At 40.2% G+C, this 288,358-nt stretch overlaps 3 protein-coding genes across 5 annotated transcripts; 2 read left to right on the top strand and 1 right to left on the bottom strand.

Annotated features, from left to right (window-relative positions):
* The first annotated feature begins 53,043 nt into the window (after nt 1–53,043).
* Nucleotides 53,044–138,192, top strand: NCK2 (NCK adaptor protein 2). The gene is made up of 5 exons (XM_005516562.3): nt 53,044–53,355; nt 84,855–84,926; nt 105,950–106,191; nt 125,792–126,513; nt 135,812–138,192. Exons 3-5 carry the CDS (start codon nt 105,966–105,968, stop codon nt 136,004–136,006), a joined length of 1,143 nt encoding a protein of 380 aa, XP_005516619.1. The 5' UTR covers nt 53,044–53,355; nt 84,855–84,926; nt 105,950–105,965; the 3' UTR covers nt 136,007–138,192.
* Nucleotides 138,193–149,445: 11,253 nt separating this feature from the next.
* Nucleotides 149,446–209,190, top strand: ECRG4 (ECRG4 augurin precursor). 2 transcript variants are annotated; one of them, XM_088051964.1, is made up of 5 exons: nt 149,446–149,466; nt 203,078–203,200; nt 203,885–203,932; nt 206,380–206,537; nt 208,596–209,190. In XM_088051964.1, exons 2-5 carry the CDS (start codon nt 203,110–203,112, stop codon nt 208,755–208,757), a joined length of 459 nt encoding a protein of 152 aa, XP_087908090.1. In that variant the 5' UTR covers nt 149,446–149,466; nt 203,078–203,109; the 3' UTR covers nt 208,758–209,190. The 2 variants fall into 2 exon arrangements, with proteins under 2 accessions (XP_087908090.1, XP_005516620.1); XM_005516563.3 differs by lacking the exon at nt 149,446–149,466 and adding an exon at nt 188,415–188,576.
* Nucleotides 209,191–215,714: 6,524 nt separating this feature from the next.
* On the bottom strand, nt 215,715–272,010 carry UXS1 (UDP-glucuronate decarboxylase 1). 2 transcript variants are annotated; one of them, XM_005516564.2, is made up of 15 exons: nt 271,841–272,010; nt 260,392–260,419; nt 257,690–257,738; nt 255,616–255,659; nt 252,037–252,097; nt 247,227–247,407; nt 236,520–236,624; nt 235,142–235,201; nt 232,990–233,111; nt 226,236–226,355; nt 222,730–222,773; nt 221,598–221,658; nt 220,127–220,184; nt 217,794–217,897; nt 215,715–216,562 (listed from the first exon to the last, which is right to left on the bottom strand). In XM_005516564.2, the coding sequence occupies exons 1-15, from the start codon at nt 271,935–271,937 to the stop codon at nt 216,431–216,433; spliced, it is 1,266 nt and encodes a 421-aa protein (XP_005516621.1). In that variant the 5' UTR covers nt 271,938–272,010; the 3' UTR covers nt 215,715–216,430. The 2 variants fall into 2 exon arrangements, with proteins under 2 accessions (XP_005516621.1, XP_087907258.1); XM_088051132.1 differs by lacking the exon at nt 260,392–260,419.
* Between the last annotated feature and the right edge of the window lie 16,348 nt (nt 272,011–288,358).

Genomic DNA, 288,358 nt, shown 5'->3' with positions numbered 1-288,358 from the left:
CTAGAAGAAGAGGCACTGACAATTTAGTGAACTGGTACTCCAGTCCAACTTTTCCACAGTAGGCTTGATGCAGTCTGCTGTCCCCAGTTGCACATCCTCAGACTACAGACCAGACACAGAAAGCCAGCTCCTCTCCTAATGTCCTTCGAGAAAATTGTAAATGGGGTCTGTTCTTCCTGGAATATCCTTTTGAGTCCCAAGTGAAATCTGCATGCAAATGGGTGGAGACAGGAGTGCCTCTGACCACAATTTGGTTCTGTGTCAGGATGACATCCTAGTACTTAACAGCTAAATGAATCTGGCAGCACCTTCCAACATGGGGCCCAGTCTGGACAGCTGGTTTGTCAGAATCTTAGAGGCATATCCATTCACCTGGCATGAAATTGTGCATCTGCTTCATGCAGAATATACAGCCATTTCTACAAAAGCGCAGTGAAAAAATAATTAATATTTCCCATTAGGTACGTGGAAACTGGATAATTTCTGTGCACTTTTCCTAAGTTACGTATTGCCTTCTTCTTGCTTTTATACATAGCAGGGTTTCCTGCATGTCACTGGAGCTCTCTGTGTTCTGTCCCATAACTGCGCATGCAACGTTCAGTCGTCCCAAGCACAATTTGCAGTCCTCTGCAGTAGCTTGTGATCCTCTATGCCCCTTAGAAATCACCAACTGATTTCTCACCCATTGAAATCAAAGGCCAAAATCTTGCAGACTTCAATTATGTCAATGCTTTCCCCCTCTATGTCTGAGATCATTAAGCAGAAGCCATTTGACTTTAGATACTGGGAATGTCATCATTCTGAATAAGCTACTAAAAGAAAGGGAAAATGAACAGTTTTTCAATCATTTTGGTTCTTCAGCAAATCTGGAATTGTACACAGACCTTTCTGTTTTCTCAGTATGTGTCCTGTCAGTTTGTCTCCTCTTGAGAGAGTCCAATATCGTAGGTGTCACAGTCATATAATAAAACAGCCATTTCACAAAATAACTGATTTTGCAACGTGACTGAAACATAATAAAAATACCATTTGCCGTATTTACAAATCCTGGCAGTTAACAGTGGCACTCACAAAGCAGATGGGAATCTCTTCAACTAGTGTTTACCAATTTGGGGTACTTCACTGAATAAGAGCTTTTTGCAATGGAAATTTTATGTAGGGGTAGCTGTGTACCAATGTTAAGCAGGAGGGTAGCTTTTCTTGAGCAACACAGTCAGATGTAGTCCTGATGATGACAACTAAATAGCACATCTCCTGGCACTTAGCAGCCGTGCAAAAATGACAGATAGTACTTATTACATCAAAGGAACTGGAATTGGTTTGGGGCACAGATCCTGCAGATGTTATATAGACAAAATGGCAGTGAAGCAAATAGGAATTTTGGCTGAGCTGTGCCTCTTCTCATCACATGGCTTTGAAATCTGAAACTGTAAGGCTCGAGTCCAATCATTCACACTCATGCTCAGAACGGGAAAATAAATGAAGACGTAAATAATGGTACCATCTAATGGTATCTTCTCATATAATGCTGACTTCTCTGTACACTTCAGGTTTTGTCCATTTAAACAAAAGAAAGTGTAAAAAAAATCAGAGTATTACTGTATCTAAGCTAAAATTTTTAAGAATTATTGAAGATATAGTTATTGTTGTAATAGCATCATACAGCAATAGTTTTGACTACGTTGTTATAGAAAGTTACTACAGAACAGCATAACCTATATGATGTAACAATACGTTACTGACTTCTTCTATAGCACTATTCACCCAGAAATATCAACACGCCTCACACAGAAGAGCAGTATTAGCATTGCTATTGTAATTACTATTATCACTAGCCAACAAGAAATGTGCATGTCTGCACATTGCAGATGAACCCAATCAATGTATGTGTACAGAAAAGAAATGCCTGTAAATATTAATCTGAAATATTATTTCAATAGCACATTTCATTGCGTATCAACACAACTGAAGCTCTTCTTAGAAGGGCTGTGGAAAATTATTTTCTGCCAGTTTATTCACTCAATACAGATGACTGGAGAAAAGGACAATGACCATGAAACTAGCATTAATCTTCACATATAATTGATGATTTAATTGTAGTAGTCTTTCATGAAGCTAAATAATCACTAGTTGATACAGAATTGTTCTCAAGATTTACAGAGTAAACACCCATCACATTTTAGACATCACACAATAGCCCAAGCTGTAATTATCAGTTCATCATTAGTATTGTTAAACATACCACGTAGGCACTGGAAATCAATCCCAAAATACCAAAACCTCAAGCAGCATCCTAATTGATATAAAACAACCTTCATATTCAGGTTATTGGCTGATTTAAAATTAGTGTATTTAGCCAGAACTTTGGTTCTGCATTTAAAAGGGAAGCATGATCCAACATTTTGAGGTAAACTATCATGTTGTTATGAAGAAAAACTGTCAAGATAATAAAACATGGGAAGTAACAGAGAGATGAACTCCAGCAGTGGTAGTGCTAGAATATGTTATTAATTTTGGATTAGATGTGAATGATGGGTTTAACATTTACACTAGAGATCAGAATGGAAGGATTCCTTCCTGTCCTTCTTTATCAAAAAATGGCACCCTTTATGACCTCTCTGAAGAGTGATACGCAAACAATTTATAACAAAACTATACAATGCTGCTAAAGCTCAGGTAAATAACAAAGGTTGTTGGCAATGATAAGTTGCAGCATGCCATAGAGAAATCTTTTTCAGGAATTTGCCACCATTTTTCAAAAGATGATGGAAAAATCTTTATTGAAATGGGGAATATATTTGAGAGCAGAGCAAGTGATTACTGTGTTTAGCCAACATCTTGCCCATAGTGCAGTTGGTAACCATCTGCCTTTGTACTATTTGTCTGTGGCTCTGGCTGTGCCTGACCTACATGTGACACTTCTGAGCAGATGTGCATCAGGATACAACAGATGAGAGAATGCCAGCCCCTGCCAAAAGGACTCCACACATATTGGGAAGGATGAATACCAATAAATCAGTATCAGATGGGATGTATTGTATGGCCTTTTCAGAGCAGAAAAACAGTTGAATTGTTTTATCTAATAAATGAATGGATAAAGGATTTAATAGTAATATGTGTTCCTGATGTATTTGTCTTAAACAATAAGATAACATTTGTGTCCATCCATGACCTTTTCTTTTCAGGGTATTAGAGACTGAAACACAGGTTTGATGTCTGGAAATCAAGATCCTCCAAAACGACATTAATTCCATCTTATTACCTTCCACTTACCTTCTATTCATACTTCATTTAACTTGTATGACCGAACGAGGCATATTATCAGAGTTTACAGGCTCAGAGTATATATTTAAGATATTACAGGAAGTGGATGGTGGGAGAGGGGGAACACGATACTTAAGAGGGTTCAACAGAAATGGGTTGAATGCAAGTATGTTGGAGGAGAGGCTCATGAAATCTATTCAATAGCCAAGGCATGAAAACTGCTGTGCTGTCAACATCATGGAGAAATGGAGATAACCACGTGCTCAGCTAGTATGCCATATCGGTCTGATACAAAGCAGCCTGGAATCCTTTATTTAAATTTCAGGCTATGGTATTTTGTGCTGGGCACTTGTCATTTGGAAGTTCAATTGGTTAGCCAAGGAGGGCTCATCATGAGGAATTTTTGAGGGACAGGCACGCTGGTGTTGAGAATAACAGTTAGGCCTATGTATGGGACTGAAACTTCAATTTTACCATCCTTTCAATACTAGCTTTACAATTCTGCTAAGTTCTTGACATAGTAGGGTCTTTAATTACTACAGTATTTTTAATGAAGCCTCATCTAAAGTTCTGTTTAAAACCAGACAATGCCTGTTAAAGATACTTTGCATAGTGACTTCTTTATACAAAGAATGAGAATAGTTTTCTTATCTAATGTCTTCATGTCATCCATCATCAGTGGATGTATCACAGGCAATTTATAAGCATTTGAAACAATGCAGTGAACTACATGATTTGAAATGCCAGAATTTTTCTTAAAAAGAACAAATGGGCAAAAATGAGAAGCAAAATTGATGAGAAAACAGAATACATTTGATTTAATAAGGGCACATGCATCTTTTCAAAGGCAGATGAATAAATTTAGAGCAGAGGTATTTGTGTCTTTTTTATTATGAAGATTATTCATACCAATAGTATTAATTTAACTCTCTGTTATTTTAATCTCTATGTTTTCAGAATCAGAGGTAAGTTTTAGATACCCTTGGATATACACTAAAGCTGCATATTTAGCAATATCGTTTTCCCTAGGACTGCCTTCCTCACAGAATCCTCTTAGCATCTGTGATCTTAGATCTCTTTGTTTCCTGCTCCCAGTTCAGTTTTGCACCTGTTGAAGCCACAAATCTAAATGTTGTGATCTGAATGGTGACTACCTCAATAAACTGTGTTACATTATAGTAAACTGAATTAGGACTCTTTCCCCAAGGCATGCACTTTCCAGGGCCACCAGGTTTGGTGCATGCTCTGAGAGTCCTTCCCCCGTGATGCATGGGAACTGAAGAGCAATATTTCTCTCCATGCATGTGTTCAAAGAGCAGACGAGCTTTGCAAGTTGTGTTGTTTGGCTCACACCCTCTTTATCTCTCTGAGTGCTGGCTGGTCGTGCAGTTCTGGTTTAACCTTTCTGTTAGCGAGTGACTAATATGCAGTTAATACTTGAGTAAAACCACAGGTACCTGATCCCAGCTGAGCAAGTGACTATCTCCCAGAGGCTTAGCTCTTGGATAAACCCAGGACCTCTAGAGATAAGCCTAGGGTGGCACACTGATGTTTGAGGGACTGCGCTAGAGATGTCCTTTGGTCTGCCATCTCAGTGGAGGTAGGGGGTGGAGATCCATGTGGCAGTTAAGACACAAGGGTTATAGATGTGTTAGAAACCACAGAAATGCTTGAGAATGGTCATGTAAGAATTAGGGCTTCTTCCCCACAAAAGTAACAGGATCAATAGCCCAAATGAAGTGCATTTGCACCAATTCACACAGGGCAACAAACAGGAGGAGCTTGAAGCCATTGAACATCAGGAAAATCATGACATGGTTGCCTTCATGGAGACATGGTGAATGACTCACACATCTGAAGTGCTATAAACTGTTCAGAACGGATTGGCAAGGAAGATGTGGTGGAGTAGCCCTGTGTGTTAGGGAGTGGTTTGATTGTCTGGAGCTTAATGATGGTGATGACAGAGTTGAGTTTTTGTGGTTAAGAATCAGGAGAAAGGCCAACAGGGCAGATATCCTGGTGGAAGTCTGTTATAAACCACCCAACCAGGATGAAGAGGCAGATGAAATATTGTATGAGCAGCTGGGAGCCGTCCCATGATTGCTGGCTCTTGCTCTGGCAGGGGACCTCAACTTACCAGACATCTGCTGGAAATACAACACAGCAGAGAGGAAACTGTCCAGGAGGTTCCTGGAGTGTGTGGAAGTTCATAACCTCCTGACATAGCATGTCAAGGTCTCAGCTGGGGAAGGTGCCCTGTTGGACCTGCTGTTCATGAACAGAGAAGGACTCGGGGGTGATGTGACTGTGGATGTAATGTGATGGCTGGAGACCATCTTGGGCAAAGCAAAGGAAGGCACCCTCAGTCAGTTTACAGGTGACAACAAGTAAATTAATTTTATCTTATTGAAGAAGGGGGGTGCATCAGAACTGCTGCCTTGGAGTTCTGGAGTAGCAGACTTTGGCCTCTTTAGGAGATGGTTGAAAGAGTCTCTTGGGAGGCAGTTTTGAGGGGCTAAGGAGTCCAGGAAGGGTGGACATTCTTCAAGAAAGAAATCTTAAGGCACCAGAGAGCACACCCCCATATGCCAAAAGACCAGCTGGCAGGGAAGAAAACTGGCTTGATTGAACAGAAAGGTTTGGCTGGAACTCTGGAAAAAAAGGAGAGGAGTGTTCACAGCCTTTGGGAGAACCAGCAGGCAACTCAGGAGGATTGCAAAGATGTCATGAAGTTATGCAGGGAGAAAAGTCAGAAGGGCTAAAGCCCAACTATAATTTAATCTGGCTACTGCCATAAAGGACAATAAAAAATATGTCTATAAATACATCAGCAGCACAAGGAGGGCTAAGGAGAATCTCTGTACTCTGCTGGAGAGAGAAACATAGTGACAAAGGATAAGGAAAAGGCTGAGATTCCCAATGCCTTCTTTGCTTCACTCTTTAATAGCAAAACCAATTGTTCTTCAGGCACCCAGCCCCCTGAGCTGGAAGACAGGGACAGAGAGCAGAACTCTCATTATCCAAGGTAAAAAGTCAGAGACCTGATACTCCACTTACACATGCGCAAGCCTATGGGGCCAGATGGGATCCACACTCAGGGAGCTGGTGGAAATGCTCACTGAGACACTTTCCCTCATCTATCAGCAGTCCTGGCTAACCAGGGAGATCCCAGGTGTTTAGAAGCCAGCAAATCTGTTGTCCATCCACAAGAAGGGCTGGAAGGAGGATCTAGGGTGACTAGAGGCCTGTCAGTCTGCCCTCAGTGCTGGGAAAGGTCATGGAGCAAATCATCCTGAGGGCTGTCATGCAGCACGTACAGGACAGCCAGGGGATCAGGCCCAGCCAGCACAACATGGGTTTGTCAAAGGCATGTCCTGCTGGACCAACCTGATCTCCTCCTATGACAAGGTGACCCATTTAGTGGATGAGGGGAAGGCTGTGGGTGTTGTCTGCCTGAAGTTTGGTAAAGTATTTGACACTGTCTCCCACAGAATTCTCCTGGAGAAACTGGCCATTCATGTCTTGGACACGTGCTCTGTTCTTTGGGTAAAAAACTGGCTGGATGGCTGAGCCCAGAGAGTGGGTGGTAGATGGAGTAAAGTTCAGCTGGCTGTCAGGTGCCAGTGGTATTTCAGGGCCAGTTCTGCTCAGTAACTATTGATGATCTGGATGAGGGGAACGAGTGCTCCCTCAGTAGGTTCACAAATAACACCAAGCTGTGTGGGATTGTTGATCTACCGGAGGGCAGGAAGGCTCTGCAGAGGGATCTGGACAAGCTGGATCAATGGGCCAGGGCCAGTTTTATGAGGGTTAACAAGGCCAAGTGCCAAGTCCTGCGCTTAGGTCACAATCATCCCAGGCAGTGCTACAGGCTCAGGGAAGAGTGGCTGGAAAGCTGCCTGGCAGAGAAAGACCTGGGGGTGCTGGTCCACAGCTGCTGAACAAGAAGGTCAATGGTATCCTGGCCTGTATCAGATATAGTGTGGCAGCAGGACCAGGGCAGGGATTGTGCCCCTGTACTGAGCACTGGTGAGGCCTCCCTCAAATCCTGCACTCAGTTTTGGGCCCCTCACTAGAAGACATTGAGGTGCTGGAGTCCAGCGAGTGAGTCGAGAGGACAATGGAGTTGATGAAGGTTCTGGAGCACAAATCCTATGAGGAGCAGCTGAAGGAGATGAGGGTATTTCACCTGGAGAAAAAGAGGTTCAAGGGCCACCTTATCATTTTCTGCAACCACCTGAAAGAAGGCTGTAGACAGGTGGGAACTGTAGTCTGTTCCAGCCCCAGGTAACTAGTGACAGAACACCAGAAAATTATCTGGAGTTACACCCGAGGAGATTTAGATATTAGGAAAAATTTCTTCACCAAAAGGGCAGTCAGACATTGGAACAGGCTGCCCAGGAAAGTAGCTGCATCATTATCTCTGGAGATTTTTAAAAGATATGTAGATGTGGCACTTAGGGACATGGTTTAGGGCTGAACTTGGCAGTGCCACATTAACAGTTAGACTCGATGATAATAAAGGTATTTTCCAACCTAAATGATTCTAAGATTCAGTGATTCTAAAACGTGAGGCAAGAGGAATTAGTGTCACATACAAAATTCCCAGGCACTTTGTACCTGAGACAGGACCTCCCATCAATATTTTAATCCCGCATTTTTCACAAAAGCTACAAGGTCTTCTACTTAACTTGATTTTTAAAGCAAGTAGCAGCAATTTTCAGAATCCAGGAATAAAATTACATCGGGATGACAATCTTTAAGGCTGAGCAAGGAAAAAATTATACTGCTTTCTTCTGCACTAATGATTTGAAATGTATACCTAGACTTTTGGGAATAAGGCTACAGAAATTACTTTTTTTGTGATTTTTATTGGTGCAATCTTCTTGTAGGTTTTCATTATAACATTTAAGCTCCAAGATTTCCTTTAAAATCACAAAACAATAGATTGACCTCAGCACTAAGGAAATAATCCCTTTTGTCCTCAAAGTTTTTCTAATTGGCTAACTTTTGTCCTGTTAGGAATAAAGACAGAGAAAATAAAGCCTTGCCCTAACAGAAAATCTTTGACAGAACTCCAGCAACAATGGTCAGACTGTCTAAATGGTCTCAGAAAAGTGGGTAGTCCTTGAGATTTTATGGAATTAACACCAGACACTAATTCTTGATCTTTCGGGGGCTGCAATTCCTCTCATCTAAACATAGGCATCTACAAAAGTGATGTCTCCATCTGAGCAATTTTTTCTTATCAGCAAAGAGAAATGAGCCCTTCTCCCTTGTGATTCATCTTGTCCTGAGGTAATCATCCAAACCAGATCAGATGACTCATGAGCTAGAAATGTATGTTTCTATCCATTAGTCTAGGAAGGGAACCCTGGTCTAGCTCAAGTGGAGACATCTACCTGGCAGACGCCTCAGGTTAGGTGAGATGAATGCTATCAAGTGTCTCTTCAAGCCTTTCTGTCCTTGGTAGAGTAGACAGGAATAATTTGTCATAAAATTATTCAAAAGAAGCATTCAAAACAGGATCTTTCCATGTAATAGTTTGCTACAGGGCATGGTCCCTTTCTAAAAGGAAGAAAGAGCTGAAATAAGGCAGTTTCCCTAGAAGTGATAAAACATAAAAGGCAGAAGTGGTCTCCATAAAAATTTAGGGATGCAATGAAACTTTACTTTGCTGGTCTAACAAAGGAGCCATCTTTTGGAATTCCAGAAATAAGTGAAAGGCAGCATGACAGAGAACAAAAATCCCCCATATTCTTCTCATCACTGCTCATTTAGATGGTGGGGTGTGGCAGGTTCACCATTAAGGATTGTGTTATTAGACGGATCAGGAGGAAAAGACAGAACAATAAGACGTTTAAAATGGATTAATAAATTCCAGGTGTATCTTTGAAGAATACTAAAATACTCTATTTCCTTTTGTTTGCAGTATATATCTTATTTTAAAATAGGTCTGATGGGAAAACTTCGTATTTATTGCATTTCTGGAAATGTGCCTGTATTTATTACTGGCATCTGCTGTTAGTGACAGATCTTGAGTAGAATCCAGAAGTCCTGAATAACACTTGGCTTTCTTTATTATGGTAAAAAAATCCCTGCTCTTGCAGGCTCACTGCAATTAACAAAGATTGTATTTTGTTCTGCATGCCCTTTACTAGCAGTAATCCAATATTGAATTGCCTCAGAGGGTCTCAGCAATAACTGGGTCAAACTCTCTCATAACTCTTTCTGCTTGACCCGGAAAATTGACACTTCTATAGGAGTGCACAGTATATATTTATACGGTCAAATCACCATGTGTATTTCAATCTCGCACTCAGTTCTTCATGTATTCACCTTCCTTTTATGATTTATTTGAAGCTTGTCCATATCTCAATTTTCTTCCCAACCTATTTAGCCTCTAGATAAAGACCACTTAGCTGCTAGCAGGAGCAGAATTCATCTTCATACAGCATTTATACTGAGCATGTTCTAATTAAGTCAGTTAAAGCAGCTATCTGCAATTCAGCATGTCTGAGCAGCTCTCCATTCATCAGTGATCTCCTGTAAACACTTAGGACATCTTGACCTTGACTGGTTGTGAGTGTAGAAAAGGAAATATGACTGAGATTCAGGTGCTGCTTCTTGGCAGCAAGGTAGCAGCGTTTTAAGCTGCTTCTCCAAGTTGTTCCTAATCATGAGTGAAAAGAATGAGGAGGAACAGGAGCAACTCACAGACACCACTAAGACCCCATGACAGGAATGCTGGGTGCCAGGAGGGGAAAATCTCTTGTTGGGCTCAGAGACATGATGTTTTATGGTGTAGATTCTCTATTTAACACTCATGCAAGAAACTGGGTAAACTATATTTTTCTCCAATGTGAATGAATATATTCTTACTTGATTTTGTAGAAATACAGTATGTTAAAACTAGGCCCAGATTCAACTGACATAATCTTTCCCCACCCACAGCTGCTTTTTTTCCTTTTAGCTGACTCTCAGAAGCTGGTACAGATATCATCAAGGTTTTCTCATTACCATGGTCTGAATGTTTCATTAATTCTATGTACAACACCCATAAATATTTTTTGTTTTCGAAACTCCATACGTAAAGTTAAAGTTATGTTAATATCTAGGCTTTTGAACCAGCAGGACAGATTACACAGAAAAAAATGTGTGGTTTGCATGCGTGAAACCAGGACAGAAAAGTATTGCCACTCATGTTCCTGCATTTTGCCCAAAGTCCAGAGATTAAAGCAATCCCCAAAATACGTGAAATCTAGTTCTTATTCCTGTCATAACCAAAGTGGATCTGAGTCCACGCTTACCTCCCCAGAGTGCCTAAGCAGGCTGTGTAATATAAGGATCTTCTGTCAATGCCACTCCTCTTCATATCTAAAAGGTTATTGGGGTAGGAATGGGTTCCCTGGTATTACAAGTCCTGAATGAATGCCCTGACCTCTACGCCATCCGTCTTTCTCTCCTGCCTCTGGCTCAATTTATATTTAACCACTAAGCCTTTGTATAAAACAAGCACTACATTCTTTACTTGCTTCCCTGCATTTTGAATACCGTCTGTACTTTGCACTTCATTTCATGAGGGATTAAAATGCTTGAAATAGATTTGATATGTTTTCCTTCAGCCTGAAGTGATAATTGATATAATTTTCTTCTACAAGAGAAATTTTTTTAAGTTTTAATTTTGGCTCAGGTTTCATAGTTCCTGCCTTGAACATTTTTCAGTTTTACGGATGAGCTAAAGAATATTTTTTCTTTTTTTTTTTTTAAATCCCAATTTCTCTTTGTTCTGTTCATTATACTATCTGCTGTCAACTGCCTTGAGGTTTTGGTAACGTTTCAGACACTGAATGTCCTTGCCAGTGGAGACTAAGCTTAATAATTTAACAACATTTTCAATGTTCAAAGCCAGGAGAGTTTGAGTTGTTAAGCCTGCTAGTTGAAGTTGCTCAAAGTCCTATTACACAGTATAAAATGCTCATAATTTTCAATCTATTAAACCAGTCTCATTGCATTTTGCTCTTATTTCCCAATGTTAAAAAAAAAAAAAAGTGCTAATTAAGCAAAGTGAGTGTAATTCCAGTTTTATTTAAGGGAATTTTGCCTAAATTCTTAGGAAAAAAAAAAAATCTTGAAGTACCCCAGATAAAAACTTTGGAGGTGAGGTAAAGAAAGATAAATTTTAACTCTCAAGGAATGGATAAAGGTATAATCAGGAGCTAATTATGACCTAGATATTTTTGGCATTCATGTGTAGATAGCAGATAGGTTTCCTGTATGTCATCCCTCTAGCAAAAGAGAGTTGAAAACAGGTGGATTTTATAATCCTATCCTTACTCCACTCCTGGAAAGCTAAGGATCACAGTGAACAAAACATATTTTTCCCGCAGAGAAATCACAGTAAGAAACTTCCTCTAGCAGCATACTTTGACTCTGCTCAATTGGCTAAGCATACATCTCCCCCTTGAGGGGTGAGGTTAGGAAACAATGGGGATCCAAAGAGAGGTAGCAGCTTCAGGCTCTTCTACAAAGAAGCCCTGATGAACATCCTGTGCTTTGCCTATTTTTATCTCCATTGTGCTCAAAAATTTCATAAAAGCCCCTATTAAGTTTCAGCATAAGAGCAGCTATAGGCAGGAACTGAAGATTTGATAACATTAGGTTAAAGTTATGACTAGACTGGTGAGGTGAGGTAACCTGGATAAAAAGTGAGCCTTATATACAAAAATAAGAAACACACATAGATATGAGGCCAAAACCCCCTCACTGAGAACTGTTTGCATAAGTGGGGTTTTTTCAAAAGAAAGAAGTGATGTGATTATGCTTTTGATCTCACTGAGAAGTAAAGGCTTTGAATAGCATCCCCTAAATGCGGTAAGAAATTAGGTAAAAAAACACCCCCAAACAAACGGAAGAATGGATGAAAAAGACATGTTTCTGCCTAGAAGGGTGTTGCTGCCAAAGGTGGTATTTTCTGCTGCCCACGTGGCTGAAACCACATCCAGGGCATGACCACTGGCTACTAAGGAACCAATGCCCTGGAATTAACACCAGTGAAAAAACACAGGGCTTTTTGCCATCTGAGAAGCCCTGTTTTTTGCCTGAGAGACCCCTGGCACCTCCAGCTGCTGTTCCAAAGGAGCACAGCCGTGTGATACATCTCCCAGCCCCACATTTCCTATCCATAGAAATGATTCCAACAGTATTAGACACTTGCATTTAGTAGTAGAATTCTAGAGGGGCCTAGACTGTCACTGGCTGCAATGGTACCTGTGTGTAACCAGTCACCTACAGGGACACCCCACAACACAGTGATCCTCAGGAATAGTCCAAACCTGCTACAACCCTTAATCAATTCTGATGAAGCTAACAAAGAGCAGCAAGATGTTAAGGGAGCTAATGCTGATTATAAATTATAGGGAATCCTATTTGACAACTAAATCCTATTAAAGTAAGGAGGTGGATTACAAACAGCATGGTTGATAATGAAATGGGTGCGTGGAAAATGTTCTGTAGGCTAAAAACAAGAGAACACAGAACAAATTCTTAACACAGGATGAGTGTCATGGCTTATTAATAGTTTCTTTCAGTCATTGTGATAGCTGGTGCTGCACACGATCATATGGGAGAAACAACATGGCATACAAAGCAACCAGTCCTTGCATATGTTTTTATTTGTTTTGTGATGGCAGGAGCCTGGCCATTGATCACCAAATGTAAGACTCATCAAATGTCCATGCCACAAACAACTGTATGTGATCTGGTCACCTTGCCATGAACTGACAATCCAAGGACACGTTCCCTCATTTTTTTTAGCTCTTCCTCTCAGGGTGGAAAGAAAGAGGCCTGTTCCCCTCTGGCAGCTATACTGAGTGGTCTGCTAAGGTGGCTAGAGGGGCCCCACATAGAGCTACCTGTGTGCTTCACAACTTACTGCATCCCACACAAGTCTTACATCCCACAAAATTATGAGCTTAAGACCTGTGTATTTGGAGCTCCCTAGCTCTCAAAAATTGGATATGCTAGGTGAGCAGATCTGTAGAAGTGTTCACTGAACCAACTTTGATCCAACTAGCTCAGGCTGTGAACATATAGCTGAAGTTTGGTGTGGCACTCCAAGGCATCCCCATGACCATCATATTTCACATTGCTGGAGGCATTTTCACTGAGAAGCAGTGCTGGCTGTCCTGTGCTGAAGATCTGAACCTGTGCCACCTTCCAGGGCTCTGTGGTATGGTAAGTGAGTGCACACTGGTGTTCTGAGTGATACCTCACTCTCACAAGCTTTACAGACACCATCTGTCACAAACTATGTCCTACCACTGTGTAAAAACTGAATGCCACCTCCAAATCATCAGAAAACAAGAACCAAACCCAAACCCCAGCATCCTGACCTTTTTACAACACCCCCACTTAAAAACGTGCAGCAGTAGACAAAAGGCAGGCTCAGCAACTGGTATTAAAGCAAAGGGACATTTGCAATGCAGTGGGAAAGGAAGACAGATGGGATGTCTCACTGTGAAAGGGCCCTGCTATGACAGCACACAGCCATTTCACTGAGACAGACATCAGATGCTGAGGAGGAGGAGTTGCAGTCAGTGAAAGGGAAGTTACTTGCTGTGCTAGAAGATATTTGTTACAGTATTTCCCGACTCTGTAGGCACAGAAAGTAATGTTATGGGAAAAATTCATCCTTTCAGATTATCTACTTTTCAAACCAACAGAGATTCAACAAAGATGGAAATAAATCCATAATATGTGTATTATGTATCTATGTTCCAAATCAATATTAGAGATGGGCTACCAGTGTGAAAAGCCAGAGATCCAGGCCAGAGATGCATGCAGTATTACAAGGACAGAGAGAAATCCATATGCTCGGTGTATTTCTCTACATTCTATGCCAATATTCAAGCTAGTTTACTCATGTGAAAAATTAGTGCTACATAGTTTGGAGGGGGAGAACACATCAATAGTTGTACTGTGGAAACATGTGCTAAATAATGAAGATTGCCTTCATGCCATGCCAATTGAGTGCATCTATATTCTGCAGAGAAATCCTAGTCCCCCAAAATATTTAAGTTAAGCAGCCTTTTTTGAAAGAATGGTATTTATGCTTCCCTGATAATTTTCTTCTATACTTCATCAGGTGCTGTGAAAAGTTACTCACTCCACCTTGGTGTTTTCTAGGGCATGCATCATGGTAGTCAGTGGCCTGGCTCAGCCTGAACAGTGCAGCACTGAAATGTCTCTCTCCACAGGGGCCAGACCTTCTCTCTCCCTCCCTCCCTCCCTCCCTCCCTCCGCACTTCTGCACTTCCTTCCACACTTCCTTCCTTCCACACTTCCTTCCTTCCACACTTCCTTCCTTCCGCACTTCCTTCCTTCCGCACTTCCTTCCTTCCGCACTTCCTTCCTTCCGCACTTCCTTCCTTCCGCACTTCCTTCCTTCCGCACTTCCTTCCGCACTTCCTTCCTTCCACGCTTCCTTCCTTCCACACTTCCTTCCTTCCACACTTCCTTCCTTCCACACTTCCTTCCTTCCGCACTTCCTTCCCTTACAATCAGCAGTGGCTTCCTCTTTCCACACTCCACCGCTTGCCCTGCCTTTGCTCCGTTTTTCGCAGAACCATTGGGCGTTGCAGTTTTGTGGCACATGAAAAGAAGAGGCAGGTGAAGCCAAATCCACCATATCTAATTCTATGGGATTTGGTTGTTTACTACCAAAACATCCTTCTTTCGCCAGCAGTCGCAGCAGCATAGCTGGCACAGAGTAGGCACAGGGGAAAAGAAGGTCTCCTTACATAAGGCTTGCCTGGTCCCAGTTTTCCTTATCTCTGACCCTTGCACTCCTCACACACATGCCGATTTATTGCCACTCTCACAAAGGCTGCCTTCTGTGAGCGTCAGGCTTGCACAAGCTGCCCTGCCCTGCTGTTCTCTTTTATCCCTCCTCTGTCTTTGCAGACATTTTCTTCCTTTTAGCTTATCAACACCAGGAGGGGCTGTCTGATCTGAGCCCTTATTCTTTCTATGGCTGCAGTCTCACCCCCATCAACACCTGTCTCTTTCATAAATTAATCCAAAATCAGTCAATAACACCATCAAATAAGCCATGTCCCTTCTTTTGCGCACACTTTTATCTTGCTCTGATTAATATCGCAACAATAAGTCACCAGCTGTTTAGCCTAATTTGGGAACTCTACAATAGACCAGCCTGTTCAGGAGCTCACCATTTATTTTCCACGTCAACAAAGGAGTAATTTCTTTAGAAAAGAAAAATACCCCAATGCCCCACTCAACACATTCAGGTCCTGATGAATAACTGTGCCCAAATAAGGCCCTTCCTTACTAAAATAACAAATAATATGAGTGTTTGATGGCTGCTTATGAATGTACCTTGCAATCTTGTGCAATACCAGTAAATCACAGCAAATCTGTAAGGGAGACATATTCAAGCAGCCCTGGGAAACATTTCAGATATATTTTGTTGGGTGTCTGATCTGGGCCTACCCCTGAACTTGTACCTGATAAAACTGGCTAAAGGTTCAGGTAAGGCTCTTCCCAGTTTGCCCCCCAAAAAATTCTTATGCCTCTAAGAACTAATATGCAAATGAAGGTAATCAAAGCCCACTGTCAGTATGGCTCCTCTAAATCCTTTATACAATTAATTTCTTCTTGAGAGGACTGTCAGATCTGCTGTCTGGCAATGTTGCAGCTGTGAAGCCAGGAAAACTGACTTCAAAACTCTGGAAGAACAGACTGTTTCCATGAGTGTGCAGAGATGTGATAATTTTTGTCAAGAGCTCTATGTAACAAGCAGGTAGTAGTTCATGTTTTCTGCCATAGGCACTGCAAGTAATGATGGAGAGAAGTGGGATTTTGGAACGTGCCAGACTCATATATTGGAAATGTGGTGACAAAGAAAATATACACCACTTATATTCAGAAAACATCTTTTTTGTTTGAAGTATGTCTTCTGATTTCTGCCTTATCTGACCATATATATCAGAATACAGATAATTTTCAGTTTTGTTTGGAAAGCATGTGATGGGTTCAGGCACTGGCCTGAGATCTGAACCCCTGAAGAGCAATTTCATGCCAGATTCTCATAGCTGGTACCTCTGTGGCTTTGGGTGTGCCTGATCCTACAGGGTACTCAGCATTGTGCAAGACCCAGGTCCCAGTCCACCAAAGATCTTTAACATATGATTAATTTTTAGTCCCTTTGACTTCACCAACTAAACTGCTTAGATGGCTTCACTCCTAGGCACTTAATCTTCCCACCTGAATTTCAATATTAGCAAAATGAGGATAATTCTTTAATATAGATGGGTACAGTGACCATTAATTAGTTAATACATGTGAAGTGCTTTGGAGATACAAAGGCTATCTACATGTTAATTTATGCAGATATTGGAAGAAGTACAGGGAAATAATTGCTGTCTCTCACCTGTGCAGAGTTTCAGAACAGCATTCATTCACTCACCTGCTGCAGAATAGAAACTAAATGCTGAGACAAGCCCACGCTTAGGAGACAGAGCGCACTTATCAGATTTAACACACTTTCCCATTTAAGGGAACGCAATCAGCTCTGTATTTGCATTTCCCTTGCAAATGAACCTCACTGACTCCTTAGGCTGGCTTTGCACTAGCTGCTTCTCGTGTCTCAGTGCCGTGGTAGCCAATTGCCTCAGCATTGTAACATGCTTTCATCTATCCTGTGTCTGTACTTAATAACGAACCTGGCAAGGAGGCTCCAGCACCGGCAATTGGCAGATTCTCACCCGTTCTTGTTTTGAGACGCTGAACTTGGGCCATGTGAGATCTCGGTTTGGCCAAATGCTTACCTTGGATCTACAGATAAATAAATAAAGCACATAAAAGGGACTGGTTTCTCTCATGTGATTCATTAAATCGTTCATGCAAGGTTTTTCCCTAACAATCTCTGTAAAGTGGCTTTGGTGAAGATGCCTTTGCTCCTGGCTCTGGAGGTCTGTGGATAGTATTGTTATCTCTCCAGAATTGGAAAGCCTTGGCAGACCCTAGTTCCCTTTCCTACCTGACAGAAGTAATAAACCACTGTTAACCATAGATCCAAGCCTAGTCTCTTATCAGTTGGAGAAAAGCTGAATGTCAGAGACTCTGGAGTCTCCATCAAGTCCTGGTGCTGGGATTTCTGCCTGGTGTTTCAAGCCCTCCCATCAGGCTGTGCTGAAGATTTGGTTGTTTTTCTACTAAGAAATTATTTCCCCAGCTAAAAATGGAATGTGAACATAAATGCAAGGCTTTATACTCAGCTCTTTATCTGCTTGTGGACCTAAGGCAAATAGGAAGAGACCTAAACAGGGCTAAATAAACTACAAGAGAAAAAAGACTCCAGGCAAATCCCTCAGAGATAAAAATCTCAGGAGACTCTTTCTAATCCTTATGGAGTTAAGCCTGAAAGTACCTGCTGCCTGTCAGCTGGAAACAGCTTGAAATGTGAGGTTGGGGGGTCAGGTCTGCTCCATCCATCCTGTGGGATCCAATCACTCAGCAGGGGTTCTGGCACCTAGGGGAAGCCCAGAGCCAGGACAGACATCAGAGGGGTCTGGCTTGAGAAGTACAGGCTACAGTGAGAGCCCTTCATACATTTCTGGGCAATGTGACAGCTCTCCTGAGTGCAGAAATAATTATAAAATTCACCTTAAGGAAAGCTGCTATTGGCTGGAAAATACTCCTGATACGTCAGAACAATATCATTTAAAACATCAACAGCAACTGTATGTACCCATACTCTCTGATTTATATCTTCTTTAATCAAGTTTCGTTGCTAAGAAGCTTATTGATAATAGAAAACAAACACTCTGGATAAAAATGAAGAGACTATTTTTTCTCATTTTTTTCTCCCTTGTTTACCAATTCATGTTATGTTCTGAGTAAACTTTATTCTTTTCTAAGGTGAATGCCAGCTATTCCCATACATCAATCTATTCTCATCTACATCAATCATGTAGAAAATGACATTGATAATGCAGAAAATACGTGAAACTTCTGACTTATAACTTGTGGCTTCCTAGAAACTTGGACCTTGCCTGGAAGAGGGCTGTCACCTGTGAGGCAATTGGTATCCAGCTCATGGAGATAACAGCCACATGTCTGGGATTATTGCTAACACAAGAATTTTACCTGCAGACAGCTCTGCTGACTAGTAGCAAAGTCAAGTTTTCAGTCCCTGTGCATAGGACTTTATTCAAATATTTAAATACAGCAGACAGAGCCTACAACTTTAAAAACATTATGTAAAAATCCATATAGAAACACCATAGGAAACTGCCAGTTAATGTTTGCTCTACAGCCAACCCATTACACTGTTACAGTGAGACAGGTTTTCTTAAAATTTATGATTGGCTTATCAGAAGCAAAGCACTTCAGTATTGTTTATTTATTAATTTAACATAGAAGCTTTCAAAAACTCAGCTGTGTGTTTTGTTTTTGTTATGGTATCATCCATAGGCTCTGAGGTTGCTGGACACAGTACAAATAGAAACAAATCAAATCAGAGACAATCAAATGCAGACAGAGAAATCAAAAATCAGGAATCAGAGGCTGTCTGTACCTTATAGAATTTACACTCTCAGCAGGTGAGGCAGATAGAGGAGAGAGAAAGACAGAGAAACAGAGAAAGAATAGTGCTGGAGAGGGGGAAATCCATGTAATGATGAAGGAGTAGTGGCACAGAGAGATGAATTGACTTTGGTCAAGGTTATGTGAGAATCCTGAGCAGAGCCAGGAAATGAGGCCAGCGCTCCCGAGACCCTCAGCCACAAGGTAGTCCTTCCCACTCTATACATCTTTCTCTTCCTCTCTTTTTAAGGCAGAAAATGTTTCAGCTGAACATCTGCAGTTCCTCAAATTCCTTCTACTGTTTGCCAGTCTGGGATTTTGAAGCCAAGCAACCCCCTCTTTATCCGGGCACACCCTCACGTAGTCTGCCTGTGTTCTACAGGTTTATTTTCAGGCGCTGTCCTGATGATAATAATCATGACAGTGAGTTTTCAAAGCAGGGATGAGAGAATGACAATTTATTTGGCTAAGTTTCTCTGCCTAAACTAGTAAACAAATATTATCATTGCAGATGTGAGTAAGAATGGGATAGTCTCCTGTTTCGCAGCATGCAGTTCCCCACCACAGAGACTGCTGCCTTTGGCAGCCTGCATGGTTTTTAAATTCCAATGTAAATGTCCATCACTGGGCCAGGTGACAGCAAAAAGCAGTCAGTACACTGGGTGATGGGGGAAATGCACCATCCAGCACAGGAGGGGTATTTCCAGCTCTGTTCATCCCTGCAGTCTCTGCGCTCTGTGAGCTGCAGCCCAGACACAGATGAGCAGCTGGTAGCAGAGCAGAGGCATCCAGTTCTGGTTGACAAGCCAAGCAGTGCCCGTGCTGTGGTGCAAATGAAAGGCAAGCAGCCACAGCTGGGAAGCTTGGAAGTGGGACCAGCTGAGTGAGGTTAACAGGTCTAGGGCTGTCTGGGAGCAAACCTGCACTACCACCCAATGCACGGCAGTGATGTGGGAGCAAGATGTCACCCAACCCAAACCATCTTGTAGATGGCTTCTCAGCTTAGCTAAGCAGTTCAGAGGGAGCAATAGTGTAATGTAATTACAGTGATTCTGGGATCAAAGCTGCGTTGCACCACTGAGACATATCAGCTCATAGGCGGGAGAGCTCCAGCATGGCATGGCATGCTTTGGATACAGCAGTCCCTGTCTTGCAGAAATGCATATGTATGTATGCAGAGTAGATGATGCTGTGGAGCAAACCTTGTGAGCACCATGCACACAGCCAACACAGCTCTGGATCCTAAACCGTGCAGGTGGTGCAGTCATGTTGCAACATTCACTTTTGGGATAATTAAAGGCACCAAGCATTTCAGCAACTTGCAAGTGACTGCAGACAAAGCCTTTGGGATTCATGTTACTCATCTGTTCTAAATGCAAAGGGATGTGGAGGATCAGCTCAACTAGAAAAGCAAGGCATTCTTAGGGGACATGGGGAGAAGATATTCTAAATAGGGCTAGATAATATACAAGACCAGAAAAAGTCTGTTTACTTTAAATAACAACTTACAATGATGTTAAGGAAGAAGCTTACTTCTAAATGCCATATTAACAAACCTCTCTGAGCAGTGTCGTGTACAGGTTTGTCATTGATATTTGCAGTACAGATGATGAAGGATGTCAAAGCAAGGACATCTATTGATCCAATATTGAAAATAAGTGGGAATGAGGATAAGTAAAGAGACCACAGTTCTTGGCTCCAAATACTTTTGGATGTCACCCTTTGCCAGCTAGTCATTGGTGTGCATGTCTGTATCCACCTCTGCCAACCTATTTAAGCGCTTGTAAATGGAAAAGGTACTTCACAGGGAATGCATTCTGTATTGTCAGTGAAAGATCTGGGACAAGTGTGGCTGAAAAAACTCAGCCTAAGAATGTAATTTCTTAGGAATGTAGATGTTTGTTTGCCTCATCATAGTGTAGGTGTGTCATTATGAAGACCTTTTGGGTTAGTAAATGTGGCTACTTGGTCCGACTTTATACATAGCACTCTTGATAGAAACCTGAAATCACTGAAGCCTCAAGCCACCAGAAGAAGTCCTTGCACAAAATGACAGTCAACAGGGGCAGGAAGGGCACATGACCATGAGTTGAACGAGGTTGTTTGCACTTCCTCAGTGACTCACCTGAGCATCCACAGCTTTGCACACAAGGAGTCATTCTAATGAAATCTCACACTTCAGAAGTTCACAGGCAGCCCCAATATCCTGCAGTTAATTAATGCATTGCTTTCAGCATTACTATCATTTTGACTTCTCCTGAAATATGAGAAGATGACTTGCTCAATGATGGCTGTAGGATGGGTAACAAGGCTGGTGAGCCACACACAGGAAGTTTCTGTATGCACTCAGAGTCAACCAGTGATCACAGCTCTGCAGCCTGTTCTGCGGGGCTGGTGCACTGACAAACTTTCAGAATGACTCTTTCACAAGTGAACTGTATGCAACTTTGCAAACACCTGCTTTGCACAGAAGGGATTATTTTGATACCAAATTTGAAGCTTCAAAAGTCAGGATGTGTCTACATAAACAGGTGTGGATGAATGCATGTGCTTTGCATATTCTCAAAGACAGGTGCAAGAGGCACATCTGCCTGCACACAGCTGGGCTACTTATTCTTAGATATGTTCAAAACATCTCCTTTCTCTTTTCCCCTCCAAAGAAGGTTGACCAAATCACTCAGTCAAGGCTAGGTAAGTGGTTCGTTCAGTTTATCTACTATCTCACCCTTGTTTACCTCAAAAACAGCAATGGCTTTACGTTTTTTCCTTAAAGTCTCCCCAAAACCAAAACAAATTTTCAGATGAATTTCCAAGCCTTTACGGGAATATAACTGCAGGTGTTTTTTATACGTACAAAAATGGGAAGTTGTCTGGCAATTCTTTTGACAGTCTTCAATTTTTACTGAGACACAGTAAATAATGAGACAGCTGGTGAACTGTGGGGAATGTGTGGCTGAAAAAACTTTGGTGCAGGAAAGCTGATTAAGTGATATTCACAGTGCTTCTAATCTTGACAACGGCTGAAGCACAGCAGCAAGCTCAGCTTGGAGCATGAGCCTTCCATCAGTGGTGACAGAGCAGCCCTTTCTGGACAGGTTATTGCCCTGGACTGCAGGATCAACACAGATGGGGGATCTGAAAGTGACTATTTGGTTTCCTTGGTCAGACAAACTTGCAGGGAAATTATGCTCATTTTCAATTAGATAGGTATGAAGAGTGCAGTACCATATGATGACTAGACTTATCTTTCAGGAAGAGAGACCTCCTGTTAAAAGGTGAGACAGGTTCTATTAACAAACCCCAGTGAGAGAGAGGATAGAGGGAAAGAGGGATAAACAGAGAAGAGTGCCACACTTCAGACCTGTGCTAGAGATTCTGCTTTCAAACAGCTTACAGTTTTGGAGTGAGCTATATTTTGAGGTTTTTAGTTCAGACTATCCAATAACATGGAGGACTAAAAAACACATCCTGATTTATACAGAAGATGCAAGGAGAAGCTATGAAAATCCCATGGGCAAGGTATGATTTTGCTACTGGGCTGCTTTTACTCCTGGGTTGTTTTTACTCTGTCATTTCTGTGGAACAAGGGCAGGGTACTGCAGTTCAATTCTGCTGCTGCTGAACTAACTCAGTTCACATAACACGACTCTGGGATCCATAACGTGGTGCACAAGAGAGGGTTCTCGCAGTCTGAATTGTATGAGGGTGGCAGTTTTCAATCCTTAGATTTAAAACGTCAGTTTTGAAATGAGAACATAGCTCAAATGAGAGAAGCAGGACCAAGCAGAATCCAGACAAAAGAAATTCTCACCTTCTCACCATTGTTTCTGAACACCCAAAGGTAGACTGGTGCAACCTCTTCTCTCATTGAGCTATTATTGCAAGGGGCCAGATGGGCTCTCTTTGAACCAAAGTACTACACAGTTTAAGTAAAAACTGAAAAGTTTACACTGTCTCTTCAAATGCTGGCAAGTTAGGTACATTCCCAAAAGGTATAGAAAGTATAGAATCAGTCAAGTTTCATTATGAATGGGTTTACTAATTTAGCAACTATGGTTGAAGACTTTCCAGACTAATGTAATATCTTCTCCCTGTCAAATTCTCAAATGTATAAAAACAGTGATTTAGAAATGAAAAATCTATTCAGCTAAGACTACAAGCTACTGTGCTTCCAGCTAGCAAAGGTAGGGAAAACATGAAAACCTTGTAAGAAAGGATTGCCTAACAGAACCAGTGAAATTCTTGTCTAGATGTGAAATAATGCTGAGTGCCTGGAGGCAAAAAATGAGTGGAGGACAAATACAGGGCTATTGCAAGGCACAGACTGCCCATCTGCACCTTCATGCCACTTTTTGAATCACAACAGCGCCTTGGGGGTTAAACCAACAAATATGTCTATGTGCTTGTGAGCTCAGCTGGCATTTTAGAGCAGCTCTGCAAGCTTGCTCCCAACCCACACTCATAGATATTGGATACTAAAGCCTGTCACATTAAATGTGTCTCTAGATGTTCTGTCCACAATGTGACCCGCAGCATTTTCTTCAGAGTGGCTGATACATTTCAACTCAATGCTGCAGCCCTCGGTGCCATGCTTGATTGAACAACTTGTCTCCACTATTAAAATGCAGAGAGAACTTAGACAAGCATTTAGAAGCTTTGTCATTAAATAGTTTTCTTGTCAATTGATCTATCTCGTAGGGGAAAGACAACTACTAGATCCATCAATTGCCAGCAAAAAAAACTAGGAGCAGGTCTTAGTCAATTAAATGGGCAAGTATTGCTTGACAGCTCCCTTCGGGAGATGGTTCATTTGGGGCCTGACTATTCAGCAGGATTAGCAACTTCAAGCACTGGAAAGCTGACCTTAACTGAAGGTGATCTCGCATCTGCAATGTGTCTGTGGAGCAGCACTGTGTGAAGGAGCAGCACAAACCTCTCTCTGCTCCCCTGCTGAGGACTGTAAAATCTCTTTCTTATTCCTTTTTTTCTACCCCAGGAGTTTCATGCAGCTTTTAAATGATCTAATTTTTTCTGAAGCCTCAGTCTTTTCCCCTTCTGTTGATTTTAACTATCACACATTTTGTGACTTGTGGTGCTCATCTCAAGCCCTGGTAGCTCTTGCTCCTCCCTGGGTGCCATACCTTGAACAAGCAGCAGCACATGTGGTTGAGGGGTGCACTGAGATGGAATTGGGAGACAATTCACTGAGTGGAAATCAGTCTTCTCATGGATGAATGGTCAAAAATGACCACACACAGAGTGCAAGGGGAACACTTGTTTACCTACAGCTGTGTCACACAGGGGCATCTCACTGAGCCATTCCCTGCCATTCCCCCTCCTGATACGGGTTTTAAGCTTTCACTGTACACTGCCATTTTTTTCCCCAGAGTTCCAGGTCTTCCAGATGTCCCAGGACACCTCTAGGTCAGAAAAGCCTGGCATGGTTGTCACAGACACATCCCTGTCACTGTGCTACTCCTTGGGAAGCTGTTTCCATCTCCTTCAGCATTAGAAATTGCTTGTCCTGACATTTCTAATGGTTGCTGCTAGCAATGCTGCTCACAACCCCTGCCCAGCGAAGTCTCCTGGCTTGAAACCGGAGCAAATATTTTTCACCCATTTTCAAGTAAAACTCCCTAAAAGTTTTTCTGTCTCTTCACTGAGTACCAAAAGCTTGGTTTCTTCATGTGATTAGCTAGTGCAGGTGTGTGCAGAATGTGCTCAGAAAAAGCCAAGTGCTGAGTAGGACTTCTTGATGAACAAATACTTGTAATATTTTCAACCCTGTCATCACTTTGTAGAGCTTGCCAAATCTGTTTCGCTTCTACTGCATGAAAGTAGAGTAACTCTCTATTCCTGCCTGAGCTATGCTTCAAATGTTCTCAATGCACAACTACATTAATTATTACACTTAAAAGTAAGGCAGCAGACAGTCAAATACTGTACTTCAGGCAAAAATCCCGGTTGAGATTCAGCGACTGCATGAGAACTTAGCAAAATTTAAAATGTTCCAAATTTTTCTAAGCTACAAATTGATGCAAAAATTCAGATGAAGATCATGCCTATTTAGAGATGTTAAAGATTGATAAATCGTATTTGCCACCCTTGCAATCATTTTGAGTTGCAATTTAAGTAGAACTGAATCACCCAAGCATTTATTTCCTTTACAGATGGGTGGATTCAGGCTGTAAGGTTTACATGTCCAGATTTATTTTTCTCATGTTCTGCACCAATTCATTCTCTAGACTAATAAAAGTTGCAGAAAATAGTATTCACAGTGGATGTGCTCCAAAAAATTTGAAGCTCAGATGTCCATGAATACAACCAAATAATTTGGAAAAGTGATTTTCTATGTCCTAAATTAAAACTAGATTGATGATGAAAGTTCAGTTGTCTTTCACTTAACGATGTCATCACAGATACCAAGGGACATGCACAGCCACTCATTACAAGCATTGAGTTTATAAGGAGTCTGCATGGAGATGAGAAATGCAATTTCCACTCTGTGGAAGGAACCACTGCTCATTTTCCCATTGCATTTATAGAAAGCGATGCCAATAAATAGAGCAAAATGCAGAATGCCTCGCTGCAATCAACCCTTCAACTTGTAACAATTGCAATAAATCATCTTTCAGCCAGGGCAGCATCTTTTGATGTGTTTTTACCTCCTGTCCAGCACAGTGCGGCCATGATCCAGCAGTGGGAGACCTTCAGCAATACCTGGAAGGGAGCAGCAGCTGCCAGATGGATGCAGCACAAGGGAGAATTTATCTCCTGCCCACTCCGCACCTGGGGTGCTGCTGGAGGGATTCTTCCCACCCCTAGGGGCACAGCAGACTGTCCAGCATGAGAAGTTTTGCTGCACCTCTGCTGAGGACTGCTTTTCAGAAAACCTCTGGAGGGTTTTGGGGGGTTATTTTTTTGTTTGTTTGTGGGTTTTTTTTGGGGGGGAAGGATGTTTGGTTTTGTTTTGTTTTGGTGTTTTGTTTTGGTTTTTTTTGTTTTGTTTCTTTGTTTTGTTTGGTTTGGGGTTATTTTTTGTTTTTGTTTTTTTTTCTTTTGGTTGGATTTTGTCATTTGGGGTTTTTTTAATAAAAAAGAAAGCTCAGTAGCACTGTAGCAGTCCACAGTCAGGAGTTCTGTGGAATGTGATTACATTCACTGCTCTGGGATGCCCAGAAGCCAAATCACTGAATCCCATTGGATGGAGAAGATAGCCAGGCTGGGCTCAAGGTCTGAACTAAAGCCACTGGTGCCCCATTTTCTGCTGTCCTGCAGTTGGGATGTGGATGAGGGGTGGATTGCCACCTTTCAACCCATGGGGAGAAGTCCCCGGAGTTAACCTGGGAGAGGCAGCACCTCAGTGAGACACTGTCTGTCACTTCAGCCCTCAAGACCCATCTCCCAGGAGCTACACATCCTGGTTGTTGGCAGCAGAGGACCCCCAGGGAGGCTCAGTCACAGAAGCAGAAATGTTCCTGCTTCTCATTCAATGTAAAATAATTGCCTGAATCCATGTGAGGAAATCCTCTCCCCAGAGCAGCTTTGGGGATATGACAGAAGGCATGCTCCACTTCTGGCAGAGATAAAGCAATTTATCCTTCTTTTTGCTGTAGAAAGCCCTGAATTTCTTTCAAGACATGACAGTGGTGTATATTAGTACATGATGAGGAAAGAAATTGCAAGAAATTGTCTGGGGTGGTTTGGTGGATTATTTTTTTGGGCCACCACAGGGCATTTTCTATCTACAGAGTTGTGTCAGCGATTTCTGTGAGTTTATCCCCACTCTGTCATTGTTGATGTTGGTGGTGCTGTAAATCTGCCTGTAAGGCACTGCTTGCAAAAGCAGCATGTAAAGCAGAAATTTGTCCTTTGTATTTTGAGCAAACTAAAGGCAGAAATTACATAAGCTGTCCCCAGTTCTGTTAGACAGTCAGGAGTCTGTTTCACTGGTCTCCTCTCCTTGCAAAAACTTTTGGGGTTGAGTTAGCATTTATATACCCCATATATATACATGTATATATGTGCACTGATACAAGCATGTATGAAAATACAGATATATGCCTATATGCATGTGTATAATTCTGTGTGTACATGTGTATATGCATATGAGACAGCAATTTCAGATGAGGGGCTGTGTATCTATAATTATATAGATTGTTTTGGTGAAACTTATTGAACACTTCTTTATTGCAGAGAAAATGATTGAATGTGTATTTTACATCTTCTTTTCTCCCCTTTAATACCTATAATACTTTATTTTTGTATTTTGTTCCTTCTTTTCCTCTCTTCCCCCCCCCTTTTTGTCTAAACATATTGGATGATAAATAGAGTCTAAAACTGACTTTGCAGCGATAGTTTTGTGAGGTCTACTTGGGGAGAAAAGTCTTCTGAATAATTGTATGTAATGAAGATGCACTTGAATATACACTCTGTGTCTCTCAGACATCCATGAAATGCTCATCCAGCAATCATCCAGCAATGCTCATCCCATGTCTGCAGCTTATGTAAAGATACCACTCTGCTTACATGATGTGTTATGGCAGTGTGGTATGTAAGCACACATAGAAACATACACTTGAAATGAATGATGAAAATAATATAAATATTTGTTAGCATATTTAAAATTAATGTCTACATCTCAACAGTAGCATGTTTCTGTATGGGTACATGTGCTTTGTTACTGTATGTATCAGCCAGCCTTCCTATAAGCGCATGTGTGTAGGAGAAAAGGATATGATTATGGATTTGCATAACATCCTGCGTGAATGTAGACTGAAACTGAAAACATGGAGGAAATTATAGAATCTATTTTTAAAGTCTACATTACTGCAAATGTTGCTTCATCAAGCTCTTATCATTGCTGATTAATTATGTAGAATGAATGAAGATGAGTTCTAGCCTTATCTTCCACTGCATTGGAGAAGAAATTTAAGCAGGGTGTTTTGGGACACTCTCAAAGAGGTGTTTCAGCAGACAGTGGAGTACCATAACCTTATTATTTTGTCCCCTGGGCATTCCAGTTACTGGTGTCTCTTCTAGTGCATGAGATTATTGATCTCCATGGTAGTAATGCAAGACAAAAAGGTCAGTTTTTAAATGTGAACAGTAGAGACTGCTGGTTACTGCAATGGCTGATGCAGGTTATCTGTGCCCTTGTCTTTTGCAAATACCTCCATTATATCAACAATATTGATTTACTGTGGGAAGATCTTGGTTTCCTATCTTTTTGTCTCCATAACACTTCTGTCTAGCACTTCCAGAATGAAACGCTTTATAGTTTTGATAGATGTTTTCCTAATGTTCTTCTTCTCCGGCATGGGAGGCACTTGTATGAAGCCACCTGAGGCACAGCTCTTGGCTATGCTGGTGCTTTCCTGATGGCTGCTAGAGGAGGTGACCCATCTGGAGGGCACCTTCCCAACTTCAGCACCCCAGCCTCTCCTTGCAGCCCCCAATGGTGCCAAATGGTGCCAGCAGAGGAGAGAGCCCCTATGGCTGTTCTTGTAAGCGGGCTGTGAGGATCCAGGCTGTGCCGCAGGAGACAGAGGTGGGATAGAGTGCACTGATGTAGTTTGGTGCAATCAGATGAGGGAAAAGGGGAGCAGTATATGGGGAGTTAGGTTATTATATTTTGTTATTTATGGAAAATGAAGAATGGATACAAGGGATGAGAGCCCAACAAGACAATCTGAGAATTCCCAGGAGTGACAGCCCCACATCTTGGGAATACAGGGACCACACCCTCATGTCTGGGATATGACAGTTAGAGCTACTGCAAATATCAAGGCATTTCTATGCTGCAGACACAGCTGCAGCATGTTTCAGATAAGAAACAGATAGAGTGCCTCAATATTTCCTTCCTTCCTTCCTTCCTTCCTTCCTTCCTTCCTTCCTTCCTTCCTTCCTTCCTTCCTTCCTTCCTTCCTTCCTTCCTTCCTTCCTTCCTTCCTTCCTTCCTTCCTTCCTTCCTTCCTTCCTTCCTTCCTTCCTTCCTTCCTTCCTTCCTTCCTTCCTTCCTTCCTTCCTTCCTTCCTTCCTTCCTTCCTTCACTCCTTCCTTCCTTCCTTCCTTCCTTCCTTCCTTCCTTCCTTCCTTCCTTCCTTCCTTCCTTCCTCCCTTCCCTTCCCTTCCTTCCTCCCTTCCTCCCTCCTCTCCTCCCTTCCTCCCTCCCTCCTCCCTCCCTCCCTCCCTCCCTCCCTCCCTCCCTCCCTCCCTCCCTCCCTCCTCCCTCCCTCCCTCCCTCCCTCCCTCCCTCCCTCACTCTCCCTCACTCCCTCACTCCCTCACTCCCTCACTCCCTCACTCCCTCCCTCCCTTCCTCACTCACTCACTCACTCCCTCACTCCCTCACTCCCTCACTCACTCCCTCCCTCCCTCCCTTCCTCACTCACTCACTCACTCCCTCACTCCCTCACTCACTCCCTCCCTCCCTCCCTCCCTCCCTCCCTCCCTTCCTCACTCCCTCACTCCCTCACTCACTCCCTCTCTCACTCACTCCCTTTTTCTCTCTCCTCCTCTGCCTTTCCTCTCTTCTCTCTCACAGATGCAGTGAAAATATAAAAGGTTGCTTGCCCCCACACACTGAAAGAACTGAATCAAAAACATCCTAATTTCTTTCCATTTTTCCATTTCTTTCCAGTTTTGTTGAACTCCCATGTTTATTTTTTCAATTTTTTTTATCATTATCACACAGTTGTAGACAGGAAAATTGATCTGCAATTTTCTGTTTTTTTGAGGATTTAGTGCAGCTGGAATTCTTTCAAGGAAGATACTAGCCTGGACTTATTTCTGTTCAGCAAGGGGATGTATTAGGTATGCGAGAAGAATAGGAACGTTAGATGCTGGTATTCACAATGATTCAAGTTCAAGCAAACCCAAAAAGGCATTGTAGAGGAGACTCAGTAATAGCCAAAAGTTTTGGATTAGGTGTTTAGTACAGGAGGTAAGAGGCATAGAAGAACATTTGGAAGGTGTGAAGACTAGTCACTATGATGTAATGGAATACATCAACAAACAAGCCAACCATTGTGAGTTTCTGAGAAAGTTGGGGAACTCAAAAAGAAACCACAATTGCAGCATGTCTGTCTACATTCCCCACTATCCCCCATCCCTGAAACAGAAAACAGAATAGAGGAAGAAGTAGGCAGTGTGCCTTTGGAAATCCTGCTTGTCAGGCTCTACTCAAGTCCCTGGGAAGAGATAAAATTAGCAGAAAACAGAAGAAGTGAAGGGCAGCCAAAGGGGCATCAGATAAGATGACTTCTGTGCTTAACAGGAGACCCCATTTTAAAGAGAGAACTAAAATAAATTGTTGTGAAATGGGTATGATGCAGAACTATATTTAAACATTGTTTTATGTAAACTAAAATGAAGATGGACTGCTGGCAATTAAGAATCATCGAAAAAATTTTAGCTGTTGATAAAAAAGCATGTGAGACAACATTTGGTAAATTAGCTGCCCTGACTAAATGAATCTATAATATTGAAGGGATTAATATTGAATTGCATATAATTTCTCATGTCTCAGAAAAATGGAAGAATACATTAATATGGGGTAACAATATAAGGAAAGACTCAGCTTGCTGATTTAAGACATCTATAAGCAGGGAGGTACCTACAAAAGATGGAGGCACCAAATGTCCCATTATAATTGGTAGCAATTTAGGGCTTTGTTCAGTTGCTTACACATAGGCATGGTCTGATGGCCCCAGGGGACAGCAGACATGCACTGGGGACTAACAGTTGTATGACAGGAACTACAGGAAACCCATGTCTCTCTGGAGCATAGGACTGGAGACCAGACAGGAGAGGGCAGGCCTTGGGCATCTCAAAATGAACCAGGCACCTCCGGTTCACAACCAAATCAGGAGCTGGGAGCAGGAGATAGGTCCATCTTAGGGCTCCAAATGCCCATTGTCATAACTTACCAGATGTTAGATCTCCTACTACATTCCCCTAGTGAAAAATTGTTCCATTTAGCTATTGGCATCTAAACATCATACCTAAAGATTATGTCAGCTGATCTAAGGTATGGGGACCTCAGGCCCTTGAGAAAAAAGCAGCAGAAAACATCAGCCCAGGAGCTGGGCTGTGTGATATGTGGTTACCTTCATTATCCTGGTATCACTTCAGACCTGTCCTTTAGAGGGCTTTATGATGGAGCAAGCTCCCCCTCCCCAGCTAATGAAGAGAGAGATGCACAGAAGTGCAATCCCTCTTGGCTCAAAGCAGGCCTCTAAAATAAAAGGGATTCCCTCTCTCAAGTTCTTGCTGTTCCTGAGAGAGTGATTTTTCTTAGCATTTAGAAAAACAAAGCCAGGCTCCTGGTGGTGCATGCAAAAGGAAAGCAGCTCTTTTTTTTTCTCTCTGGGATTTGGAAGTGATTTCTCATGAAAATGCTAGGATGGCAAAATCAAAAAAGAACTGCAACACGCCTAATTTTTATCCATGATGTTTGGCAACCATGATGCAAAGTGAGCATAGGCCTTGGCTCCCCTCCCTGCAGAGCTGGATCTTCTACAGAGCTGGATCTCTGCCCCAGGTCTAGTTTGTCCTGACACTTGGGGTGCCATGGGGAGAGGCACCCACACCCATGGAGTTCTACATAGGTCCCTGGTGAAGATGGGACACCTGGAGTGAAATGTGACACCCTGAGTCACAGAGATGGCCCAGACCCAGGAAATGAGTCAATCACTCACCTTCACCCTCTGTGGCCTGTCAGGGCCTCATCAGGTAGGTAGCCTTATTTAAAAACAAACCCCCTTCAGCATGTAAATGCATCATAACACCATGGCACAGCAGCCCTTCCCCATGGCTTCCTCCATTTGCTGCTTTCTTGGGGTGAAATGAATCCCAGATTCTTCTGGGTGAGAGTTGCAAGAAAGGCGCCCACAACAACACAGTTAGATTGGGTGATGAGCTGGAAAAAGTGGGGGTGATTTTTCAGAGGGAGTATTGAGAATACTTCCTGCTGACAGTCTTGTGCCCTGATGAAATACAGCATCACATCTGTACAACTCCAACTGCTGAAGAGAGCAAGTAAAATGCCAAGGGAAGGGAGGGGATTCCTACAACATATATGTATATATATCTCATGCAACTGGAAGAGATTCAATTTGCAGAGATTAAGGTGAACATTAGAGCAGAAATTCTATAAGGATGATGTCTATGAAATTACAGAGAGCAATTTGGGAAACTGTGCTTCTTAAGCACTAAGGGGAACAAGAGTGCACTGTAAGGCACAGTATCTCTCCTAGTTAATAGCTGTATTACAGTGATGTAGTGTTCATGCTATAGTTTAACATGAATCACAATGCTGACTGATGCATAAATACCATATTATTTTATATAGGCTATATATGCACCATGTCTATGACATTATTTTTATCTGCCCCTATAATGCAAGTTTAGAAGTTCCCTGAGCTAGTCCATAAGAGTTATGTACAATACTGAGAAAAACCCTTATGAAGTTTAATTTGACTAGTGCTTAAGGAATGTGCTAATAATTTTTTTTTTTTTTTTTTGCATTAGGAAGTAAATAAACTTCACAAATTTCCCTTGACAGTATGCACAAGCTTATCTTCAAATGGTTTTGGACTATAATGCAGTACTTGTAAATGAAACTTGGGAGTTCCAGTAGTTATCTGGCAAGTGACACAGGCTAGGGTTAAGAATGTGACCATCCACTATGAATAGTTCCCACTTACATCTTTAGTATGTGTATTTATAGAACTACTTATTTTATGCTTAATGCATTTAGTGGTGGGATCACTGGAATTTGTTCCTGGGCCCACTTTCCTCTTAAAAAGCAGCACAGACTGCTGTCTGCTTTGTGTTTGACACATCTTGTTTACAGCTAAAAATGAGGAAAGAGGAAGACTGGTATGTATAGATCTAAGCATTTGCCTGTCCATTTGCCAGCTGAACATTCAATCACAGAAGTTGCACAAACAAATTAGGCATACAGCTATACAAACCTAGTTTGAAAAATTGGGCCATGCGTGGGTGTGTGCATCTAAATATTTTACAAGCTGAACAATTACCCTGGAGTATTTTAGGTTAGAGATAGATAAATGATATGTCCATCAAAATTTACATCTAAGCAAACATTCAAAGATGAATATGCATAAAATCTTTCAATTATCAGGTTTTCAGGCATTATGGGTGTCCTTATTTCAGAAGAGTGCTGGGCAAAGCTCCATGCTTTTGCGATTGAGTTACGTAACACAGAAGTAGCAATAAGGCTACTGCCAGAATCCAGGTTAAGAAAAAATATTTCCAGTCATCTATTCCATTGCTGTAGTATAGCAGGTGTTAACAGTGACAAAAACACTCAAAAAGGTGAACAAATGGAGTGACTGAGAGAGGGAATGCCCAGTGCTGCCACTCAGCCACAGTGGGGAAGGCTCACTGACAGGTTCAGGAGTTTGAGGGGAGTTTGTTGTCTCTCCACAGCATTACTTCAGTTCAGCCCATGCAATGCCTGGAGCCTAGTGATGTGGGGCTTCCTGTGGATGGGCAGTCTGGAGCCTTGCCTTTATATCTCAAACCACCTGGAAGAAGGCAGCAAGATCTGCTCCATGGTATCCATATCCCTACATGGCTGGACTTTGTCCTCTCTCAGTAGCTTCATTTTCTCCTTGATGAGGGCACAGCTCCAGCAAGAAGAGTGACAAGCCTTACCCTCCTGAAGTTACCCTACCAAACCATTTTCTTTTCTGAATCCAGGACCTTCTTTTTATGTTTCATGTTGTAATTACAGAATCTGAGCTACTGTCCCATGAAGTGGTCTGATAAGGCAAGCCTATGGCTAAATCATGAGCAAGTAGAATTTGGGACTGGATTTGGAAACAGGCACTGGCTTAGACCAAAGGACATTGCTTGTATTCCAGCAGCTCAGTCTTGCTGTTCAAGGGTGCTCCCAAAATTTCCCAGGTGACTAACGTTACCTCCTGGCACCAAAGGCTTCCCTGCTGTACTCAGTCCTACTACAAGGCTTGTATCCCATATTCACTTAAGTTAATTATTACTCGTATTGAAACACTCCCTTTTAATTAATGGGAGAGTTGATGATCTCATATATTTATCTGTTAGCAGCTTTGTTACTTTTTAATAACTAGAACCCTAGAATGACACAAACCCACCACATCATATGATGGTGGCTGATTGTCACTTCAAATGGTAGTGAGGGCTGTGGTTTGGGGAAAACCCTGCTATTCAGGGCCACCTTCTTCCATGTGGTGTTTGGTGTACACCACCAGCTAACAACCACTCTGAGAGGTCCAGCAAGTCACTTTGAAGGACAAACAATGGAAGGGGAAAAAGAAAGTCAACAACAATAAAGCAGCAGCCTTTTACGTGGCACACCTACAAATGAGCAGTCTTCATTCCCAAGAGGCTGGCAGATTACCACAGTTATTCTTGCAGCTGACTGATCTGTCAAAAATTATGATTTTCTCTTCTTTTCTGCAATGGAGATCTTTTTATTTTGTCTGTTGACTTGAAAAAGCACTCCAGAAATATATTTTCATTTCAGTTTCTGCTCATCAGGATGTGGATGCAAGTGAGGGGAAAGGAAAGAAAATGTAAACAACTCCCCATGTGCATTTCCTGGTAGTGTTGCCTGAACGGGTACATATCAAGACCAGAAATACAGAAGACAAAGCATACCAGAACTGCCTACAAACTATCATCTTTCTCACTTTTCCAGCAGCATTACCAACATTACATTTCTCTGCCCGGAATGTTCCTGAACCACCACTACTGGGAAAACCGGTGGGAAAAGTAAAGAAAGCCCAAGCTACCTTATTTGCCCACAGCAGTCCCTACAGACAGCTCCAGTGTGTGTGCCTCTCCTCCCTCTTCCCCTGAAATACTGAGGGTTGGTGCCCATGGGTCTAGAGGGACCTATTGAATGGGCACTGCAGAGAAGGCTCAGCCCACTTCTGGGTGTGGGAAAAATGCACACTGTCCAGAGAAAATCCCTCCTGGTACAGATTTCAGAAAGTATGTTTTCTTCATCAGTAAACAAACAATGAGTCATTAGGTGTCACATGGGAGAAAATGAGATTACAAAGGATGTATAAGTAAATAAATTAGTTCCTGTTAGTCATGGCAACAGCTCAGTGTTTCCACCCAAGTGTTTTTTTCCAATTCATCTTTCTGTCTTTATTTTTGTAATATTGTTATTCTTTAACTTTGGGAAATGAAATTCTAATAAGATTCTCTTGTAAATACAGTTTTTAAAAATCCAGTTCTTCTGTTAGACTACTTTTGAGGACACAGTCTTTTTTTTTTTGACATTTATGTTCAAGGATGGAGCTGTGGGGGAAGAAATGATGCTGTACCCTCCTCTGCCCTGATAGTGCTGCAGGTCTTGCATGTGGCCATTTGTCACTCAACCTGCAAAAGGAGCTTTTACCATGCAGGCGTCTGTTGCTCAGCTCCCTGCCCCAAATGTGGGTACATTACACCCTATCTGTTTTACAGATGCCATACAATAGAGTTCTGGAGGTTTGCTGACCCCTGTCCCCAGGCATTGATGCCAGAATATTGTGATCCAAAGAACTGTATCTCTCTGAAGGAATGTCTATTTTAAAACATTGTTCTGCTCCTTTCCTTTATATCTGCATCTCCGAGTAGCTGATAAAAACTTTTTGTGTTTACCCTAGATCCTGCAGAGATGGAAATCTTGCAGAAGAGCTGTATTTCCATCTGTGGTTTTAATTTTTTTTTTTCAAAGACCTTGTTTTGCTATAGATGCTAAATAGTCTACAAATTATATAAGATGTTTTAAATATGTATATTTATTACAATTCCTATAATTTCAGTCCATGCCAAGAGCATGCACTCCAAAGCAGGGGAAGTTGGAAATCATCAGTCACATCTTGATCTAAACGTCACAGTTCTCATCGACAGACAAAAGTGATTGTTACTGTTTTCACTAAGATATGAAAAAGACTTGAGAAATTATTCCAGAGAACTGAATTATTTAAGTATTACCAGTATTCACAGATTTTTCTAAAACTATTTTCTGCCTGGTTTTGTCCCTTATTCTAAGATGTAGGAGGGATTTAGGGAGATGCTGCCTTTTCTGGTACATTCTTTAAAATGTGCAACAAAGAAAATCACTTCCATTAAAATGATATCCAAAAGCACCTCTCTCGCTCTCTCTTCTGAGTGTTTTTATACCTGCAGATGCTGTTAAATATATCTGTTCTAATTGTAAAATTCACTTCAAGCTATAAAGGTGATGGCATTTTCTTGGGGCAGCTGCTCAGGGGTGACTCAGAAGCCATTCAGCAGGACTACAGAAGTATGCTCACAGCCAGTATTAGCAATATAAATCTCTTCATACTATAAATGAATCCATTTGACTTAGCTGGAATTTTTAGGTCAGTGGACCAAAAATGTACTTGGACCAATAGTGCCACTGTATTTCCTGCATTTTCAGTGACAACACTTAATCAAGACTATTGTCTTTAGTCACCCAGCAGAGGTGATGAGTGAGGGAAGGAGAAGAGGGAAAGCAGTGTGGAAGGGAATTTGGCCCCTGTACACACCAAGAGGCACTGCAAGATTTGTGAATGCATCAGGTAGACAGCCTGGGGCCATCCCTGCTGTTTATACAAGGACTCTTCTTATTCCTGTCTTGCAAACATGTTTAGGCTGTAATAAATTGAAACTTCCCTGTCAAATTCTCAAGGCTCTCAAAATTTGGAGGCAATGTTAGTAAAAATTTAAAATAGGGGACTTCACAGATTATTCATGCTGTCAACTCAAAAGGCTGTGGGATTTGTTTCAGTACAGCAGAGATTTTTTTTCATTACTGGTGGTAGCAATAATCATAAGCTGAGGCCTGTGATTCAGTTTATGGTGGACTTAATTTATGATGGAAGACTTTATTTTTTAACAAAAAAAGTTAGCAGGAGAGGATAGCAAAATTCTGTTAAGGGTAATTAACTCCACAGATGCAGGGCTGAAGGCTGTTCTAAAGAATGAAAAAAAACCCCAAACAAATCTATACAGGTGATGGATTTTATCCTCTTTCTTTCCAGCAGGCTAACTCTAAAGTTTTTTTTTTTAATTGACAGTCTTAATGAAATAATTTAAATACTACAAAACTGTGCTTAGTTCTGCTTATTGCTGTTGTCAAGGACATTTCTACACGAAACCTGAACAAGAACAGGTCAGGTGGAGCAACGTGTGGGTGAAAGCACTTCCTCTACACAAAGTATAGCAAGATAGATTGTATGTAAACAAGTACTGATTCATGGTTTTGTCTTTGAATGAAAGGGACAAATTTGTTTCTAAATTCTCCATCTTCACTTCTGACAGGAGAACTGATTCTCTGATGCTGGACTGAATAAATCACAGCTTGTGTTCTGTTATTTTGATTTTTGCTTTTATTTAGAGCGTTTTTTTTCTTTCAAGAATGGAAAGTAAATATATGAATCTCACAGAAAAAAAATAAATTAATTTCTTTCAAGGCAATCCATCTGATTTGAGTTGTTCATTTAACAGAGGAAAGTGAAGTTGAAAAGCAAGTCTCCAAAGGCCAGCTCTGACAGAGCAAGAAGGTAAGAATTTACTCATCTCAACCTGTCAAGAGCTGACACTATTAATCTCTATGCTGCTGCATAACAAATATGTAAGCTTAACAATTAAAGGATGGATATTTTCATTCATTTAAATATGGGTGAAATAAGAAATTGAGGGCTGGGTTTATTTTTTTTCAATACTTTTGAGACATCAAAAGCACTTGAAGCAATATAATTTTGATTCTTATTTTATGAATATAAAAGTATTTGTATTTTCTTGTTGAGATGGTGGGTGGGAGCAGTGGAATCAGGAGCTTTGTGTTGAATTTCGTCTCTGATAATGAATTCCTTTTTGATCAAAGGCAAGTCTCCTAACAGCTGCACGCTGTAATTTCTTTGTCCTAAATGTAGCTGTATATAAAGTATACCTGCCTCATGGGATATTCCAGCAATGAATAGAACTGTATATGTTGAAAGTACTACATAATGCCACTATAGCTGATATTTAGGTTGAAGCTTTAAAGCCTAGGTGCCGTAAACACTTTTCTCATTACCTCATTATTTTCTTTACTGTTTATATGTGGCCTGTTCAGGCAGAACCCATTAGACAGTAAGGAAAGAGGGAGAGATGTTTATAGTTAAATCACCAAAAAGTCCAGAGATTTTTTTTTTATATATATTTGAAATATTTGCAGCCAGAATTGGAGGAGGAATGGGGAAGATGGAGTTTTCAGTTTGGGGATTTTGTTTGGGTTTTTTTAAGGCTCTGGTATCTGCAAACATTTGGAAGCATTTCATGGTTCCCCAGTGTTGTCTAGCTCAAGATGGTACATAATATGTATATCTACCATCTATTTTCTGAGATTCTTGGGAAGTTACAATATAGACAAAGGTTACCACCAGAGTCACACTGGAAATTGTGCACCACAGAGTATTTATTTAGGTAAGGAAAGGTTATGCAGCTTATGGAAGAATTACTCTGCAAGGAAATTCAATTTCAGTAGCTTTTTTATCTCATTTCCTCAGTTCCTCTGTCATCCCCTGAGCTCAACCCTTTCTTTAGGATCCCTGAGTGAGAGGGGAAAAATGTGTTGAATTTAATGGTTGGCTTGGGAAGTCTTCCCCAAAGGACTATTTGTCCATTATAACTGGCTGTCTGCTGCACTTATTTTGTTTTACTGGCTATAAGGACAGGAGTACTTACATTTGTTCCCTTTCTCAAAATGTTGTGGTTTGGCTGAGTGGTTTAGACTAAACTGTAGAAATATATCAGTGCTAGAGAGGATGGTTTATTTTGGTCGTTTTACCTGTGTGTTTTCAAACTCCATCTGTACTGTGAGCATCATGCTGTGTGTGGGAGCGGTGCTGCGGCTGCGGCGGGTGGATGTGCAGGAGCCCTGATTGCCCATTCCTACGCACACACAGAAGGGTTTTCCCCAAATGCTCCTCTCTGTTATAGAGGGGAATTTGCAGATGGGAGCAAGGCCAGGGACCCCTGCACAGAAAGCTCGGTGTGCTGGGGAAAGGCAGATTTCAGAGACTTAGTGCCACATCCCTCATAAGCACAGTGCAATTTAGCTGCAGGCAAGGCAGGGTTGACCACAGTGTGGCTTGAATTAATCGCACCAGTCGGACCGAGCCAGAGGACAGACTGCGGTCAAGGTCAACCAGGGCTGTCCTGGCAGTCACCCTGGCCTCACCCATGGTACAGAGGAGATGCTGAAGCCACTCACTACCCCTTCAGCTTGGCTGGGGTGCAGTGCTGTTCCTTGAGGACACCTTCTCAGCTACACTGCCTGGCTGTGCTGCTGTTCTGCTGAACAAAGGGACACCTACCTTCCACCGCAATCAGCTTTGATAAAATGTTCCTTCAGAGGAGCAGCTCCCCGGTGGCTTGGCCTCCACGGCCAGGCTGTGTGCTCCGGCAGCCAGTCTCCTGCAGCCCTGGTGCCAGGACACCTGCTCGCCCGCGGACAGCTGGGCTCAGCGCCTGAGGAAACCTGCTCGCACTCTTGGCCGTGATGAGTCCGGCAGCCTATTACTTGCTGCTTCTCTGGGAAATACTACACTTAAGAGATCGGCAAAGCAGCCCTGAGCACGCTCCAGCCACATGCAGAAAGGATTTGGATTACAACTCTCCAGCTGCACGTGCAGCCCAAGCATTCTGGCCTTGTGCGAATGCAGTGGACTTTGCCTATTGATCTATTTTTCCCCTCTCCAAGAGGACTTTCTTATGAGACAGTTGTTCAGAAATTAATTTGTGCTGCACTAGTGATTGTATAGTTATTGCTCCCATGCGGCAATGGATATAGATTATATTTTACAGGAAATCATGAAGAAAAGACTATTGCTTTGAGCAAGGCTGTAATTTAAAGTTATCCAGGGAACATGACCCATTGCTTCTATTCTCACCTCTATAGCATTGCAGTGGTACAACACTAGCTCTAGTCCAGGGGATGTTCTGACCTTGGCTTTCAACATGACCATGTTTATTCTAATTGACAGGTTTAACATTTTAGATCTGGTTCATAAGCCTAAGGTATGAATTAGTGAGCACTTAAACCTGAGGCAAAATTTTCTTGTGTATGAATAAGAGATGCTGGAGTCCAGTATATGTATTCAGTGTAGAAATGCCTTTTCTCTTTTCCTACCTGGGATGCATGAGATGTGTCTGCAGTTCATGGTTTTATTTCATAGAAGATATATTTTATTGCCTCAGACTTCATGAAAATGAAAAAATCAGTGATCATACTGAATTAGTCTAAATAGCATCACTTCATCATTTGTAACAGGAGACAAAATAACCTAAAAATATGCCCATGTAAATTGCTTCTTGTATACATACGATTTCTTTTATGTCGTTCTAGTGTGAACATCCCCCTTGAACACTTCCCTCTATTGGACAAACTGATTACACTGTTCATTTAGCAAGTAGAAAATGAATGGAAGTGCTACTAAATACGCCAAATCATTTGGATCAGAATATACCCACTTCCCTGAAAAATGAAGGTTGGGAAGAGCATGTAGGAATAACAACAAACACGTAAATTTAGAAGATGCAGTTCAGTCTGGGAGCTGAAAGTGGAGGTGATGCTCCTGTGTCTGGCTCTGCCTGGGCTGGCAGCAGCGAGAGGGCAGGGTGAGCCAGGGCTTCTGCTCTCTGGGGCCAGGGGTGTAACTGGGAGCAAAAGAAACTGGGTGGAGGGGATAAGATTACTGCTGGCTGTCTCTCCCAAACAGACTGAGGCTCAACCAAGTTCCACCAATTTATTTGTGGGAGAGGAGTTAGAGGAATCAATTTACTAATCCTGCACCCAGCCTCTCTCTTCCCTGACTGCAGTCTTTCACCAATTTCCCAATATAGATTGTCTTCCTCTCTGCAGCTGCTTGTTATTTGTAATTTTTAATAACAGAATGGTATTTCCTAAGACTTGGAGACTTTTATTTCTTCATCAAATCCACTTCTACCTAATGTACATAAAGGATTTTTTCCTAATACATAAAAATCTGTAAATTAAAGCACTTATAGTAGATTTTTTCTTCTGTCAATTTGATCGGAAGAAATTAGACATATGCTCTAACAGTACATGAATGTTTAAGGAAATTAGGGATTAGAAGTGATTCTTCAATCACTTACAAATCATTAACTTTTTGAGTAGCCCTGAAATAGCTTGCAGGAGTAGTTTTTAGGTGGCTAAAGATGGCTCACTGCACTCCTGTAGTTGCTCAGGAGAGACAATGTGGGGGCAGAGGCTCTACATGATATTGCTTCAGTTCCTGACTGTACGACTGCAACTTAATGAGCTGCTTAGGGCTCGACCCAATTAAAGGTTTAAGTGACTAAAAAAGGGCTTATGTATTATTAAGATTTCTGTACTGAACATTTCTAATCCATACCTTCCTGTTTAATTTCATAAGTCCTAAATGCAGCCAACTCTGCACCTGCACATGTTTGGGACCATCCCTGATACTCTTGTCATGTCTGGGTGTGATTGCAACCCAAAAATATACCACTTGTTTGCCTTAAGGGCCTGTCACAGTAGGCTTGGCACACAACCATTGGACAGATCCACCACAGGAGGCAGCAGTGGTTATGGAGCAGCTTTGGCTATGAATATGCTCCACCTTTGTTTTTGAAGGTAAAGGCAAATTCATGGGCAGAAGAAAGGGTGTGTAGTGCCACTAATATGCCAGGTACTTCCTTACACAGAAAAGAGGATGTCAGTAAAATTCAGAGATCTCTATCTTCTAGTCAGCAAAGCAAGTCCAGGATCCCTTCATCCTGGCCAGAGGAACAGGGGTGGGATTTCTAAGAGATGCTCATGTACCATGTTTCTTGGTATCAGGTTGCTTCCTGCAGAAGGTGCTGGAGAATGTTCATATTCTAATCCCTTTGCCCCAAAGATTTTGTATCACAAAATCCCAGGGAGTAAAATAACCACTTTGTGACTCCAAAAATTGAGGTCCCACCCATCTCTCACACTCCTGTTACCACAGAGTTTCTCTCTGTATCTCATGGTGGTGCCAGCACTCACGTGTTGGCTTTGCCCTTGAGTCACCTCAGTTGAACAACCTGGAAGAAAACAAACAACAGCAAATCCTACATAGCTTTATGCCACACTAGTGAGTCAAAGGGAGGGTCCACTCAGGGTCAGAGCTGGTGTAAGCAGGATGCAGGACTGGGAAAGGAGGAGAGGCACATGTTGCCTCTCTTCTTTGTCCTTAGCTGAACACTTTGGTGCCTGCAGCTACAGGCTCCATATGTCTTTACAAGGAACACACTGCTGAGCTCTGGGTTTGGGCCCTGATTGCTCATATGAGTAGTGACCATTTCTGCTGGTGAAAATATTAGCAAATATCTGAGAAAGAAGACCAGTAAAAATTAATTAGAAAAAGATTAAGTAATATAAGAATAGGCTCCTGTACAAACAGCCACATACAGCTCAAATGGTGGCTCCTGGGGATATGTTTGTATTAGATACATGCTCTCCTAGCTTTAATAAATGTTTTCTCTCAGAGCATAAAAATTTATGATTTAATCTAGGAATTAGCCTTAGAGACACCACAAATGTCTAGGGTAATATTAACCTTTCTCTCAGATAATCAATTGTTGTTGGTCAGCAAATAATTAATCTGATTTAAGGAGTTCTTAGGTGACACTGGGCAAACCCACACACTTCTGCACTGCTGCAGGCAAAGAACTGCGACCAAAACACAGTTCCAAATGTGACAGGTTGCTTCATCCTTGGCACTAGCTCAGCTGATGTATGTAGGCAGCAGAGCAAGATTACCAAGACCCTTCTGCCCACCCTGCCCTTTAGAAGGCAAGGAACTGCCAGATGAGGGCCCATAAGTAGACCACAATTTGACCTAGAGATACATAAAACAAGTACAGCATTAATCTAACTGAGAGAAAATAATTGGTAGGTATGTTCCTCAAGCTGCTTTATTCTGCTTATGTAGAATGCTACATTGATTGAAGATACAAGCAGGAAGTACCTGAGAAAAGACAACTGAAAAGCAGATTTGCTATATGTCTTAATTTTTCATTATAACAAAAAAGACATAGAGGCCTATTTGAGATTGAAACCCTTTTTTTATATGCTTATTATTAAAGGGAAAGAAAAAGAGAGAAAGAATACATTAAAAAGAAAAAAGGAAAATAGGAAAAGGAGGAAAGAAAAATGTCTTTTGAGAGTTAATTCTTCAGCCATTTTCCTCTGCTTTTGAGCTGGTGCTCCACAACATTTCCATTATATGCTGTCTCTGGTGTATTGCTATCAAAGCATACAGGACTTTTCCATTGAGTGGAAAATTGGCGAGTCTTTCTTGTTTACAACTGCAAAGGTAACAACTCTGATAAAGTAATGGACGTAATTATGACACTTTTAGCCAAATTGTGGGAAAAATAATGTTACATTCCCTTAGCCTGGCCATTGCACCTGAATGTGTTATTCTTAAAAATATTGATGCTTCTTGTTAACAGCTTCCCTGCTCAGAGAGGGCTGTGTGCACTCAGTAACCTCCTGACTTCAACAAATCATAGTAAAAACACTCTCCTTGCAAGTGTAGCTTAAGGATTTTCACAGCAATTGGTGCTCTCAATAGGCTCAGCTTTGGAAGAAGAGTGTGAGATTGACTTGTAGAGGCAGCAAGTGAAGCTCTGTGCTAGAAGGGTACTGGGCAGTTCATCTCAGCAGAGTCCCTCTACAGTCCTTCCAGGCTTCACTGTGGACTGCTGCTGCCCTTAAAAGACCAGGTGCCATCTAAGGCTGACATATAAATGGATAGATGCTGCACTGCTGTAGTGATCATGCCATCCCCGTTGACAGATTGACAGGAAAAGCAGTGTAGCGCAAGCCTTGTTAAAAAATACACTCTGAAGGCAGTATAAAGTAGATCTAGGCTGTTCAGGAGCACTTAAACCCCCAGAGGATTACTATTATTAGAATCATAAAATCATAGAATAAGCTGAGTTGGAAGGGACCCATCAGGATCATTGAGTCCAACTTCTGGACCTCTGCAGGACACCATAAGAATCCCACCATGTATGTGCCTGAGACACTGAGTCCATTCCTCTTTTATTGTATTGTATTGTAGGCTCTCTCACCAGACTACTCCCTCCCTATCCTAGCAGCTCAAGGAGTCAAGCACTGCAAACTTTCTTGAGCATCAAGCTCCAGACTCTAGCAAGCCCCTTGAATCCTCATCTTCTTAAGGAAATTCCCTAGCAAGCAGCCTATTCTTTCAATGCTTTACCTTTGTGGTTCTCAAAGTACTTTATGGATGTTTATCAACACACCTGTGAGGGGTTAAAACATTGCTACTTCCCCAAGGGTGGGTAATGCAATTTTGGGCATCCACATGGAGATGTGTGAAAGTTTCAGAGATACAAAATACCCAGAACTACCAGCTTCTGGTACACATAACTTGTGACCCAAAATAAGCACTATTAAAAATACAATGGTGGGCTTGCTTTTATTTACCTCCTAGCAAAAAAGAGTTTAGAAGTAAAAACATTTTCAAGTGTGCCTCCACAGCTCTGAGAGTAAGAAACTATTTTCTTGTGCTTTTTTGCTGGAAGGGAGATGAGACAACTTAACTAAAGATGCAATTCAGGCAGTTTGGTCTGTAAGTAAAACAAAGTACACACCATATTGGATGACTCATAGTGAAATTGCAAGAGCAGATGAAATCAGTGGGAGCCACGAGCTTTTCCGTAAACAATTTCAAAGTTACTGACACCAAAGCACAAGGCAATGCAGTGTCAGGCACCTGTTAGGGGAAGATACAATTAAAATACATGACATTGTGAGGCAATGTGTTGAAGAGGCAAACAGCAGTGTGGGGACCAGCACAAAACAGCATTTGTAACATCTTCAGATCAACATGAATAACAGCATGTCAACATAAAGGCACATTTCATTCTCTCTGGATCGGCTACTTCCCAGGAATTCCCCTCTCAAGGGTATTTCGGTGGAGAGGGCCCAATGACTACGAGGTTTGGGACAGGAATGATGAGAATGCAACCACTCCCCGTTATCATTTTTCCCACCCACCCTCCCACGGTGAGGAGCTTTTCTCCCTCCCAATGCTTTCACAGGAGCTCTGAAGCAGCTGGCAAGGCGAGGCATGCCAGCTACAGCTCTGCTGCCGGGGGCCCTTCAGGGGAGCTGCAAAGGCAACCAACCTCAAGCTCTGACCCTCTGCAGGGTTCCCTGTGGTCTGCTGGGAAGCTCCTAAAGTAAATTAAACTGTTCTTTGGGGTGAGGGCAGAGGAAATGGTCTTTTCTTGAGTGATCTGTAAAAAGACTATCATGACCTACCAGTATCAACACAAAGTAAATGAGTGGTGATTAATTTTGCCTACACAATTTGCCCTGTCAGCTAGGGACCTCACCCATCAAATTTTAAATCCCATGAGAGCAGGTTACTGCAGTGTTGAGCTCTACAGAAAGTCAAAGTGTAGGTGCTTTCAAACCTAGAACAGACATGATTGTTAGTATTGAGTCAAATAAGTAATTGATTGGACTGCTACTTTTTTGTATGGCAGCTAAACAGCTCTGTGCCTCCTGCCTGGCATGCACTCACAGCTACGGCAAGCCATCTCCACTCAGGAGAGGTTTGGCATTGAAAGAGCTGTAATATTTTAAATTGGTATTTGAGGAACCATGCAGACCTTTGGTATAGACTATTTCTTGCTGAATAGAAATTGGTCCTGTTTTTGGCAGATGGCACAGACTCAAGTGTTTAGTCAGAGTGCTCTGATGTACATGTCCATGCATGCTCACAGTCTACAGATAAACATGTAGTGACTTAGGTTAGTGTGACAAAGGTGTTTGGCTAATGAGTGTCAAAACTACAAACACAACCAAGCCTCCCAAATTTGTTGAAGAAAAAATACCACCTGATATATTTCAGTTGGGTACTGGATTTGTCAGCTAAATCAGGACTGACTTTGCTGCTGTAAGCCATAATGCTAAAATATACCATTTGTATAGGATGCCCTCTGTGCTTTACATCTACAAATTATTCCTCCCACTGAACTATTACTATGATTGCATAAAACCCAGGAATACTAAACTATCAAAGCTTTCCTGACTAAGCCAAAGCTATACAGCACTTGGGTGACAGTGACACTTGGAAAACAAAGACTAGGAACACTGAGTTCTGGATTATTTTTCCTGTCTCTAGACAATTCTTGTATGTAATAGAGATCAGGTAAAAGAATGGTAGTGATGCAGATCTAAGTTTACATATGCTCAGCCAGTTGTTACTGCCATGCTGCTTCCTTGCAATAGCAGCTTAAAAAGGGATTGCTTAAAAAAGCCCCACCCAAAACCAAGACACTCCTAACTGTATTTTGAAATCTGATTAATTTCTCATAGCTCCTTTGTCATTACTAAAAAGCTTGTTCCTTAAAATAATTAACTGTGATACAATCAATACTTAAAATTTTACTTTATTTCAGTTAACAACCCACAGTTATGATTTTGTAGAGTTAAAAATTTTCTCCATCTCTGATTCAAGAATTCAGTGTTTCCAGATTGTTTTATGTAGTATTTGTAATTGACCACTGATTTTTATAATGCTGTCTGGTATTCAGTTTTTCTGCTATGTATAATCATTCAGCAATTTCAATTATGACTGATGAAGTCAGGAAAATTTCACTTTCAACCATATTAGTTCTTCACACTATTTTTCTCCCAGCTAATTCTAATTTTAATTAGATTGAGCAGCAATTGATTGTACTGATGTACTATTCAATTAATTCCACATTAATGACTGAGGTTATTTGCTGAGTGACAGCAAAATACACCAAATTTTACAATTATGTACCAGTTCTACTGGTGCATATACAAAATATATGCATACCCAAATATATACCCAAATTCTGATTTTAAAGTCACACCTATTCAGGTATTTTTAACCTATTTCCCATTAGAAAATGAGGATGACTTAATTTGTTAAGTGTAGAGATCATAAGCTCAGTAACATTAAGAAGAACTTAAAAAACTGTAAAAATATCTCAAATTTAAATTTTTCATTAGAGACAGTTGGAGTCTTGGTTTGTTGTTGTATGCCCATTGTTTTTTGCCTCCTGTTATTGTAGATACAGGGAAAATTATCTAGTGATCACACTACTTATGGTCTTGTCTTTTAATTCTGGATTGAAAAGTAAAATACAGACTACACTTCTGTATTTTCTGAACCAGAAAAACACAGATAAGACTACGACCATTGCAGATGATGTTTGATCTGCATGGACTGTACATATGTCTAGACTGTAGACTAAAATCTTGTGCACTGATCGGTAAATCTGCATTACCCATTCAAACAGGAAATGTTGCATGAAGGTAAAATTCATGCCAGCATATAATAGCAGAAAATGACTTACACTGTCTGACCTAATTCTGAATCGTCAACCTCAAACATTCAAAAATTCAATCACCACACCAATCATGAAACTAATGCGAAATCTTGATTTAAAAGCACATTGATTTTTCTTTTATCTACGGGTTTCTAAGCTCACAGAGAGCAGGCTTCCAGACTTTCCCTGGCAGTCATGAAGGATGAAAACATTGTTTGGAAGGCTGCACTTTTCGCATAATCATATGCTTCTTGGGATCAGTGCTCTGAGAGATACAATACATTTTGTATAACAATTAAAATCATTGGCAAAACAGTTTTCAAAGGCAGGGCCTATGATTAGTCATCAGTTATTAGAAAATAATTGGGAAGGCTAATGAGGAGCATTTGTTTCCTTCTCTGCAGTTAACTACAGCACTATCAGACCTCTAAAGGATGAAGTCAGCTCTTTGATATGAAGTTGAAAATTAAGGCTGTAGACACATAGTAGAGAGCCTTAAACTTGAGTCAGTGTAATGTCATAGGCTTATGGCACTGCCTTCACTCACAACCTGCAGCTGCTTTTTCAGCCTCTTGGCCCAACTCAGTGCCACCATACCTCTGCTCCATTTTCCCATGCTCTTGGGGTGACATGGTCCAGTAATGTATGTATGGATCTACAGCACATCACTTTGCCACTTTTTCAGACCATGGCTCTTGTACCAAGCTGGGATGGGCCAGAGAAAAAGTCCTGTCCAGGCACACAAATGTTGCAAGGTTGTGGCTGTGGGTCCTCAAGGAAGCTGCCATGGAACCTGGCCCAAGGAATTTGAGGGCCCATGGGATGAGCTTCCCTGCATCAGTAAACAACTACATACACTTGGCAAATGTTCCTCCCAAGCAAAGAAAGCACTGATCCCTGGGCTTATGCAACTCATAAATTGGTTATGCAGCCTACTGCATCTCCAAGTAAGATAACATCCACTCTTTCTTTTCTGTTGTCTCTCCCTACAAATTTTTTCACCATGAGAGGGGAGTATCAGCTTGCAGTCCTGAGCAAAGTCCAGTGTGGGCAATCCCATTTTACTGATATAACCTACCACAGCAGTGGAATGCTATATCTGCCCCATTGGCTCTGAACTGTTGCACAGCTTTGGCACATGTTGGGGGTTGTGCTCCTCCCTTGAAATGGCTGCACCTCATGGCTGGAAGATGCAATGCCTGTGTCTGCACTGTGCAGAACAGCCAACTCTGGACAGAATTTGGTATTTAAGTGCAAAACGGAGATTACACAGCAGAGTCAAAACATTTAACAGCAGTATTTTGAATTTCAAAACTGTATGAAAGATCAGTTTTAACCTTTGAATAGAGTTCAAAAGATGTCCCTCAGCACACTTCCACTTTTAAATAAACAGGAGAATCAAGAGCCCTGACATTTCCAAAGCCCAAAACACCGGTTTGTTTTCCTTACATAAATACTTTGAATCTCAGCAACTGTCTACAAAAGATAACGACAGAATTTGTCATAGTAAAATGTGATCTGCTGTTAGATTTAGCTTGCAGTTTTACAGCACCTTTGGGGAGCTTTGGTCCATTGAATAGAAGAATTTGGATGTATTCTGAGCTCTAAGGACACGTTCTTCCCCTCAACGTTTTTCATAAATGTCACTGAAGATGCAGCAGCCATGCAGCAAGTGAGAAAAGCAGCTGCCTTACCATCAGGCTGAATTAGAATCATAGTGCAAATATACTTAAGTGACTCAGCAGTAATGAAGTGAGTATTTGGGATCTATTCTCCTCTGGTAGTGGTCATGTAATTCCCCTTCATCTATATGAGAATTGAACATATGTTTTAAACAGAAACTAAATATGTAGTGATGTAAAACCTTCAAGATTTTCTTGAGAGAAAAGACACTGACAGAAGTTTTCTGTTATTCTTTTGTTTACGTTATTAAAATGGGCATTTTTTTCTAGGTTACAGAGAATTAAAAATCACCCTTTTTCCCCAGAGCACCCAGGATTTTTTTACCTTTCCATTTGATAGTGACACAGTATTAACAACCCCACATGTATAAATGGAGTCTATTAGACTATTGATACCTTTAAAAGGCAGTTTTGAAAATCAGGAGTAGTAGCTTTTGAAAGAGGTTAATCACAGAATCATAGAATAAATCAGGTTTTGGAAAGACTTCTCAGATCATGGAGTCTGACCTATGTTAACTTAGATTAGGTGTATTTTCTTCCCAGTGGACTAATAGAGAGACCAAACATCATTGCTGTCCACCTCTGAACTGGACAATGTTGTTTTCCAGATTTTCAACTTACCAGTCTCTCTGTCTCACATCCCTGCTAAAATGTCTCCCTATGGGAGTGGGTATTAGCTCATACACTAGACAGAGAAGCTGGTGAGAAAAACTGATGCATCTGGAGAAAAGATCAAGTATTTGTGCAGAAGGAGCTACATCTAGGACATGGTTGTTGTCTCCCGCCACAATGTGTGTAAATACATTAATGTGGTTTGGATCTGCACGGCTGGGATACATACATTCATATGCTCATCCTGTGGAAGCCATCACTCTGCCAAGCTGGTGGTAAAGCACAAGCAGCAGCATACAGGGGACAGAAAATGGGTAGTCATGAAAAACTAAAGGCAAAAAAAAAATAATAAAGAACTATAAGCCAAAAGACACGTTATTGTTTTTTAAGCCTCTTGTTCAAGACATGAACATCAAGATGAATTGACTGCCATTATGTAATTGCAAAATAGACCTATCAGACAACCTCCAGGTCTGGGGTTTGCATGTAGCCCTGTTTGAAGCAGCAGTATGAGGCATGCTGTTTCTTTGCCAAAGACATAGATACACATTTCTATTTCTTACCCATTTTTTCTATTTTTTTAGTATATAGTTATGGGCTTAGGCTGGGAAAAATATTTATGCTCTTCTCTTCGGTGTATATATTTTCTAGAGGACAGCCCCACTCTTATGCATATGCAAAAGTGCATGCTTTACATATTTACTTTCTTTATACAAAACAGTGTGCCTGCCACATCATGTACTGCTTTCACTTCTGTGCATATTCCCCCAAATTTATCATCTTCTCATATTTAGAATGTAATTCTCACTCAAATCACAAGCAGCCAGCTTTTCTTAATAACAGTTATTTCAGAGATAACAGCTAATTATGACATTTTAAAAGGCATACATTAATATTTCAGTAGGCTCAATGTTTTGAAATACTACTCAGGGCAACATCTTGGTTGTTTTTGCAGAGAAACCTAAGGATCCATTCAGCAAATAGGCAGTTAAAACATCCTTCAACATACAAACCCTTGCAAACACTTTCTACAGCATCCTTCTGTTTGTCATAAGCCACACTTTGAAAAAAAAAAACAACCCAGCTTTAATGGATCACTTCTTAATGTAATTAAGTATATTTAACAACAGTATGCTTCAGAGTCCTTAAATTAGCCCTTTGCCTGAAGACAATGTATTCATCCAAATCCCGCCCTAAAACATTCTTATTCTGTAAATCCTATTAGCATTAATCTACTAAAGTTAGGTGTGCTTTATCATATTTTTTCAGATACCTGGAAAGCTTTGAGAGCTACTGCTGATTCAGCAGCTTATGGTTCCTTCTGGAGATCTAACTTAGCCTGGAAACTTTGAAGGGTTGATGCCACTTTGCCTTGGACATCCTCAACTCAACAGCGCTACAGGGAAAAGAACAAAGTGGAGGATTTATTGTAGGACGGCATTAGCAAGGGTGTGGTAAGGGACAAGACTGAGACCAAAACCTAACTGTGTACTATAAATGCAAAGGAGAGAAGGGATAACTCACCTCTCTTTTATCACTTCCACAGTGCATTTCATTCCAAAAACAACAGAGACTTTTATCTGAAAGTCCTTGGATGACCGATCCCATTTAAATTCAGCCTAAGCCTCTGCAGGCTGGAGTGAGGCCTGACCATGCTGTGAGGCGGGGCCAGCAGGGACCCCAAATATTTTCAAACTCTAAAAAAGCACGGTCAGATTATTGTTTCAAAAGAATGATTAACACCTCTCTGAACTGAAGTCAAATTCGCGCATGAAAAGCCAGGAAAGGGGATTTCTGTTCCTCCCTGAGGTGCATGCAAAGTCTTTCTTGGAAGAAAGAAGTGGCCGTATTTTCCTTTCAGGTTTATCTCACAGGCATGTGAAAGGCACTTGGGGCTTCCCAAACCATCAATTAAATGCTGTGAAAATTTGTAAAAGTTAACAAGGGGAAGAGGGAGTTATTTGAGGATTTCTAAACCATTTTAAGCAGGAACATGGAAAAATTACCGAGCATACATTTTAAAATCATCATATTGCAAGATTCTAAAATCTTTGTCTCAAAATCTCACTGCTAGATTAAGCTTGGCCACAGAAAACAAGACAGCAGCGCTACTGACTTTAATTTAGATTCAGAAAGAGTGGTACTACCTAGCCTTGCCTCCCAAGCCAGGAAATGTCTCCTGAGAACCAGTACAGCTAACACTCCAGCCTCCTCTCCCTCAAAGCTGCCATGTCATAAAGGGTTTACAGTATTATAGAGTGGCATCCCCCTTTCCTCCTGCCCACTCCAAGGGATGATCTTTCCCTATAGCCCAGGGACACTTCTGGGGGGAGTGTGGAAAGCACTGGGGCTGGCAGGTTGCCTATTCCCACTTCGAGACCAGGGCCACCATGGGGCGGGCTTCTGTCCTCTGCCTTTAACCACTCGCGGAGGCCTTTCCCGTGAGTGGAGGGGCACAGTGGCTGGCACTGACTGGACATACGCCCAACCACGGGGTTCTGCTTCGGAATTGTCTTACCCCAGGGACCAGCCTGAACCGTGTCAGGGGAGGTTTAGGTTGGGCGTTAGAAAAAGGTTCTTCACCAAGAGGATGGTTTGGCACCGGCGCCCCAGGTCACAGCACCAAGTCTGACAGAGCTTAAGAAGCATTTGGAAAACGCTCTCAAACATGGTGGAATTCTTGGAGTGTCCTGAGCTTGGCAAAGAGTTGGAGTCGATGAACCTTGTGGATCCCTTCCAACACGGGAAACTCTCTGATTCTGCGGTTTGGGGTGGCTGCCGCGCCCACCACCCTCTGCTGAGGGCACACCACCTACCAATCCCCGCCCGATCCGGCTGATACACGGGGCGCTGAGGCTGAAACTTCGCCCCGGGCCGGCAGGGAAGAGAAGGGCCGGGAAGAGCTGGAGCTGCGGCCGCCCCGCGGCTTATGGGCGGCGGCGGAAGCGCCCCGATACCGTGGCTGGAAATTCCCCGGCGGCAGCGGCCCCGCGCTCCCGGCTCGTGAAGCCCCCGGCCCGTGGCATCCCCGGGGCGAACCACGGCGCTTCCCCCGGCCCAGCCCCGAAGAGCGCGCGTTCCTCCCATCCCCGGCTCTTTCAGCGTCCGCCAGTACTTCTCCCGAGCGCTTCCGCTCCCAGCGGGGCAGCTTCTCCGGGAGCGCCGGGTCTCACGGGGCTGAAAGGGGGGGAGGTGTCAAGGCGCTCCTGCAGGGAAGGGCCCCCCTTTGCCCCGCCCCGCGGTCCCGGAGAGGTCCTGCAGCAGAGGGGAGAGAGCCACCCAAGCTGTCCCTGCCCGTCCTTCCTGCGCTGGGGCGGGAGAGCAGCAGCCCTCCAGGCGGGCAAGGGGGAGCCCGCGGAGCTCCTCCCGCGCGATCCCGGCAGCGGCAGCGGCAGGAAGGGCAGGGCGGGGGCGGGGGCTGTGCCTGTGCCGGGGGGGGGGCGGTTCGCGGAGGAGGGGCCGCCGCCGCCGCCGGGCGCAGCAGGCAGAGGGAAGGCAGGGAGCGGAGCTGCCGCCGCCGTTGCCGCCGCCGAGGGCCGGGGCCTTGGACGCGTCCGGCGAACAGCGCAGGAGGAGAAGGAAGGGGAAGGGGGGGGAGCCAGCCGGTCCCTCTCGGAGGACGCGGCCCGCATCCGCCCGGAGAAGGGCAGAGGGAAGCGGAGGGGGAGCGAGCGGGCGCAGCCGCCGCCGCCGAGGAGACAAAGAAGCGGAGCCCGCCTGAGCTGGGAGCCTCCCCGCCGCCGCCCGCTCCGCTCCGCTCCCCGCCGGCCGGCCGGAGGTAAGCGCGGCTGCGGGCGGGACGGGGATGGGGCGGGGGCTGGGGCCCGCCGCAAACTTGTGGCAGCCGCGGGGGACGACGCGGGGAAGGGGCGTCGGGAGCGGGGGAAAGGCGGGTGTCACCTGGGCGGCCGAGGCTTCGCGGCCGCCCCGCGCAGGAGAGGGCCGGTACCTGCCGGGGCCGGCACGGGGGGCCCGGAGCGGGAGGAGGTGTTTGTATGCCACGTCCAGTTGCGGGGGGAGCTCGGGGGCGGCTCCTCCTCATCCTCCCGAGTTGCTGCTTGTGTGTGTGTGTGTGTGTGTGCGCGCGTGTGACAGCCGCTGCTTTGTGTCGCCCGGCCGGGGGGCAGCGCCGGGCCGGGACGCCACCCCCCACACCCCTCGCGGGGCTCCGGTGGATGGAGGCGGTGTATCCGGCGGCCGCGGGGCAGCGCCGGGGGAAGGCGGGCAGCGCCTCCCGGCCGGAGCGCGGCGCAACCCGAAAGTTTCCCGGGCGGGAGCGGGAGCGCCGCCGCCCCGCACGGGGACCGGCGGGCGGGAGGGCACACCGGGCTGCGGCGGGGACATGGCCCTTGGCCCGGCCGGCTCGTTTTTCTTTCCGTCACCGACTTTCGACTTCGGTCGGGCTGAGGCCGGGGGTTTTCTCGAGGAGCGCGGTGTGCTGTGGCCTCGGTCGATGCCAGTGTAGGTAAAGGACATAAAGGTAAAATTACATCTCGTGTTCTGAATGTTCAGTGAAGCGCATCCTTGCGTGTTTTCGGAAGAAAATTACTGAAGTTTTTAAGTCTTCTCGCCCTATTTTTAATTAAAAATGTGCCCAGGCTAACAGCTACCCCTTGCTGGCGGGGTAGGCACTTTGGCCTATCTCAGATCAGGTTGTCAGATCGCAATTCGGGTTTGTACTTCAGGTTTGTAATTCAGGTCTGACCTGCAGCTGGCTGATCATGAGGGCCCTCGGCTCTAGTTCCTATGTCAATACCTTCCACTGTTTTTTAACTGTGAATGTGGCCCTCTGCGTGGATCAGGGTTATTCCGTGAATTCTGTGTAGTATTTCACTTGGAACTGTCATGTTTTTGTATAACAAAGAGAAACCTTTTGTTATTTTAAAAGTTGAATGGTGACTGAAAGTCGGCACGAATTTGAAGCATTCTTCAGCTTGAACAGTGTTTCTTTCCATGAAGCCTTTTTGTTTCTGAGGAACATATTGCTGCTGTTCTAGCAGCTCAACATGGGAGAATTAGACTTCTTTTTCATGAAATGCAGTAGTGGCCTTTGTAAAAACAAATTTTCATGGCTTAACCACGCGTGGTTTGTATCATTGGGAGTTTGGACTGGTAACTTAATATGGAGGAGTTTGAAAGGACTCACTGGATAGGAGATTATGAAGAATTTCTGTTTGAAAATACTTGTTTTTCTGTTGCTTTTTAGGAATCTGAAGCAGTACCACATAGATGATGTTAATGGTACTGTGTTTTCATTTTTAGGATTATAATTTCTGATGTAATGTTGTTGCTTCTCTGACATATTGATCCTACAACTCTGGAAATCAAAAGCCTCTGTCTCGCCCAAGTGTGTTTAAGAAGTTAAGCAGATCGCTTTGTCTTTGTAACTGACTTTCTTCTTGTGACTTTGACAGAAGATGTCACTTTTGGGAACAGTGAACAAATGTAACAATAGAAGGCACCTGTACCATGAAGAGCAAGGCTGTAATTAGCAAATATTTTTATATAGGCCATGAAACAGGTACAGATTCATTATAATGTTAGCTCTTATTGCTGTTATTCTGTCATTGCAATATTTGCCTCCTACTTCTACCAGATTACATTTCCAATTGCTTTTGTGAAAAAAAAAATAAAATAATAATATACAAAATCTCTTTTACTGTATTTTCCGAAAACTAACAGCAGAGTTAGCCCTTGATAGTCTGGATGATCCTTTTTATTATATCCTGGGTACTGAACATATGGTAAATATTCAGAACTTCAGCCTTTGCCTTGTTGCCGTACAGAAAGGGAGCTTATCTCCCCTTCCTCTTTTTTTTCCCTGTTTTCCTGGGTAGCTGTCTGAAAGCTTAAGGTTTTCTCTTCCGTGTCACCTCACATCTTCTGTTAGCTAAAGAAGATGCACGAGGTCAGGGGTGTCTGCTGTTTTTCCAGCCTTTGTTTTTTTTCTGCCTTGTGTTGCTGTTGGTATGTTAATCCTTTGCAGCGCTCATGGCTTTCCCCCGTAGAAACTATAACAGTAGCAGCTCGAAAAGTGATACCCAAATGGCTCTGTTTGTTGGTTGTGGTCTTGAGCAGCAGCAAAACTACTCAGAGTATCTGCATTTTTCATACTCCTCAAGCATAAAAGCTGCTTCCAAACTCATGGAGACAGGTGCTGTATCAATTTCTTGCTGCAGGTTTGAAATCAAAACCAAGGCATCTTTGAATGTAAAGCGTATGTTCTAGAAAAATATTTTCTGTTTGTATTTGATGGACTGATGGTTTCTAAGCTGTGGGTATTCCCAAATCCCACTCCCACTGTGTTTAAGGAAGGAGGATTGCTGATGTGGATTTATTAGAGGAGTTGGAAGGAGTTTTTAGATAGCTGAAAACTGAAACCAGATGCTGCTGTGTTTCTGTCAGCCTGGGGTGAGGTGCTGGGTGCTTGTCGCTGGACACCCTGCTCCCCCAAAGTAGGTCATCTGGAGAGGCGGAGAGTTGAGGCACTCCGCAGGAGAGCTGCTTTCTGCTTCTCATGAAATAATAAATTTAAAGGTAGTGTGCTTTGTCCTTGTATTTACTAAGTATACAGAAATGTTGTACAACAATAGTTTCCAGGGAGTGAAAGTGAGGAATTCTTACTAGTTCCTGAAGAGAATGATGTTTAGAGAGCTGGGATGGTGCTTTGTAATGTGGGAAATAGCATTGTTGTGTTGTCCTGACGTGAAGAAGTGTGGCCTGCACTAATCATTTCACCTGTGTACCATTGTCCAGTCTTTACTACGTGAGATACTGGTACCCTTTTTGAGAAATGACTTTTCTGTTTGTTTTGCTTTTCAGATTTATGCATGTTGGCCCAGGAATCCAAAAGTTGTTTCTGTTTTAAGTAGTTCCAATTTAAATTTTTCCTGCAAATTAATTAGGCCCGTTAGTTTTCTCATAATAATGTAGTCAATGGTGTTCTGCCCAATTAAACTGTTGCTCTGTTCAGTAGTGGGTAATTCTTCCAAATGCTAAGTTTTTGTTGTTTTGGTTGTTTTTTTTTCTTTTTTTGTTTTTTTTTTTTGTTGACGTAATCTTTTTTCCCCATCATAAAAATTCTTAATTGCTTCATAAATGCTAATGACATGAATATGTTGAAAGTGCATTGAAATATGAAATATGTATTTTTATATTCAATTAAATATATGTGACACAACAAATCAATTTGTTTCTTACTGTTAATGGAGTGCGTTCGTATTTTAAACTCATAAATAATAACTTTGCAGTGAGCTGGCCTGACAATGTACATTTTTAAGCTTTCTTAGAGATTGCAAATTTTAGGAATTCAGATGCAGAGGAATAAATCTTGATAAGAGAATAGCAACCCATTGCATTTTAAATTACTGCAACTATAGACAAAACCCTGGTGTCAGTAAAGTTTTAGAAGTACTCATGCTATGAAAAACATTTGTTAGAGTGGAAGCTCAGGCTGGTATAGCTTGTATTTTTTCACAGCTGCAGAAACAAACTTTGTGGCATAGAGACTGGAGGTTTGCTATACTGGTTTTGGTACTGATCTCGTTAGCCAGTACTAATATGGTGACATGTAACTGCTGTTGATTATTTGGTGGAGCAGACAGTGTAGTAAACATGGGACACTTGGCAGATCCCTGAGTTCTTAAAAGTGCTGCTTCTCTCTTCCAGTCATGACAGAATACAGGGGCAAAATAAAATGCTATATGGGTGTGTTTTTACCTTACCCAGTTTTCCTAAACTCATATAAATTACTGTATGCAGAGTACACACAACCATAGAAACAGACGTGAAAACGGGTAGTGAGATGTACCACAGATAGAACATAGCATAAATTTTACTAGACAAAAAAAGGTAGTTATAGTATGTTTAAAGAATCAGATATACCTGTCTTAGGCAACCTCCTTTTTATAATCTTCATTTAAATTAATTAAATGAAATAAAAACTTTGTTTCAAATAAGGTAAAATCAGAAAAAGAAATATTGTTAGGTAGCCTGTTGTGTTTCAGCAGTTGTGCTGTTTTAATAGGTGAGGCATCAATAACCAAAAATAAATGAGTACACCTTCAGTTTATTGCCTATTTGAGAGAAACACAGGTTTTAGCCTTCTAAACTGTTTGAAGTTTCTACATTCCAGAAATGATCAGAGTATTTATGAGGGCCTTAATAAAGAGAAGTGTCACGAGTGTGAAAGCAGGTACTGAAGTTTATGGAGAAGCTAGAGGCTGTGGATGCTCTTCCTGATGCAGTCCTCTGAGTCTGGGTCACATCCCCTTACGCTGTGAGAAGCTGCTTTTATCTGAGTGCTGTCTCTTGCCTGTCTTTCCCTGTGGGTTACGCTGGATCAGCTCTGTGCAAATACAGAGGAGCCATCAGAGCCTGCAGGAGAACAGGAAGAGGAATAACAAAAGGCAGGTACTTTTTGCTTGTGCTGGGGTGGGATTATTGGTTCTTCTAGCAGTTCATAATTTAAAAAGTATTTTTAAGAAAATAAAATACTAATAAGAAAGTAAAAGCAAGCTCTTGAAAAAATATTTGACAATTTCACTTTGGATTTAACTATATTGCTCTTATTTATATTACTTTCAAAAAGTCATTGAACACTGTCTGATAACCTTTCCTTCAAAGTAAGATTAGATCCTTGCAAGGATGGGAAGGTTTAGAAAGGACTGATGGTATCCATTAAACATATAAACTATAAATGAAACATAGTAGGATTTTCTAACTCATCCTTGTCAAATTTAAGTTGGCTAAAATAGTGCTTTTTATATATCAATTAAGTATTAGTTAACTATACAGTAAAATAAAACATGTCACTCCTTCAGTCCCTTCATAGGTTTGTGAGAGAAGAGGAATACTTTGTCCTTTTAAAACTTACTCTGCATATGCAGAGTTAAACTGGTGTATTCCTGTAAATTTTTTAGAGCATTCTTGACTAATAAACGTTTCAAGGAAAAGCAATAAATGAAGCCTCCTGTTTAGCAAAACCTGGCACTGATACCAAAGAAGAGTCCCAAGCATTGATCATACTGACCTCTTGGTTTTAATGCATTAAGAACACCTTCAGCATACCATGGCTCATGGCTGCAAGGTTTTTCCTTCCTGTTTTACAATAGCATCACACTTACTTTCTCCCACATCCATTGTGCTTTGGACTTGGCTCCCAGTGCCGTCCTGGGCCACTGCTGTTTCAGGGGAGCTGACTTCTTAGTTGACATCCTAAAGATGTTTTGGATGATGACAAGGAAAGTATTTTTCAACCTTTTAATGCAGAAGGAGAGATACGTGGCTCTATGATATGCTCTTGGGCTGAGTTTTGATAGCTGTCATGACAACAAATGACACGTTCATTTCCCTGAATGGATGGTGTCCTTCCAGACACACACAGAGTGTTATCAAATTTGACAGGTCTTGAATGATGGCATGTCAAGCATTCTGGATTCCACCACAGGAGACTTGGGCTGCTGCAAATGCACACTGCCACCTGGCTTAGCAAAACTTACTTTTTCTTGGGTTTGAGTTCAGAGTTTTTTAGTTTGTTTTTACAAGTATCCTTTGAGTTTTCATTTTAAGTAGATTTAATATTGGTTAAAAATTTAGTTGGTAATTTTAGATTGAAAATTTGTTTGCTAAATAGTGGAAGAGAAAAAAGGTAGTTGGACTTCATCCAGTCGCTTTAAAGATGCATGTGTTTTAAATGTCTTCAGTGTTTTTAGTACAAATTTCAGCAAAACCAGAAGGATAGGTTTTGAGTATTTGTTAGGTTGGAAATGAGCACTCTGTTCACTGATTTTTTTTCATTTTGTGTTAGTGCTGTCAGTTGGTAATGGCAGAAACACTCCACGATAGTTCAGCTGTAGAGTGCAGGGCCAGGAGCTGACACCTGTGTAGATGGGCTGCAAACAGGCAGTCAGTGCCACAGATGGCTTATTTGGTTTATTTATAAGCTTGGCTGTTGTTTATTTGTTAGGTTGCAATCTGAGTTGCCCAGGTGTTTCTGGTTTAACTGAACTGAAGAAGTCCTGTAAGTTAGGTAAAACCCTATAAATGCTGGTTTTTGTGTGTTTTGTATTGGAATGTTAAGCTGGATTATGGTCTGTCAGTGTCTAGTGCTCTGGTAATGGACTCAAATGACCTGCAAACAGCAGTTTTTCATGCATGGTGGTATATTTATTTATAGTTATGAATTACTTTTGTTAGCAGTACTGTCTTGTTATACCTGTAATATAAGTGAAATGATAACTGGTACCATATAGGCCCTAGGAAGAAGGTACTATGTTTATATCTTTAACTGATCCTTCCTACCAGAACTTGGAATTCTGTGTGTGTAGCAACTTCGGAAACTTAAGAACATAGCATTTTTCCTAGTGACTACTGAAATTTTGTAAAAGTCATTGCTATTTTTTCAGCTTTGTGGTTTTAATTAAGAATGTTTTTGTTCCAGTCATAAAAGAAGTTGGTTATGGTATATCTTTAATCATTGCATGCAAAAAATGTAGGTGACATTTATAGGTATAAAGATGGGTATTTTTACATCAAAAAAAAGAGTGAAGCCATTTAGAGTATAAACATCCTGAGCTTTACTTTTTCGTCTTTCAGAAAAAAAGATGAAAAGAAAAATTGATGATCAGTCTTCTTCCTTTACATTTTCAGGTCTGTAAGCCGTCTTTCTGCTAGTGCTGCAGGGATAATATAGAAATAATTATATTGTGGACTATTCATAAATTCACACTGTTTTGAATTGCATTTAATTCAAATAGAGAAAGAAATTAATGCTAATATCCCAAATAATTAATGCTGTAATAAAGGGATCTGCCTTCCGCTTGACACTAAATGACTTATGTTCTGTTACATCAAAAGACCTAAATCATTTTGAGCATTCAATATTAAAATTCTAGTTCATGAATATTAGAAATTTAATCAGATATCTCAGTAAGGACTGTGTAGATTGTATTGAGTTTAAACACTGGTAATCACAAAGGTTGTGTTTAGCACAAGTATCAAAATATGACACATCATTTTTATGAGCTTTGAGGCTCTTAAGGGATGCATGGGGAATCATAATGAACTGAAATGTTATAGACTTTCTGTGGCAGAGAACTGTTAAAGTGTGGGTAATGTGGTTACTGTGACAATGTGTGTCTTCCTCCGTTAGTCTTGTCTTATAATACTCTTGATGATTGTATTCTTTTAGGATCTTTTCTGGTTTTGCTGACAGGAGATTCTGAATATTTATTCAGGTATTTCTTTCACCTCTCTGGAAGACGCAATGTCAAAGCTTTGCCAAAGTTTCATTCTTTGTTTTGTATCCCAACTTCTCCCTGCATTGCTGTGGCCCTGTGAATATGCAAGCATGTGCTTAGTGGTCCTATTGCAGTGAACGTCTCTAATTTACAAAAGATGAAGCTGAGCCGTATTTACATCTTTTCCAAGACAAGAACCACTGTTACATTGCAGGTCAATTCTTTTTTAGTTATGCATTCTTTAGTTGTCACAGCATGTATATTGAATTTTGGAACTTCTGCTGTAGTGTCACACAGCCAGCTTATTTTTAGAGACAGACTTTATACCTATACGTTGTATATGACATTACTTTTCCAGCAGTCCCATAAAGTCAGTGTGGCTCCCAGTAGTTTAGGACTGTTTAATGAACAGTAACACTGAGCTTTTATAGAACAGGTGTGGATCAGACAGTGCTTGATATAATGCCTGCTTAAGTTGATGGAAAAGGAAGTTAGTCCCTCGGGGGGGGATACAAGGAATTAGTTTGGTGTTTTATTTAAAAAATGGAAACCTAGAATTTAAACCAGACAACCAAAGTGAATAAAAACATGAAAAGAAAAAAGGGAAAACATGAAAACTACAATGTGATACAAGAAAGGCTCTTAAATCCATTGAAGGTTGTAATTCCTGTTTTGGAGGAACCAAGGTTTGAAAATAAATGTATTAATGCTGATCATGGAAATTCATCACTTTTAAAATGCTTTGTCCGCCTTGTTTTAACTGTCTTAGATTGTTTAATGGTGCAGCTAGACCTGATTTCAGTGCTCTGTTATAAAAATGTTTTTAGCTTACCCTTGTGATTTGTCTGTTATTTTCTTTGATTTTTTTTTTTCCTTCTTTCCAGATAGATAATTTTATTGGTTAAGTAGCTGGACATTTGGATTCCTTTGAGTTAATGTAAGTGATATACTTGTGGTTAAAAATTGGTACTATACATAACTGCAATCTGAATTAATGGCCATTGACTTACTCTCCTGCAGCAATGGCATACATACCATTACTGAGTGTACATAGCATTTGAAGCAGCTTGGTATTTAGTAGATTATACTGTACTTGCCAGGCAGGTAGTAAAATTTCAAATGCTTCATTCTTCAAAAGTAGCAATCCTGAATCTGATGTCAGTGAGTCATGGATGCAGGTGAGTCAAGGTGGAGTTGTGCTAGAGAGGAGATCATTTTTCCAGTGCCACTCCCTGGTCAGCTCTGCCTGCCTGTTGCCCACCTGACTGGTAGCAGCCCTTGGCTCTTTTTCCTGCGCCATTTTCCTGCCACAGGCTTTTTAAATGTGAGGGATGTCTAGTTTGCAGGATGTCATGCCTGATGTTAAGCAGCTGGATTTCAGTGGATTTTAAAATCGTTGATACTTTTGTTCTAAAATTGTGGCACTTAGTAGATATGAAGAGGACCCCGACAAAACCCAACTACAGTCAAAACTCCAAACCTCAATATTAATACTTGCACCTGGTATCAATATAATTTGTAGTTTTGGCAGTTGTGTATCTTTAGATTTTCTTAGGGAAGTATTTCATTTTATGAATCTGTAAATACTTCAAGAAAAACTTGGATTTAGTTGGTGTATACCTTGATTATTTTGCTACTTAAACTGATGGTGATCACCTGTGTCTTTGCTTTGTTAATCTTTTCCCTCCTCCTTTTCCATTGCACAGTATTTTGTAGATAATTAGGACTGGAAATAGCCTTGATTGTGAGTAGACATGTTTTTGGGTTGTCTGTAATCCATTCATATGGCAGAAATATTTAAGCAAAGGAAATAAAATATTATCTGCAACTAGAAAAAAATGTAATCTGTCTAGTGTGGTTACACACATTTGGGAATGAGAAAGATTTGGCTGGAACATTGCAGTTGTGTGATGTGCGGAAGTAGAGTTGTTGAGGTTTCTGAAATGAGAATACACTTGAACCCTTGCTTACAAGATTTCTGTATAATTGTTTTTAACTTCCTTCTATGAATATATTCTAGAATTATGTTAAGGTATTGCGGTGGGCTCCCACATAGGTCAACTAATACATATCTTTCCTTAAATAAGAAGAAATATTTTTACATTGAGAAGTGTAATAAATAAATAAATGTTTTGCATTGTTTTTCTAGAATTTTCAGTGGTATTGATTTGAAGTACTGTAAATTTATGGAAGGCTAAAATGACCGTGCGGAGAAATCTGTTTTCCTGCAACTGCTGTGTGTGACCGATCATCATATGTTGTCTTGCATCACACAGCCGTTTGCTCTAATACCTCTTTCAAAGCATCCAAATCTGCCTCCTTACCCCATCTCCCTTCTGTTCCCTTTGCAGTATGGGGTAGCACCAGTCAATGCCTCAGAAATCCACATCCTCTGGTTAATGCACTCTTTCCAAGCAGCGCAGGGGCTGTCAGGTAGCTGAATGGCATCCAGCCGCTGTGGTATGAAGCCCTTTGTCTAACGATCTGCTATTAAAGTTCCCGTGGAGGCTATTACTCATGTATTCTTCATGCCGGAAGAGTCTTTCCATTAATTTAACAGCTGTGAATAGGATTTGGATGAAGATGTTTTTGTTAGCGTTTTTTGGCTCTCTATTCTAACTAAATACATTGTTGCACACAGTCACAGAAATGAGGTTGTCTGTTTGCTTGTATCTGCTCAGGGGAGGAGAAAGTGTAAGGTGCTTTACAGGTTATTCTGTTGAATATCATGTTCTCATTTTCTGCCTTCGTATGTATATGCTTGCAACTTGGTATTTGGGAATGATTAATTAAATCTGAACTTAATGTGGTCCAACTGGGGTAGGATTACCAGTATGAACTGGCTTTGGGCTAAGATGAATTGTATAAAATTAACACTGTACTTTCCTTCACATATATCCTCCTCCTCCTGCTTGTCCACTCTTTATAGTGTGAGAGAGCTGCATAGAGAGAACTATGCAGTGAGATTCAGCACTGGATCCCAGTGTCATAGGGTATTGGGGGAATGGTGGAAGCAATATTATTTCAGTTTTTTCTGTTTTCCAGTAGCTGGATTTTCTCTTTTTTGTAATATTTCTTCAGAACATTGCTGTTCTGAAAAGTCTCTGTTGTTCTGTACTGAAATGAAATATAGCCTGGGGTTTTCAGCTTGTAGATGTGCTGTAGTATGCTTACTGACAGTTGCTGATTCTGAGGATTTTATATGCAATACTGATCTGAAACTTATAAATTTTAAGGGCAGATAAAGAGTTGGAAAATATAAATCTTGAGTTCAGGAAGAGTTGAACAAAGGATATATGATTCACAGTTAGTAGCCTTAAATGTATATGTACATTTAAAAAAGTTTCATGTGGGCATACTTCCAAGATTGTTTTTTAAAGCAGTTGTTTTGTGCTTATCAGCTTTTGCTGCAAAGTGGACATAATGCAGGTTGCTGAGTCATTGACCCTTGTAACTAACAATTTGTATATCTTCACCTTGTTTAGCTTCATACTAAGAAGCAGTAGAAATGTGATTTTTATATAATATCACTAGGTGGATATACTTATTCACAAAGGAAAGACTTAAATTTTTCTCCTGTATGTCTAATTTTTTATCATTATGTATGGACTTACAGAATGCGCTCAGCTGAGATTGATCACTGATGTGTGAAATGACCAAATTATAACAATGGAGGGTTTTCTGAGGTGGGTGATATATTTTCATATGTAGCTTCCAGCAATGACTTTAATACACTGAAGGCCACACTTTCAATGCTTCTGTTATTGAAATGTAGTGCTCTGATCGTTTTTCTGCTGAACTTCAATTTAGAACTTCATCTGGAAAACATCCAAGGAAAAAACATCAAAGTAAAATAATAATTGTCTTGGAATGCAGGAAGATCTTTAAGTATAGAATTAAAATAGGTAACAAGAGCTTGAAAAAGAGCACTGGACACCTTAAAGGCTAAATCTGTAAGTTAGAAAGGAAAAGACTGGCATGTACCTTGATGTTGTAATAGTTTGCTAACCTTGCATATGGGAAGTAAACTTCTGCATTCTTACTGTTTATAGCTTCGTTTCCCATCTTGAATCTTTTGGCTTTGGCTTTACTTAAAGGATTGTTACCAGTTTACTGATGGAGCCTCAAGAAGTATATTACCACTTGTAGAACTCTGAGTTGGTCCTCTTCTGCATTTCAAAGCCACCAGGTGAACTCTTCGAAATATTTAATCAACTGAGTTATGATACTCAAGCAGCTTATGAATGTGTTTAGTTAACTTTTCTGAGGTTTAGATTTTTGACTTTGTAAAGGGAAGCACATATGGGAAGAAGAAAATGATGACTCAAGTAAATGGATGCACAGTTGAGAACTGGTTCTGGCTCTTTGGCTTCTTAGGTGTTCCAGTATGAGAACGATTGCTCTAGTTTTTCTGTCAGTGTAGTAATAGCTGTGGGAGGATGGTGGTGTGCATGTGGTTTCAAACAGCTTTTTTATTTTCTACAACTACAATTAAAAGTACTGTAAAAGTTGAATTTCACACTGCTTTTATTGGAAGAATGATTAAAGAAGAAATGTAATCTGTATTATCCTGGATCACTTTTATGAATCATGCTGAAGTCATTCAGATTTTCCTTTCTTTACACTAGGTCTGGACCTGTCAAATACAGGTTTTGGTGGTTCTTGAATTTTCTGGCAGCATCAGCAGATGGGTGCCATCTGCAAAATACATGGAAAATTCTGTGAAGTGCAGATTTTCTAGGGTTTTGTTTGGTTTTACTATGCGTTGCAGTGAATATTAAAATGTTCAGGAAGTTTAGCATACTTTGCTGGGCACAGTAAAATTTTGCTGTAGCATGTGGAGGCCACTTTTCATCCCAACCACAAGCTCAATGTACCTGAAAAACCCAATTATTGGCTGTGGAGCGTGTTGGGGAGAGACATCCAGTCTTCAGCTTAAATCTTAGCAGACATGGGGATTTTCTTCACCTCTTGTATTACAGAGGACTCTTTGGCTTTCTTTAGTTTCTGCATTGTCTTTTCAGCTCAGCCCACGCATTTTTCTTGCTTTTCTAGGAACAGCTTCCCTAGATGGCAACACCAGTGGCTGGTAGCTCTGTGCTAGTTATGCCTGGGGAAAGAGCCCTGGCTTTCTCAAAGCCCTCTGCCTCTAGCAGCAATGAGCAGATACAGAGTTAGATGTGAGTGGCAGCTTTGTGCTTGTCTTGTCTCTTCATGGCTGAAATCCTCATCAGCTGGAGCATCTGGATGGATCCTGGTCTGGGATGAACCTGATGGATTAGTTTAGTGAGAGAGTGTCTGTGCTATGTTACGTGTCCCAGCTGATGCTGACATTCCATTGGTTGTTTTAAGTACTTGCAAATACTCTCTCCCAGGTATGGTCGAAATGCTCTTGATTTTCTTCTTTATTTGTAGATAAGTTGCAGTAGATCTGGATTGGACTCTGATGATAAAATCGTCTGTGTTTCCTTGCCATTTTTTTCCAAGTCACCTCTGCATACTTAAATATAATAAATAAATAGCACACATACACTTTCTCCAAAACAGGTATTTCTTTGAAATATGCAAATAGGAAATTTGTTACAGATTATATGATCCATGGCTCTGGAGAAAGATGATTTACTTGATTTCTGTGTGTGGTTAAAAACATAGTATCACCCCTAAAGCACGTCTTGTCAACAGAGTTACTACTCCCTGTTAAATTTCATCTTTGGGGTAAAAAGATGTGTGTTAGGATAATGTATTTTCAAGATGCAATATGAGGTTTAAAGAGGGGAACTATGTATGGCTGGGAAAAGGTGAACGCTTCTCTGTTTCTCTGTATCTGCAATTCCATCCTTGAAAGAAAAAAGCAAGGAGGAAAACCATTGTGGTCATGTAATGTTATTTGATTTCAGCTTGCTAGTCTGAGTTTTCTTTGTCAGAAAATAAAGATAATTTAATCACATGTAGCAAATAGTAGAAATTAGACACATTAGAAATTAGAAATGATAGTAGAAGGATGAATTAGTTGATTTCTACCTACAGCACAGGATTCGCTCATTTTGGCAACAGCAAGGTGTTTATTTCAGCTCTGCCAATTTTTTTGGAAATCTCACTCTAATTTGCTGAGCTTGGAGACTGTGTGATTATTTCAGCCAGCAGGAGAGCCTTTTTTCTTTTGTCAGATTTTAATTTTTTTTTTAAATCTGTTTGCTAATTCTTTTTGGTTTTGTTTGACAGGTTTTTGGTTTTTTTGAATGGTACTTCATCATGTGCACCGTTAAACATTTTATGCAGGAATGAGAAGTAATTATTTCTTCTTTAGTTGGTTCACACTGGAATAGCCATAAAACCCTTGATCCTGATTCTCCACTGTTCTGCAGCTTGTAAATCATTTACTTTGTGCTCCAAGTGCAATGTGTTTATATAAATCTACTATTGATGTTGATGTATAATTTCTACTTCAGTCTCACTTAAGGCAAGTGTAAATAACTTTACGGAGTTGCAAAACAGTAGGGAAATAAGCCTCCACAATCTATGGCATCAGATTTATTTTCTGGGGCAAATGAAGAGATTCTTTGAAGCCTGATCAAAGTCCAGGCTCTCCAGTTGTGTGTAGTATAAAGCTGGTGGCGTTTGAGCAAAATTTGTTGGCTTCAGGAGTTTTGTTTTGTTTTGTTTTTTTAATTTTTTTATTGGGGATTTATATCTCTGGAATCCATATTCAACATATTTCTGGAAATGACAAGTGTACTGCCATATGGCATACCAGATTTCAAGCCACTCTGAGGTGCATGTGTGAATTTTAGAGTGCCTGGAAGAAATGAATGAAAACCACATTCTCAATTTTATCTATTGCCGAGCTCTGTAGGCAGAAAAATGGGAAGGCTTTGAAGTAAATTCTGCTGGAGGGATTGTGCATATTTCTGAGCCACCATCCTAATGCAGCAAGGTGTAGATGTAATTTATGTTTCAAAATATGCACTAATTTCAGCAGGGCTGTTGGTTTATGTGCTGCTCTGCTATTCTGGGAGATGGTAAGAAATACTGAACATCTTTTTGCTACTGGCAACTGTTACCATTTTCAATTCTTCATTTCCAACCCTTTTTGTGCCTAAACCTCTCTTTCAGACTTTAATGCCTGAACTTAATTCTTAAGTATGGTTGAACTGTTATTTCTGTATATGCTCTGCTTCCTTAAAACGTTCTGTATTGATTATACTTTGAGTAGATTTCTTATGCTTTTGTTGGTTAGTAAAAGCTGAGGAAGCATTACTGAAGATATTTGTACCGGGGTTATTTTTCATTCTGGAGACTTTGTGTAAACTTTTTAAATGCAGAGAAGATGTTTGGGGAAGTTGTGTCAGGTTTTGGTTATAAAAAGCATCTCCTCCTTGCAGAGGGCAAGCTATTAAGGTAGTTCCTTAAGTTCAGTTGTGTGATCAGCTTACAGAATTCTGTGGATTTTCTTTAGAATCACAGACAATCACTTTTGACTTTTTTTTTTTTTATGTAGAAGGGGGAAAAAATGTACTTTTGAGATAACTAATTTGAGTGATTAATATTTTGCCACAATAGTTTCTTAGCTGGTAGAATTTGGTAAAATTAATTCTTTCTTCCTCTAACAGCAGGAGAGTGGTCACAGGGGAAATCATGTTATGCTACTAAATCCTCTCCCCCAAATTTTTCTTTTAAAAATGTACCTTGATACAGTAATTGTTCATGACCACTTACAATGCACAGCCTCATGCTCTTTGATTTGTGTGAAACCCTAAGGCTTTTCATAAGATTCTGAGTTTCCTCCATGTTAGGTCATCTCCATGATTCAGTTTAACTTGCTGTGTGCCAGTTAATTGCTGTTTCTGACCTTGAATGAAAGAGTACGTTGTTTCAAAAAGATGACAGCAAAGGAATGGTCTTGCAGTGATGTAAAGCAGCAGTTTTACAGGTGCTTATAATTATCAACATTTCTGATGTTTCCACACACATGATGGAAAAATGTTTTCCTTCTTCCTAGAAAACACTGATTTGTTAGGTCTGTGGTATTTAATAAATCAGTTTGCTGAGGTTGGATGTCCTGATGAACTGAGAAGCAGGAAGCTGTGGTTCTTACCGGTGGCAGCAGGAGGGCCAGGAGCTGCCCTTACCTGTGTGTGTGTGCAATCCTCTTCTGGCCCTGGGGACAGCTCTCCCTGGTAGGAGTCACTGTCAGGAGCCTGAACAGACACAGAGTTGGGGGTTCCTAATGCTGAGAGCATGTCCCCTTGGGGGGCAGTGGGCAACTAGGGGAAAATCATGGAGTTTTCAAGGAAGAGAAAATTATATCCCTTCTTTCTTTTTGAATGTTTTTTGTTTTTGTTTTTTATTCTGCTTGGTGTGATATGCTTTCAAATTATCTTCCTCTTTCTGTCATGATGGATTTTTTTTTTAATAAATTAAGCAAACTTTTTTTTAATACAAAATCTTCATATTTGTATTCCACTTAAAGACTTCTGGAGTACAGAGATCCCCACAATAGTAATAAGTCATGATTCTTTGCTTTTGAAATTCTGTGAAACCATATGCAGCACCAAGTATGTATTCAGTGAGAAACTTTTGTTTGAAATCAAGAATTTGGAATTTCTGAAATGCAATTTCTGTGTGTTTTGGTAGGAATAAAATAAAATACATTTTAGAGTTTTTAACTTTACCCGTTATACGCACAAACCATTTTGAAACCTAAGGTTTTGTGTCAGAATGGCAATTCACTTCTCAAATTGCCATCCATATAGAAACTGGTTTTGGAATAGTTTAAGAGGAGTATTAGTACTCTGCAAATTTGTTATTTAGTCCTCTTCATACATGTGTTTCAAAACTCTTCCTCCAACTTTCTAGAAATTCTGTGTATATTCATATCTTTAGAGAAACCTAGGTAAAAAACCTAGGTAAGAAACTCTTGGAAAAAATGTGTCTCTGACTTGGATCAGTATTAGCAAGAAATATCTCCCTTCCCGTTCTAAAAGACTGACTTGAATTTGTTAGCATTTTGTTTTATCTTTCAGAATTAGAGTTTAAGCTGTCAAATATGAAACCCTAGGTAAAACCTGAGCTCTTTTGGTGTAATAGTCATTACAGGTGATATGTGTTTCCTTTATTGTGTATAAATGTTCTTAAATGTATTATCTCTGAAATTTCAGTGTATCAAAAACAGTGTTCTGAGGCCATTACCAGCCAACCCTTATTTTCTGTCTAATATTTCTGAATACTGTAATATTCTTGGTGGTTGTTTGTCATCAGTTGAAGTTAACCAAGCTCTGCATAGGTCTTCTGTGTATTTTTCCTTCCCTGTCTGTGAAGGGAATTGCTAATTGCCTAAAACCTTTCTGCATCTTTTTCAATGCTCTTCTAACATTTTGGCTGTTTTTGTTTCTTTGTCTGCTTTTTCACTGCTTGACTTTCTCATGTGAGTTATCTTTACCAGCCACTTACAAAGACACTACATCTGCTATCCATGTTCTTGTTTTGAAAACACCAGCAAAGAGCAGTTCTGAAATAAAATTGTGATTGCATGTCCATCCAAGCTTTATTGCTTGGTAGATATTGCAGGTAATGGCACTAAGGAAGATACAACAGCATGCGTTGGCAATCAAAATGTAGCCCTTGTAGATTTGTAATCTCGTTTATGTGTTGGTACTGTTTGGAGAAGCTCTGTAGACCTGAAGCAGAACTCTTGCTGCCCTTAGGCCATCAATTTACACATGCTTCTGGTTCTGCAAGTTTTCTTTGAAATCATAGTTGTGTGTGGTTGGCTTGTTTTGTTTTGGGTTGGGTTTTTTTAGTGAAGGATTGTTCATAACATTTGGTGGTAATTAGCCTGAGTCTTATCATTGAGCTGGCAGGGTGGAAATCCTGCCCTGCTGAGAATCGCAGAAATTGTGTGATTCTGATTCTTGAGGACACCATGATCTCATACCATTTTCTGATAAAGCTTTTGTATAGGTACAAAAGATGTCATTCAAAGTTTATGGATGTGTGTGTATTAGTCTAATGGCTTAGTCTTTAATTTGACATTATAAATTTGACTGATTAACATGTGCCAATAACTTTCCAAAGCTGGTGCTTAAGTTGGGATTATCTACTCTTCTGCTCAGCAGTGTAAGTTGTCTTCAAGTCTCTCTGCTCCAAGGAGAGCACTGATAGGAAAGAGAAGGTTTTTTGCCTGTGGGGACACTGAAAGGCTGGACAAAGAAACAGTACCACCCTCCTTTGAGGTGATTCTTTCAAGCTTTATTCAAACAGGAGGTGTTTTTGCCCTGTGACAGCTTGGAGTTTGGTTCTCAGACTCAAAGTGCTCATTTTGAAACTCCCATCAGGTTGTATTTTGCAGAAAAGGGGAGTCATGTTTCTGTGGTGAAGCCAGCTGGCTTTTTTTAGGAGCAAAGCTAAAACTGGCTTCTGAAACACAAGCTAAGCAAAGTGTGTAACATTTAGCCTTGCAGCTTTTAAGTGTGGCTCTCTCTACTTCAAAATTTTGTTACATAGGTGTAGAAGCCCATGCTAGAACTTGTGGTTGGTATGTTGTCTGTAGGGCTGCACTTTTTTCTGTCTTCTGCTTCCTTTTTATCTAACAAAGAAAGATAGTAATATATCTTTAATAAATATAAATTGCCCTGAGCTGCTTTGTTTTAGGTATTTTTTGGTGAATATTGATTGACTCATCTTGAGTGCATTAATGCCTGTCATCAGCAGGAAACGTAAGAATTCTGATTGAAGGAAGTTTGCACATGTAAAGTTACTACAAGCTGGTAAAATTCAAGGTAAAAATATTTTTTTTTGCAAATGAATGGTGTACCCCATTTATGGTGTCAGAATCAGTACTAGATAATGCATCATGCTTTTTATCTTTGATATTGTTTTGTCGTGGTAGGTTTATTTCTGATTCCTGCCTGAAGCATCACCAAAATTTTGAATCCTGTTCACACAGCATGCCTGTTCCTGGGCTGGTTTGTTTTATTTTTTTAATTTTTTTTTTGTTTGCCACCATATGTCAAATGCACTAAGTGAAGCTTGTTGTTTCTTAAAGTACCTAGTGCTTCTAAAAATTCAGTAGCTGTAATTTGAGTACTTGATATGTTCACAGTCTGTAGGTAGGTTTAAGTTCTGAAAATACTTAATACTCACTGCGAACTGCTACTTTATATTTGTCAGGAAGAAAGCACCTGTGGCATTTGTGATATTGCTGATTTAAATGAAAGGTTGCCATAATTTTTTTTGAGAAAAATTGTGTGTATGCTTTAGCAATTAACAGTGAGTTTTTGAGACTGTTTCTCTTAGAATTCATGTCATAGACTTTGTGCTCTGAAGCATGTGGGATGCTTGTGCTCTTTTGCAGTTTGAGATGTTTAACTTCCCTAAAGAATCTGTTCTTACAGGATCCATATTTGCCATCATAATCTACTGAAAAGAATGGTAAATTACAAAGAAAACCAATACAAATAAAATTGTGCAAAAAGGAGAGGAAATTGTTTTGCCTCCTTTGAATTTAACCAGCATTTTCAAAATTATTTAAGTATACAAGTACTTACTTAGTGTTACCAGATCTTCATTAGCTTTAAAAAACTCAGAGATGATACTCTTAGCTTCATTTTTAGGCAAAGATGTATGGATCATGAAGCTAGTGTCTTCATAATTCTCTTAGCAAAGCTTCTGTTCCTGCATGTCAGTAAAGCCATTTTAAATTGTGTTCAGAAAACGCTATGAAAATACTCCAGAAAAGCCCATGTGATTAAGTAATATGCATAGAAAAATGCCTTTGTCTTTTGTTACCTTTCGTCACAGAAAGGAATAAAAGCCCCACAAACCCCAACCTCATGTTATTGTCTTTTAATCTCTCCTTCACTGAGAAAGCTGAGGCCCAGATCTTCCCATTCTAGTTGTGGAATTGGAGTACAAACCTTGAAATTACTTGATTACCTTCCCTTACCCAGTCAGCATCCTCTCTCTCACAGTCTGGAATTTATCTGTTTCTTGGGTTGTCAATAGGCATGTAAAGGACAAAATTTAATAAAACTATAACTAGAATTGTTTAAGGAAGTGACTGAAATATTTAAAAGTCTGTTCTTGAAACTTTGAGCCTTTCTGTACTAGAAACAAAGTTTGGCATGTGTACTTGAAAGTTGACAGCATGTGTTTTCTTGGCTTTTGTTTTTTAGCAACAGATCATGTTAATGTCATGGCATAATGACATTTTGATTCCTAGCCTGCATGAAGAAGATGATTTAGTCAGGTTAGCTGTTGAGAAAGAGCTATTCAGCAAGGCTCTTGTGTATCCTTCAGAGAGAGCTTTTACTGTTGTGACTGCCTGCTTCAAGTGAGGGGTTTTTTTATTTGTTTTCTTTTGGTTTTTTGTTCCCAAAAGAAAGGACAGACCTGGACATCTATAAATGTTTTGGTTTGAGTAGTTGGATGAGCTTGGGAAATACTGTAAGAGAGGGACACATGATTATTATTCTATATCCATAGATAAAGTGCTCTGAAGTAGTGAAGTGTTCAGAACTTCTGAAAGTTGTCTAAATTTACTTTGAAATATTTAGTAATGATAGTTTCTAAAATCCAGATAGGGTAAGAGCTTATTTTTAAAAAGTTCATCTTTTCAGTACCCTTCAGATTGGTGAGGTTTTGTTTTGATCTCCCCTCCCTGTTTTCCAACATGAAGTAACCCTGTGTCAAAAGGTTCCTTACCCAGGAAATCTTTAAAAAACAACAGACAGGCAAAATAAAATAACCCCTAACAAACAAGAAAATGGGAGCTGGAACACCACTGAAGTATATACTGAATTCACCTAGTGGTTGTTGTTATGGCATACATACTTTTTGAGCACTGGGACCAGGACAAACTTCTGTGCCACAAGCAGAAGGAACAGTTGTTTGAGAACTATGAAATAGCAACTGGCTTCTTCAAGGGATGGTGGGAAGGAAGCATTTCCCAAGTCTTTCTGAAACGCCTGTCAGAGAAAGGGAACTCTGAATTTTCTTTCTTGTAAATGAAATTTTATTGAGCTGTGATTGCCATCTATGTCATACTATAAAGATGGTTGAAAGATGTGCTGATTCTCATTTCATTCAGTTTATTGTCATACCGTATGGGATTTAAATGAGACCTAATGGAGTAGTAATTGGATTTGATTGGATTTGCAGTGCCTGTGTGACATGAAGGAGGATTCATGGTACTATGCTCAGTCTGTTGTAGAGAGCAAATGCAAAAATTAAATCTCATACAAAACTGGAAACAAATAGATTGATTGAATATATCCTTAAACCTAAAAAAAGAAAAAAGGAAAGTTGAGGAAAATTGTAGCTGGAGAATTTCACTCTAGGCTTTGTCAAAATGCTTCTGACAGGCTCATTGACTGTATGATTCAGTTGGGAGATATTTTCAATTAACAGTATATTTTCATATATATTAACTGTATATTTTCAGTATATTAATGATATATGCTATGTAAATACAATAAAGTTATCGTTAGTTTAGAAGTTTAGTTAAAATTACTGTGCCTGATATTCTCTGTTATGCTTTAACAGCAGAAAACATTGGTTACTGGTTTGAATTTGGTTCAAACCAGTAATATCCAAAATTGCTGCCTTGCAAAGAGATGTCTGTGACATACCTCTGAGAAAGGATTTTGAGACTAAGTGCCCTAAGAAAACAATAACTGGTTGTCATTGGCACTGCTTTTGAGTTAAGGCTATCTTGAGTTCTGGAGTGCAACCCTGCGTTTGTGTATTAGGTGTCTCTTTGAATTTGTTTTTGAATTAGCTCTATATTCTAGAATGTACCAGATTTTGACCAAGGAAAAATCCTGTTTTCTGAGTTTTCTGAGCATCGCCAATGACTGTATTCAGGAAAAAAACAATCAGAAACAAAAAAATACCCATGTCTAATTGTGTGAATTTTGGTGTAAGAAGCACAGGCTCAGAATATGCAGTCCTAAATATAGTCACATTAATAATGAATGCTTTACTATCTCCTGAATTTTATGCTGTCTTGATACCAGAACACTTGCAATATATATAAAGTGAGTTATATCCTTACCACTGAAAAAGTTCTGGACAGATCAGTATTAGAAACTTTGTCTAAACTAGTCTGCTATTTTTGATCATCATTTGCTTATATTTAAAGGTTTATTCATCTACTCTTAATAGAGATAAGGCTTTCTAGGTAGAATGTATTTACTAACCATCATATATTGCTCCAGTTATTTGGCATATGCAGTTTTTTTCTTTAGTTTCATAGCAGTCTCTTGAATAGCTACATTTAAAAACAGATGAACTTTTATTTTAATATGCCTCCATGGAAAGAAAATAAATCCTTATATTATTTTTTTGTTGAATTAAAATACTGTTTCCCTTTCTTCTTGATCCTTATCTATTTTAAAACAACAATTAAACAGAATCCTGTTGCAGGCTTAGTAAACTGAATTTGCCACATAATTAAGCAATAACACACATGCTTCCAAAGGAAAAGGGAAATCAGCAGTTAAAATGGTTTAAGGAAAGCAGCAAGAAATCATACTCTTAAATTAAAAAACCATTTGTCAATGAATACCATTTGTCAAAATGAGAGAGATTATTTTCTTTTATGTAGACTTCAGGTAAATTTTTTTGTGCCTCTGGGAATTTGGCATGTTATACTACTGTTGTTAATGTTTTGTTGGGAAAAATAAGTTTTGGAAAAACCAAAATGGTAATTGAGGATGAAGAGGTAAGGAGAAATCTTTGTAATTACTTGAGTCAATATGTCTTTGTTCAAAGAACTGGACCTGGAAGCTATTATCTTGGGGGGCAAATTTGGACAAGGTAATTGGCTTTGACCTTTTGCCAGATGTCTTAACAGTTCCTATTCCCCTCTCCCTTGCATCCAGATAAATGTCATGCCTTTAGGTTTTTGTTCCCTTGTTCTGGTTTCAAGAGTGGAGTTGCTTATGTAGCTAATCTGTGCTTAACATTATTTCCACTTCTAACCCCAGTAGGACTCTCTTTTGGGGTATTCAGACAGAATTGACATTATTGGATTTCTGCCCAGATACTGTATTTAGATAGCTTTGGAGATGTCATTAATTTGACAGCTGCCATAGGAAATCCTTGTTTTGACTAGTGTTACAGGGCCTGCAATGTTTCTATTGCATTTTCATTTGTAGTCTGCCACTGAATTGCTGTGATTAAAATGAGTAGAATAAGACGCCATCAAATGTGTACAAGACATGAAAGGGCAAAAATTGGTGCTAAAAACCTCACAAGGTAGGCTGTTGCCAAATTTTATTTGGGTATGATGAGATCCTGTAATACCTAGTTTTCTTCCAAACACCAGTAACAGTAACAGCACAGCCTAGAGCTAGAGCTGCTGTGTGCTGAGGTGGAACCAAAGCTGCGTTAACATTTATTTTCTTGCCAATCTAAAGCAAAGTTTCTGTGTGGCTCAGGCAGAAACTGCTTTAGCTGCTTTTCTGATGGTTAACTTGGAAGAAAAAACAGTTTTTCTGGGGAGCTGTGTTCTTGGGAAGTGGAGATCCTAGCAACTCAGCCATTATTTCCAAAAGGAAACATGAATCTAAGGATCTTTGTCCCACATAGTGAAGGCGTAGGTTTTGGGGACTGCTGTTCTAACATGTTCAAAGAGGATGGTCACTGTATCACCTACCAAGTCCTGTAAGTGGCAAAATAGCTTCAGAGTTCCATGTGTTTGTCTTCCAGTTCCCTTTGGCTCTTAGATGTGAACCTTTTGTTCGGTGGTTTTGTACTTGAGCTTTATGCAGGTTATTGCAACTTGTTGTTTTTCATCAGTTACATCATCGGGGAGACTCAGAAAAACTTTAAATCTGAAATATCAGTTTTTTGCCTTTGATATACAAATAGACTTTGACAAAAATATCTTACTTCTCCCAAAGGAGATAATTTTCATCAGAGTGTTACTGAGTACTAACACCAAATATTATTTATGCCTATTCTGGTGTCAGTAAGGGATTCTGTGTTGAGTGGTCTCCCACCTCAATTTTACTATTGCATTCTAGTTTAATGTGTGTTTATATGAGTTCTTCAGCCCTGTGCTTTTTGGCATTGTAAATGAAATACTGAGTTTCAGTAAACAGTAGATCTCTGCTCTTCTTGATGGTGTTGTTTTAAAGAGGTTTCTTCAACTTGCTCCCTCAGCTGAAGTGATTATAGATTTCTTCACCTAAGGGCCAGGATGCCTGGACTTCTTTCTGCTGTCCTGTCCAAGTCAAGTGGCTCATTCATGCTGACAGTACTTCAGATGCACTTTGCCTTAACAGAATAGGGAAGAGCTTGTAAAATCTTCAGTATCAGATACTTCATTTGGACAGTAATGCCTAGAGCATCCTTATTGCTGGTGTCTGAGCATCTGGAGGAAGGGTAAAACCCAGACACCCTCAGCAAATGGGCTCAGGTGTGGGGAACGACAGCTGCAGCTGTTGGTGACAGCTTTTGCTGGGGAGTGCCCAAACCAGGCCTTGTTCAGTGTAAATTATCCACTTGCCACCTTGCAGTTTGAGTTATCAAGAAGTTTCTGACGGTGTTTTCCTTGAAGACATCAGTCACAATATGCTCCGTGCATTTCCTCTAATTTTCTGTATCTTCATGGTGGCTTCAAACACAAACACTGACCTTGAACTATGCCTCTAAAAATCACCATTGCCATATATTTTAGCACCAAGACAGTAGTGGCAATATTATTTTAAATTCAGACAGTGCTGTGTTGAATGTACACATAGGAAAAATTTTCTTCAGACTAAGAAAGAGTGAATAATTTACCAGAATACAAACTCTAATAAGGATTTCAGTCAGCCTTTAGCTTTGAATTGCCAGAAGGCTAAGTCTGTCTTACTTGACTCTCTGTAGCCCCTGGTACAGTCCGTTTTCTGTTACATCTCACCCCAAAGCAAATCAAAACTGTAACTGTGAGATTTATTTGCTTATTTTAAATGTTAGTCATTTTAGCCATGAGTGGTAACCAGTTGTCTCTACCTAGTGTTTCTCTGATACCAAGTTAATGTTACACTCTTCTGTGGTAGCTAATTTTTTTGAATATGTAGTTTTCAGTTCTCCAGAAGACATCTGTGAACCTTTTTCCAGTGGAGGTGTTAATTTTCAGTAATCTACATGTGCAGATTACTAGATTACGGTAAAGAGTATATTAACATGCTGTTTGTAGTCATCTTTCACAGTCCTGAAATCCACAAGCTCTGACTCTAGTAGAGAGGTTTGGAAGAACTGGTATAATTCAGTGGGTTGTATACATCTTTGCCTTTAAAATGTTTTACATAAAGATGCAATAGGAAAAACAGATTTGTGAAGGAACTGCTTGATTAGTAAATTACTAACCACTGAGGTCATCCTCAAAGATTCTGAGTTGATTCTATATTTAATGGAAAAGTCTGTTGTCGTACAGTTTTTACAAAGCATTGAATTATTGATTAGAAAAAGGCTGAAGCTCAAGTAGAACCAATTTTTAAAACGTATATACAAAGTACAAAGCACTAGGTTATGAAATTTACTAATTATAGACTCTAAGATGTTTCTAATAATGGCATTCGTAATTTGAATAATAAAGCATCCTATTAAGGAAACCAAAATAATTCTTGTGCTCAAACCATGCCCTGAGAAGCTCACTTGGTGAAGTGTTATCTGGGCTGAAGTCTAATTCTTTCCTTTCCTTAGGGACGCTGTGAGACAAAGTTTAAGAACAGCCTTGGTACATATAGTTCAGTTTCTGCTTATCTGTTTGCCATTATAATTGGCAATGCAGGTCTTTCCACATCCATTTGTAAGGGTTCTTGAAGTGATTAGAGCAGTCCTAAGCATGAATTAAGAACTTTGTTGCTTCTCCTATGTGATCTTTAGGATATGTATCCATACCCTTACAAATCCAGCTTGTAAACCCTTAAAGAAAGAAAATAAGAAAGGTTGTGAGCTCTGTTTTCTTATTGCAGATAAAAAAGGAAAAATAGGGGATTGATATAAAATGGAATTTACATAATTCACTTTTCACTGATAGCTCTTGAATAGGAATGTTAAAAAAACCTGGAGCTATGATGATGGCACAGCATCTTTGTTGTGAGCTTCCTTCAGCTTGCAGAGTGACTGGTCACAACCTGCACTTGTTTTGGTGCTTTATTTTTGGTCTGAACAACAAATGTATGGGGTTTTGGTCATGGGGATTATTTGGTTCTGAGACTGCAGTCTTTGTCTTCTCAAAGAGTTCATAGCCTTCCTGTTGGGGAAGCTTTCTGGCCACCCATTCATGATTTTTCCATTGTGCTTTACGGTTATTTTTTTTTTTTTCCATTTTCTCGTGCAGGGGCTGCGAAAGAAGTTTGCAGCTCAGCATAATCAAATATAAATTAGATCAATATCAGCAAGCATCAAGGTAGAAAATCCTGCTTAATCCAGGAATTGTAAAAATTGCATATTACAATGAGCTTAGATAGTAATTTGTTATCAGTATTTGGTTTTTTTAATATCTCAGACTTCTGGGGGAGAGCTAGAGAATATAAACAGCATGTGATTTCTCTTAAAATAATGTAAATTTGTACAATACATGTTGTAGAAATCTCAGCAGATACATTCACTAACAGATGTAACCCTCGTTATTTCTTTCCAGTTTAAAAAGATGCTAGTCATGCAGGTGATTGGAGGATATACATGCAATAAATAGGAAGCTTGCAATGGCAGTTAGATTTTGAAAGGCAATATTTATTTTAAATAGTGATATTTTTTGAACAGTCAACTACTAGTGTGTCATGAGTAGATCATCAGGTGGTTGTGCAAATACATGTAAAAAATATTCTTTTTCTTGAAAACATACGGTATGTATTCCAGTACAGAGAATATGCATTTGACTGCAGGGGTTAAATGAGAATACAAGTCAGCATAGGTTCTTTATTTGTGTGTGATTAAAGTGTGAGTTGTGCATGTTTTCTCTAGCTGCCTTTCTCTTCCTATTCCCCCCCAAGTATATGCCTATTTTAAAAAAAAAGTTTTTGAAGGACCAATGATACATGTCTAACTGCTTCCTCTTTGATACAGACAGCATGGCCAGAGGTGCACGACAGCTCTTGCATCCAGACAGGAGCACAGAGAAGCACAACCTCCTCCTGCCTGTGTGCTGTTCCGTAGAGACATGAATTCTTAGGGCAACCTGTACAGCCTCTGGCTATGGCTCCAAACCTGGACTACTTAAAAAAGCCCGTTTAAATGCAGAAATTTCTCTTTGCTTCAAGGGCTAGTCCCGTTTTTATAGCTGGCATACGAGCTTAAATCTTTCCCAGTGATTTAAGTATATCACAGTCTTTTCTGCATCCAAGGCAGTGAGCCTATTCTTGTGCCTCATTTCACTTGCTTCCTTGCTGTTAGGGAGCCGTAGTCTTAAGAGAAGAAGAGCTTAGTTGTATTGACTATATAGTATGAAAGGATTTTAACTCTTTTGTTTGTTTTTAAAATGTTATACACGTTGTAATGCAGTGTTGTAATTTGCTGCCTTTTTGAAATCTTAAATATGATGTAAATCCACTTTTTCTTTTCTCCCCGTGTTTCATACTGAATATGGAAGTGTATTACTATTTTAACATAACTGTTTTCTTAGTAGAAGAAGGTAATATTAAGTGAGTTTTAGACAATATATGTGACTAGGAGATGTAAAATACGCAGCATATGCTAGAGTATTAAAAAATTTGTCGGGTTTCTTTTCCCTTTAAGCAAATTCAGGCATTGGGCTTTTGAGTGCTTAGGCTGATCTGTCTGCTGCTCCATGGAACTGGATTGTGCTTGCCCAATTGTCTGCATAGTTAAAATATTTTGAACATAGCCTATTTTAATGTAACTTCTTTTGAAATATCTGCCTAATGGAGAAGTCTTAATGGAATACTTTAATAGCTCAAAGTGGTTACCTGCAATTGCTCCAGTGTATTTCAGTCAATTACAAAGGAAGGCAATATTTAATGCTGGAGTGAAACTAGATGGTGTAATGAACTGGCAGATTGCCAGCTTGATCTTCTCCACAGGAGAATTTGTATTAATGTGATGCTTTTCATTTGTTCTCCAGAAGGTCACCAGTAATACGTCAATTGGAGTTAAAATTTCCACTCTGTGCAGCACTGGTTTATGGTCAGATCATTTTTGTATATTAGCATATTAAGTATCAAAGAGATTATTTTAGCTATTTCATGTCAGAATTTAAATAGGAGGTGGTTGGGTGTTGGGAAGAGAGCCTGAGAGAATTGTCATCGAAATCATTGCTGTGAGGCTGAATCTGGATTTTTGCCATGGAGATAGAGAAAACGGGGCACATTAGAGCTATTAGTGAAAGAAGAGGTGGTTAATCACTGTGGATGTTACTTGTAATGTAATCATTACAAGACCACTAATTTATTCTGTGAGGTAGTAACCTTTGTAATAAGGTTTTATTATATTAGATGTTACTGATATTTACCTTCTGGTGCTTGTTTGCAAGCATCAAGTTCAAACTTTTATTTCTGACTATTGACAGGGGCTTTTTACTGTGGAACTTTTATAGTCCTTGTGTTTGGAAGACCTTGATTTAGCAGGCAAGTGAGTGTCTAAACTTACTATTGAAGATTGGATAATTTTTTTTTTTTTTTGCTTTGTTTGTAATTCCATGTTCATCCAATTCCTATACTCTGCCATTCCTTCTCCTTGTCATAGTCTTCTCTTCCTCTGCTCTGGACCTCAAGGGAAGTGTAGGGTATGAAGAGACTCATGAGTGGTAAGGAGCTGTGGCATTTTACGTGCGGCAGGGCTGACATTACTCCAGTAGTGGATGCATTGAGTGAGGTGTGACAGATGGACATCATGCTAAAAAAGTGATGGGCACTGGGATATCATGGGAGAAGACTGCCCACCTCTGTGCCTCCATTTTTGGCTTTGCTGACTTCCGAAAAAAGTTGTTGACTTGATTTCCCAAGTTTTCCAGTGTTGCGCTAGTTTGACTTTTGCGTGAACACTAAGTCCTGTGTGTTGCAAGGCTTTTGAAGGTGGTTGGAAATAATTCTGTACTCTCAAAATTTAACAATTCATTCCCCAGAATGTTGGTGCTATCAGATGTTTCTTTCTAGTCCTAGCTGGTAGGAGATAGCAGGAGAACTAGAAAACTCTATGTGTAGTGCTAACTTTGCCTGGGGGCAGGTAGGCCCAGACCCTAACCACTGTTGTAATTGTTTGACCCTTGAGAAGAAAGGTCCTAAACTTCTGTACCTGAAGATTGTTTCAAGAACACATTTTAAAGGAACATTTTAAGGAACGTTTTAAATATAAGTGAAATATTTGAGGTCTGGGTTTCCATCCTAAGTTTGTGTCACTTGGCAAATCACAGTGTTTTGGGCAAAGCTTTGGACTGTGTGGGTGTGTGATGGAAATTGGCTACTCCTCTGGGGAAGTGACTGTTAGTGTGACTCGTAGAAAACTTCCTCTGGCTCTTCCAAAGCCAAGTGAAGATTTTTATCATGAGAAAAATAGAAAATGGGGTCACAATGTAACAGGATTGAACCCAAGGAGGATAGAGACCAGTCTGCAGCTTGTGTTTGTGTGTCTGTTAGATTAACAGAGTTTTATTTCAGTCTAAGTGTTGTTAGGAATGATGGTTTTTTGTGCATCTTCTTCCTCTGACTATTTGCACTATCACCATTAACATTCCAAACTATTTTCAATGTGTTTTAATTGAGCTGCCAAAATAAAACCATTCTTGCTCTACAGAAGGAAGTTAGCATTGTTATGTTGAGATAAACACATGACTCATTTTTTTCTTATGTGTTAAGATGAAATTTGGACTCTTTTCTTTTCCCAACTGTACTTCTTCTCTGTTTGACTTATAAATACAGGGCTAATTTTTCAGGTATTGATGATGAACGGTGCTGCTTTCATTTCACTTTCAAACACATGTTCTATTTGCAAGTGTGCTTTTATGAAGGTGGAAGCAATAATTGAGAGAGGGTATTGTGTTTTTCTTTAAGGAACAGAACAAAAATACCATAACAAAATCAGAGACTTGGTACAGCACTTCAGTGATAGATGGTAATGAGCAGTAGATGATTTGTGAGGTAGGACAAGGGGAGATAGTACTGTTCAGAAGATCTTGTACCAAAAATATGAGGAGATTTTTATTTTCCCATTTTTGCCTCTTAATATTAAAAATGTCCTTGTATTACTGATAGGAGAAAAACACATACTACAAAACAGTCAGTCAGCAGGAAAACAGATCTGCTCTGCCTCAGGGTTTTAATGTTGCTTCATTTATTAAAGTATCTCTCCCATTTACTTGATGTCTGTCCTACAATTTCAATAGAGCAGTTTTCAGTGGGAACACAGTTAAGGTCTGTAATTGGTTAGAAAAATTGATATAGCAAAGTGGTGTTGCCTGTGGTCTGAGTGCAGGACACTGGAAACCCAGGTGGGGCAGCAGCTATTCCAGCCACCACCTGGCAGAGTAGAAGGGATTGGTCATCCTCCAGTCCTGTCTGCTTTCTGCTGTCACAGGCAAATCTTCATTCAGGTGGTGAACTGGATCAGGAGATTCTTCTGGTGAAATAACATTTCATCATAATTTTCTACCCTCCATTATTCATTTATTTTTTTAATCTTGTGTGTTTTTCAGGAGGGTTGGCAACAGTTTATCTCCCCTTGCAGCTGCTGGGGAGCAAAGGGTGAGCTTCCAGCAGCTGAGGGTCGGGGAGTCTCGTGTTCTTTACCCCCTAACAATATGTTTAGGTTTAAATGTTTGTCAAACTGTGACTTCAGTTACTCCACCTATTAATGAATGGGAGAGTAAATCTCACTTTGAAACATTTGTGTAAGGTATTTACCTTTGTCAATACTTCTTATTCTCCCCTCACTTCATTATCGTGGGGTCACTGGGTGACTTGCTCCTTTGAAGTTAATTTCTTCCTAGGATGCTTTTGTAGAGTCACAACTGTTTGGAATCTGCTCAGAAAAGATTTTGAACAGAAACATTTGTGCATGAGTGGCCTGGGGTTGTGTAGGAGTTTTAACACATTGTCCTTGCTGCAGCACAAGAAGTTGCTGAGAATTTTTTTTTTCTTTTTGAGTTGGATCTTGTATGGGTTTACATTGCCTGAATTTGTCAGACATCCTGTGCAGTTAGAAGATCATTAAAAAACAGAAACAAGTGTTTAAATACTCTGACCTGTGTTCTGAATGGTTACTTCTGTGGCTAGAAATACTTAACAGAACAATGGAGGCCAGGAGGGACCTCTGGACAAGCCATCCACATTGTTATCAGGGCTGAGGCTGCACCTAGGGCCATGTGTAAGTAGAATTTGAGACTCTCCCAGGAAGAAGGCCCATCACTTCACAGAGGGTATGTGGCTGTGCTTAGCCACCCTTGTACCTTCTTTATATCCAGACAGAATTTCCCTGAGTGTTGTTCTCTGATCCCTTAACAAGCTTCACCACTGCTGTCAGAGCTCTCTCACTGGGTCACCAACTCTTGTGCCAGAAGGCTCTAAGTCACATGTGGTAGTAATCCATCTGAATTACACATATGTATGTGTGTGAGTGTCTTCTGAATGGAAATACTTTGCTGCCCCTCAAGACTCCTGGCTATGCTTTTGTTGCTGTACCTCTTTTCCATGCATAGAGGCATTTTCTTTTCCTTAGAAAGTACAGTCAAGTTAAACTGACTAATACAAGAGTGAAGGAAACAGTAAATAATGGTGCTTTATAAAATACAATATTTCTAAAACTAGGCTGAATTTTTAATTCCATTTCTTGATTGATTTTTCTGTATATTATGAAGGCTTAACCTGTATGTGTTTCAGATTGTTTGGGGTTAAAATCACTTCGTATTCATTGAGAGAAGTTAAATATGAAGATGGGAGTCTGTTTATGCTAAGCAGGTGGATCAAGTTCAAGCCATTTTGTCTCCTCTTCATCATTTCTTAGGAGGTTTTGACAGCCTGAAAGCTAAATTACCTATTTGGAAGTGTTCTAAGTTTAGTGTTTGAACTAAAATATATGTTTGTTGTTTCAGGTGGTGGTGTATATAACTTTGTTGGAGAGTCCTGCCTTTCACTGCCTGGACCCTTTTAACAGTGTGTCAAAGGTGAGTGGTTCAAGTTCAGTGATTATTTTTGTAACTTAAGATAACAAGTGAACTGGATATATTGCTTGGTTTTGGCTTTTATGTATTAGCAGTATTGTTGTGATTTTTTGAATTTCTTTTTTTTTAACTGCTGGTTGAATGATAAAATAGCATGTCTTTTTCTGTCAGTGTTCTGGGGAAAATCAGTTCTAGCTCTGACTTTCAGAAAAAAAAACCAAGAAAAAATGATAGGCTCAGACTATTAATTAAGAACTAGATATTGTTTCCACTGTTTTATGGCTCCTGTCTCATGCTACCCACTGCATCAAATTGGGATGTTTTCCCCTGATGATGCTGCCTGAAAGCACAACATGATGGTGTGGGAAGTATGGAGAAGCAGTCATCCATAAACAATGGTGGGGCAGGCTTCATATTATTCTTTGGTTGAATTCTAAAAACTAAGTAACAAGTTTGAAAGTGTTGAGTATTGAAAGTATTGGGTGGAAAGAACGTTTTTGTGTTTTCTCTGCAAGCAGAAGAGAATTGCATTCAGTGTATAAAGAATATATTCTTAGGCTGACTCTGAAGACCTGAAATAATCTAATGAAGTTGATGTTGCTGTAGAAGTCTTTGTGGTAGTTTGGCTAACTTCTTTCTTTTAATATGTACCCTGTTGTCAGTTTCTAGTAGCTGTAGCTGATCTCTGTGGCTTAGTAGGAATTTATTAACAGAAACCTTTAATAAATGACACCTCATTACAACTGTACCAAAAAATAAAAGCAAAATGGCAGAACACTGAATAAACATTCAGCGTTGTAGTAGCTGCAGCATGGAATCTTGGCTTTATTCAGTACTTTACCAGGTGGATTTGTTACTTTTTACTCAAATTCTGTTTATAAAATAAAAGTAATGTTATCTTCTTCAGTGGGAAGTTATGAAGTCCAGTTACTGATTTTTTGGTACCTTCAAATCGTTGTGTGCCTTGATATTTGCTGTGAGTTCTGTTAAATACTTGTCCAATTAAGTGTTATGAGATGTTGAAATTAGATTTATTTATTCAATAAAGTGAAGTTGAACCAGTTACAATTAAAAATGCAATCCAGTCTTAACTATCATGTGTCCATGTGTTTTTTCAAATTATTGATTTTCCTTTAAACTGAAAAGGAAATTCTGAACTAATACTGAGATAGTGGGCTCCTGCACTATATTTTCAAGTTATCTGACATGTCTTTAAATGTACTGAAAAAAATTAATAACCCTGGCTCTTCTAGTAGATCAGTGTAACCTTGAACACTTAGGTGTTTAAAGACTAATAATGGGAAAGCTTTTGTACTAGTTTTATGGAGTAGAAATTGCAGTAGGTTTTCTTTAATACTTTTTCTATGATGTATAGGTAGCAAAATCAAAATATTCTTGAAAGAGCTGTTAATGTGAAAACAAAATAAATGCACAGTCCTAAGCAAATGATTAATCAAGCTGTTGACTTAATCATTCTGAAATTAATTTTCTGAAATAATTTCTTTTCAAAATTACGTTGGTATTATATTGATTATGGGCTGAATTATGTATTTATTTCAAATTTGTAATATAAGGCACATTAGAGTTTTATCTTTGGAATCTTTCTTGTCCTTTATTATAACAGTTTTAAGTTAAATGTTCAGTGAAAGTAATTTTAAAAATAGTCCACTACTCACTTAAAAGAAATAGGTGTCTGTGATATATGGCATATTGAGTAATGTTTTTCACTCTTTAAACCATTAAATGTGGAGGGTAACCAAACATGTCCAAAGTGGTGTTCTTTACATCAGGTGAAGGTTTTATGTATTTCACTAAGAGGCAGAAAATAGATAACAGCTAACTGAAAGGAGGTGAGAAAGAGCTACCTGGACATGTCAGTTGGTGGGGAGTGTAAGGAGTGTCTCTCCTTTTGTATCTAGTTTGTTTTTTTTTCCTTTTTTTATTGAAGACTGAGTACCCAGGATATTTGCTGTGTACAAGTAGACCACGTTCAATTTCAGTAACAAAATTGAATCTAACCGTATTAATATTTTATGCCTTTTTCCATACTTTCTGTGCTTGTTTCTGATGGAGTGTATTTAGCTTGGTAAATACGTGAATCTGCAAAACCTGGAGCATTCTAATGCTGTTCCCAAAAGGAAATGAACGCGTAGGTGTAGGTTCAGTAAAGCCTACATTTGTAATGCTTTGTTGAACCAGAACATAGTAAACCTTTTGCCCTTTGAAAAGGAAATGAAATTGGCAACAAAGTAAATTTTCAGAAATTACACTCAAAGTCCTTAAACTTCAGGAACTGCAGGCAATCATGTATCCTTACAGGATTTTTTTGTGGTTATCAAGGTCTGCCAGGTGTTCTTTTATGTAGCTGGGCATGCTGGCTTTTTTCAGTTGTTTGCTTTCTTCTCCATCTCCTCTAACCTTATATTTTATGTAGTGGTATTCTGTACTTTTGAACTTGTCCCTCATTCACTTGCAATAATTGAATCAAAAACAAGATTTCATATTTTCACAATAAAGTATTTTGAAAAGTTGTTGCAATATTGATATGTACATTGAGCATTTTGTATTTTAGATTAAAATCTTCTGGGAAATGTTCTGTGATTTTTTGAGACTTGATACGCTTGTATGGAATGATTGGTTCTTTAGGGTTACCTCTGTACATGGGAGGGAGATTTTGATGGGATCAGAAGCAAACCCATATAAGCAAATTTATCAATGTCTTCATACAAAGCAGATTTGTCAAAGGCTACAGTACCACAGCATAGAACAGAAATCCTTGTCTGTAAAGATTCTCAGAGCAACCATGGTAGTGATGTGCTCATCACAATTTGAGACTGGGGACTTGCCTAGAGCATCTGACAGACTGATCCTCCTTCTCTATTCAAGAGCAAAAAGAACCATAGACATTTCAGCTTGGTGCAACTGTTAGTGATGCTGAATCAGAATATTTCTTGGTATTTTTCTGTGATTCAGCATGTTTGTAGTTGTTGATTTTGGATATTTTTTAACCCAAGGAAAATGATGCGTATTCTCAGTGTTTCATACGAGTTAGTTGTGGGAAACTTTGATTCTGACATTTATGAAGAGAATGAAAGGTATGTGCTGAGTGGATGTCTGGATTCCTTTCCCTTAAAAAAATATTTCTGTAATTACGCCAATTATCTCAGGTGCCTGAAGTGATTGTAAGACTTTGAATGCAACTTCAGTATTACTTAAGTATATTTACAGACATTTGGTATAAGAAATGAATTTATAGAACACTGCCTGTTACGTTATGCTAGTGGCATAATACTTTCTAACCTATAATTGAGGACAGTGGGGAAGAGCACTTTCAGCCCACTCTTACACTTCCATCACCACAGGTAACACCCTGAATAAAATAGTCTTCCCTGAATTACATTTTTTTAGTATTTCTTTTTTTAGACTTTTCTTTACTGCATTTTTTCTATTTCTCTTTGTAGTAATTGTAGTTCTTTGCTTGAACTATAGGCATGTTTTAATTTACTAATAATATGAAAGTTAAGAATAAGTTGTCCAATTTTTTCCAGTTTTGATAGTTTCAGGTGCAACTCATATTTGTAGGTATCAGCGGTACCTGTTACAGCCCACAAATTTCCTGTGCAGTGTGCTTTAACTGCAGTCTGTATGGTTTCCTTATCAGAGAACATTTTATAGCTTTCATCAATGCAGGAAAATTAATTTCAGTAAAAATATAACAATGGCCACATTTTTTCATGATGGAAGTAGTTTTGGCGTATGATAGGCAGTGTAGACTTTGTCTTGTCATCCAGCATGTCAGTTTTTCTGAGACAAATGACTTGGTGTGTTATCTAGATGTTGAAATAGGTGAATTTCACAGAAGCAAAGAATGTTTAAAAGTTAGTGTGGTATATTTCTTGTGGAATTCTGTTTCTAATAACTTGGTTAATTAATCTTGGGTTACAATTACTGTTTGCATTGTAGTAACAAAGCTGCAATTGTACTAAGCAGAGAGGGCTGAGAAAATGAGCTTGTCCTGTTTTTTAATTTTTAAGCCAGTAGCAACACAAAGCATAGAATACCATGCATATAGATGCAAACCTTTTACAGTTTATTTTTCTTTCCCTGATTTTAAGTTTGAGAGCATGTCTCTTCATGTCCTTTTGTTTCAAGGTGTGAAGGGTGTTGCAGGGATGGCCTGCAGCTCTCATCCCTCCTTATTTTGTAGGCTGTTGTTTGTGTCAGCTGTTCTTAGTTGTTCCCTGCAATATAGCCTTGGTGTAGCCTATTTTCTACCTGCTCCATTCTCTCTTTTATCCCCCCCCCTTTCCTTTAAATCATCCTTCTCCTGATTTTTGATTCAGCAATTCTATGTGTAATCCTTCCAGGTACTGTTGTTGCCACTCAGACTGTTTTTTTTTTGACACTGGTTTAGGTCCTTGAAATTTTATAGCACACCTTTTCTTTGTGACTGCTTGTTCCACCTCTTCCTACTAATACTTAAAATCTACCAGTGGCCTGATTTTTTTTTTTTAACATTCAACACTATCATCTTAACAGACATGTTCTTATATGTGAGCTAGAAATCTGCTTCATGGAAGCAGCTGCAGCAGATGATGTCAGAGAGATTATTTCCCTGAAGCAGCAGGTAGTTGGGAGATCCAGATTTTCCCAAGAGACTGATTTTGAATTCTCTATCTTCCACCAAAATCCACAGCTCTTAGCACATTCCTTGATAAGCTCAGTTGTCTCATACCATTAGTTCTCAGGTTATCACATACCAGCCCCAAAAATGCTGTTGAGTGAGGGTTAGACTTCTCTTTATATTTGATCTCTGAATTTGTTTTTCAAGATTAAACAGTCGGAGTATTAGTTTTCCTTGCTTAGTTCTCCCTCAAGATCACTGAATGGTATTTTCTGCCAGCCCTGGATTTGCATGGGATCTGGAAAGGTCTGTTCCTTTATTGCTGGAGAGAGGGTTGATTTATGATGGTAAAGATCTGGATGCATGGTAATGTGAAACATTTATCTCAAAATGAAATGGTGTTGACATCCCTGAGTTCACTTGAATGCTTGGACTAGAACTACAAAACTTGTGTGTGTATGTATATTTATAAAATTGATTTTGAAACTAGCTCATAAGCAAGGCTTTGACAATTGTGCTCTTTAGAATTTGAATTTATTGTCAAAGGGATGACGGAAGTTAGCATTCTCAGTTGCTGACTTGCACTTCAGGCACTCTTTAGATGCATGGTTGCTGTAACATACTTTCTGACTGCTGTAAATTACTGAAACTTCAGGAAGTCTTGGGCTGTAAGTCTTCTTCCACGTGACTGCTCACACATTGTTATGTGGCCAACATTGGGGTGTCCCATTTCTGTGCTGGGTTGATGTCCATTGTGTAAAGAGCAGCTGCTGCTTTGCAATCTTCAGGAAAAAAAAAGTGTGGCAGAGAGATCAGAAGCCTGCTGATTGTTGTGACCTGCTTCCTGCCTGTGTGTTAGGAGAAGGGGAGAAAAATGACAATACAAAGTAGGTCACTGGTCACCTAAAGATTCTGGCCTGTAGGTGGTAGCTGGGTATTCTGGCATTTCCACATCCTGAGTCAGTACCCTAACTAATCCTGCAAAATTCTTGAAAATAAGAGAAACAAAACCGAGGGCAGTTTGATGAAATGACACAGTGCTACTTAGCTTTACAGACTATAGCTTGGTTTCAGGGTGCAGTTTTTTGAACCTAAATGTATTTATTGCACACTAGAGGAGCAGGAGCAAGGCATCAAATAACAATTCAGACCTGTTCCTCAGAATTTAATTTGCAAGAAGCTAAAGAATAAATAAAATTAAAATGCTTGGTATTAGTCACTTGAAACAGTCAGGGATTCTGTGGTAGAGGAAAGGAAAAGGGATGTCTCTCTTTAAGTTCTTGCTGGGGTCCAGGGAAGGAGGGGATGAATATATCATCCTTATTGTCCCGATTCTCTTTTTTCTCTATTTTCTTTATATTCTATTTTATTATCTGTTACCTTGAGATGATTTGTTAATTTTTATATACTGGCTCTTATTTCTGTTTAGTCATGGGTTTGTAACTTGCTGTTCCTTTAATACACTGCTCTACAACTCCCAGTATTTGTGTATCAGTTTCTTCAGAAAGCCTTTCATTGAGGCTCGGTCCAGATTTGGTAACACTATTGTCTTGTTTGAGTAACGTCTGAGTTAGATAATGAAGAAATTGTCTACTTCTGTTGTAACATTACTTTTAACAGGGTTGCAGTGCGTTGCTCTTGGATATTGACTACAAGTAATGTTTAGTACTTGACAGCGTCTTGTAGTACCTTAGTATTTTGTATGGCTTCCAGTTGAACTGGTGTGTGACAGCAATGGCACAGTCATTTTTATTGCAAATCAGTAGCAGTATAATTTTTTAAATTCATATTAATCTAGAAGGAACAAGAACTCTGTGGTTAAAGTTCCACATTTCAGACCTGTGGTTTTGAACCTGTTCTTCCCTTTATTAAATCTTTGTACAGATGTTAATCCTCACAATCTCTCTCCATGCTTGGAAATTATTTGGCTGCTATTATTTCCCTTTCATTTTTGTTGATGCATTTTATTGTTATCTGGCAGGAATAAGAAAGAAAATGTGTCTGAATGTGAGGGTAGAATGTCTCATCAGTGCAAGAGTATATAACACTTCTGGATGAAAGGGAATGTGATGTAGCAGCCAAAACCAAATGTTTAATTTTGAACCAAGTTATTGCAGGGAGGTTTTGTTCAGGGAAAGCAAGCTTTGAAGAAATTTGACAGAAGATAAAAATAATAGGAGAGTTCAAGTTGTTTGGAAGTATTCCAGTTTGTTCAAGCACTGAAGGTAAGAGTAGGAATAAAGGAGGATGAGAAACTGGCATCATGAGGCAATGTTGGTCTCTCTTGAATGTATGTTTTGCTCTTGGAAATGTAGACTTTTCTAATGGCTTATTTTTTGGTTTTGGGTAACTGTTTCTATGGAAAAAGTCAGATATTCCTACAGTGAAAATTTACTTTGAGAAGCTTATCCTTTTGAGCAGCAGATCTGGTGCAGTGGAAAATTGTGTTGGGATAATAGCAGTGGAACAACTTTTGAGATTGTCTGTGTAAGCTGTCTTAGAGCAGCTGGCACCTGAACTGCAACATAAGAGCTCAGAATAAGGAGCATCTTCCTAACGTACTTACAGAAGCATGTGTTCTCTGGAGCACTCCTGGGGTTTTAGAATCAGGGTTTTAGAAAATCCTCTTTCATCCTCTTCCCTCTTCTGTGAAAGGTGTTTCTCTCTTGGCTTTGTGTCCCTTTCCGTCAACTGAGGAATTAGCAATAGCTAGCTGCTGTAATTGTGTAGCAGAGCATTCACAAGTGCAATTTTTTGTAAGAGGTCCTCATTTAAACTGGATGACGATATGTAGGAAATAATTTCATTGAAATAAATGAACACTACCAACAATCCAGATCAAAAATGTGGTTTCGGTTTTAAATTTAAAGCATTCTTTACTTGTCATTGGGAAAGTTTGAGGGGTGGAGTTTCCTCTGCATTTGTGTTTTGGGAGCAGTAAGAGAGGATTCCTATATTGACTTTGAAGTGCTGTTAGATGGAAGAATAAATGATTTTAAGGGGAGGCTAGGATTGCCATTTCTTGCCCAGGCTTATACTTTGTTGGTTAGCACAGCAGTCAGTGTGACTGACAAGAGACTTGTGAAGCTGCAGCATTCACTCGCATCTCATAAAAGATCCATGACTCTTTCTTTATTTAAATTGTGTTTTCGCTGGGTACATATCCTATCAGGAAATTAAAAGCATAGCTTTCTGAGTAACTATCTCATGTTCCAGTCTTTTTCAGGAAGATGTACAGATTTATACAGGAATATAAATTTAATACTATTAGCTGCCTCTTAATGAAATCTAACACTGCATCTTTCAGGCTGCCACTTTGGTTACATGCTTAAGCGCAGAATCAAGAATGGTATCTTATGTCTAGTGATTATTTTTATCTGTACTATTCAAAGACCCTGCTTCTAGAAAGTAGCTTTTGGCCTGAGAAAGTCTCCTAGATATGAGAAATAGGTGTTCATTAACCCCATTCAGCTTTGGAACTTTGCCTTGAGATTTAAATTGAGAAGTATCTTCTCTGGCCCTTCCCCCCCACTGCTACATGCACCCTTTCGTATTAGATAAAAATTTTGGTCCAGGTGACTTGGTAAGAAAATCTGGAAATTTAAGAATTTATTCAGCATTCAAATTGACAGTAAACTGCAAAGTTTATTGGAGCAGAGTCTGAACAGGACCTTTAAATTACTGACCTTTAAGTTACTAAGTACTCTGTGAACTAGAAAGCTTAAAATTATTGTAACAATAAAAATTTTTTTCTCATTTCCCTAGCATTATGAGGTAGACTTTTGGGGTGGTTTTTGGAAAAGCAAATGATAAATTGTTTGAGACTATAGAGTGAATGTTGTCTAGGAATGGACAATATATTCTTGGGGTTTTTTTTTCCCCTTAAAAACTTTGGCTATAAATGGGTTTTTGAACTGAACAAACATCTCTTCCTCTTTCTAGTTAAAAAGTGAATATATGATTTTTCCATTGGGGAACAGAAGGTCAGCGGTTCAGTTTTATTTTCAGCATTTTATAGACAGTTTAAAGTGAAATCCCTTGAAAAGTAGGTAGCGCTGTTTCAAGGGATTAGCAGTAAAACGTAGCAATCCACAGTGATTCTGAGCTTTGTCCTTCTGTGTGAGATCAAGGTTAAACTTCTTATGTCTGTGGACTGTTCTTTGTTTATACAATACATAAATGTAGTAATACTTTCAGTGAAGTATAACTCCTGCAGACCATTGAATGTTTGAGCTATGTGAAAAGAAGCAGCAGTGGAAGCAAATCTTTCAAATGCTTTATTATTTGTAATCTTGAAAGAAATTCAAGGATGTCGCATTTATAAAATCTCATGAAAGGATGAAAGTCCATGGACAGGGGTACACTTAATTTGTTCTTTCACAGAGTCTGTCACCAGTATCACCAGTTTGTCATACAGCTAAGTTTACCTAAATGACCTCTCAGGAGAGCGTCTTGTTTATTTTTTGGACCTTGTGTTCTTGGCTCCCTCCTACTCTGATTTGTAAAGAACTATGGAGAGGTTGTAAGGTGTGAAATGATTTGTAATTTTGTCTTAATGTAGACACCTAAAGTATGCTTTATTCTTCCTGGGCTTTCCCTTCTCTTTTATCTTGTTTGTTTTTGGTTTCATGTGTTTCTGAATGGTGAGGTAAACTTAAATGCTGTCTGCTGGGAGGAGTGGAGAGAGCCATCCAGAGCAACAGCAACAAACATTAAGCTTATCTGTGTTTCTGACTGTAGAAACACCGTAACACCCATAAACCAATGGAGAGATGTGGTCATTAATCACTGCTGCTGTTTTAGAGGTGAGATGAAGTCTCTTTTCCAAAAGTTTTCTTTAGGGCTGCAGAGTTTATTAGCTGCATCATTTTTCTGGCACTGCTTTTAAAAGAATTGAGGAAAAGGTAAGTCTATGCTCTTTTCTGTCCCTCTTGCTGTATCTTAAGTGTGAGGCAGTTTGAGATTCTGATGTATTTGCTCTGCAGCCAAGAAAAAATGGGCCAAAAAAGCTGCCACCTTCCTGTTTGTCTCATGTTGTTTGCAGTCAAAATGTCTGAATATGTACTCTCTGCAAGTCTGGGTTTTCTCACTGCTGTCTACAATGTACCATTGCTCTTGATTGTCTTCAAAATAAAGCAAGACTTTTTGCACTAATGGTGGAAAAAGTCACCACAGGTTGGGTCATTCATAGTTGCTTCATCTGCATTAGGCTGCTGATGGAGGCTGAAAAAAAACTTGCAGCTGCTGCCTGTACTTGCCTGAGCCCTGCCTGCTGCTGGGGATTGCACAGCAGGTGCAGGAAAGAGAGGTTGAGGGCAGATGGCACAGGCACAGGGAGGGTAAAGTCTGGAGGAAGGGCTTGCTAGGAAGAGGGATATTAGCCAACTGTCTGTTGCTGGAGTTGCTTTGTACTCAGGCATTATTATTTTTTTTCTCATCTTTCAACAAATAAAAATCAGCAAAGATGACAATTCACATTCCTTGTGTTTTCTGGTAAGTATATGATAAAAGGGCATGAAAAGATATATAGTCTTCAAGATATGGGGAAATACCTTCTTCCAAACATACTCTCTGAGATGAAGCAGTAAAAATCATCTCTTTACAAAAATCCTCTCTCTTAGTGTTGTTTTTTGTGTTTTTTTGCTCGGTCTCTAGAAGGATGCCAGTATTGTCTATTAATCTTTGTCCTGTTTTCTGAATGACATACAGATACACATTTATTAAAAATGACACATGCCCCAAACAAACTGAAACATTTGTTTGGTTTTCTTAATCCCTTAAGGTTGTCATCCCATATCTATGGAAAGATTTGAGCTAGGTTTTTCTGACAAGCTCTTCACTTTGTGTGTTGGTGACTATACTAAGCTTAGTTAAAGATGTGATGAAGTGTTTTCTCTGTAATTTCTGTTACTATCTCTATCTATCTTCTAAGCATAGGTAAGTTGTAAGGCTTGTAGCTAGTACTGTGTAACTGTAACATGAGCTGCTATAATACCAGCTTGTTCCTGTAGAATACCAGCTTTTTGTCCTTTGAAATAGAACTTTAAATTTAAATCATCTGTCAGAAGCTGAAAATGAACACTGCCTACTTTATAACAGGGATACTGTTCCAAAAAAGGTTATAGAAATATCCTTTTCAAGTAAAATATCAAAAGAATTTTAAAAAGCTCAGCTTCCTGAAACAGCAGAGTGCTTATCACGTAAATAGAAAAGATCGTACTTATATTATGTGTTTTAAAGTCTGCCACATTGATTAAGCATTTGTATCTTGAACTGCACCAGATGAGGAAATTTTGTGGTATAGCAGTATTACTAACGAAAATCTTAAAAAATATTGAATTGGAAGGATTAGCTTGTGTGAAAGTCACAACATGAAATAAGAATGAATAGCACATAAAATTAGAGTGGAATTGCATGATTAATAGGCCAGAACTCAGATTTGTGTTCTTGTGATGTTGCAGCAGCCTGCCTTGTAACAGCCTGGATGGCTTTCTCTTTGTACCACCAGAGAGTTAGCAGTCTAAAGTATCCACTGCTTTGTGTAGGATCATAGAATATTTTGGGTTGGAAGGGACTTCTAAAGGATCATCTATTTCAACCCCCTTCTGTAGTGGGGAAGGACATTGTCAAGTAGATCAGGTTGCTCAGTTTCCTATCTAATCTGACCTTGAATATTTCCAGGGATGGAGCATCTTCCACATCTCTGGGCAACATGTTCCACCACTCTCATTTTTAAAAAATATTTCTTCCCTATAGCTAGTCTAAATCTTCTGTCTTTTAGCTTAAAACCATTATCCCTTGTCCTATCCCAACAGGCCCTGCTACAAAGTCTGTCTCCATCTTTCTTATAGGCCCCCTTTATGTCCTGGAAGATTCTATAAAGTCATCTCTTCTCCAGGCTGAACAGCCCCACCTCTCTGAGCCTATCTTCATAGAAGAGGTGTTCCAGCCCACTGATCATCTTGGTGGCCCTCTTTTGGACCTGCTCCAACATGTCTTTCTTTGCTGAGGGCCCCAGATCTGGATGCAGCACTCTGGGTGTGCACTCACTAGAGCAAAGGGGCAGAATCACCTTTGACCTGCTGGCATGATGCATCCCAAGATGCAGTTTGCTTTCTGAGCTGCAATTGGATGTTGCTGGGCCATGTCCAGGCTTTCATCTACCAGTGCTCCATAGTACTTCTCTATAGATTTGCTCTCAATCCCTGCATCCCCCAGCCTGTACTGATACGGAGTTCCCCGACCCAGGCAGACCACCTTGTACTTGCACCTTTTGAACCCCCTCCAGTGCCCATCAGCCCAGTTCTTGAGCTTGTCCATGTCCCTCTGGATGGCATTCTATCCTTCAGTTTTGTCAACCATAGTTTGGTGTATGTAGTATATTGGTGTATATGTATAGTATATTTGGTGTATGTGTAGACTTGCTGAGGATGGGCTCAATTCTCCCATCTGTGTCACTGATGAAGACATTGAACAGTGCTGGTGCCAGTATGGACTCCACTTGATACTGATCTCCATTCAGACACTGAGCCATTGATCAATGTCCAATGTCCAGATACCCTCTGGATGTGACCATCCAGCCAGTTCCTCATCCACTGAGTAATCCAATCCACATCTCATCAAATCCATATCTCTCCAATGTAGAGAGAAGGATGTTGTGGGGAACTGTGTCAAAGGCCTTGCTGAAGTCCAGACAGACATCTGTAGCCTTTCTCTTATCCACAGTTGTAATCACTCCATCAGAGAAGGCCACTCAGTTGTTCAGGTACGGATTGCATTTGATGAAGCCACTTTTTCATTAACCATTAGCAATTTTAGTCCTATTTGATATTTTCCAAAGTCTTTCGTTGTGTTTCTTCTTGCAACTTTTGACATTGTATGCCTCAAATTATGAAGCTGTATTAGTCTGAATAATGGGCAGTTGTGAGCGTGAGGTGACTTTGGCTTTCAAGAAAGGAAAAAAAAAGTGAGGTGGAAAATTGCCCTCACTGCATTCATTGTGCTTGGCAGCCTCTTTTGAGGACGTCCCTGTCAGTCTTGTACAACAGACACTTCTGCTGCACCTTCCTGCTGGAGTGGAACTTGGAGAGCTGGAAAAACCTACAGACATCAGATACTGACATCACTAAGAACCTGGAGTGGAAGCAAAACATAAATGGGTCTTGCTGAGGAGATACAGCCTTTTTGTTTAAAACTATTCCTTTTCCTCAAATGTTGAGTTTACATTTTAAGAGGTCATTTGAAGCAGTCCCTGCTTCCTTATTTCACCTGAGCAGGCTCATTAATGTGATAGACATAATGAAAACTTTGGATGAGAATTTTTTTTACAAACATACTTTTTGACATTCTTAGATAAACACACAAAGATTTCATTTTTGTTGAATGGGAAAATGCTGTACTGACTCCTTAGCAGGAAGGATGTCTTTCTGGGTGTTTCTGACATGTATTTTCCTATTTCTTTGTCTGTCTTTTTAAAAGACTTCTAAGCCACTTACAAGACAAAAAAAACAGGCTTAAATTCTGTGCACTATTGGAGCTGTACAGAAATTCGTTACCACTAAACTAGTCTTGAGGTTTCCTGTTTGCAGTTCTGCAATGTGAGATACAAGGCACTAGCACATAGCTGCAGCTGTATTAGAGATTGGGATATCAGATATGTTGTGGGGCTGGGAGAGGCCAACCTTGCCTAGCAGCTGTCAAAGGCATTTGTCTGCAGCAGCAAACCCCAGCCCTCACCACTGCGCCCGTAAACAGTGGCAGGCCACACCAAGGGGACAGGGTCTGAGGTGTCTAGGTAGCGAGGTGAAGTTAGTTAGTACACCTCTAAATTACTGGGTAATTATGAATGATCCTTCACTTTTTTTGGAGATATACCACCTGGTTATGTTAACGAGAAGTATCATCTATAAACCTCATCCTGTAGAAGGGGACTGTGGCAGGGCTGTCCTGCCTGGGTACACAGGCTGTAGCGCCTCTGGTGCCATGATGTGTTGCACTGGCCTGGATCATCCTCACTCTTTCATCTATATGCCCTTCTGGTTGGTTGGTTGTTTTTGGTTTTTTTTAAATTTTTACCCCCCGACTTGAAAGGAAACCAAGCACTTTTTGCACTGTAGAGCAAATGTTCTGGTGCTGCCAGAAAAGCTCACAACACCTACTGAGCCTACCATTGAGTCATTGCTACATTGTAGCTGGGGCTGTCCCTCAGCTGATGGTTAAATCTGTCCAGTTTGAGCAGATGGGTAGACCTAACCCAGCCTCTGAAAAGAAGTGGGGGGGAAAAAAAACAGTGAATAGCTAAAACTGTAATAGCTTTGTGGATATTTCTGATATCTTAAGATGCATTTGAGCATTAAAAGTGTTTTAATTTTTCTAATTATTTTTTATTTGCTAGTTAATGACAAAGAAGAAAACGGTTGCCTCTGTAAAATAATCCCATATGTAGAAATACGTACTAAACTTTTTTCCTGCGTCATGTGCAATCAACTTAATATTCTGTCTAATTCTGTACTTACTCTTTTACTAATGTTTAAGTTATTCCAATGCAGTTTTAGTACCTTTTCTTTGTTCTTGATGAGCTGAAATTTACTTCTTTCAGTACTTGCAGTTTGCATTTCTGGACTTGAGCATATTGCTAAACTTTCCCTTTCCATTAAACGAACCAGAGAGAGGGGACAGAAAACCCCTAGAGCTTTTTGCCTCACTTTTTTAACAGGTCATTGTTTTAATCAGTTCTTCTTTTGTAAATGCTGAATTGTGAGAGTAGGTTGCAGATTGTAATAAAACATTCATCCTTTGCAGTGGATTCATTTATTTACATAGTGTTTACATTTATTTTTTACAGCCTTCCACTCATCTTTGCTTTCGGCTTTGGAAAACCAACCCCCTAAAATACAGACAGCAGCATCTATTGATTGTGACTGTGCCTTCAGTTTGCACATCAAAGTAAATTAGATAATAATGACATGCACTTACTTAGCTATCACTTTTAGTTCTGTAATCAGTGCATCCTAATGAGACCTAATAGTGAAATACCCCAAATTAATTGTCAAGGTTGTGCTAAAATAGTCAGTTATTTTAGGTTGCCTGGGTGTGGGGGTCTTTTTTGCTCAGATATCAGTTTGACACCCCAGAACCACATAGATGGGTGATGAATCCTTGTTCACTATGTCTATTTAGTTAACTTCCTTTAAAAGAGAGAGAGAGAGTAGTCTTACAGTAATTTTTGATGCAGTGGCCTCTTCCTGATAAAATGTGTCTCTTGGGGTGGGTTGACACACATTATATGAAGTATGGAAGTGTTAAACTGCAAAAGCAGTTAGACAAAGTGGCCTTTATGTGATCCATCTCTATTTGTCCAAGCACCAGCAAATAGCCAAGTAACAAAGCATGGAAAGGGTTTTACTGGTTATAACAAAGATTGTAATTAAAACAACTGGTTATAAATTGGGTCAGTTTCTTTACTCTTTTTAAACCTCTGTATTTTGAGATTTCCTTATCACAGTCATTAGAAATATGTCTGTCTTGGTTTCGGTTAACTTTGGCCTTTGAATGAAGGACATTATATTTTCCTGTTTCTTCAAACATGTTCCACTGGAAATAGCTGAAAGTATATCCAAAAGATGTATTCTTTTTTCACAAATGTTTATTTGAATTCACATTACTGGTTCTTTTTAATGCCTTCTGAGTTCTGTCTTTGTGTTAGTGTTTTACTTGTCCTCAAGAACTGAATGAAACAATTTAAAATGTAAAGATGTGTTTTTTTGAAATCTTTCTATATGTCAAAACTATTCATCTAGGCTGGTGTAAGAAAACTAACCACACACCCACACATGCGATAAAGGAAAAAAACTGTAGGTAAAAACAAAACTTCAAATTTCCTGAAACTGTAGGCAAACTAACCAGAGATGTCATCATCATAAACAAGAAAGCTTCAGATTTAGAGTGTACTTCAGATGAAGTGATCTAATATAAGTTATTAATTGCAGAATACAGTAAGCACATCCAGGTACTATGAAACAGGTCTGTATGAACACATATTTTTTTTTTAAAATTTATCTTCTGCAACTATATTACCTTAGAGGACCAAATATTACCTATTTGCCATAGTTTATGAAAGATTAACTGGGTGGGCATCAGATAGCCAGCCTGTCAGCAACAAATGCTGCATGGTTCAAAACACATTCTGATTTTTCAGAGTTTGGGGGCAGGAGGAGAGGTTATTCAGCCTTCAAATCTTAGACAAAACCATGATACATCATTAGTTAGTTTTCTGTTCTTCCCATGTAATTAACTAAATATCATATAGTAATTACATTTTACTTAATATTGTATAGCAGATAGGTGTTTTATGTACATCAGTGTCATGTAAAAGCCTCTGTATCAATTCTGTCCCTTTCTTTGTGTGTCTTAGGAAGACATCCAATTCCAGAACAGCCTATTATATCAATTGGCACTGCCTATTATTAGAATTTTTGCTTGTTCCCTTGGTGAGGGATTAAATTTCAAGCATTACTGTCAGTCATCTTTCAGTCATGTTCATTTTTACAAAACAAATTGTGAACAAGGAAAGCAACTGCTTCCTTTCTCACTGCGTCTTTGCACTGTCCTAACTAACCCTGCCATAACCGTGAGCCTTCCTCTTGAGGGCAAGAAAAGATGCTGCTTTTCTACCCACTGGACCAGGGCATTAAACTAGTCATAGTCTTAACTTTTGTCAGTCTACAGGAGAAGATACAGTTCAGGTGGCATGCTGATAAGAGTCCTTTCCTATTTGTCATTTGTGGGAGAAATATATTAGTCCTGTATGGGGAGGGAGAGAGGGTGAGTATTGAAATCCCAGCCTGATAAAGAGAGAATGGGATCTGCGTAACAATTCTTTGTACTTGGCTATTTAAAATGACAACAACTGAATAAATCTTTCACATGGAGAATCACTAGTAGATTTACAAGCTTGTTGGAGCAAATTCTCTTAAGTTCCTCTATGTTTAAGTTTCCATCATCTCAAATATTGCTTGCATAGTTCAGTTTTAAGCATGTCTTAAAAATGGCATAAGTGTTTCTTTGTTTAGTGTTTTTTCCTGTCATTGCTAAGTTGTTGGATTGTTGATAGTTTTGAACATAACCTTTCTCTTTCTGGACTTTGATCTCATAAAGAAGCTACAGTACTAGATATTCCACCAATGTCTGCATTTTTTCTGCCATATGGTTAGCTGACGTTCCTCACTTGTCTGAGCAGACTTTCAGTACAGCTGTAACTATCTTGACTTTGGCTGAGTTTTTGTTCATTGCCTTCTTGGCTGGGCAATTTTTCAGTTTTTGCCCTCTGTCTCAAGGACAATTTTGTGTAGAAAAATTTTCATGTGTGTTTCTGCAGTAGGGCAGCTTCCACTGAAGACAAGACTTCCTTTCCTATCAGAACCTAAGCTGAAGGGAAGTAATAAACTGGTTGAAAATACATGAGCTCAGTCTAAACTATATTAGTTTTAACATTTCAGCAAAAATACAATGTTGGTAAAATAAATTAGTTTTTTTAAGACTGATAGCAGTGAAGGAATTGCTGGATTAAAAGGAGTTGTGTATTGGTATTATAAGAATTACTGTTTGAAGGTCTGCGTTGTGGAGTTCTTTTTACTCTCATTTAATGTGATGTCTTCATTTCTGGTTGTTTTTGGTTTTTAAGTTTGGGGATTGGATTGCCATGGAAGTAAAACAAATGACAATTTGATATGGTAAGGTGAAAGCTAGGGTCATGTGAAACAATATTGTATGGAGGATAGACTGTTTCATTGAATGGACTGTATGGAGGAAAGATGGTTACAGCTCCTTGCAGAAGTATTTCAAAGCTTTTCACTGGTGCTTTTTAATGTGTGGAATGTTGTTCTGTCAGGTAGGAGAAGAGAACTCAGTATTTCACTGCTAGAACTTTTGAGCTTTTTGAGAAGGAACTTTCCAGAAAGTTGTACACTTTTAGCAGTAATGGATTTTCATTTTCCTGATGTGAAGGAAACAACGTTGCCATTAAAATCTTTGGGAACTGTGGTATCTTTTATTTTGCAGTATGTAAGCAGTATACTAAAGAAATCTCATGCTTTCAGTCCATGTCAAGTTTTTCAAGTACTCTCAGATGCTTTGGGAGGCTGTGTTATTGTGTTTTCTTTTTGTTTTCCCCCAAATCTCGTTATGTTGTCTGCTTATAATCTTTTATTTGACACATGGCTGTGTTGGAGAAGCATTTCAAAACTATTACTTCTACAACCCTCCTTCTGGGAAACAAATGTGGCTTTATTTACATACTAGGAAATCTTAACTCTGCAGATGCCACAGGCAGAGCCATATTGTCCTTGATGGAGATAGTCTAATGATGTAATCATAAGAAAATAATTTTAAGAACTTTAATGTATTTCCCCACATTAAAAAAAAACCAAAACAGTCAAACAACCCCGAATCACAAAACAAAATTTGCTCCCCCCAAAAGAATAAACCTAAAACTGAAAAAAATATCCCAACACAACTGAATAGTACACACATGTATACAGCTTTAAATGGACAAATGTTTAGCTGCAATTGCATTATGCATTTTGACTCTAAATCCTGTCTCCATTTGGGAAGGAAAGCTTGTGTCACTAAACATTTAATAAAACCTGGACTACTTTACTGAAAGGGGTTATGTGTGAATATGGTGCTCGGGAAGCTTGGCTTCTGTATATCTGAATATTTCTGCCAAAATTGCATCATACAAGGGGTCTGCTTATGAAATGACATAATTTCTCATGCATAGTGACAGTTTTGCATGTCTGCACTAATGGGAATTTACGAAATCAAGTAGGTTTGAGCACCCTGTCCTGGTGAGTTTGAGAGGACTACAGCTGATGTTGTCAGCGCTGGTAAATAGTTTCTTCCTGTGCTTCTGTCCTTGCCCAACACTGTGGGGAAAGACTTGATGACTCTTACAATAGAGGTCAGTTCAAATCCTTTTTTTGTTCTGAGGTATAGAAAGAGTTTTATAGTTTTCCACCAGTCATTACTCAAATACTATTCCTAATGTGGGTTTTTTGAAATTATTAATATGCTGTAATACTGGTCATTTTAGCATGCCTATATTGTGAAAACAACCTTTTTCAGATGGGGAGCCTATGTAGTAGCAAAATCAACCAGCTGCATTGATGATGTCCTATTTCTTCACATTCTCCATGTCCCCAGGAGTAGTAAGAATTGACCATTTTACAATTGCTGAGATAAAATAAACCAACCTAAATTGGAGAGATAGATTATATTGACAGCACCAGCTTCCAGAACTTGTTTGATTGCAGTCCCCTGTGGCTACATCAACTTATCGACCTGTAGGCTCTCTGTCCATTTTATGTCGGTCAGAAAGCAGGGCAGTTTATTGGAGACTCCAATTTGGAGGTCCAAAGTTCAGACTCTTCTCTGTCATTGTCAGATGGGATTATTATTTTAGGGGGGGAAAAATGGTTGAATGGTTACTGATTTATTTCTTGTAAAACTGTCATTTCCACTGCATAAGTCACAGCCTGTTAAAGCTGTGCTTCTCAGTTATTCGAGGCATCATAGCTCCTTTTTTAATTCATCTTGGGGACCTCAGCCATGCAAATGCATATTTGAATAATGTTTTAATTGTTGTTATGTTCTTTCTGGTTTTTGATTGGAAAATGAGTACTTAAACCTGTTCAACTCAGCTTCAGATTTTCAAAAATCATGTCCTGCCTTGGTCATGAGGGGTGATTTTGCTGGTGCTTGCCAGAGCTTTGGTGTCAAATAGTTTAGCAACAATAGCTCAGGCCTATATTATGTTCTCCTAGAAACAAAATTCATGATAAGAGGAGACTATTAATTTATAGTGGGGTCCACTATTATGTTTTATGATTATAGATTAAATAATGAAAGCACTTCTTTTTCCTAGAATAGATAAGCTGAGTTGTCTGGCATGCAGTTTTCACAGTTTGTACGGTAGCTAAAGGGGGAAGTGTGTTGTGTTTTTGTGTGTATTTAGACTGCAGAAGGAACCCTTTTGGAATATAGGTGATAAAACTGACATGCTGAACAGAATTTCTGAATGAAGTTTGGGTTTTGATTACCTTTCTGTCACATAAACTACTAGGTGTTGGAGAAGATAGGGTTGTGGACTTCCAAGACCTAGGCAACAAAGTCAAGTATTACAGAATTTTTTGGGCATTAATAGTTTGAAATATTTTTACACTTTTTCTACTAATATGTAGTTTAAATGAAATCTACACCTTTTATATAAAAAAAAACCCAAATCTGCTACATTGATTTTCAGATATGTTCTCACTTCCTACTCCTTCTGTCCTCCTCCACTTCCCTCTCCCCCAGCCCCCACGGCAATAACTAGAATATTTTAGGTGACTGCTCAGAATTTAGAAGGTAAAATCAACGTGTCTCAGTTGGCGTTATAACATATTTGAATGTCATTGGTACTAGCATTGGACTTTTCCTTGCACACTATTGTGCTGCTTCACATTGTTCCTGGTAATTGCTGGGATGCGTAGGAAAACGTGGAGGCATGCGGCTGTCTTTATGCAGCTGACAAATAGCTTTGAAAAAGATCATTGTTCTTACACGTAAGTGAGAGAAACACATCTCATTCAGTCTTAATGGAACTCTGGATGTATTTCAGGTAGGGAAAAAATGAAAGCTAGTGGGTGCTCTTTTCTACCCTGCTGACTAATGCCTGGTGCAGGACTGTGCTGAGCTGGGATCTTCCTGGGAACAAAGCAGGAGTGAAGACTCTTAAAGGCAGTTTTGTGCTGCCTGCACAAAACGGTGAACAAAGGCTTGCTAAAGACAGTACCCTGTTACTGATGGCAAATTTCCCTGCTGGGTTGCATTACTACTTGAATTATTTCTTAACTTTCTACTAAATAAAGATGGACAACTTTGTTTAAATGCAGAAAACTTATATATGTGATATTAGTATGATGATGCGGAACTAGTGCAGAAGGAAGATACATGTTTGGAATGCTGCTGTTTTATATTTTTTCTCAGATCAGAACTTGGAATGCCACATGTGGGATACTTTTATAATGCTATATCCAAAAATTAAACAGATTTTATAAATAAGCTTCTGTTAATATATATCCATATAATATTTTATATACATTCTGAGATAGTGAATGTAACACATTATGACTAGAATTTACTGTCAAGATGTTGCCTTATTTTTGTGGCTGAAAACCCAAGCAAAGTTATTATGACTTCCCTTATTTTTTAAAGAGGGCTTTCCCTATATGGCATCCTCAATTTGCCCTAACCTTTTTCTTGCTTATTTTAGAAGAATTCAAAGGATAAAATGAGTTAGAATTTTATGAATTATAAGAATTATATAATTTACTGAGGATAATGTTTTAATATTTTGTTGCAGAAGGACTCCATGAAAGATGACAGAAGAAGTTATTGTTATTGCAAAGTGGGATTACACTGCACAGCAGGACCAAGAACTTGACATCAAGAAAAATGAGCGTCTTTGGCTATTAGATGATTCTAAAACATGGTGGAGGGTAAGAAACGCGGCCAACAAAACGGGATATGTGCCATCAAATTATGTGGAGCGAAAAAACAGCTTGAAGAAAGGTTCTCTGGTTAAAAATCTAAAAGACACATTGGGTAAGTCCTTTTGTATTTTGGAATAAATTTAGTAGACTTGATAAGTTGGGAATGTAATATGGTTATAAATATTTTTAACATGCTTGTTTTTTAACGTGTTTGGATTGTCTTTATGCTTAGTGTGAGGTGACATGATGGATAGATGATTGAGGGAGGGAGAGACAGAGAGTGGGTGTGGGTGGAGAATCATGTGTAAAAATCTGTAATGTGTTTTCTTGCATCAGATCCAGAAGAAAAAGATGATACTTTTGTTCCAGTTTGTCAAAGGTTGTGTATTTTCAGTGGCTGAAGAGCTGTGGATTTTATACACATATCAACTGCTGAATCCTCTCCTTTCATGCCAAGTCCTCTCACTTTAAAGATGAAGGATGTAAACTGGATTATTCAGCATAGGTATCACAGCCAAAGCTAAATCACTTCATGAATGGGATTTTACACTGTGGCTATGTACAGAGCCAGGGGTTAAGTTTCTGTGGTCTGAGATACTCTGTCAAATTTCAAGTCCTTAAATATGTATTCTATTTTATATTTGCACATAAAGTCTTCACAACAGTATCTCATACATATAAAATAATCTAGCTTTGAAAATTTTTTTGTGTATTTTAAAGTCTATTTGAAATTCAAGTGAAATATTGGGGTTTTTTTCTCTTTGATTTTTAAAGACTGATTAAGAATGGCTTTGCGTACAGGTAGAAAAGCTTAAAACATAGTGATAAATTGTTGTTTTATGCCAGGAAAACCTACTAGTGATATTTTAGGATGTTATGAATAAAACAGAAACAGGCACATTAAAAGTGTTTTGAGGGGTTTTCTTTAGCTTTCTGTTTTGGTTTTTTGCCTGTTTTATGAAGTCTTTCATAGAGAAAATTTGTTCTATTGCAGGCTGCTGTACAAAATGACTCTTCAATAGAAAAATTAGGATTAAGGATTGGATTTATTAGAAAGTTAAAAGGTTCACTTAAAAATAACATGGCTATATCTTATGTGGAATTAGCCTGTGCCAGTGGCCAATGTTGTTTCTAACAGGTTTGTTTCTTAGTCACTCCTTCATTACCATGTCTTCCACTGCTGAGCTGACATAAAGTATGTGGAAATTGGGGACTAGAGGATGGGTGGCAGGCAAACAAGGTTATAAAATTTAACATGGTAATGTTTAGTACCTGAGTCCTTTCTACAGATAGTCTCGGAATATACTGATTACAGTGCCAGGAAATGCGATTATGCCTTTTCAAATATTTGTGTGGTTAAAATCAAGGTCCCAGTTGTGCCATTAAGCTCCTTTCATATAGATTTATGTTGTTTAAAACATAAATATAATGTATGTATTTTGGTTGAAAGTTACCTTGGGAAAGGATTGCAGTCCTTTTGTAATAATATTCCAAGTGTTCATGTAAAATGTAGGCAGTACTTGCTTGATTTAAACACATTTTTATTTATGTCCAACTGAAATCTATTTAAGTGAAGGAATGTGTCCTAGTCTAGGTATGTGTGCTTATTTTTTTGGGTGTTGTGTTTTTGGTGGTGGTTTTTTTGTTTGTTTGTTTGTTTTGGTTTTGGGTTTTTTTTCTTAACAAAGCTGCATGGTTCAGGGTGCTTCCCTTCACTCTGGTGGTGAATGATGAAAAGGTGTGAGAAAAAACACCTGGCTTTTTTCATGGCTGAGCCATCCTTAGGTGTCACATCTTCCAAGCCTCAGCCCTTTGCTCGCACCTGCATGGGTTTCTAAGTTCTGAAGCACTGTTATGACAAGCTATCCATTCCCTGTTCCTTTTCTAATGGTTTTCTCTGGGTGTTTGTTCAGCTGAGGCAGAAAGTGCCTAATGATGGAGTCTGGCTTTTTGTGTGCTGTGACCACACCTGGTGAGCATCCAGAGTAAAGTACCTCTCATGCTCTTCTAAGCTCATACATCCTGTGGCAGTGAGAAACAGCCTAAGGCATACCTACCTCAAATAGATTCAGAAGATTCTTAACATCCACCCAAATGAGCTGGTGCTTAAGAGTATTCTTTTTTAATAGTTCAGTTGCTGTGAACTCCTTACCATAATGAAACATGTATGTGCTGTGCACCACATATCTATACAACTTTTTTTAACCTTTCCTGAATCAGAGTCCTGAACTAAACTATAGTCTTTAAGCCTTTCCTGTCTTACTGTACAGTAATTTCCCATTCAGAGCAAGCAGACCATGTGTCCTTCCTTAGAGGATCCACTGTTTTGAGAGGCCATCAAAAATCCACTCCTTCTTTTTAAACAAAGGCTTGCAAATTGCAAGACTGATGCTTCATCTAGTGAAACAGCTTTTGAAAGTTTTGCTTCACCAGTGAAGGAAGTTCTTAAGTTCTTTTTATACAAATATGTCTAATGTATCATCACGCCTCCCTCTCCAAGGATCACAAGAAAATTCTCATTAAAATGCATCCTAACCCAGCACAGTTGGGAATGGTGGTCATGAGTATTTAGTCCTTAAGCCAAATCTGTTTCCACCTTTGATCTTGAAGCTACTGCCAAAATATCAGGTACTGAACTTAAAAAAAGCCCAACAAAGTGTCACTTAATAGTCTGTCAGTAATAAATCATGCATCTTGTGAAATCTCAGGAGGGAAACAGCAGACTTATAGCTGTTTCCAGTGACGTACCCACACCCCCCTTTCATACTTGTGTCGCTCAAGTAAATGGTTGTTCCCATGGAAATGCACTTTTCCCTGCCTCTTTCTTAATAGATGGAATTTCTTGTGTTAAAAAATAATTCATCTGAAAGAATTATTATAATGCAAATGATGTCATGGTTTGTCTATGTGATTACCTGTAGCTATCTGCCAGTCTTGTGCTTATTGGCAGTAATTACTGGTGCTTGATTTACGTTTTTATATTCAATAAATATGAAAAGTGTCAGCCATAGTTCAAATTGTGGCAGACCCCATAGGAGCTGTAACTATTTAATTAATAGTTCCCCTCGTTTGCTGTTGAAGGTGCATCAACTAATAGTTGTTCATCTTTGGCAATCTGTGTTCTAATGAAACTTTATGCCACCAGTTATGTTGGTGCCTTGTACACGAAAACCAAAGTACACCATGAAAGTTTGCTATCTTTTGGAAGTGGGCTTTTATCAGGAAAACTTATAATCTCATCAGAAAATTAAGTCATGCCTGTTTGATGCTAAAAACTAATTTTCCCAGAACTGTTGACTGTCATTAATTATATCTCAGCCCTTGAATATTTTATTAATAGAGTCCTGTCAGCTTTACTGTTTCTTGCTCGGAGTTGGTGGAAGGTTAATGGACATATGGGTACCTAGAATAGGCAGCTTGATGTTTTAAATATCAGCTCATTTTTAGCAATGTCTTAAAGGCTTCTTGAATTTCCATTTTATTTCAGCATTTTTTTGGAAAAAAAAAAATCAAATAAAGTGCGTTCAGAGGCAGCTCTCCTAAATGTGTTGGGTGCTTATTAAAATGCTGATTAACGCTTGTTTAGCATATGTTCATTAAATCAGCTCCTTGTAGACTGAAAAACAGCTCACCCAAAATCTCAAATGACCCCCAATAATTTCTGAAGAGATACTTTAGAATCATCCTACGTCTTTTTACAAAACAATAGCCTTTTCTACACCATTCACTTTGTCTTTGCCTTTTTAAGGGCTTGCTCTATCCTATTGTATCTTCTTTTCGTCCTAACATCAGGGAATTGTCCATAACTTTTAGCGTTCCTTAAATTACTTGAAGAAACTTTGAGTCTTGTAATTCTTGTAATTGATGGATGTCTGGTTTTGTAATTTTACTGTTTAATGTATACTACTTGTGTCTTAAATCTCTTTCCTGAGTGAGGTCTAATGAATACTCAGCTACAATGGCCTAGTTTTAATTATGGAAATATAGTGTACAGGCCACCTATTGAGTTATTTTGAATGATTCATCTTCTCATTCCCTTTTTTGTCTTAACTGAGTGATACTGCAGGTAAAAAGTTAATGATAATTTGGCCATTTTCAAATTGCTATCTTTTGTTTGCTCATATTGAATGAAATCTGATAATTATCACTATTTTTAAGGCAAAAGCCAGCTTCCATGCCTGTGATTAAAATTTCATCTTAATTCATTATAATGAAGTTCAAAATACTTTCCTTTTACAGTATTTCTTTTGTGGAGAGGGTATTCTCCATACATTTTGAATAAGTCTTACTAAGCAAGAGACCTCCAGCATGCATCTTTTAAACTGTAATTTTCTGTAATATAATTCTTCCCATGTGCTGGGGGGCGGAAAGGAATTCCCATTTCCATTTGGTTGGAGTGGGTGTTTGCCAGCACCACCCCCGGAGCTGCCTCTGAGTGCAACTCCACGGGTTTCCCCTTCTGCAGCAAAGATGATCTATGCCTGCTGGCTCATCTCTGTCATGCCAAACAGAAACCTTATCTGAAGGAAGCCAAAATAATTGAGAAGTCAGTTGTTTGTGTACTCAAAATAAAACTTCTACATTTTTTCCATCCCTTTGCAAGTCATTTTCCTGGCAGCAGCATAACTCCCCAGGCAGCAGCATGCCATGAGTGACTGAGGCATGTGATCCAGCAGCAGGGTGCCATTTTCATGGGAATCCATGATTTTCTGAATGTTACTGCCTTTGCTTCACAACCAGCACTGCATGTAGGCTTTTCTTACAGGTCTTCTTCCCTTCAGTGAACAGCTACGTAAGAAACCTTGAAGACATTTCTACTCTGCTCTTGGTGTGGGTTTTTGAACAGATGCCCTGCCCTGCAATTAATAAAATGTATGTTGAAAAGGAGATTGGACACCAAGAATACAGGAGAAGTGTTTGAAAATCTGTAGGAGCAAGAGAAACAGATGAGTTTTGGTGGTGATGGCGAGTAACCGTAACCATGATAACATTTCACAAACATGTCTGAGTTGCATGAGAGACTTTTTAAATGGCTACTTTATTAAGCTGCTGGAGGTCTACAAAACTTTTCAGTAACTTTTTAGTTTTAATTCACTCAATATGCCAGATTTGGAAAGTAAGAATTGCCAAGTGAGATGTAATGTAGTGAAACCAGTTCTTGCTTGCATCAGTGATCCTAGCAGGTTATTTCAGAAGAGTTATGGGCTTCCAGGAGTATTTCCTGTGTTTGTCAACCCTGTGGTGCGTGTCTACTTGGGTCAGTCAGTAGATCTGCAGCAGTCCCTGAACGCCTTATAGAATGATGCTTCCAGGAATCAACAGTTTTATATCTCTCTCCTCTCCCCAGTTATTTTTATGAAAATGCTGGTTTTTTTTCAAGTTTATAACTTCATATTTTCCTATTTGAGAGCTACTTAGTACCACTTTTTCAGTGCTCATTTGGAAATTGACAGGGAAGTTAGCCCTTTTTTCTTTGCAGAGTCACTCCCTAGTAAGAAGCAGAAATGAGGAATTGGTCATTCTTTAATGCAATGGTTTATTTAGCAATAGAAAACAGTTCCTCTTTACTGCTGGTTAAGAGGTTTGGTGTACTTCCTTTTTACATATAAATATTTCAATTCAGATTTAAACAATTACCATCATAGTTCTGTATAAATGGTTATGAAATCTCATTCTCCAATTAAATTATCAATCTAAGTTCTAGTATGTATGTGTGTGTTATTGACCTTTATTTTCTTTTTTTGCTTGTTTGGCTTGCTTTTGAGGAAGTTTTCTTTTTAAAAATATCTTAGTGATCCAATTTTGGTATTTGTGATGTGATATGTGTGGCAGATTTAATGGTATAAGGTGGTATTTTGACATTCATCAGGTTGCTTCTAAATCTTGTTTCAAGTATTAAAATTTGATTACTAAAGTCTTTAGTCTTTTAAAAGACTAAAGTCTTTTACTTAGTTACTTACATGACTCTAACATGGGTTTTAGCTGAATATTTTCCCGTTCTTCCACACTAATTTTTAAAAGTGTAATCATAAGAAGTATGCACAGAATTTTTGGCACAGTCAGAGCACTAAACTGAGCCTTCAGTACTCTTTCTTTGATGAATTTTCTTGTTTACCAGTGACCTGAGCCACATTTGCAAGATCACAGAAAACACATTAAATTCGTAATAGAACCAAGTACCAGTTTGGAAATATTTCTGTTAGTTTATAATTAGTTATTTCCAATTGTATTCTTCTCTGGACATCATAAGGATATAAAATTTGTTACAGAGTGAAAGAGTGGTGGAAATAAAAATAAAAATGGTATCACTGTATATTGCTGTATAGCACAGCCTCTTAAGCCTTAACAGCTTATGTTAATAAAAGCAGCAAGACAAACAGAAGCTATTTTTTAATCTCTTTAGAACTTCAAGCTTCCAGTGTTTTTGACCTTCCTTGTCACAGACCTGTAAGAAATGCTAGTCTTTCCATTCCAAGCCCAGCATTTAATAAAGTTGATTTTAAAAAATAACTAACTTCTTCAAGTATATAGCTATTTTTCAAATAATTTATCACATATAAAAAATCCTAAGAAGGAATTATATGAAGTTTTTGTTTAGCCAAACATCTCTAGCTGAAATTAGTGATAAAATCAACCCTTGTATAGGAAGTCAGTAAAAATAAAAGTATTTTTTCTGTGTCACTTATTGTTGCTTTGAAGCTTTCAAGCTTGTCAGAAAATGTGGGCATGACAGTAGTGGCATGTCTGTTGTGCCTCTTGGGGGATTGGATAAGGGTAAGTCATCTCTTTAAAGGAGTTGGCACACAGGAATTTTAAGTTCAAATTTAAGGAGAGGAAGTAGTGGAAGTGTTTATATACAGCACAAATTCTTGCTCAATTTCCTAGAATCCTAGAATAGCTCATTTCATGGTTGAATTTGTTCAGCAGAAGCACTTTTTCTCTGCTGTGCTTCATCCTGCTTTGTTAGTTGCATTGCTTAAAGTAAGCATGTTTGTTTGCGAGACAGTGTGGCAACGGTGGTGACTTGGCCAGTGATGAGACTGAGGAGAACATGGTTTTGTGGTAGTGAGAGAAGTGATGGGAACTCCTTTTAGGTGTGGTGTCTTTAGTTTCGGGGGAAAAATAAGCTGGAACAACTGCATTTCCTCCATGTTCACAGTAATAATAGATGATTGTGGTTACATAGATTGCTGAGAAAGGAGAAATGGAAGATGTTCACAATGATTTCAAACACAGGGAAGAGATTTCTTCCATTCCCATCTAGAGCGTGTGGAGTTAGGTGCTGGTAGTGCTGAAGCCACTGGAGTGGTGGCAGATGATTTGTAGAATATGTAACTGAAATGGTTTGCTGCTTTCTGGAAATATATCTGCCTCACAATCATCATTAAAACCTAGACTTAGTTAAAGTAGCCATTTTCACTTCATTAATGATCTTTGAAAATGATGGAGACATACTCAATAGCAGTATTTTTGCATATGGAAAATGATGGAAGAACATACTGGTGACAGGGGAGGGTCTGCCTTCTCACTATCAATTAGATACATAATTGCAAAAAATATATTAATTTTGACTAATTAGTGTTACTATAAAACACTAAAATATTTATCTAGAATGCAAAACAAACTCATGAATTTGTGGTTTTGGAACTGTTGTACACCTGCAAACATTTAAATAATTTTAATATGCTTATCAACTATGTCCACTGAAAGTAATATTAAAGGAGTCCAAGTCTCTTCTTGGTAGAATTAAAATCTGATTTTCTAAAAAATGGTGCAGAATAATGCTTCTTTTATTGCTTGATAAGAGTTTCTCTGCTGGATGTATGCACCAGGCCCTTTATCTGCTCCAAAATGAAAAGCCAAAAGCAACAATGAATGCAGAACCTTGAAGCTTGTTGCAGTGCTAGCTTGAAATAGTTCAGAAGTTTGCTTTTTTCAGTTTAAAATTGTATATATTGTATTCTGTTGAAGTTTTAGCTTTATTGGGGTAGATTATTTATTGGGGTAGATAATTTAAAGGATGTGCTGCTTTAAGAATTTAGAAGAAATATATAATGGAAGCCATGATGTGTGCTAACTTTCAGCAGATTTTTTCCACTGTGACGGATGCAGTAAAATGTTGCAAGGCTGAAGGCACAAAGAAATCTTCCTATTTTTAATCTATACTGAGTAAATGAATTTGTTCATTGTATTAGAAGATTTATCTAATAGGTGTACTTTTTTTCCCTTTCCCATGCAGAATGTCTGTGTGTGCTTGGAGATACATCGATATTTACAGATCAAAGAACAAGCCTTTATTTTATTCATAATTATATGTGAAAGATAAAAGGAGCACCTTAACACAGTGTGGCTGTGTGTACTGATGTCTTTGGTATTATTTCCCTCAATTGTCACCTTAGAGGACCCTTGGTTTTGCCCCTCTCTGAGCCAGTTAGGTTTCAGCCTGTAATGTCTGGCCTTAAAGCAAACCCAAAAATTAGCTCCCAAGGTAGTTTCACATCTCAGTATTAAAGAGAGTCACTCCATTGCCAGTAGCTCTTCCTACGCCCTGTTCCAGCTATGGAGGCAAACTTTTACTCTCTTCTTAGCATTAAAAGTTTGTATCTGAACTCTCAACTCTTTTGATGTTTCATTTTTTTATAAAGAATAAAATATTTTAAGCATTCTTCTAATTACGTCTCTTCTTCTGAACCAGTGAAAATAGAGCACTTTTTTTTCCACACACTGTCTAGTACTGGAGGTTCCTGGGAGAACTGAAGTTGGCTGGGGCAGCAGAACTGGGGCTGCAGTGTGGGTCATTGCATTGCACCTATCTGCATGGGCTGGGCTTTCTCCATAAGCACATGTTTATATGGGTACATGTGTTTGTGTGCTGTGCATACTGTCCTCCCCTTTGGCTTCATGTCCTAGCACATGAAGGTGGTAGCAGAGAGAAGAAACAGGTGACAGTAGCTGAGGTGTTAAAGGGATTATGTACCTTGTTTGGTGTGTGGAGCTGGGTCACCGTTCTAAAGACCAAACTAAGGGAAAATCAGTAGCCTCTGTATGTCCTCTGAGGGACACCATTTTCCAATTACAGTGACTCAAAGGACAAGAAGTTTTTCAGTACATAGGTGGCAGTGGCTGTTCTTTCTCCCACCTTAGAATTCTTTTCCTTCAGATGTGGCTATTTCCTTCGATATGCAGCCTTAAGTAATTATTTCACTTATTACTGGATGGATCTCTCCTTTTTTTTTTTTTTGTGGCCTTGGGCTGTCTTGAGATTTAATATTTTTAGATATTAAAAATTTTTAATTAATAATTTATTTCTTTTTCTCTATGTGTTTCCACTTGGGTTCTGTTGCTTTCTGTTTCTCAGGTTTTCTGAAGACCTGAACAATAGGTGGCTATTCTGTGGCACATTCTCACTCCATGCAAACAGAATTTGTAAATTAGCGTTCACATCAAAAGAAACTGGGCTTTGTCTTAGAATGTGTAAGGAAAGGTTTCATTCCATTTTCTGAGTCTCAAAAGTGTTTTGTTTTGTGGAGTGTGTCCATAATGCATGGAGTGTATGTAGATGTAAAGGACAAAGCCGCTGCGCTGGAGAGAATGCCCACCTCTGTTGTTTTAAGGGGAAAGGTTCCAGCACAGATGGCTTTTTTTGAGAGTTGCTTCAGTGGTGAATGTGATCGTTTACTGACAAGTTTGTTTTGTGGGCTCAGCAAGTTCATTTGGATGGACACCTCTCTTAATGGCTGGTCAGCTTGGACAGGTGGACATTTAAGGGTGATCTTTCTATTAGATGACTATTTGTAGCTGTATTTTGCACTAGAAATTGATTTAAGACTTAGGATTAAATCTAAATTGTATGCAATCATTGCCATCACTCCTGTTTGTAGTATTTGGGGTTTTAAAAATTAATGGAAATGGAAAGTGAAAGAAAAAAGGAAAAATGTATTTTGATGTGGTGGAAACATCATTATTTTGCATAGGGCTCTACCAGTTTACTAACCAACCTGTAAGATATTTTTTTAATTGTTCATTCAGGAAATAGTTCTTCATAACAGGAGATAATTGTATTACTTTACTATTACTCTATAGTTATTGAGCGTAAATCTGCAGAAGAAATTCTGGTTTGTGTGTGAGTTCCTGGGTTTTATGTTTTGGCTGTGAGGACTAAACCTCAGAGGAGTTGGGCTGTTTTGTTAAGTGAGCCATTTCATCCTGTTACTTCCCCTTCAGAGACAGAGAGGCCTGTCTTTGTGTATGTAATTGCAAATAACCTGAGAGCTCTTGATTAATGAAACTATGTGCACTGAAATTCAGAGAGGAAGTTAGTACAGAAAAGATGGTATTTAGTTTGCTTTCCCCTTCCTAAAAGGATTTTGCAAACTGCAAAAAACTACAATATCAATGACAGGCTTCTAAGGATTTTTGAGGTTTCTAAAGAGAAAATGTAGTCAACATCTTGTATTTTCTTGTAACATTTATTTAATGTTGGAAAACATTAGTATGGTATAACATGGGCATTCTGACCTTATGGTAGAATTACTAAGGTGTTTCATCATGCTTGGAATTGGTATGGGTCAACTGGAGTAAAACACAGTAAGCTCAAAGGGTAGATCTGTTGTACTTCAGGAGGGACTGTCTTGAGCTTTCTGATGCTGAGGTACTGCCCTTTAGTCGGTATTTGGATCATTGTCTTCTAAAGCATTTCTTAGAGTTGAGGGGCTGTATAATTGCTGCTTTGTAGTTTCTCTCTTCAGGTTTGGGCTTGGTGATCCAAATTTCAGTCTCTATCTGTAACATCTATTGCATCTTTGCTTTTCAGATACAGAATTGAGAGTAAATTTGAGCATACAAGAAGTGAAATTACAAAGTTAGAACTATACTTACATGTGTTTAAAATAGAATAATTTCATCTCAGTTATTTGGAAGGGTCTTTAAATTGAAGGGTTGTCATCTTGCATTGAGGGTAGTCTGTTTTGGACTTGCTGTATTTTTTTTCTCTAATTTCTTTTTAATTGTGTGGGTTAGTGTTAGGAAGTCAAATTTGTATCCTGAGCTGTCCTGTGCACTCCTTTTACTTCATACAAATGTGAGATACCTAAATATAAATCATCTTTCCACCAAGTGCTGGAAGGGAAGAGGGTACACAAACTATGACGTACTTCTTGAAGGACAGGAGTATGCATTGAGGTAGACAATTTGGAGCATCTCACACATATTAGTGATATTGTTGCCAATGTCCTCTGTTAGTGTTTGTGAAGGAGAGGCAAACCAGTGTAGCTTTCCTCTCTACATCAAGGGAACAGAAAGCAATGAAAAGTCCTACATAGCTACTGTGCCTTCTCCCCACACTATAGATATGTTCTCAGAATACAGGGCTGCCTTAGATTTAAGGTATATTCTCTTATCAGGTTCTTATCAGGATATCTTTCAAAAGCAAGATAGCATAATTTATAAGATTATAAATTAGGTGAAAATATTTTTATTTGTGTTTGAAACCAGAGACCACATATTTAAAGCAAGCAAGCTTCAATTTAAATATGTAGAGAGAATTTGGAATGGTAGGTCTTGAGAAACCCCATTCATTTTATATGTCTTCTGAGAACAAGACAGGTGTTTTCCTGTTGTATTGAGGATTTAAAATCCCAAGAACATTTAAATTTGGCTAGTGAGTCTTCTATATCATTTTGCCACTGGGGTGAGAACATACATGAGGCAGTTTATGGAAGCATCCAGATGGTGCATTTGTCTCTGTCCACATATGTCCCTATAATTGAATCTTTATAATTTTAGCCTTTTGCTCTAAAATGATCCGGGTAAAGAAAACTCAGTACCTGATACTGGAATTTGAGTGTACCTTTCCTAATCACAAATAGGCATGTGTAGCACAGTGTAAATTACAAGAATAATGCAGTAGTTGGTTTTAATGTAGTTAAGTTGATTTCTTTACAGAAGCTTCCAGACCAAATAGTGTTTGATGCATGGAAAACTTGGACACTGATTTTTCCTGTATTTGAAAAGCAGTGATAAAGCAGCCCGGTTGTTGAAATGTCACAGTTTCACTTTGACATTTAGAGAAGAGTTTCCATTTTCTGATTTGTTCTAGTGTGGCTTTTTTTTTGATATTGAGCTTCTTAGAGGAGATACGAAAAGTCATTAATTGAGCTGTAAAGCTTCATTTCTGTATCACAAGTGCAGCTGAAGATTTCTGGAATTTATAGCAGTGTCCTTTAAAGAGTGCTGTTGATGGATATGTTGCTTCTAAAACACTGACTATCCCATATGGATCTTAGCCTTTGAACATTTTCTTGGAAACTGTACGTGTAGGTGGAAGGGGAGAAGGAGTGGGAGGTTGCAGTCCGAAAATGTGCAGAAATGTTTGATTTTTTTCTTTCTGTGTAACAGAAGAAACTTTGATTGCTGAATTCCTTTGTAATAAAGAAGCAAAGACAAGTTAATTTGAAATTATAAAAGTAATAATAAAAAAAACTACATGAATGTCTGATCTGAATATTCCAGTTGACAAGAAGTTGTGTTTAGCTTTGTACTGAATGAACGAATTACTTAATTTACATTGCATTATGGTGGATTTTTTTTCTGAAGAGTTTTCCTGAACAGTCAATTACTTCTTTCGTAATAAAATTTTTAGTTTATTTAAAAACAAACACTAAACACTTTGCACTCTTATGAAATGTATACATTAATATACAATATAATTCATTGTCATAATATTCAGAGATAAATAACTTTTTGTTAGAATACACAAGAAAAATCATTTTAAGTATCTTAAAATTGACTAAAATGTCAAAATATGACTTCTAAATAAAAATTAATTTTGAGAAATTTGCTTGATCCTGTTCCATCTAATAGAAAACACTAGATTACTAAATTGAATGAAAATTTCTGGTTGCCTTGTCTTTGAGTATTTTTAAAACAAGGAGAGTTGTAAAATTTGATTTAATGTTTACGGGAACTAAAACATATCTCAATTTCAGCTGAAATTTATTTCTTAACTTCTATATAACTCTGAAACTAGCAACAATATATACATTTTTTTTTCTTCTGGGCATTTGTATTGGGAGTTCTACTACATTTGTTTGTCTTCCTCAGATTTATCAGCCTCAAACTTGTTTATCTTGAATCCTTCAACTCTTTAATGGAAGTTGTCTTAAAATACTATAACAAGGTTAAATTTCTCAGCACTCTGGAGTGCTTTTTTTCAGTTTGAATTGTAATTGGGTTATTCTTAAAGAACAAAACCCATTGCTATAAAAAAATTGTTAAAATGAAAATATTTCCATTAAAATTGTACTGTACTCATGTTCTTTGTGCAGTTTCTATGACGTTATGGCTTTCTTTGGGTTTTTTATAGCCATAAAGAAAGTGGTACTGTTAAAAGCATTTTATTCTAGAGAGGGTGCCTAAATTTAAATGCATTAAAATTAGTATGAAAAATTTAACAAGTGAATGCTTTGTTGTTTTGGGGTATTTTTTGTTGTGGTGGTATCTTTTACTTGTTTGTTTGGGTTTTTTGGGGTTTTTTTTGTTGTTTTTGTTTTGTTTTGTTTTTTTTTTTGTGGGGTTTTTGCTTGTTTGGTTTGGTGGGGTTTTTTGGGTGCTTTTTGTTTGTTTTTGTTTGTTTTTTTATTCAGAGGATAATGGTCAGTAATATTTTAAAAAGTTGAGTTTCTGGGTAGTTAATGTTTCCCATTTTCTTAATTATTTTTCCCATATATACATTTTCGTATATATATGTATATATATATACACACACACACACACAAAATATTCATGTGAAGTTTAAAACCCATGATTTTAACTGTGTGTGTGTGAGTTGTGGGTGCACATGTGTCCTTTCAGCTCTAGGATCAGTTTCTGTGTTTTGGTATTCTAGTTTTTTTAATTGAGAAAAAAGCTTGTTGTACTTGTAAATAGACTATGAAAGAGAGTACCTGTTGGTATTTGATGAACTATTATTAATTCAAGGTAGCTCTTTGATGACTCTTATCTTGCTTAAGTTACTTTTTTGCCAATTTACAGCTTTGTAGTAATATATAACTGATCAAAAACTAATTTTAGACATAAAGGTTTGAATACATTATTGGAAAATTAGTTCTGACTTGTTGTGATAAAAAATCTATTAAGATATGTAAATATGGCAGTAGATGAAAATGTGCAAATAGTTGGCTTTCTAATTGCCATGGAGAGAACTAACAGCTTTACTCAGCAGCATCCATTTTTATATTTCCAGCTGCCTATTTAGACTTAAAACTGGCTTCTCCAGCATTGATACAGGATATTTGAAGAACACCATTTAATAGAACTCTAGTCCCTTAAAGAGGAAGTAGTTTTCAAAACTCGGTTGTATTGAGACACAGTTGTTGGTTTTGCAGTGTATTTTATAGTTTATAGGTCACTATTGGAGGAGAGTGTCCTTCTTAATTGTTCTTGATATTTGAATAAGAAGCTACTGGAGGATTCTGAAGGAGTTGTATCTATTGTATTCAGTAGTATTTGGTTTTTTTCACTGAGTTCTGAATTGATGAATTCAGATGTTTTGGACATTTAGTATTGATCTTAGGATTTCTCAAAGCAATAGTTTTCTTGTATTGCAACATTTTTCTGAAAGGGTTTTTGGGTTTTTTTGTCCTGTGATTTTGATGTGCAGGTAAGCTGCAAAAAATATCTTTGCTCATCATTTGTATATTAAAATTATGTATTAAAATCAGAGAAGAGGTGGGTTGGGACAATTCAGATGACACTGATGACTTGCCAACAATTTCTCAGAAACTCATTTGGTACTGAATAATTTTTTTTTTATGGAAGAGGGAGAAATACAAAAGACAGGAATATCAAATCAACTTGAGAAAAAGTCAGGTATCAAATCTACTTAAAATTCCTTTAAAAAAGAAATGCAACTGTATTTAGTCTAAAGTTAAGCTATGAGATTTTACAAATTTAAGTAGCAGTGTTGGGAAGGGGGTGCTAGAGAATTTGACTGCAAATACCTTTAATGTTTGGTTCATGTTATTCTTAAGCAGAACTTAATAACTGTGAGTCTGGATAAGCCTGTGGAGATATTCTTTCATCTCTGGGGATGATCAAATGCAGTTAAAATACAAAATGTGGTCACTCATCAGTTTCAGATAAGGATACCAGCTTGCAGGAACATGGAAAGACTTGTCAAATAAAACTTCGTAAAATCAGTTGTCTGTTTCGTAAATAGCCTTTTTCTAGTAAAGGTAGTATGGAATGTTAAACCATAATTAGCAAATGGAATACAAACTTATACTAGCGGCAAAAAAAACCCTTTATATGCAAGTGTTACGTATGTGTTTGATAAGATATGTTTTAAGATCATGTTTTAAATATAGTTAAACTTGTTTATCCTGTGAACCAATTTTCATAGAGGTTGTAGCTCTGCAGCCTTGTTTCAGTGCCATCAGTGAAAGCAGCAGAGAGAGAAATCCTTTTGATTTTAGTAGGAGAGAACTGCCAGCTGGGCAGTTTGGGCTTCTGTGCTGACAGTCAGCCAAGCTTTGGCCCAGGAGCGTGGCCAGTATAGCAGGAGACACTGTCCCAGCATCAGGCCAGAGGAGATTGACCAGAGGGAAATTCCACCACTTCGAGCTTTGAGGCTTAGGGGAACTCAAGACATTTCCTTTGGATGTGAGGTGGGAAGGCTGGAAATGCTGTGGGGAGAGGGAATTGGAGATGTAAACTTGAGGGCCTTGTAGGTACAATGGAAGGGCTGTCTCAGGGACAAGCTGGTAATAAAGGGGTGCTTGCACAATGGAGACTTAAGTGACAGGAAGCAAATTCACAGGAAACTGGTCTTCAGCCTGCTGCTCAGAAAACAAGCTATTTAGAGCCGCAGCTGAGCTAGGGAAGGAAGACAGCATGTAATGACGCGACAGGCACGTTTCTGAGTTTCCTAGCACTAACTGGGGCCAGAGGATTTCTTTCGCTGCAGAGAGAAGGAGGATTTGCAGTGGGTCACTTCTCTGGAAATGCTGCTAGCCAGTTAATTTTTATTTTTTTTTTTGTCTCATTAATGTATTAATGTAAGAATTATACGAACCCGCATCACTTGACAATGTATTTGTAAGAGTGAAAATGAAGTAATTTACTGTGGGTTACTTGTCAATTGTGAATAGTGTTACTTCCTATGAATTGCAGTAACAGGCTTTCTGCTGCTTTGCAATGTTACTTTTCCTTCCACAATTTTCTTCTCACTTGAAAGCTAACCTCTTGCTTTACATTACTCCTTATGACAGCTATTTGTTTTACATAGGATTATGGCTTCCACAGGTTACAGATGAACTGTAACCAATGAGTCAAAATAGGAAAAGCACAGTTGTAGTAGATAGGTAGATAGATTAGTAGATAGGTTTCCATTAGAACAAAGACAATGAAACATGCCAAAACTATGACTGCAATTGCAAGGATATTCAACTTTTCTACATGTGACTCCCACAGTGCTTGAATGTTTTGTTTTCCATTAAATCCTTCATATGGGTTTCATTCCATTTGGACATAAGAATAGGGATCCCCTTACAAATAGTAGTAAGTGAACATTTCTGTTAGTAGAACTGTAGTGTTTACTCTTCTAGAGATGACTCATGCAGATTATATTTTTCTTTTTTTAATGGAGTTGTGTTTTTTGTTACACATGCATATACAAAGTTTATAATTATTCTAACTTTATTCTTGCTTAGCTGCAACGAGCCATCCCACTAAACTGTATTTTTAGACTTTCCTAAGGAAATGAAGCTTTCACTAGTCATGCTGTCACAGTCAGCTGTCATAGTCCGTCCATCTGTCCATCCTTGATAACTCAGCCAATTTTAGGCAAACTTGACAGACTGGCAGAGATACACTAACTAGTTTTCTCCAAGCCTGTGCCTGGGAGAGTCATTGCTGGGGTCCCTCACTGGATGAGAAGCCAGAGCAACCCTAGTTCTTTGCTCAGTCCAGGCAGGACTGAAAGGCAGTGGGGCACCAGGCACTGTGCTTCACTGGCCAGCCCAACAAAGGCAGGGAAGAGGGCAGCACCAGGGGAGATGGAGTATGCTTTGAAGGCATTTTGGAGATGGCATTGAGGGGCTAGAGACATGAGAAGGACCTGGGGACTTACTGTGGATCCTGCAGGAGATGTGGGAGGAAGAGGAGGAATAGCTCAGCAGGAACAGAGAAAAACAGGAACAGATTTCCTTCATTCTGCTCCTGGAACAACTTGTTTCCTTTTCAGTCATGGACACAGTTATGAATGTTGCAACCTGACATAAAAAATGATTCTTAGATAATGTGCATGCCCTTCGCTGTGCTTGACTGCAGATGGGTCTCTGCATAGTTTGTTCCTTTGGTCAAACCAACTGGAAAGTCTTTGGTGCACATTGCTGCCATTGCAAAAGGTTAATCATTACCATGCTGTCAGCCTTAAAAAGTTTGTTCACATGAAATGTTAAGCTTAAACCGAAGAACTCCTGTAGTCTTTACTGATAGAAATTAGAAACTTTACTATATTTTTTTTTTTATTTTCCCAAATTTGTAATGTTTATATGTTTCCCAAATTTGTTATGTTTAATGGGCATGATAGGAAGCAACATTTGAAATGTCAGATGCACAGTTGGAAGGTCTGTGAAAAAAGAGGGGATTTTTGAAACTCCAAATGAAAGAAAGTGCTTGAATAATAACTTTTTCCTAAATGTTTAGATACTTTTATGAGATTTCATAGGGGATTTTTGAGAAATTTTGGGGGTTTGCCTGTTTGTCAACAGTTTATTTCTCTAGATACTTAAGTTTATGGCATTTTCTTGTCACACTACATCCCCATTTCTCACAGTTATCTCTGTACTCTGCATTTCAGCTACTTAGGCCAACTACTTTACCATCTACCACTTTTTTCATTAGTTCTTTTGCTGTGATTCCAAGAAGTGAACTGTGTATCTTCATTAGTGAGCTGATAAAAGCCTTAGTTTTTAATCTGAAAGCTTCAGTCTCAGTGGAAGGCTTTATGTGGAGTGAATCTATTGAAATACAGTTGCTTGTTTTCAATGAATTTATAACAAGTAATTTCCCCCTTTTCTTAACAGAACGACCCTTAAGTTGTGTTTGTTTATATCACTGTAATTTAATGCTCATTAGTTCTGAAACATCCTTGTCTTTTTGGTTAAAAATTATCACTAAACTGATGAAAATTTCCAGTCTTGGCAGAGATCAGAGCCTGACCAGCTTCTGATTAGTACTCACTTGTACACTCTTTTCCTGTGATTGTCTCCCCTAGCACAATAAGCTGCCTCCCTCATTTTGCTTGAAAGTGCAGCCACTTACTCTTGGCTGAAGTGATGTAGTTAGAGTTACATTAGGATGTAGCAGGCTCCAGCAGGAAATCAGGCCCTACTGGGGAAGGTCAGGAGACAACTTAGGATCATCAGAATTTTCTCTCATCTTCTGAGACCATAAGATCATGTATTAGTTGGTGTATTTAACCCTTCTAGACAGCGATCCCTGCGTGATTATGTGTGCATTGTTAGTCTGTGCTGTACAGACAACTGTGACATAAGCATGAAGTCTTGTGGTGGTCAAACAGCTTTGAAGATACTGAGGGCATCTGAAGATGTCCATTGTGTATGCAAGCACATACATATCTAAATATATTAAAACTCACTTTTTGGCAGTGGAGTGGCTGGATTGAATAGGCCTGAATTGTTAAAAACACAATAGCATGTATCTTCTTATTTCAGATTATTCAAAGAAAAAGTACTTTTATTATTTTCCTTCCATTAAATATTCCATAATCAGCATGTGTGCTCTTGTGTCTCAACTAAATCTCTCACCTGCCACCCAGGCTCTAGGAGTATGGAGAAAAGTACAAATGCTCTTATTTCTGTGATGGTTTTGCTTTCTGTCTCTTGCATGATATTTTGAGTGTTGCGTGGTTGTTTGTTTTTCAGAAATTTTATAAGTTAATTTCACAGGAGAGGCTGCTTGTTCACTTAATTTATTATTTTGTTTATATATAAGCTTAAGTGAGGCTTGCTGCAAAAGCTTGAAAAGTACTTGAAAAAATGTGTAGTGCAGTTTTTCTATATTTAAACAGACATTAGTATGGTTTCTCTAATTTAAAAAAAAAATAAATAAATAAAAGGTGATGTGTTCAGTGTTGTTGTTTCTCCTGTACATTGTATTTACACTATAATTAAAACCATGACAGGACATCAGCTGTGCCTGCCTGGGTACTGCCAGAGCAAAGGGAGCAATACAATCTGCAGAGAAACTTTAGCTTTTATTTCTGTGCTCGTTAATTTTTGTAGGTTTTCTTTCACTTTTTGTTTGAGCCTAATTGAAGTCATCTGTAAAACTAAAAGGCATGGTCATTTGGCTGGAATTTAAAGATATATAGCAGCAAGCTCAGAATGGGTTTCAGTGATTAGCTGTTCTAGTGAAGAAATCACTGTGTTTGTGTTTAAACTCTGCTGCTTCTGAGAAGAGAATAGAAGTCATTATAATACAAATTGCTCTTTACCTAATGGTGCATCAGCTGGATGTTAACGAGAATCTCTTAAAGGTGTTGCTATTTACTGACTATGTAATGTTACAGAAGAGATCTCCATTTAGCAGTGTTGTTGAAGTGAGAGTACAGCATGTCACCACATCCAGCTTCTGCAGTCTGGGGACAAGCATTCCAAGTGACCACTTTACATTTCTGTCTTTAACAGGCTTGGGAAAAACGAAGAGAAAGACGAGCGCAAGAGACGCCTCCCCCACTCCCAGCACAGACGCAGAATACCCTTCCAACGGCAGCAGCGCCGACCGGATTTACGATCTTAACATTCCCGCCTACGTGAAATTTGCCTACGTTGCCGAGAGGGAGGATGAACTGTCCCTCGTTAAAGGGTCCCGAGTGATTGTCATGGAGAAGTGCAGCGATGGCTGGTGGAGAGGTAGCTACAATGGACAGATCGGCTGGTTCCCTTCGAACTATGTGGTAGAGGAGGTTGAGGAGGCAACTGCAGATTCACCCAGCTTCCTCAGCCTAAGGAAAGGCGCTTCCATGAGTAACGGCCAGGGCACCAAAGTACTCCACATCGTTCAGACACTGTACCCATTCAGCTCAGTCACAGAAGAAGAGCTCAATTTTGAAAAAGGGGAAACGATGGAAGTCATTGAAAAGCCAGAAAATGACCCAGAATGGTGGAAATGTAAAAATTCCAGAGGTCAAATCGGTCTTGTTCCTAAAAACTATGTAGTAATCATTAGTGATGGTCCTTCCATGAACACTTCCTATCCACCCCAGATAAGCTACACGGGACCATCTTCTACCGGACGATTTGCTGGAAGAGAGTGGTATTACGGGAACGTTACCCGGCACCAAGCAGAATGTGCCCTGAACGAAAGGGGAGTGGAAGGAGATTTCCTTGTTAGAGATAGTGAATCTTCGGTAAGTGGTGCTCGGCCTGCTGGTTTGTAACCCCCCCCATGCATGGGTTAGCAAGCACGGCACTTAACACATTCCCTGTCTTTTCACCCTTAAAGAAGCGAGCAGGGCTTCAGCATTATCAACCAGTACCCTCCCTGCTCGTGAGAATTGGTCTGTCAGTGAAATGCAGTGACATTTACACTGAAATTTAACAGCTGTGGTCTGTGTTATCCAGGGTTTTTTTAAATTAGTGGACATTCAAGTAAGTATTTCAGGTTTCCAATTGGCTTTTCATGTGTTTCTCATGCAATCTTCAAATTTAAAGCACTAAAAGAGAAAATAATTCTAGTTGATTGAAAATTTGGTCACTCAAAGCTATTTTCAAATAGAATCTTTGCATTGGTCAGTTCTATTCTGCTTTTAATTGAGTAATTACATAGTTTCTTTATTAGTTACAATCCCATTTTAATGTATTTTTTTCTCTACTTAGATAATTTAGGTTGTAATAAAATAAAGTTATTATTGTATCTAGTTGTTAAGATTGTTATATACACCAGAGAGGGTCAAGTCAGAAGCTCATATGCCTTGTAAAATGAGCCTTGATGACATCAGAGGGATCTGAGTAATGCTGATTATGGTTCATGTAATTCTGAAAGTTAAGATTTAAAATTCAGCTGAAAGGACTTTCATGTCTGCTGAGGCCAGAGAATTTGCAGTTAAAGCACTAAAATTTAATTATCCTTTGACTGTGATTTTGAAAAGCTGACAAATTTTAACCTTGTATCATACATAACACTGACAAAATTGACAGAGTACAATTTCATAACAGTCCCAGATATTTTTATCTGAAGATAGTATTGTCTGATTAAATTTCAGGTACCTCTCCTTGATGAATTTGCTCTGCAAAAAACATGATAGCTATCAAACCTACCCTTTATTTGAAGCTCTGTGTCACTGAATTCCTATTTCACCTTAATTGTAATCACTAAACAAAGGCAAATGCAAATAAACCACACGAGAACAGGAAAAAAAAAGATTAAATAAAAATAAATTAGAAGAAGATAGGAAGAAAAAATAGGGATTTAGAAATCATAACTGATTTACAGAGGCTGAGAAGAATCAAGTTTGTTTAGTCAACAGAAGAAAAGAGTGATATGGGACACACAGTCTTCTAAAATGTAGAAAGCCACTGGAGGACTATGGTAGTCATAAAATTACAGAATTACAGTAGTTCCTTTTTTCCCCCAACATTCTTTTTCTATCAACATCATGTCTGATAGGGGCATACTGGATGTGGTGGATTCTTTGCATGTCTGTCCAGCAGGTAGAAGCTCATTTTCAGATCTAGAGGCTGCATTGTGATTTATCCTGAGACTGTAGCTATCAACTTTGTTTCATCTCATGGGAAAGTGCCAGAAGGAGAGTTTGAAAATTAGTACTTTACTTAAAATACAAAAAAGCTTACCCATTTCTTAGTGCATGATATGTCACAGTGAACACTGTGCTATGGCTTGGGGTTTTTTTGCTCTTAAGAATCTGCCTCTATCACTGGAGGAAACTAACTACCTTGAAAGAACACAGTAACCTTTTAATCTAATGTGACGTCATAACATTAAATCCCTGTATTCAAAGCAGTTTCAAACTTTTTGCCTGCATTGTTACTGAAGAAATCATTTCTTCGGAGTACAAAAAGATTCATTCAAAATGTGGTCTTCCAACTATTTCTGGCATCTAACACTTAGTAGGATAACGGAAAATTTATTCAGTTCATATCACAGCAAGTTTTTTGCACACCTGCAGGAAAAAGAAAAAGCACTGAATTGAGGAACTTACCTTTTTTCCTTCTTTTTGTACTCTTTATCTGGTCTTGCAAACCCCGTATTTAGCAATGAGAAACTGTAGTCACGCACGTAAATGCCTCTCTGGTATTAGTACTGCATGAGAGTTTTACTTTTTATTAGGTTTAAAGAAATAATTTACTGCATCCCAAACTTTCATCTGCCCTAATGTTTATGTATCATTCCATCATATAGTGTGTTTATGTATGTGAATTATAATACACTGGGGCATTGCTAGTTTTTTCCCTGGAGTGCCACAAGTGACATAATAAGTGAATGGATATATTTCATAACATTGAGAAAAGGATCGTAAAAATCTATTTCAAACTTATTATGTATGGAATAAAGAAAGAGTTTAGCAATAACTTATAAATTTGATAGTTGCTGTATTTCACACATGTGACTACAGAGGTTGTTCATGCTGTGCCTAAAAGTCACCAGGAGTGTCTTCACAATCTGAGCAGATGGTTTTGATTAGAGAGAACAGGCTGAGCAGAGCCAAGTTGTCAGCTCTCTTATTTGCTCATCTGGCCACCAGACCAGCACTTCCCATGACACTGAGTTGCTAACTCACCTATTAAAGCTGCAGATGCAGGGGTTATTCCTTTCTAGAAAGGCCCATAGATAAAACTGTGAATCATGCTGCTAATCTTGTGCCTAATTTTTGATCTGTTTTAGAGTTTTCTGTAGCTTTCCATCACCATAGTTACAAAAATTGGTCTGCATAAAAGTTTTCCATAGATTTCAATTTTGCTGTTGTCACTGAGCTATGAAAAGCTCTCCTTGGATAGATGAAAGTTTATATTACTCTGTATTCACTTGATGAGACTGTCATGTTTTTGCATTTCAAGTGTTAGTAGTTGCAAGATTTTACAATATTTCTCTAGGTTTAACTTACCAGATGTTTGTCTCACAGCTCAGTTCCTTGAGCCAAAAATATTCTTCTCAGTAACACTTAGATCTACAGGATGCTACCAGAGAGCAGAATAACCTGAGGTGAACTCTGTAAGGTAGCTAGGAGCCTGATTATCTTCATTAATTACGAATTACTATTATTAGAACCATAAACTTGTTTGAACCATTTAAGCCCATAGTTTATGTAACAGGCACAGTTACCTACTGATAAATTTTTTGCCAACTGTGTTATACCTAGGTAATGTCACCTTAGTTTTGGAGATCTGAAAGAACTGGGCATGTGCCTAGTTAGAAATACTGCTAACTAGTTGTTCTTTCTGTTGCAGGCTGCTAGGTTAATGAAACCTGACGTTTGTCTCATCTAAGTAGCATAACAATGAACAAAAAAGTGCAGATTTAACCTATGCAGTCTCTGTAGAGCCACTTTTTGGATTGCAGGCTCTTCAGTGGTCAGATTTTTGCTCTCTTTGTGTAGTTCCTAACCCAAGACAAACAGGTCTTGGCTGGTGGTCTTGGTTGGGTGGGTGATTTTCATGCTTTGAAGATCTCAGATTTCACTGAGCACAGAAGCAAATTTGGGTGAGAGAAGGTTGTTTTGTTCAGATTCACACCAGAAGACAAGCATGCTCGCTAGTACTGTAGCTAACAGGAAGCAGTAGTGTGTCACCTCCAGCTTCTGAGCAGAGCCTTTGCTGCAGACACCCTTAAACTTCAAAGGGAGCTTCTGTCAGAACTTGTGGGCCCCTTGCAGTCCTCTGCAGGTGGGTGTGAAACTGGTGATCAGGCAAACACCAGTGCTTTGTAGTCCTATGAGGTCTTCTCATGAAGCAGAGAAGGTGTTATTTTTCTCAGACTATGAGTGAGCTTTGCAAATTTCTGGATGATTTCAGGAGCAGTTATTCATTAGGAAGCAATGGCTACTTTCTGCTGGTAGCATCACAGCATTCAAATTAAAGTAACCCATCCTAAACAAGTTGCAGGATATAGTTTTAAGATGATACTGATGATTTTAGGTATATTAAAATGACAGGATTGTAGGTGCTACTGGATTTGTCAGTTTTTTGAGATCATATTTAGCTTCTCTGTTTTTTGTCTTGCAATGATGACAATTGGAGGAGGCAGAGGTTGAGAGGTTTGGTTGTTTTTTGAGGCGCTAATTCTGTAGCATTCAAGGTGTCCCATGTTTCCCTGGGGTTTTAATCCTGCAACTGTTGGATAGAAGCAGTGAAATGTGGCAACTGTTTAAAAAGTGAACATTGGTCATGTTCTGTGACATGCAGTGATCGGTAAGTACAACAGACATGAGGAGAAAGTTTTTCTTTGAAAACAGGCATAAGGAAATATCCTAATGGCTTGTTTTAAATGGAAGAACAGAAACCTTATTAGAGCTATAGCTGAAGATTGATAAAACCAATTCATATTTCTGACCTGTGTAATATTTATTTTGGAACATGAACATAGGGAGGAGAATGGTATTTGGTTGTATCCGAATGAAACAGAAGGAGTAGAAAAAGGAATAATTCTCGCAGATGGTTCTTTCCAGCCTGATCTTAGATCTTTGAGTTATGACTTTGAGTTTTTTGGCTGGGTGGTTAAGAGAAGTGAGGGAAAACTTGGAGTATGGAAGTGGGAGGAGTTAGGGAGCCCCAGGACAGGCTCACTGATGGGAGTTGAAAGGGTCTGGAATAGTTTGAAGAATGAGTGCATGAGAATACGTTTATTGGGGAAAGGGCATTGGCAAATGGAATTGGATTGAAAGGGAAAATTTGTAAGTTATCAGTAGAAGACTTTCAGAGGGAGCTTTGTCACAACCTTGCCATTTATAAATGATAAAATTATAATTTCATTCTCAAATTGAGCGTGAAGTGGGAACTCTGTTTTTCCTGTTTCACTTGTTTTTCCTTATATTGCTTTATCACTTGTTTTTGTGGTAGTTTCCAATTGTGTTTTTTTAAAAGATCATTCAGTTCCTCACCAAAGAAATAAAGAAACAACTTCCTACCTTTTGTTTTCCACATGCTGTAGGTACCAGCTAGCTTATGATCATCTCTAGATATAAGCAGGTGTTAAAATAAAAGAATTGAAAATAAGTCAAAGTACTGCTACACCTGGACTGTAGGTATAGATTAGATCTAATTAGAGCTAATCTTCAATTTTCTGGTTTAGGAATTGATTTAACTTCAGGTTAGGCTTTTCAGGCTTTGGTCTTTCTAATTATGATGGTGCAGAAATATTCATAGTTTCCCTGCCACAAAGCTATGCTTTGTAACTCTGTTGCAGAATCAACAACTCTTCTATAGACTTAAGGGATTAAAGTTTACTTCTGATATGCCTTTATTTGGTATGTGAGTCTTTTATTCCTGGAGAAGTTAGTGTGTAAACATCCAAATGTAGCAATTAATTTAAGAGGGAGAAGAGAGAAAAATTGGCCAGCACTTAGAACAAAATAGCTTTAACAGTAAATAAAATAAACAGACTTGGAGCAAATCCAAGGAGGACAGCAGGGAACCAATTCAAATTGCATTGAACCAGCATACTTTGAAATGGTAGTGTTAAGAGCAATAGTTTATTTAAATTTTTTTTTAAATGGTATTTTTAATGAATTTGCATTTGTTAGGGCAGGAAGGAACCAAAATAATAACAAAAATAAGTCAAATTGCTTTTGCTGTTCATTCTTGAGTCCTATAGAAGTTACTACTCTGAGGCCAATAAAGGGTTTCAGGATTTTTGCAACAGCTGTTTGAGCTCTTGCATGTCTTTGCACCGGATGATGAGTCTTGAAAGAGTTAGATCAGCCTTTCCGCTTTTTATATTTTTTTTTAATTAAATCAGATAATGAAAAGAATAAACTTTGTAACATATTCTGCAGAAAATATGATAATGTCTTCTACTTATGTATCAATCTAGCTAGCAGGCTTCAGGGCTGTGGAAAACAGACAATAGTTCATGAGAAATGTTCATTCATTAAGGTTATAATTAAACTGGCAGGAAGAGTATTTGATGTATTGTGTGGGTCACCTCACAAAGATAGAAATCTGGCCAGTGCCTGGGTCATAGGACAGTATGTCAGAGGTCCAGCATCTCTCTGCGTGTCATTAGTACATTCTTTATGGCCTAGAAATAGTGATTCTTAACAGATACAAGGAGCTTTGAAAACTCATAATTTTGACATGCTTAAAAACAACTGCTTTGTCAGAAAATATAACTTCTTTGAGAGCAAAGTGATTATTTCACTTATTTTTAAACTTTTGCCATAACAACATTGTTTCCTGTTCCTAAGACAAACAAAAACTAATGTTTAGTTCAAATTATGAACTTCCCATTTGTAAGTTCTTCTGTTTTAATTGAGGGCCCTTTGATTACTGGTTTTTGTTTGTTGTATACATCACCCATGGAAGGAGCAGAACTTAGTCAGCAAGATTTGATATTGTTTTTTGAATCCTAACTGGATAATCTGTACATGCTGCCTCAGTCTGTCCTTGGTGAGTGTCCTTGGTGAGACCTGCCTGTGTTCAGGGCACAGCGATCAGAGCCCATGCCCTAAATTTCTCTTCCATGAGCCCAAAGGGTCCCAGAGCTTCTGGAGAGCTTTGTGCAGGCCTGTGCTTTGTTACAGTTTAATGGCTGCTGCTTGGAACTTTGGAGATTCCACTAGAACCAGGTCCCAGGTCTGTGTGGGTATGGCTGCTGGAGGGTTTGTCCACAATGCGTTCAGGGCTTTAATCACAGCAAAGTGTCTGTACAGCCAGGTTAGCTTTAACCCAGTGGGGTTGATGCTGAAAATAAGCCAGTATCAGTGTGAGATCTGTGCAGCCTTCTTTGTGATGCTGCTGAGGCAGGGGCTTAATACCAGAGATAGCTACCTTAAAATAGCAGTTTTCATACTTGAAGTTAGGGAGGGATGGCAGAGCACAAAATATATCTTGGGCGGGGAACTGGAAATCCCAAAGATATGCTGTTATGCACATTTCTTTCCATCACTTTCTCCCACCCTTCCCAGTCCCCTCTTGGCAGTCATAGAGAGTGTTCTGTGTATTTTGAGCCAGTGGCTGCTCAATGCCAGAGGAAGCCTTCCTGATGGAACCTGCACTGACCCGGTCAAGACCCAGTGACCCTGGATTATACATGGAACAAGTAATTATCCTACGGGTGTTACATAAAATATATTTTTAAAGAAGTGATGCTTGTTGATCTGGAATGTAGTGGCTTGAGGTAGAAGAGGGTTAGGCCAAGGGTGTGGGGAGATTGCTGCTGCCTTTAGCAGTACAAAGGGAGAAGAGCTGCTGTCCAAAGCTGAGCCTCAAGTCTGAGGAACTGGACAGAGCCAGATCAACAGGCGTGGCAGGAGCTTTGTTTGCTGTGGCAGGGTACATGGAGTCAGAGGGAAGACAGAGAAAGCATTCGTTCTAAAACAGGTGAGAAGGAGATGCAAGAGATGAGATATTTGGGATAGGCGGGATGTGAGGGTTGTGTGGGCAGAGACTCATTTTATTGCAGGAATAAAGACAGCATGTCTGAAAAAATGCTGTCCTCCAGCTTATTTGGGTATGTACTCAGTGTGTGTTTGGTCCCCTGCAAAATGCAGTGTAGAGGACTCGGTGTGGTTTTGTGACCTGAAGTCTGGTGGCAGGAGTAACATGTGAGGGCTCCTGACCCGTACACTTAGTCCTCTGCTGTGCCATGGCTGTGCTCAGGATTGTTCCTAAGGCAGTGCTGTGACCCAGGTGGGTTTTGTTTAGCCTGGGCAAACACAGGTTTGCGGTGCTGGCCCGGCCAAAGCAGCAGTGTGGTGGGGAGAGGACCAAGGGACACAGTAAGGTTGTGTCAAAAGCCTGGCATGTGCCTTCAGCAGTTTGTGCTTGAAGCCATGCCTTCAGTGGGCTGAGACACTGCAGCAGTAGCTCCAGAGTAGCATAAGCATTACTTAACTCCATTAAGTGCTTGTTACAAACTTCAGTGTGTGCTTTTTACTATTCAATTTCCTGCTGGCTGATGGCACTTCCATACACCTCTCACAGGGCAAACCCATGCTCCCATCTGTCATATCCCACTCCTACATGGAAGGGAGCACCCAAGATTCATCAAAGAATGGCAAAAACCACAAGAGTCCAAAAGAAGCTCATGAAGTTTTATTAGCAAACTACACATTTGGCATAAAAAAACATGTTTTGCCCCTACTCTCTAATAGTAAGGGGAACAATAAAAGAAAAGAGGGTAGAAAGAGAAAGTGAAAGGTAGATCAGACTGAAGAGGGCAGGAGATCCAGTCCTGGATCCAGAATTAGTCCAGCCAACAGGGTATACAGGGCCTGGGGGGTGCATCACCAAGGCTTTGTGGGGCTACCTGGTTATAGGTAAGTTTCCCCTCCCTGGGAGTAGGTTTCTTACTCTTCATGTAAATGAATCAGCATGTGTACTCTTCTGGACCTTTATGGAAATGGGGGGAGCTTTGAGGGTCTTTTGGTGGTCTTGATCCCCCTCTACTGGACTTATTGGCTCCTTGACCCCATTCCCATGTCTGTACTGTTTTGTGTTGTGTGGTCTCCATGGACCAGAACAGGAAAATTGGCCTAAGAAAGGTGCTGCCCTGCCTATGCACATCCCCCCCTTTCCAGCCACATCCTTTTCTAATTTGCCTACTTGAATGGTCATTGATATTTGAGGCATAGCAGCGCATTAAATCCTTATTGCCCAGGCTTTTACACCATCTCTGTGGCCGGCCAGCAGCTGTAGGTGGCTGGAGACAGAGTTCACCTGGAAGCAAGGGACACTGTGTCCTTTCTACCCTCCTATGGTGCTTCTGGTGAAGAAAGTGGAATGGTCTCATTCTGGCTGTTTGGATGACAGCACTCTCCTTGTTAAAGCAACTGATTGCCAGGATGAAGAGATTTATTGTCAGAAATTGTTATGTCCTGAGTAACTTAATTAGTGCATAAATTCTGTCTTTTGTGGGTAGTGGTGTGATGGTGAGATTTGTACTGTTTTTCTTCTATAGCTTTATCTTTTTTTACAAAGGAAGTGTACTCAATGGGAGAAATTATTCCCCATGCATATAGTAATGAAGATAAAAGGTGCATGTGTTTTTGTCTATTGCAATGCAAAGCAAGAATGGCCCTCTAGTGGTCACGGTTTTAAAAAAAGCAAAATGGGGAATTTTCTTCATCTCACCCAAGCTACATTGCAGTAATTATTTTCTCCAGGGCACTCTAGTGAGGAAGACATGCATGATAAAAATTCTTCCCTTCTCCTTGACATTCTTGTGCTTCTAGATTGAGTAACTGAGATAATATTTGCAATTTAGTCATGTAATTGGCAACTTCAGACTGTGCATCTGGGGAGCGTTCACTTAACTGACTTAACTGTGCACGTTAATAACAGTGGCAATTATTTATTGAATAATAGGCTATTTGGTTTCTTAAGAAGCTAAAGCACCGAGCTGTGGAACAAAGACTAATGTAAATTACTGTCAACTCTATGACACAGTTTGTTCCTGAAACTGCAAAATTATGCCATCGTTTTGTTCACTTTTATGTAATTTTTTTTTTCTTTTTGAATTCTTCTCTACAGCCCAGTGACTTCTCAGTATCTCTAAAGGCATCGGGGAAGAACAAACATTTCAAGGTGCAGCTCGTGGACAATGTCTATTGTATTGGGCAGCGACGATTTAATACTATGGATGAGTTGGTGGAACACTACAAAAAGGCTCCCATCTTCACCAGTGAACACGGGGAAAAGCTATATCTTGTGAAAGCACTTCAGTGACGTTGAAGATGGACTTGGCCACCTGGGCCTCTTATAACTTACAAGCCTTAGGTCCTAAATTCACTTTTATAGAGCAGAGCAATATCTGAAGCAGGCTTAAGGAATAGGCTCTTTCTAAAGTGTTTGCTCTGTCAGTTGCTGTTGGTCCTCTTTTTTTTGTTTGCCTCTTTTTTGTGTTCCAGTTCTGTTAACCTCTGACCACCTCTCTTCAGGTTGAGAGTTTCCCTTGGGTGGCCATGGCTAGCACTCACCTTCCCGGCAGAGTTCAAAACGCCCCTCTCCTGTGTACGTTTACATAGTTAGCTCAGATCAAGGAGGGGCGTTTTCAATTCAAACCAGTGTTAATCTGTTCAGACTGCTCACGCAGGCAGAACTCTCCGTTCAGAGACATCGGGCACAGTTTGAATGCACTGAAGCTGCAGCTGCTTAAGTGAGAGAGAGTAGACGTAACAGTTGTGGCTGTGAGTTCTGTAGCTATATTGCTTACCGAGTAGGATAATACAAAACCTCCTAGTTCCTAGAAGCACTCTTTACACTGTACTCTGCTATTACATTGCCTCTCTGACTCTTTGTAAAGAGTACACTAATTAAAAGCATTTTGTAATAGTACTTCTTAAACTACTATGGTAAGATTGTAGTAAAAGAAAACTAGTGTATTTTGGTCTGTAATTGCAACAAAGAGAAATTTTATTTGAAAGTTGATTACTAGAGAAAGAATAATTGAATTGTAAAGGCTGAATGTTTTGGTAATCTACAACCAAATGTGCCATCCACATAATGCTTTTTCCTCTTGCCCTTCTGCTTGTTTGAATTAAACAATTATGTATTTAATTCTCAAAGTAATATGTATCTGTAGCTGATTGTTGACACTAATACAGAAGATTAATAAAAACTGATCTTGGGACAGGGTGGGATGGGCTACCAACACTATATATATATTTGCTTTACAGAAAGAAATCTTCGGGTTTTACAGAGGATGGCGTGGTTGGTAGGAAGAGACACACAGAATGTTTATGAAGAAAATGCATTTTTCTCTTTTCTTTGCATTTAAACTCCTTTATGGTTTAAATATACAGTCTTTAGATGGCACATTCCTGAGATTGAAGAAGGGATCATGAGATCTCAAAATCTTGCATACTCAGTTTTTTGGATATTGTAATAAAAAAGGTATTACGTCATGATGGAGTACTGGATTTATCCTTGGGTGGTAGTCCTTGTGTTACTTTAGCAAGGTGAAATAGAGTGAATAATGAATTTGTTTGTCTTGGAATTTGTGTGGCCTAAAAAAATCATTTGCGATGGCAGAGGACAGGTTTGATATGAGGCAGTGTCTAATGAGCTCTGTGTTTCTTGTTTCTGTGATAAGTAAGTTATGATGGTCCATTCATAGCTTTAATGAAAACTGCAAGATGGACCTATTTCCTGGTACCTCTTTGCTATTAGAACACATTTCTTACCTATTCTGTGTTTCAGCCAGTAGTAGTGCAACTACCTCTGTGTATAACTCTAGAGCAGGTTAAGCAGATACCAGCACTGTCTGACTTGCTTTGGGGTAAATAATGCCACTGCCAGGAGACTGCACTGGCACCTTTGCAAATGAACTGCAGTCTTGCTCAGATCCAAGAGGCTAGTACAATTTCTGAAATTCTATGCATGTACTATTTTTCCACCACTCTTGAAATCTTATTTATGTAAGGTTTTCTGAATTGACAGCTTGCATTGGAACTTAAATATGTATTTTTCTGTATGTGCATTAACTAAAAATTGGGCAGTGACACTTGTGCTTGGTAAAGCTTAACGAAAGAAAGCAGTGATTCAGAGCAATCCAAAATGATCATGTGTTATCCTGAAGAGCACCTACCCACACTGTCTTCTAAGAAGATAGAAGTTTTCTTTAGGAAGTTGGTGAGAAGTACCAGTTGTTTACAACTTGCCTACAGAAGGACTCCACAGTGGGAGTGAATTCTGCAGAGAATGTAGGGATTTGCCTTCTAATACCCAGTTTTTTCTTTAGGTGAATCTAAGCATGTACTGGCTATGGCAATAACATTAAGAAAGTCAGCTGTATGTTGTATGAGCATTTTCAGGTTTGAGTGAATTGCTTTTCAGTCTTATTGTCTCCTGATAGTATTTGCAAAAATTATTTATGGGAATGGTTTACCTTTTTAGTAAACTGATTACTCTAATTACTGTTTCATGCCCTGTGTTCCTTTTTTTCCTGAAATAATCCCTATGTTTCCTGTTTCAGAAGCCTTCATATACCTCTTGCAATCTTTTTTCACTTTTTTCTGGAGTCCATTTTTACAAGCTCTCTTAGTTCCTAAGTCCTTTCTAGTCTTAGTATCTTAGAACTAAATCAGATAGACATCTGAATGAAGGTTTTACGACATGCTTTATATTTTAATGGATTTATCAAATTTTCTTTGCTTGTTTCTGTTACCTTATCCTCTGTAAACACCTTCTGTGTCTTGAGGTGTGAATTGTAAAGTACTTTGTTTTGGAAGCAGTTAGTTTATGACCTGTAAATTACTAGCTCAAGTAATTTCTTTTTTCTCAAGTAAGTCTCACTTTGGTTTTTCCCATGCTGTATTTTATCAGCATGCTTTCTGTTCAACAGGCTCATTAATAGCTCTTCAGTTGTTCCCATCATTACTGAGGTATGTTCATACTAATTTTTTCACCTTTTCCTGCCCTTTTCGTCTTGTTTGTTGGACTTGGCTTAAGCATTAATAATCTTCAGTACTAAATGCTTCATAAAGGGGCAATAGACATGGATTTATTTTCCTATTTTTATACACATCTTTCAATTATTTGACAAAATCTCATCTTTATTTTTTGACTACTTACAGCCTCTTTGTCAAAGCTTGCGGTGGGCGTGGGATTTTTTATTTAAATATGGGCGGAGTCGTGGTGACCTGAATTTCATTGCTTACAGTATTCATTAAAGGCTCAAATAATTTCTGATGGAGTAGAAGTTGTGATTTTTCTTTATGGTGTTTAGTCTGGGTTTTGCCATCCTACCTGATTCATACAGGTGCATAAGTTGTACTTTTAACTACTACTCCTATACAGCTGTTAATGTTTTCTTGTCTTGCTGGTGGAGGAATGTGAATGACTTGTGAATCCATAACAGTTGCTGTACTTTCCACACAGTGGCAGAAATTTTAGATCCATGTTTATAATTTTAGCTCTGGGAGCTTGGTGACAATCTCCCACTTGACGTTATCTTGACTGTTTGTTATATCACCCTGTTTTATTATCACATATTAGGTGTGGACAAATTAGTAAAGGATTAATCTAAGAGTGCACTGAGAACATGCCAGGTAAACTCACATGGATATACTGTGCTATAAAAGCAAAGGATTTGCTTACTCTTTGCTTTTGAGTAGAGAGGAGGCAATAAAGACATGCAGTTGGGTACTTAATGTCACTGACTGCATGAACAAACTCTGAAGTCCCACACTTGAATGGTTCTGCTCAGTGTTCTCTATTCAGATCTTTATGTCTCATAAATGTATATTAAATCCTAAAAGTTTACAGCTGTTCCTCCAAACCTTTATTGTAGCTTTTTTGTACTGGCAAGTTTGGTGTCTGGTTTAATGGTTTCACTATGGGGAAATAGAGATCTTCCACACTTAGAACAATAACTTCTATTATAACACAAAATTGAAGTACTTCCAGAATGCCACCATATAATTTCACCTATAAAAATGACTCAGATTTTTGCCTTAATTATAAATAAAAAACTAGGAAAATGGATTACAGGTCCTTTGAACTAGGTCTGACAATTGGCAAAAGCTACTAAATAACTTTTACTTCCATTTTTTCTTGGTCTTAAGATAGTTTAATTCAGTGTTTTAGAGGTAAATGAAACTTGGACGGTCTCTACAATCTGAATCTGACAGGTTCTGTTTTCTTACTCCAGTGGGATGGGATGACTCATTTTTAAATGGAAACTTGTTAAAATATAATAAGCTGTGAAAATTGTATTGCTAAAGTAACACTGATCTCTTAAAATGCTTTAGGAACTGTGAACTTTCCTATTCCTTTCTTTTCAGTACATCCAAAATTCAGTGCCTTTTTTATAAAGTGGAAAAGTGCAAGCCAGCAAGAGTGTACAGCATGCACAGTCCTGAAGAGCATTACAGATTGCCTATACCACATGAATGGAAGGATGCAAGGAAATGCTGCCATTCATTCACTATTTTGACTAACAAGTAAATCAGTAGTGCAATGCTGTTCTGGAAAGTATACTGTAATTGTATCCCAAATGTGCACCAGCTTTGGTATGTGATAACAGTGACTAATACACGTTCTTGTGCCAGTGTCTTGCAAAAGCAATAGCTTGCTGTCTTTTTCTCTTTTTTAGGTGGGCGTTCATGTTGTTGGATATAGTTATAATTTTTTTGAGAAATCAACACATAATGTTTTTTGACCTAAACTGACTTAATGTGAAAAATATCTTTATATATATACTTAAAACTCTAGTATTTTCTGGTCTCTTGCATGCTGCTGGAACCCTGCACTCTTTTTGTATTCTAAAATGTAATTTTTTTTTCTGGCATATTCTTAGTGTGTCTTTTCTTGTTAGAAAATAGGCTGTTTCCCCTGTAGTTACTTGAACTATCCACCCAGGCTGATACAGAAGCTGACTAATAGAAGTGACATGTAGCCATTGACACATTAGACAAGTTTTTCCTTGCATTTGCTTTCCCATGTGGTAATATTAAATGGTTTAAGAGTGGGAGGTTAAACAAAAAGAAAAAAGAAGTCTCTCTAACTTGACAGATTATCTTCAGCAGTGGGAGTCCACAGTGAAGAGAGACTAAAAGGTAAGAAATGTTCTTTTCTATTTACTTAAATGGATTTAGTTTGGAATTTAGCTTGACATCATATGGCATGAGTGCATGAAGTAATACAAAGGTTAACATATTAATGCTGGTTTAGTCCATTTTATTGAAGGAATGGATGGATAAAGTTCTTGATTCTCAATGTCTTACTATAGAAAATAGTCATCTTAACAAAGGGAGAACTGGGATTTTGAGGACTTCTTTGTTGTTGGTGGGGCTTTTTGTTTTGATTTTTCAGGGAAGACTTCAAATGAGGTGTCCTGCTCCAGTGTTCAAGCGAGATTTTTGCTTCTAAGCTTCTTCCCAAAAAACATCTCTTGAGTGTGGGCCAGGCCACAGGGAATGTGTTAAGTGGAATTATTCTCCCACCTGTAATTGAAACTGTGGTGAATAATGGGCTACTTTTTTTTTTCTTTTTAATTTTGATCTCCATTAGATTGGATGCATACATCTGTATGGTAATTAATTAGTGGATTCTGTGGGTTACTGACTTAGTTTTTCACCTGGGTTCAACTCTCTCAAGTTGAAATAAGCTTGATGATTTTTTTTTTTTTTAATTCCTTTTTATGTCACAGAACCAGTAGTGCATTCAGTGCAATTATAATTGGTAATGCAAAGGAGCCCTTTAGTTGTGGGCAGCTGGTATGTTTGGAATACAAAGTCCAGAGATGATGATGATGATAATACAGCCAATAAAGAATTGTGGATAAGGATACCAGGAGACAGTTAGAGAGAACAGGCTCTGGTATCATTAACCAAGTGTCTTGATGGTTTCTCTTTGGAGAATTAGGATGTTTATTTTCTTTTGAATATGCATAGCTATTTGTAGAAGTTAAACTTAACCCTTTTTTTGGTGTACAGTGTGTTTATATGTAAATAAATTCACAGGAATTAGCGCTGCAGGAGAGAATGTGAATGTTGAGGCCCCAGGAAAATTAAGTCTACTCATGTTTATGACAGCTTTCCTAATGAAAATCCTTGCAGGTTTATGTCCCAGTAAAAAGTGGGGTGCTATTTCATGTTCCTTGGTATTGCACTGGCATTGGCCTGACTTTGTGCTGCTACAGCCTGTCTCCACCAAAGACAGGGTGACTGTGATTATATTAGAAGAGATTTCCATAGTGTCAGGGCTCTTGTGTGACTAGCTTGGGCTAAGCACAGAGTGCAGTGTGAAGAGAAGAACAAGGTCTTGGAGAACCCACCAGGAATGGGTGTGTGCCACAGAGAAATCATTAAACCTAGTTATGTTTGTCCTTTGCCCTTACTAATTCAGCAGTGAATGCTGACATTATTGGTGTTTGGTGTTAATAAGTCTCAGGGTTGTTTCTTGTGCTAACAGAGATCAGATGTGCCACTTCTCTGGCTTGTCTCTGTAATCATTCTGCTATAAAGTTCAGAATGATTTAAGAGAAATTATATCTTCATTTTAGCTGGCATTTCTGGTATATAACCATAGCTATATTGTCAGCCTTCTGATGCTCTTTATTATTACTTTTTCTGTAAAAATTAGAAGCCTGAGCATGTTTTAAAAGTTACCATTCTCAACTCAGCCCTTTGCCACGTGATAAGCATTAGATTACCAGTCATGTACTCTTCCATGGCAACATCCCATGTTGTTCAACAGTGGCCTTGGAGGTTTGTCTCCCTAAATTAACATCAGATTTGTCTTTTTTTTTTTTTTTTTTTTCCTCTCCAATTTCTTTTCCTTAGAAATACATGTCTTTACAGTCTTGTTAGTTCTGGAAGGTCTTCGAGTCCTTGGCTGCTGTTCTGGAACTTTGGGGATCATTTGGAACAATGGTCTTTCCATCCAGTGTTGGCTTCTTGGGAAATAATACTCTTCATGATGAACTGCGTTATCTGATGTTGGGGAAATAAGAGCCAAAGGTGCTTTCCTACTTCATGGTAGTTCTGGGAAGCACTTTGTTCTAACAGAATGAACTCCGGCCATTCTTTAGAAAAGAAACAAAAAAAAAGAGGGAACAGGTTACCCTTCTGGTTTAAATCAAATACTCTGTAAAAACTTGCAAATAATTCTAAAGCTGTAATAATGGAGGAGCTCATTATGTAATGCAATGCCAGGAACTACTTTGGTTACTTATGGAAGGAGGAGATTGCTTTCCTCAGCATTAGCAGGATGTTAATTCTGCGATAGTCTTAGAATTTCATGAAGAACAAACCCAGCCACCTTCAGGAATATATCTGAAATCAAACTGTGCATATAACAGTTCTCAATCTTTGAGGGTAGGGCACCACACAGTCACCTAGCTTGAATTTTTATTCTTTTACTGTTAACTGCAATGATTTTACTTTTATGATGACTTGGATGAATAATCTTTCTTGTGTTTTTCCTAGTGCAGTTGCATGTGGTCTGGCATAATTTTCATTGATGCTGGTTGAGCTTCCAGGAATCCTGCTTGTCCTGTGCTTTATTCATCTGCACTGCCTTCCTACCTGATTTGTACTTGGGCTCCTACTCTGCTTTTTTGCTTTTCTCAACTGTTTTCTCTTGTGCCCTAGAGCTTCTTCAGTTTTTCATCTCCTTGTCTTCAAGTATTTCTACTCTCCCTTAATTTATAACCTTTAATATTTAGAGTCTGCCTAATGAAGAGGAATGATTGCTTTGCTCCAGTCTCCTCCCATACACCCCCAGATTGCAGAGGAGCAGGTCCACTTCCCTGCATGGAGCTGTATTTGTGCTGTGGGAACATCAAGGAACAGATCATCAAACAAACAACTATATGGCCTGAGCAAACCTGTTTTTACTCACAGAGATGGTTACTGGGTGGTGCAACACCCACTTGAATCAGCAGCTTGATTTCGGAACTTCAGTGCACGTGTTCTCACTGTGGAAGGTGCTCAAACCGGCTAAGCATCTGCAATTCTGAAATGAGGAGTGGGAAAATACATGGCCAGTATTTCTGCATATTTACTGCAAATGCTACACAGCATACTCATCAAAATAGGGGCAGTGAAATTCTTATGTTGGTATTTGGGAGTGTTGGCCCATCCCTCCTTTCTTGCTTGCTGAAGTTTCTTCTTCACCTACTGGCTAATATTTTCCAGAACTGAACAGAGAGAATAGCAAGGATTCCTCCAAGAGAGGTGCCATTCAGCAGTAGCAGCTTTTGAGATGTGATTTGGTTGAATTGCATCAATCCAAATTCAGGCTGATGTAGTGGAGTTGTTACACCAGCATATAACTATAACCCTGTGTTCTAGCTGTAAATGCCAGTTTGTGCTGTTTATTAGGATTGTTGTAAGAATGGTGTGTGTTATAAAATCTTCATTCAAAACCTGATATCATAAACAAAGCCCTTTAATTAAAAAGAAAAAATAGCTGCCAGCCCACATACAAAAGGAAGGAACAGCTCAAACAGAAGAGTGGAGCCAAAGTAATTGTTATGCACTGTACAGTGATGATGGAGAGCAGACAAAGAGCATACACCGAGGAGCCATGGAAATGAAGCAGCATGAAAGGGCTGGTGACAGCACCATTGGGAGTGTGCTCACCCACACGAATGGAGTCATCCATGTGTTTGCACCAGTGAGCAGGAGTAGAGTTCAAAATAATTGCATGAGGCATTTGCTGGGGGACTGGGCTCAGCAGGCCCAGGCCAGAGGAACTTCAGTTTCATTCTAAAGAAGTTCATGCTTTTTCTCTCAGGATAGAGAGGCGGGATATAAATAGTAGTGGGCTTGAATAAGCAGTCTGCCTCTGCAGCAGGAAATGAAGACATCTAAGAAATCCCCTTTGTCCCAGATAGATGTGTGTGTGTGTGCGTGTTTACTTTCCATCCATTTAAAAGACTGCTTCAGATTTGATTTGTTTTAGAACGAGCTCAGTTCTCCATTAAGAATCAGTGCAAGCCTTTCCATAGCAGGCTGGTCACCAGGGAAAAATTTGATTACCCTTGAGCATGAGTGTTAGCCACATTGTCCTAGACTGCACATGGTTGCCTTAATCCTTGGTGAGCTCAGTACCTTAGGAAGGGAGAACCAATATTTCAGCAATTTTAGTGGGGTACATAATTGCATTGAAACTCCTCTGCTCTTCCTCCTTCCCCACCATTCCAATGGCTTGGGGACACATACCCTTTGGCTACTATGATATGTTTTGCAGCCCTGATACCTGAGCAAGTTGTTTTAAGTCTGATACTCAGGGAAAAAAAAATCTTGAACTTGCTTCTCACACTGGCCTTTCCACTGAATATGAAAAACATCTGCACTTATTTAGTCATACCCATGTCAGGGAACCTCATTGCCCACTGCTGTAAGAAGAATTTGTTGCTTGCCATCTGTACACAGAAAATACAGGATTGCTCCATCGCCTGTGGAAGACCAGTGTGAGGCTATCTGTCAATACTATGTTGTTTCACATCAGCATGGATATGAGTTGGATTGGGAGCTGGTGATGCGTAAAACTTGATGAGGAGGGGTGAAATACAGTGTGTGTCAATTCTGAATCATCTCTTTTTCAATGGTCTTCATGTCTGTGCTGGCCCTCCTATTTAAACAATTTTAACAGTAGACTTACCAGTACACATACATTAGGGGGATGCAAGGCCTTAAAAACACTGACTGACTGTGATGTTTTCAAGCAAGGGGAACATTATTGTTGCAAAAGCAGTGAATCTGAGCTAAAATACACCCTTGTTAGTGATACTGGCTGACCTGGTCTCTTTGCTGATTCCTCATCTTTATGAGGCTTTGTACTTTTTTATGGGACCCATCTCCTCCCAGTCAGGATGGGTGCAAGTATGTTATGAACTCTTAACAGGATGCTCTGAACTAATCCTCCCCTGGGCTTTCAGCTGCTGTGCTTCCCAGTCATGAAAGCCATCTTTTACTGGCCTGAAAAAGAAGGCAGAGAGTTTTTTCCGGGTTTTATCTGTGTCAGCAGACATTAGGAAGAACAGTCTTGAAATTAAGTCATGGTAAATTGTGAACTAGAGAGCTATAGATTTTTGTGCTCCTCTAAGATGGTAGACAGGTATTGAAAAAAAATAGGGAAAGTTAATGAAGAGATTTCTTTCTCTGAATGACATTCACCCTTACTGTAATCCTTATCCTTTCCGGCAGGTAGAGAAGTTTGACAGTGCTTTCCCCCTCTGAATTTCTTGCCCTAGAACTCAGGAAACTGGCCAGTCTTGGTACTGTCTTCTGGTAAATTATGGCAATTTACACTCACCAAATATTTTGAATATACAATGGTAATGTTTTGGTAATGTGTTTCAGCAAGATTTGTGTGTCATTATGTGAGCACAAAGATCACTGCTCTTCCAGTGATACTGCCTGTGCTGAGAGGCACACATGTGCATTATCTGTCACCCTGACTGTTAGTTTGAGAATGCTTTTGTTTTTAATGGACAGTGGCCATGTACTGAGATGCAGAAGAAGGAAATTATTTGCAGAGAACCCCGCAACATTATGCAATAACCACAAAGAGCATCAACATTTACATGTTCTCTAAGGGCTGACACCAAGGCAGGCTGAAATTTAATGGAAAGATCAAAATGGCTAGACTTGGCTTTGGATCAAACTCTAATGCAATTAATTTCTTACCGACTTCTGTTTGATATCAGAAGGTATTAAGGCACTTGCGCTTATGATTTTAAGAGGCCTTATTTTAGAAGACACAGGGGATCAGAAATGTTAACTTGTATTCCAGAGCAACTGACTAAATTATATATCTGTGTTTTCTAAGCTATCTTAGACAAGGCATATTTACTTCACCAACCTTGCAAAAAGTATAAAAAATTGAGATGATGCCAAATCTGCAAAGAGAATGTCATATGAAAGGGGATTTCATGCTTACTTCAGTATGAACTATTGCACTGCTTTTTATCTGAACCTGACTTCTTAAGTTTTCTACTGTAGAATTACTGTGGCTTTTCACAGATTTTCTGGTTATTAAAATTCAGCCCTCCAGCTTCAGAGCTGTCTTGTCTAATGTCATTTGATCCTACCTAGGGGAATGTGTTTTAAGTGCTAGATATTTTTAATGGATAAAACCTTAATAGTAAGAATTTAAAGAATATTATACTTTGGGATTTAAAAACCTCAACTTGGAGAAGAAAAGAATATTATTTGCTTTCTCAGTTTATTTCACCTTTCAAATAATGCTCCAGCTCTTCAAGGAACACTCTGATATTACTGTGCCTATGCACTTAGACCTTACATTCCCATCCCACAGAGATTTTGCAAGTTTTCTTCATCTAAAATATAAGCCAGTATTAAAAATAAATTCTGGATTTCTCCTAGAATTACAGAGTGGTTTTGGTTGGAAGGGACCTTAAAGATCACCTAGTTCCAGCCCCCATGCAATGGCCAGGGAGGCCTTTCTTTTGACCAGTTTGCTCAAAACCCCATCCAGCCTGGTCTTAGACACTTGCAGAGATGGGGCATCCACAACTTCTCTGGCCAAACTGTTGCAGTGCCCCACCAGCCTCACAAGTAAATAATTTCTTCCTAATACCTAAATCTACCATCTTTCAGTTTAAAGTCATTTCCCCCCTGTCCTGTCACTACATGCCCTTGTGAGAAGTCCCTCCACAGCTCTCTTGTCAGTTCCCTTTAGGTACTGGAAGGAGCTATAAGGTCTCCCCAGAGCCTTCTCTTCTCCAGGCTGAACAACCTAGATTCTCTCAGCCTGTTTTCCTAGGAGCAGTGTTCCAGCCCTCTGACTGTGTTTGCAGCCCTCCTCTGTACTCCAGTAGGTCCACGTCTTTCGTGTGCTGGAGTCCCCAGAGCTGGATGCAGCACTCCAGGTAGGGTCTCACAGGAGCAGAGTAGAGGGGCAGAATCCCCTCCCTTGCTCTCTTGCCTACACTGCTTTTGATGCAGCCCAGAGCCATCAGCTTTCTGAGCTGAAACATGCATATTACCAGGTCGTGCCCAGCCTGTACTTGTGTAGAAACGTATTTTCCTCCAGTCTTTTGGAATTACAGAGAATAATGTCACATACATTCCCAGTTTTGGGACTTGCATTTCAGATAGTCACTTGTTGCACAATTTTAGTGGAAAAAGTGCATACATTGTAGTGTATGAAAGATCTTAAAAAGAAGGTTAGGAATGATTGCTTTCAATTCCTTCATCTCATAGATTTTGATGTTTATCTTCGTGATAGTATAGCAATACAGCACAACTGTAGCTGAAGTTTAGCAGTTTCTTCCTCTTGAGTTCTCTATCAGCTTCTCTGTAAGAAGAAGCATTAAGCTTGCTGTTTAATGATGTTCCTTTCTTCTCTACTGGTTGGAACTGGCTAGCTTCACAAACTTTATATTGCAGTAATCATTATAAGATGTTGAGTACTGGAGGTTGAATGCCTAAAAGAGCAGTGAGTTTCCAGGCAGAGATCAGATCCTGACAACTGCTTGCAGAAGAATTTAGTGAGGTTACACCTGTTTATCTGCTGCAGACTGGTCTTTTTATTCCTTCTCTTGCTGCCATTTTCCCATGTCTTCAGTGATTCACAGCCTCCTACACTGCAGTCCACTGGGACTGTTAGAGATGACTTTGTTATTAGTTGATGTTTCTTGAATGACCCAAGTTTTCCTTGTAATCTGATTCCATCAAGGGGGATGGTGTTAGGCCGGCCTCTGGGATTTTCAGGAATGACTTGAATCGCACACACTTAAAGGAAGCTTGTTCAAAGTGACCTAAAAACTTTCAAGTCTCAAAGGAATCATCATTTTTCAGTTCTGGGCTCAAAAACGTGACTTTCTCAAATGCCTGTGCTCTTTTGGACCAGTATGCTTGCTCCATGCCAAGCTCTCCTTTTTGCTTTCTTCTAGTCCTAAGCTCCTTTGTGCAAGCAGGGTCACAGTCCTGTTTGGATGTGAGGCACCCATGTCAAATGACCCCCTATGACCTCAGTGCTTTCACTGTTGTGCCCTTCTCCATGTGCTCAGTATGTGAGAGTTCTCAATCACGTACGAAGCCTAAAGCACAACCTTGGGCCCTACTTATGAAACACCATTTAAAAAGCCTCTACAGATTTCAGCTTGTCTTGAATGTGTGAAGGTCCACCTTCTTGACAGAGTGGTACGTTTACATTTTCTGTTTATGAGAATGATAATGAATAAATATCATAAGATTTCTTCTTTATACTGTATACATGCTCCCAAAAATAGGGAGAATTAAATAAGGAATTAGAAAAATTAAATGGTACTGTGCATTTTCTGCCATTGGCTTGTTAGAGCTCCTGTTCTTCCACAGGCTTTGCAGCACTGAGAAGTATAAACACAGCTAGTCTCTTCCTTTTTCAACTTAGACAGTGTATCCCTCTGCTACTCAAATTTATTGCCAAAGTTGCCAAGTGGCAAATCACATGGATTCATTACATGAATGGACATTTGTTCATGTGGAATTGCTTTGGTGCTGCAAAACAGTTTCCTATAGGTCAGTGATTTGCTGTCATTCAGATGCTCAGCGATGTTATTCATCATTTCTTTTTGCTGTTCATCAGAGCCACACTTCAGTCTGTGAAGAAGGGAAAAGAGGGCATTCAATATAAATCTGAACTGTGCAATTCTCTCTCAAGGTACATGTTGTAAAGAAGGGAGGGAATTAATTCTCCTGCTGCTTCTGCCACAAGTGGGATTTAAGGTGAGCCAAGAAACTTCAACTGATCCTCCATATTATATTATGTGTCAGGCAAGCCCAGAAACTTTCTTCATGAGGGCTGTGCATGCTCTTGACTGATGAAATATTTCACCCGCTTTAGCAGTGGGAGGTTGCTTAATTAAAGGGAATAAGTAGCATGCACTATATCAAACACTTTAATTCTGAAAACTTGGAAATGAGAATTAATAGATTCATGCAGAAGTGTGCTTAAAGGGGATTAATTACTGTTGTTAAGCTGGTTATTATTCATTTCCATTTTGAATACATTGGTCTGAGAATATTCTTGAGATCCAAAAAATTAAAAAATGGAGACGTGCGGCCTTGGGGGTGGGAACTCTGGGACTGAAATGTGTTTTCTTTCAGTGCCACAGCTTTAAAACCCACTGGCTGATGCTTCAAGTAACTGTGACTGTCATTTCCACCCTGCATGTGGCCTTGAGACTTTCTGCTCAGTTTTCAAGCATGCCATAATACTGAGGGTAAGGTTTAAAGAGAGCAGTGAAAATAAAGGTGTGAAATACTAGTAAAAGCCCAGTTTCATGCCACTGGTTGAGAAGGAAGCACAGTGAAGGTTTGTATGATGTTCACATGGGCTTTGGTGTCATGCTGCTATCACTGACATCCACAGTCCTCCTAGAGTCTCTGAGACTTGAATCAGACCTAGTTTGCCTGGATTATCAGTGCAACCTGTTTTCTCCAATCTTGCTTCATCCAGAATAAAAGAAACTACTTCACTGTTCTAGGACTGGGATTTAAAACAAAAGGGCAGTATTAAGAGTAAGCCCTTTTTAGAAAGGTGCTCTGTATTTGAAGGAAAACTGGTGAGGGGGAAGAAGAGAAAGCTGAGGTACACAAGTGTGAGTTTTTCATGCAGCAAGCATGGGGTGCAGGGTGAGCAAGAAAGATCAGGATGAGGAATGAGCCTCCACTGATATTCACACAGAAAGGGAAGAGCATTAAATCAGCTCTATTGATTGGCACTGATAAAAAAGTAATGCTTTTCTCTTAAGCACAACTCTGCTGTCACAGCTATTTGGTTACTGATGTGTGCTCCCAACAAAAGACATTACCTTAATACAGAGAGGTCACTGTGAGCTGCAGGCATAAGTGAGGCTGTGGCATATTCTCAAGCACGGTTATGCAGGCAATTTTTTTCTAGTGCATTTTTACATCTGTGTTTTTCTCTCCTGAATGCTTCTGTTGATAGTCAGACTTTCTCAATTGTTATTGCTCACATTAATTGGTAGGAGGAGGGAAGAGTAAAAACCTGATTATAATGTCACTTTTGCAAAATCATTATTGGCAACAAGTGACATCAACACAGGGGATTAGAAAAGCACAGAAATAGTACACGAGGGGTTAAAAAGACAATGATAAGTGGCTGTGAATCATCATCCTGCCTTTCTCAAATAAAATGCTCTCATCCGCTAACTCATCTATCTCAGTCCTCATTAAAGTTAGTGGGAGCCTTTCCATTAACTTAAAAGGATATTGGATCAACCCCAGATCCTCCATGCTGGGTGTAACGGGCACAGTTGTTAAGCTCAGAGGTGAGCAGAGGGAATTTTATGACTGAAGAGTCAGTGTGAAATTTCAGCCCTCTTGAATCCACTAGTGAAACTCCCATTAACTTCATTAGTGCTGTGATTTTGCCACTAGACTCAGCATGGAGTGAAATCAATGTGGCAAGAGACGGCAGGATGTTTGACAACAGAGATTCTAGCTGTGTTATATCCAGGGCTGGAATGCTGAAGTGTAAACTCTTTTTCTCTGTTAAAAGTTTCATGCTGCCATTTCAGTGGCAATAGGAGAATTGAGCCTGACTGCAGCTGCCTGTCTCGTAAGGAGAGAAATTCCAGCATGGCATCTGGCATGGGCTTTCCTTCAAAAATGCTCCCTTGGGAGATTTCCATTTTATCCAGAGGTGGCTGTATCTAATATGCAGCAGATAACTGGAATATGGTACACTTCCATCCAGCAGCAGAGACCATGCCCATAATCCCTTCCCAGGTAGAAGAAAGCATAAAGCTAGAGTTAAAATAAAAATAGGAAGTTTGGAAGAAAAGAAGCTTCTTAGAAATTAATGAGCTATACCCATCCAGCTGTGCTATCTGCAGGGAAATGTTATATTTTTGAATTGGAAAGAGATGCATGTGTGTAAGAAGAAGGAAAAAATGATTGGAAACACATGAGAATGGAAAGGATTTTCACCACCCTCTCCCCAAATCTGAAGAGAAAGATGCCTATTATAGTAATTGCAGTGTAAGGCCCAGAAATATGCTGCAGTGTGAGGCCAGATCCATCCCTGGAGGGCTTGCAGGCAGAGATGAATATAAAAAGTCACAGGAGTTCAGGGATAGGTCAGTACAATGATTTCAGTTTTTAAGCAGCTAGTACAGGGTTTTCTAGAAAGGACTAGAAATCTTACTTCCCTTAAGCAGTTGTAGTGAACTCCAAAACCCAAAGGCCCTTAAAACACTGGTTGCTTTCTGAAGTGTTGGTGTTTATCAGTATCTAATTCTAGCCTGTTTCCCAACCTGGGGCTGCCTTTGAAGTATCACTACTGAGAACTGCTCTGTGCTCCTCTCTGCCCTAGCCTACTCCCTGAGCAGGCTCTGAATGAAAGGGTTTGTTGGAGGCATGTGCTTCACCTTTTACTTCTACATGCTGTTGACTGGTATTAGCAGTACCTTCCTCAAAAGAGATGAGGATGATAACAAGGTGGTACTTAATTGAGGTTCCTGAAAGGACTTCACTGGCTTTAGGCTCTGCTTGCAGCCACCAAAGATCTGTTCTTGGGGAGAGCACGTAGGTGCTGCATTGTAGTGCCTGCATTTAGACGTACTGCCTGTAAGTCTGACTCCTCCTGGGGTTAAATGGTTCATTCTTTCAAATACTATCTTATTGGTAATGCCAGCATGTCATTAGTGTAAGGAATCATTAAATGGAGAATATTTTTTCTGTCTACTTTTCTGTGTGGTATTGTTAAATGTGGTCCCCCATTCCTGCCTCCAGCATCCACACCCCACACCCCCCATCCATTTCTCTTTCTGGAGCATTCAGAGTGCATGACTTCATCTGCTTGATTATCTGGAGCCTTGGGAATTCTGGCTTTGTCTCTGAAACCACCAGAATGTGCTGAGCAAACACCGCTCCCAGTCAGGCTGCATCAGGGCTGGCAGTTAAAGCCTCCCATGCAAGAAAACTTGCTGGGAGCTGCTTTTCAATGAGATCATCTTTAATGATAGGGGGTTGTCTTATTTTGGTGAACTGGATTGTACACGAGGGCAGTATCAGGGCCAAATAAAAGAGTTCTTGTTTCTGAATGTTTTTGTAGCTTTCTAGGATTGCATTTTTGCACAAAAGTGGGCATTCATTCGTAGTTACGTTGCAGTTTCATCTTTCATACCGACAATGTGGTTTCTGTCATTGGCAGCAGTGCCAGTAAAATCTACAATGGATTTTTTAAATGTAATTAGGGAGGGAGTGTTTTTTTCTCCAAGAGGCATGAGGAGCTGTATCTCTGACAATGCAAATTTCTTAAGAACCGTGCTGTTCACTCAAGTCTGTCTGGCTATAGAGCATTTTTGTTCTTGTGTTGCATCAAGCAGCAGGAGTAGGCTGAAGCAATGGAAAGGGAAGGATTGCTGACAGCTATCTAATGGGAGCCATTTCATGGGAACTCCCATGGTTGGAGTGCAGGAGCTCCATGTGCAGCATCTCTAACTTGCTGAGGGGTGTATTTGCTGCCACAGATCTTCTTATGTGCAGAATAGGAAATTAGGATGGGTTAGATATTACTGGGATACAAGGAAGAATATTATGTTTCCATGTTAGCTGATAATATCTAAGCTATGCAAATGCAATCTTTTATGGTGTGCAGATATCTCCTTCTGCCCTCCATGAGGAAGATAAGTTTATAGAGCTTGCTCAGAACTGAAGCTGCGGCATTACGTTGTCAGAAGTGATCCAAAGGAGGGGAGGTATAGTGTGAAAAATGGACAATGTGAGTTGCATACCCTGAACCCCCAGTCTGTGAAAGCACATCTTGACATCTTGAATTTCCTCCTTGAATACTCAAAAAATGTGGGCCTGACACTACCTTTACACAGCCGTGGCAAATAATGCAGATGGCAATTACAACCACTGTTCAAATCTTAGTCAAGCATGTGCTTATTCGTTTGAACAGTGTCAAGGTCCCTGCTTTCTCCCTGTCAGACAGTACAACCCCTGCAGGTTTAGGAGCTGCCAGTGCATGTGAGGACATTTGCTGTTTTCTGTCACTGTTCTTGCATGTATATGGAGTGTTACCCTGGTGGTACAGTGATTGTTTCCAGCACAGCTTTTTGAGGGAAATAAATCATGCCAGTCAAATTAGGAAGTGATCCAATATCCTGCTCATAACCCAAATTAAGTAAAACAAAGCTTGTATTTTATTCTGGTTTATAAAAGGTTTAACTCTTTGGCATGAAGCCCTCTATACTCTCTTCTAAATCCATCCCACACACATCAAAGAAATTGTTTTAGCTTAGCCAGAAATACTTAAAGATGTTCTAGAAAAAAACTTATTCTCACTGTGCTGAGAAGATAAGTTTGTGCAGAGTTGAAACCAGCTTTCAGGAGCTTTGCAGGTGGAATCTTTGAATGTCCAGCCAAGAAACTGACTCAGTTTTGATTCTTTGTATTAAGATTAGTGCTCAAGACAGTCTTAATACACAGTCTTTCATGGCCTAATAGAAGATGCAGCTTTATCACAGATGATGAAATTGAAGTCTTTTCCATTGAGATAGAAACTAGAGAAGGTTACCGTGGATAATTGCTGACTGTGAACATTTTAGAATTCTTAAATCCAACAAATTTGTATCCATGAAATTTTAAAGACTGGGGGATAGGAGCTCTGTTGATCTCTGTATGTTGATTTTTAGTCAGTGAGTGGAAAAAAGTGTACTGCTACCAGGCTATGAAAATTGACTGCTGGTGCTAAGTATAGGTCTATCAGCTTGACATTGATCCAAAGCAAAATAATGAAACTACTAAAATTGGAGTCCTTTATTAACAAATAAAGGGAACAGCACTTTGTTAGCAGCTCTCTACCTAAGAGAAAATGGATCTTGTCAAATCAGCCTGATGTGTTTTGGTTCACCAAGATTACAAGCTTGCCTGATAGTAGTCACCCAGGTGGGCCTTCTTCACATCTTGATCCAGAGGAGAAAATGAACAGTGTCCAGCAGGAAGTGGTTTTGATGCTGATGGATCACCAGGTGGAGACAGATGGGGTGAATCCTCTCTGAGCTGTTGGTGTTCCTCAGGGCTCATTTGCTGGCTTTTTACTGTTTAACACTTGTGTCAGTAGCTTGCTAGAAAACACGAAATGATTGCTGCTACTATTTGTAGAGGTGCATGCAGGCTGGACACAGTTGAGGGAATAACTAAGTCAGCTCACTGTAAGAGCCACCCACGTGATTTGATAAACCGTGAGAACATAAGAAACGCTCCTATATTATTTTCCTGGTACAAGGTTTCTATTTAAACTCAGGATAGCAGGTTTTGAAGGGGCCTGAGGCCTTGGTCCAGCAGAACAACAACTGGGAGGCCCTGGTGGATGGAAAAGGGAGTATAAATCCCAACACTCTGCCAGTGTGTGGGGTTTGATAAGGCACCATTGTGGATGTGGAAGGAAACATTAGAAAACTAAACTCAGTATTGGTAAAAAGGAAGTGGGTTGTTTACAAAGTCACTGTATGTTGGATAAAATCCACTTTTGTGCAGAGGGCTAGTACAGATGATATCAGGGTTTGGAATGAGATTTTCATCTTGGTCTGTCTTTCAGTGCAGAGGTGGAGTTTAACCTCAGTATGTTATTGTGCTACATCAGGATTTAAATTCCTTATTTACTGTTTTCTGGCAAACATTTAGGTAAATGTTGCATTAAGTAGACATTTATTTTTAATAACATTGACATTTATCTCACTTTTCTCCTGACATTTTTAGCATCTTCACAGATACCTGCATAGCTATTTCTGTCCTAAAATTTGCAGTAATTAATTGAATTTCTGCATATCAATGGGAGCAGCTATCAGCAAAGAGAAAGGGAGGCACTCCAGTTCCACATCCTTTGATTAAAAGTAAATTGAAATAATTAAAGGTGTGTAGTATTTAATGTAGAGGCTTTAGGGCTGAAAACCAACATCCTGATACCTGCTGAGAAATACCTTACTCCACAAATAACCTCTGTTCTAGTAACTCCTGCCATGGCTAGGGCTAGCATTGGAATGTGGCCCACAGTAATTACTGTTTTGAGACAAAGGGGACACTTTCTGTTCACTCAGAAATAAATCACTTTGATTGCTTTTCCCCTATGGCAGAGCACTGTATGTATAATTTAAGATGTACAGCACAGCAGTGGAGCCTTTTAGAACTGGATCATCCCACTGGTCAGCAGTAAGAAAGCTGATGCAAGTGATGGGTGAGCAGATAAACACTAACAGTTTTGGGAGCTGGCAAGTGCCAAGGATGCTACACATACAGCTAAGAGCACTGCATGTGTTTCAGTCTCTGGTATCAGCCTGTCTGGAGGTGAGACCCAGCTTGCCCATGTGTGGCTAAGCTGCAGGGATGTCTCAGGGTTGCTCTTGGGGGATTGTCTAAGTGCTGAGTGGAGCTGCAGTCATGTCAAGAAAACCAGTCCATCGTGTCAAGTGCTAATAACAGGAATTAAGTAGTTCTGTAAACACATTTTATGAACAAGTGTAATCACTTTGGTGTCTCTTAACAGGCTGGTATGTGATGACTGGGGAGCTTTGGAGCAGCTTTAGGAAGGGGAGGCAAGGCAAGGCAGAGCATCATCCCCTCTGAGAGGGTATTTGCTGCAAGTGTGAGGCTTTCTTGTAGCTGTGAGTGGGGCTGCTCCATGCACAGCTGGGGGCTGACCTTACAAATGCAGGGTTGTTTGTTGTAGTAACCAGCTACCTGGGAAAGGTTTCTAAAAACAGTTATTTTTTATTACTTGGTGAGCACTCAAAACAATTATAACTATGGCAGAAATTGCTGACCGGCTTGTATCAGTTTCCTTTTGATAGCTGTATTTTCTTTTTTTACTTTGCTGTCTGAGATGATTTTGGAATACCGGGATCTCCATCCCTCTCTTCCATGGCTCCAGGCTGTGAAATCAGTTTCAGTCTCTCTGTCTCACCCTACTGTGAAGTCATGGAACTTTTAACCAGTTGTGTAGTTTAACAGCCCCTTCTCACTGTGCCACGAAAGCACATCTCACTCAACATGCCCCCAGCTTCTGTACTGGAGGCACAGCAAGAACTGGAGGAACCGCCTCTGCCAGCAGCCACCCACCTCTTCCAGGGCTTTCCACCTGAGCAGACAGTTCTTGGTGCTTGGTGTCGTCCCTGCGCTGGCTGAGAGGAGAGGTGAACAGTGAACATCAAGGTTCTGTGTCACAGAGCATCTGGCAAAGTCAGTGAACCTGGGCTTGATACCATGCTTTGTCTTCTGGCTCAGCTGAAATGCTGACACAGAAATTTTAGTAAAACATGTTAAGTAGGCACCCAGAACCTGCTACAGACAAGGTCACTTCATTGTCTTGCATGTGTTCATCTGAAAAAGCAAATATATGTAGTTTGCATGTCTAATGAAACTAGAGGAGACAGAAGAAGATCAGAGAAAAGGTTGTTCTATTTAATTTCTAGTCATTCAACTTTTGTGTAAAATCAGCATTGTGATTGAGGCATTCTTATAATTTTGCAGATACTTGTTTTTAATGGGAGGCATTGCCATGTGGCATTCTTACACCCCCTTTTTGTTTTGTCCTTTATGAAATCTTATGGTTTTGGTTCTGAGTAAATTAAAGAGGTTGGATTGGCAATTCCAGATGTAATGCTGTCTGTTCATAAGGCAGATCCTCTACAGTAACAGAATTAAACTGCTAGTTTAGGTGTGTTTGAGCACCTCTGATTTGATCGGAAGAAACCTCCATGCCAGCAGAAAAAGTGAGCAATTTTGTTTTCAGCACAAGCATGAACTTTCATGATGTAGAAGTTATGCAGCTGACTGCAGTAAACTGACTGGTTGTATTGCTGATCTTCCATCCATGTCACTACTTACTGATTATAAAACCCTGCCTCTTTACTCCTCTTGATAGCAGGTTTTGTACTTTCTGCATCTGCTGGGTTTCAGTAACATGTCTGCTGAGAAAATATCTTTCTGTCTAATCTTGAGCTTGGTGGCTTTTTCCTACATTTTATTTTTAATGAGATTAAAAAGAAAAAAAAGCAGGTGGGGGAAAACTTGGATCCTAATAGTTATTTAAGCAATGAGTTCAGCTTGGAGGCTAAACTGGACCTTTTGCTTTTGAATCACTCTGTGGGTGGTGTTGCTTCTGTACAAGCACAAGGTGCACTTACTACATTTGTAATTCAGAATAATTTCCAGCAATATGAGTGCAGATGGAGCCAATCATTGGTGCTTATTTCTAGGCTCTTTCTACCTTCTCATGGAGAAAAAAAGGTCTTTCTGATGCTCTTTTGAAGCTGAACATGATGCAAAAATCAGGCAGAGCTTTTATCTTGCTCTCTCCTGATGCTTACCATCTTCTCTGTTGAAACACAGGGACAGTGGCATGTGTCTAGCATATGCAACAAGTCTGCTGTACACAGTGCTGTACACTCTGTCTAAGAATAAGACCAAGGGTGTTTCTGTGGAGGGCCCCAACAAGGTACTTGTCCCAGCCCAAAACTGTGGAACAAATAGTTTCTATGGGGTCTGCACCTATCCTTTTGTAGGCCTGCATCCCAGTCTCACGCTGGTCCCAGGCAGAAGCTGGGGTGGGCTGTGTTCACACAAGGACAACGGCACCAGGGCAAAGGCCCTTGCCTGCACCTGTTGCTGTTAAAACATGGGGGAGGTTCCTTTTCCAGAAGCCTAATGGGAGATGTTTCAACCTCTTCTAGTTGAGCAGTGCTACAATACAAAATGCTATTTGAAAATCAGGGTTCCTTTGTACACAGCTCTTCTCTTTCACCTCTCTCACCATGACCAAGGCACAGAGCTGAATTAGCAGCCCTGTAGCATCTGGGGAATGGCTGACAACAGGCCACGTTCACAAGGGGCCAGAGCTTGTTCTAGACTGGGGAGCAGGCATAGGGAAAACCATCTCCTTTAAGGAAATCTGGCAGCTCCAGCAGACTGACACAGTTCCTCTGCCCCTCATCCAGACCATGGTTAGCCACTGGTCTGGCACACTGGCAGCATGCTGTCCTCTCCACACCCATCCTCTCTGCCAGGCACAGTCTGTCCCTCTGTGCTGACCACTGGAAAAGCTTGTAGGGGTTATGGAACAAAGGTTTGCCTGTCCAGCTGGTGAACTGAGAAGCACTCACTCTTGGATAGAAATGACAACAGCTTTTTTTTTTTAAACCAAATTATTTATTTGAATAGATGAAGCAGCAACTGTGCACTGTATTCAGAGTAATTTAAAACCAAATTAATGCCTTGCACTTGTAAGCCAAGGCATAGGAAGGCAAGTAAATCCTTCTTCCTAGTCCCAGGGGAGTTGTTTTTTTTCCCTGAAGCACAAGAGAAGGACTGAAGGGCTCATGCATGCTTAAAATGTTATGTATCAGTTACGGAGCCCATGCTGCTGCTCAGATGACATCACTGGTAATCACACAGTTTTCTTCCCTCTCGACCTAGTAATGTATGTGCCCTCTCATTATCATCCCCCATTTTATTTTAATAGGGAGCAGGCTCCACCAACAGCATAACAATTTGTTTCACAGGGTTCTTCCTCATCTCAGGATAATCATTAGAGATCATTAGAATTAGAAAAAAGCTGGGGTTGGATTGAGATATGGGAAATTGTTACACTAAAGCTGGAGTGCATGAGGAGTATGGCCTAGCCCATCTGCATTCGAAGGTAATGATGCTTTTTGGGTTTTTTTAGGATTTTTGGGATGGAAAAGGTCAAGGCTGGGTGCAGCAATGCTGCTCTTTGCAGCTGGAGGTGCAGGGAGAGGTTTTCTGCTCTGTTATGTACCATCTGCTGTTGGGCTGCTGGAGAAGCCAGCAAGTAGCTCCAGATAACCACCCAGACAGGGTATTTTTCAGAAACTGCTTCTGGGATTGTCCTCAACCCAAAGGCCTGTTAAAATCCATGTTAGACTGATGAACAGGGATTTCTGCTCGTTATCGTAAAGGCTGAAATGGCTGGATAGAGAAAGCTATCAGTTTCCCATTCTCCTTGAGCAGATATTTCTACCCAGGATAATGCCCCTCTGGGGGTGGAGGATGAATGGAAATGAGTTATAGGGAGTTCCAAGGGAAGGCAAAAATGAAAGCAATTTAATCATAAGGTAAGTATTTATGTTGCAGAAATAACTAATCGGTATTGAGCAATAAAGATCTTAGGATATAAAAGAGAAAAATGAAATATTTTATGCATGAAAGTACTTTTGATAGATTCTGGATACTAGATTGTATACTGGAGTAAATTTCTACCATTAGTTCTGTGCATAAAAAATTAGATTTTTTTTAAGGAAAACAGTAGCCGGATGTTGTGTTATAGAGATGAAAGAACAGGGGCTTTCTCTCACTCTGCATTTACATCTAGAAAATTTTGGTTTTTTCCTGTTAGTAGCTTGACCAAAACCCCAAACATTTTTTTTTTTTTAATGCATACTCTGAATGCTGCTTTGCACTGTACTGCACAGAGCAGGGGCAAGTGACTAAAACAGACCGATGGGGAAAGCATAAAAATTATTGTACAAAGAGAGATTGTTTAGATATCTTTATTTAGCAAGTGAAGTACATTGCCAGTAGGAAAGAGAAAAATGGAGACTCAGCTGTGTTTACCAAGGCAACAGAAATTTTCCTGAAGTGAGGCCAACTTTGATATGAGCTATTAATTTTGCTTGATTTTTGCAGGGCTACTTCGGAATAGGACTTGAATGTCATGTTTTTGTGTGAGGGCATAAACATCTTGCTTTCAGTTCACGTTAGTTTTGCATCTGTGCTTGTAAAAACTGGTGTCTGGTCCAGCACTTGAAGGCCCATAAGGTGGCTGAGGTTGTAGCACGACCTGAAAAAGTTGTGCCCTGTGAGCTTTCAGGAAGGGCTGGGATCCTTGTGGCACCAAAACAGGCTCTTGAAACTAGAGCCAAGTTCATTGTGTTAATCCTGTACTTTTTGCCCTTCTCCCATCTCAGCAAAGCTTTTCCTTGTGGCCCTGATCCAACAAGCCGTTTAACTGCACGCAGGTGCAGTCACGGGATGGGACCTCCTGGCACGCCTCACTGTGTGCTGAACTGTATTTCCAATGAAAAAACAGCTACAAGATAACTTCTGTGGCCACCTGCTCCTGCCAGCCCCAGTCTTTGTTCGTGCTGAGTACAAACATCTTCCCAAACCGCCAAGGTCAGGGTGACAAACCAGGAAATACCAAGTAAAGGTATGAGTCCCTACATTTCACTCTCTGACCTTCTAAGATGGGTGCAGCTGCTGGGATTTACCTGCAGCACTCTGGCTTTGTCCATGAGAGCAGTTTTGCTGGGTGGCACAGCAGGCTGTGCCTGGGCCTCACTGCTCCCTGAACACACTTGTCTGAGCACAGGTAGCACAGGTTGGCTCGTCCTGCAAGGCCACCTGCAGCTCGTGCACCACCAGTGATCCACGTTGTGCCAATGGTCAGTGTCCAGCACAGGTGGTGATGTCCTGGACATTGCCATCTGTGAAACACTGGGAAAGAGGGTGAACATTTTTCTGCAGTGTTTCCTGTGGATCACATTTTTTAGTGTTCCTTAGGCACAGTTATTAGTTGGTGGTTTTGATATCAGCAAACCTATGAGATGTCAAGTCTATTTCTGCCTTCATCCTGCCTCAGATAAGTGCCAGGCATGAGTGCCAGTACATGAGTGTCCTTTCTCATCCCACTAGGCCACTCACACTCCTGACCCATTGACCATAAGCCAAGTCTTCTTCCTTGGCCCCTTTTCTACTGCAGATGTGAGAAGGAGCTCTGATGGATCTCCTGTGTCTCACACCCGCACTGATAAACTACCCTTCCCCATTAACAGGAGCTCTCAGCCTTCTCTTCCCCACTGATACCTTTCCTCACAATTTCACCCTATTATTCCCCAATTTTCCCTTAGTTTCTGCCAAGAAGAATTTGTTTAGCTTCAAGTGTTTTTTTTAGATTTCTCACTTGACTCAATTTGCAGTGCCTCAGAGTGAGCTTGGCCCTCCTCATCACCTTCTTAGCAAACCCAGGCTGCAAGAGCATACCATTACTTCCTTCTACTCCCTGGGTGAGGAGTACATTTTGTAGGTATTTTTCATGTTTTGGGCATGGTGAACTGTCCCACAGGTTCTGTTGAGAAAAACAGAAGAATTGAAGGCTAGAAATTTTCTTGACCTGCCTAAGCATGTGTAGTGTGACCATTTGCCTGAGCTCTTGCACGTGTGACTGCCCCCCAGAGAGCTCAATTGTTTTGGCAATACAGTGTTGAATTGGTCATATCCCAGTAGGGAATTACTTGGTGCTACTTAAGAGGAAATGTCAACAGACTTTCAAGTATGAAGTTATGAACAGAATCTGCTTTTGAGCAACTTCTGGTAGACTTCTATCCACTTCAACAAAATTATGAATTTGTCTTTGGATCATATTCCCCGACTTGCACAGCTGAGCAGTCAGTCTCATGGAGTTATTTATGGTGTTTACCTCATATCAATAGCATTTTCCTCCTTTTGAGCACTGTGAACAATCATTTTGTACAGCCAAGTTGGTGAGATTTGGGAGTTTTATTTCAAATGACTTCTAGGAAATATCTAAAATAAGATTTGATTTTAACCCTAAGGAGGAAAATAAAACTAATGGGCACGACCAAATTCCCACTTAGAAAAAAATATACAAGCATCATTTGACAAATAGACTTGAGTGAGGCTTAACCAAGGACCCTAACCCATGGGCCCAGATGAAGAGGTTCCCAGAGATGTCATTGTGCAGCTTGTTTTTCCCTTTGGCAGCCCCCAGCTTCCTAGGCAAATGAAAGCTCTAAACTTTGTTCCTTTCCCAACATAAACCCTAACCCTAGGCACAGACTAAACCCTTTTCCAAGGACCACAAGCTGTAGCAGAAATCAAAAAGCTGTCATGGGAGAAATATTTTCACATTCTCCCTTGTCAGCCACAACAGAACTGGAGTTCAAGGGTTTTCCCTCTCCTAACCCTAAACATTGGCCTTGGCTGGATTATCACAAGCCACACCAATGATGAAATTTTCAGAGACAAAACCCTAATGAATCCAGTCACTCCCTCTGAGGGAGCTCCTTGGCAGCTCCACATCACATGCAGTTCTAGGCTTTGACATTCCCCTGAACTAACCCTAGCCGTAAATGTTCTGTGTGAGCTGAGCATTTGCCAAAGAGACTAAGCCGTGACCAAGATAACAAACTTGTCAGGGGAGAAAGCTCTTTGCAGCCTCTCCTTTGCCTTTGGCAGTGCATTAACAACCCCATGCCAGCTGGAGCTGTAGGACCTCTAAGTGCTCAAAATGTAACCCTAAGCCCAGGTGTGGGCTGCTTCACAGGTAACAACACTCAGCTGTGGCTGAGATGGAAAGTGTAGCAAAGAAACCTTTGCCATCTGGAGCGCTAAGCTTTGTCCCTTTTCCATCCTTAGCCCTAAAGCCTGAGGACAGCTAATCCTCAGTCAAGCACACAGAGCACTGGTGATGAAAAAGCAATCAGAAGAGAAAAATTTCTGTGACCTGCACTTCCCTCCATGGCACATTAGCAAGTGCCATGCTAACTTCTGCTGAAGGCTTTTTCCTTTTCCCAACACTGAACTAAGGCTGTGCAGGGGATAACCCTTTGCTGAGGAACCAAAGCCCAAATCAAGCTGTTGTCAAAGGAATGGCATTCTAGGAGACTCCTGCTTCTCCTGGCAGCCTGTGGGAAGTGCAACATCTACTGATGCTTCAGGACATCTTTCCCTCCTAAAGCAAAAGCCTGACCCTGAATTAACTATAATTAGGGATAACCTGCTGTGGTCCCAGCAAAGATGTCAGAGGAGCAATCTTTCAGGAAACCCGAACCTTAATCCTAATGCTGAATGTGGAATGAGCCCTGGACTGTAATTTAAATGAAAAAGGTGCAGGGGAGAGACATTTTTCTTTCCTCCTCTTTACTTTGGAATCTTTGGAATCCCCTTGGCAGCCCCATGCCAGCAGAGCTCCTGTCCCAACTTTCTCCCTGTTTCTGTCCCAAGCCTAACCCTGCCCCAGACCCTCAACTCAGCTTACCCAGAGCCCAGGGAGAAAGCTTGCCCAGAGGTAATTTTTTTCAGCCTATACATTGCTTTGGCAGTCCAATGCCAAGTGGGGCTTTAGGCTTTGTCCCATTCTTAAACAAAGTTACTGTAACCTGAGTTTTATCCCTGTCCTAAACTGAGCTTTTCAAGGGATAACCATGTAACTCCAGTCTTGAAATGCTGACAGTCTCTAGCCTTCCTTCCAGCTACAGTGACTCACCTTTACTGTTTAAGCGCTGTGCTCCTTTTGACTCTTAATGCCACAGCCAGGCACAGCACAATTAAAGATTAGTAACAGATGTGTATTGCTAGTGTGTTTGTGAGCCCTATTTAGGGTTCTTCCTCTCTAATAGAAAAAACCCCAAACAAACCAAACCCAAACACCTCTGACAGGTAGCACTGTTGTGTCTGTGATTAATTACGGGGAGGATTGAAGACCATCCTTGTGAGATGAGCACATTTGTTCACTAACCTGTGTGGACTGTGTGATGAAGTGGTGGGAACAAGAGCTTCAGACACCAGCTATCTTCCTATCTGTTCTGGCACAGGCCAGGCACTGTTTTCCCCATGCTGAAGACTCCCCCCTGGCATCCAGTTGGAAGAACAGAAGGATCAAACCAGCTCCCTGTTCTTTTGTATCTGGCTCTTGCTGTTCCTGCCAATAGCACTCAGAGAAAGACCACATGTTTATTTTCATGTGTTGTAGTGTCTCCCACCCATCAGCTGGAGCAAGCCATGGATCCCTGTGATCTAAATCCTGCAGGCATTTCTCTCTCCTTCCACCCTCTTCAAATCTGCCCATGTTGGAAAGTCACTTATTAATAAAAGAAAGTCTTCCCATATTAGGAGAGATTATTTCTGTAACTTCTGCTCTGTGTTCCAATATTCTCAAGGACCTCTGCATCTTCCCTGTTGTGCTCTAATGCTGGGAAGGATGGGTCATTTGCCCCCCCCCCCAATATTTTCCATCAGGAAAAGGAATGAGCCATGTGTGTCTGGAAAATGGAACATGAATGTTTACAGGTCCTCACCCTGAGGTGTGCTCTCTGGTAATTACTGTTTCAGATGGCTCTGCATGAGTGTTATGTCCTGTAGCTCTCAGATCTTTAGAAAAATAATAAAATCTGCTCCTTAAGCTGCAGCTAAAGTTGTGACTGTGCCACAATTATGAGCTGCAGGATTGAATTTAGACTGGCGCAGTGGAAATCAAGGTAAATGTGCAGCATATGTGGTTGGTTTTCCAGAGAGTTTGAGGGCAGAAAGGGAGTATGACTGAAAGTTGGAAGGAAAATGGAAAGAGCCACTGAGAGGAAAAAATATTGCTGTAGTAAAGATTTCTGTAGGCAAATACCACATCGAGTGCTGATGAATGGTAACTGCCCAAGCATAACTCATGAGTTATTGTCTGGTGGAAAATAATAGACTACACTGAGCATCCTCATTCAGCAGAAAGAGCCCTGCTGCATGTTCATGTGATACACAAGGGCTTGCCTACACGATTTTGGTAGTGCTGTAACTCCATCTGTAGCGATTAAATGAGGACATCCCTCTGGCACGGGTTCAGTTAGACTGATGGGACCCAATTCTCACACATTTAATAGTGCTGTGTGGATGTGAAAAACACCAAGCTGATAGAGCCACCACCTGCACAAAGGTTTATAGCATTGTGATGACACTGACACTGAGTCACAACTCTCTACCCGAAGGTAGATAAATCACTAAAAACCCAAACCCAATCCCTGTGACAGAATTTAAGAGAAAAGCTTTGTTTTGCTCCATGTTTGTCTTTCCAGCTCCTTGACACCAAAGACCAGAGGGATACATGGATCTGCAGGCAGGAAAGGAGAAGGGCTGGGTGAGCCCAGGGTGGAGGAGCTGTCCTGGCACAGTGCACTGGAGCTGTGCTGCCAGCACCTCCTGTGGGGCTGCTGCTCTGCAGGGTAACAGCCAGCAGGAACAGCGGCTGAGGGAGGGTTTGGTGAGACTGGACGTGCCAGAGGGCTCTCCAGCTGTAGGAGACAGCAATGGGGGGAAGGGGGCCTAGGGGAGGAATGAATGGTGGAGCAGGTACAAGGGTAAAGACATTGGTAAACCCATAAATCTCCAGCCCTGGCTCATATCTGGCCATTTCATGTGCTTGCTAGGTCAGTGATGAAAGACTTTTTCATCAAATCATTGTATCCTGAAACGTGTTGCATTTTAGTAGAAATAACACTTTGAAGCAAGATTTATTATTTATTCTTGACCCTTTCACCTCAGCCAGAACACTTTTTCATGTTATTTAACTGAATTAACAAGTAGGCTGTGATCTGATGAAGCAGTGAATTCTGCAGCAGTGCTACAGGACAGAGGTCCCCTGTCCCCTGGGCGTGAGGCTGTGGCACCAGATCAGAGCAGCAACTACAGGAAAAAAATAAAAACAGCTTAAAAAAGCCTTTTTGTTGTTTTATTTTTTTACTGGATGTTGAGGTATTGTGAATGGGCAGGCTGGGCTGAGTTCTTTAGCTTGTCCTGCCACGATGTTTTCAAGCCTGAGTCAGTGGTTATGCAAAACTGAGGAAGAAGCAGAAATAACAATTTGCCAGTATTTGTTGTGATGTATTTTGTTTAATTGTGCTCACAAAAGCTTACAGAAGATCACAACCAACTCATGGGACCAAATTAAGCTGAGGAAATTTTTTTTTTTATTTGAAAAGAGACTGAATTTCTTAGATTATATATCCCCAACAAGCAATAAGTTCATTCTCATTATAGAAATCAGGAAGTGCATTTCCAGCAGGAGGCATGAAGGGCATGTATGACCTCCACTCACGCAAGAAGCTGATAATGTATTTTTAAATTATGGTCCTCTCTGGTCACAGTGTCTGGGGTGACATCTAGAAAGCCCAAGGAAATCTGTGTGCCTCTAAAATGACCAGCTGCATGGAGCTGGATTTTATTTTTCCAGGAGTAAGTGATTATTGCTTCCTATGGTTACTCTGAGTGGGGGTTTTGTTAGGTGTCAGGGCAGTGCCTTGCTGCACACTCAGTTCCCCAGCTCAGGGTCTTTCACAGTGCCTGAGGGGGATGCTTTGAATTAGATGTGCTTACTAAGTCTTTCTCAAAAAGTACATCAGGAGGAAGAAGAGGACCCCCTTTCCTCAGAAAGTGCCAGGATTAGTCCAGGATGTGGTAGATAGGGATTAGCTTCCTCCTCTTTCCCTCAGGCTCCTTAGGCTCATCTCTCACACTTTCCTGTTGAAACTGCTTCCCTTCTTTTTAGTAGTCACTTGGCTAGAAAAAAAAAAAAGCAAACACAAGGCAATTGCAATAATTATATTGGTAGTAGTAGTAATAATAATAATAATAATAATAATAATAATGATGACAACAATTTACTCTTGACAGCTGCAAGAATGACATTGCGTTCTGACCATTTTCCTGATTAGTTACTTGCACCTCTGAGAGGACAGGGGACTTGCTGGCCCTGCTCTCCATATGTGAGACAGAAGGACACTAAGGAAGCAAACCTGTGTCTGCTGTCCCTTCCAAACTCTTCTTACTCTCCGGCATAGCCAGAAATGTAGGGTTACTGCCTGTTCAGCTCTGCCTGGGAGAGAATGCAGCTGATCCCAGAAATCACAGTGAATAATTCTTTTTGCACAACAAAAAATTAAATTGTAGGGAAATGACAAGAAGGAAAGAATATACAAAATTGCTGAAAATTGTTAGTATTGGCAGATGCAGCATTTGCCTAATCAGGAAGGTAAATGACTAGGCAAAAGTGAAGCCTGAGCTTGAATGTGAATATTTTTCCAGCTTTGCACATTACCACTCTGTGTTTAAGAAGGGATCAGTCAGGGAAGAACTTGCAGTAGTGATTGTCATGTCTGAAAGCAAAGCCAAAAGAGCCCTCTTACAAAAATTAAATCTTGATCCTCATCCTGCCTTTACCCTGCATCTCAGATCACTAACCATTGGCTGCAGCTTCTCCAGGCTCAAAAGGGAAAATGCTGAACTATTATTGCTGGACAACTCTTGCTCCTCCAGGACATTTATTAAACTAACACCTTTATTATTCAAAATATTTGAACAAGTGGTAGCATGGTTACCTCCCTCTTTCAGAGGTCTGCTGACGCCAGCCCTAACACAGCAGAACAAAGCAGAGACTTTTGCTCAGCGCTCCATTTCTCCCCTCCCCTGTTCTCCCTGTACAAAGTGACCCCTGATGAAGGGCAGGCAGAAGCCTGAGCTTTAGAACAGATTATTTCGTTCAACCTTGGAATTGAAAGCAAACACTCCCAAGTCTCCTTTGATGCCAGCTGACCTGAATCTAAGCTTGCAGACCCCTGGCTGATAATGTTTACCAGATGCAGCAATGAAAAAGGGTTTCCAATCTAGCTTCTCTGCTTCTAGGCATCCCCACCAAAAATTAAGTACATGGGTAGGAGTTTGGCATCTGACTGCTGTGAGGGAAGGCTTGTTGCAGAAGAGAAAAAACAAACAGAAGATTATCTTTCTGCACAGCCCAGTACATTCAGGTACTTGACTAATACATTCTAATAACCCAGAGAAGTGCAAAAGGTCTGTTACAGGTTCTGCAGTGATGGGGGTTGCTGGCAGCTGGATCTGTACTAACATTTGGGGGAGCAGGGGTAGTCCTGTGTGGCAAACACCTTGGCAGGAAGGCAGAGCTGAATGAAGGGAAGGAACAACAAAAGCAACAATAGTTTTTGCTGACTGAAGCAGAGGAAAATAGGAAGCGTCACCCAAGGGACTCTCAGTGGCAGATACAGGCACTGGCAGGGCCTGTTGGTGCTGGGCACACAGATACCTCTGTCACCTGCCTCAGGGACAAAGAGAGATGGTGACAGCTACCTGATCACTCCTTGTAGAAGAAAACGGTGATGCAAGGCAGATATTACTTCATAACCTGCAGTCATTGTGGCAGAGAGTCCACTCTGGCAGCTCAGCGACGACAAAGCAAAGGTGCTTCGGTACAGAGGGAGGAATGAGGTGGTCACACAAGAAACTCACACATACTCGACTTCCAGAGGCTTAATCTATTATGTGAGAACTCCAGCTGAGCCAGCTGAGAATGGGAGAAGGAGAAGGAAAGGGGGAAGATGTAAGCATTCGTATTTCAGAGGCCCAGCTGCTCAAAGCAAATCCAGACAAAAGGCCCTGTTGTCCTACTGCTGGAAATAACAGCAAGATCAAGCTCTTGGGCAGCAGGAGAGAGTTAAGCATTGCATGACAGGACATGTCCACCCTTGTGACAGCTGTTGTGTTGTATATACAGCTTTGTATATGATACAGAGAAATATTAAACAAAGGAAGAGTATCCAGGCCCCACAACTCCCTGTGTGTCCCTGTATACCATGGGTTGTGCCTGCACTCCCAGGACATGACAGCTTGCCAGCCCTGCAGTCACATCAGTTCCCTGGGGCTCCTGGGAATGTGCTGTTCATCCTCAGGGATGGACCCTCCTTTCAGAAACTGCCTCAAAAAGCAGCAGCAGCAGCAGGATGGGGGCAGGGAAAGCAGCCAGGGGATGTAAACCTTGTGCAAAAATCTATGAAACAAAAGCTGGTGAGTGTGGCCAGCATGGGGAGCTCATCTTCTCTGGGGCTCAGGGCAGTGGCAGGAGATGTGGCGTGGCTGCAAGTCATGCATACCAGGAGGGAGAACAGAAAACAGGGCTAGATCTGAGTCCACAGGAATGCTCTCCCCTTCATCCTCCTCCTCTGTTTGTGTGTGTGTTTGTGTGTGTGTGCCAATTTCTGATTAATTATGATCCCTGACAGACCTTATTAGGGTAGTTTGACCTGGGCTAAGACCTCTCATCCATCTTTGCTTTTTGAAGAATTGGGGCATAATCACCTCCTGTGGACAGTGAGCTTCACTTCTGACAAATCATTAACTTGCTCTCAGCTCCATGAGCTTCCCTAAGTGTCACAGCCAGAAGGCCAAAGAGCATGGCATGGATGTGTACATCCCCTCCAGGGGCTGAAGCAGCTGCTGCACAGTATCTGGTCTCTCCATCACCTGCCAGACCTACACCAGCTGTGTTACAGCTGCGGGGGTGCTCCCACCCCCCTGTCCTTCATACATTATTGACACACAGGAGCCATAGCCTCTTCTCCATTACTAGTCCCAGACAAGTCCTACAACCTTCTCCCAAAGATGTTTTGCCTCTGTTGTTCTACAGTGTTCTACAGTGAGCAAGACACTGACATTTCATGATTCAAGCAATAAATGACACATAGTTAAAAAATATACGTGACCTGTCCATCATCTGCTGTTAGCCCATTCCTTGCAAGGAGTGAATGGCAGCTTTCCACAACAGGTCTCATACCTTGTCTCCTAGGTCCCTGCCTTCTTCAATCCTCACCTCATTTTAGAGCTGCTAAAACATCAGTGGGTTTGTCTGAGCCAAAACCCCACATAAGACTAAAGTTTTGTTCCTCAGCTCCTTTGATGCATCCTGCTGCAGCCGTTCACATGCAAGATGCAAGTCAAAGGATGGAGCAAAATGGACCCTCTGCACAGGCTGGTACCCCATGGGCAGGTGAGAAAAAAGGTCAGGGCTCTCCCATGTCTGATCCTGAATTCTGGGATGAAGCCTGCCTGGCCTGCCTGTGTTTTACTGTATTCTCATTCAGTAAGTATGTAGTCATACTGGGAATTTCAGTCTCAAACCCATTGCTAGCCTGGCCTCATTCTGCTCCCACCCCCTCCCAGTCTGTCCAGTATGTTTGTTTCAGTCTTGGACTGGAGTCTGAAGTGATGTAACAGGTCTCCCAGACAGGAAACTCGAGCTCAGGGCTGGCAGAGGCTGTAAGTCTGGGCACTGCAGGTGTGGGGGCTGCACCCCCTGGCCCTTTCTCCATGTCCCAGCAGTGCCAATGCCTGCAGCCTTTCCTACCCTCTTTCCTCCCAAAGCACTTCAGGGATGCCACCCTGGCACACACCTGCCTCCAGACCACAGGGGTGCTTAAGATGACATGTATTTAAATATTATTTAGCATGTGGTTTGCATGCTGTCTAGTCTTTGCTTGAAAGAGTAGTGTATAGGGAGAGAACCAACACGTGATGCTTTTTTATAGTCCTGGAAGAGCTACAAACCAACCCCTCCGAAGTAACATAAGCCACTGATGAAAGGAAAAGCCATGTGTGGGTACCACAGGTGAGCAGCCAGGCATCTGCTTTAACAAGGAGTGTTAAGAGGCCACCAGCAAGCACACCCTTGCTCAAGTTCCTATCAGACGGAAATTCAGTCTCAGGAGGATTAAATTTTATTTCCTTGAGAAGTTTTCCAGCCATATGGTGCCAGTCTCAAAATTTCATGTCTGAATCATTTATATTAAATAGATAAGTATCTTCCTTCTATCTCTCCTTTTTACAGGTTTCCTTAGTGGGACAAGAACCATTTTTTTAAATTTTATTTTATTTATTTTTTAACAGAGAATGAGCTTCCCTGTATTGCTCCCTTGGACTTGGGGAATTTTTTCCTTGAGAAGTCTTGCCAGAAGGGGAAGGTGGCCATGCCTGTCCCATCCCATGGTGTGGCTCTACGAAGTGCCACTCTCACCTCATATGCAGCACAGGGCTGCTGAAAAACGTCCCTGCTGCACTGGAGAAGTCCCTCAGGAACTGTGTTTATGTGATAACATACTTTTGTTACAATACATGTGCCCAGCTCCTCTTACAGAGTTCACTGTGGTTTTCTTTCTGCTGCTGTATTCCAGCACCTTCAAACAAACTTCAAAATCACTTCAGTGGCCCTGTAGTTGTCTCCAGGTTGTTTGCCATCATCTCTTGCAAGCTGGAAATGAAATCTTTTATCTCATGGAAGGCAAGACACAGATGATGTGTGTGCCTGGAGGGGTGTGGGTTTAAGTGTGGGTCCTGTTTGGGAGCTTTAAACTCACGAGCTATGCAAGAAAACCAGCACTACAACTTCCCTCCCCTGGCTCCTCTCACTGAGCTTCACTGCCTTAGTGCTAAAATATCCTCCCAAAAGTAGACTGACAGCAACGGTGGGGAGGTGCTTCCATGTCCAACCTGATGCACTCGGTCTGGGCTATGGAAGTGCCTGAATTACACCCTGCAGCTGGGTTGCTAACAGCAGTCATTAGATATGCACTAGCATGTGAAAGCAAGTGGCTGTATCCAGCTTTGGGAGAGATTTTAAATAGGCAGCTCTGGCAGTCCTCTCAGTTTCTCTCAACATGAGGATTTTCTGCTTTACTGGTTTATTTTTGGATATGCAGGCTGCAGAGAAAATAATTTTGTTAATAGAGACATGCAGTCTCGTTTGTGAAAATAACTTCATAAGTATGGGAGAACGTGGTGCTGTTTTACTTAAATCTGCACATGTTTTGCTGACTTAGAAGTTGGTACTGCATTTCAAAGGCTAACTCACTAAGCCTGATTGGTGTCCTTTATCTTTTGATGTTTAAGAAATTTTTCTTTCCAAAGTCTTCTTTTCTTTCAAGGGACTTCAATGAAAATTCTTCTTTTGCCCACTTTCAGAACTGCATGTAACATCCTTCTATTCTCCCTGATTTATCTTCTGTATTCTCTTGACTCAAGGCAGATCATAAATTTGCCCTAATTTATGATCTGGTATTTTATTTATTTATTTATTTTTAATTTCAGTTCTGCATTTTCGGAGACATTTATTTCACCCTAATGAAAATAATGTATCTGCTGGGGTAGATGCTTGTCCAGTGTACTGTGGTGTCCTACCATGGCAATAGGGACAATAAATACATCAACTGGAAGCAAAATCAACTCACCCCTTGCCGGTATTTCATCAAGTGTCTGGATCTTTCTGGATTTTTCCCGTGAACTATTACTACTTACATGTTCAAATGCAAAAAAGTATGTTTAAAAATAAAGTGAAGGGTCAAACTCTGACCTTGTCTTCTGTGGGAACTGAACTGATGTGGTACTCAAGACCATGTTCTGGTCAGAATTCCAGAGTAGAAAGAAGAATCCTTTTTGTTTTCTTTTTTTTTTTTTTTTTTTTTTTAGTACAGGAAGAGCTAGTAGCTAAAAGACCCAGTTACATCTTGCTTTAAGGCTTTAAAACAAACCACAGTTTTTTAATGACAGTTCTAGGACTTGTATATCACTTCATTTTTCTACTTTTCTTCTAGCTTTTTGTCACCAAAGGTTTTTGCAGGAAAAGAGGATTATTCTTATTCTTGTTCTTGTTCTTATTGTTATTAACTTTAAAGAGGTCATCTGCTCCTGCTTCACATCTCTCTCTCCTCAAACCATTATTTTCTGTTTGCAACATCAAATTGTGGATCTGTGCTGTGGTAGCAACTCAAAAATAGAAGAACGTGACATCATGCAGGGAAATAGCAGCATATCTGGGGAACTTTTAAAGGTGTCCTCATTTTAACTTTTTGTTTTCCTAGACCCTGATTTTAATCTGTGTGCTTGAAAAAATAATTTTGCAGACAGTGAGCCTCCTACCTGCCTACCCACTTACCTACCTACCATGTCCCTTGCTAACATGTATGGCTACCCAGAGTTTTCCTGTTTCAATATGAGATGTTCAACACTGGCTAAATATTTAAACTTCTAAATTAAGGTTTCTCAGAAAAATGCAGCTAGATCCTCAGCCACAGATTCCCTGGCAAAACGCTCCATTGATTGGGACTTCTGCCAGGGTGGGATAAAGATTAGATAATTCCATGCTACTGATGGTCCTTTTAGAACCCAGGGCACATCCTGTCTTCCCATAATTCTCAGTTTATCTGAATAGGGGAGTAGGGAATGTTTGGACAAGATGTGATTCTTGGTGTCTCTCCTCCTTCTGGAGCTCAGAGACTGACTATAGGAGGAAGGGAAAAGGTGGGCAAGAGGCAAAGTTTCTCCATGTAGGACCACGCAACCTCGTGGGTGGTGAGTCATCTCTCTGGTCCTCAAACTCAGAACTGAGATGATCAACAGATTAGAAACAAGAACTGAATCAAGAACCAATGGGTTACCTCCAAAGATATTATCCGGGCTTTTTCTGCTGACGTGATTTTTACTCTGGCATTGTCCTAGGCCATTAGGACCCTTATTGCTACCTTTCTGTGGTCCTTTGGGATGGCTGTTGCATACTTTATTTCTGCATCAAAGATATTGATTTTCTCATGGATTAATGAAGTGTTTTGTGACAAAGCAAGGAAAGTATGTGGGTCCTTCCTTTATATGGTTGCCTGTGACTGCCAAAGACTGGATTTAATCACTCTACAGGCTTCTTTGAATTGTATCACTGATATTAGTAGTTCAGGCTGAGCTTGTAGGAGAATTTGGATTATTGCTCTTACTATGCTATGCTTTACTTGCATTCAGGCCTGTGTTGGGAGCAGGACTCTTGTAACAGGTTCTGAAAGTTGTTACCCAGAGGAAGGAGCTGCAGGGAGCAGTCTACTGCCTGAAGTCCACAGATGTCAAGGATTTGAGGCCTTTTGACTTTTGCATCCTAAACTCTTCTTCTGAACTTGATTTTTTAGAGAAAGACTTTCTCATTCCCCATGCAGCAGTGGAATCTCTTTGCATATCACAGTCTTAAATTTGCCTGAGGCCTCTCAAGACTTTAATCATGAAACAGAAATTCAAGAATCAACTGGAAAGACTTTTGGCAGCCAGCACAATCCTGCAGATACAGTCCCTTCCTTATTTTCTCTATGAGTTTGCTGCAGAATTTGGCTGAATTGGCTGTGTGACTATTCCTTCATTGCCTGCTTTGCTGGGGTTTTGGAGACCTCATCACAGTTCTTATCACCCCCTCCATGTTCCTGCTTCTTTGTTTGTTGTGTCTCTTTCATCATCTTTCATCAGGCAGGATCATGCAGTCTCTCAGACACCAGACAGGTAGAGGCATCCTTACCCCACAGACATTTAAAAAATCTGCACAGCTGCATTACCAGCCAGGAGGTATTGCCCTGGCATGGGAACTGGAGAGCAAACAGTCAGGGCACATGAAGGGATGGAGGGAGAGTTACCAAAGCTGCTCTTCAGGGCTTCATCATGGATTCACATGGCCAAATGGGTCTGAATGCAGCATCAACCATGACAGACCACAGGTACCTCTTGCACTGCACCCTCAGTACCTCTGAGCATCTCGGTGGCTTTTCTGAAAGGGAAAGCACAGGAGACTGTGGTGCAGTCTTCTCAAGGTAGCCCCATGGAAGGTCTAGGGGGGATGGGAAGATCTATTCTGGTCCCATGGTAATGAGCCCTTCATGGCTTATGGAGTGATTTACAAGGAAGGAAGCCACTTCTGCCCACAAAACAAGAGAAGAAAATATGAGTCAAAATGTTGCCACAGCAATTTTACAAGCCTGCCTTAGAGATATCCTGATAGAAAAAGCAAGAACTAAATACACACAGTATAATGGGAAATAGATGGCTTAGAAAACATCTGTTGTGCTGCAGAGATAAAGAGATGCCAGTGAATGTGTTTTCAAAATGGGAGCTTTATCCTCATCTTTTTTTTTATTTAATAGAAAAGCTAATGGCATTCTCTTTCATATGAAAAATCATAACATCATAGAATGGTTCAGGGACATTAAAAATTATCCCGTTCCAGCCACCCCACCTTGGGCAGGGACTCCTTCCTCTAGACCAGGTTGCTCAGCATCCAACCTGGTCCTAAACACTTCCAGGAATAGGGCATCCACAGTTTCTCTGGGCAACCTTTTCCAGTGCCTCATCACCCTCACAATAAATAATTTCTTCATAAGATCTAACCTAAACCTGCCCTCTTTCAGTTTGAAGCCGTTATCCCTTGTCCTATCACTATATGCCCTGGTAAGAAGTCCTTCTCCACCTTTCCCTCTAGGTACTGGAAGGCATTTATAAAGTCTCCCTGGAGGGTTCTCTTCTCAAGGCTGAACAGCCCCAACCTCAGCCTGTCCTCACAGGAGGGGTGTTCCAGCCCTGTTAGCCACTTTGTGGCCCTCCTCTGGACTCCAGTCAGCAGGTCCACACCCATCCTATGTTGGTTCCCCAGAGGTGGATGCAGCAGTCTAGATGGGGTATTTCCAGAGTGGAGCAGTGGGGGAGAATCCCCTCCTTTGCCCTGCTGGCCACAGTGGTTTTGATGCAGTCCAGGATGCATTTGGCTTTCTGGGCAAGTGCACATTGTCAGCTCATGTCCAGTTTTCAGTACCTCCAAATCCTTCTCCTCCAGGGCTGTTTTCAATCCATTCTCTGCCCAGCCTGTATTTGTGCGTGGCTTACCCCAGTCCAGGTGCAGGACCTTGGCACTTGGCCTTGTTGAACTTCCTGAGGTTGGCATGGTCCTACATCTCAAGCCTGTCCTGGTCCCTCTGGATGCCATTCCTTTTCTCCAGCCTGTTGACCGCACCACAGAGTTTGGTGTCACCAGAAAACTTGCTGAGGGTGAACTCAATCCCACAGTCCATGTCAATGACAAAGGTTCTGAACAGCACCAGTCAACTCCTGAGGAACACTACTGGTCACTGTTCTCCACTTGGACATAGGGCCATTGACCACAACCCTTGGAGTATGGCCATCCACCCAATTTCTTATCCACCCAGTCATCTATCCATCAAATCCATGTCTCTCCAGTTTAGAGACAAGGATGTCATATCCTTGTGTGTATCCAGTGTCAAATGTTTTTCACAAGTCCAGGTAGGTGATGGCAGTTGTTTTTCCCTTATACCCCAGAGCTGTAATCCCATCATAGCAGGCCACAATATTTGTTATGTATGGTTTGGCAATAGTGAAGCCATGTTGGCTGTTACCAACTACTTAATTATTTACATGTGCCTTAGTACAGTTTCCAGAAGGCTCTGTTCCATGACCTTGATGGACAGACTGACTGGTCTGTATTTCCCCAAGTCTCTCTAATTTCCATTTTTAAAACTGGAAGTTATATTTTCCCTTTTCCAGCCAGTGAGGACTTCTCCAGACTGCCATAACTTCTCAGATATGGATAGTGGCTTAGCCACTTCCCTGGACAATTCTGTCAGGACAGAAGGATGTTATCTCCTCTGGTCCCATGGGCTTGTACACCTTCAGGTGAGCAACAATGAGCAGTTCTTCATTCTCCCAGTCCCTGCCTTTGCCTTCTGCAACTCAGCTGGTTTGGCTGGAACACTTTCCAGTGAAGACTGAGACAAAAATGTGGAGTACCTCAGTCTTCTTCTCCATGCCCCAGGTAACCAAGTATCCCACATCCTTCCTGAGAGGGCCTACATTTCCCCAAGTTTTCCTTTTGTCACTGTTGTGTCTACAGAATCTTTGCTATTTACCCTTGATGTCCCTGGCCAGGTTGAATTCTGTCAGAGTTCTAACTTTCCTTATGTGATCTGCTTGAACAATTTCTCTGCATTCTTCACAGGCTGCCTGTTCTTGTTTCCACCTGCTGTAGGCTTCCTGTGTTTGATTTTGTCCAGGAGCTCCTTGTTCATCCCCACACGTTCTCTCTGGTGTTTCTGCCTGACTTCCTCCTTGTTGGAATGCACTGCTCCTGAGATTGAAGGAGGTGATTCTTGAATACCAACCAGCCTTCTTGGGCTCCTCTTGCCTACAGTGTCTTATTGCATGGTGGTTTATCAAGCAGATCCCCAAAGTGCCAAAATCTTTGCTCCTGAAGTCCAGGATAGCAGGAGTGTTACATACCCTCCTCACTGCCTTGGGGATCTTGAGCTCCACCATTTCAAGGTCACTGCAGCCCAGGCTGCCCTTGGGCTTCACGTTTCCCACCAGCCTCTCCTTGCTGGTGAGACCCAGGTCCAGTATAACACCTTTCCTCATTGGGTGCTCTGTCACTTGGAGGAGGAAGTTACCATCAGAACATTCAGGAACCTTTTGAATTGCTCACACACTGGTGTGTTTTCTCTCCAACAGATATTAGAGTCCCCCATGAGGACCAGGGCTTGTGGACATGAGGCTGCTCCTATCTGTCTATAGAGTGACACATCCTCTGGGTCTTCCAAGTTGGGTGGCCTGCAGCACACCCCCACGGTACTGTCACCTGTTCCTGCTCTCCCTTTATTCCTGACTCATAATTTCTTGGTCAGCTCTTCATCCATCCCCAGGTGGAGCTCCATTCCCTCCAGCTGGTCACTGACATAGAGAGCAACACCACCTCCTTCATGTCCCCTGCCTGTCCCCTCTGAACTGCCTGTGTCCTTCCATTCTGACACCGCAGCCATGGGAGCCAGGTCTCCATGGTGCTGGTAAGGCCTCAGCTCTGCAGGCACACACACAACCCTAACTCCTCTCGTTTATCTCCCATGCTGTGTGTTTGAGCAGAGGTATTTAAGCTGGGCCCCCTGATGAAGATGATTTACTGGCTGGGGTGGCAAGAATTCCTTTGTTCTGCCCTTCAGGAGCTCTCCTGATGACCTGTGATCCTTCTCCAGGCTCTGGGCATCTCATGATGGCCCTGACATCAAACTGGAAGCGATGCATTGAGGTCCTTTTCCTTGAGAAACTTTAACAAACTTTAAAAACTTTGTTAAGCTTCAAGTTTAATAAACTCTTTGGTTTAAATAAAACAAGTGAAAAGGGGGGAGTGGTAAATTGTTAGCTGCCTATTTAAAAACAAGGGAGCTGCAAACAGTTATTCCAAAGGCATTTGCTTCATCCTGCTCACTAACTTGCAACTCAAGTGGAATAATTAATTAATTTGAGGCACTCTGAAATGTGCAAATGCATTTCTCAGCATCTCCTGTAATCAATCACTCTACAGGGAGACAATTAATTTATCAAAATTAGGAATTACTGATAGGGCTGTTTCACAGTTCCTGTACCTGTAGAGAAGAAAGCAAAACAATTAATTAAATAAAAGGGAGAATTTCTCCAAAGAAATGACTCCCCAGCCAAATAAAATTGAACCTCTTGTGGTGATGAATTTATTTTGGGTTGGTGAGGAAGGTGGTGATCTCCAAAGGTAAGCAGCTTCCACAAACAGCAGTGCCCAGAAACTGTAGGAGCTCTCAGCCAGGTGTCAGCACTTTCTGCTAAGCCGTTCAGCAACATTTGAGCACCAGCTTAATTTTAAACTCATTGGCTTGCTGATTAACTGCTGAGGTGCAGTTTCATCAGACGTGTGGCCACAGGCACAGCACATCTGGGCAGCTGCTCCCTCTGCCCGTTGGTGTCACCCCCAGGATGTGTTGGAGGTCACGGTCCCCACAGCAGCCCTTGTGGAAGACTTGACTTTGCACATTCACTTACAGAATTTGACGTCTTGATGCTTGTCTGGAGCTCAGCTCAATGGAACCCCAAGTCTGGGGCTTTTGAGAGGTCCTACAATGCAAATACTAGATAATAATTTATGGAAATAACAACAGGAAAATGAACTAACCAAAAGCCTGCCTCAAACTCTATTGAGATCAGTGAGGCTTTTCTTTTGAAGCCATTAGGATTTTGATTTTGCTCTTGAGAAAAATTATTTTTTTCCATGAAAGAAACACTAGAAGTATGTTTGTTGTTCCTGCATTCAAGTATGGGATTCTTCAACATTTTCTCTGCATAATGAAGAATTATAGACTTATTCCTAATCAGTTAGCAGCAAGGAGTGAAGAACAGATCCTACACACTAGGCTTTATCAGAGAGATAATGAAGCCCACATGACATTTCAGGGCAAGCTTTGAAAGCCTTTTCCTGAGATAAGCTATCATCCACTCTGTAAGCAAAATTGTTGTGACTATGGGTTTTTCCCCCCCACCGTGATTTTCATTAACATAACCATTTGCATAAAAAGGAAGATTCTTGTTGCTGAAAAGTCCATATTCTCCTGCTACTTTTTTCCCCCCTCTCCCCCAAAGTTTTCATTCTCTGTTGGCAACTTGATAAATCACTTCCACTAACTCAATTATGGTATCACCCACACAGCTTTATCACTTCAGGTGATAAGAAATAAGCAGCAAGAACAGCCATAAAACCTGCAGGAATACAGATTATGTTTCTATGTCATTTGCTCCATTAACAGCTTGTATGGAGTATTTGAAAAAAAGAAGGAACAAAAAGAAGACATGATAGAAAGTGATTATATTCTTTACATATCTCAGATGCTTACAGCTGAGGTAATGCATAAATTATGAGTCTCAGGTAGGGCCTTCTGAGAACAGTGGAAGGACTTTCATCAGCCTCAGTGAGTTTCAGATAGAACAATGCATTTGGAGTGAAGCAGAGTACCATTGTGTAATGAAAAAAATTGGAAAGAGGGAAAAAGAAAGAAGCAAGTGAGAAGAGAAAAAAAGCTGCAGGCATTTTTGCTGACTTGGATATGAAGGTTCACAGCAAAAGCTGAAAGAGATCCATATCTAAATGGAAATGAGGAAACCACTACATCTGAATGAGATTTTGCTGATCCGGTCTAATTAACCTGGTAAATGTTCAGGTACTATAGTAATTAAACTTTAACTTTAGAAGCTAAATTGCTTCTAAATAAGCTCCTGGGATTTATTTTTGGCATGGAGATCAACAGTATTCTTGTCTTCTACGCTACAAGAGTCTAGAGCAGGATTCTGGAAGTCATCATTATAGTCCAAGCCACCACCAGAAGCAGATTTCAAGAGGAAAAGATCCATATTTAACTATAGTCAAGAAGACCTGTGCAAAAAGAAAAACATTAAAGAATTGTAACCAGCAAAATTTCATCCAGTACATAAACCATTAAGTGCTGCAATCATCTTGTGCTATAAAATAAAATTCCTTCTGGGAAAGTTAGGGGATGAAACTACAGTGATAATGACAGGTTACTGAGAAAGAATAATGTCTGGTTAATAGTCACCATCCAAAACATGTTTAAATATTTCTAAAATAGAGGTACATTACAGCTTGGAATATATAAGGAGTACCTTAAGTAAGTAAGTAAGACAGGAGAATCTGTCCCACGCAGGCCATGAGAGTGATTATGAATAGCCTCCTCAAGAAAACTTCCCAGGGCAATGTTGCACAAGAAGAGGAGCATCAAACAGAAGCAGTCATGTTGCTGTTTGTCTGTGCAGCACGCACATGACCACTCTGGAGACAGATGCCCAGGTATGGACTCCTTACTGCAGGAAGAATGAGAAAATATTGGGGAGAGGAGCAGGAACAGTCCAGGTGACCCTCAGCCTGGAGACCAAGCCTTTCCAGGTGTGACTTGAAGCAGAAAGGCTGTCATTCTCACCTAGGAGAAAACCTTATCCAGCTTATGTTCTTGCAGACAGAAAAATCTATCTGATAAGGGAATGGTGGAGCGATATAAAGTTACAGACAAGGGGATAGCAAGATCCAATTGGTAGAAATTTAAGTCAGGGGAATTCAACCTTAACACAAGAACTAATCTCCTAGTGCTAAAGTTAATGGGATGTTGCAGAGCCTGAAGAGGAAAGAAGGTGGGCACTTCTGTCAGTTTGTGATAGCACGTGCCTCTCTTTGGATCATCTGCACATAATCCATACCGAGCCACAGATGGTGAGCAGACAAGGAGGGACCAAGGCACAGGGGATCAGGTGCAGAGGGGATATTGGGACAGATTAGATCTGGCACAGGCACATACTTGTTATTTGTGCTGCTGCAGGTGGCTGTATGGATGAAAATGTAGTGATTTGGTGCCTCCTTGCTCCACAGAGAGGCTGGGGAGCGCTACAGGTCCAGGCAGTGCCAGCACGTGCTGATAAGGCCATTAGTGCAATGAAATTCCCTGCATCCAGGCTTCGTGCGGTTGCTTGAGAGGTTCTGGGAGGATATTTTTATCCTGACAATGTTTGCCTACTGTATATGTATTTCAGAGAAAGGCAGAAAGAGGACATTTAATTCCAACAGGGCACAGTAAATTCAAAGAGGATGGCTCACAGAGCACCAAGGCAATTGTTTGCTGCTGGTAGATGATATCAAGACTTCTTTTGCATTTTATTTAGTCCATTGATAGATACAGAATTGGGCCAGAAGAAATCTTTGGGTAACATCTGCTGGTGTCCACCATGCTGAGGGGAGGCCACCATGGGCGTGCTGACTCCTGCTGCCCACTCTTGTCTGGCACCACCACAGCTTCCTCGGCTGATGGAGCCCAGGCTTTGCTTCTGTCTCCAAGGAGGAGAGGGTCACTGGGATGCAGTGCCATGGAGGGAGTCAGCTTGTTTTTCCTGAGATTTGGGTACCTGAATGCTGAGCAGAAATGAAGAGTTTTCAGTTCAGAGCTGGATTCCTCCAGCTTCCTGCTGAGCCTGGGTGCAGCCCTTTAATTAGTGTGAAATAATTGCATTTGACAGAAGAAGAGGCTGTCAAGTAGTTTGGGAAAAATTACTTTTGATTTAGGAGAAGTCATTTTAACCTGAGGTATCTTGTAAGAAGTAGGTACAGCTATGAAGCCAGCATTTCTGAGAGCAGGATATGTTGTCTTTTCAGAAACATTCCCTCTTTGCTGGGGACATGTCCTATTTGGACAGTGGCTGAACAACAGGAAATGAAAGGCTGCTGAGGCTGAGGTTTCCTACCAGCTGGCACCACTCCACCTTCCTGCTGCATCAGAGGGGTGGCAGCAGCCAGTGGGGTGGGACCTGCCAGGGCATGTTTAGGCTGGTGTTGGACCTGAAGAAGGCTTAGGATGTGCAAAACCTCTTGACTTATTTGCTTATCAAAGGATTTAGGCTTAGCTTTCTAGAAGCCGGCACAGACTGAGCTCAGCTCAGCCCCACTGACATCCTGGAGGAACTGAGCTCCTTGGTTCCTGGATCTCTTTGAAAATCCCAAACTTCCTCTCCCCTCCTGCCCCTGGGAGGCTGGGACTTATTTCATAATGTAGCAAAATAACAATGATATGGCAGATCTTAAACTCACTAAACTCCAACAACTAGAGTAACGTGGAGTTTGAAGAGCTGGCGATCATAAATGGTTAACTAACAAGTGTTTACAGCGCCTCATGATAGTTGCTGGCGCTAAGACAAGGGCAGTAAAAACTGGATTAGATGAAGATAAATGTGAGACACAGGCAGAAACAAGTACTTTAGCAGATGTGTGTGGAAATTAATGGGGTGGTGATAATAACGAATTCTGATTCGCCACACAGTAAATGTGTCTCTTGATAATTGGTTTCCAGCAGAATACCAACCAGGCATGCAGGAGACAAAAACCTAAATGGGATCACATCTCCACGTTGCTAATGCATTGGGTGGATACAGAAAAGCTCAAAAAAGATAGCTGGAAGAGCTGAGTTTGTTTTGTCCCCTGCAGTCTTCAAGATTTTATTTTCTGGATCTGTGACCAAGTCTCTTGACAAATAAATCCCCAGGGTTACCAGGGAAAGATTTCTCCCAACTTGAGCTGAGATCTTGGCCATGTTCCCACCACTGCTGCACATATCCTGTCTGATGTGGGGCAGGCAGCCACCACTGACCCCACATGTCTGTTCATCTACCAAACTGGGATGTGAAAGCTCCCACACAGCACAATGCTTTGCCAGATGTGTTGTTGAACTTCATGTGTTTATGTTTGTGAAGAGAACATAGGATGAAAGGCATTGCAGAAATGCAAGATATGATTTGTTATGATTTAAAAGCCATTCTGGTTTAGCAATGCTACTTTCAAATATTTGCATCCTGCAGGCATTTCCAGATAAGGACTCAAGCTCAGCTTTTCTTTTCCGGTACCAATTTTTTTAAAAAGCAGAGTGGTTTCCAAACCCTTTGGAAATGGAACTTTGAGCTTGCCTGCTGCAGCGTGTGTGACCACAGGGACCAGGCTGTGGCTCCAGAGGCATGGAGGCATGGAAAGCAGTCCTGTTCTTGCCTCTGTTCCTCATGTGCACAGACCCCATATCTGCCCCTGCTTCACCCTGCACACCCATCCTTGCAGGCACTGCAATGAAGGTGACACAAACCCAGCTGGGACATTTTGCCAACGTGTGTGGAGTTGGGGCTGTAGCAGGGCAGGGAGGGCAGGAAGCCCCAAGATTGGTGTCACCATGGTGGTAACTGTTAAAAGGACCCACCTCACCACTGGTACCCGGAATTTCTTCCCACTTAACCTGAAGTGATGTTTGCATGAATGTGGGAATAAATCCTGTGGAATGTCTCTGAGCCCCTGCTAAAATCCAGTAATTTGAATAACTATAGGGGACTAAAAACAAAGACAATGGAATTTACAGATTTCCGTCTTACATCCTAAAATAAATACTACATTTTCCATTCCCAGTGAAGGTAGCAAATACCTCCCTGCTCAAAGTCTTTCTCCTGAGAACGCTCTGGCCACATGTGATGGTGATGCTCAGATACTCTGGCCCCTTTTTTCCTGGCCTCTCCATGTTCAGCCACATTGGTCCTGGGCCTCACTGCCTCAGGCTTGGGTGGTGAGGGTTCATCAGCTGAGCGCAGTGCCCAAAAAAATCCCCAAAAGCAGTGAGTGGGGACCTGCTGACTTCAGGCTACCAACAATGCAGCCCAATGAAATGCATCTAATTTCCCAGTCACCGCTTCTTGCACACATGACCTGTTAAAAGGATTAAATTAAAGGAATTCCCAGAGCTAATCTAGTGATGATATGATGAGAGACAGGAGCTCAAGCATATCCCAGAGGTGACTGATCAGGTTTCCTAGGATGTATTATTTATGGGGCCATCTGCTTTAGACAAGCATTGAAGTCTGAAGGGGAGGAGGATTTTGATGGAATTCAATCATTTAACTGGGACAGGGTGACGGTGGAAGAGATACTGTGGTTTCTTGCCACTCTTGCACTTATTAATGTGCATCCAAAAACTGACACTGTAGTTATTTATGGAATAAAGCTGGAAGCAGGGTACCTCTGTGTCAATGCCTTCAACAAAATGCTGCTGAGCTCTGAGAGCTCACGTGTGTCCTCACAGAAGGGGCCATTCATAGCAAGGTCCATCAGCACAAGGGAGTGAGGTGCAAATATGTTCCAGTCTGAGCTACTGGTAGAGTGAAAAACCCAGGAGTATAAACAGAGCCATGACTGGAATGTGAGGAGGTAGGGGGGCGGCCAAGATGAGGCAGAGTCGGCAGGAGAACAGGAAGAATTTCCCCAAGATAGATGACTTCGTTACTATATAGCTCAGTAACTGCAGGATCTGTTTACAGCAATTACAGACAACACAAAGCAAAGTCACAACTGTATAAAAGGAAACTGTCATTCTTTCTGATTTAGGCTGATGTACTATTTAAATAATATGGGTCAAGCAATCTGAAATAAAATATCTTCATGAACAGAATTCCCTTCTGCCCATCTCCCACAGTGCTAAAAGTAGCCGCCTTCTGCTGGCATTCCCACATCACATGTTGTCCTGGGGTGACACATGTGCATTATCAGATTTCTAAATACTGAAGCTTCCTTGGAGTAGTGTCTAAGCCTTTCATCAAGAGTGAAAGTCCTGAAAGTCTCAAAGCTTTGGTTGGGAAAGTTCTACTAAACCTTTACACAGAAATTTGCTGGAAGCTACCTGTCAGTTTGCTGCCCACTTTCCAGTAATTCAGACTAATGATTCGTCAACACCCCTTTTATTTTTGCTTTTTGCATCTGTCTAGAAGGAGCTTTCTGCTCCAGTTACTGGTTTAATAACACAAGGCTATGTACTGAGGCAAAATTCTCACCCAGTCTTACTTGATTTGTCTCATGACTGTTTTCCTAATCCTTACTCTTAACATTGTCCAAGCAAGTAGTTCTAGCATATAAAGATTGGTCCTTTTGAATTGGGGTATTGCTTCAGAGCTGTTCTTCTGGACACTGGGTTTATGCAGAAAAGTTTTGATTACAAAAAATGCAGACTTAGAGTCACAGGCTATAAGGAAGGTGGCTGTGAACAACATCAGAAATCCTTTTTTGCTTCGCTGTTTCTGTATGGTTTGTCCCAGAGTTGCTACCTACCAGTGTTTTACCAGACAGGGAATTAAACCTCTGTGTGATGATTTGGTGTATCATTTATGTGCTGAATGTTCAGGCTGGGAAGCACAGCCTGCAGAAGGAGCCTGGATTAGGCCATTTGGCAGGATTTTTCTTGTTCATGAGCTTCACTGGGATGCCTTTCTGGTGTAGCTGCCATCTCACTTCACCCTTGGCGGTGGCACACTCAGGCATCATCAGGCTCTTCTGGCAGGAGGACACTAATGGATTGTGGCAGCTGGGAAGAGGGAGCAGCAAAGCTCCCCCATGAGTGGCCTTCAGCCACAAGTGTACCATCAGCTACATCTGTGAGGGCCTGTGGCAAAGGGCTGGGTGGCCTCAGCATCCCCTGCTCTGTGGCACCTGGACAGTGAGGGTCAGGGTGCTACAAGCTGCATGCGTGCAGTAGAGGGAGGCACATGAAACCCCCTCCATGGGGCAGTGCAAGTGTCTGTCCCTTGCATACTGCCAAGCATCCATGAAGGCAATTCCTTGGCACATGTTTCAGTCTCTCAATAGCCAGCAAGGTGTGTGCAGACAGAAATCTGCATGAATATGAGTGCCTGGGGACAAGCAAGGACATGCGCTCTCTTCTTGCTGCAGAAGTTGAAGTCAGCAAGGTGATAAAAAACAATCAAGCCATTGCAGTCCCTTTTTGTTCCTGTTACTGTAAAAATAGTACTAGTGGCAGATTTGTCTCTCCATCTCCCCGCCCAAAATTGTCCCAAGGACTGGATTTTTCTGCCAGATTACTCTGATTGGCACCTTCGCCTACTTCAGGGAAATGACTCACAAACAACAAGACATTTGGGCTGGATGGAGGGACAGGGATTTTTAAAGCCCTTGCAGGACAAAATACTGGAGGGGCTTGTCCTTTGTGTGGCTTTTGAGCAGAGACTCCTTCATCTCTGGAGAGACTTCTTCATTTTCCAGGAAAACAGGCCGAAATGTTATGAGAGCTTCTTAAGGAATGCTTACAGCAAGCAAGCCTCCCTACATGTTGGCACAGCCCTTATCCCAAAGCATCTTGCTGCTGCCACTGTACAGGAGTGAATCCTCCATTACTGCTGGGTTAGTTTTTGCTGGATTATTCTTCTGCCAGATTATTCTGCTGAGTTAGTGAGTTAAGCTGTGTGGGCAAAGACATGATGTTGGAGTCAAGATGGCATCGGTGGTGAGAGTAGCTCCTGGAAGGGCTGAAGAGACAAGAGAAGCTCTTCTTGTTGGTGAGATGTCACAATGTGTCTCAGTCTCATCTGACTTGGCTCTCAACATTGCATAGTGTTTTCCTGTCCCCTGTGCTGTGTCTCATTGAATCAGTGAGAAGGTGAATGAGAAGATCAAGCAAAATGATGGGCAGGTTGTTTCTTTTCCCTTGGGGTATTTGCAGCCAACGCTGCTTCCCTGATCTGGACCACTGCATGACCTCTATGTGAGCAGACACAGCCATGTGGGGAAAAGCAGAACAGAGTTTGCTTAACCCACCTTTGCTGTTAAAATAGTATTTACCACACTGGAGCTTCACAGATCAGACCTGAAGCTAAATTTTTTTTCCTAAGAAGACATCTTCTCAAGTAAGCACTGATGTTTTCGGTGGAGCCAGCAAAGAAAAGAAAAGGCTTTTGATGTCTTCCAGGTGCTGTTCTTTTAGGTTTAAAAATCTGTGTCAGGTGGACTGGGTTTTGCTGAGTAAACAGCAAGCCACAGTGGTGGTACTTTTGAGGTCTGCATGATCATGTTATTTCCAAGTGGTGGCAGTAAGTAAAGCCTCTCTTCCCAGTACTCCCACATGAAGCTGGACATGTGGCTGGCTGCCTGGAGGTGAGCCCCATGTGCAGTGTCTGGGCCCTTACACACTGCTTACAGCTGCTTTGCCACTGTATGTCCAGGTATGTCCCACGAGCAGGAATATTCACCCTGACGTGGCCAGACATCCTGAAGTATGATCCAAAGGGTACATCCATTTCCACTGAATATCTGGATATGTATCTTAGCCATTCTGGCACTAAAAATATATAATGTTTTATATAAAACTCCAAAATACAGCTGTAACTGCATCAAGTGTTTTTTTAAGTTGATTGCAATTTCCTTAGGCCATTTGCAACATTACTGGGATATCCCACCGAATAAGAAGAACTTTCTAATATACAGATGCCACACTCATTGTCTGTTCCTCATTAGCTACATATTCAGATAAATTAATTTGATATTATTGATCTTCTATTAATCTATTGATTATCTTGTTTATTCCTCCTGGATCATCCATAAGAGAAGGTTGAAACCACTACACTTGTGGTAAAACACAGTTTTGCTGCCACAGCCTCGTGAAGTTTTGGGCATAATGGGTGATCAGCAGGAAAATAAGTTTTTATGAACTCCAGCCTTGTTCCCTGCAGTAAGGGGAGCCTGTTGGTCATGCCTCTGGCTTCTGGCCCTCCTGCTGACCCCAGGTGTGCTGTCCCTCCTGTGTCTCAGCTCTGCTGTACCAACACATACTGGTTCCCAGCACCTGCAAGGAATTACAGAGCACTAAAATGCTCCCTGGAGCTGGACGCTCATCGTACAGTACAGCTGACACAAAAGCTGAAATTCCTTTCACATGAGAACATGGGTACATCTGCTTGCAATCATCTTCCTCCAGGCAGCCAGCCTGATCAAGGAGAAATGTGATTCTCCACTCTTGATCCAAGGAGTGCTGGGTAGACGCCTACAGCCAAGGGGCTGGGATTGGGGAGAGACAGAATAAACGCGCCTTTCACGCCCGGCATCCCCACCAGTCCCGTGGCTCCCGTGATCTTCTTGCCCTGCTTGCAGGAGGCAGGGCATGCTGAAATAAAGAGAAACTTGTTCTGTGGCAGGAAAAGTCATTTCTTCTGGCCAGGCATTCCCATCCTGGGAAGGAGACAGGAAGAATATTACATTAAAGGTAAACTGATAAAATATTTGTCTGCTGGAGGAAGGGGAGGAATGTCAGAAACATGTCAGTGTTGTTTAGAAAAAAGTATTGTGGCGTCTTACTCCTTCCCTGAAAACAACTGTGGGGTGTCATAAAGAAATGTTTTGGGCTTCAGTGATCTGTAGCCTCACGCAGGACATTTTGCTGGAAGGATGCTCTTTGTTGGTCTGTGCATGCCTGTGTGCACGCACTGGGGTGTGAATGCGCGCTGTGTAGCAGAGGAAATGTCTGAAAGTATTAGAAGTGAGTGGACATAGAGGGGATATTGGCAGAGCTCTGGGAAATCTATTGTCTGTTTGTTATTACTTTCTTTGTTGCAGCTGACCAGTGAGAAAACAACCAAAAAAGCTACTTCTTTGATGAAATGTCCAGTTTGTAACACAGACGTCTTATGGTTAGTGTACTTCTGTAGATTTGTCACATTCCGTGTTAAAACTTGCTTTTCATGCTGCTACACAAGAGGACTGAAGAAGTAATTTATAGGTACAATTAAGAATGCCATGTTTGGGAAATAAAGGGAGAGTGTTTGTAACAAAAGGAAGCTTGACAATTGAGTGGCTTATCTTCACTGTGATTCCTGAAAGCAAGCTGAAGGCAGGAGCCACAGTGTACTTTTAATCTTCAAATCTGATCATCAGTTAATATGTTTGTAAAGGCTAGGTTGCCCCACCTCCTCAGGCTGTATTTTACCAGCACATAGTCCAGATAGCCTGAAGACTTGAGCCAGCCTTGCAGAAGACATTAACAACTCAGTGATGCAGTTGTAGCTGCAATGCTCCAAGGGCACATGTGACCCAGACCAGCCACAGCATCCCTACAGCTGGACTGATTAAAATGGTCAGAAGTGACAGTTCACCACAGTCCTGCAAGAAAATGCTGTGCTGCAGGCTGGGCAAGAGGACCTAGGGCAAGGCAGCCTGCTCTGTGCATGCTCTTTGGAGGCATGTGGTTAAATCAGGCATGGACTGCTCCTAAACTCTTTGAGCTTAACTCTTGCTAAGTCCTCCTTGGTTTCAGCCAAGCTATATTCTTGGCCACAAATAACAGTTCTCATGACTAAGTCTTACTTTGGAGTTTTTTTAAGAATCTGTCTTAGGGAAGACATTTAAGAATCTGTTTAGGGAAATTTTGGTAGGGTGGAAGAACACTATCCCTTAACAAGTGCAGAGAACAGTGATGGATAGGTAATGTTTAAAAAAAATTGGCATGCAGAGGTTCTGCATATTTTACCATTGCAGTTGATTCACATACATTCATGTACATATGTAGAGTTTTAAGGTGACTATAGAATGATCTGTGCTAGAGCATGAAAATTCAAAGGGAAACATCTGTCATTAAAAAACAATAGGAAAAAACATTTATTTAGCACAGGCTGAAATACGGAAATGTTTGCATGCTGTGTTTGGCTTGATTTACTATAGGGAAGACAATGATGTACAGAAGAGTTGTCTGTAAGAAATCATGTGGGGTCTGCTGTTTTCTGGGCCTTCTCACATGAATGTTCATTTGGGTGTTGCAACACACACTCTGTAGTAAATCCACCACAGCATTTTGTAAAGGCCTCATACTCAATGTATTTTTTCAATATGCTTCATTCCCAGAGAATACTAATGCAGATACATAGAGATGAGAAGCTTTCCTATGACAGACAGATGGGATGCCTTTAAGGCTGTGTCAGTGGCCTCTGAAAATATTGATTGCCATGTGTGGTTACTGAGAAAAGATGCTGAAACCTTCAGAATTGAACAGTTAACAGAGCATGCATCAAACCTGGATTTTCAGTTATAGAAAGGAGAAGCCCTTATGACAGTCCTTCCCTGTGGCAGCCATTAACTCCTATGACTGGGTCTCAGTGTAGCTGTGGGAAAATCACATCTGTGTTCCTTTGTTTTGTGAAGGCTGTGCTTACAGAGAATGTTCTTACCTCTCACCACACAGATTTCATCCTCAGCAGGAGGATGAGTTATTATTCTAGGCAGGAGGCACAACCACAAGTCTTTAACTTTGAGGAGTAAATGGAATTTGTCAAGGCCTTGTAAAATCACTCTTGCCCGTTGGTCTTTCTAATGTTACACCACTGCCCCTTGCCTCCTCTGACTCTTACTTGCAGCCTCTCTGCTCCTTGTAGTGCTGTCATCAGCCACCAACCTTTTTCAGGTATTGCCTGAAGCCACTACTGAGAAATTGATGGGAAAACAATACTGGTTAGGTTGGAGGAAAGTTGGCTTTTGCTGACATTTTTGTATATATTTGGAGAAATACATTTTGTAGGTGACTTGTGAATGCGCAAATTCTACACTACCACCTGTCGTCTCCTTCCTTTCACATCCAAGAGAGCTGCATTGGTTTTAAGGCTAGATGGCATCACTCTGGGCTGATCACATGCATAATTCAGGTCCTCTGACATCCCTGTATAAAGTCATGTTTCAGGATCAAGAAGAGTACCTGTGACAGAGACTGTCTTTTGACAAGCAGAAAAAAAAACCTCTCCTTGGTTAAGAAAGATCCACATAGTCCAAGAAAGTTCTTTAGAAGTTGTTCTGGTATTGTTAACATCCATCTGATGTTTCCCCTTGGAATTTATACTCAGAGCCCATTACACATCCAATTAGGTTAAAAGAACTTCGGAAGGGAGGCTGCTCCACTCCTCGCACATGCATTCTCCCTGCACAGAATTCCAATATCAGTAAGCAAAATACATATGTTTCATAAGTGTAGGTGCTCTTGTCATAAACTCCAGATCATTTGGGATCATTTTTTCCTGAAGCTGCCTATATAGTTGGGGAAGGGAATGGGAAGATACATTTTCCAACATATTTTCTATGCAGAAAATATGCTTAGATCTTTGATTAATATTCCTAGTTTGTATTGTGTATATACATATAAGAGATCAGTCCTTTGTAATGAGAGCTTATTTCTGAATGAAAATATATGATGTTTAAATGGAGAATGGAGATGAATAGGAGAGAGACAGCTCAGAAGAAATAATAAAGAGTTAGAATTTGTTCATAACGAAACCAAAATGAAGGTATTCTGTCAGCCTTTGTTTTAATCTGTTTCTTTTTTTAGCCTTGCCTGAATTTTCCTCTGTGCTCACAGTGAAATCAATCTATGCCTTGGGCAGTGGGATCTCTCCATGGCTAGGGAGACTGATTGATTGTTTTGTATATTGAGACTGTAGGTTTGATGGGAATTCTATAGGAATGGTGACAGCAGTGGAGATTTGAGGGTTTTGGCTTCTTTACTAAAATACATACCTTACAGCATATGTTCCTTCTTATCAGATAAAAAGTCCTCTCTCCACTGTGTGTTTCTCTCTTCTTTCTGCTATTTCTCGTCTCTTTTGTGCATTTCTCTCTTTTCTCTTCAAACATCTCAGTATGGATTGTTTTAAGTACAAAATTTAATTAGTAAGTCATGTAAGATTAGTACTATGGAAAACCTTTTCCATGGACATATTTAATGGCTTTGTAATGATTCAGTGATTTGGTTGTATTTGGTACTTTTTTCTTTTTTTTTAAATGTAAAATAATTTGTCATGACATGGCCAACTCAAACCCCATGACAAAAATTTCATATGAAATTATCAAGGGTAAAGGGTTGGCTTTACTAAACCTAAGGACAACTATTGTATTTATACTAGCAGAACCAAGACTTTTCTTATCCAGGTGCCTAAACTTTGCGAGCAGCCAGCCAGGCTCAGTCTGTGAAAAATGTGCTCTCATGTTCTTCAAAGTATGACTGGTGTTCTTCAAAGTATGACTGATCTGTCATTTTCTCTTAATTGAAAAAGACTAAACAGCAGAAAGCTTCCTATCTGCTCCAATCTCCTCCCTGCTGTCCCGGGAAGCACTGGAGTCACCAGCCCTGCAGGTTTTTAAAAGATGCATGGATTTGGCACTTAGAGACATGGTTTAGTGGTGGACTTGACAGTGGAAGGTTTTTTGTTGGACTTTCCCTACTAAGTGTTTCTATGATATGGTGATTTTGCCATCTCTGGTTAACAAGTGATTATCAACAACTGAAATTCATTAAGAACTTCTTCACAGAAAGGGTAACAACTTTGGAATGGACTCCCTATGGAGATGGTGGAGTCATCATCCCTGGAAATGTTCAAGAAACAACTGGACGTGGCACTGCATGCCATGGTTTAGTTGAGCTGGTGGTGATTGGTCAATGGTTGGACTTGCTGATCTTGGGTGTCTTTTCCAACCTAAATGATTTTGTGTAATTACCAATATCAAAGTTATATTGCTGTCCCTGTGTCTGCATTAATCAACATAAAAATTACAAATTTAAGTGACCGTCTTTATGAAGATGTTTCTATTCCAGTTATAAGCTGGGTAAAAATAAGCAGTCTAATACCACTGTGTGGCCTCTCCCAATCTATCATAGAGTCATCACTATGCTTGTGCCAATTCTGTCAGGTACAAGCAATCCTCAAAGGTTTGTCTGTGTGTATGTATGTATGGATGTATGTTTGTACACACTCACTGCTGTATGGCTCAACCCCAACCTGGACTCACTCTCTTTGGAGAGAAAGAGATTGGTGTCATCAGGACACCATGGCATTATCCAGATCAGGTCCTCCCCATTCCAAATACCATTCAGCCCATTCCAAATACTTGCAGCTTATTTTAACAATTATTTTTTATTTTAACAATAATTTTAACAATAATTACCATGTGAAAGCATCTTTTCATTGTAGCCATTAGGCAGTAATATTACCTAATAAAAAGGAAGTCACTGTCCTTTGGTCAGGAACAGTACTTCAGATCTGCCATGCAGCAAGTGAAAACGTTAAATAAGGACAACATACTTTAAAGCAAAAATCACTATGGTCCTCTTTAAAATAAAAAAGGAATCAGACACAAAGACTTAAAATGGCAGATCTTGAGAGAGAAGGAGGTGAAAGAATTTTGTGTTGGTTTTGGTAAAAGTAAATGAATTGCTCATTACAACTTGAAGAATTATATCTTCAGAATTCCTCTCTATGAAACTGATTAACTTTCAGATTAAAGTTTATATCTTGTCTGACCCAGAAACTGAGTGATCTGAGCCAAACCATGGCTGTCTTGCTTACAAGGACATTTTTGGTGGAAGGGAAACAACACGCCAGAGATAGATGGCAGCATCTTAGCTCCTCTGTGCCATCCTCCATGGCAGGAGTTCCAGGACAAATCAACAATTATGCCAGTGCCTTGAGGAGCAGGCAGGAACTCCAGAGACCTATCTACATTAACAAGTACAAGCACGTTCCTCTGCTTGGTTAATGGAGAGCCAGCATGGGTTCGGGAGTTGTGCAGTCCTACTAACACAAGGAGAGCTAATGTGAGCTGAGTCAGGACCCATGCTGTGATTCAGGATCAGAGACCAGCAGCATTCCTTTCTGTCACTTACCAAACACAGGCCCAGGAGAGCAAAGAGATGGGGATGAAATGCCCACCTTTCCAGTGGAGCCACGTTTCTGTTACAACAGAGGTTTTTGATATCCAGGCATAGAGTGGGATTTAATCTTTCTGAGATAAATGGGATTCCATAGGGCTCTTGTGATTAAAAATGCATGTGTGCATGAATACTTGTAGGGTGGGGGCCTAAATTATCCCAATGAGCAAAAAACCTCCCCTCAAATTTCCATAGCCCACAGCCACCCACCCTTTGAAGTTGCTGGCATCCAGGGACAGCTGGGTGCAGTGGGGCTTCACAGGGGAAGATTAAAGATGTCATGATCTCTTGTTCATCAGCAGCACAGAGAGAGTACAGAGAGTGCATTCTCCTGGAAACAAACTGAACTGTAAATCAGAGAGGTAATCCAGCATCAGATGAGCAGAGGCATGGGCTTGTTCACAGGCAGGGCATTGGTGAAACTGGGAAGCACGGATATAAAGCAGAGCCAGCAAGAGTGGCCACAGAGCAGATCAAGAGAGGTGTAAGGTCATATGTGATAAAGTCAGGAAGACAAGTGAGGTTTCTGCTCTAATAACCTGAGAATCCTGCTCCAAGCTGGAATGCACTGCATGTTACTAAGGCTCCCAAGGGCTCGTGTTTGACCTGAGGAGAGAACAGTCACTTGCCCTCTGTTGCAGGTGACTCTGCCATATTTTGTATTTTGACTGTTTGGGCAAACATTTTGTACCCCATGGGCCTGCTCTGGGCAGGCTGGCAGTGCTGCTGAAAACTGTATCCCATGCGATTCCTACCGGCCTGAGAAGGCAGGGGAAAGCAGGCTGTTTTGTTCATGCTGAAAATTCCTGGTACACTCCAGGCAATGTTCCAGCTCTTCTGCTTTGAAATGTTGGCTTCACACTCAGCCAAGGGTGACAGCAGCTCTCTGAGATGTCCCCTGTCCCCCTTTTCCTTCCCCATGGAAATGCACTCACTTTCTCCCATTTCAAATAAAACCTCCACATTTTTACAGCACGTGCTCAGTAGGCACTGTCCCTGCAGGTCTCTGAGGCTCCTGGCTGTGCTGGTGAGGTTGCAGCAGAGACACACAGGGCTTGTCCAGGCTGTCCAGCATTGTGGGGCTCCTGGCACTGTGGTGACTGAGGCACAGGGAGGGAAACCTTGGGCTGACCTATTACAGATTGACCTGTCACTGTCTCAGGCTCTTTTCTCCTCAGAAGGCAAACTTGTTCTGCTAGTAAACTTCCCTGCACAGGCTGAAACCCACTCTGGAACGTGCCCATTTAAACTGGTGACATCACTAAGATTTAATATTTTTGAGATTTTGCATTTCCTAATCTTTGAGTAGGTGCAGCTTGTTTGTTGAGTGGATCTGGGATTTTTTTGTTTGTTCAAGGGGTTCTTTATGTGTGTGTGTGTGCATTCCGGATGTGAATAATAAAATAAGGCAATGAACACAAGTAAAAAAAATAGCTCAGGAATAAGAGTTAAAAAAAAAATATTCTGAAGCATAAAAAATAATCCCAAATCACAGCAGTAAAGCAAAGAATAATTTGAATGTAATCAGACCATGTCAGAAAGACAGGTATTAATGTACTACAGTCCCTCTCCATCTCCCTTCCTGTTAAATCTGACACACAGACTTGCTATATGCTTCCAGGTTTATCCTAAAAGTATGTTGGAGGCAGTGGAAGAGAAAAAGGAGAAGGATTTCTTAGAGAGAGAATGTTTTTATCCTTCTGTGGAAAGGAAGCAGCCATGATCTGATAATGTTGCTGAACTAATCTGTTTCTCACTGTGCTTATCACTAGAGCAGCAAGGAGAATTCTGCAGTGAGGGCAGCAAAGTACTGTCAGCCAGTGAAAGGGAGGAGGATGGACAGACCAACAGACATCATTTCTTATCTGGCAGGCTCAGACAGAAGCTGAGAAAAATATCAGCAGTAGCCAAGCAGGAGAAAAAAAATCCTAACAACTTTATTTTAAGCTATTTTCTATGGAAAATATGAGCTCTAATATTTATTACTAAAATCCCAAACCATGTGCCATGGACAATGAGACTCACAGATGACAACAATTAAGCTTTTCCTAAAGAAAAGGTGTTTGCCCTGGGACTTGGGGCTGGTCCTGTCACTGCCAGGACATCTCTGGGGCGGTGGAAGAAATAGTATGAAAGTCAAAATATTTTGGAAAGAGGTGACTGGTGATTTAAATATTATTCCTTCTGTTTGGAAGGAAAACACAAGTTCCTGCAGTTTTCTTGGAACAGGCTGCAGAAAATGATTTGGAGTGCCAAGTGCCTCTACCCTAAGGCAAGCGACCTGTACAATATGTCTGGGAGATTTAGAAAAACCTTATTAGCAGAAAGTAATAATTTTCTGGGTGTTAGGAACACTCTTCAGTGTAGCCATGTTCTTGATCAAATAGATCATTTTAGTGGATTGTTAAAAACTACATGGTGCTTATTTGCAAAAGATGAAGTGCCTTCTCCTGCACTCCCTGGCCAATTTCCAACTTATCTATTTGCCTACCAAGTTATGCTGACGTTGAGCCTCATTATTTTATCCTAAGTCTCATTATATTTGGTGGGGGTGTTTCTTGGAAATCCAACTTTGGGAGTCCTGTGATTATATAAGCATTTAATCTACACTGTATTCAAGAATATTACTGTGTTGAAACACTTGTAATCATGAATCCTAATAAAGAAAGAGGGAAAGAAATCAAGATCAATCTTTTTAGTGCATTTTTTCTTATGCTTGGAATTACTGAATATCCTTGAATAGCCATTACTGATACTATCTCTTACATTTTAATGAACAAACCATAGTTCTCTCAACAGCTACTGTGATGAGAGGCAAAAGCAGAGGAGTCTCTGCTATTCACAGATCTATTTGTACAAAATTTTAGGCAAAGTGTGGAATATTAATAATAGTAATAATGGTAATAGTAATAGTAAACCTTAAAAATCCAGGATGCTTTGAGCCAGAGATTCCCCCTTCCTCCCTGTCCCCCCCCAATTTAGTTCATATCAGTTAAAGAGCCACACATGCCCACACCATTTCAGGCAGCTTAAGTTTAAACTGCTGGGCTTAAAACCAATTTACACAAACTCAGGTATCACAGAAATGAAACGGGGTTGCCTGAGTAGTCACCAAACCTGCTGCAAGTTGAAGAGCTCTTTCGAAATCTCGGACCTTCTTTGCTTACTCTGAAAAACATGCACTGAGTCCTGCAGGCTCCAAAGACAAAGCTGGCCAGTAGCAGACTCAGCTATCAGAATTTCTTCAGTGAGCTCCTTGTCTTGCTCCTGCCTGTATATTCTTGAAGTCAGGTTCAGAGTGGTTTCCACTGGACTGCTCCCAAATTTTTGCTTCAGTCTTCCAAGACTGTAGTCCTCAGTCTAACCCCATGCTGGGAAAGTAATGAACCCACCAGCTCCATCCTGCTATCCTGCTGCAGGCATCCCTCCAATTCATGGTCTTTGTTGTGCTGAGGGCTTGATGGAGTTTACACCATACGTGAAAGGGGCCCTGCTCACTGCTTCTCATTCCAGGGCTGTCTGGGGAACAGTCCTGCTGACAGCACTAATTAACATATTTCAAAAAAATTTTGACATCAAGGGTCTACTGCTGTCACCAGTGGTGATGAAAGAGATTTAACCAGATGACATCATTAGTGCAGACTTGCTTACCTAATGCCCATGGGAGTGCTGCCCAACCATGCCAGCAGAGCGCTTCCAGCACTGGTGCGCAAATCAGGCCCTAAAACAAGCCTTAAATGCCTCCATACACAGAATCACACAGAATCACAGGGTTGGAAGAGACCTTCAAGATCATTGAGTCCAACCCAACCCTAACACTTCAACTAAACCAAGTCACTGAGTGCCATATCCAGTCTTTTTTCAAACACATCCAGGAATGGTGACTTCACCACCTCCCCAGGTAGACCATTCCAGTACTTTATCTTTCTATAAAATACTTTTTCCTAATATCCAACCTGTATTTCCCTTGATGCAGCTTGAGACTGTGTCCTCTCATTCTGTCAGCTGTTGCCTGGAAAAAGAGACCAACCCCACCTGACTACAGCCACCTCTCAGGGAGTTGTAGAGAGTGATAAGGTCACCCCTGAGTCTCCTTTTCTCCAGGCTAAACAACCCCAGCTCCCTCAGCCGTTCCTCACAGGGTTTGTGTTCCAAACCCCTCACCAGACTCGTTGCCTCCTCTGGACACGCTCCAGTGTCTCAACGTCCTTCCCAAACTGAGGGGCCCAGAACTGGACACAGCACTCCAGGTGTGGCCTCACCAGTGCTGAGTACAGGGGAAGAATGACCCCCCTGCTCCTGCTGGCCACACCATTCCTGATCCAGGCCAGGATGCCGCTGGTCTTCTTGGCCACCAGGGCACAGGGCTGGCTCATGTCCAGCCAGCTGTCAGCAGTACCCCCAGGTCCCTTTCCACCTGGGCACTGTCCAGCCACACCATCCCCAGCCTATGACACTGCACGGGATTATTGTGGCCAAAATGCAGGACTCAACACTTGGACCTATTAAACTTCATCCCATTGGATGGGTTGGACTCTGCCCATCCATCCAACTGTTCCAGGTCTCTCTGCAGAGCCCTCCTACCTTCCAACAGATCGACACACGCTCCCAGCTTAGTGTCATCTGCAAATTTACTAATGAAGGACTCAATACCCTCACCCACACCATCAATAAAGATACTGAACATGGCCCCAACACAGACCCCTGAGGGACACCACTGGTGCCTGGCTCCCAGCTGGATGCAGCACCACTCACCACCACTCCCTGGACCCAGCCAGTTCCTAATCCCGCACAGAGTGCTCCTGTCCAAGCCAAGGACTGACAGCTTTTCCAGGGAGACAGTGTCAAAGGCCCTGCTGAAGTCCAAACAGACAACATCCACAGCCTTTCCTACATCCACCAGGCAGGTCACCTGGTCATAAAAGGAGAGCAGGTTGTTCAGCCATGACCTACGCCTCCTAAACCCATCCTGGCTGGGTCTGATACCCTGGCCATCCTGTAAGTGATGACACAGTATAAAGTGTCCCATTACCTTACCAGGTACTGAGGTCAGGCTAACTAGTCTATAATTACCAGGGTCTTCCTTCCCACTCTCTGTGAATGGGTGTCACATTGGACAGCTTCCAGTCATCTGGAACCTCTCCAGTGAGGCAGGACTGTTGGTAAATGATGGAGAGTGGCTTCACAAGCTCATCTGCCAGTTCCCTCATCACCCTGGCCCTTCTGGGCCCAGCGATTTATGAACATCCAAGCAGCTCAGCAGTTCTCTGACTGCCTCCTCCTGGATAACAGGGGGACCATTCTGCTCCCTGACACCATCTACCAATCCAGGAGGACAGTTGTCCTGAGGACAAGCCCTCTTCCCACTAAACACTGAGGTAAAGAAGGCATTAAGCACCTCCACCTTCTCCACATCTGCAGTTACTAAGTTCCCTCCCACACCCAGTAGAGAACAAAGGCTGTTCTTACCCTTCCTTTTGCCATTAATATATTTGCAAAAACATTTTTTATTATCCTTCACAAAAGTTGAGAAATTAAATTCTGAGATTTAGCCTCCCTATTTTTTTTCCTACATTCTCTACCAACCCCCTTAAATATTTCCTGAGACACCTGATCTTCCTTCCAAAGATGATATGTCCTCTTTTTATTCCTAAGTTCTTTCAAAACCTCATTGCCCACCCAGGCTGGATGTTTGCCTCATCTACTCATCTTTTGGCACATGAGGACAATCTGTTCCTGTGCCCTCAAGATTTCTGTTTTGAAGCACCACCCACCTTTCCTTAACTCTTTTATTTTAAGGGCTGTTTCCCAAGGAACTCTCTGAATAAGTCTCCTAAGTAGGCCAAAATCTGCCCTCCAGAAGTCTAGTGTGGATATTTTATTGATGCTCCTCCTGATTTCACCAAATACTGAGAACTCTCTAATTTCATGATCACTGTGCCCCAAGCTGCCTCCAACCACCACATCTCCCACCAGCCCATCTCCATTTGCAAACAGCAGGTCTAACATAACCCTGCCCTGGTGGGCTCACTCACCAGCTGTGACAAATATCCTCCACACACTCTAAGAACCTCCTGGACTGCCTTTACTCTGCTGTGTTAAGTTCCCTGCAGATGTCTGGCAGGTTACAAGAACAAGGGCTGGTGATCCTGGTGATGCTGAAGAAAGGGAGGTTTTAAAGAGAGCAGTGTCACTGCTGATGAAGAGATCCCAGGAAAAACTGTAGTATTCCAGCTGTACACACAGCAACTGTGGTTTTTCATGGTAAGTAACAGAAAAGGGTACTGCAGGCATGTCAATAAACTTGGATATTCACTTGGGGATAAATACTTGGAATAACAATGCAGTAGTTGCAAGCTCAACAGAAAAATGTGTCTTGCTACAATACTAGGGTAACACTGCTTTAAGTCCTTAAAACAAACTGGAAAGAAATAGAGTGCTAGTGGGAAAACATCAGTCACCTTTCACCCTACCTTTGAAAAGAAGTGCTGCTGTATTTGGTTTTTTTTACTTTATGTCAAAAACTTCTGTCCCCTGAACTGAAAAATTTACTTCTTCTCAAAGACAATGCACTCAGTTTAAACCTGAGCATTGTAGACTTCTGTCAATCACTTCTTCCATCACCAGGGCAATGAATTTCTACAATAACCTTGTACTTGAGTCAATCCCTTCTCTAGGTTTTACAAGATTGCATTTTATCCCAGCAGTTTCTTGAGTCATCATGATGTATCTGGTATCCAGAAGAGGTTCTGTGCTTTGTATTTCCTTGGCCAAGAGGCACAAAGCACCTGAAGTTCTGCAGAGCCCCAGCTCCCACACAAGGCTTGTTACAAGCCAACCAGCTGAACAAAACACCCTTTGCCATTACCAGTATAGCAGTAAACTATGAATATTCATGAGTTATTGCCCTGGTTTTATAAATTAACTCCATCACAGCTTTTCCATGTAGTCTTGCCTATGTGCTCTTCACTTCTGTCCCTTCTAGCTGTATTCTGCAAGTAACTGCGTTAACCTGATGAAAGAGTGCATTGATTCAGGAGAAGGGGCGTTTGCTCCAACACATGGTGTAGTCTGCTGACACTTGAAGCATGGGGCTACAGGGAGAAACCACTCGAAAACAGAGGCAGAAAAGAGGAACAAATTCCTGTTCACATTTGCATGTGAGTTGAGCTGGGACCCCAGCCTCCTATGGAAGTGCCTCTGTCACAGGGATCGGGAAGGTGCTGCTCCCTCCATTGCTGCTCCCTCCAGCTCTCTCTGTGGGAAGATGTGGCTCCTGCAGAGAGCAAGAAGCGCTTTGGGTGGAGCTCTTGTTTGACTTTGACACTGCCACTTGGGCTGGGATAACAGAATCATAGAATGGTTTGGGTTGGAAGCGACATTAAAGATGATCTCATTCCAACCCCTCCCCACCCATAAGTAGGGACACCTTCCTGAAGACCAGGTTGCTGAGACAACCCCATGCAACCTGGCCTTGAACTTTTCCATGGATGGGACATCCAGAACATCTCTGGGCAAGCAGTTCCAGGGTCTCATCACCCTCACATTAAAGAATTTCTTACTAATATCTAAACTAAACCTCTTTCAGTTTGAAGCCCTTACCCCTTATCCTATCACTTCATGTCCTTGTAACAAGTCCTCACAAAAAGGATGAGCAGAGATGCCTGAGCTTTAGCTCGGGGCTGCTGGGGGGATGAAGGGCAGCAAGGGAGAAGCTTTGAGTGCAGATTCAAGTGATTTTTTTCAGAAGAGGAAAGATGCGTGGGGCACACAGGAACAATTTTCTGAAGCAGCATTCAGGCTGGGGCTGGGACACTGCAGAGGGGCCAGCCCACTCCGGTGATTCTTCTGCATTCTACAGTGAGTGGTGAAGCCAGCCATGGGGTCTGGTCCCACCCCCACCATCTGCTGTGCCTGTATGTTCCACATCTCATCACAGGGAGCTGCCACACCTCTGCACGGCTTCCCCACCCTGCACTCGTGGCTATGCATACACACACGTACATATTCAATGTACATATTTATATACAATTGCAATATACAAAGTATGCACTCTGTGTGTGTATTCATCTGCAACTGATCTGGAACCGATCCTTCTAGCACAGAGCCAAGGCTCCAGCACTTGCCAGATTTCTCACAAGTAGTTTACAGAGGGAGCCCGGCTCTCCCTTGCTCTGCGCTGGCACAGGTTCAGCAGGAGGTGAGATGCTCATTGTGGTCTCCTGAGTGCTGTGGGTCTCTGCTGCGAGGGAAGAGAGAGGTTTGTGTCTGAGGACGGGTAAGGAATTCATTAGGAATTCATCTGGGCTGTTTCTGGCATCTGCAGGGGAAGGAACTGGTAGAAGATGAATTCACCAAGGGAAGGTTTAAGTCCGAATTAGGAAAAGGCAAGAGTAAGTTTAGGCACCATTAGAGTTAAGAAACTGCTGAGCAGAAGGGCTCTTCGTTTGTGAGTCTGACTTTAGGTCCCTGAATTCTTAGAATAAAGTAAAACTGTCCATACATAGAAAAAAAAAATCCAAATTATTTTTTAAATAATTGTGATTATCTGTGGGTTCGGGTGATGGGAGGAAAGGAGACAGAGAAAACCCTGAACTAAGTCACCTTTGGTTGATTCTGTTTAGCTTTTCCATCAGGACAACCTCTCCATTTCCATGTACTGTTAAGAAGGATCTGACAAACTGGGTTTTTATCGACAGCAATGTGAAACGACACGCTACAGCCATTTAAAATTTGTTTTTTGACTCCCCTGTCAGAAAAGCCTGCATGAACCTGCAAGGTCTTTGCCAGTCTCACTGGACCGATTATGTGTAACTCCAAACAAGAAGTGTTTCTGGGAAGTGGCCGAGCACACGGGGGTCCCTGGCGCTGTCCGTGGGTGCCGGTCCCGCGGGATCCGGGAGCGCTGCGGGCTCCGGGCGCGCTGCCCTCGCCTCCCCGCCCCTCCCCGCCCGCCGGGACCGGCCCTTCCCTCCGCTCCTCCGTCCCTCCCTCCGCCTCCATCCTCTCCGTCTCCTCCCGCACAGGTGGGACTCCTCTCCTCGCCGCCCCTGCCGCGATGCCGCCGCCGTGTGCCCGCGGGGCCCTGCCCGGAGTCTCCTTCCTCCTCCTCCTCCTCCTCCTCCTCCCGCTGCTGTGCGCGGCCCCCGGTGAGTGAGCGCGGGATGCGGGACACGGGGCGAGCACAGCCCGGCACGGCCCGGCCAGCGGGAACGAACCTTCCCCTGGCATCCCCCGTGCGTGACAGCCTTCGGACGCTCCAAACCTTGAGCAAGTCGGGCATCTCTCTTAAAAGGTGCTTGTTTGCCAGTGACTGAAGCATTTGGGAACAGCCGAGCGCTTCGCAGGTCTCCTGTTGCGATGCCGGTCTGGGGATCAGCGGGATGACTGCTCCGGTGTGCTTTGGGACAGGATGCCAGGCACGATTTTGGAGCGGTCTGATTGTTAGCACAGCCTTCACCCAGTGGCCAGGGGCTTTCAGCATTGTCATGCTGTTCTGGGTGCTGGTACTGGCACCAGCTGCAGTTTTCTGGTGAAAAATATAATGATTTACTCAGTGAAGAAGGCCAGCTTAGGGTTTCCCTTGCCAAGAGAGCTGGGGAGAGGATGCTGGAGTGTCAGAAACTTCCCTGCAGTGTATATTGCACTCAAGTGTGGAAAGGGGAGCAAAGACAGCAAGTTTCTCTTGGGAGAAAATTGTCTGCTTTGCCTGTTGAACTGGAGCTATGACAAAAATACTTCTGGCAGTTTTTGAGAAAAAATCTTTTTTTGTTGGTGGTGGTGGTGGTATTTCCTTCTCAGTAAATGTATCTGTTTTATTTTTATTTGTCTAGATGTTTCAAGGGGAAATAAGCTTAAACTGATGCTTCAGAAACGAGAAAGTAAGTAAAGAAACAGCAAAGTGCTTTGTTTTCCCTCGGAGCTGGTTGCTGCCAGCAGAAGCTGCTGCTGACCTGTCCCTGTACCTCCAGCTCCAGGAGCACAGACGGAGCAGGAGGCTGCAAACACAGGGCCACGCTCACCACAGGCAAACACAGAGCCTCTGCCTGTGTGCCTGTTTGGGATGTTGGGCTGGAGGCTCTGCTTGCCACAGCTCCCTCTGAAATCCGGGGTTCCCAGGCTTGGCAGCACACCTGCCTTTTGCTCTGCACGCAATGCAGCACCAACCTTTTCCAATGCTTGCATGGCAGACGTGGCATTTATCTGGTTCGTTTGGGGAAGTCACAAACTTTTCCAAGGAATTATAATGCATGGAAATACTGCTGGCTCAGGCACAAGGAAGAATATGTGCAAACCCAGCTTGCCTATGATGCCTTGACTTGTTCTTTTTGTCTTCTTGGCCCCACTAGTGCTTCTTTTTTGGAAGACTGCTCTCTTATGGGAGAGATGATGGCCAAGGGCCCAGCAGTCAGAAGCATGGAATGGCTCACTGGTTGAGGGAAGGTGGTGGAATCGATGCCAACTGGGAACAAGCTGCACCACAGCAGACGAAACATCCCAGAAGTTTTGGCCAGCTCTCCTCAGCCAGCTCTGTGGCTGAAGCAAAGAATTTATACCCCCACAGAGGGGACTCCCACTTTCTGCCAGGCTTTCTAATTTCATACTGGTTTTTTTTTTCTGGCATCACTCCACACCTCTTACCAGAACTAAAATATATATCTCACCACCTCTGTTTTCCTTGTGTGTGGGTTCCTTACATCACCATTCTGCAGCGCTTGTGTGATGGTAGGAGCAACCTTCCTGCACCACAGCAGTGGTGTTTGTTCAGGTCCCCTGGGGAGAGGAACTGCCTGGGGAGGGCTCTTGGAGCATGCAGACAACATGGCTTAGATCAGGAAGAACTGAAGAACTGATGATGGAGGGAATATGCAGTCTCTTTAATTCCAACCTTGCTCCCCTTTCCTGGCTGGTTTCTAAAGTGAGCAGGCCAAGCACACAGTTCTGCTTCCCTTGCTGGCAGTGTCCCTTGTGTGAGGGCTCATTCATGGGACATTTGCTCAGCAATCCCTCTTCTCAATAATAACACCCAGTTCAAGCTCACAGTTGTAATCAGTTTCCAGCTCATCACTGCAGAACAGCCTACTGTTTCCCACTTACTACAACTCATCTATCACTTTTATCTTCAGAATCTCCTTCTCTTTGCAGTCCTTTGCCTTCTTCTGTGAGTCTGCCCAGCTCCTACTTCAGTGGTTTTCACATCTCCACTTGACTTCCCTGTCTACCCCAGTCTCTTCCCTCACATCCTCCAAAAATCCCATGCATACCCGTGTTCCTGATTTCTCCCTCACTGAAGTGAACCATCTGAAGGCAAGACTTCTTTACTCCTACAGACTTCTTGTTTCACAGCCAGATCAACAACGTGTTTTATCATTTCCATGTGTGGCCAGGGGCTGGCCAGTCACAGAATCATAGAACTGTTAGATTAGAAAAGATCTCTAAGTTTAAATCCAACTATTTACCCAGCAGAGCCACTGTCACCACTAAACCATGTCTCCAGGTGCCACATATGTTTTTTGAACTTCCAGGGATGGCAATTCCCACCACTTCCCTAGGCAGCTTGTTCCAAAGCTTGACCACTCTTTAAGTGAAGGAATTTTTCCTAACATCCAATCTTACATGGCACAACTTGAGGCCATTTCTTCTCATCCTGTGTAGTCCTCTCATCCATGTCTTTGGGAGGTGCATCAGTTCCTCTAGCAGCCACAGCAAGCTGCTCTTAGGCATGGAGCAAGCCAGATGGCTCGTCTGGCTCTGGCAGGTTGAGGGCATTTCCATGCATCCCTCACGAAGGTTGCTATGAAAACCTGATGGGCTTTTATTTTCAGGCATACAGGGCATTTAGTAGTGCTCATCTAAATGCTACTTTTTACACATCAGTTCAAAAATCTATCCTTTTAAGTGTTTCTCCCTTCACTCTAATATGTTAGCAGTACTTTGCCAGCTTCCTCAGTCTTTTTAACTTCACCTCTCTTCTTCAACCCAATTTCTGCAACCATAGCACTTAGGGCCAGTCTCCTCCCCTGAAAGCACAAACACATAGTGCATAATCTCCTTGAGTCTGGGTGTTTTTATCCAAATTCCTCAGTTAGCTGCTCTACTTGAGCTCAGAAATGATTTTCAAGAATCCAGAAGAATGAGGGTAGCAGAGAAATCCTATTACATCGGTGATTCCTGGGTTTATTACTGCTACTCTGCTACAGGCATTGCACTGGCAAGCACAAAGGTAATGGCACGATGTGAGAATCATTTTCTTACTTGCTGCAAATAGTACTCTTCAGGCTGACTAAAAATTTCCTGGCATGCCTTTTGTGGGGGGAATTAATTTCAGCCTCTGCTGCTGCGAAGCCTGAGGTGTCAGTGAAAGAAACAGCAGCCAAGGAATTCCTGAGCAGCCTGAGACGCCAGAGGCGCCAGCTGTGGGACAGGAGCCAGCCCGACGTGCAGCAGTGGTACCAGCAGTTCCTGTACCTGGGCTTCGACGAGCAGGTGAGTGCAAGAAATGGAGAGGGCTTATGAAACAGAGGGAGAATAGACAGGGATAGAACAAGGGGGATGGGGTTTAAATGAAAAAAAAAAAAAAAAAAAGAAGATATTTAGATTATTAGGAATATTAGGAAGAAATAGATAAAATATTAAGAAGAAATTCTTTACTGGGTGGTGAGGCCCTGGAACAAGTTGCCCAGAGAAATGGCTGATGCCCCATTCCTCTTAAGTGTTGAAGGCCAGGTTTGACAGGGTCTAATAGTGTCCCTGCCCAGATTTATTTAAAGAGGCAAATGTCACACAGAAATACAACCTCTGTTACGTGTTCAGAGATCTTTGCATTATTTTATTAATAGAAAAAAAATTACATTAAGGTTTTCTATGGAGTTCTTGCCTGCTATCAATCTTAAGCTTAATAAATTGTAACTGGACACATCAACAAAGTTTGCTTTGTGGAATAGGTGTCCAGACTCAAAGCAATCAATAGTATTTCAGGAAAGAAATTTGTCAGCCTCAATCTAATCAGCTTTTAAACATGCTGAGAAATTCACACCAAGCTGGCTGTGATTGGCACTGACATTATGCACCCCATGCACACTTGTGCCTCCATAGCGTGGGAAGCTCCTGGCCATCATGAACACTGGCAGCTGTGCCTCCACTCTATATGTGAAAGGAAAACCATTGGATAATATTCAGTCAGCCTCCCTTCAAATGAGGACACATTTTTAAAAATATTTTATTTGTAAAAACACTGGAGTGGAATCAAACTGCACAAAGCTCCCCTAAATAGATGCTGGAATAGGGCAGAAAAGTGTGTTTGGTTGCAGTCCCACATGTAGAATCATTTTTGCTTTTAATAAGAGGTAAAAATAGTTATAGATGCTGAATTCTTGGCCTCTGTCAGCTGTATGAATATGTTTAATGAGATTGCATTGGCACAGGCAAGAAAGCTTCATGCTATGTGGATTGCTTGGAAGATGAATGCCCTCATTTTCAAAACTGCAACAATTAGAAAAATAATCCTTTGCTTGAGCTGAAATAATAAAGGGTACCATTTTCTAAATTCTCCTGGATATTGTGTGGATAAAAGTAACTTCTCAACAGCATGTCTACGTCCCCCTTCACTAATAGGAATAGGAAAAATAGGAAAAATGGTTTTATACATCAGAAACTGAAGACTGGGTGAAAATACCAAAAGGAACAAGGACAAACCATGCAGATAGAGTGAATTCTCCTCTGAGTTCCTGTATGCATTTCAAAAACTGAAATGAGGCCTGTTGTAGGATACAATGAATCTACTTAGTAGGTTTTCTTGAGTATTAAGACAGTCTTAACAATGAAATAACTGTTCCAGCAAAGGACTAAAGGACTTGGTCCATAGCTGTCAATTGAGTATTTGCAAAACTTTTTCTTTTCTTTTTTTTTTTTTTCTCCTAAATCTCAGCCAAAAATATTTCCAAAGAGTCATTCAGATGGAAAGGCTTTGGCTTGGCAAGTATTTTATATCCTTGCACACTATATTTCCTCTGCTGTTGTGAGCAGAGCTCAAGAGCTAATTGCATTTCCGTAGCTGGAAGGCTGCATTGTACCTTTGTTTTCACCCATGCAAGGTGGGAGTGAGAGATCAGAGACAGAAATCAAAAAAGCCTGTTGCACCTCAGTCAGGGACATTGCAAATAAGGGCACATGGCAAGGGACAACTAGACCTTTAGATTTTTAACTGTAAAATATTGACATGATTTTACAGTCCACCATTGACAAGGTAATCAAAATATTAAAGGTGCTTAGTGCACACACATTTCAGATGAAGGCACTATCAGTTTAAGCACTTTGCAGTGGGCAGGGGGTGTGGGGCTGGGCAGGACAACTCCTGCACACAGGATCCTGATAATCCCATAGAGAAGGTGGGTACAAGTCACAAAACCCCTTGGATCTAAAGATTTCATTTATGACAAATGTACAAAGGATGCAAATTTCTGAAAGAGGCTTGCACCACTTCTGTTTCATCTCATCACTGTAGTTTCAGGCTGGAAAGCAAATGCTTTCTTTTTTTTCTGGCAGAAATTTGAAGATGACATCTCCTACTGGACAAACCTGGGACGTGCTCGTAATGAATACTACGGTGGGTACTACCAGCACCACTACGACGAAGATTCTCCCATTGGCCCACGAAACCCACACAGCTTCAGGCACGGAGCAAGCGTCAACTACGACGATTACTAATGCCATTTATCCTGCTCTAGCCTGTAGGGCTGCACTGGGCGAGGCTGAGCCCTCCCTCAGCCCGAATGACCCCGCTTTTCCCTCTATTCATGTCAAACAGCAAGAGTAAAGGAACTGCCTGACTTGGGTGAAAGCAAGACTTTTTTTAACTGTCATTACTTAGTAGTACACTATATATATAAAGTGTTATAGAAATAAAGCTTTTTTGATAACCAGGTTGCCATTATTTAGTAGACTTCATAACAGAAAGTTTAATTCCAACTGTATTACTACAGATCCCTTTTAAAATGGCTTTTTCATTTGCTGTCCTACAATCAATTGCAAAACTACATTATATCATCTACTTTGGCATATAGAATACATAATGTAAGCCACTACATTTAAGATGTGCCTGCCCATTCACATTTCTATTAACAAATAAATCAAATTATTCTTGGGAGAAAAGTAAAAAAAGGTTTCCTGTCAATTGAAGTTCTGCCTTGTTGCCTCCTCTGCCGTTTCCATACCTACAGCATGCAGCCCTCCAAGCCTGACATGGCACCTCTGCAGCTCCTGTTGGGTCAAGGACAGATATTCACAAAAGCTAAATTCAGTGCAGATGAGCTTGCCTACCTACAAAGTCTGTGCAAAGATCCTCCAGGGAATGGAGGCTCAAGGCAGGAACTTGACTTCAGCAGTAATTGCTGAGGCGCAGAGCATCCAACCTGAGAGGCCCCAACCCCTCCCAGGCACGATAACCCAAAGGTTATCTTTGTTGAATACTCCCCTTTGTGTCCATTCCACTTAGCATCAAGCTTTCAGCCTAGCTCAAAACAGGGAATAAAACAACAAAGTAAGCTATTTAAAATTAAGTTAGTGTCAGATAGCCTCCAACACAATTCCCTGACATCATAATTTCCTACTGCAAAATTCCCTCTACGCCAGTTCAGACTGAAACACGCACGTCAGGCTGAGCATCAAAATGTATCAGAAACTGGGCATCTGTTAGTGAAACACAGTGGACTAAAGGGGAATTGTTGGTGGCATTATGTATGTTAAGAATCCCAAAACACAACCAATTTTTGTACCACAGCAACATCAGCCTGGAAGGGAGATTTCAGCCATCAGGGGCTTCAGGAGGAGCTGGGCAGAGGAAAGCACTGCTGGCACTTGACAAATGTAGAGGACTGGGAAGGGGGAGGTGAGGAAGGCTGGCTGCTCCAGGACTTCTGGAACTGAAGAACCAGGAAAAAGAGAGATTAAATATGTTCTACCAACTGTAGCAGTTAGAGAAGACAGCATGGATGCTTTAGCAGTCTCTCATCTAGAACACACAAGAAATTTCCAAAGCATGGATCATAGCAACACCATTTCTTATACTTCACTTCTTTCTTAACTCTATTTCCTAATCTTTTGCTTAAAGCCCTTGCAGTGGGATGGACTGGTGTCTAGGAGATGTAGCCTAGCACTACACAGCTCCCTGCAGGAACACTTCCCTTTGCTGAGGGAGCCAAGCTGAATGAACTTGCTGATCAGTTCTCTGCACACACAGATCCACACTAGCCTAACATGCTCCAAACCCTCAGCCATACTTAGGCTTAAACTCACAGAAGCCTTGCCAGTTTAACTGGTTTAAATTGGTGTGTTTCCTTGGTAGAAGACCCTTTATTCCAAATACAGAATAATCACATTCTGAGTCAAGGACGGACTCTTTTGCAGAGTTGGAAAACACCTCTTCCTAAAAGAATACTTCCATTTTGTGTATTATCCAAAAAGTGTACTGAATTTGGCAACATTTGAACCATGCTGGTAATTTCCATCATTTCCCAGAATTTACAACTGGGAATTCAGACCAGCTGAATAAGGAAGAATAAAACAAGTGCTGTAAATAAAGACCATCCCTCCCTAGGCCTTTGTAAACTCTGTCCATTCCTGCAGGCTGACTCAGTCTAGCAGCTTTCTGTGCCTCGCAGGCTCACACCCAAATCTACGGTCTCTGTCTTCTGAATTCTCCAAGAGGAAAAAAAAATCTTTTTCATTATATTGTGTTGCGGGGTTAAGGAGTGGGACAGAGTTAACTTTACATAACAACACATATGATAACACGTTTTAGATTTGTGACTAAACCAGCATAGGCAGAACACAAATGTTTTTGCTTTGGGTGAAGAGTGCCTGCATAGCCTGTTTTCCACACTGTCACCCAGCAGGCAGGCTAGGAGTGGGTGAGAGGCTGGGAGGGCACATGGGTGAGAGAGCTGACCCAAACTGGACAATTCCAAATGATGTAAGGACTTGCTCAACACTAAAAGCTAGTAAGAAAAGTGTGAGGGCCTTGCCTTCCAGGGAAGCCATTTCTCAGAGACTGGGTGAGCACCAGGCTTGCTTGGGAGAGACGGTGAGTGGCCTTTGCATCACGTGGGTTTTCTTCTTTACTTCACTCATTAAACTGCTCCTACCTCAGCCCTCAAGAGTACTCATCCCGATTGTCTAATTCTCTCCCATTGGGAAAGGAGGAGGGAGTGGCTGTGAGGGCACTTTTCTGCAGGCTGGGGTCACTCACCACAAGGCAAAGCTCTGAGGTGAGCACAACCTCCTTCTTCCAGAGGGGTGCACGTGCCTTGCTGTGCAGCAGTTGCAATGATGGGAAGCAAGTAAGGAAGAGCCATCAGACTTGGGCAAAAGGAGGAAGATTTACTGGGGCAAAAAAAATATCAGATATGCATGGAATGCTTCAAAGTTTATTTTCCTTTGACTATTTCTGTCCCAAAACATAGAACTGTCAATCTTCTCTCAGCCTTTCCAGTCTGCTGTGCAGACAGCACAGAGCACATCACCACCACCCTCAGCCATCCTAGCACTGACATAATGTAACCTCTCCAGCAAGACAGAAGAGCAGCGATTGTTCATTGTGGCTCCCTTCAGAGCAGGAACAGCTTGGCCATGCTCCAGTGCTTCATGTTTCAAAGCCTGATGCTGCAACATCCCTGAGTTTGTCGGTGTCAGCCAGGCAGATCCATCAGACTTGCAGGGCAGAGCTGCCTCCTTTGCTGGTAACACCTGCCAGCAAATCCTTCTGCCAAAGAATGGAAGTATTACTGCTGTGTCTTTTTTTTTGTTTGTTTTTGTTTTTTGGAGGACAGGTCATCATTCCCTTAAAGTTCCTACTTGTGACACAAACATGTTGAAGATGGGAGATTGAGCACTTCCATCCCAGGACTGTTTCCCAGGTGGAAGATGCAGCCTCCTTGCTAAAAACAGCTTTCTCTGCAGCGGGGTGGACAGAGCCCAGATTGCTGTGCGTGGCTTTGACAGCACTTAAAGCCACTGTTCCCTGTGGCTTTGTGCTTTGGACCTTCCAGCTCTTTCAGCTATGGTATGATATGGACCAGAGCATTCAGAGGATCCTGTTCCTTGCTGAAGAGCATGTCAGCATCTATGGAAAACACTGCAAGAATAAACAAGCTGGTGCTCATTTCAGGCTGCAAATGGCAACAAACCAAGATGGAAAAAGACTTGTCAGATCTGCTATTATGAAATAAGCAAGTGAGAGAAGGACTGAGACAAGGAACAGAGTCAAAATCTGTTGGTTTTTTGTGTGAGAAATATGAATTGTTATTTTAGCAAAGCCTCCCTGTTGATACAGAATTGCACTCAGGAGCCTCCTGCCACAACAGGAGCTCTGCTTTGCTTCAGAACTATTGCTGCTCTTCATGCTAGCTCTAAGGAGTCAAGAGCTGCAAAAACAGCATTCCCTTCTGCCATCTGAAATCCCCACAACAGAGGAGCTATGGATTTGTGGCAGCAACATTCCCAGAAACTTCAGGGAAGGGATGTATGGTAGTTAGGGCTAGCAGTGTTGAGCATACAGCTCCCCTTGCTGTTAATAAAGCATCTTCTTCCTGTGGACCAGCCCCTAGCAGCTCCTAACAACCCTCAGAGACTTCTGGCCTCAAATAGCACTAAACTCAGTACTAGCAGGGCTGGGGACTGGTTTACTCCATCAAACTAATTGAAGCCTTGTTTTGCCCTTTGTAGCCTGTTCTCTAAGGCAATCATGCTTCTTTCAACTTTGAAATTCCATTCAAACACTGACAAAAAGTGAAGCTTTTTTTCCCAATATATTATGTTTCTAAAAATTTATTGGAAAAAAAATAGATAAAGACACATTAATACCCAGATGGCAGTGAACTCACTGGCTACTAAACCCACCAGAATCTATACAGGTTAAGAGAAGCTGCAAACATCTTAGACACAGAAACTACCAGATCATTATTTCCCCATATAGCAGAAAGTTAGGCATGAGGCTTCTCTAGACTACATATTCATGGAACTGCTTAAAATAAATGAGGCCTGCAAGCCCCTCTGCAGCTTGTCTGTAGACTAGCAACGTGGCTGACAATGCTCCTTAGCAGCAGTTTAAGTAGAGAAACAAAGGAAAAGCACATCATGCTTGAAATAAAACATTAAAATCCCAGTGTGGCTCTCATGCTGTAGTAACCTACAGCTGCAGGAGTGGTCCTCCTTGTGAGGATCAAAGGATGCACAGAAGCAGGTGTCTTGCAGAGGCAAAGGTTTCTTTCTGGAAAGCTGGTCTCACTCCGCAGCATCAAGCTGGCCAGTTCCCTCTGCTGCACTGTGTATTTCCTACTGAGAGTGAGGACTCGCACCCAGCACCAGCTGAGCTGCCCATTTGTACAGATCACTGAGTAAACAGGCACCTCAAGTTTGGCCATGCTAGTTTTACCTTGTCTGCCTGACCAAATGACAGCAGAAAATTCCAATTCTTAAGTTTTGTAGGGGAAAAAGAACATCCCGAGAGCATGTCTCAGCATTTACCCCCAAATCCTCTATTACCAAGCTTTCAGTGCTGTATTCCACTACCCTCCATCAAAAGTGACTCTTCTGGAGAAGCAGCAGCTCTTTCTTTCCTGTGGTTCCCAGCACACTTGATGCCTCCTCCTGCTGAGATGTCTAACCTCAGACAGGAGCAGAGCACCAACATGTGAACCTCTATCCATCTTCTTAAAGACTCAGTTCAGACCAGGTAACTTCAAAGTACCCCAGACTTTCAGTCTCAAGCATCAGCAGATTCAACATGATTCATGCTTTTCAAATCAGCCCCATGGTCAGTCACTGGCTTCAAAACATATGGGCAATAGCTGCCTCAGCTCCTGCTGCTGGAAGACACTATTGAAATAGAATATGGGAGCTGAATCAGGAACCTCTGAAACAAAAACCAGAAACAGTATGAGGAAAGTAGCAAATCCAGAGTCTTGTAGTTCGGGCCCAGTGGGAGGCATCACACACACTCAACAGATGGGTTGTACTGGTACCAGCCACTTGCCCCCTCTTCAATTTGCTCCTTTTACGAAGGAAGTCAGGCTGTGAAGTAACCTAAAGAGCTTTTACATCCTTCTCTCTTGTGTCTAAAGGTTTGGACTTCCTGGGGGATTATTTTTTTTTGAACATACACATTTTGTGCTAGTCTGTAGTAGCATGCTTGTGCCTGTACAAATTCACGTACTTTCTACTAAAGTCACTGGGTTAAATAAAAAACAGCCCTGGGAGTAACAGCTGGTAGCCAGAGCTCAAACTTACTCTCCATGGCTGTACTGAATGTTGGACCAGGGTTGCACCCATGTCCCATCTCTTCATAGACTTTGGCATTCAGTGGCACAACTTGCCCAAGGAGGGAAACCTAAGGAGAAAGAGCATCATCCTCCAAATATAATCTCCATCTTGAGTGTTTTAAGGGTTAAAACCACCATGCTGAGAGCTGATTAACAGTTCTCTCCAAAGAACTATTGAAGAAGTAGGCACTACTTTCACACATGTCCAGCTGTGGCTTTGAGTCCAGGGAGAGGCTGTGCTTTGTGAGTGTTTCAGTAATGACAGGTTACAGGCACATTTGGAGCAGCACACCATGGTGTACTTTCAGGCAATTTAGTACGGAATAAATGCCCAGATCAAGGACCTAGAAAAAGGCTTCATACAAAAAAAGCAGATCTCAAGCTGCTCAGCTGTGAAAAGATGGAAGTAATGTATAATATCTAAATTCCACCTCTGAATCCAGATAGGAAAGTGCACCCTGTCTCCCCATCTCAGCTGTATGGCAGATTTCCAAAGGGAGAACACGTGCACTTGTGCACAAGGAAAAACCCATTAGTCCTAAAAGGGTCCCTGCAGCCCCACTCCAGGCAGGGCACAGCAGTGAATGCAGCAACCCCACCACTACTGGAGTCACTGGGAACCTGACCAGACAGACTGGACAGGACTCCAAGCCATGCAGGCACACTGGGGCTCTCGCAGACAGCTCAGACAAAGGAGCCTAAATGCCGCACTGCTCTCAGAGTCTTCCCAGGGCTGGGCATAACATCACTGCTACTGGTAACTCCCAATTTACCACCAAGATACTCAAAAGCTAATAAAAATATCAAGCTTTAATGAGATAAAGTCAAGTCACTTTGCTTGATGAGGTTTAGGATTTTCAATTCTGAGTGGCACTAAGCCAAAATACCTTTTAAATACCTTTTTAAAACTAGGAGAATTATTAAAAATAAGGGGAATTCAAGTTTTTTGTTTGCTTTTGGTCTTTTTTTGGTTTTATTTTTCCAAGACAACAGGCATAGTTACCAAAGTTGAAAGCATTTACTGGAAATGTAGCAACTGCTTAAAATAGGAAACACTTCCTCGGTATTTCCTCAGGAAGGCTGAAGTTAGGCTCCATGGTTTACAGAAATATTAGACTCCTGCATCACTATCAACTACCTGAATTGGAATAAATCAGGATGGTTTTGTCTGTCCTATTTCAACAGACATCCTGCATCCCTTACTATACATCTGTTAAAAGACAAGCAATGCAAGACCAAAGTTACTAACTTTGAGTGGATTATTTACAGACTGTTACTTTATAATTAATACACAATAAATCCACAGATGTGCAAATTCAGAGAAAAGCCCACAGTGAAACCTTAAAACTAGTAAACAGAAGTTTCAGTATTTTATTAAAATAGCATATTCAACCACTGTAACCAATAATACATTAACTTTATTCCCAGAGTATGCACAACACAGTAGTGATTCAAAATATCCTTATCCATGGTAATCAATGAAAATATCTCAAATTCAAGTGTACAACTAAAACTAAACCTTTGAAAAAATCTCTCCTTTAAAGAATACATAAAGCTCTCATACAGAATTCTTTTAAACTCTTCTATATGCAGATGTCAGTATCTTTCACCTGACAATACCACTAGTTTTTTTCTTATGCATAGTAGAACATCTCATATTTTATAGTACCCATTTTATAAATAAATTGGCATTTTCCATCCCGTTTGTGTTTATCATCAGCTTCACAAAGAAACCAGTAAATAAAACTGTCAAGGACAGTCACAACAAAATGATCTCACATCAAGATATAAAACTTGAAGATACTAAAAGATGCTTCTACTCTATTTTACATAAAAAGACAGATTTAAAAAGTGCAAGGCAAGATTTGCAGGGAAAGGGAATATTTATGTTATTTTTAGGCACATCCACTTCTTTAAAGCAAGCTTCAGAATGAAATTCCAGTTCGTTCTTCATGATACCTGTTTTAAAGTCTCTCTCAAAAAAAAAATTAAAAAAAAAATAAAATTAAAAAAAATTACATCTGTCAAATGTCAAGAAGGGAATTCCTGTCCAACTAATAGTCTTCAGTTATGTCTTGTTCTTCCTTTTTTCATCCTTGCAGGTTTTGGTTTGGGAATATACTGATTGTTCGCCTGATACTCCAGTTCTTTACGGAAGTAATGAATTGCTTTATTCAAACCTTCTTCCAATGGGACCTGTTCCCAAAAGTGAGGAGAGAATTGTATCACTCTAGGTTCACATCAGCTTATTTCACAATAGTATCTTTTATAACACAGCTATCACAAGGGAAACAGGGAGTCTCACTCTTAGCCAATCTAAGTATTAACAGCACCACATGCTGGTTACATCTCCTCACTGCTGATGCAGCTGAGCTTTTTAACCAGCACACATATTTTCTGACATAAGTTGAAAACCCCAACAAATTTAAATCTCACACATGGTTACGATGAGCCTGTTTATTATCCAAACAGACATGCATAATTCTACTTTCAATCCCTAATGCATTGAAAGAGACCAACACAAAGCATTTAAGCCCCTTCTGTTTGTAAGGATTAAAGATCCTCTTTTGCAGCATGGTATAAAGTTGGCATCCAGTATCTCATTTGATATTCTTAAATCCGATATAAATAATTGTAATCCTACAAATTGCAGTGTTTAAATACAGGCATAAAATATGGAGACAGGAACAACAGAGGAGCTGTTTTCACAGGAGCCATATGCTCTGACATGCTTGCTTGACACCATCACCCATACAGGAAGATAAAACAGCAGCACAGAAACTGCTTGCCTTGCTGTACCAATTCTATACTGCTACTTCAGAACAAGTTTTGTTATGGACTATGCCAAACACAGAAGGCCAGGAATTCTAAAGTTAAACCTTCTGTATTTGCAACAATTTGCTACCTTGTGCTGTCAGACAGAGTCTATCAATATCAAGTGCCTCTGTGAATCCTTTCAGAAGGGTCTGGATCTTTTTCTATTATTAGGCTTACATTTACTACCTAGGTTCACATGTTTTCTGGAATGATTTTTGTCTGCAAATTTAAAAAATGCTACAAACCATTGTGCTAGTTATAATGGGGAGCTGGCTAAGAAAGTCACACTTTTTCTGGGAATTAGGCAGATCTTACCTCTCCTAGCAAACCAATTCCTATTGCTAGTGACAGGAATGAGGATTGCAGCAACACCAGCAGATCCATTAGCTACAAGCTTGGTAACGTAAGTAACTGTACCATATACTTCAAATGATTCATCAGGCTTACAGAAAGGTAAACATCTCATAATATGCAAGTGAAAAAGTTAAAATGTTAAAACTTTTCTGAAGATGGCATTAGGAATATATTCCAGTTACCATGTGGCCCTCCCTTAGCCCCCTCTGCCTCCTGGTGTTTTACCACACAGCAGTAGTAATTCATCTGTACCTACCACAGGTTCCCAGCCAAGCAGTAACTTGGCTTTTCTGATGTCAGGTTTTCGTTTCTGAGGGTCATCCTGTGCTTCTGAGAGAAACTGGATTTCACTCCCACTGCCTATTAAAAAAGACATTGTGATTTATCATCTGCAATTCACTATGCTTTGCATTTACATCTGTTCTACCAACTGGAGCAGCAGGTCTTTCTGCAGCTCCGTGCTTCATAATTCAACCACTGAAATGCTTTGCACAGACACAGGTGCACTGTATGCAACAGCTGGGTGATGATCCACCTGTCCCACAGCAACATGGGCTCACAAAGCATTTCACAAAGATTTCAGCATGGATTCACAAAAATAAGTTACGCTCACAGACCAGTCTACTAACCTTGCCTGTTTCAGTAGCTGAGGGCAGAGCAGTGGATATCACCTGCTTTGACTTCAGTGATGCTTTTGACACTGTCTCCCATAACAGCCTCACTGAGTGCTGGATGAGCAGTGAGGAGGACTGAAAACTGCATGGCCAGGCCCAGAGGGTGGTGATCAATTAGAGACTGGTAACTCATGCTGTACCCCAAGGGTCAATGCTGGATCAATACTGAATTGCTGATACACCAGAGCACTGTGCTGCCATCCAGACCTTGAGAAAGGAGGCTGGAAAAAGGGCTCACAGGAACCTCATAAAATTCAAAAAGTTCAAAGTCCTGAATTTGGAGAAGTACAGGCTGAGGCCAACCAGCTGGAATACAGCTTGGCAGGAAAGGACTGAGGGTCCTGGTGGGAACCAAGCTGAATATGAACCTGTCACATGTGCTTGCCACAAAGAAGGCAAATGATATCTGGGCTGCAGAAGTGCTGCCAGCACGAAAAGGAAGATCAGCTTTGCAACTAATCAGCACTGTCTAGGCTCCACAGCACAAGAGAGACAGGGACATACAGAATGAGTCCAACAAAGGGATCATGGTGATGATGAAGGGACTGGAGAGGCTGAAGGACCTGGGGCCCTTCAATCTGGAGAAGAAAAGGCTATGGGGAATTCAATCCCTGTGTACAAATACCAGATGGGGGGATTAAGAAGAGGAAGCCAGGCTCTTTCCAATGGTGCCCAGTGACAGGATCAGAGACAGTGGGCACAAACAAACACAGATGGCCCAAGAAGGATGTGGAGTCTCTACCCTTGGAGATACTGAAAAGCCATCTGGACATGGTCCTGGGCTATTGCTGTTTCTAAGTTGCCCTGCCTGAGCTAAGGGGCTGGACCAAGTGACCTCTAGAGGTCCTTTCCAACCTCAATCATTCCATGATTGTTAGCACTCTGGCATCAGTTTCTCTTTGTCCATCATCTCCAGTCTGATTTAAATAATCAAGCACTAGCTTTTCCTCAGAACAACACATAGAAAGAGGCCAGTTCCTCTAATCAAATCTAGCAAATAGTTTACATGTCACTTTAGAACTAAACTGCACCCCTAAGTGGAATGGAACACATCAAGTTGTTTGTGAACAGACAAACAGAGGTGACAATCTATGGGTCTGATGCGTTTGGTGCTGTGATTTTTTCCATTTCCTTCCCTGATTTGTGGATTCACAGAAGTTCTCCAGGGGGAATAGTCTTTTATTAGAAACAACACATGCATCAGCTTCTGTGTTATATGTCTGAACTCGTCTTTTTCAGATCTTCTGGAATGTACAGACTAAAAGCCCTTGGCTAATGGCAGCAGGACGTTTCATCTCACAAGGGAGCCACACTAGAAGATCAAGTACAACCATTTCCTTCCATTCTTGAGGGCTCTGATTTGCTACAGGTGTCAGAGCAAAAATGAGGAGAAAGCCACAGTTTTTTCTTCCTAGGTGCTGTCAACACTTTCAAGAATCACTGTTAGAAACAGTGAAAAGAACAGAGAAAGACTGTTGCCACAGCATGAGGTTTTTAATGGTAGTTGAAGGACCACAGCCTGCACAACTGTGAAGAACCACCTTCCTACAGTATTCCTATTGCAGCTAAGATATTATGCAGGACATTCTCATTCATGTATTTTACATTTCATTCCTTGTGCCAAAACAAACCTAAAAAAAATGTCTGGACATTATAAAAATTAATGGGTATAGATTGCACAGATACACAGAAAATATATTCATTCTACTCGTCATGTAGTAGTTTACAGATAATTGAGAGGATTTGGATTATCTTATTAATATTTAATAATATGATTAAATGCCTTTGATAAAATTATTAAGAAATCCAAAGACTAATTAAATTATCCACATATTACACACACTAATCAAGCAGTAATTATCTAACTACAGTAAGTACTTCATAAACTTTATAAAGAATTCCTAATCATACTCACCAACAAGTTTTTTAATTAACTGAGCAAACTCTAGGATAGTGTGCTCTTCTGGATTTCCCTACAAACAAAAGAAATGCTCACTTCAATAACAATTAAACACCTTACAACATGCGAGACATGAGATGGTTCCAACAGGGGCATATTAAACTCTGAAAAAGCTAAACATTAAACTTTATTCTACCTTGATGAAAAAAATAAAAAAAATAGACTTTGACAAGCTCCTTACTCATTAGGAAATTTGTCCTCCATTATATTCATGTTGTAATTCAGTGTATGTAGAGAGGTGGTGTTCCCTGTCATCCCCCCCAAAAAGTCAGTCTGTAAAGAGCTGGCAATCACAGTAAAGGCCTATGTCACTGAACAGCCCACACAGCCACATCATTTGCAAATCTGGATTCAAGGACTGTGCCCAGCTGAGCACAGGTATCATGAAGAAATATGCTGAGTTCTTGGTTCATCCAAAGTTAGGAACCCAGACTCATTCTCATTTAGCTGCAAAAAACTGCTTCTGAATCTACTACAACTTACCTATCAATACATAAGGGCTACTTGCTTTTCTATACAATATTCCTTGCATTTTTTTTAACCAACTTGCACATAATTTCCTGATCAACATTTCACAATCAAATGTGAACATTTTCTGCTAGTATTAGCTCACCTTCATCAGACTCAATTCCCTTCATCCCTAGCTTTCCTTATTTCAAAACTCTTCTTTACCACATCTCATTTGACCTAAAGCTGAGCACTTAAGATACATACAGATTTAAATACTGAGTTTTCTGAAGACAAAGCATGTGATAGAGTTTAAACATATCAGCATTTGGATAGAAACACAGAAATTAATTCATGGCCACAGGAGAAAAGGAAAATCTAGTGAACAACTGCCCTGCAGAGTTGAGTATCTGATTTGGCAAAAGCTGGCATACACAAGAAATTTCCTGGGATATGCGTCCTTTTTCTATTATTAACTACACAACTAAGAATAAGGTGACAACAAACAGAATAGAACAAAAATCTTACTAGACAAGTTAAGTTCCAAGCACTTTAAGCAATATCACATTTTCCTCTAACCAGGACAGTATGAAATTACTTCTAATTATCTAGAGTTAAGTACTCCTTCAGTACTTTTTTCCTACTGAAATCAGTCTTCATTTTCTTGGTGCACTTTGCACTTGTGACCCCCCCCACATTTCTTTTAACCTTCATTTCTAATTACATACATCTTCTTGCTAAAACAAATTTAAAACTCCAGCAAATTTATCCTGTTCTTGGAACTGTAAGATCTCAATATCTAGGGGATTAGTCTTCTTATTTACAAAGAGAGTACATGGAGAATATGTTCTTCATAATAGAAATAACTCTTTTTGTTCCATTTACTTTTTCTAGAAATCAGTATCAGTGACAAGGAGGAAAACAGAAGTGGTGTTGACCAGTGCACTGTAACTCAGGAGAGTGGAGCACTCATACTCACCAAGTTGACAGGACTGCTGACATTGCTGTTCATCAATGCCACCAACCCATTCACAAGATCACTATAAAAGAGAGAAGAACAGATTGGGGCAATTTCCGCTTCTCTATAAATAATATTCTTTATCAAAAAGAGAGCTGACTCCTAAGAGCTCCAGTAAAGCAGATCAGACAGCTGAGGAATGATGAAATGAAATCAGATTTATATGGGTGCCTGTTTTTGTGAGTGTTTGTATTAAAAAATGATTAATATTTCCTCTTCTCTCCAGTATCCAAACATACCTGGATATGTATATAAATCGTATCTCATATGATTTCCAATGCATTTTAAACAGAATAGAGCAAGTTGTAACACAGAGGCACATAACACTACCAACCTGCTTTGCAGCCTGTTGTTTGAATTGTCTTCTTGTTTTCAAAAATTCTTAGACCAAGTTTTTTAAAAACCAGTATTTTGGTGCTACTTTTCCCCAGCAGTATAACCCAAAGTTATATTGGATTGTTAGCCACAGATGTAGCACCTTAGCCCTAGACAAAGAAATCCAGATCCTTTTCATTATGACTTATAGTCATGAAAGGAATGAGTACTTTGACCTTGTGGGGTTTCTTTAACATCTATTACCACTGATACTACTTTCAGCAGAGGGAAAGAACATTTTCAAGCAAATAATGCTTAAAATAACCCAGAAGTCTAGCATGGGATTTTTTAGCTTTTATTTGTGCACAGTCTGCACACTAACCACAGCAGCCCCAAGGACACGAGGTGGCAGCATTGCATTAAAATGCAAGGAGTGACAAACTGTTCAGCACTAAAAACTTGTCTGTTACTTGCTGTCTCTCGAAGGGAAGAGCATGTTAGTATCTCAAGTAAAATTCTAAACCAAGGTTTTTCTCCTTGATATTTTTAAAAGCTTCTGTGTGGAGCCCTTCTGAAAGTAAAGCTATCTCCTAAGAGCTCCATAAGCAGATCAGGTAGGTTAGAAATGCTGAAATCAGATTTCAGTGGGTACATGTTTTTTTGAGTGCTTGTATTTAAGAAATGATTAATAAAAGTAAAGCAAATGCACTTGCATACAAAGCTGACCAGGTTAACTGAACCATGAAATAAATTATCAGCCAGAACAAATAAGGCTTACCTGACATACTGGAAAGCTCTTGTCTGAGTTCCAGGTCCATAGACCTAAAACCATATGAAAAATAGGAAAGTTAATAAATACAGAAGTCCTCCCTAGCCCAATCATTTTTTTCCTAAACATTCTAGAAAAATGTTTCAAGGAGAAACACTCGAGACACAAGCTCAATGTTACAGGAATGGAAAAAAATGTTCTTGCAGAGCCTTTGGCAAAGTATCAGTTAATTGAAGATCGTCTTCCTCTTGGATTCGTCTCCAGTAAACACATCCCTAGGCATTTTGTTAACCAGAACTCTGCATGAAGGAAACCTTCTCGGGGGTGTAGGACAGAGTGATGCTTTGTCCTCTCCTGGAACACTGAAAGAAGGTGCAGCCTGAACTCAGCCAGAAAAGAGTGCCAAACATTTAAAGCAAACTTTGGGCTACTAAGATGTGGTTATAATGAACATTTTTGATTTGCTCATTAACAACAGCCAGCTTCAAAGAGACCACTAAATATTAGTGGTTTCTAAAAAATTGTTGAGAAACAGCACTGTGTTTAAAGCAATCAGGACAAAAAAAAAAAAAATCACGTGGCTCTAAATATTACTATCTAGGGAAATAGGAAGCAGAGGAATTTCTAGATGATACAACTCACAAAGTCACCTGTACAGATTTGTATGAAAACCTTAGAAGAGAAAAAAAGAAGTCTCCTCAGGTTACATGCTGGTACTTTGGAGCAAATTGCTGAAGTTCAAACAGACATTGTATACTTGAAGTGTACAGAATGGTACTTGATACCATTATTTTTTTCACAGTTTAAGTAAGTGCAGCACTAAAGTCTCTAGGACATGAATACTTACAGTCTGAAAGCTATCAGTAGGCACATTTAAGTAGTGAATACATTTCAGTTTAACTGGGAACACATATTTTACCATCAATCTGCTGCAACAGAAAGGCTTTTGGAAGGACAGAAAAGAAAGCATGCTTGTTTTCCTCGAGGACAGAAAGAGCAGTATAACGGTACATAGGCCATCTGTTACTTGGTAAGCCTTGTGCTCTCCAAGGCTGATTCAGAGCCCAAAAGTATTCACATTTCAGTACACATCAGGTAAGATCAGGGGTCTAAGAGCTTACCCAAAAACTGATTCAGAGAGGAATGCACCAGGGGCACAATGAGAGCCTGATGGACTCCCAAACAATGAGAGCCTGATGGACTCCCAAAGAAACAGGAAGCAGATTTCTGTATTTATATAGAGCTTCCCGCACTTAGCTTTACTTTTAGTATGTGGGATAAGTCTTACAGAACTAAGTATTTGTACATGATTTTTGCGAAGTCACCCATGTGGTTATCTTTCCCACATACAGGCAATGGCTGAAAAATACAATGAAGTGTCTATCTTTCAGTTTCTCTTAATAAATCTTTCCTTTAGTAACAAAACAACAATCATCATGTTTGCACAGGCCACAATTTCTACAACTCAGTGACACTGCTCTCTGAAGAGATTATCTACTCCACTTGAACAAGTACTCTGAACTGAGAGACCAAATACACAGAGTTTCTAAAGAGATCAACACACTTGGTATTCCTGTCAGCCAAATTCTATGATGATGTAAGAAAGGTTTTTTGGGGTTTTTTTTAGGTATCAGCCACTGCTTATTGCTGATAATTAATTTTATTTGACCTGGTCAGCTAAAGAACTCTCTCCTTAGTTCCTTCTCAGACCCAGAAATTTTCAGTATCAGAGAGTTATTTTCTAAAGAACAGTGATGTTGGGCATGACTGAGCATAAAACATTCTATTTTAACCCCTATTACAATTACATTCTTGCTAAAGTTTAGACAGCATGACAATTATAGAAATAAAATAAAAGCTTCCAGTGTCCCCTCCCACAGAAGAACATGGACTCCAGGCTTCTTTTATTGATGCTCTGAAATATTCCATGGACCGTATGTTTTAAAACAAGGTAAGTGCTTCATATTTCGTAAGGCTTCACAAGAGTTCCAAGTTAGTGTTTTCACTCTGTTCTTATAAAAGATTACAGTACTAATGCCAATAAAACTTGAGAAACTATGCATGAATTTAAAAAAAAAAAAAATTTGACAGGCCAAATATGACAATAGCTTGCTATATGCACTGGGGATTAAACCCAAAAAATGCAAATGCCTTCTGATCCTCTATAAGCAGGTAAATTTTCTAAACAGCATTTAGAAGCTCAGACTTTATGCCCAGGGATGCCATCTTGGAAACATCAACACTCATAAATCAGCACATGGCCACACTCATATTTTGATACAAGCAGGTCCTACAAGGATGCAAAGTACCAAAACAAGAAGCTCCACCTTCTTGTCTGCTTCTATTTGCTTAAATCCAATAAGTGAATTTGGGGAAACACCTGGGTAAGAAAATGAAACTCTGCATGAATGGAATTTATTTTTTTTAATGTTTTGATAGAAAAAAAGCACTGACCCACATGGCTGTGCTGTCTATGTAGCGCTGAAGGGATTCCTAAGAAGGGTTAGGTAAGCTGGGTTCACTGGTTTAGTCAGCTACCCAAGACTAAGCCCTGAGATCTGCACTCTTAACGCTGATTTATATGGCAGACTTAACTATGCTCCAGTAAACACTGGCCAGTATGTTACAGTCTGTATCACACAATAGCTACCATACACTAAGCACTAACAGTGGTTTCTACTGAAGCAGTAAATCTCTGGAGGAAAAAATAAATCTTTAGGAGAGGTGGAGAACACAGCATCACTGCAGGCTTGTTATTCTGAAATAATCACAAGCCATGGAAATTTAGCAAAGGCTAGCAACACCTGAGTAGAAAAGATTTATCGCTGATGACATTAAAAAATAGTAACGAACTACCTAATCAACCAAGCATTGCTGATAGCAAGCAAGCAACCAAACGCTGACCTCCAGAGAAGACCAATCTTTCAAGAATGATCAGTGTACTTAAGCAAGGTGATGTGTGTGCACTGCTTTGCAGAACATACATAATTTGAACTCCTTCCATTTTCTTTTTTTGAAAAGAGCTCTAGATTTCACTCCGCCAGTAGGGTACATATCTACCACCACAGTTTTGCAGGGGGTAGCCATGCTTTGGCACTCTATTTGAAAAAGATTAAAGTTAGAGGAGATTTATCACAGGACACCAAGCTTTATCTTGCTTTGCGTGACTTATTCCCTGGCCTAAACTCTTCAATGCTCTATCCACAGTTTCAGATTTTGCTCTGCAAGATCTACAGCTGTAGGAGTTACCTCAAAACTTTTTTTAGAAAGAATGCTGAAGTGCTTCTGCAGATTGCAACTGGAAGCCTTCTTTCTTTCTGGGAAAGAAAGATCAACCCCATTAACACAACACCTTCAGACTTGTCATTCCCTACACTTGAGTTTGGTATACTAGAACACTACCTTTTGGAGGAGGGGAACATCAATATTTTCTAAAATCTGTCCTCATTCTCAACACATCAGGACACGACATAAAGATGAACGGTACTTCATATCACCAGGAGGTTGTCACTTACTGTTAGTGGTTCTCCCTGGAGAGCTTGTAGGATAAAATTACTGACAACTCTTCCATCATTCATATGCATTCGAGGACCAAAGGTATTGAATATTCTGGCAACTCTCACTTCAACTCCTTCCTGTAGTGAAAGAAAAAAGAACTGTTAGTTCCTTAATAAAAGTGTCTTTCTCCCTAGAAGTGTAAACTCTCCCCTGTCAAAAAGCTTTTTAAGAATCCCTCTTTCACTTTAACATGCATTATTTTCTAATAATGAAACACTTCAAATCTCTCCTCATCCCTTCTGAAAAATGTAGTGCATATAGCTATTTCTCAGTATTTGTAATGCAAATCTAAATCAGTGCTAGAACAGTTCATGATTTTAGCACATGTATTTTCTTACAGGAAGAACTCGAAAGATTTTTCAGTAATACCTTTCCAGTAACTTACTGGAAATTACAGTAAATTACTTCACCAGGGACTTAGTTACTTTTTTTCTGCACATAAGTGAAGTCTCACGATCACCAGATATAGTACCAAGGCAGCATTTCCACAGATTACAAAAGTCTATACTTTAGAAAAGCTGAACATGTCAGAAAAGTATCTTTTACAAAGGCCATAAAGTGGTTTTGTAACCCCAGCCACAGGGTCTTCTAGTACCCTTCTTATTAGGCTGTGTAAACACATGCATTACAATCAAACTCTTCAAATCAAAATGGTGTAGTTTTTTTCCAAGAAACGTTTTTATCATTTCCACAAGTCCTTTCTATGGAATATTTTGCAAATCTTCAAAGCAAAAGGCAACTAATATGTGAAATGGCGTGAAATATGTGAAACTTTTGGGACAATGCATTTTAGCAGTTTTGTAGGCTGAAATAATCTCTCTCGAGTTATTCTGATTGACACACTCATTTGAACAAGCTGCGATTTATGACAAAGCTTTCAAGAAGGATGTTTGGCCCTTGTGAGCTTAAACAGGATACTGCTGAGCTCAGAGCAATAGGGTATACTTTAAGCAGATAGATGCGACCATCTGAGAATGACAGTCACAAGGCAGGGAAGAAGGTGTCAACCTCAGTGCAGGCCTACATATCCTCCTCATATTACCTGGTCTCCCACCTCCCAGAAAAAGACATCCTTGTATCAGTTACAGGAAAAAAATTGTCTGAAGCAAACTTTGTGCGCTCTGATTCAACTGAAGTCACAAGCACAATGTTCCGGAGTTGCAAACATTCCTTCCATAACCATTCCTTCAGAGGATACACAGAACAGCTTGTATTTTCCATGTATTTTATTAAGGCTTAGACCAATGCTTGCTCCTGTCTTGGAAGAGGGTGTATTGTTGGTACATCTGCAGCTCACACACACTTCACTCAGGAGAGTGGAAACACATTTTTCTTCAAAATAAATGTAGCTTCATGTACAAGAGACACTTGCAGAAAAATGTGACCTTCTCTCTTAGGTCTCCAAGTGTTTCATAAACAAACAAATCCTCATAGATGCTTTGTGAAAGTAGTAGAACTAGCTTTTCCCAGGTGAGAGACAGGCAAAAGGGACACTCAATACATCAGCTATTACTTGGTGTTGAGAAATCAGAAACACCAAGTAGTACAGGTAAAACCCAACACCTCCCAGTATGAAGAAAGTCAAACAACATTCAGTTCCATTTAGCTGCAAGTAAAATTTCATTTGTCATGATCAAACCTTGTTTGCAACTGCAACAAAATGGTAAACTAACAGTAACAAGGGAGGTATCTATTGTGCTCCAAGAAAAGATACACAGTCTTTACCCAACAAGCTTGTATCCACAACAGAGCCAAAAAAATTACTTAGCAACATCCACTGTGTCTTTCCTGTTGAAAGAGACTCTGGAAAGAGCAGAAATCCCTTTCCATGCAAAATGGAACTAATGGAAAACTTCCATGAATCAGCTGGAAACAGACTCTTTATTTCTTGTTAGCTAAAACAGTACAGCAGCATAACATTTCAAATTTATACTTCCAGCAGCACATTACAGAACCATTTCCAAAGCCTTCACTGCTTTTGGAAAGATGTACTCTTATAGAGCTGCTCCTTTGTTTTGCCCAGCACTTTATCTTAAGAAGGCCACTGACTTCTTCAGGAAGGGTTGTACTTCACGTGGGCTTTCCAGATACTGCCATTAACAGCAAGTGCAGAAAAAAAGGCACTTGGAAGCTAATATTCAAGATAAAAATAACTCATTCAACAATGCTGATCAAGAAGCCTCTCTTGCAACTGCACAAGCTACAGCAGCATTGTTTTCCAGTATTGGTTGGAAACTAGCAAGGGATCTAGAAAAGGAAAACAACACATTCTCTATAGGCAGTTACTCACAGTCACAATGAATCCATTATTTCTTCTCCCTTCTGTTTATTCACCTCATCCCACTGTAATGTTCTTTTAAAATGAGTAACCTTTTATTTATAGTATCCCATAGCACAGCTTTTCTATGCAGCCTACTGCTTTGAAAAATCTATTTTCTATACAGCTAATTTTTCATTTCCCTCTTTAAAACTGTCAAAAACTATCATCTGTCTTCTCAAAAGAAACTCTTCCACAGACAAAAAGATTTTGGAGCCAGTAACTTAAAAGTTGTCATAACTCTCGTTTTGCTATTTCATGAACATCTCGTTTCAAGTGATCCTTTTTATATGTTAAGTAACTCTACTCCTTTTTCTATTAATTGTCTGTGTCTTAGCTATGTCCTGTTACTCCGAATATTATCAGTAACATGCAGTAATGACTGACTACCTCTACCATATTCCCATTATCAAAGTCAATTACTTCCCCAGGTTTGCAGCAGTAAGTCATGTACAGTATTTTATTACATCCTAGAGAAAGGAAAAGAACCCTTTGGCTCATATTTATACTGGTAAATGCAAGAGAGCTTGAAATTTATCCCTAATGATGAGATAAAATGTGATCAGCTGCCTTCTGTCCTCACAGTTCAAGCCAATGCCTTCCCACAGCAGACTGATCAGAAAGAAAATTCCTTGAACAATCAAAAAAAAAGAGCCTGAGAGCAAAATCATAAAATGCAGGATTGTGGACTAGCAAAACACTTCAGTTCACTCTATTATTTATCAATATGAATTTCTTCAAAGAGGCAGTGCCTGTACAGATGAAAAGAAACAGGAAAGAAGCAGAAAAGATTGTTATGGCTTATGGAGATACCTCCTCTGAATAAGTACTCAAGACTATTCTATAGCTGTCAGTCAAAATGTATCAGTAATTATCCAATCTCCCCAGCAAAACAAAGCTGTCCTTGGTTTTCAGCATGAGTCTTTGCCAGTTATTTAGTTTCAGAGATCCCAGGTCCAGAAACTATCAAGGGTATCAAGGATGCTATAACTCCTTAATTTAAAAAGACATATTTTAATTTTATAAGCTTTTTAAGAACAAGTATCTCCTTGTGTTGACTGTCTTAGAAAATAGATCCAATACAATTCAAATGCCAAGTCTTTTTAACCAAAACAATTTGAACATGATATGTTGTGGCTGTAATTCACAAGGATATCAGGCAAGCTTCTCCTATTAATTACCAGTGCTTTCTCCTTTGCCAAACGTGGATCTGTCTGAAGAGCAAGCATGAGTTAGACCTCACTCCCTCCATAAAAAATCAGGAAAGGAAAAGCTATAAATGTCTGCTCTCCAGCAGACATTTTAACTGGAAATTCCATTTTAACTGGAATTTAAAAAAATCTGCTGGGGAGGTCTAGACAGTAGCAGGGGTATCAGTGTGACCGGATACAAATCTTTACCAATGTCTCAGCCAAAATTACTTGAATTGTTGTATTCCTTGTCTGCATTCCTTGCTCTAATAGTCACTTTCTTACTTAAAGTCATATTCTTTCCCATGTGTTTCATAGATCATTAACTCTCAAAATTGTTCCCAAACCTCTGAATTGCAATCACAGCAGAATTACTACCACTGTGTACACTGGATCCATCTATGACGTGTTTAAGCTACAATACTCCACAATGAAGCTGGGTCCAAAGAATTTTATTTATACATGCTGTCAGTTGTATTAAAAAAATGCCATTAATACTCTGTTACTAATAGCTTTTTAGTTTTATTTTGCAAGAACAGTGATGCTGAGATCCCAATTTCAGAAACACTACAGCTCCTGAACAAGCTAGGAAGGACAGCCTCAATCATCTGACTCTATACTTTGGGCATAATGCAGGTCCCTGAACACAACCTACAATTTTACAGCTGTTACTGTGCTTATAGTTCAACACCTCAGCTATTCTAAGGCAATTCCAAAACTAGCACTTAATGCAATAGCTGTATCACAACCAAACCCATTTCTTACCACCAAAGCTTTCAGAGTCACACAGCTGGTATGAAAAAATGGATGAAGAAAGTGGAAGGAGAAGAAAAATTTTCCTGTAACATTCCCTAGTGACCTGAAGTGTTGCTTCAGCTCTGGAGAATTTCCTTACAGATCAGTGGTATAGGAAAAGAAAGAAATCTTGTTCACAAAACACCCTTAATATGCACAGCATTTAAAATGCTGAGTTATCTTTATTTACAACACAGCTATGCAGATGATGCAAATCCCTGCCATGAGGGTAGTATCAGATTCTAGTCAGTATTTAAATTTAATCCAGAGCATTGGAGTAAACATTAATACCTAGACTTCCAGGTAGCTCCAGAATGCAAAATGCAATTTTTTAAAGATTGAACAGATAACTGAATAGCAAGTCCTAACAAAGCATGAAATTTACACTGAGATACTGTGTGCTGAAACTCCCCTCCCACTGCTCTTTCACGTGATAAAGCCAAGAAATGCTTAATTCATAGGGCCAAAATAAATGAACAGAACAACACTGCCAGCAGAAAAGAATGCACTAAGAATGCCTTGGTCAGGACAGGCTACTGAGGAATTGTAATTAGCCAATTTTGACTAGATTCAAAACCCATTCAAGCAGGCTGTCTGGAAGTACAATGCAGAAGTTTAGTTTTACTTCACGTTTTCTGGAAACACTATTAGGTATTTAAGGTACCTAGCAATGTGCATAATGATGGCAATCTTTGTACTAAATTACCAAAAAATGCAAAATAACTTTGCCTGTTTCTTCTTTTTATTGAAGCAGAGAGATTCTGGAAATATTTTAGCCTGAAATACCGCAAATCCTACTGTTTGGGGCTAGGCCATTCCTACTGAAAATCCTCTTAAAAACACAATGCTTATTTGCATAGAGGAAATCAGACCTTTTCAAAATGTAAGGTAACACTAATAACAGCATATCACCTAAACACTACTCACCCCTCTCTTTTCCCCACACCTGCTCAACAGTGTTTCAGAATATATATGAACACAGGCCAAGCTTGGGCAGTCTTCATTAACCCATAACAAAATACAAGAAATATGTCACAGAGATGCCTCTAGGACAGACAGTTCATCTGCATCTTGAGTTTTTACTTAATGTATGTGTTCCACCTTACAAATCTTTCCTATTCATTATAAATCCTGCATAAAATTTATGAGATGCTATCATGACTCATGCTGTGGTTTTAAGATACAGCCCATGATATTAAAAATTATCTACTCATGCCTTTCTAAAAGAATACTGCAGTGTGTACCACAAACTTGCAAAAAAATGCAATACCCTACAGCACAAGAATTTCTCATAAAAACTGCAGTTTTCAACTGTAAATGGGTTTCCAGACTGACAAGGAATATTTTACAAGAGTGAAATACCAGAGACATCATCCTGAACAAGAGCAGTATCACCATGTTGGACCTAAAATGATCTAAAAGAGAACAAAGGAGACAACCTCTGCCTTCTATGTCTGGTAGAAAAGATAAGACAAAATTACTACACTATACTAAAATATCACCTCAAAGTCTTATCAGACTTCAGCTTTATTCTGTTTCCAGAATCACTTTTTTCAAAATAATCACTTTTCAAAAGCACTTAGAATTTTATAATTTAAAGGTTTAAAATTATATACAATATACTGTGTTTGATTTATACTTTTGTATATTATGGCTGCAAATAAAAAAAATACTGATACCGTTTTCTTTAGTATGCCACATTTGCTAATTGAATAGTCTCCTAGAGCCTAGCTGAACCAAAATTAAGGAAGATTTACATACAGGTAAAGAGTCAATGCTACGTTAGCTAATGATGAGCTTCTACCTGCTGGTTAATAAACACAAGGACTTTGGCATGTGTAATTTCTTAAACATATTTTAAATTGCATTTTTATCCTCACGTTACTGTGTTTGTCTAAAAACATGCATTACATAGCTAGGTATTATTAAGGTCTGTATTTATACCTGCGTAATTTTAAGGCATTTCAAAGGTGCTTAAAATACATTGCTTCTATAGAAGTACTCATTAAAGATCTTCCCCATTCTTACCTGTATATTCTGATTTTGATTAGTCTCCTTCAACATTCCACATTTATCTGTAATGGCACTATTCAATACTACTGACTTCTCAGCGCACTAAGGTCACCTCAGTTTAATTTGTTTAAAAACTATTCACTATACTGAAAGACACAACTTTTAAGAAGACTAAAGCACATTTTCTACAAGAAGACTGCTCATCTAAAAACACACAACAGATGGGAGCAATAAAACCTTCCCATTAAAGAAAACAGATTTTGCAACAGGATGAGTGTTCCTACTCAAGATGTTCTCTTTTGCCTTCCTATCCCTAAATACACATATTCCAGTCTTGCCATACATTGGCCTTCAATAATTACAGAAAAACCACTGAATCTGATGCAAGTTTAATACCTGCTTCATGTATGCATAGCACATGGTCTCTGCAACTCGCTTTCCTTCATCATAGCAGGCTCTTGGACCTATTGGATTCACATGCCCCCAGTAATCCTCATTTTGAGGGTGAACTTCAGGATCTATGGGGAAAATAAAACCCACTTTAGATTATGAAATATCAAAAGATTATTATATATAATGAAACTTTCAGTAGAGCATTTGCATTATACAAGTCAGCACAGCTTCTCTCTGAATTCTGCATTTTAGAAAATCTTACATTTTAACACAATGTCTTTAAAGTTACAATCACTGAAACCATGAGAACGGCAGTGGCAGAAAATGAAAGACTAGTAAAATAACTGAATTCAGGCAAAGAATAGCCAGCAATTGCTTTCCCTAAAAGAGTGTGTGAACAGAGGGTTAAATTCAACTCTTCTCTGCAAAGGCGGAGTACCCCAGGGGCATAAATACAACTTTTACCTAATGTGCTTCCAAGGAAGCATTGCAGGTTATGTAGGCAGCAGTTAGGTAGGAGGCACAGGTTATGCAGGAAAGTAAAGCATATCCAAATTTCATAAAATACAAAACAAGGAAAGAAAAATGGAGAAAATAGGGATATACTGCATTTCTTAAAGAGATAAGAGTGATATACCACAAAGTATTTAACATTTCTATTTTACCCTAAGCATTTTTACTAGCTACCACTAGGCACAATCAGGTTAGACAATCTTTTGGTTTAATCCAATGTAGAAGTTATTGATCATAAAAAATTGAACAACCAAACAATAATCACCTAGGAACCTTGATGGTGTGTGCTTTGTATGCTAGAAAAAATACAAATATTTGGTTAAATTTCCCACTTTATTGTCTATAGGACAGTATAATTTCTACTGGGTTTAAAGTTGGCATACATTACTATAGAACTTCCTAGTGTTGAAAGCTAATTTTTGAAACAGCCTTGACAGTCAGTTCTGATCAAACCTTCCAGATTTTATGCTGCTCAGACATGATTATGAATGAATTTGAGCCACATGAAAGCCACAGAGCAATGGTAAATGCATATAAGTTTTACATGATTATAAAAGCCCATAGCAATCTTGAATGGGCCTGGAAAGATGCTGTGGGAAATGAGATACTCCAGAAGGGAGTTTCTTCAGTTACAGAAGAGTCCTTGGGGCTATAATTCTTCTCTGCAGAGCCTGACCATGGATAATCTAAGGCTTGGGAGGCAGTAGGAATGCTGCACATCCTCAAGCCACTTTGACCAATCATCTTTGTGATCTCCTGCTAGGTTATTTACTTTGAATCTCCTGAACTGAAGTTGCTCCACCAAAAGTGTACACCTAGAGGCATGTTCTTCATCCTTCCTCACTTTTTGGTCACGAAGTTTTGTATCTTGTAACACAGGTGGCCATTTTTTGTTTACCTGTTTGTTCTTTACAGCCAAGAGTCAAACCTACTCCCATTGAGCAGGGTACTGTGCCTGTGGATCTCCACTAATCTTGCAAGACTGCTATGATCAATTATGTAATATTTCAGAATAGAAGGAAGTTTCTCTAGCAGGCACAGGGTCTGTTACATACCTAAGGAAGTACTACAGATTCTTGCTGCATCCTGTCACTGTTCTATCCATCATTCTTTCACTCCCTCATTTCTAACAGTAAGATGCTGCCAAATATTACATTTTAAGAGACACCAGAAGAACCTGCATGTACAACCAGTATTTTCTTAGCTTGGAGGTTACGTCATTTGTGTCTTACACATCAGGGCAATTGCTAAATCTTAACAATACAATTCCTGTGTGAAGGGAAAAAGATATGCATATTTACTATTTAAATTATCTTTCTTCTCAGGTTTTCATTATGGCACCTGGACTTTAGAGTACAACACTCAATTTCCCTGCAAGCCCTTTGGAAAAAGAGATGTAAACTAGGACACAGGAAGGATACAGACAACACACCACCAGTCTCCTGCCACCACTCTTGACTAGATACATAAAGCAAGCACTGTAAATGCCCTTCTCACATTTTAAACTGTAAGAAGAGCATCTCCTAAAAAAGTAAGCTAAGACAGTGATGAAAATCTATCATTCTGGTATCTGACAGAAGATGCGTAAATATACTTTTACACAGTCATATCTGAAGAGCTCTAAATACTGTTTTATTCTTACCTCCATAAACCTCTGATGTAGAGGCCAGCAGCAGCCGTGCTCCAACACGTTTAGCTAAACCTAGATTTTGGGCAATGGGGAAAGAACATAATTAGTGCAAGAATCTTTCACTCATGCTAGTTGTTTTAGTGTGATCCTGTTCTGCATGTTTTTAAAGAGAATTTGATTTCTCTCACTAGGCAAATTTAGCTGAAAATGACATCCACAGCTCCCACTTCCAAACTAGAAAACTTAAGAAACAGCAGAGCAGCACCTGCATGTGATGTGTTTGCTTCTGGGACTAACATTTGCACTGAATCCAGATCCAAGAACTTACCCTACTGCAATCTAAAAGCCAAGGAAGCATTCCAATTAGGAAATCAAGATCTTGAAACAACATAGTATATTATGATTACCAAATCCTTCTTTACATAGATTAAAGACAGGCTATGTAAAGAAACTTATACAGAATAACATGTTATACGACAAAAATCAATAATTTCTTCTTTATTATGCCCTTTTAAATTGCTTGGATGACCCTACCCATCACTTGAGATTATCCTGAATTCCATGGCAAATGAAGCAAATCTCTCACCTGTGTCATTCTGGTACCTCAATAGCTTCTGAATCACTTGATTCTCTGAACAGTACTCTCAAGAGTATCACTCAAATAAGAAACTCAGCTATGCTAATGGCCAGGAGTTCTTCTGACTCATAACAGTTCTTAGGATCGCTGACACTCGGATCAGTCTCCATCATACCAAATGGCACAGAGATGGGAGGAAAAAGTAGTGAAGGCCTGAAGTCTTCTTTTCACAGACCCATTCTCAGCATCAAAACTAGCAGACATAGCTGAAAACACTGCCTTATAATTATCCAGTATGAAGCTAGACATTAAACACTCTTTCAGAATTTGCTAGCTAAGGCATGCACAAGAGGCAAGAATCTGCAGTATTCCTGATGTCTGGAGTTTAAACCAGTGCAGTTCCACCAAGTCCAAAGTCTGCTGAGGTGGAAAGAAACACTCACTTATAGTTATTGTGGGAATGTTCCACAGTCACCAAAGTGTAAACTGCAGTTATGAGCACAACAGTGCTATAAAAACCCCATGCTCTTAATTTTTCCTGTTACTTCTTACTTAATTACTGCACACTCCATAGCCAATTTACAGGCACAAAGTTCTTGTGCTTTGAAAGCCATGTTCTCAGTGTTCATTTGCAGATATATTTAAAGAACAAAAATCTTCAAAGAGGGTAAAAATACACCCAACGTTCTTTTGCTTAAATAAACAGCTTTTTAAAATGTACAACTCATTTGCTTCATCCCTCCCTCTCCCCAGCAACTACATCAGGATTATATGATGTCTAACCAAGTTAAGTAATAAAAAAAATCCACTTACCCAACATGTTTAATGTTCCAATAGTGTTGGTCTTCAATGTTTTTATAGGATTATACATGTAATTTGGAGGAGAAGCGGGAGATGCTAGATGATAGATCTGGTCCACTACAGAAAAGTGGAGGAGATAACATTATTATTTTCCCACATAAGATATTAAACGAGAAAGCACTGAAATCAAGAAACAAGTATTCCTTTGTGCACTCCTAGCACTGGAAGCCAGCACTTACTGTGCTGCTACCTACAGATGATATGTACACAAACCTGTTGTAACTCTTAGAAGAACTTAATTTTTAGTAAAACAAAACCTAGAGCATAATGTAATATATCAACACTATTGACATGGATATAGATGTCTGTGTTGGTATTCACACTTTTTCACTTATAAAAAATTTATCTGAGTACTTTAGAAATGTTTAGAAGCTGTGAAAGTATTTGCAGCGTTCTGTTATACTCAAGTTTTTAAGTGGCTACAAGCTTCAGAGTATTTTTCTAAAATAGACTGTGAAGCAAAAATGGTACACATTTTTTCAGTATGAGGAGAAACTTTTCGGGAAAATTAAATACTGTATTTTTATTTCTAGACCATCTGTCAATGAAACATTAATTTGCTTTGTATCATTTATATATTAAATATTTATGGCAAAATATAAGCACGCAACTTTTGTCTTTTTTTTTCAGTTACTTTTGTTAAACATATGCAATGCTTTGGATAACATTATTTTTGCTTTAATTAAAAAAACAAACACACAAATCAAAACTCAATACAGAGATTTCAGCACACTCATCCACTCCCTGTTATAAAACACAATTAACCAAAGAACTAGTCAAAATGCATTGTCTGAGATGATTGAAGGTTGGAGAAATTAGAAACAAAAGACTGTTGGAAACAAATTTGTTAAATTATAATAAAAACAAAACAATGAAAACTGGATTAATTTCCATAGGCAGTATCTGATATTGAAGAGCTCAACCTGCAAGACTTTCATAACATGACTGTTGTAAATATGCAGATGTCTTTCTGTCTTCTATGTAACTTGACTCACAGCAAGCCAGAACTATGTAAAAAAAAAAAATCACCCATGGATAAATACCTGTAAAAGCAAAAATTAAACGTAAGCCCAAATGAGATGTTTAAGGAAGAAGAAATCCCCTGTACCAAGGTCATTCAAGAAAAGCAATCAAAAGGGAGGTAATAATTAGCATGGCCTGATAAAAGAAAGGGAAAATAACTTCTTTGTATTTTAAAAGTTAGGGTTTTTTTTTTGTTTGGTTTTGTTGGTTTTTTTTTAAAAAGGCTTGACATTGAAACCAGAAAGAAGCTGGAAAAGTCAAGGCTAGCTGGTATTCTGCAGAAAAAACACTGCATGGCATGAGGCTGTCTCGCCCTAGAACAGAACACTACTGGTAAAACAAATGTTTTCTTTCTATTTCCTTAGGTGTTTTATTATTAAAAGCAATAGCAAATCAGAGCATTAAAAAATAATCTGTACTTTGACCACATAATGATTTCTCTTAGCCTTTTGTTGGGGGCTTTAACTTTCAGAGTATCTCTGACAAAATGAACTTTCTCCTCCTTTTCTTACTTAAAACAGCTTAGAAGCACCCTTGACTTTCAAGTTAAAAAAAAAAAAATCCAAGAACAAACAAATTTTCTTTTTCTCCATTTAAATGCAACTGTACTTGCTTAAATAGCACAAGCTGTATATGAATTACATGTAGTAGGAAAAAAAAAATAAATTTATAAATGGTTTGAGTTGGAAGAGACCTTAAAGATCACCTATATCCCACCAGACCAGGCTGAACAAAGCCCCATCCAGCCTGGAACACTTTCAGCAAAGGGACAGCTTCTCTGGGCAACCTGTTCCGGTGCCTCACCAACCTCACAGTAGAGATTCTGTTTCCTAGCTCTAATCTAAACCTACCTTCTTACAGTTTAAAGACATTTCCCCTTGTCCAATCACTGTATGAAAAAATAAAGTATCAACTATGAAGTTATCACCTGCTTTCAACTAGCTGAGAACACTGAAAGACAAGAGGAATGTGCCTCCTTTTGAAGACTTCCTTCCCATACTCAGATTTCATTTGTCAAAGAAAACCTTTGCTTTCTGACCTCCAATATACATATATATATATATAGAAAAAAGCAGACTAGACGGGCAAAAGCATACATAAGTGGCTTGAATTATCCTTGTGAAAGTCATCCCTTACTTTTCAACAGTGTATTGAGCAATGAAAAAATGAAAAATAGGTAAGTTTTCAAAGCACAAGCATCTCCTTCACATTAAAACATTACATTCGTTTTAAGATAAGCACGTGCTCTGGTAACAACGCATTAAAAATACCAGCAATATTGGCATGGTAAAATATTCAACCTACTTTCTTTCTGAATCCCTAATGAAGCATGCTTGTATAGAAGTAAAGTTTTTCTAGATTAACTGTTGTGCCTATTGTCTACTGAGCAAGCTCAGATCCTGACTTCCATGTAACAGAGCTTGGATAAGCACACACTGGATCATCTGGAGGAAGCATTTCAAAGTCTACCCTATACTGCAGCCCTGCATTATCACTGCAACACAAGAAATACTGCAAAATAACTTAATTCAGTGATTAAACTCACAATGTCAAGTGACCAAAATAAGAAATTATTTCAAGCTATACCTCACCCCAGAGAACAATTAACTATCAACATAAACATAAGATGAGCTCCTAAGGCAAACTTAATGACTGTTACTGAAAGTCCTGTCTTGACAGAGTAATGGTATTTGACAGTATGCTCATACAGATGCCACAAAATATAACTAATTATATGTTGCCACACTCTCTTTGGTCTACAGCTGTTTATCTCTAGTGCAGGGATGAATTGCTGCCTAGATGTCAAAACAGCCCAGAAAGCTAAAGAGACACAGTTTTGGCAGATGTGTAATGTTGTTGAATATTTATTCTCACATAAAAAGGTGCAGAGAAGTAAAACTTTATGTAGCAGGTTCTCAGCTATTTGTTCTTGAATGAGCAGGAATTGTACATCCAACCACTACCAACTGTAGTGCAGCATCAAGAAAGAGTTTGTCACACAAGGCACCTGCAATAGCAACACAAATAGCATCTCAAAGACAACCTGATGCAGCAAGAGCTGGCAGAAGAAAGTTCTCAGCTTAGGCTCGATTCTATGCCCTACCTGCTAATGCAGCTGAAACTTTTAGGAGTCTGTCTGCAACATGAAGCTAGTTCTTCTGCGTGATGAAATGTGACATGGAATAACTACTCATTACTTTGGTCACTGTGACACTGTAAGCTTAAGCAATGAATCAAGTTGGAATCAATTTTTGAGCTGGGGAAATGCAAAATTGTATCATGGGGTAAATTTTAACTGGTTTGTTGAATGTCAATACACCTCCTACAGATGACTTCTGAGCATGAATAAAATACATGACTACCTCAAGTTTTGCTTTAAGTATCCCCTTCCCACAGCATGCTGTCATAAAACCAAAGACAAGGGGTAGACTGGAAGATGGCAAAAGGAATGCTCTGTAAAGATGCTGATTGATGCTTCAAGCAGCAGGTAATTCAAGCACAGTGGTGTAGAAAAATTAAGAAAGCAATTGCTGAAGTCACCTACAGCCAACTCAAAGCTAAACTATGACCTGAGTTTTATGCTGTTTCTTTCTACCTACTCCTTCACAATCCTGTCTAAATCAGTTTTTTGACAAGCTGTGGTAGAATTTTTGGAAAGAGAAAATGTCACTTCAAAAGCATTTTGGTCTGTTAGTAATTTACTGCCCAATCCTAATCTGTCAAAGCAGAAATGAACTCTTTCCTGCCTCCCTCTCCATCCACTTAATTTTGTTTGGTGGTTTGTTTTTTATTTAAATACTGCTAATTTTTGACACACAGCAGCTTGTATAGGAATGGTTCCTTTAATGGCATGTGGCAATTCAGATACAGAAGTTCAAAAACTACCATTCCTTTTGCTCCACAAGGATACAGCTAGCCTGTGATTATCCAAGTGGTCATCTAACTGTTAGCTAAAAACAAATGCATTTAAAATACAAAACCCCAAAACCTCCTTATCATATTCAAGTTTATTTACTTATTTTTAACATTTTTAAACAGTAAAAAACACTGCAAAAGAAAGCAAGAAAGCAAGGAAGAAAGCACTCCCATTCTCTAAGTCCTTCATTCTTCCTTTTGCTTCCCAGCTAGCAATTGTTTTAAATGGAACAAAGAGAAGGAGCTGGTGGGAAAACAAGGTTTTCCTTGCCAGACATACAGTCTTGCCTGTCTCATTTGCCTCTGTACTTTTCCCCCATGCACAAAGGCAAAAATCGACCCCTGTATGGAAGAGGTTCAGCAAGAGCAGAACTGGCAGAGATGGAAAATGGGGAATCTGATGGCCAAGTGTCAGATGGCCATCATCTGGATCAGGACAGGCAATCAGGCAGCTACAGGACCTCCCCCTTTTGCCTGGGAAGGAATCTTTCATATATCAAGCCTCAGACTAATGAAACACATCTCCATTTTCCCAAAACATTTAGAGGATGCTGGACATTTCAGTAGGGTGAAAAGTTTCTACCACAAACTTTTCATATTTGATTCATCAAGCTTACAATGCTGAAATCAGAATAATTATTTCTCATTCCACCTTCCCTCTAATAACTGTCAGGTCTGAAAAATACCTACTTGTCTTTGGGTTTTCCCCTCAGAATTTCAGCAGGCCAGCTAGCCAAAGCCATAGACCCAGCCTGGCTGACAACTTTGTATGTTGTAGCACAAAGTTACCTGTTATTTAAGATAGCAGACAACTTAACTCTGTTCCAGACAGAGCTGTGGAAAGCTATCCAAGCTACAGCTTTGTAGAGGATTAACTGTTTGGGTGCCTGGGACAGTATGTACTGAAGGACAGAAAGAAATACATCTAGTAATTGACCTCCACAACTCTTTCTTGCCACACAAGGTAAAGAAGTTTTATAAAATTTAATATGAAGCCTTGAGCTAGCTTTGCAATAAAGTCATAGTGCAATTATTTGAAAATAACTGTGTGAACAGTTGTGCAAAGTGCTACTTTAAGAACCACAACAGAAGAACAAATGATAACAATAAAATTCTGCAAGTTTTGTGTGTAACTCACATGAGAGACTAGAACTTCGTTAATCTACTTTGTTAACTTCGTTAAACTACAGCAAGTAGTTACCAAGCACATAGATTTACCAGGATCATGGACTACTGATAAAAAAAACCATTAAATCTGTTATGTTACAATTTTATTGAAAAAAAAAGGTCAAAACAATAAAATTCATTTCAAAATCCACAGACACGGAAGTTGGCATAAACATTCAAGCCAGGTATGCAAGGCATACCGTGGCAAATAGAGAAGTCTGTGCTCAACAAAGTTTAAGTAACATATTACAAGAGAAACAGCAATTAATGTTTGCAAAATATGCCCTTCTCTATGTGTAAAGCTGAAGAAAAAAAAATCCCTAAAATTTAGCATACATGGAATCTGTAGTAATTAAATTTAGACACAAACATTCAATCCTGTGTTTTTATTAATGCTAAACAAGAATGATCAATAAAACCACTTACCCTAGGGAGACTAGGACAAAATACTCCATAAAACTCCAAAATACTACCATAAAACTACCTTCCTTCATACCATCTTTATTTTCTAGCCCTAATACTGCATATGTTCTCCATGCTTCTTAAGTGAATGGTAAGGAAGAAATCTACCACCTTTCCTATGACAGGAAATGACCTTCATCCTTCAATTTCTGTCTTCAACATATGTCACGGTCCCAGAAAGGACTGAACGGGTCACCAAGTCCACTAAGCACCTGCATCCATCACTGTATTTGCTAATCAGGAAGCACTGAGCAGAAAAGCTTTGATCAGAAGCATACAAATAAGTTTCTACAGCTTGAATGCATGGATTTTTCTTGTAAAAAAAGCAGCTGTGCCTAATTCCTTATTGGAAGTCAGGCCAGAGAAACTGACACAATGAAGCAAGACATTTCTATTTCCCTGAACTAAAAAGGACTACAAACACAAGGTAATTTACCTGACGCTAAGCACGTTGTCTGTAATATCAGGCAAACTGGAATAACTCAAAGATTTGCCACATTACTCATACTGGAGTAGTTTTTGAGAGTCTCATACCAGAGACCAAAATCAAGGCACCACTGCACTTGGCTCTGGACAAACAAAATAAAGTAGCATCTGCTACCCTCTGCCTTGCCATACAATTATGACCATACAATTTAAAACCAGCTGAACATATTAAGCACGTATGAATGAAGACTAGGAAGGGAAAAACCTGGGACAGAAGTATGGATGCAAAAAAAAAAAAAAAAAAGCAAAGCCACTTATTAAAGACACTCTTTGTGTTTGTATTTGTATGTGCTTTGAATCACCTGTGAGAGGACTTGAAAGACTGAACAATGCAGGGATACTGTCGAACACTGCTTATTAAAATGCTACCATGCTGACATCTGAAAGGCTGTTATTCACAAGAAGGCTATAGACTATTCTTTTGACCAATTTTGTGAGACCATTGGTCTTAGCCTTAAAAATTAACTTAGACCCTAGCAAAGTCCTTAAAAGGATTTTTTAATCCCAGTCAAGCAAATGATTTATTAAAATCTATAAATACTGTAACTTTACATACCTATGTGCATGTAACAAGCAACTAAAACACCTCCTGCAAACTCTGAAAGCCAATATCCTTGTCACTATGTGTATCACATGCTTACACCCTGTCTCTCAACTTGCAAAATGTTTTTTATTGTATCATTCTAAAAGCTTTTCCAGTGAGAGTCAAAGGAGACAAAACTACCTTTTTGTTAACAACAGGCACTGAAATTAGAGACAACATTTAAGAAATGTTTCTCCAGAAACCGGACTGCTGGAATTAAGAATTAAAACGGAACAACAAACAAAGACCAAAACCAAATAGCTTCAGTTAGCTGAAGATCAGTTAATCTCAGAACATAAGCCATAAAACAATTTATCATTACCTACCACTTACACTTCTCTCTCATTTCATATTATATTACTTAGGTAGTGCACATGCACTTGCTTTAAATAAAAGTTTTTGAGCATCAGAGGGGAACTACTCTTCACTGCTCTGCCCAAAAAGCGTTTGGGCAGCAGTTTTAGCTGCCACAGACTGCAATTTTAGAAGTATCATACTGTATTTTTCAAAACATACTGTGCATCTGTGATTAGGGAAGTGAAACCAGTTCAACTGACTCAATTGTTTCCACCCTTGACTGTAAATTGGTGGCATTTTCAGGCCTGTTTTCATTTCAAATTTGTGAAAGGTGTGGTAAAAAACCAAAACAACAGCACCAAGCAACCAAAACCAAAAAGAAATGCAAGGCTGAAGTATGTTCCTGTGAACTGTGAAACAGTTCAGCTGAGGACATCTTTCAGATACAGGAGATAGCTGGGTTTAAAGGAAATGTGCACATATCACTTCACAGAAGATTATTTTAAGGCTTCCAAAACTTGCTGAGGAAGCAGGAAGAAGAAACGCCAGTGGGAGAAGGACATGGGCTATGTATAACTGCCTCATGCTTTCTTCCAGATTTATTCAAATGCTGCGTGTACCTAGAGGTAGTTGAAAATTGGACCTCAAGACTGAAAACTGGGAGGCATTTTTTCCTGTTTAGGGGTCCAGTTTGTGGAATGATCATATGCCATCTTATGACATCACCTTGAAAGAGGCTTGGTTTTTGGTGTGTGTTTTTGGGGGTTTTGCAGGGTATATGGGCTGTGTATTTTTGCAGGTTTTTTTTATTGTTTCCATGTATCTGTGTTTTTAGGTTAGGGCTCTTTTTTGTTTGGTTGGTTTGTTGTGGGTTTGTTTTGTTGGATTTTTTTACACATATATTCAAGTATAACAATATTTCACAGTAGAAATACAGACTTTGGTGGCTTAAAGTGATATAAAAACAAACCCTTATTTTATTACAAACACAGGGTCAAGTCTAAAGCAAAGGTGAGTATAAACAAGACAGCAATAATGCTTATGTCATTATGTAAGCCAAGTACATTAATAATAACGTACATTTATTTAATACAGAATTTCCATTGGCATTTTCTAATGCAATTTCACCTACTACCCTAAAGTGTGGTACCATCACATTAACACCAGACGAAGCATTAATTCTTATTTGTTTTCCAGTTAACATCTGTATGTCTTTACAATATGGTTTGCAAGAACATGAACCACATTGCTCTCAAGTTAGCATCTTGGGGCATTTGTAAACTTAGTGAATGTAAAGAATGAGGCAGAAAATAAGTAAAGGTGAATTTCTATTTTTTCCCCCTGATAATACAAAAAAGAGTGTTAAGTGATTATTTTCTTTCCAGACCAGCCTTCAGAAGAAAACAACCTGTCTTCCAGTACCAAAAAAGTTCCCATTTAATAGTGCATAAAAGCTATACATGAGGCTCAGGTTGAAATGAAAATATCTTTAAAAACACAGAATTGAGCTATAATAGGAAAAAAAGGGTTAATATAGAACTATTTAAGACTTTTTTTTTTACTATTTTTCACCTTTCAAGATTACTGAGCTACTTTCATTCCACTAAAGAATTCAAAACCCTTTTAAAACAAAGTGAAAACGTGTGCATTTCCAAATGCTAAAGCAAATAAAATCCTAGCAAAGGAGAAAGACATTCAGCACTAGAGATAACTACAGCTGTCACAGGGCTAAAAAAAAAAAATATAAAAAATTATGTTCAGTGATTTATTATTGTTTCTGGCCAACCTAGATCAAGATCCAAGAATGCTGAGTCCCACTTCGTGTCATGGATCAAAGGTAATGACGCAGCCAAGGCAGACTGTGCGTAGGCATCACTGTGAAGCTGAAAGCTACACATCTTGAAACTAAATTCACTTTTCCATATCCAGAGCAAAAGCACTGCTCTTTCTAGACCAAAAATGAGGTCTCTTTCAGAAATAAAGCACTGATTATCCTCTCTGAGGATAACTGAACTGTCAAACAACCTTATATAACCTCATTTAAACAGGACAGCAAATACAGACAAATTATTTAGACACAAACCTATTTTTTATCATGACATTATTTAGTCATTCCAACTTCTATTTACAAATAAAAAGGAGAAAACCAGGACTAAGAAAAGAAGTATCTGATCTGTTACAAAAACTAACCCCCCACTGTCTCACTGGACTATAAACTCTGCAATGAAACAAAATTTTACCATGTTCTTAAGTGTATGAAAGTTAATTTTATTTTAAAACTTCACCATGCCAGGCTCAATTTATACTGTTGGAAGATGAAAATATATTCAATAAACTACCCACTGAATAACATGTAATAATTAGCTGTCAGTATTAAATAGGGAATTGGTGTCTTAATTACATAGGCCATAGGAAAGGTAGCTAAGGATCTCAGAATTCCCATTCATTAATGACTAGTTAGCTGGGCAACAATATTAGCAACGATGATAACTCCCTGAGAAAGTCTCAAGTGTAATCAGTCAGAAAGAAGGTAATGCATGGAAAAGATGAGAAAAGCTGACAAGTTGATCTGGCTGAGGTATGAGCTATCAGCACCTGGAGTCAGTTAATAAGATCCTTGTTTCATTATCCTATCAGCGGAAGCTGAAGTTGGAAGTAAAATAACAGGCAGTAACTGAGCCAGTGCATTGTTACAACAGAGCAGGAGCATGTGTTTTTGCAGGACTGTTTCAGTAGTGTTGCCAGGAATTCATCACAAGCAATAACACAAGAGATGCAATTACTAGATGTATTTCCTGTGAAATTTCATCCACTAGAATTCAGCAGGAATTAAAAAAAACAAAATGAGCTGCTCAGTAGTTTTTTTTTCCCCTTAAAATGACCAAGTACATTCCTACAGAGTTTTAAAAGGATGGAGCACACCCACCAGAACTGCAGTGCAATTTGAGCAATGCTTTCACTGACTCATTATATGGCTAGATAGTCCCACAAAAGTTGATAAATGCATGCCTCTCTCAAATACAACCATGTTAATGGTGCCTTAAAATCTGACTACTTAGTAGTTTGAGGTTTATGATAGTTCAGATGTTGAGCTACTACTTTAAAGCCGAACATACTTTTGTTTGTTTGCTTCTTTCTTTAGGATTGGTGTATTTTTTTTTTTGTTTTTCTGTTGAAAACTAGGGAAATCCAGTGCTGCTGTTTTCCTACTCTTCATGTTGTAGAATGCCTGTACCTAAAGCAGGAGCAATGTTTTCTACAGAAGACACTGAAAGCAACTAAGGAAAGTTAATTTCCTCTCAACTGACCATACACATTTGCAGGATGTATGTCTAGCCTAACTGCAGCTCTCAATTAAACTTCAGTTCATGAAATATCTGTACCACAGACTCTACATGCCTGCGCAGGCACATAGGAAAGTGGGACAATGGATGGGACAGACTGACCCACTGCCATCTTGCCTTCTCACAATATCTGACATATCAGGATGCTTTTAAGGTCTCTTTCCTCCTGTCCACTCTGAAAAGAAGATTTCAAAGACAAAAGTGTTCTGAACCTTTTACTCCAAACTGGTCACAGAATATAGTCTAATAATAAACAAAGCATACAGATATTAGATAGATCAATACAGAACTCAGCGTTTATATTTAATTTCTTTACAGACACACAACACCCAGAACAGAAAGGCACAAAGAAGTGCAAATACCAAAGCAGAGACTACCTACCTTCAATGTACAGGGGCTCAACGACATCATGATTTATCAGTTCGAAGTTCTCATGACCAATCCAGTGCTCCACATTTCTTTTCCTGCCCGTAAAGAAGTTGTCCACAACTGTAACCTCATGGCCATCCATCATTAGTTTGTCAGTAAGATGAGAACCCACAAACCCTGCTCCTCCAGTTATCTGCGTTAGGACAGTTGGTATAAATTTTTTTTTCTTTTTATACAGACACTAGACAAAGTCTACAAACATAAAGACAGAACAGTAGGTTTCAGATCTTTGCTTACTCCAGGGGAAACAACTCCATTTCAATGTATGGTTTTTTTGTCCAAGATTTAAAGCTTAAAATTTCAAGAGACATATTTGACATGTTTCATCACTGTCAGACTAGAAGGTCAGCTACCTATTCATATCAACAAAATCTCTTTTACAGATTACATTATTTTCCTTTTTTTCCTTCAAATTGGATTGTGCTTTTTATTTGTGACAGCAGTGTCTAAAAAGATGCAGAAAGGTAACAGGAGAAAGTTCTGCAAATCCCATTTCTCAGGAAATAAAAAAAAGGTATAACAGGTTATTTTCATGTCAAATTTATCAGACATGTCAGATGCAGCTTCTGTCTGGTTTACATGGAAGACATGATGGGTGTTCTAAGTAAATACTGTAAGTGTGCACCCACAAAGGAGAAAGGAAATTCTCTGAAGACCCTTCATTTGAAGTATCTGCTAAAACCAAAATCATTCTTTCTGTATTTTAATGTATCCATAGCTTACATTGTTCTGGCCTGAGGAGGTCAGTCAGTTGGATACCGTTAGCTCTGACATGCAGCATTTGCCTGTCTTTAAACTCTGATGTTCTGCTGCAAAGAAGCAAGCAGAAATAAAATATTTAAAATCCTGTAGTCCTGTTTCATTGAAGAAACAAGAAATTTTCCCCTTTTTGCACCACAGACTTTAACAGTAAACAAGCAAACAAAAATGACTAATTCAGTACTGAAGCAGCCAGCACAATAAGCAGAACTGCAAGTTCTGTGACACATCCAGACCTATCTACAGAAGCAATTATTTTCTCTGCATTTCATGAACTGGTTTCAAGAACCAATACAAAACAGATGACAACACTCAAAAAGCACACTTGTAAAAGACCTGTGTATCAGCTATATATCTGCACAGTTAAATTTGTATTTTGAAAGTGATTCAGCTGTTGATGTCCATTCCTCAGCTGTAGTGACAACTAAATAAACAATGAAAGGACAAGGTGGAATCAAGCAGGAATCTAATGAACAGATGGTGTACTGCCATGACAAAGTGCTGTGTGGCAAAGGATGAGATGCCCGAAGCTCTTCTACTTTGGGTTAGTCATAGGCTAAACATTTACCCTGTCCACTACCCCTGCCCTCCAATGTATTAAAAAACAGAATTAGCAGATTTATTTTTTTTTAACTAGAAAAACTAGGGTTTTTTTTAAATAGAAAAAAAGCAAAGGAAAACCTCCAAAGATTGAAAAGGGAAAGAACCATACAAAAACTACATCTGTACATCTGTTTTATTTTGTAAAAACTTGAATGTCCACTTCTTGTATTCTCATCCTTTTTCTTATTAAAAATCCAAGGGAACCAGTGTGTCAAAACAACTGTAAGTAGCAGTTAATAAAAGAATCATTTAGTTGCTCTACTCTATTTAGTATTCTTCTGAGTTTGTCAGGGCTTCTGAACCTGAAGGAGAAACAGGATTTAAGTGAAATCCCCTCTGGAATAAAAGAAAGAATCTCAAGGCTCACGTTATACTGCAACAGAGAGGAGAGAAGGGCAGGTTTCTGGCAGAATGCTGAAAATGAGGAGAGAATAGCAGTAACTGAGGGAGAGCAGCCCTTTCCCATGTGTCACCACTTATCAGAGGAAAAAAGCAAACTCATGCATGCCATGAGTTTATCCTGGCTTGCAAGCAAGCTGCAGCCTTGTTGAATGTTCCAAGGGTTTTGGTTTTTCTGTGGTGACCAGGACAAGACCTTTCTATGGCAGACCTGAACCTACTCCTTCAACAGAGGCCCAAGGAAATCTCCTGTTGCTATTTTTATTTCCAAGATTCTAGAGAAGATAAGTTCAATGCTTGCAATACATGCCTTTGGTGCAGTAAAAGGGAGTGTCTTCTTCCCATATCTCTTATGAAAAAAAACCATCACAAAGCCAACAGACAAAATAGACAAAAAAGTTAAAAAACGAAGGAAAAAAGCACATACACACAAAGAAGAAAAAAGCATCAAAAAAAGGTAAAAAAAGCACAAACCAATTCTGTCGGGAAAGGAGTTTCCAATTATCTTAAACCTACAAGTAGTTTTTAAGATGAATCTAAGTTGGCTGTATTAATGTATCACTTCCATGGGTATTAGACAAATACAGAAATTATTGAAAAAGGAGTTGAATTTCCCCTGGAAAAGTAAAAAAAAAAAAGTAAATTATGCTTTTTATCATTACTTGAGGCAACATTAAAAAAAAAAAGATGATTTATCATTGAAGTTCTTTGTACAACCTTACTGTAATTACTCATAAAAGCATCACTTCTAAATATGACTTCCTGTAAATCACAGTGACATATTAATCTACATAATCATAAGTTGTACATGAATCATATCCATAAGAGAACTGAAACACCAGCACTTGGGTCTTAAAAAGGAATTCTTTATTAAGACAACATTAATGAAAATCTTTAATTACTTAGTAGTGCATGTATGCTTGGTAACTTCAGCATCTACTAAAAGGCACAAATATTACAGATAATTATCTTCACTAGAGGCACTTACAAGTTTGTCTATTACATATTTCTGCTGTCTACAATTAGATTCAAAACATCTTATGCCCCATAAGGAAATTATATTAATTTTGTTTTCTGCTTTTATCAATTGACTTTCAATTCAGAATAAACCCACACAATAGACTGAACCAATGACAACACAATCTTCCACAACAACAATTCCCTCTCTTGCATATGAAAGCCTGTGGCCTAGTCACTTCAGAGAATTCAGGAAATAGATAAATCATGCACAAGGTGAAGATCTCTTTTCAGTGAAAGTGACAGAATATCTGGTCTCAGCCAAGATACCACCACTACTAAAAATCATCTCCAAAGAGATGATGTTTAGCAAAAAGTATCTGCTAGAACTGTTGTCTCATCAGGAGAATGCTGTGGGGATCTCCAGGCTGGAGCTGGAGACTGCAGTCAGAATAAAAAAAAAGTTAAATCAAATTAAGCATGCATTCTAGAAAAAGATACAGTATTAACAAAATGCAAAGCAAAAATACATGATCTAGTAAAATTCACTTGCCTGGCCAATTCTTGAGAATTTTGAAGCGTCATGCAATATTTTTTTGGGAACTTCAGCTACTCAAAAGAACATGAATTACTTCCCCTAGGATTATGACAGCAACACCATAACATGGGGAGGAGGCCTATGAATGTCCATCTGAGTTGGCACAAAACTAGTCAGAACAACCTGACACTCCTTTTGGCCAGCTTCCTCTGTAGTCATTTAACCTCTACAAAATACATAGGGAACCAAAAAGCTATTCACCTCCATCTCAGCTGAAAACACTCCTATTCCAACTACTTGCCATTTCTGTTGAAGCAACAGATTTCAACAAAACATCCAGTATTTTTCAGTGGCAAAGTCTGGAAGTAAACATTAAGAGCTCCACAGCCTGTTAACAGCGTTCACTGACACTTTGTTGGAAGTACATTCTCACACAGAAAACATGACATTAAGGTTACTTCATACCCTTGCAAACACACATGAAGTACACAATTTAGGAATTTTCAAAATTAAACCTTTATTTTCTCTCAGTTTATTTTCTATATTCAGCAGGGGCAGTGGGAGCCTACAGGTCTCCCTCCTTCAGACTGTCGTAAAAATGACAGAACACCATTGCAGAATTAAACTAAGTTGGTAACACCTTTTGGAATTTTGCAATAGCAATGAAAATTATTGCCTAACAATGCAGTAAAATAATTTTATCTGCATCTTTTCAGTTTTTTTCTTCAAGATTTTGAAGTCAAACAAAAGCACCAGCCAATTAGGTACGTTAGCAGGGTTTTGTTGTAGACTTTACTTTCTACTACAGAAGAAGTAGTTCATACTCTTATTTTACACATCTCAAGTAGCTATACTTTGTCTGCCTTCAAAACATAGGGACAATTTCCCCCTCACCCCCCACAAAAAAAATAAACAAGGAAAAATGTAGGTCACAGATAACATCAAAAAGTGTTTGCAGGCTCATTTCCAGCACAATTCACTAAGTTTAAGAATGCCCTGGACAACTACTTGTCCTGACCTAACCTGCCATCCTCTTCCACCCTCAACTGCTTATGATGCTTCAAAGTAACAGAAACAACAGAGAAGATACAGAGAGATGAACACTGCCTGCAGAGCAACCTAGCTTTATGACTAGATTTTTCCCAATTTGGTGTCACAAGGTTCCCGTCAAGATGTGCTTACAAAGTTTCCTAGTCTCTGCAAGTTTAAACCATCTGGGAGCACACACAAAGACTCCTTGGTAATGTGATCCTGAGAAGTTACAGGGAAGAGCAGTTTAGTTGTCAAGTCAAACTTCAAAACCAGGGTCCAAGTGTATTGCTCATATGCTGAGTTTGAGAACATCAACACAAATAAGTGAAGCAGCGCCCTAAAACCTGTGCAACACATATGACATCCAAGGTAATTCCCTTCATCCCTTCTCACGTCTTTAATCCTACAAAATAGATTACATTACAGAGAATTTTTGGTATTTTCCCAAAACAACCTCTGAGTAAAGGAACTTACCAGGATTCTTTTACGATCCTTTTCTGATAAAAATTTCACTGGTGGGTATTTCTGGGTGAAACTACAGAACATTTCAAAACAAAGAAGAAAATCTAAGTAAGTTTCAGCCTGGTTTCTTTCACATACATCTTTGATATGTAAGAAACTACTGTGAAAACCTTCCATTCTGAAAGTTCTGCTAAGACTATATTTAGTCCTTTAGTCTAAAAAACAATCTGGGTCAATTGTCAATACAAGACAATGCCTATGCATGATGAAGTATCAAAATTCATCTGCAAAGAGTGCTTTCAAAATTTCTGCCTGATTTTAAATAATAAATCATTTGACTTTTATCTTTTGAGAGCAGAACTACTGCCAGGCATGACATCATAAGAGAATAAAACAGTGAAACATAAGCAGTGACTGGACACCTTCTTTTTAAAGTTTTAAATGGCAAACTACCCTCTTAAAAGCTCCTGAAAACAAAGCAAATTTTGTTGACTTACCACATTGACTTCAAACACTTCTCCTTGAAATTTCAATGTGAAACTTACAACAAAAAGTCTTAATTCTCCTTAAAGTTTTACAAAAACCAATATAAACTATATATACAAATATAAACATATAAACAAATATAAAATATTTACAGTCAGAATGTTAAAAACACACATTTTAAGATATTTCAACAATTACTAGCCCAGAACTTATTCAGTATGACAACTAATCTTAATTTTCTTAGACATACTAGATTGCCATTTATTTGATGGTCTTCAAGCTAGTAATTTAATTTTTGTGCCTTCTTTACAAGAACTAAATCACACCAAAAACACCATAAAGTAAAATTATATGACATATGAATCTTAAGTGCTCTCTCAAGCTCTTGATGTTTCAAACCTTAGAAGAACTTCTCTCCCACCCTGTTATGCATTCTGCATAGAGCAACAAAGTCCTCTGTAAGAAGGTGTGAATTTTATTTATTTATTTATTCCAGTAATTAGCCTCGTATTCTTGGCAATTTAATAGTTCAGGTTTTCCTTAACTAAATATCACTGTGACACTGCACAAAAATTAAACTATGGTTACTCTTCTCCTCCAATAAGTCCACAGGCTAGATAGCCTGGTGTAGCATGCAGGAGCCAAAAATGCCAAGTTACATTTTCTTCTACTCACTAACAACTGCTGACTGAACTGACCCTACAGCTGTGATCTTGAAGCACCTCCTCCTCTGCTTCTAACCTGCAGTACTGGCTCAACAAGAATTCTTCAGCACCAGAGCACAGATGCTCCTGTACTTTATCCAATTTTCATCACAGCATGAAAGCTGCTTTCAGTTTCCTGGATAGAGGAAATATGGCAATGGAACCTTCCAACGCTAGCCACACATGGAGACTGAGAAAGAAGCTACCCACACTTGCCTTCCATCACTAACAGGTCACTAACAATTTCTCTGATTTATGCTGAAGCAATGAAAGACAACAGTGCACAAGCAAAATGCAGAAGCGTGAAACACATCCCTTCTGAGACACAGAGGAAAATTCATTCATAACAAGAGATTTATGGAGTTCAAAATAAGTTTAAGCGCCAAATAACTAGATGCAAGGCAAGTCTCTCTCCTCCATTCCAAAGACCACTATTTTAAGGTTGCAGTAATCCAGCCTGGAGATATATTGCTTGCCAAAGGGACCTCACAAACATTTTTGCTCCTTCTATTACACCAGTAACAGTTTAGAGGCAGTGGGATAGAGTCTGGCAGCCAAATAATGACCTTTTGGCAACAAAATGGAGTTTATCTTGACTTAATGCTTGCTTTGATGACTACACAGCACTGCTTTTGCTGTGCAAATTCTTAATAAAAACTTTACAGCTCTAGCTTCAGTTAAACAATCTCTTGTCATGAGACTAGCATTAAGGAATTCTTGTCTTTCCTGCTTCTCAAAAGCATGAAGATGGCTTGTTTTCAGGTTATATCAGCTTATGAAGTAAGAAATCATTGAAACTGGAATAAGCTTTGCAAGCAGGATCAGCTTTCAGGCATCTGACAGTGAGTATTTACTGCTACTTCCCACAGATATAAAATTTTAAATATGTTAATTGCAACAACCCACATTCGTATGAATCACCAGAGGCAAATGGCTACATTATTTGAAAAACACTAATAAGAGCACCCCTTTTGTGAAAGTATGATTTCTAGATTGGGTCATACAGAGGTAAAAAAATATTTTGATTCTTTCTCCTTCTTCCTAGATGTCTGAAACAAGACTTATCAATACACATGAAAAGGCAAGAGTATTTATATGTCTTGTGGGAGAAGCTTTAACTTAATGGTTCTATTCAACAATTCACTGCTCATTTGAAAAAATACAACAATTATTAAATAAAAAGGAGCCAATCAGGATACCTTCCCACAAAAGTCTTCTGTGGATGGCAGAAGATACCTGAACTACTCACAACTGAAGCTGAAGGTTTACTGGACTATCAACAAAAAATAAATAAATTAATTTAATATTGTAATTGGCAAGGTGGTGACACAACCTGCGAATTGTTTCATGTTGCCAAAACACAACTAGTTCAACCTATGAAGTTCAATATGTGCATATTAAGAAATGAACAACCAGCTCAGTATTCTCACTGAAATAAATTGCATGTGGCAGGTCACTGAACCTTTCAAATCAATTGTAAAAAACAGAACTGAAATTTTTTCTCCTTTTTTTTTCCTTACAGCCCAGGAGGGGTAGGAGGAGGAGGGGCAGCTGCTCACTGACAAGACAAAACTCTGAACATCAAAGCACTGCAGGTGTCAAAGCATACCTCTGGCCAGCAGCAATGGTATTGTCCCCTCTCCAGAGGAAGACACACAACCACCGGTATGCAATACCCCGTGAGGGCTTACTGGTACCACCTGGACAGCCCAGATTCGGCCCTTTGCAATGCAGCACTCTCTGCTTTGCCTGGGACACCAACAGTGTCACCTGGAAAACAGTACCACTGGCAAAAGCACCATGTCCCTGTCAGAGCTGATAGCTCCCACTGCCATACCAGACCTTATTTTGTGATGTAATATTGCCCACGAGGACACCCAGCTCAGAGAACTGATGTGACACAAAGACTAACAGGCAGAGTGAGGGATAACACATTCCCTTACAAATCCTGAGAGAAGCAGGTCAGTCAAGCTCATTCAAAGTACATACACAGTCTAAGATGCACAAGCAAATCACTGAACCAGAGTAACCGATCACAAGTATGGAAAAATGTGGTAAAACTTACTTTAAGTCTCTTGAAGACTAAACCAGTATGTCCTAGCAGACATAAACCATGGTAATCAATTCATCAGCTGGAGTCCAAATAGCGAATTCCTCCACAGGATTTGAACTTTACAAGAGTCCAGCACTCCCAGCTCGATTTAGTAGGATCAATCAGCCTGAATGCTTTAACCATTTCTGTCTTATCATATATAAGTGAGGACAGGGCACTGAATGCTAACAAATCAAAGGTGCTGAAGGTATATACAAAATTTATTTCAAGCCTACAACTACAGAACTGACTGCTACAGAAAAGAAATTGTACCTTTGAGCTGCTTCCCAAATTCAGCAGATGACATACCTTTTTTCAAGATCTTTGATTTTCTCCCTTAGAGGTGCAACAGCCTAAAACAAAGGAAAAACATTTAATCTTTGAAGAATAAAACATGCACATAGGAAGTCGCCTTGGAGCAAAAATCATGGCAAACAGTCTCTTTTGCAGATCTTTACTGAAGAGACTCCAAGAAACTTACATTTTAAAGTCCCTTTTATGTAGAAAATTCCTTGAACCTTTTCCACCAAAAATCAAATCACCTAGAAAAGTGTGAAATTAAATCCCTTAGTTTACCACTCAAGGCTATGAGTACCATAGTCTTGACACAGACATCCAATGATATGATTCCTTTTTGGCAAAATGAAGTCCTAAGTGACTTGTCTGAGGTTGTAAAAGCTAATCTACATCCAGCAACAGAACAATGGGACAGTAATTTAAACGTCAACTATTTAAATGGACAACAGATAAGCATACAAAGGATGCAGAGAGAAGAGCATTAGCTCCAGAAAATGACTGTAATTCTCTCAGAACATGCTATGCAAATTTAAAGATACATCATGTTTAAATATCTAAATATATTCTACATCATGATTTGAGGTTATATTTAGACTTAAGAAAATATTCAAAGGAAATTTGTTAGAAAGCACAGTTTTCATTTTCACAGCTTTAGAAAAAAGAATCACTTTAGAAGAGAGAATCACTTAAGCTGGCATCAGTTTCAGTTTCTTTATCACAGGACCCAAATCTCTAACAGTCCTGCTGAATTTCAACAGGAGTCCCTGAACTCTTGTTTTTAAGTTTACTAAAGCCTTGTCACAAAATATACCATCTTGGGCTATACATAAGTTGAAAGCTGTCAGAGGTTCTAACTGGTACTAAGTGGCAGCATACCAACAAACATCATTAATTTGTTTTATACAAATACTTCTGGTTAGAGCTAGACAATTCAGGAGCTTCATAAACTGAATAAAGCTGCATATTCATGTTAAGAGGAAATAATACAGTGTTGTCATTTATATTCATTAAATATTTAGCTCTGTGGAACAGCAAGCAGTTCTTGAAACAGTTATATTTATTCTGATGGTGTAAGACATTATGCAACTTTAAAAATAAGATCCAGAAATGCCCAACTTCTCACACCTTACAGAAACTCTGATCTACACATTGAATTTCAAGTATTTCACCTTTCTTAAACAACTGGAATTTTCACAATGCTTGTTGCAACACTTACCAGAATTTTTAAAAAAAACAGAAAAAACAGAGAGAGGCATGCAAAAGACAAACTAAGAATACAAGCTCTCCATTGATTTTAAGCCATTTCAGTGGGGCTATTCACTGTCTCCAGAGGAACAACTGCTATATAAACCTACTGGAATACAAGACACTAGGCAGACCAGACCAGACTAGTACAGGAACACACACCCACACAAGGGTATGGGGTATCAACCTCAAGGACTTCTCTATTTAATACTTTGTTTTACTGTTAGTAGACTTCAAGGCTGAAACATTTGGAGAAAGATCTGTTGCACACATTCTCAGTTCACAACAAATTGAGGCTGAAATGGAAATTCAGAAGTATTGATACAGTAGTTCAGAACCACGAGTATGTTCAGCCTACTCCAGAAATTGCCAGGACTTGTGCTTAAAGCCCTGATACTGCATATCCTCCCCAGCCACAAACATTGCTATGTTTGTTCATTAGTTATGAACAAAGCAAAGCAGTTTTGGGTACCTTCAAATTTGTAATGCACCTTATATATACTTCACATTTTGTAAGGCAGTCAGAGGAAAGAATTTGTGTACATCCTTTCAGTAAGAAATAGAACAGTTCTTGGGAGGATTCTACCATAGTCTCTGCAGCAAATGTATCAGCAGATCTATCACTCTCAAGAAAGTCTCAAGACTGTGGAGTCACAGATCAATGTTAGAAACTCCACTAGAGCGAAGAACAGTTAAAAAACTTCTGTACAGACACAAATCCAATGTTGTGGTTTTACCAGAATCAAGAGTAATGAGATTAAACTAAATATAACACTTCAATATGAAATGAGTGAAATGGAGTCCTCAAAATAAATCAGATTACAACCGTTAGCAAACTAACCTCCTCTATTCTACTTTCCACCTTCTGATCCCCATTTTCTTGAAGAGACCTGTTGGCAAGAAAAGAAAAAACATAATGCACACCTAAGCAATAACTGCTCCACTGCACCTGCATCATATTGAAACAGCATCCTCAAAGCATCTCGAGTTAGTATTATTTCAAAAACATTATTAGAATTAATTAAAGAGGATGGTCTCATTTCCATTGAAACCTATCAGTTTGGCAGAAACTGATCCAATACCACAGGAAAGAACAGTATCAATAAAAATGACGTTCATTTTACATACAAAATTCATTTTAGAAAAGTGTTTGATTACTGGTTTTGAGTGTAAATTTACTGTGCAAAGGCCCAAAATGTTTCTTTGAGGTCTCTGCTTACCATATGCTGACAAAACATTTTCCCTTAGGCAAATGTATCTCATTTTGACTTTTAACTTTTCCAAACACATGGCAAAAAAGCCCAACTGCACTAAAACATATCTTCAGCAACCACCTGATGGACAATAGTGACTTCTCACATAAATGTTACTCATTTGAAATGAGGCCAAGAATAAAGTATGTCAAAGTAACTTATGAAAACAGAATACTGTCTAAAAGACTGGTGTCTTGCACAAATCTGTGTGGTCTTATTTAGCTGATTATGTAAAGTGTCTCAGTTATGTTCACTTTTGAGTAAACTTTTACAAGTATAGAATATGTATTTTTTAATTCTACCTCTTGTATCAAGGTTATGCAATTTTCCTTACATTTGTGTTATTGTATTTTTTTTTTAATTAAACCTTCTGAAAGGGGAATTATTTATTTCACAGCAGTTAAGTTTTTGCATACTAGAGGATTCATGGGTATCCAACACAAAATACAGTTCTTTCAAGTGACAAACAAGAGCTCCTTTACTTGGGACCTAAACTCATTACACCTAGAGAAACAGAAGATCCTTTGTTAGGCAGATATATATATACACACCACACTATTAGAAGTTAAAGCAATGATTCCCTTCATAACCCACTGTGAAACTTTCACTTTTTAAAAAAGTCAACTCAGTCTATTACTGAGGCAAAGACCTTACTGACTAGATTCATTTGTATCTCTAAAGAATACAGTAAATTCTTACAGTAAGACACATATTCCCTGAACCATCTGTTCAAACCAGGTTGTCATTTATTACACCAGTGGCAAATAAAACCCCTGCAGCTAATGTAGAATGATTTTACTATAAAGAAGCAGTATTAAGCTATCCTGGTGGATTTTGAAAATGTTTTTCCAAGTAACAGAAATTTACAAAAAACCATGCGAACAATTGTGGAACAGACAGCCTTTCCTCTCTTATAAGTCAGCAAGGAAAATTTGGAAAACCCCTCAGAATTAAAAAAAGTCCCCTCAAAAATAGTTCCTACTGTTTTTTACTCACAAATCCTGCAACTCAATGACTGGTAACTCTGCAGTCTATTTTTCAATGAGCATTTCCTCCTAACAAAATCTTACTGGCTGAGGAACAACATCAGCTCTTCAGAAATAATTTTCCCCCTCTAACAGCTCTATAAAGGACATCTCAAATAAGCATTCAGAGGCAGGTCGTGGCAGAATTTGTAAGGCCAGCTTATCAGGAAGTAAACACCCTAGATCCCACACTCACTTTCCTCCTCAAACTCCTCTCTGAGGTTCTTGTCCTTTAAGAAATGCTCAGCTGCTCCCATAACAGCTGCAAAGTTGCTGGTCATGATAACATGGCAATCTAACTGATATATCCATCTGCAAGCCACAGAAGCCCAGCAGCTGTTTGCCTGACAGCTGAGCACTCTTTGCATCAAGGGTGGGAAACTCCAAGAGGAGTAGAGTGGACCACTTGGGATAGGAACAGGCCCCAGGGTAAGGGGTCCTGGGTGAATTAGAGCCTAGAGAAAATTATTTTTCTTATTTTGTCTCAAGCTTTTATTACTACGTACTGCTAAGAGTGGCAACAGAATACCAAAACCCTTTACTAGCAAAACAACATGTTAAAATATTTTGTCCTGTATACACAGTGACTTTGCTGTAGGGAACAAGCTGTCCCCATATTCTCTTCAATTTCTTTTACAACAGTGTCTTCCCAGTGAATTTTCCTGAAGGACAAACTCACATACAAGCAGAAATGTGAAAATCTGCATGTTTTGCATACATATTGTTTGTCCTTCTATTTCTAAAGGAAAAATTCTAGGGGACAATGCAGGATTTTCTGCTTTTCAGTAGTTAAACCATCAGAATCTCTACCAATTAACTGTGGAGGAGGAAAAACTTTCCAAAGCACATTTCTGATTCTAGGTACAGAAATATAATAATGGCAAGCAGTGGAGAACGTGCTGCTCTTCAATATTTAAGCCCACATTATCATTGAGGATACAGTCACATCTGTGCTGAGGAAAAGTAGAATCCAAGCCTATACAACTAGGTATGCCAACCAAATGGCCAAAATTAGAAGAGGAATTTCTGCACAGAAAAGCAGATGAAATGTGAGTAAAATCTCAGGTGAGATCTGTAGCAAACATACAACCATTTTTGAGACTGAACACTTCACATTTAAAAAACCAATTGTATCAGCTGATTAGCAACCACCCAAACAACAGTGTGAGCTGCTGTTTTTCTCCCTGTTTTATATATATTGATGGGAAAGGTAAGTTAATTTTATTAAACATAAGGATATTCAATACAAAAATTATATACATTACCTCATATTGACAAAGTTTCCCCATACAGCTGGAAAAGAAGAAGAGAGAGAAAGAAAACATTACAGTGTCATATAGTACATATATGTACTACAGTACCTGAGGTAATTTTTTCCTATTATCATCAGAATGAATTTAAGACAATATTTACTATGTTAATCACAAATTATCTAAGTAAGTTACATATACAGACCCTCATATGTAAGTGCCTAGACCACAGTTTCAGAGTATGGGTGGAATTCTGATGAGATTACATAAGACTATAAAAAATACACAAGTATTATCTAAACTGTAATTTGTCACTGTACACAGATTAAATAAACCAGAATACTTGACTTGTTTATTAGGGAAAAAACTGATAAGAGCAAACAAGGAGCCCTGTAGACCTGAACCACAGAAATTAGAAACTGCGAAGTGACAAAAGACTGGCCACTACAGGTGAGAACTGAACCCTTCCGAAGAGGTGCTTCAAGAGCCCTGCATTAAAGGTAGCAATATACTGTGTGCACATATAATTTGTGTCTAAACATACATATTGTGATGTAGACACAAAAGGTACTTGAGCTTATAGCTTATATCTTAAGGGAGGGGCTTATAATCTGAAATGCCTCAGTAAGCAAGCAAAACTCATTTATTACTGTTTGTATGGAAAAAGTTTTACAGAAAAATAAATCACAATACAAAATCAAAGACCAAAGATGCAACAGATGTTCACAAAAAGATCCTGCTGCCCAAATTACTTTCTACTAGAAAAAATAAAATCTTCTGAAACTGGTCCGGGTTTAGGTGATTATAGGAAGACTATCAGAACACTGACTTTGCTTTTAACTTTCAACTAGGAAACAGAACGCAGTTTAAAGTGGAAAAAATGAGAAGCCATAAACCAGGCTACACTGCCAAGAAGACTTGACAACTTGGCATCATCAAGATAAACAAGGTTAACATGGCACAGGTATGTTAGGGACTGCAAAACAAGCAACACAGAAAATATACTCCAACCACCTCCAGAAAATCATTCTAGAGTTGCTCATTAAGAGACAAGGCTCAAGCTAAGCACCCAAATTACTTTGGGTCTTAGGGAGTAGCCTATATGCAGTATTACCATACAAAGAGAAAATTTCCAAACTGTCCACAGATTTTGCAAGCTGTATTGAAGGTCTAGCAAAGTATTTTGTCTACCTTCAGGCTCTGAACATACATTTCCATTACTGTTACACAATGAGGAGTTACAGAAAGCTGCTAAAAAACAGGCACCTTCCAGTTAGGAGTACTTCAACATTCCCAGGAAGGAGAAGTGGGGAGGGAGAAAAGAAGATTCAGTAATGCAGTTGTTCTAGCCTTCAGGGGATGGCAAAGCTACTGAACTGTTTTTAAGTGCTGCTATGTAATTCATGAGTAACTCATAAGAGTCCATGAGAGACTATGAAATAAGTTGTAGGAGGGCCCTGAGTTATCTGTGGTGATACTATAAAACCTCCAGTCATCTTCTGGGGAAAAGATAGGGAAGGTTTATTGCATTGGAACAAATGATCCACAAAATCCAACTGATTTTAACCTGGATTTTGTGTTAATGAGATAAAGTAAATTTAATGTGGTGAAAACAGGATACAGTGTTGAGCACAGTTAAATTCAAGTTATTTACCCTCTGGCTAGGATTTTAGAATTATGTATGGTAACACTAATGGAAAACCACTTTGTTTTCTTTCAATGAACGATGATGATGATCTGGCAGTTACAGGTCAGAATTCTCCAGTTAAACAAAACTGAGCTATGCTGACAAAGAATTATTTTTCTGGGCTACAGAAACCCATACAAATAATATAAGCAGTTATGCAGTGGCAGGAAGCATCTGAGTTTATGCTGGTGAAGTAGGAAATGAGTGAAGAAAAAAAAAAAAAAAAAAAAAGAGTTGCCGGCTGCAACACAAATACCACCCTCCCAGTTCTGTTGCAAAGACAGTGAAGCCACATTGCATACAAAGAACTGACTTCCTAAAGAAAACATATGACTTGTGTGTGCTTAGGGTCCACAGCAGGGAAAAGAAGCTCAAAAAGACATTCACATCCTTCCAGAAACACTATTTTTGATATCCCAGTTCTGTAGGAATACATGACCTAGCATTAAACTTTTACAAAGCATACTGGGTAGCGCTGCAAAAAAATAAAATAAAATAAAAATAATAAAAAAAAATTAACCACACAGAAACTATCACACAAAGAGATCTGAAGAACCCTGAAGTCTCATGTAGAGAAATGTTGCAATAACTCATTTCAATATACTGACTGTCCTCACAAAGGATTCTGAATGCCCAATTCTAAAAATTATCTCTTTAGCTACTGGTGCTCACATGGAGCTTACACTGAGGTTGAAGGGATCACAGCTAAGATTTTTGTACAAGAGTGGAAATAAGGTTTGGCTGTTTCTCTTCCAAATACACAGTTGTTTATATAACAGGCTTACCTAGCAGCAGAACCAGAAGCACTGGCTCACAGAGGATTTCCTTGCCCTAAAGGTTCAGTCAAGGCTGGTTTCACATTCAGGCAAGAACGATGGACACACAGAGGTAAGTAAGTCCAAATCCACAAGCAGAACAATGAAAATTACAAGCCTAAATTCAAGATGAAAATCCTTAGAGGAATCACAAAAGCACTTGACAGGCCCATCAAGCTCAGGCTACAAAAGCTACAAACATGGATGGTTAAAAAAACCTTCCACATCAGCAAGGTCATGAATTGGGCACTACACACAAACCCAGCTTTCAAAAGCATCAGACTCCTAATGGATCAAATTTGAGCAAACACTAACACAACCCAGAATCTCACTCTAAAAGCCAGTTTTAAAAATTCAAGTCTAAAGCCAAATCTTTTAAGCCAAAATGTATTAATGCAGGATAATAGTCTTGTGCCAATTCTCAGACTGTAGAAATTTAACACCCTCACCCCCCACAGCCTCACAGAACATACTCTATGAAGAACTTCCAACTCATCCAACTAGAGAGCATTCATAAACATAGTCTTCCTGCCACGTACTGGAACTCTGAGCAAGGAAAGAATTCATGATTCATCGAACTAGACAGAAGCATGACTTGTAACCTAACAATTAAGACACTCACCTTACAAGAGAAAGAGACAGAGGTTCTACTTCTTCTTTCAAAGACTGGTGTAAACCTCACCTAATGACTGATTAAGGTCATAGTAAGTTAGCATTAGGGAAGTGATCAGAATACCTGAATTGTTATAGCCTGGTTTAATGGCCTGTAGGAGTAAAATTAGGACTATACCTATTTGTTTTGAGTGTTTCTTTTCTCCCCTTTGCATCCTTTTCATAAAATATTGAGGGAGATAATTTTTATTGCAGCATTTTTGCAAGGATTAATTGCAAGTACCATGAAGAATAAAATACATTAGTCATTAATCATTCCCACAGACATTACACTTTAAAGTAAAGGCTTCCAGAGAAGAACAACATGCCTTAAGTGAAATGATGAACTCTCTAAAAGATCCTTTTTTTTAAAAAAAAAATTTGTTTATTAAAATATTAATGCCCTAATCACAGTATTGCTATTAAAGAGGTATTTACCTTTATCTGACTAAGTATTAATTGCTAACCTATTAATTAATAGGTTTTAGGAAACCCTAATGCTTTTTTGTTTCTTTCCCCAGCCTCTGAGATTAAGCTGTAACTATTTGGCAAGCACAGCCTTACAGCAAAACTGTTGTAGGTTTTCAAGACTTCTCAAACTTACCTTAAAAGGCAATTAGCCATATATGAATAAAGAATGTGTTGGGGAATTTTTTTTTTCCTACTGAATATATTTACATTCCTGAAAATTTAAGTTCGTTTAGTTTTTCTAGAGAAGCCCCGTTCTGAAATGATGCTGGATGCAGAGGACTGCAACAACTGGGATACTGTCAGTAAAGGAATAGTCCAGGAGCTATCCTCTGGATACAAACCAACCCTGCCTACATTAAGTAAAAACAACAACCAACAAACAAACAAAACCAACAACACAAACTACAAAATCTGGTGAATCACACTTGAAAAATACAACAGAAACCCCAAGCACTTGGCTGGGGTTCTGCTGAGCATCTACTGTTAAATGGACATGTCAATATCATAGTCAGATTTTTAACTCTGACCAGCTGCACTTCATAGCAGGCAAATGTTATCTTTCCAGATCCTCAGAACATAGGAATAGGATGTATGTTTTCATCTGAATATCCTTTGAATTTGTCATCTGCAATAATATTTTTTCTACAGGTTCTATAAAATACAGTTTACAACACTAAGAGAATCTTGCATGCCATAATTAACTCATCCACAATAGGTTGGGGAACCAGAAAAATAGCACTGCACACAACCTGAAGGTACGAAAAAACACAATCCTAAAAGAAACCTGTACCTTTAGCTCTCTTCTCTGGGTCTCTTTAAATGACATTAAAATCAAGTCACAGACTACCACAGGCCCTCAACAGTAATACACACTCAATATGAAATTATTAGCAACAACACTAGTTTCAGCATTACATACATTTTAAAACGGATGTTTTAAAAAGCAAAACTGTGATGTCCATAGAGATCCAACTGTACCAAAACAAAATGCAATCTCTTTTAAAATCATATTCTTTTCCAACTGCTTTGTTGTTTGCATTTTCAGGACACTGTGTTAAAAAAACTTTTGCATATTTTGGTCTAAATAGATTTAGCTGAAAGCACAGGAATTTTTCCCTGTATCGCCCTCCTTTAAAACTTCTTCTCCTCAGAATAAAAAGATTACAAGATGATGTTTGTTACAAATAGATTTCACTATCAACAGAAACAGCATGCAGAAATAATATGAATTGATTTACAGTCATAACCAGAGTTTCTACAGCACACTTGCATGCTCTGAACATCGAAAGTGAATTGCTTCAGTCAAACTTTCAATTTCAGAGAGATGCAATGGCATTCAAAAGACGATCTGGGGTTTTTTTGCTTAAATCTGACTCTCCACAATCACTCAGCAGCTTCAGTCTCCTGAAAGAAGTAAGTTTTTTGTTTCAAGATGCAAACCTGACAAAAAGGGAGAGCATGTAAAGGGAAATCATAAAATGCTTTTTAACACAGTTGCATTAAAGTTTTTTTTAAATTTCTTTACATGTTTAATAATGTAAAGAAAACTTATTTTCTTTAGGAAACTAAATAAATTATTAATAAAAATAAAAAATTGTTTCCCACACAACACCTTGTGGGTAAATTGGAGAGGTATGACTTTGATGGACTACTCAAGAGATGGCAGCACCCTTAAGAGACATGGTGCTAGCCTGAGAGGAGGTTTAAGTAAGACATGAGGAAGCAATTCTTTCCCATGAGAAAGCCACTAGAACAGGTTGCCCAGAAAAGTTGTGGATGGCCCACACCTGGAAACAACGTGAGGATAGACAGGCCTCTAAGCAACCTGTTCTACTGAAAGATGTCCCTGGCCATGGCAGTGGGGGGCTGGACTAGATGACCTTTAAGGGTCCCATCCAATGCAAACCATTCTACGATTTGGCCAACATATTTCAAACTGCCTTTTATTGTCTAGATCCCATAAGACTAAAAAAACCCTCTCAACTGTATTCCATCTATAATTCTAGCAGCATGTTAATTTGCTTTAGAAAATCATTTTACTGATTGCATGTATGTTGCAGTATTACTGGAAATAACAACATAAAATTACTAATCATAACTTTGTATTAAGAAATGTCACCTTCCTGAGTGAAGTTTATGATTATGCCTTTGGGGAACAGACAACAACCTCAATACTAAGAGATTTAAAAAAAAATACACCTCTGGTAAATCTACACATATCTCTGTACGGCAAATGCTTCTTCTTGTTGCATTTCCTGAACTAATGCCTTGGCCAACAGTAAAGTTCTGCCCCAAATCAAAGACAGCAGATAGGAACTGTAGCTTTTCCTACATGAGAAGTATTCTAGACACAAGGACGCAGGGTTTGCTAAGGAAAAGATGCTGTCTCTCTATCTTGGACAGCATCACTGCCTCTATGTCAACCTTTCAGCTAGTCATCAACTGGGAAAACAAAAACAACACAATCATCAGGAAATTTCTCCACCCTCTCTTAAGAACAAACACTTAAACCTTGGCAAACCAATGCCCTCCCACAGCTGTAATATATAACATTATGCAGATTTTCTTTCTTTAGAAGAGTTAATGGAGCTTCACACTGCATGGGAAGGTAGCCAAGGATACTTTTTCTTACATCTCAATTAGCATCATCACTTTATAACTGATTTTTTCTTAGTTTCCCAGATGGAAACTTCTCTTGAAATTTTCTATTAAGTCTTTTCTCCAGTTCTGTTCACTGTTACTATTCCTTCCTGCCTCTCACCTTCACCATATCATTCTTTACCACTGCTCTTCCACTGACCCATCTGTTGACAGCTCCGATTGTTTTCAGCGGACTCACAGAATGTTCCAATGGTCAGCACTGTAACTGAAACAAACCCACTTTCCCCAGCTACCTTTCACAAACCCCTTCAAGTAAATTGATGCAATAACCCCCACCTCTCCCTCTCTACAGTCCATAAATGAGATGCTGAAAACCACCAGTTTCAACCAAATTCTGCTTTGGTCAACCAACCTTAGGAAAAAGAAGCTAGTAATATAAATGTTAGAGAAACATTTGCCTTTGCAAAAACAGAGGGTAAAGAAGGTGCAAGCTCTAAGAGTGTTTGTCCTTGAGTAGAATGATGACAGTGCTGTCTCCTGCACATGCTGCAGAAGAGACAAATACTAAGTGGAGGTAATAGATTAAAGACAAATATTAACTGAAGAGAAGAGAGAAACTGTAAGAAAATTTCTCCAGGATGCCAAAAATTGTTTTAAAACATCATGGCTAGCAATGGCATAGTCAGTCCATCTATTCCTAAGAAACAACTGAAGCATGAACAAATTTTCATTAGCTACACGAGTGCAGCTAGTTGCAAGCCTGATGAGCAGGGAACTGGAAGCTGTTACAACAGTGAACTTATTTGCATAAACCCACAAATGATAGGCAACTCCGTGAATGTGAACCCAGCCAGCAAATGTTTTGGGTTTAATTTTTTTTTGGTGGAGAATCCATGGCAAGCTGACACAAAAAGCAAGCCAGCCTGAAGTCCTACACAACCATTTCTAACTCTTCCATGGCCAATGAATCCTGACATCTAGTTATAAAATGGCTGGGGAAGGAAGTTTTCTGACGCTGAATAACATTGAGACAGACAGCCTGAAGCAATAGGGCAGGACCAACTTGATAACTGCTTTTCTATTATGAAAAGTGGAAGTAAAAGCTTATCAAAACAGAACATTAAGTAGCATTTAACCTTAGTTTTGAAGGTATGCAAGACAAGCAATATCCAAGGGGCTGGTATGATTCAAAACTGAAAAGCTCACTCACACCTCGATATTTTGAGAAGAGAACATTGCATTCTTCCCAGCTGATGAAAAGCTGACAAAAACAAATGGCTAATCTTATAAAACAAAGGATAACCATGGAAACGAACAATGCTGTGAAAAGTCAAGCCACTGTACTACAGGATGTACTTCCCTCAGATTATTTTGAAATTTCATTTTTAAGTTGTTCTAATAGCTGTGTTATAATTTATCTTACAAAGGAAATGAGGTCTTAAGTTTGGATCTCATGACAGCACCCTACTATTCCATTTTCCCCATGGAAAAGGAACAAGGCTACTGATATACTTCCAGAGAACCATTTGATCGACAAATGAGTAAAGAGAACTGTTCTACTTTACCAGAAATAGAGCTCTTAACTATTTCATTAAGAACATGCAACTGCCCTGTCATACCAAGACATCAGCAGATTATTTACAGTAGCATCAAGATTAAAACAAACCATGCAGACCTGGCCTTAAAGAGCTCTGGCCTTAAAATCCTGACTACAAGATTCTACGTGTATTTCCAGCAACTTAAATAAGGTCCTCATTCTGCAAAGAGACTGCTGAAGCATGACTGCATATTCATATAAAGCCGAATAAACATTTAAAACTTTCAAGGGAGTGAGTTTAAGATGCCTGTATCTTAACATTCCAACACACAGATGGGGTTTTTAAAAACAGAAGAAAACTCTCAGCCTGCATATAAGTTATTCATATTGTGGTGACACTGAAGTTTTTTAACATTATAGATTTAATTGACTGCTCTTTTATGATCTGTCTGCATTTCTCATTACAGACAACATTTAAACCCACTTCACCTCTGCTTAATCACCTCCTGTTCTGAAGCTGTGGATTCACAACAGCATCAAGATTATGTACGTGGAGCTCATGCCTGAAAGAATTTGTTTCAGTCCACCTCCACACACCCCTCCACCCCATTTTGGTTAGCATTAGCACTCCTGCACTATTTTGCTGGAGGTTAAATCAGAGGAAAGCTGGAGCAGAAGACTTTGGCCCTTTAAAAGGGCAATACAAATTTAACCTCTGGGCAAGGTTTCCCATTTTCTGTAGCACAGTATAGTCATGCAATGTTCACAGAAGACAGAACTGAAGGTGAGTCAACTAAGCTAATTATGAGGAGTATTAGAAAAAAAAAAAAAAAAAGAGTAGCAGTCTGACATATTACAGACTGATTCAGACAGCTTGCTAGCTTCAGTATCTCCGAATTCACCACCTGGGTAGTGGGGAACAACATCACCCCTTTCACCCAGGGCCTAGAGAAAAGATAAATGTTAAACTTTATTCACTTCCTTTTCTGAGGAAACAACAGCTTTTAATTGCTTGCTGCACAAAAATGCCCCTTTTGACTTCTATTTTTATACATACAAACCATGCACAGAACAATGTTTCAAGTGAATGATTTTTTAAATTAATATAAATTAGATTTACAGAAACGAGTCATCAAATACTACCTTAATTCAAATCCACAGTAAGGATCTTTCAAGTTCTAAGTGCTGCTAGGGAACCGAGTGTAGTCCATAAAGGAGTTCCAGGGATCTTTAACACAATCCTAACAGTGTATCTCCCATATCATGGCCGCACTTCAACCAAAGTAAACAGGACTCCTCAGGAGATATCCTCCTAATTGCAAACCTGCAAAGCATGTGATGGCAACACTGCCAGCAGCACTGCCAGCTTTTATCCCATTTTACCACTGTGCACCACCTCCTCAAGCTGGTCCAAAACACTGTCAAACAGATAACTCAAAACATGGTGCTCTCAGTCCAGACCAGTTCCTTCATCTGGCGCACAACAAAGAAATTTCAGTCACTGTATGGATGTGGAGCAGAGATATCTAAGACAGCCCAGCCACTACTGATACCCAGCCCAGAAACTACTGAGAGAGCCACTCAATGACTTGAGAGTGAAATAGCTCACGTCCTTTCGACTGTATACCAAGTTCTTTCTCTAGCTTGCAAACTTGCACAGAGAAGTTCTTCAGGCACCTTTGTAATAAATTTGCATTCAAAGCCAAAAGATTTCTGTGAAATAAGACATTTTTCTAAATTATACTCTGAAAACATTTACTCAGGGTTTCACACACAGGCTGACAAAACAGCACTATTAAAAAAAGTCCTATCCTCTAGTTCACCAAAAAGAAAAAAAAAAGTACTTGCCAACTATTTAATTCCCTGTAAAATGTGCTCCAAGTCTGAATGCCCATGCCCTAATACTGAATGGAAATTCATGGAAAGGAGGCGCACAGCCTAAAAACACTTAGTCATTTGGAGAGTCCTTCAGAAAGAAGGAATGTAAGAAGTGCCAGCACATACACCTACACCAGCAGCTCAGTTTTCTCAGATTCTCTGCTATTTCAGTCGGGCATTATCTGCCTGAAAGTAGAGCGTAGTGATGATTCAGTTAACACTGTGAGGAGTACCCTTTTAGGGTAGGTGAATGGGATCATAAATAATTACTTCTGAGAAAAGCAAACAAAAAATATTCTCTCTAGAATGTGACAGACCAGTGGCATCTGCTACCGTACCATACTATGTAGTTGACACCTAAGGATTCTACTACTTTTGGTCTCTAGTCAAAAGATGGGAAAGCATGGCACGTTAGATTCACAAAATCACATTTCCATCAGACACCAACTTATTCCCTTTTCAAGTCACTTTTTTGCCACACTGACCTGCAGTCCCTGTCCTCCTCCACTTTTTTTCTGAATTCCAAAAAACAAGCAGTCAGAAGGCTTCTCCTTAAGGCTAACTTTTACTCACAAAGTTAGAAAGCAAACATCAATTACTGTCCACAGAATATAACCGATAGGTCCCAGTGACCACATCAATTGTCACGCAAATCCAGTTTCCACAGCAGCCTATCTTAACTTTCATTTTGAAAACTATCACTTTTAGCAAAATATGTAAGCCTTTCAAAATAAGAACTGACATTAAGCTGTCAGGATGCAAGGGGCCTGAAGTCACTTGGATAAACAAACTGTCCTGAAAGTCAGAGCTGAAACACAAATGGTAACAGAAGTACCTAAATAGTGAGGTCTAGTAAAGACATTAACATATGGTAATGATGGGAACTGATGTGTTTCTGTGATAGGACACACCACCCCTCTGACAAATTACTTGTGTTGTACCTCTCCATCTTCCCAAATCCAAAGGATGGATCTGAACTGTAATACACACACTCACCTATATGTACGTGCCTTCAAGCATCAAGAGGACAGTTTTTTCCCTACCTAAACTGACAAGGCATCATGCTGTCCACACAGAATCTACTTGAGTCTGAAAACGAAACAGGCTAAAATAAATTAAAATTGCAACAGAAAAACCAAGAGAACAGCTTGAGCTGACAGGACAACGTTTTAAATCTATCTGACTCACTCCTAGTAAGTGAAGTCGTAAACATCCCCGTCACTGGCTAGTCTAAGATTTTCTCAAGTACCTCTGTGCCTCTCTCCAGGCTCTTAAGGCTCTAGCTACGCGCTGAGTTAATAAACAAACATTTATCTAGCCCCCCAAGGACTTGGGAGGATTTTACAAAAACCAGACTCGAGGCCTACCCTGGAAAAACTTCTCTGAGGGCTGCTCACGGCTACCAGGTGACGATCGGGGCGGACAAAGCGCGGTCTGAGAAAAAGAGCAGCTGCGGAAACACTCTGAGCCACGTCCCGCCCGCACCGCTCCCCGCAAGCTCTCGGGATGGGGCAGGGGAGCGACGACGGCCGGGGGACGCCCGGCACAGCCGCCCACCGCACTCGGGAAAGTTTCGGTCGAGCAGGGAAAGAGGGAACCCTGAGCCCCGCCGCCCGGAGCCGGGGGAGCCCCTGCCCCGCCAGGGCCGGAGCAGCGGCGCTGCGGCGCGCCCGCAACCGGGCAGCGCAACGGGGTACGGGGGGCGCCGCCGCCACATCTTCCTCCTCCTTCTCCTCCTCTCCCCCACAGCGGGGAGAGGGCACGGGGGGCGCCGTGCCAGTGGGCAATGAATGGCTAGATCCGCCCCCACCCCCGCTCACTCACAGGCGACGTAGGCGACGAAGGCGAGCCCCATGAGCAGCTTCATCCTCCTGCGGTTGATGGCGGTCAGCAGGCGCAGCAGCGGCCCCTTGCTCACCATGCCCCGCGGCAGCGGCACGCAGAGCGCCCGGCACGGCCGCGGCCACCCACGGCTCCGCTCGGCCCCGCTCCGCCCGCCCCGGAACCGCCCGCGCAGGCGCAGCGGCGGCGCCCGCCCGCTCCCCCGCCCGGCCCGTCCCTCCCTGGCCGCGGCCGCGGAGCGGTGGCCGCGCATGCGTGGGGCCCGTGCTTCCCTCATAGCGAGCGGTTCGCGCCCAGCCGCGTGCAGCCTGAGGGGTGTTCGCTTCCCGCCGAGCGGGCCGGGTCATGGAGCCCGCCAGCAGCCTCCCCGTGGCCCTCGTCTGGCCTTTCAGGGTGCTTCAGGATCGGGCGGCCTTGGTCATCAGTCACCTCCTGCTGTGGTGGTCCTTCCATGGTGACATGGGAATGAACAGGCAGACGTGGACACACGCAGACCGCACGCACGTCGCGCTGGCACCTTCAGTGCCTTTAAAAGCACATTGTCCCTGCTGTGCTTTTCATATCTGCACAGGTGTCTGCACAGCAAGGAGAACCACCTGGATGCAATTTTTCAGGATCACTGAATACTCTAAGTTGGAAAGGACCCACAACGACAATCAAGTTCAGCTCTTGACCCTGCAAAGGACAGCCCCAACAATTACATCGTGTGCCTGGGAGCATTGTCCAAATTCTTCTGTCTGGCTAGGTGCTGTGACCACTTCCTTGGGGTGCCTATCCCAGTGCCTGACCACCCTCTGGGTGAAAAACCCTTTTGGTGATACACAGACTAAACCCGCCCTGACATAACTAAAGGCCATTCACTCGGGTCGTGTCATTGGCTGCTAGAGAAAAGAGGTCAGTGCTCCTCCACCATGTGAGAAGTTATAAACTATGATGAGGTCTCCCCTTGTTATAAATACATATTAAAATATTGGCTTTTCACAAATATTAAAATGGATGGTATATATATAATGTTAAAGTAACTTTGCTATAGAGATACTGGTTTTATTTATGCTTAGACATAGTAGTGAAATAGGTGATATAGTTATGCCTGCTTGGTTGGGGTAGCATCCAATGAATGTATGATGAAGACCCCTGCTACTGATATGCCAATGATCAGCATTTACTGTTTGTAGAAAATATGGACCAAAACTCAAGCTGGAGGTGATAGTAAGAACAGACTAAAACCATCGCCAAGAAATGAGCATGCTCTAAAAAGGCAGGCTCAAGGAGGAGCCATGCTAAACAGTTCTTGGAACATGTAAACTAGTTTGGGGAAAAATTTAAATATGCATAATTGTCTGAATATGCAATAGGCTGATGTACTAGAAGAGGTATGTAAAGGGTGTCTCCGAAATAGCAGGTGTGCTCTTGGAGGAGCGCCAAGCACCTGGCCACTAAACATTGCTTTATTATCTTTGTCTCCTATTGTCCTTTATTAAACTTTTAAATTTTACCAGGAGAGTGAACCTCGTTTTTCACACCCTCAAGGTGCAGCAGGATAGCCCTGTTTGAGCATGGAGGGTGGACCAGATGACCTGCTCTGGTGCCTTCCAATCTTGCCCTTTCTGTCAGTCTGTAAATGAAAAATGTGAGGATTTCCCCCTTTTCCCACACACCCCTGCCAAGTAGTAGTTTATGACTTAGCCTCTGTTCAGGATAACAAGATTGCAGTTTCTTTAAAACATTTTACATTTTTACTGCGGCTGCTATCTGAAGTTCTCCTGGCCTGTTGCAAACTGCAAATTAATATTTGCCTGGAAGGGTAGGTACCTTCCTCATGTGTCAAAACATGTTATTCTGCCAGTAGATACCATTAATCTGAAGAGAAACCTGTCTCCACAACCTGACCTTCCCCCTGAGTAGTGTGTCCTCCACACAGTTTGTAAGGGATAGTCTTTCTCACACTTGCCTCCAATGGGAGAAGACTGCAAGACCAAGTGCTCTTGAATTAAATTCTTCTTTTCAGCATAGAAATGCAGCTTGTTTATACCAAGAAACTTTGTCCTCATTCAAACAGAGGCTCCCACAGTTAACAACTCCTTATTACAAGGAGTAACGTCAGTGAAACGAGTTGTGAGTGTCAGAAAGGTAAATGCAGTCAGGTGCTGTGCAGAGTGGTTAAGAACAACCTCCCCTGTGAGACCCATGCAAGAAAAGGGATTTTTTCAGGAAGCCTTGAGATTTGAGATTTCCTAACCCTGGGCTCTGATAATAAGGCCACTCTTTTCCTCTTGATTTTTATTTCCTTTGATTTGTGTTTGCTATACCTAATTTGCAAGTTCGTTCCACTTCTTCTAGCTTCATGGAGTAAAGGGAAGGACAGATCATCATTTAAAACATGATCTAGCTCCAAATTCATCTCGTGTAGTAATCTCTCAAAAAGTAGCAGAGTTTTATACCGGCAGTAGATTTGGCCATCAAAAAGATACAACTGAGCTGCGCTGCATGAAAGCTTGAGAATGTTACAGGATATATTCACATACAGAATACAAATCCACAAGCCTTCAGGGGTGCCCAAGATGCTTTAAAACATTGCCCTGCCCTAATCTGGGCTGCTCAGTCTGTGACTCAGTCACACTGCCTGTTTAAAGGACCTTGCTTGGCACCTCGCTCAGTCTTCATGCCAATTTTGCTGCAGAAACACGTTCAGACAGGCTGCAGTCTGTGAGGATGGGAAAAGGAGAGGAAAAGAGCAGAATGCATTATGGAACTTCATGGTGGAGGAGACTTGAGCTCCACAGGAGGCAGGCTGGCCATGCTCTCTGCAGGGCTACCTGTTTGTCACGCGTGACACCAGGGCCAGCTGTATCTGTGTCACTCTGCAAATGAGACAGAATATGTCTAACTTAACTGCAGGGGGCTGACAGTAAATCTGTCCCATCTCACCTATAACTATACACATGTATCTTGTAAGTACTATAAATTTCTCCAGACCTGTGATGGCCAACTGCAGGGACACATTTCAGGACAGAGCTTGTCACATTCACAACCTTGTGCCAAGGACTGGCACCAATAGCAGAGGTTCTGGTATGTAATGGCTGCTAAATATGCCAAGACAAGGATGATACATTTTTGAGTGCTGAGCCTTAGTGTGCTATAAATCAGGGAGCAAGCATCCATCTGCCTTCAGGTCATTATTTTGGTCAGGCTGATCACATGACATCAGCAAATGGCAATCTTCACTGAGATGGTTTGCAGGCAGTACACCCTGGCTCCCACACTGCAGTTTTCAACTTTAGTTCTCAAAGTGCTTTATGAGAGCATTTTAATTTTTTTTGTTCACTAAATCACAGTCTGTAATGCAATGTTTTGTGGTTTATGTTTTAGTTTTAAATGATGAAATTTTGAAATAACTTTTGATAATGATTAAAAATGTGAATGTGCAGGTATATCTACCTGAACAACCAATATGAGTTTAGAATTCACAGCACCTCTGCAGTGTACTTTTCCTTGATACGAGATTAAAATTGTGCAATTACCCAATTGTTGTTCCAGAATCAGGAAAAAAACCCCACCAAACCAACTGCTACAATTTTCAGAATTTTCACATGATGCGGCATGCTGGAGACTCTTCTGCCATGTGGAAATACCAGTAAAATCTTGGCTTTCTGTCCCACTCATGTTTCTGCAAGAGATGACATTCCACCATATGATGTGGGAGACATTAGTGGACTCTGGGCACTGAGACCTGAGCAGAGAGAATTGCTATGTACAAGATAAAAAACAAAGCTACGAAGAAAATGCAAGAATAAAATCAATCCATTACCAGCACACTACTTTCCTCTCTTGTAACTTTGGTCTCTAAGTTAGAAAGCTTAATGCAGCCAAGAAAGTAACACAGAGTAGCTCAATTATTTGTATGCTTCCCACCATTCAGCTGCATCAAGCAGTGATGCTTACCTGGGAGGAATTGTTGTGGTATCATTATCCTTTTCTGAAAATAGATGATTCTGTGGAGTTACACTGTTGCACTGCACAGGCACACCAACTTAAATATACAAAACCCAAGATAACCTTGAAAAACTAATGGCATTCATGCATGCACATATTGTAAAATGTGATTTAAAAGAAAAGAAAAACCACATTGGAATGTGATTATTTGTTTTGGTTAGTTCTACTTTTAACTACAAGTCATAGTGGGGAAGGGAACTCAGACAAAAATGAATTAAAACTAGCAGTATTTCTTTTCAGGAAAAGTTAGAATTTTGAGGGTTTGTGGTTTTTATAAAGGCTAACGAAAAGAGAACATGCAAATCTGGGAAAAGAGTCTATTTTAATATTAACATCTCTGAAGGAAAAGAAAACTGCTAAGTGCTTCAGACAGTTATTTATTATTTGGATGGTAATAAACTGGATCATAACAGTTCTAAGCAGAATTGAGACAATCCCAGCCATTGAAAATATACAAATTAAGAGGCAGATCATCCAGTGAATGCAAGCAAACAAGTAAGTGTCAAAGCATAATATGAAAATGACTACTTAAGTATGGATTTGCAGAAATTAGGTGAATCATTTAATATTTAGGCAGTTACTTGCAAAGAATGAATTATAACATCTGAGGAAATAATTGTATTTCTGACTACAGTGAAGTCTATCTATCTTGTTAAGCAGTTTTGTTCATGTGGGTGTAGTCCCAGTATTTAATGCTGTAAAAGTTGAGGCTCTTTTTTTTTTTACATCAACTGTATAGAAACCCAAGACACGACACTACTCAAAAGAGTTGCTTCAGGCTCCAGGCTTCAAACTGATATACTGACTCAATTAAAAAAATTAAAAATTAAACAACATTCCTAAATTGACTGGTAGCATTACTTACATAAAGTACTTGTTCTTCATGATGCATTTTCCCCCTGAGTTAATTGAAAGCAGCCATGTACATTTTCAAAGTTTGAAAAAGACTTTAAGGTGCTTTATCTATTGTGGAAGTGCAGAAGGCCACATGCAAGATCCTTTGGTAATTGGGTCAGAATGAAATAGCAGAGATAGTAGCTAAATTAGTTATCATGAAAACTTGTGAGCAGTTAAAACCACTGTTCCTCAAGGTTCTTTTATCATCCATCAAAGAAACTAGTTTATTAGGCTGGGTCAGCAAGTTACTCATTCACTGCTGTTTTACATTTCATAATTTCCCAAGCCCTTTGGAACTTTTTAATTGGTATCGCTCTACCCTAGAGCACTTTAGAAGTAATGACTTCGAATGCATCCATTTTGGGCTGTATTCAATCCAGAACAAGATGGAATTAATAACAAAGAAGTCCATGTCTTCCTCTGATGGTATACAGCAGTCAAATCTGTATGCCCCTGTTTACCTTTATATCACGGGCCTAGAAAGTGAACAAAAAGAAACCTACCCTGGAGTGGGCTAGGGATGTATATGCATGTAATATACATCTGACATAGTGGCTGAGGACTGCTCCTTGTTAAGAAAAGCTACTTGGGGTTTATAGTGGAAGTCTGTGCTGGCCACTGTAGCACCAGGAAGAGGGAAAACCTTTTCCTTCTGCATCTTTACTTGCAGTAATGGGACTGGATAGGATTTTACCCATGTTAGTGGTGTGCTTTGTAAAAGGTCTGCCTCTCCTTTCCTCATGCAAATCTCAGGCAGATGACTTACAAGCCACTTTAGTGGTAGTACTTCTATGTTATAGCAATGTGAGGATTATCATCTTAATTGGGAATAAGGAGCTGATGCTAAGTAACTGAAGGAGCAGGACTACAACATGCTGGAGAGTACATCTATTCTGCTGTCGAGATATATCTATTGGTGTTTTCTCCTCTGGGGCAAGGAAAGTCTTAGTGCTGTTCAACTTCTCTCAGGCTGTCAATAAAGCAGAAAGTAAACAAGGGCATTAAAGGTGTTAAAGAAGCTATACAGTTGAATTTATAGAAATACATTATTGAGAAGTGTCTGTATCACAGTGCAGTTGAATTTCATTTGGAGTGCAAACATTCCCACTGCTGTTTGATGTTATTACTCTTTCACAAATTTCTCTAGCTGTAGTGTCAGAGGAGTTAGATGACAGAGAGGACATGTACACACATACATTTTTGGAAATGTAGCACAGAAGCATTATTCATTTTATGTAGTCCATGGCCTTATGGAGGGATCTAGGACAGCTGCAAAGAGAAGAGCATCATGTATCCTGCATCGTCTGAGTGATGGGGTAAAGCGTACCTTCAGCATATTTGTAGATGACGCCAAACTGGGAGAAGAGGCTGATATGCCAGAGGGCTGTGCTGGCATCCAGACAAACCTAGCCAGGCTGGAGAAATGCTGCACCTTGGGAGGAACAGCCCCAGGCAGCAGTACAGGCTGGGGGACAAATAGCTGGAGGTCCTAGTAGACACCAAGTTGAACATGAACTAGCCATATGCCCAAATGGGAAGAAGGCTAATGGTATTAGCTGCATTAGAAGTTGTTCTGCCAGCAGATGAAGGGAAGTGAGCTTTCCCCTCCACTCAGCACTGATGAGGCCACACCTGGAGTGTTGTGTCCAGTTCTGGGCTTCCCAGTAAAAGAGATACATGGATGTAATGGAGAGAGCCCAGTAAATGGCTCCTAGGGTGATTAACGGACTGGACCATCTCTCATATCAGGAAAAGCTGAAAGTGCTGGGACTTTTCAGCCTGGTGAAGAGAAGGCTCAGGAGGGATCTCATCCATGTGTACAAATAACTGAAGGGAGAATACATGGAAGATGGAGCCAGCCTCTTTTCAGTGGTGTCCAGTGACAAGATCAGAGACAGTGGGCACAAAGTGAAACACTTTGGCTCCCTATGAAATCTATAATAAACACTTTTGTACTGCAAGGGTGACTGAGCACTGGCACAGGTTACCCAAGGAAGCTGTGAAATATCCATTCCTGGAGATACTCAAAAGTCATCTGAATAGGAACCTAGGCAACTGCCTATAGGTAGCCTTGCTTGAGCAGGAAGATTGGACTAAATGACCTCCATAAGTGTCTGCCAACCTCGAACATCTTCTGATTTGGTGTTTACAAAGCAAACAAAAGCACAGCTCGGCATATTTTACTTAGATGTGGGCTTTTGTTCTTTTTCCAGGATACAGCTGGATACAAAACCAGAGAAGTATCTACCTTTGTATAAACTATCTCAGTAGAAATATTCCTATGAGGAAGGACAGTAATGAACAGCCTCCTGTGTAAACTTACTCTTGTTTGCAATTACAGGCTTTAGAATTACAGCCTATAGTCAAGGTAATGTACAGTATCAAATTTCTGTTTTGAAGTGAGAAGGATTAGGAATTTCCAGATAGGTTTTCCAGTAGCTAATGAGATTTAGCCAAATAAATTTTCATTGCTGCCTTCCAAAGTTAAATTATGGTCTTACACAAACAGTAAATTCCCCTGGTGAATACCAGTTAAATGAATTTGGAAACTGTTTTGCAGCCCAGCAACCAACCAAACGTAGCTAAAGAACCTTTGAATTTTCTTGTTATACAGAGGATAAATTCACTGCTGGTGAAAGCAATATCCCATGGATTTTCAAATCGTCTACATGCAATGTGCACTTTTGAATATGAAACTTATTCATAGAAGAAATGACAATTCGTATGTACACATCAAACAAACAGCTAGAAGATTTATTACTGCGGTGCTTACTAAGAATAACCAGCAAAAGACCACAAAGATCTGATGTATACAGCATTTGCATTATTAGATCAAAAATAATTATCAGAAATTTATCTTTCTGTGTTATGCCAAGGCTTCCATGGGAAGGTTTGATAAATAAACAAGTTCACATTTATCATAAGCTCCACACTGGGCACTTAAACTAAGTTGATTAGGCCAGGCCTGGGCTAAGCATATGACCTTACTGGTTTATTCAGCTTTCTACTACTTTTAGCTGTGGAAACCATACTGGGAGGTAAATCATGAATTGATTGAGGAAGGAGTGCAATGACGGCAAAGCTGGAACATACATCTGAACTACTTTTGGGAAATATTCCTAGGTCCCAAACTTTCAATATGTGCACTATGTTGAAGCATTCTACAAATGGTTCTGCAAACAAAAAAAAATTTAAAAAAATTATATTGTCAGATTTACATCTGAAGCCTGTGGGAGGCTGTAGATCAAAAAGGTTTGGAAATCTTGCTTCTATACACACATGATAGGCTGACTAGGTAGGAATAGGATCTCAAACTCTAGTGCATGTTGAAAGGAAAAGCATTATGTTGAATCAAGTCATTGGTAATTCCAGCAAATACATGGCTCAGAAACTTGTTTACTGTATATAAAAACACATTCTGTATATGCACCTAGTTGTACTGGATAGTACTGGATAGGTGCACTTGCAGATAGAACAAATGTGACTGCAGGAATTATACTGGAAAATTACTCCCTTGCCAAGACAACTTAAACTAGTACCCTGAAAAGAATCAGGCAATATTGGTGAGATGAGCTGTTAAATGTAGATTTTACCCTAATGTCTGTGCTGGTGATGGCTGTGACTTTTGTAGCCTAGGTACACGCCTGTATAAATGTATGTATCCATTCCTATATTCCTACGTCTTTCTATGTCTCCCTCCCTACTCTGGTCCCTCCATAATTTTTTAATCACCAGCTTGTTTCATCTGAAATAGCATAGCTCTTAACGATGTTAATTTCTTCATACATTTATTTATGGTAGGCAGATGGGAAGTATATATGTTATTCTTAAGTCTTGTTAAGCAGTAAAAATTCTATGCAGGAGAAAGACACATATGAACACTTTAACCACAAGATCAGATCTCACAATTTGCTAGATATGAAACAATCCAACCACAACCAAAACAGAAATACTTGGGAGACCAGGGTTAATTAGCTTTCATCTTCCTGGAGTTACTAATCCTTGTAGCAAAGTCCATGTGACAGCTTCCTGGGAGAAAGGAATAAGCCCTCAGAAGAAGAGAAAACTACAGGAGATGGAAAGTACTATGGAAAGAGTGAAAGGAAAAGAAAGTAGTCTGTTGAAACTGTGCCCAAATATCTTGAAATACAAGCTTTAATTACCCATATTTCTCTCAATAGTTTTGAGAACAATTCCAGATTATAACAATCTAAAGTAGATTTCTGATCCTTTTTTTTTCTCCCCACACCTAGTACTCCACGGCTTTACAAAGAGAGGCGTTTGTTTGTGTGAAGAGAGTAGAATAAAGAGTGACATCCACATGAATGGCACTTGTGTGCCTTGGCTCAGCCCACCACTCTCACCCAAAGTGAACTTGGCTGTAGAGACTCCAATTACTCATTCATCCCCTGCAGCCTCCCTTTGCTAAATCCAGCCAACTGGAGAGCAAGTGCAAGTGAAACCAACTTTGTATTCTATCTGTCAGGCCATTCACTTGTCTTCTGTGTGGTTTTCACATGTCAACAGAACATGAAAGAAAATGCATTTGAAGGCCTTGTTCTTAATTTTCATTTTTTTAAAGAAAATGACTATACTGAAATATCACATCAAGAAGCCTTCTCTAGAAATTAGTGTGCTCTTCTCCAGAAATTCCAGCATGATATTCCTGACTAGCTTTATAATTCATTTCAATGTATATAGGACTTAAGGTTTGCAGCACCTGAATTAATCTTGTGAGGCTATAAAGTCTGGAATACTGTTAGAGGTGCCACCCTTCACATTTGTCTAGCTTTAGGAAAGGCTTTGCTCATTTGTGTATGGGCTAAGGCACTCTGTGTGGTTGCTGAATGAAATAGCTATGCCTGAACCAAAACTTTATTGAACCCCAGCTGTTAAGGACCTCTGATGCCCTTCAATGTAGTCATGCACTTTGGGAAACAGTTTATCACCAAGGGCAAAGAAGCATCTCTTTTCAGCTGTAGCTGCTGCCTATATTGCACCCTGCAATTAGGTAAGATGCTGTCTGTAGGACTGTTGTCCTCACTTGGAGCTGAAATACCTAGTACCAAATTCCTGTTGTTGCTCACTGTTTTCACCTCAGACCAGGCATCAAAGCATCGTAAGAATGCAACAGCTGTTACAACAGCACAAAAATCTTTGTGCTCCCCAGCTTTCATGTGTCATCTAGCATGTCCCACTGCCAGTCTTGATGATTCCTTTGGGTTCAAATGCTCACAGATATGTGAGCACCTGAAGAGTGGCTAAGTGATGGTTCTGGGGACACCACAGTCAAACAATAGGGAATGGCAATAATCTAGACAAAATAAACCTGACAAAAATTTTAATCTTCCTTATGTAAAGCTAAGTGAAGATACTGGACAAAGTAAGCAGAAATGAAGACTCTTTACGAAGAGGGGTGCAGAGCTGGTGTGGTGTTGTGGATTAACCACCAGAGATAGTTCAAGCCCATGCAGCTGTTCCCTCACTGTCCTCCCATTATCGATCCTCCTGCTGTGGGAAGGGGGGAGAATCAAAAAAGATATAAATGGGAAATCTTGTAGGTTAACATAAAAATACTCTAATAGGTAAAACAAAAGATGAACACAAGCAAAGCAAAATAAGGAATTAATTCAACACTTCTCATGGTCAGGCAGGTGTTCAGCCATCTCCAGGAAAGCCAGGCTCCATCATGCTAAGAGTTACTTGCAAAGATGAATGCCATAACTCAAATTATTCAGTCTTGCCTCTTTTCCCCTCAGCTTTTATATCTACAAAAAACATCCTGTGGTCTGGGATACCCCTTTGGTCAGCTGTTCCAGCTGTGTCCTGTCCCAATTCCTTGTGCACTCCCATCCCCCTCACTGATGGGGTGGGATACAGAAAAAGCCTTGTCAAGCCATGTCAGCAATAGCAAAAAACCCCTGAATTACCAGCACTCTTTTGGTCAGAAATCAAAAACACAACAGCATATGAAGTGCTATGAAGAAAACTAATCCTGTGCCAGCCCAAACCAGTACACGTGTGCAAACGAGTGCATGAAGAGGGGCCCAGGAAAGGTGTGGGATGTTGACTGGGTTTGTAGCATAGGGTCTAGTACATTCCATGCTGTCTGTAGATGTGAGTAGACCACTGAGAAAACGGGGCTGCAAAAGCATGCTCTGTGGTCTTGAGTGGGTTCCAGCTAGGGCTTGTACGTTGACATGGCAACAGCATCTGGCTGTTGGTTCACTTGGCCTGGAAACTCAGGAGGTCATTAATATTCATTAATCAAATAGAAAAAAATGCAGGCTGAAAGGAGAGGGAGAGGATACTGGGAAGAGCTTTATTACAATACCTTTCTGTACTTCAAATTTTTACTTTCATTGACTTTGTCTGCAAAACACTTCTTTCAGCACTGAGCCTGTTCCTGGGTATTCCTTGTGCTTGAGATGATTTTTAGTTTTTTACTCTTCAGCTTTTCATTTGTTAATTTCCCCCCAAACACACAGACAATATCTTCCTCAAATATATATTTTTTTATATACCTGAACAGTGTGGAAAGGCAGAACTCTGAAAATAGTGAAGGAAGCTATGTAGCATTTTTGCATGCCTGCAGTAAAGCCAGAGCAAGCACTCAATCTACAGCTTATATCTTCAATTTTCCCAGTGACATCCTTTGCCTTGAACCTGCTCAAGTTTATTATTGGAAATCAATCACTAAAAGTAAGGCAGTTAGGGGATTTTTTCATTCTTTTGATGTATATAGTATTTCCATTACCTTAATGCAAATGATCATCCCAGTTTACAGATCAGACAATCTCAAGAAGGTAAGTAAAGCCTTTCAAACAATTAATGCAAGACACTGAAAAACTGTTCATGCTTCCATTTTTTTTAGATTTCAGTAGGTTAATTGCCTCTTGAGCCCAATGAGGCATTGGTCTCTGCTAGATTGCAATAGCGAAGGCTCTGCTGGTAGTAATTTAGAGATGCAAACAGGGTAATTATCATCTGACCATCCAGTTTCCAAATAAAGCCTGGAGATATATTATTTAAAATCTCTTCCATCAGCAGAAGCAATCCTATAGTTTATGTAATTGTACTTCAATCTGATAAAATTAAGAAATGTCTATTTATGGTCTACCTACTCACTGATTGGTAAAAGAGAATAATTTTTTATTTATATATCACTATCTCACTCCAATGCTCTAGGAGCAAGCTAATTCAAGGAGAGGGAAGACAACAGCTAAAGGGCTGCTACTCAGAGACTTCAATATTCAATACATGTTAATATGTTGCCCTTCCTCCAGAATACACTTTTTAACAGTATTTCTACTCCCTCTGAATTTAATGGGGTCTGTACATACAAAACATGCCTTTGATGAATTTGGTCATTGAAAAGTCTGTAAAGACCCTCATACATGAAACCAGGTGAATTATTTGAGGTATGAGTTAAAAGTAAAGATGTAAGGAAAACATATTTCATAAAGGTGAATAACTAAGTGATTTGTTGTAGACACAGAGTTAAACCACGTGTTTAATGACCACATAGCAGAATAATTTAGGTTGGAAAAACCTTAACATATCATGTCCAGTCATAAAGCTAAAACTGCCAGGCTACCACTAAACCATGTCCCTAAGTGCCACATTCACATATTTTTTGAACACTCACAGGGATAGTGGTCCCACCACTTCTCTGGCCAGACTGTTCCAATGCTTGACAACACTTTTGTCAAGGAATTTTTCCTAATATCCAATCTAAACTTCCCTTGGCTCTACTAGAGGCTGTTTCTTCTTGTCCTATTGCTTTTCATTAGAGGTCAGAGACTGCAGTTCCCTTAGCTGTTTATTACAGGACTTGTGTCCTAGACTCTTTTTCAGCTTTGTTGCTCTTCTCTGGATGCAGTGTAAGTCCCAAACTAACCTCTGGATTAGAAGATTGATAACAAAGGATCCATGAAGGGTGAAGCAGAATCTTGTCTGGCTGTTCTAAGAAAAACTGCATCACTTCTGTGCAGACCTTTCCCAGGATGAGTATTGAGACACTAAACTCACCACCAAACATGAATTCCAGGAGACCCTACTCTTCTGTACTTTCCACTGAAAAAATGCATTTGCAGGATAGCTCTGTTCTATTTCCTAAAGGCTGTATTTGCAATTCACATGTAAGCATGTCTTGCCAATTGTGTCAAATTCTTTGTAACCCCACTTCAGCTGTAACTGTGTTGCAGAAGCCAGTGGCCCTCTACTAAGTTGAAAAATGCAAACCCAACAGCATTATAGCAAAATGGTTCATATAATATAGGTGAACTCCTTGCAGGCTCTGAATCTATTGGGAGCACAGCTTACTTGACACCAGGACCACACGAGTCACTTTATAGTTCATTATTTAGATGGACTTTACTCTGAGCTAGCCAATTCTCCTCATACATTATGCAGATAATTCGAGGCATAGGGGTATAGCTTAAATTCTGAGGTCAGATGTCTAAGCCTTAGTCAATTGTGGGGTCAAGTTTCATGTGATGAAGTCCTTTATCAGCTCTAGCTCAAAATGTTTACCTGGTTCCCACAAGAATTAGTTCTCTCTTGAACATCCTTCATTCTGATTGGCCCTTTCTTGCACCAGTTATCATCATGGGACTAGACCAAAAATACCTTCCCCCTTATTCATAGTGAAAAAGAGGAAAACTGGAGCCACCTATAATAACTTGGGGTTGCAGGTTGGAGTAGTTGCACAAGAGCTAGCAAAATCAGTATTACATGATTTAAATAACAAAGGTGGTCTCTGTAAGCTTGGAGGAAAGCCTGCGTTATCAATTCAGGGGGTTTTATAAAGAACTTCATAACAAGGCTCTTATCTGAGTCTCTCACTGATTTTTCCATCTAAATTAATTTGCCAGTTCAGCTGTACTTAGCTAAATAGTTATCTAATTATAATCTCACATTCTGTTTCAATGTTTTTCATTGACAAGGAGTCTGAATTCAATGCTAAGAATAAAGACTTGTCTGAGTGAAATTGTGTGAGTATATATTCTTATTCCATCTGTCACTTAGGAATAGGATGCATGTCACCTAAAATACAACAATCTCTATCCATTTTTAAATACAGCCAAATGGCAGTTTATTTTTCCATTTTTCTGAGATTCAGTATCCTCAGATAGTGTGGTTGACAAGTTTTCTTACAGACACGTGTTTTTTTTGACTATAGAGCAAACAGTGAGAATTACTCTAGAAGTGTATTACACTCATTCTAAAAATACATAATTCCACTTGAGCTCTGTTCTCATTTCTTTCAAGAGAGCATCACCATTTAGAAGGAGAACCCACAATGAGTGCTTATGAAGGAAGTCCAGAAAGTACCAGCATTCCTCTCCCCTCCTGGGAATTTGACTGCCTGGGCTTGGTGTCAAGAGTTTAGCTGTGTTCAGGCTGGCTCATTGAGAAGACCTCTTGTGAAAAAGAGATGGAAGATGCCCTAAGAGTCCCCATTCCTTTCCTTCAGAGTTGCTTTTAAGCTGAGTTTCTTGCCCCTGTCCCCACTTGAGCTACCTTGCAATCATGTCATGCCCAGTCATGCCCATCCCCCGCTGTGAACACTGTTGATCCAGACTCTGACCTTGACATGTTGGCTTGACTCTGTGACTTGGTCGTTCCGCTTTGTCCCTATAATCTTGTCTCATGATCTGAACTCTCAGCCTAGCCAAGTACTGTCACCACACCTTCTCTGGTTACCTCACTCAGGTACTGTGGGACTTGACTCTTGCTGTCATGGCCCCTCTGTCTGCCAACTGCTTCATTATCCTTGGTTTCACACTGCCTTTTCCTTATGGCACGGCTAGACCTTGCTGCTTCCTGACATGGCAGCAGGCGTGTTTTTTAGAGGTAGCCTGAGTGTCACACTGTGCAATGCCTGCCTGAAGAAAGAAAAAAAAATAAAGAAAAGGCAATTGAGAGGTGGTTAAGGTATGCAGGATAAGGAATAGTCAAGCTAAGATCTTGTCTATACTTGACAATTTTTCCCTTTGTAATTGTGCCAGAAATAAAAAGTCCTATCTTCCCCCATCACCCACCCACTGAGATATACTCTCAGCAGGGTAATAGTGTTACTATTTGACTTACTATGAAAGGCTGAGAGGTGTGTTTTGGACTGCATTAAATACATGGCACCTATAATTTTCTAACATGGCAAAAAAAAAAAAAAAAAAATCATACACCCTCTCACCACTGTACTTATAAAAGGCAAAATTTTTAATATGTATTAGACTCCAATTATTACTTTTGATGTGGTTTGACTGGTACTTGAGCTATCCAAACAATGATTCTGTACTCCTTACCAGTTAAAGTCAAATCCAGACACCAGAGAAAGTTTGTCTTATAACGCTATGTAATGATGCTCAGAGGGACAACTTTTTCTTTTTTGTCTCTCTGAGCAGTCTGCACTCACACTTTACACTGCATGAATACAACCACCTAATATGCAGCTGATAAAATCACACTGGAGCCAATGTGATGGTGGCAGGTGTGGATTACATATCTGATGATAAGTAAATAGTTGTGGGTTTACATGACCCCACAAGGCTGTTTCTGCCTATTTGCACCACTTCTATATGACCTTGGCTGCTGCATTTTAGGACTGACCTTCTTGCCTCTTGAACGTTTGTAGGCTTCTCCTATAACTTTTTCTCCTTTAAATTCTTTCTACCTCTACATGTTTTTTTCTATGTTAAAAAACTTGTTTCTAGTAACACCTTCTTAAAGATGAGAAGGACTCTAGTGCATGCTATGTACCAGCTTACTTTTAGTAGTCTAGATGGCTGTTTTCAAAAACAGTTTTGTTTTCCAGGGCTCAATCTGTGTCAGACTTTATTTGGAAAAGACGTGTTAGTGATCCATCAGCAGCTCCTGGATTGCATTTATACACAAAATTATTCACAAAGAAAGAGTTTTGCTGCAGCAACTTCCCAGCAAAATCCAGAATTCACACTACAGGCTACATCATCACAGTAACAAAGTACTGCAAGTAGACCAACTCCATAGTGGAAATTTAGCAGTGAGACATTCACTCTAAATTATGCATTCTTTATATGTTCTGCATACAGAGCTGGTGTCAGCCAGGGGGAAATAAAACTTTGAGGCAAAAGCATAAATATAGGAACTGCAGTGTGTGGAAAGAGACACCTTCCTCTGCTTTATTTGTTGTGTAAACAGTGTAATTTTGGCAAGATTTCACAAGATTACCCAGCAAGCTCATTTATGTATTGCAACCCTTCCCTATCTGCCAAGAGGCTTCTGTCTCTGGGACTGTATTACACTGGAGCATTGGCATACTGTGTATTTATGTTTATCTGGAGGGTTTCCCACAACCACTGCACCTCACTACTCTCATTACTGCTCTGATAGCCTGCCTTCGCAGCAGTTAACCCAATTGCAAACATAGTGAAAATATGGTATCAGATCACTCAGAATAAAAGTATATTAGGTCTGGAGGTCTTCATCCTCCGGACGCTGTAGTCCAGACCAATGTGACTGTGTCCATAGAAACACTGTCCCAGCACAAATGTGTTAAAAAGGACTGTTCAATGAACTAATTCACAAGGTGCTCTCTCATCTGCCTGAGATGCCGTCTACGGCAAT

The sequence above is a fragment of the Pseudopodoces humilis genome, chromosome 2 (genome assembly GCF_049639895.1).
Source record: "Pseudopodoces humilis isolate 2021_Gansu_Grassland_sample_001 chromosome 2, ASM4963989v1, whole genome shotgun sequence".
In the NCBI taxonomy this organism is placed as follows: domain Eukaryota; kingdom Metazoa; phylum Chordata; class Aves; order Passeriformes; family Paridae; genus Pseudopodoces; species Pseudopodoces humilis.
The sequence above is the reverse complement of the archived record's forward strand: the minus strand, read 5'-3'. Positions and strand labels throughout refer to the sequence as shown.

Excerpts from the sequence above, each read along its gene's own strand:
- UXS1 (XM_005516564.2), bottom strand. The coding sequence starts at position 271,937 with ATGGTGAGCAAGGGGCCGCTGCTGCGCCTGCTGACCGCCATCAACCGC. Across the intron at positions 252,098-255,615 it reads ATCAAAGATCTTGAAAAAAG|TTTCACCCAGAAATACCCAC; the intron begins GTATGTCATCTG and ends AATGTTCTGTAG. Across the intron at positions 236,625-247,226 it reads TGAGCCCCTGTACATTGAAG|TGGACCAGATCTATCATCTA; the intron begins GTAGGTAGTCTC and ends ACTTTTCTGTAG.
- NCK2 (XM_005516562.3), top strand. The coding sequence starts at position 105,966 with ATGACAGAAGAAGTTATTGTTATTGCAAAGTGGGATTACACTGCACAG. Across the intron at positions 106,192-125,791 it reads AAATCTAAAAGACACATTGG|GCTTGGGAAAAACGAAGAGA; the intron begins GTAAGTCCTTTT and ends TGTCTTTAACAG. Across the intron at positions 126,514-135,811 it reads TTAGAGATAGTGAATCTTCG|CCCAGTGACTTCTCAGTATC; the intron begins GTAAGTGGTGCT and ends TCTTCTCTACAG.
- ECRG4 (XM_088051964.1), top strand. The coding sequence starts at position 203,110 with ATGCCGCCGCCGTGTGCCCGCGGGGCCCTGCCCGGAGTCTCCTTCCTC. Across the intron at positions 203,933-206,379 it reads GATGCTTCAGAAACGAGAAA|CCTCTGCTGCTGCGAAGCCT; the intron begins GTAAGTAAAGAA and ends AATTAATTTCAG. Across the intron at positions 206,538-208,595 it reads ACCTGGGCTTCGACGAGCAG|AAATTTGAAGATGACATCTC; the intron begins GTGAGTGCAAGA and ends TTTTTCTGGCAG.